We start from the raw sequence: 246,856 nt of genomic DNA, 5'->3' as shown, positions 1-246,856 counted from the left end.
GACGGATGTTCCATGCGCAAGGCGGAGAAATCTGCATTTGCAACACTCTTTATACATTCAGAAATCACTAAACAACTACCTCCGGAGTAGATATACACTTCCTCCACGCTGCGTGCTAGCCACGTCGACAACATATGGCGACATTTGTTACATATAATCAAGCGATGTCAAAATCCGGTATCTCTATCAAATTGTTATTTTAGATATATACAAAAATCAACTCAACACCAAAAAACTAATATCAAAATAGTCGTGATGCTAAAAGGATCTATTTTGACATCTATTTCACTGAAGTGGACTATAGATAATAGATAACTTTATATGGTGAACACAAAATTTATGAAAACTTATTAAAACAGTTTCGTCAAGTTTGAAGCAAATGGAATTTAAGTGCGGCAAGCAAGTGGTTTATGTTTTAATTGTGGAGAGCCTTCCGGTGAGCCTGCAAAATGATAAAACAGTTTTTGTCGGCACCAACACAGTAATCCAGTCATTTTAGCTTAAATTAGGTAAGAATCTCGGAATTCGAGATACCCAGCTGTAAGTCTGTAAATACTTGTATATTTACACCCTAAAAGTTGTCTCAAAACCTACAACTATTAAATTTCAAGGTCAAAGGTAACAAAAATCGGTTTTTAGCGCTTTTTTTGGAAATATCTCATTTCCTATTTGTATTTATTATCAATATTGTAGGATACAAAATTCTCTACAAATTTTGTTTAAAAAATTTTTTATACGGTGAACCGTTTTCGAGATAGAGGGCGGAGAGCGCGCGGTCACAGCATCACTTCAGGTCAACCGGTGCCTCCGGTCGAAAACGCGCCATATACAGGCTGATTCACGGTGGATGGCACATTAGACGTTTCTGGTGAACCAGACAACGGATCACTTTGAAAATTTAATGGAGGGCATATTCGGACATTCTCTAGCCAACTAAAATATTTTCAACAATGCGGTGTTGCCGCTTCTATTAGAAAGCAGTAGCAACTTTGATTTTTCAAATGGAACACTCTGTATATAATATTATTTTTGGAATCTCCAACAATTGCCCGACAACTTTTCTTGATATTTCCCTATACCTATCTGTTACCGTTTTCGAAATAAAAATTAATTTCAATTTTTTTCTTCGAAAATCATGACTTCTAAAAATGCCGATATCTTTCAGTTAAGAAGTACTATGATATCGAAATTTGGTTTGGATTTAGGTGATACTTGGACACTTCCCACACGTCAGCCTAATCTCCGTTACTTCAATACAGGGTGGTAAAAAAATACAGTTTTTTCGTTTGCTTGAAAAAGTTGCTGAAATTTGATTATTTTAAATGGAACACCCTGTATATTATTGAAAATCCGGAAAGCTGTTGAAATTTGCTTTCTTTCTATGTATATCATACCTATACCTAACTAGTCAAGTTTCGGACTTATGAACATTTATTTGTGAAAATGTCCCTTCAGAATGGTATTTCCATTCGGTATTTGGTAAGCAGGCCATGATTACTATTTGACAGTAGCGTTGTGACATTCTCCTAATAATATCGACATTTTCGTCACTTCAGAAGTTGCAAATACCTTCAAAACGATGGAACAAAACTATTCAAACGAAGTTCTTATGAATTTGTTTATTATTTTTGGACAGTGTGACAAAATTATCAGCAGAACATGTAGAAAGTTCAATGAAATGTATCCGAATCTACCGCCAATGAACCTCAAGAAATTTATACGAATTCAGAACAATTTCAATGCATTTGGATCAACTTTAAAAGCACCAAGAAACTTGCCTCGACCCGTAACTTTCGAAGACAACCAGATTAATGTCTTAGAATATTTTCACGCATTTCCCGAGTCATCGATAAGAAATGCTGAAGAAGATTTGGGTATAAAATATTCATCGGTTCAAAGAATCTTGCCAAGACATAAAATGCATGGTGCCATTCAGCTTCATCCGGCAACTCCGAAAAATGAGGGAAAGCTGTTCGATATAGGCAAAATTCAAGGAGAAATCGGAGAAATGCAACTCGTGAAAAAGTTTGTTCGCAGTGAGGTAGCCGCGGCGGACTGAGGTTTTAACAGATGATAATAAATTGCGCGACAGTCTGTAGCAGCTTATCTCAAACTAGCAGATTTTCCATGCTGGCAGCTCTTCAGCAGAACTCGATGCGGTGCTGTTAGCATTAGATTATAATAAAGATCCTTAAAACAATAACTTTCTATATAAGGGCTATAAAAGTAAACAAAGTTAAATTAATAGAGAGTCTACTGAAGAGTTATAAAGAGCAAATTGAAAAGTTCACCTCGAAATGTTACTGCTTAATATAAATCATTGAATAGTCCAGTCAGTAATTTGTATTTATAAATATTTTTTCAAATTTTCTATACTTAGTTCCCTTTATATGGCTGAGGTTGTGGAAAATAATCTTTTTCCGTTTTCAAAACCCAAAAGTTAACTTTCCTACAGAGCCTCAAATCCACACACACACGTCAAAAAAAATGAAATGACCTGATGTCATTTTCACTAGTCTACAAGTACACTCAATATTTATATTTCCTTTTCCAACCTCTCGCCTTAGCAATGACGATCAATTTCCATAGAACTAGTAAAATAAGGTTTTCGGAGATCTAGGAACACATAGAAAACGGTAATGGATGGATGTAATGTCTCAAATTCTATTGGAAACTGATACATACAAAAAAATGTTGACGCTTGTCCCTTGACTTATGCAAAGTCTTTATTATAGTTGAACAGAGTACATTGTTGAAAAAATATTCAATATTGGAATCAGAAATAAAATCTCCGAATGGTTTCCAAATTATTAATATGATAGAAGACATCTATATTTATATTAGTAATAAAAAAATCTCTCTTCAAAATTTAGCTTCTGATGCAACCCAAGGATTTATTTTTAGACCTGATTTTCCTCATGATAATGATTTTCTATCCAATTTACAATTTGATAGTATGATCAAGTTTTTTACTGATTATACTAGTATTATATATTACTGAGATACGAAAACATAAAAAATGATATGAAGAATAATTCGGATAAAATTTTCATTTGAATATACTGAACATAAATTGAGGCTCAATTTCAAGAGACCTGGTAACCAAAAAGATAAACCATCTAGTGTACAGCCTAAAGTTGTCCACATAAAGAAGCTGAGTCTTTACATGGGTCGTGATGTCTCCTCTTGGAATGTTGTTCGGGGCGAACAACCTCAGGGAAGGGGGTAGTGTTGTGAATCATGCCCTAAATGAAATAACCCCGGCCGCCACTGGTAGTCATAAACCAATTGTGACGTAGCTAAGAGGGCGCGAATGTACAATGTTCGCTACCGTTCTAGATGTAGCGAGAATAATTCTACCGGCTTCGATGGAATTCCGAGGAATGTCCCGGCGTTTTCGATTGCCAAATATAAGCGCCATCCATTTTGAATTCATTTTCATCGTGTCTTACTTCGAATTAGGTACATTATTTTCTGAAATCAATTTCATTTTTCACTGTAGGTGAAATATATTCTTTCTCTTAATATTATATTATATTTTTTAGTTAGTTATGATACCTGATTATAGGCATTTGATGTTTCTTGGGATAACAAACGGAAAAGATTTGAATTTTCGTTTTTATTCCTACTTCTTGTTCCAAAACCTTTGGTTTCTGATGAGGGCCTATTTCTGTTGAACTGTATACTGTTTTAATTTTTTCTGTAGATGTATAATTGAAGCTTTGATTTGATACCTACGGAAATTATTTTATTGGTCTGCCGATATAAGTTCTGGCGTCCTTGGGTTTCCATAAAAGACTGGAGATTTGATTGTTGGCTGTGAATATTGTTCTTACGTTATGTCTCTTCAGAATTTGGATTACTTTGTCGGTAAATCCATGGATGTAAGGGAGAAAAGCTTTTGGATGGTCAGTATGTTCATGGGGCAACTCTTATGTGGAGTTTGGGTTTGCTGTCGGTGAATGGATCTTTGGATTTGGGAGATGGAATAATCGTTTTGATTAAGGGCGGCTTTGAGTTTGTATAGTTCCTCGGATCTGGAGTTTTGTGTTCGACATTTCAACTCTAATTTTGAACCGTTTTCAATAAATTGACGTGACTTGACGCCGGGGCCTTAATCTGCCTACTCCCCAGGTCTTGTCACGAGTTCTCTCCGAGGTCTCATCTGGCCACTCTTTAGATCGAACTGAGTTATAGTTATCGAAAGTGTATTTTTATCATTGGGTGCTATTGTAGTGGACGGACGTCTTAGTGTGGGGGGGGAGGTAGTTGGATGTCTCTGACCATTGTCACGTTTGTTCAGACAGGAAGGACGCTTCTCGGTTTTGATGACCTCGCGAATTACACCAGCTTGTATGTTTTTGCTGCGGCGATGGTCTTAGTGTTCAACAGTCTATATTCTGTCCTGTATCTTGATGTTTGGACAGTGTTGAGGATCGGACAGCAAGTTGCGGAGCCGTTTGGCCATACGACGAAAACATCATCTACGTATCTGAACCAGATTGGCGACTGATTGATGAAAACTTATTAGGAAGTTTCAAGAATCCATTTTTATCAAGCTTTTATTAGCTTCACCTGTATGTATGTATGTTTGTAATTCTCAAGCTCTGAATCTGTATTTGACAGAATTATCGACATTATTGCTTGATCTATTCGCGGGCAGATAGCGGTGTACGTAACCTCCTTGATATAATTAGGAAAAAAAGTACTACTGAACATGAAAACTGTACCCTATGCTCAATCATGAATTTATTTTTTTGCATTCAACATTTTTGACTAAAATATTGAGTTACAATAAAGCTGATTAACAATTTTGAAACAAATACAAAAGTAGACTTACTTTTTGATTTTGATTACTATTCAAGAGAAAAATAGTTATAAACATTTTTTCATTGGACATCAAATTAAGGAAATGTGTTTAAAAACAAAATAAGGTTCATGAAATGATTCTTTGAATATATTAGCATTCTTCTTTGTGTTCTTTGAACATTGAAGTTTATTTTTTATTGGAATAGTCGAAAACATGTTAACCACTATTGAAATACCAAGGTTCACTATAGGAGTTTAATGATTTCTCTAAAATAAATAAAACAAAACTAGAAATAACAGAAGATATTAAAAATAAATTATCATCAAATATTATAATAACCATTAGTTTTTTTTCAATTATAATACAATATAAACAATAATAATTAATATACAGCCTTTCGTTCTCACTTCCTATCAATCCTCTTCTTCGAAACTCAGTGTTTCTTAATCTCTGAAAAAATCAAGATAATTCAGTTATTTATTTTCTTTAATAAAATTTCTACATTTGATGAGATGGTTCATAATGCATTTATGGACCTTTAATCATTTACACCAAAGCAAAAGACTGGAAAATACAGTGGTATTCATAAAATTTTCAACAGTTAAACTGTAGAAAAGATTTGTATGATGTTCTGTCCGATGTTTTTGTTCAAATATTCATTTCAGAAAACCATTCACTTCTCATATTATTTTTATAGATGTGAATGACAAAACTCTCCGGTCATTTTCTTTGCAATTTCTGAATTAACAGATGGTAAATTACAACATATTTCAACTTGTTAGGCTTTTTTTGTCACTGAGTAATATTTATGATGTATTTTTTTAGTGTCCAAGAATACAAAACTGTGAAAGATCTTGATATACATAGTACATTTTCTCAACAAACTAATGCAATTCCATACATTGTTGAAATTTGTTGCAAGTTATCACTACTTTTTAATAAAATGCATTTACCTTCAGTTTGTTTTCGATGAAACTCTGTAACAAAAATAAGAGAAAATAAAGCTCATCTATTTTCCTCATATTTTTGCCTTTTATATTTACCCATATATTCTAACTGTTGCTTTCTATGGGCTTCCATTAAAGCATTTAGTTCAGCCTTTTGCCTGTTCAGCATTTCTTCAAATGTTTCCTCCTAATGAAAAATAATCATTACCAAAAAAATTAGGAATATGTCTAAGTAATTCAAAGCATCAACGTTTCTCAGATATCCTCAAGATTTCTGCATTTTAGATGACACCACATCAAAATTGCAAAAATACATCAATAGTTCCAATGTCTAAAAATATTAACATTCAAAACCTAATTGAAGAGAGTGGAAAAATGAAGAAGGAAAAAAAAAACACTTAGTGCAAGTATGAATGGATACCTCACAAATCAAATCAAACCAAATATTGTTCTTGAACTTCCAACTAAAACGCTACATGTTTTCCACAATCATTTACATTCAATAATATAACACTACCATTGAAATATATTTTTTTTTTACGAAAACAACATTAATTTGAAATTATCCTTGAGAGACTTGAACCAATAATCGAATTCTAGACTAAAGTTAACATTTTGTAATGATGTGGACAATTTGGACAACAATTACTATGTTGTTTCTTTACAGATTCTTTGTTAATTATGAAAAATCATCATTCATGTTTTATTACAAAAAATCATCGACTATTGATTTAAAATAGTTTCAAATAATAATTAAGTAGTTCAAAATATTCAGGGCTCTACCAAAACGAACATTCATTTTAGTGTGAAATTTTTTTGGAAACAAATATATCCCACAATCGAAATGTTAAAAAAATATTAAAAACATATTTTTCTTTTTGGTTCATTAAGAATGTATAAATGCACAATATCACGTAAGTATGAAATATATTTAACTTTATAAGGGAAGTAATGTTATATAAAAGCAAAATATCTTTCAGATATGGTAATGTTGTACAAATACAACTTTGTGCCTTCATAAATCCTCTCTCCCCCAAAAATGATCTGAAAATTGCAAATTCAATATTCAAAGTTGAGATTAACATAACCATTCTAATGGTCACCAATAATCAATAACAAATCAAATATTGGAACCCAAAATTGAAAAATCTCAACATTTCTTAGTATAAAGTTTTCCATTATCAACAATATATGCATACAATTATATTTATCTTCAAGTGAATTCTTAAAACTTTGCAATTTTCTTTTAAGTTATTATTCTTGTCCCTAGTATGAACATTGCATATGACTAAGGAACTGAATTGTTATATAAAGTAATTTTTATGATTATTTTCCCTTTACCTTTTGAACTTCAAATGTGTTAATATTTTTTAACAGTGGAAGTCAAATCTGAACCTCTACCAATTGACGAAAACATCGCCAAACAAATTCAAACAAAAGTTAATGTTAATTCAGAAGAAATATATACATGTTGAAATTCCAAAATAAACACTTTTCTAAATTGAGAATGATGTATTTTCACTTCTCCATCTTTATACAAAAAATTGTGAAGTCCGCCTTTGAAAATGATAGTGTTCCTTCTAAGTGAAATTTTATATCTTTCATGTATTATATTGTGTGGTGTTTCTTAGAATGATATTCAATTCAATTCCATAACGAATGTCTAGAGTCTAGAGTAGAAAATGAATACGAAAAGGTGATTTACCTATAATTTAATGTTCACGCGAAAGTAGTTGTTTCGAAAGTACTTTTTATTTCGTGCAATTCAATATTAAATTGAAAGAACTTGTTTCAATGTCAGTTTGTGTCCGAAATAAACTTCTATACATGATCTACTCATCTTTGTGGAAAGGTTATTTTAAACTTAATTGCTTTCTTCCTTTCTTTGGAAGGTTTTCAATGGAAAAAGCAAACAAAAAGTTTTTTCTCAAAAACACTATTCATTTCAGTACGGGTTCACAAAGATTTCTTGTGCTGATTAAATTTGTGGTATTCACTACTTTTGCACAGAAACCTTTGCTGTTGTCTCTTGAAGAACCACATTAAGAATTTCGATAATGGGGACCTGATCAGCTGATACATCTCAAGAATGAAGTGCAAGGACAAACACAAGCGAACATTTTCATTGGTCTATTCCCAAAGAAAGCTTGAATAGCTTCTATGGATTGATAAAAAAGAGTTATTGATAATTAGATAGATAAATAAGAACTTCAAAATATATAAATGCTTTGACGGCTGGAAGATCATTATAAATTATCACAACTATGGCAAAGGGTCTCCCTGATAAAATTGCATAACTTGTTCTACAAAGGTTCAAATTATTTTTTATAAGAAGTCGTTAGAGCCATTAGGTACCTACCGAAATTTTATATGAGACATTGCATCTTTGAAAAAAATCAATGGAAATTATGGAAAAAACCTAAAGTTGAAAAAAATGGATAAATTCAGAAAACCTATGTGGAAGTGCCTGAGGATATCATGATACCACAAACTTTCCAATGTTTTTATCACGGGTTTGGTTTCTTTTTGAAAATAAGTAGGGTAAGTGCCTTTTAAAGCCTAATCAACAAATACAAAACATTTATAGTTTCGCCGAATTTATAATAGTGAATATCAATTAAAAAACTTATAGATTAACCTAGCAAACAGCTCAAATTCTCATTGATGAGATTGATAAAAACGAATAAGTTTACGAATTTCAATATTACAGTTGACTGATAGTCACCATTATTTTTTAGTTTTTTAGTTTATCACACGTTATATAGGCAAGTACACATTTTAAGTTACCTTTCAAAAATTGAATCTTTTTTGACTCACGTTCATCATTTACAAATTTTGTTCACTTTCTTATTCTATTGAAAACACTTTTCTCATACCAGATGAAACATATTGTCTCGATACGCGTTTGGCTAAATGTTTAAAAACAGAAGTGTTTTCAATAAGATTCATTTAACGCCAGGGGTTGAAAGTTCTACTCATCACCTTTTTTCTGTTTATCATTTCACGATACTTGATTGACTCAATATTTCTTGTATAGGTATGGAAACTCATATTCAAAAGTAGTCTATAACTACCTTGTAAAAAAACATAATTAATGTCAACTTTGTCTCTTCCACTTCATTGATAGGGTGCGATCTACCCCTTGAACCCCAAATGAGATCAGGAATCAAATAATACCTCATTTGAAAGGTCATCGATTCATTTTTCTAGTTAATGGTGTAATAGTTGACCGTATTGAATATTTCGAGATATAAGGGTCCCATCTACGTTTCTCAATCATAAGAAATTGAGTGGTGTTATATGGATCTTCAAAAATGATTGATAATTCAATTAATAAGGAAGTTAATCGATAAGCGGGTATTCTACAAATCAGCAAGCAAACAAATTATCACTGAAACAAATAATAGAGAGAAAGACCATTTCGACATATGCCAAGATGTATACTTACAAAATGCAAATGAAAGCTACACAGTACAGGTTATGTTATTGGACTGTTAGTTAGAATAGATTAATAAAAGTAGGCGAGTCATAACAAAAGCAGTACCTCGAAATTAGCAAACAATTTCATGTCAACTAACAAATTAGTAGGCTCAGTCCAGCCTGGTGTAATGTTTCTCAAACAATAATTAAAAAGTCTTCTCGTGCATACTTTGAAGAACACTTCCTCATAATCATTTTGCATTACTCAAAAACCAAAATGTTGTTCTAAACTAGCTCAATCATCAACGGATTATACTGATTATGAGTCACAAAAACTATACTTTAACAGAATGAAAATATGGACAAACTCTTTTCGGATAAATACATTGAGATATTTCCACAGGTGAGATAGTGGAACAGGTAATGCCACTTTCCTGATCAAAAAAGTGTAAATTATACAGTATTGTAATTATTGTCCTGAACTAAAATGTATTCATTGCCCTCTCCCCTTCATAAGTAATACCTTCAGTATTCATGTGGTTTACTTATAATAAACTACAAAAAAAGTGGATTAGCGATGGTGCTATATCATAGTTTTTGAGAAATACAAAAAGAAAAAAAAAATTGATAAGATAAATAGCAATCGACTATGTAATTGATAAGTGTTCCGAGAATAAATACTTATACCAACACAAAATAAAACATTATACGAACATTCTCAGAGGCTCTAAAATTATCCTTTGTCTTTCGCCTTGATATTTCATAGTTCTCCCACAAACATACTCTGAATTGCAATTCAGATTTTTTCTCAGGTAAAAAAATAATGTTTCGATTTGCGGTGTCTCCGATGTTATGTCTATACTTGTGTTATAGAAAATAAATTGATTGTACCTAAGCGTAATCAAATTTATTAACTTTATTTAATAACACAAACTACAACTGAACACTATACTTTAATCAAAATTTGTAATTATCGCACTTATTGCACTGTCGCTTGTTCACTTTTCAATTAATCCAAGTTTTAATTTAAACTGTCTTGCAACTCGACGCTGTCTCGTTTAAATATATTCCCATCGGTACGTTGCAAAAGGATTCCAGTTCTTTGACTTTTAATTATTGTGATATCATGATTCTTTCTCTTTTTTTGCCAGTGGCTTACGCAATAGAACTACACCGTGACAATAGTTTGATCTTGAAAATGAGATCGTAAAAACATTCCATTCAAAATACCTGAAATATTCACCAAAATAGGGATACAATTTCTAGGTCGGGCGCTTTCCAACATTTTTCTACAATTGAGATCACAAAAATATATTGACAGATTGTGAAAGGTTAATAGTCCCAAAACGGTCAATAAAAATTAAATAGTTTTCACATTTCTTAGCTAAAAAAATAAAAATGTATAAAAATTATAGAAAATAGTAAAAACTTTACAGCTTTTTATATTTTACACCAATTACAATAACGAAATATTTCTGATTTTCAACTGGTAGAAATAAAGAATTTCAAAGAAATAGTGAAGTTTGAAGCTAAGGTAGAAAGTCCCTAATATCAATTTCATTAAAATTATTGTAGCCTAAATATCAAGTAAATATTAGGGTAAACTACATTAATCTTTAAAAAATAAGCATTTATCCTTCGAACACTTTTCAATTTCATAATATATTTATGGTTCTCCTTGTATCAATTTTTCTTTAAATAGCACTTTTAACCTTTCATGGAGATCCAAAAATTTCGTATCAAGTATCGATACCGCTAAAAGTATGCTGAAAGAACCATTGGTACACCCTGCATTTAGTTTTGGGGAAGGGGGAATTAACGAAGATTTAACAGAAATAGGTCATAGAGATAAAAAAATCAGAAAATGAAGATATGAAAACCAAATTTTTATTGTAACTCAAATAACTATGTTCAAAATTCCCTCCCGTTCGGTCCGCCTTTGAACTGAATTGCAAACTCGTGAGAATAACTCTAGATGGAGCAGAAGAAAAAGGCCCATAAGAGTGAGAGGGAAGAGAAAGTGAGAAACGTGGGGAAAGGAAGAGAGGTAAAGAGGGGTATTGAGAAAAAACTTCCTAAAAATGATCATATTCACGTCATAACGAAATACCTTTTGAACGACTTCTTAATGAATAAAGATACTGCCAGTTAATGTCGCCAAATGTTGAATCACATAGTGTACACACAGCACCCACGCGCACTTCATTAATGAAATTAAAGAAGTTTATCAAAAGAACAATTTCTTGAAACGTACAAAAATTCTACTGTAAGGTATTGTTTTTCTGGTAATTAAGAACTCTGGTTCATAAGAAAGCTCTGAAGCAGCATAAGTTCATGACTCAGTGGAGAATTCATATTGAAATTATTTTATTAGGAAATTGAGTAATTCAAATGAACAACATTTTGATACAAAATTGATAACCACTACTTAATATTTTACCCGATTGGCTGCAAAAATATCTTACCGTCTTTGGGAAATACGTTTCCAAATACTCATGTATTGGCACCACTGTCTTACAGTTCACACCTCCACAACAACATTTGTATATAATCTCAGTCTGGTGATGTGTTAAACATGTATTCGAATTACCACATGGTAGAGAATTATAACTTCGAGCATGATGTGGACAATCAGTATAAAAATAATCTGAATTGTATCTGTTGAAACAATTGTGAACTGGTGGCTGGCAGCCAGCATAATCTTGGTAAGAATAATGAGAATTACAACTACATGAATTGTTATGAGAAAAATTTGTTTCTCCATGTACTGTATGATAGGTGTCAAAACTTGAATCGGAATTTTGAAATCTTCTAGTCAAGTTATGCAGTGAAGAGGAATGTTTTACTCTCCAGTTGCGTCTCAAAACTTCAACAGGCATATCATCTATTTTTTTACGTCGCGGTATATAAACACCAAATTTTTGTTTTGATGAGATAGTATCTTTTGATGAGATAGTGTCTTTTGATGAGATAGTATCTCTAAGACAAAAATTTCGGTTCTCACCTATTGAAAATGAATTACTTTTCCTAACATGTGAATTTGTAGAGCTAGCTTCTTGATATTTTACGTCTGAAACCAAGTTATCACTACAAACTGATAAGGATTCTGTATAGTCATCATATTCCTCAAAAGTGTCTCCAGTTTCTATGCTACTAGTCTCATAATTACTGTTGAAATAATATTCATCACTAAGATCAGGACATGAGGCGTTTTGATCAAATACATTATTGAAAGCTAATTCAGTTTGAAATTCTCTCAGTAATATCTCATAAATATCTGGCATGCTGGCGGTCAAGTTTGTTTCTTCTGGAGGATGAACAATAATTTTTGGAAAGTGTCTGAAAGTTTTCGAATGTCTACGGCTATTATTAATTCGCCTTGGATTATTCACTGATTCCAATCTTTCTTTGTTGATAGGCAACAAATTCTCGATTTCTTTTTTTAAATCAACATATGACAATGATTTCTTCAGTATTCTACTACCATGCAATGATTGTTTAGAGTGTATATCAAGTGAGTGTGTACTGTCTTTGTAGTTATTCTTGGAGTAACTGTGATGAGTGGTGCCAATGTAACGGCCGTGCTTAATGCTGTTACCAACTTCATGCGGCTACAAATACAAAAATAAAAAAACTAAAAAAAAAACAAAATTACTACTCTCAAAATATTGATATAAAAACACCCAAACTATGTTAAGTCACTCGCAAGAAGACAAAAGGTCATCTTTAAAATCAGTTTACTATGAAAGTAAAGCATGTAGGGTCCAAGAAAGAAGTGATAAACACCTACTGAAGGCACATTTGTGATCTAATTGTTGTCGAATTATTTATACTTCGTAAAATGAATGAATTTGGTATATTTTGCAATAGATAATGCAATGCTTTAAATTAATCAAATTAAAAGTATTTTCCAACAAAAACTAATAAAAAATTTCGCCTTCCTTGTTTTATTATTTCTTACTGGACGTCAACCCAAAAAGGATATAAGAGCTACTTCAACAAAGTACTATTAAAATACATAAATGAAATGATTCAAGTGTAAGTCACATATTACTATTAATAACATGAAAAACGCGAAATTAGTTGGAAAAATACAATGAAATTGAATTTTCAAACTTACTTTGACTTTGGAAATTTCTACCTCTTCTTCTTCTTCCTCTTCTGGTAAAGGAACTTCTTCTGCTTCAAAAGTAAATAAAATGTGTCTGTTAATAATTCACACTAACAATATTTATGCACACATCAACAATCTCTCGAAATCATAAACACAAAATATATAAAAATGGATTAAAAAGAGTTTTTTCATTGATCAATTGTTGTTCCTAGTCCCAGGACATCATTTAATAGTCCAAACCATATGTGAGCTTTTAACATGTGCTTCCTGCAAGATCAGATGATAGGCAGTGAACACCTATTGTCCCAGAATAGGGTTCCATCCACCGTTCGTGAGAGAGGCGATCCAATGAGTAGAACTAACTACTCACGCTAACGGGTACTGTCTAACCTATACATATATTGCAAGGCTGAGAACTAAGCTTCATGTGAGGAATAAACAAATTTAAAAAATCATAGTTCACGAGTTATCATGATTATGTAACTGACTTCCTCTGCTAATCAATACAGTCCAGCACACTCTTCCATTTGCTTAGATTAAAACATGGATGTCGGCAGCCCTTGTTAAAATCAAAATAATCTAGTTCATGACAATATAATCATTTGATTACTGAACTTAATTTTTGTACAAAGAACGATATTTTTACACATGAAGCCATTGCTTTATTCATGTTCTCCTCAACTTCAAACTTCTACATCATAATTTCTTTCTCTGCCTATTCTGTTGGCTCAGGTCCTTTTAATGGTATCTACCAATCTCGCTGTATCTCTTATGATCGTTCGGTTCTTAATAAGGTAATCATTTTTCTTTTTTTTTTTTTCAAACGCGTCAGTTAAGTTAACCATTTCTTGTTGGATGAGTAGGTAATGATAATATAACACACACACAGTTGACCAAATATATAACTCACTACCTTCAAGGCCAATCACTATGGGTTGGTTTACCATGAACCAACCAATACAGACACAACCATAAACAACTATTCTATCACCCACACCAACATAAATTAGCAGCTTACCACAGTATGATCCATAAACTAATTAACATATCAATGTCCACTTTGACATATTTTTTAAATCAGGGAGGATAATTTTGAATAGAGGGTAATGCAAATAGCAAATCGAGGTGGATAAATACCATTTTGAAATTTCATCATTCAATATTACCTTAGACATTGTTGATGTGTACATCAAAAAATATTTTTACATTTTAATAAATTTATAGATAAAAACCTCATCAAGAATATCAACTTGTAGGAAAATTAACAACACAAAATTGATTTTAAAAAAAATTGATGAAGTAAAAATTACTACTCACCTCCACCAGTGGGTAACGATTTAACTAAAGTAGTTTTCAATGAATCAAATGTCGTGTTAATTACAGTAGCAAAATCGGCAACCTTTTTCGTTTCGGAATCAGTTATCGGTACATTACTATTCCTTCTATCTTGCTCCTTATTTTCCGGTATCACTAATTTGCTCCTATCCGGCTCTGTTACCAAACTCACTTTGAATCGGGAAACTTTACGTTCTCTCACTACAGTACTCTCGGTCGTTTGAGCCTAGAAAAACTTCAAGTAGTACTTTTTTTTTTCAGGTGTAGCAAAAATACATAGTGCAGATTATAAATGAATATGTTCTATTCAGTTTTGAAAAACAATATTCTCAAAAACATTTCCAATTATATTGTTTCATATTTTGTTAGTTTGGTTTCATTTCTAATATTATTCAAAAAATTTCACACGCAATACATATCATATATAGCTTCCATTAAAACTCCCAGTGAGGCTGTGAAGTTTTCACAAAACGTTTCATGAAACTAATTTTCCTTCATTTTCAGTATTTTAATATTATATGTTTGCAAAAAGGATTTGAAGCTTTAATAAAAAACAAACAAGGTAAAACGTTCAGTTTGAGTAGAGCCATCACGATGATAGCACAAGCCTGCTATCGAAAGCGCTCGCATGTAATAAGTAGAAGTTATTAAAGCTTTGAATCTTTTTTGTAAACATATGCTAATATCAAAATAAATAAAAAAATATATTTATGACATATTATCTGAAAAAACTATTTTGATACACCACATTGTCATTTGGTACTCTGTATATGGGTGAAAAGTTCTCAAAACTATAATGGAAGCTCCATGTGATATACATTGTATAATGAACATATTCACTTATTTGGCGAGTTATTATTTTGTTAAAATTTCAGATTGGGTTCACAAATATCATTTGAAACATTCATTCAGCAGAAAAAATTTTACTTTTGAAAATACTTTGTGGGACATTCAAGAACCCAAGTCCTCAAATAAATGTGTATTCAGTAAGTTAGTAGAAGCCTAACCTGACTACTTGCATTAGCGTTAGATTCACTAGTGCCACTTGTTGAAACCGCTACCTCTTGCAAAACATTATCAGTTTTTGATTTCAAAGCATTATTTTCCACCACTATTTCCAAGGAAGTTTCTGAGACAGTAGGAGTATCTTTTCTCTCTACTGAGTCAGACCTAGAGTTAATCTGCTTCAGCTTATTATTGAGCTCTACCAGAGTGTTGTCTCCACCAATGTTAATCGTTGCTGAATCTGCTTCTACTACCGGAGATAAGATATCCGAAGTGGTTGTCCCACTACTTGGGCCACTACTCGATTCTATTTGAAGCTAAAACAATTTTTAGGGTAACTAAGAAAATATTTAGAAAAAAATCAATTATCACCAAAACACGTTAATTTCACACTTATTTACATTATCTGTTTGATGCTGAAAACACTGTAGTCAAATTTAACTAATTTGAAAAAATATTTCATTACTGGTTTGTGACAAAACAGAATATTAAATAACATGAAACCCAGTATCACTGTTGTTTCAAAAGGAACTCTGTTCCTTTGTATAACATTTTTGAAATATCAAGGTAGATTCATGCATCAGACTCAAGTTGGAAGTGTCTGATTTTAGGTAATAAGTATTCATATTGGCTTACATAGTTGAGAAATACACAGAACTCTAGACTGAAATTAGAGTGCACGCTGGACTGGATATTGATATCGATTGATCTGTATGAAACTGGCAACAAAGTTCTCCAACCAATTCAACATCACAGAAAATGGTCAGAGCCTTTTGGCTGTATATGTTATCAATATGAGCTTTGAAAAATAGAACTGGAACCTCTGGCGTAGAAAAAATCCAAAACAATCAATGTTCCCACTGCAACACTATTCTGAATGCGCGTTTCACCAACCAAGTTGGCGTCTTCAAGAAATGAAGTAGAGTAATGGAAATATAACCTTTTTTATTACTTAAAACTTACCTGTACATAAATGTTCTCATTAAAAAAATGGTAACAAACTTATTACAATGTATGATGCATGGCTTAAGACTGATGCTTGAATCCACCTTCGATTTCAAACAGATGACATGCAGGTAGTAAATCATACTAGGGTAAAGTTAGTTACTTTATTCAAAATAACGGATGCGTTAGTAGGCACACTCTCTTGGGGAAACTCTAATGGTGCAAATATCAGTTGTGGACTTGATGGAGCCTGAAAAAAAACACGTGCCATTTGAACTGGCGAGTACATGTTGAGGAAACTTCATCAAATAGAAATTATAACCCATGCAAAATCTGTGTTGGAACCATTGAAATCATTACAAATTACAACCATAAAATTTATTTATGAATTACCCTTTTTAGTGCCAACAAATAAACTATATACAAAGACTGATCAAAAAATACGGTGAATGCTCCGAGCTCCGTACATTCGATTAACGATTCTTTGTAATTTTTTTATATTGGTACACTCGTCTCGAACATATGTTCACAGCTCCAGCTGTTTAGCATGTTTAGTTTGATGGTGAGAGGCATAAATGTAAGAAGTATTTTGTAAGCTCGGCGGTTTTCTGCTATAGAAAAAAATGGATCAAAGGATTTGCATCAAAATTTGTGTAAAAAATGGAATTAGGTGCTCAAAAACACTTGAAATGTTGACAGTGGTGTACTCCGAGTCAGAAAAATATTTACAAGTGGCACAGACTTTTCACAGAACGTCGAGAAGATGTAAATGACGACGCTCGCCTTGGACGCCCCAGCACATCAAAAACCGTTGAAAATGTTGAGAAAGTGAAGAAATTTGCTATGGAGAATCGTCGAATCATTGGAGGAGTTGCTGAGGATAGCTCATGCCATGCAATTTTTTCGGAAATTTTCCAGATTTGCTTAAAAGCCAGTGATAATGTATATACCTGTTGAAACATCCATTATTGGTAAATCTACTGTCACACCACATTTTTTTTGGCAAATTTCATTATTTTTGGCAAAATTTTTTATTGAGCCATCTACAAAAGACTGGTTCCTGTTGAAGTCAGGCAAATGATGGACTTTTTGACTCAATAAGGTTTGAACTTATTTTTTTTTAATTTTCCATACAAACGTAGTGGATATGACCGAATTATGAGCAGTCTCCCTCAGGGATACTTTTTTGTTCTCAATTATTTTTATTTTCCACAAATCCTAAATCAAATGAATGTCACTTTATCATTATTGAACCCACCTAAAACGCCGATTTTATTATCCCCACCCCATTCAGTAACTGTACATTTTCTTTTGGAGGCTTTTTCAAAGGATTCATTATTTCGTAAACTATTCAGGATAAACAATTCCTGATACATTGCCAGAGATTTGGTAGCATTTCTCAAACATTTCCAATAAACAAAAAGCAAACCCACTTTTACGACACTGGAAAATTTCATGGTTTTCCCTTAAAATTGCTTACCAAATTGAATAACTGTTTTATTTTGTGTTCGACAATTAACTTGACATTCACATACATGTATATCATGGCTTACTTCAAAAAAAGAAATTATTGCGTATCATATTTTTTATACACTATCTTCATTAGTTCATTTTTGTTGATTACTCATTTTCTGAACAGAAAGATTTGGGTAGCTACAAATTTTCAAGAGACATTTAGAAATTATGAATGGCTCTTTTTCACGACAACCCTACAGAAATCTATTTGGATTTCAGTGAATAAAAATATTTAGGATCTCAATAAACGACATCAACGACAAGTGAACTCTGGATTTCAGTAACATTCGGAAATTCGAGCTCTTAATAAAAATATGATAGAATATTGACGATAGGTTTTCAGGAAAAACGTCGAGAAATACATTTATATATACATGGTGTTTCAGAATTCGACAGACAAACTTATACCACGTCATTCCTCTTGCAAAATGATGAAAAATGAGGTAGGACATGTGTGTCCAGAAATGAGCCGTTTCAGAAATACAGGGCGTTGAAATTGCAAAATAAAAAGACCCTTTTCGTCGTAGCTCCCGGACTAAAAGGAATAAATTAATGAAACTCAGCAAATCGATTACGAGCTAGAATGTGCTTCCTCCAGTGGTATGTTTGCTTCAGTATCAGTAGCCAGTGGCGTTCCAGCGGGGTAATAGCTTATATTTCCCTCCTTATTTTTTACGCCACTGACTTTATATCCACAACCGTATTTTTTTTGAATTCCTTGATCAATTTTACGTAAAAACCAAGTAAACATTCACTATGAAAAAACCAGTAGTTTTCGAGAAAAATTGAGTTGAACTGATAGGTGCATTCTCATATGGGAATATTAATAATCGAGTAAAATAATCGAAATTCCAAAACCGAAGTTATTTGAACTCTTTCATCATTCTACCATTCATTGTGTGCTTGAAAAATTATTCACTTCGGCAACATATTGCGGATTTTCTACCATTTTACCAACTTTTTTTGCAGATATGTTGTGAGGCCGCAGACCTACTGAATGGCTTTACCTCGAGATTTATTTTTTAATAAAATGTTCCATCCAAACGATTTTCAAAGACAATTACGAATAGTTGGCAAAACTGAACTCAGAATGTTTTATCGAATTATTTTCTCTCACTGGGTAAAAATCCAAGTTTTATCGATTAACCAAAATACCATTACTTGTTTCAACCTTAGCCATCTACAATGTTTCCAGGGGCATATCTATTATAGTTTTGTTAGATAACTGTACCGATATTCTCGAGTTCTTCAGCCACTGGTTGAATAGTTTCAGAATACATTCACGTGACTTATAACAATCTTTGATCCACCTAAGCAATGAGGATTACTTTATTCATTGACAACAATAAATTTGTTAGGGGGCTGTGGAAATGAAATGAGATTCGTATGACACTTCCAAGTTAACGTAGCTGTCAGAAAGTGTTTGATTGTGTTATTTCGTATAATAAAAATGAATTTTACATTCGAAGAGTTAGCGGACATGCACCTTATTTATGGAAAATCGGGACGAAATGGAAGGTTGGCACAAAGAATGTATCGTGAAAATTTTCCTGGAAGAAATAGAATTCCTAATACGAAAACGTTCGAAAACGTGGACAGAAGAGTCAGGGAAACAGGAAGTTTTTTAATTACCAGAAGGAATGCAGGTATACAGAGAACTGTAAGAAATTATATCACAGAAGAGCAGATATTGAACTATTCTGCTGAACATCCGTCTGAAAGTAGTAGATCTATAGCTAGAGTGCTGCATGTGTCTTCATCATCTGTTTGGAGGACTTTGCATGAACAGCAGTTATACCCATATCGACTGAGAAAAGTTCAGGCACTGAAACCAAAGGACTATCCAGATCGAATTGAATTTTCTCGATGGTTTTTAAGTATGTGGAGAAATAATCCGGAATTTATCAAGCAAGACTGATGAGGCAAAATTCACAAGGGAAGGTATTTTCAATTCTCGCAATAGCCATATTTGGGCCGAGGAAAATCCTTTTGCTATTCATCCTCATGGCCATCAAACAAAATTTTCATTGAATGTTTGGGCAGGAATAGTAGAAAACCGTTTAGTTGGTCCTTATCTTTTACCAGATAAGTTGAATGGGGACAATTATAGCACTTTCTTGGGAGAAGTATTGCCTGAATTGTTAGAAGATGTTCCTCTGAATATCCGGAATGGAATGTGGTTTCAGCACGACGGTGCTTCTGTTCATTTTTCGTTAGCTGCTAGAGAGTACCTAAATCGGAAATTCGGTGACAATTGGATTGGTCGAGGTGGACCCCACAAATGGCCTGCCAGATCACCAGATTTGAATCCTGTTGACTATTTTCTTTGGGGTCATATGAAGTCACTGGTTTATGAAACAGCCAAAAAGCCAAGAAGAATTAGTCGCCCGCATTCAAGCTGCATCGATAACGATTGCCGAAAATTTAGAATCATTTGAAAAAGTGCGATTTTCTATGTTGCGCCGTTGCAGATCGTGTATAAGTGTTGACGGAAAAAATTTCGAACAATTACCCTATTGATTATTCATCAGATGTTCTCATTATTATTCAAAAGCACATTTGAATTTTCAATGTAAATTTCAAAAAGAAATTCTATTTATGACTCACTGTTCTAGAATTTCAACAGTATTGTTTCTTATCACATTATCTAAAATATGTGTAGAGAAGGTATATTTTGAACATGATATTTCTACTCAAAGATGAATTATGAGTACCGACATCCAACTAAGAGTTATGTAATTAGCTGTAAATAGACAACTTCCATTTCTTCATTTATTTAAAAAACTTCATTTACTGACTAGAGTTAGCGAAGATCTTATCAGATGGTTATTCAAATAAATTGACTTCTTCCAAATACATTTCTTTTTTTCAGGCGTATAATTAGAGTCTACTGGTGAAATTTTGTTTTTCGGCTTCATCTGTGAAAATTTGAAAACACTGTATACTTTGAGAATGTTTTTCATTTTCGTATTAATGAATATTCTTCAAAATATTTACGATTCTACAAAGAGAAGTGTGATTTCACGAATGGGAAAGACAGGATAATTGTGAACAAAAAATAATTTTCCCAAAATCCAGAATAATGGTGTTATTTTAGGATTATTGGAGCCTAACTCAGTCGAGATTCCGAATGATCGCAAATTTTATTTGGGGTCACTTTTTTTCAGATCACAAAGTCACTCGAAGATCTGAGAACAATGAAAACATTTCAACAATGAAATCTATTGACAAGCACGAAAATAAGCCTCAAGAGTTATGATTTGTCATTACAATATGCTGAACATAACAAAAATTGGTACGATGATAGAAAACCCACAATAATTACCATCACTTGCAAGCGCTAAATTAATGGTAAAATCATAAAAGAGTTCAAATAATTTTGGTTTTGGAATTTCGATTATTTTAATCGATTATTCCCATATAAGAATGCACGTATCAGTTCAACTCAATTTTTCTCGAAAACTACTGGTTTTTTCATAGTGAATGTTTATTTGGTTTTTACGTAAAATTGATCAAGGAATTCGAAAAAAATACGGTTGTGGATATAAAGTCAGTGGCGTAAAAAATAAGGGGGGAAATATAAGCTATTACCATGCTGGAACGCCACTGGCTACTGATACTGAAGCAAACATACCACTGGAGGAAGCACATTCTAGCTCGTAATCGATTTGCTGAGTTTCATTAATTTATTCCTTTTAGTCCGGGAGCTACGACGAAAAGGGTCTTTTTATTTTGCAACTTCAACGCCCTGTATTTCTGAAACGGCTCATTTCTGGACACACATGTCCTACCTCATTTTTCATCATTTTGCAAGAGGAATGACGTGGTATAAGTTTGTCCGTCGAATTCTGAAACACCCTGTATATATATATATATATATATATATATATATATATATATATATATATATATATATAAATGTCATACCTTCACATAAATGTCATTTTTCAATAGGTATGATGATTTGATAATTTTTTACTGTAATGAAAAAGGTGGTTCCATTTATGTTTCGCTTGCGTTTACGCAGCTATTTTTATCAAGTACTTTCTTGGTTTTTTCTCATTTTGTCTTCAATCGAGGACCGCCTGCCCGGTACTGACGATGCCCAATAGGCTGAAACAGCTATATACCGGTGGCTCTTAAATTGAAATCAATATGGGAATGATCAAAGAGTACTTATCTATTTATTTTATGATTTTCATGGAATTATTTTCCAGCAGCTTGACTGCATTAACCTTTCTAGTCGCATTGGAAAATTGATTGTTGAACCAGATTATGAAAAAGATGAAATGAAACAAAAATTTCCGTCGTTTTTTGATATTATTGAAAATGGAGGTGGTAGAGCAAAAAATCAAATCTGTCATTTTCAGTTTTTTGCAAATTTCTCAAAAAAAATATATAATTCCATTGTGATGGACTTTGATCAAGTATCAATCAATTATATGCAAAAACTTCCTATTAAAGTTGGTTGAATGAAGGTGGGAGAGAAACACCTTCAAATGAAGCATGTAGTCATTACACAAAAATCATGCTTAGAACATGAATAACACACATCACTTACAGTATTCATTTGTGGTGTTCTTGCCGTTGGGATAGCTGCGAGTTTGTGTTGTAAAGTTTGAAGATGCGCATCATATTTAATATCACTCTGTGGGGTAGAAACTTGACTTACTTTACCAGAATTGCTGAAATCAATTCTTAATTAGTGCCTGAATGATTTCAGAAATCAAATATCCCAATATGTCATCCTACCTTTCTAATATTTGCTTGAGATTTTCAGGCATCTTTTTTACAGCATAATTCTGCAGTGTCTCATCCATAGACATAGAATGCTGAAAACTTGGCATACTCTGACTCATAGAAGATGATAAATTCTGCACAGATACGGAACTGGACATTGGTTGGCGACCAGTAAAGGACTGCTGTTGGTAGAGAGTCTGCATATCGTTTTGATTAGTTGCCGGTTGTCCAACAATTTGCTGAGAAATCTGGGTAGCGATTGGCGGTGTATATGATGACTGAACACTAGATGGTGTTTGAGATATTGAATGCTGATGCAAGGCTGACTGACTAATAGCCTGCGGAGGCGACGTTACTGTATTTTGCAGGATATAACTAGAAGCCTGTGAACAGATTATTCTGAATTCTCAAGAAGCCTTCTCAGTAAAATAATTTTGAAATACATTTTCCTAACCAAAAAACAATTAATTGATGAAAAAAAGTTGATAGTTCTTAAAAAAATTCTTGGTGAATTTGAGAATTAACACTACTAGATACAAAAGTGTTACTTTTACCAGATACCCCTGATTCGATCTGCCTTGGGTGGTACTGGCAGAGTGGAGACAACTTTAAACTTTCAACTTCTTTTCTATTAATTCTCAATTACAAATGAGAGAATTTGCTTTATCAAAGTTCAATAACTTACTGCAGACGAAGTATCAGGCTGCTTCGGTAAGCTGCTGGGTAATGTATGAGGTAATGATGCAGGAGCAGGTTGACTTGGTAGTGATGAACTCATCATCGTCTGATTTGTAACTCCAACTTGCTGTATGGATGCACTAATATTAGGAATATTTATCTGTTGCGAGGGACATGGCGTCCCATATGCTTGAGATATAGACACATAACTTTGTTGGGACATAGAGGAAACACTAGTAGCAACTGCAGGTTGGGTTATTGAAGAACTTTGTGGAATTTGTTGGGAATGAGTAGGCTGAGACATGGTTGAAATAGAAGTCAAAATTTGCTGAGGCTGAGGCATAACTGATTGGATTTGCGGTAAAATATTATGAGACTGTGATAAAGTAGGCTGAATCTGTGGCAACACGTGAGACTGAGGTACAACAGTCTGGGGTAAATGTGACTGAGGCAAAACAGGTTGAGACTGAGACTGAGGCATAACAGGCTGTGACTGGGTTAAAACAGGTTGAGACTGGGGTATTACAGGCTGTGAGTGAGCCAGAACAGGCTGAGACTGAGGTATAACAGACTGAGACTGATTCATAACAGGCTGGGACTGATTCATAACAGGCTGCGACTGATTCATAACAGGCTGCGACTGATTCATAACAGGCTGCGACTGATTCATAACAGGCTGCGACTGATTCATAACAGGCTGCGACTGAGGCATAACTGGTTGAGACTGAGGCATAACAGGCTGTGACTGAGGCATAACAGGCTGGGACTGGGGAATGACAGGTTGGGACTGAGGCATAATAGGTTGTTGCTGAAGTAAAGAAGGTTGCATTTGAGATAAAACAGGCTGAGATTGCGGAAAAGTATTCTGAGTCTGAGGCATAGATTGTGGTAATAATTTTGGTTGAGGTATAGAAGACTGGGATTGTGGTAAAACAGGTTGAGACTGTGGTAAAGTCGAGTGAGACTGAGATACAGTTTGCTGGGGTACTGTTTGCTGGGGTACTGTCTGCTGAGTAGGTTGAATAATCTGCTGAACTGAGGTCGCCTGCTGAGTAACACTTGAAATTGTTGATGGAGCTATGAATTGAGATCCTGGCTGCTGGGCTACTGGCTGTTGAGGTGGCACTGTAGATGCTCCCTTTGCTGTTGTCAAATCGCTTGTGGATGTTACTTTTTTTGAATCCATTTCACCAGAATCTTTCTTAGGATGACTGCTGTGTTTCAAATTATCCAAACTGATTTTAAGCTGTTCTAATGTGTTGATGAGTTCAGGTCCGCAAACTTGAGCAGGTTCTTCTTTAGTACTCTCCTCTTTCATCGAAGACACACTAACTTTTTGCTCTACAGTTCTATTTTCTAATTCTAAAGTATGTCTCGTGGCTTCAAGAGGGGCTGATATCTTTCTTGGAAGCTCTGACGAAACTGCATCATTAATAATAGTGGATAGCACTGTTTTATTTTCAACAGAATTTTCAGTAGGACCTGAATCAGTCAGATTCTCTAATGACGACAGTTGCTGTTGATAACCTTCAACATTGAAATCTTTGTCTTTAGGCATGTCCAATTGCCCCGACAATACTGGACTCACTAAAAACCTTGATATTTTCCTTTGTGGAACTTTCAAAGCAGTTTCTGATGATTTGTCGGTCAAAGGTTCACTATTATTGGTCTTAGTACTGTCATTATTGACTCCATCTTCAAGTTTTACTTTTATTACTGTCTCATTAGGCTCTTCAGTTTTTGAAGCAGGTTCATTATCAATAACTTCATCTTTCTGATCAACAGACATTACAAAAACCTTCAAGTTAACTTTCTGACCAGGAAATAGTTTACCTACATCTTTCTGCAATAAACTATAATTAAACTCAGTTTTCATTGCATCTATGCAATCAGAATTATCCTGAAGTGATTTTTTTTGAGGACTTTCTGGAACCTCTACAGAGTTCTCAGGAACAGGTTGAGGATCTCCTGGTGATGATATAGAACTTTCAGTTGCGTAACTGACAATCGTGTGCTCAGAATGGCCAGCAGATCTATTCACTATAAGTGTATGTTCAGGGGTGTATTCTGAGGCGGTGCTTGTTTTGCGTGAAACAGTACCGCTAGAATTCAGACTTTCTCGGCGATGTAAATTCTGGTAAATGTTTTCTGCAAGTGTTGTTTTGATTCCTTGAAATTCATCTTGAATTGGAGATGGGTCTATGTAGTTGGATTTGATGAATGTTTGGCCACTAGAGTCATCTCTCTGTGCAAATGATGAAAAACACAAATTAGTTTTGAGGGGCACAAGTAACTATTGAAGAAATGATAAATGAATTGATCTAATTGATGAAAAATTAATTAAACTTTTATATCAAAGAGGATTCATACTGGAAAATAAAGTTACAGGCCAATAAACAATATTGTTTGTTACGCATGTTGAATAGTAATTTTTTTATTCATTACAAGTTGGATTTACTTTTCAGTAAATGACTAATAAGTGCTAAGGGTATGTTATTCATTTATTGACCACTAACTCTTGTAAATGAATCATATTATACTAAATATATAAGTTAATATCAGCAATAACAAAAATAAGAATTCCATTCATCAAAAATTATATATTAGGATTTGCTACGGGTTTGAAATATGATTAATCATATAATGTCAACAATGATTATGAAAGATTGAACAAATGTTTCAAAGTTATTGTTTTTTGATGTCATAGTCCAATTAGAATCAATAATGATAAACATTTCTTTTTCCCTAACCTAATTGTTCAATTACGAGTTTTTTTAATTTAACTTTATATCGAAATTCATTCAAATAAGCACTTTTTCTATTTGCTGTGTGAGGTCTTTTTTTAAGGTTCGAGATAGTTTTGTTAAGTTATGAATTTAAAAGAACCACCTGATTACACAGGTATTTCTCTCATGGTACATAGAACAGAATTAATATTTAAAGTTATTCCCACTCTTTGACAAATATTTGAGATCTACTGCTCTGTAGAATCTGCTTGAAGTGATACAAAAATCTATCTAACAGCTACTCTGCAAACAGAAAATGAAGAGAAGACAAATACGAAAAGCACTCTAAAACACACAAAAATAAAGTAGAGAAACCAACTTAAACAGTGACTTTAAAAGGATTTATACTTACAGATCTGTGCCTTCGATGTGTTTTTTTGTGAGGGTGCCTTGTAAGTGAAGCATGCCTAACCTTTATTTTGCAGCGTGCAAAAGAATTATTTATTCAGATGTTATGCTGTGTGAAAACTCAATTTGCAGTACTTAAAATCACATCAAGAGAATCAAGTTGAAAATGTACAATTGTGGTACACAAAGCAGAGACAACTTGTATGTTTATTTCTCAGAAAAAATGAAGATACAAAAATCATTTTGGGCCAAAATAAAAAATTTGGGATATAAATTTGACTTTTTCACAAAAAATTATCACAACTATGGTATTATTGTTATCAGATATGAAAAATATCTTAGAGCATTATGCAAGATAATAATACCAATAAAAAAAATCATTAATACCTTTCTGAAAAGTCAAAGTCTTCATTTTGCTCTAGTATATTTTCACCTTACTGCATTGCTATCACCTCTTTTATGTTATTTACCCTCTACTGTTCTATATAACCCAGTTCTATATGTTATTCTACGAAGCCAAGACTAAAGAAACATACCTTTTGAACATAAGCCCAAGGCTTAGCTCTTGCACTTTCCGGAATCCTATCAGGATTTACATTCAATTTATCTATCACTTCTTGTAGATGATCTCTCAATTGCTTATGAGGTTCATCTAGACACTCTTGCTTGATCATTCCATCTATAATATCCGATGGCTTTGTGCCTGACCTGTTAAACTTAAAACTAATCTGTTTCTGTTTGCAAAGTAGTTGGCACTCTACTATACCATCGGGATGAACTTTATCTACTATTAATTGATACTTGAGAGAACCTCTTTTTCTTCTCGGTTTCTCGTCGGTCGACGAGGATGATGATATTTCCAAACTTACTTGTTCTGATGTTGAAATGTCATCTAGAGGTACAGCTTCCTGACCTACATTAGAGGTCACACATTGGGAAGATAAAATAGACTCCAAAGGTACTTGAGATGGAATTAAATCAAGATTTTCGGCAGTTAGAGGAAGAGATTCATGTTGTGGCATTGTTACCTAAAAAAAAAACATTATAAATTATTAATCAAATACTTATCACACATATCCTACCTGACCAACGTGTTTCTGAGCCTGATACTCTTGATTTTGCTGCTCAGCAATTTGCTGAATAGTGCACTGTATATAATCATGGGACGAAGCTGGTTGGGATACAGTTGACAATCTCCTATGATCAATCTGTTGGACATCGAAATTCGTTGCTGGGGGTAATGAAGTAGTTGAAGCTCTGTGTTGGTCTTTTGCTGGTTGTAAATGCTGTTGAGCAAGTTTCTGCTGTAACTCGGCTAAATTCATTGGTGGTATTTCGATATTAGACAATCGATTACCCACTGGTTCAATGTCTGTTTCAGGTTGATTAACTTGCTGCTGAGATTGCTGTAAAACTTGTTCTGTATATCCTGTTGCTTGAATAGTCTGTGTTTGATGAGGAGTTATCTGTTGATATATTTGTTGAACTGGTTCTACCAGCTGTGGATGTATATAGTTTTGAGATTGGTCTATAGGTTGTGGCTGAATGTATTGTTGAGGAGGATCAACACTTTGCTGAACATACTGCTGACTGCAATCAACATTTGACTGAGAATATTGGTGATTAGGATCTATATTTGATTTCTGTATATACTGCTGGTTAAGGTCAACATTTGCCTGCACAAACTGACTAGCAGGATCATTACTTTGTTGAATGTACTGCTGAGATGGATCAATTTTGGAAGGTTGAATGTATTGTGGTTGAAATATCTGTCCTTGATCACTTTGTTGATATTGCTGCTGTCCTTGATAATTGTGTTGCTGCTGGGGAAGTAAATTGGATTGAAGTTGGCTACTAATTTGTTGTTGGTAGTTCATTTGTTGTTGTCCAGGTTGAGGTGCATATGCCACTTGACTTTGTTGTGGGGGGTTATAATTAGCAGATGGTTGATTACTTTGTTGCTGAGAGTAATTCTGTTGCTGAGCGTTCTGCGGGGGAGAATAAACAGTTTGTTGCTGATTAGTTTGTTGATAACTCTGCTGGGTCTGATATGGTGCTGGCTGAGCTGCTTGCACATAGGGCTGCTGTTGAACAGGTTGCTGGAAGGACTGCTGTGATGGTTGCTGATAAGACTGGGGAGCTGGTTGGGCACTTGGTTGGGGATAGCTTTGTTGCTGAGTTCCATAAGGTGGATTCATATCTTGTGGCTGATGAGACATTGTGGAAAGCATATGAATAATGGGTTCTTGCTGTTGACTAGGCTGGTAACTTTGCTGCTGTTGGTAATTTGGTTGCTGATAAGTCTGACTATCCTGGGATTGATAGCTCTGTTGAGATTGATAGTTTGAAAGATTCTGATGAGAAGCTTGAAATCCTGCATGTTGTGGATGTGGTTGCTGATAACTTTGTGTTTGGTGTTGATAGTTTTGTGGTTGATGTTGAGCAACTTGAGCATAGGTGGGTTGCTGTTGCTGAAAAGTAGATTGTTGAAAGTTTCCTAGCCCTTTCTGTTCAGGAACCATGCCTTTCTGTCCTGAATCCATCTGACCATCAACACTTAATCTATGTTCATGAACAGGAGGAGTAGCATGAAGCAATTCAGGTTGAGATATACTAGAAATTTTATGTTGACTTTCTTGTTGTTGCAATTGCAAATATTCAGCTTGTTGAGGATGGCCATCACCTAAATAATTCTGCTGAATGAAATGAGTGGGTGCAGGCTGATTCAGAATAATGGTCTGCTGTTGAACAGGTTCAACAGAAGCTTGCCTTTGAAGAACAGGAGCTGACTCCTGATTCAACTGTGGTTGATGTTGCTGCTGCTGTGTTTGATAAACTGGTTGCGGTTGCTGCTGCTGTTGCTGCTGTAAGTCCTGTTGATTAATTGACTGCTGCTGTGGATATAACACTGTAGTATCTGGGGGTTGTTGCTGAGTTTGTGACTGCTGCTGAGCTTGTGACTGTTGTTGAATATACTGATTTTGCATAACATGATCTTGTTGTTGCTCTAGATTGTGCTGCTGTTGAAATTGTTGATCCTGACCCACACATTGTTGGAATTGAATTTGCTGTTCTGAATGAATAACTTGTTGCCCCTGATAATTCTGCTGCTGGGAATATTGTTGCTGTTGACTGACTTGCTGAGTCTGTTGGTAAGAAGCCACATTTTGCTGTGTCTGTTGCTGACTTTGTTGCTGAGGTATTGTTGTAGTCTGGGTTTGCTGTTGTTGCTGTTGGGACATCTGTTGTTCAACCTGCTGTTGTAAATACTGTTGATAATGCAGCTGCTGAGCCAAAGCTTCTTCCTCTTTATTTTTCTTCTCACGCTCTTTGTTTATCTGTGTAATCTGTGTTTTCAATAATTGAGCTACAGTTTTAGCATCATCTTCAAAGATAATACCAGATTTTGCCTGCAAAATGATTACACAATTTACTATATTAATTCTTTTCAAGAGTTTTAGAACAATGTAGAATTTAATTTACTTACTGACATAATTAAAATAAAACATGGTTGATAGTTAATGCAAGAGATATTCAAGAGATTCAAAAGATGTTCGTTAACAAACATCTAAAAACAATATTTTCATTTGAAATATATCTGAAATATTTTAGAATAGTTTTGACTTATGACAATGTCATAATGATAGTACGTTTCTACAAGGTGTCTAAAGTATTTCTCATTTACCATTTCTTCTGATATTGTATTATATCTATCAGTTTCCATATCAAATTCAAACTGTATTGCCTCATTCTCCTTATGCTTGTGTGTTCTTTTTTTAGGATCAATAACACGTAAACGAAAAACAATTTTTTTGTTTTCCTGCGATACTACTTCAACTTTGAGTCCAACATCTTCTTCAAAGAAAGCATGACTCAGCAGATCTTTGACTTTAGGTCTGTCTTCCTTTCTAGGCCGAATACAATTTTCGATAACATCTTTTACTTCTGGATTCTGCACTTTCTCATAACTGGCTGGTTTAACGCCCTAAAGATCAAAATTTTTAATAGTTACAAGGAAACTTTTGGAATTCTTACCGATATAACTTTCTTGTAAATTTGAGCAGGACCTGTACATTCTGAATAAGGATATTCACTTGTTGCCATTTCCAACATACACATACCAAAGGCATAAACATCTACACTTTCGTCATAATGTTCTTCGTACATTTCGGGAGCCATAAATTCTGGTGTACCAATAACCTTCAATAACAGTTGTGGAATAACTTTATTTAAAATAATATCTCTAACATACCGACTTAGCAAAACTTCTGTTTTTCAGGGTGGCTAATCCCAAATCGCCAATTTTAACAGACCCTGTAGTTCCAGTTATGAAAATGTTATCACACTTCAAGTCCCTGTGTATGATAGAAGGAGATCTAGAATGCAGAAAAGCCAGACCTTTCAAAATTTGTCTACACCATGATTTCAACACCTTGGGGTTTATTTTTTTAAATCGTCGCAAATATCTGAAAGGAAAATAATAAAAAATAAACTGTTATTTCCCTAAAATGAATTCAAAGAACTTCAACTCACGTTTTCAAAGTGCCACTCAACATCAATTCTGTAACCAGTACAATATTCTTTTTTTTGACTCCAGGAGATTCCCAATAATTATAAAATCTTACGATATTTGGATGTTGCAATTTCTTCAACATTTCAGCTTCCTCCCTAAATCGTTGGCGCTCTGCTTTGTTGAGTTTTTTTTCTTGCAATTCACACCAAGCTACAGCGACTCCTGTTTGAGTGTCCAGGCCTCTATATACGGTCTTGAATGAACCTCGTCCAATCTAAAATTTGTTAAGACATTGAAACAGATAAAACATCAAATAATTATTCATTTATTTATACCTCTTCTTCATACTTGAAAAACCTTCCATCTGGACTAACAGCTATTGGCCTATAGACATCATCCTCGTCTTCCACCTTTCCTTCTTTTGTCAAATTCAAATTTACAACAACTGGTTGTTCAACCAAATCAGGATTGTTTTCTGCATTTTCATCATTCCTATGTAGTTCATCTATAGTCTGTTCAGTAATCTCAGTCATTTCAGTACTTTGGAACAGATTTTTGGGGATATTATACATTGCCCCAACTTCCAACAGTCTTTTGTCATTCTGAACAACTTCCGAGTCATCCTCTGCATTAGAGTCAGTTTCTATTGGTATCAAGCTAGTGACACCTCCATGTTTAACCGATTTATCCCTCCGTTTATTTCTTTGCTTTTCAACTATTATTCGATCTACACTTGCTCCCAATTCATTGATAACATGACCAATGGCAATCTCTGAATCATGCATCTCTGAACAAGATTCGTGGTACTCTTCATATTCTTCCACAAAGTTTCTTGCATCAATGAGATTGTCCGTTATAGATGGTTGGATTATTTTAGGTATATAAAGTGAGGTTAGAGTATCACCTGTATTACATCTCATTCGACTTTTGTATTCGGATGCTCGACGACCCAATTCCAGTTGAACACTTGATTTTTTGTTTACTTTTTCAAATTGCAGTTGATTCTTCTCTATTAGGGCAACAGCCATTTCGAAAATTGTTTCAAGAATTGATTCCACAACAGGTGTTATTTCTTCTCGCATCAACTTGTCTGCTGAAGAAATATAATGGTAGGGAAATTCAAAATAGTAATAAATTATATTCGTAATTGCTATTTATACACATGAATCTCAATACGTGAAGACAATTTCCACGTTTAACAGTTAATATAATTGATGTGATAAATATACGATAATGAAAGTAAAACAGTTAGATTCTTTTTAATCAAAAGCAAACACTACTCCCACACACCAGAAATGCAACAGTCTTCTCGGCGCGGTTGTCTCTCCAAAAAAATCGACGAGAAAAGTACATATTTCAATCTCTAAGGAATAGACCGATAAATGTGAGAACTGTTTTTTCGAGAATTATTCAGGTGTGCACAACTGGAATCGATAATTAATAGTTTTATTCAATGATATATTCATTCAAGCTTCACTTGACGACCCACTATTGAAAATATACCTTTAATATCAAGTCAACTTACAACACAGTAAGGAAACCACGGTATTCCTTACGAAGGTTATGGAGAAGTTTGATATCAGTTTCATACAAGAACATTGGTCTACAGTAAAAATCATGGAATTGGGAGAGATCCGTGGGAAGTTACTTTATAACCGAACTTGAAAAATTATACGAAAAGTATTATATATACTTTCTTTGAACAATTGTTGTGCCAGGGATTTCAAGGCAGTCAATTTAAAGATGACCAGAGAAACAGGAATTGTCAATCAGACAGAGTACTTCTCCTTCAATAGTAAAGAACCACCATATACCAGGGATGCTGTAACGACAATGCACACCACCTGACCTCGGGAAACACTGACACTACTAGAAAAGGTGACCTTTATGCAGCTTCAGAAACAATCTAATAATATATTGTCGAATTTTTATGTGTGGTTCTGCAGAAATTCTCTTCATCTCAGAGCAGAAAAAACACATGCAGTAAGTACAGTTTCATAATAAACAAAAACAAATAGCTAATATAGATATCAAAATTGGCAATCATCAAATCGACAAGGTATCATGTGTGAAATTTTTGGGTCTCATAATCTTAGATGTGTTCTTACTCATGACCAGTTGAAGCATGCTGTACTTTGTTCAGGCCCAATCTCGCTTGATATATGGCATTGCCTATCAAGCAAAGTCATCAAAATTTAATGATGTTTTCATCTTTGAGAAATAATGATTCGTTGTATTGCTGGTGTATCGGCACAACCAGTTGTAAGAACTATTTTAAAGAATTTAAAATCTTAACTCTGCCATGGCTGTTTATTTTTCAAGTCTGTATATTTGTATACTGCAATTTGAAATATTTTTGAAATAATGCTCAAGTGCATTCAATGATCTATATGTAAGCTTTAAAAAAAATGTCCTTTTCAATTCTCCATCTATAATTGGCCAAAGGAGTTTTAATAAATTACCATTGACTATGAAATATATTCCTGAACTGAAATTATTCAAATTAGCTTTGGAAGAATTTTTACTGAATCAAGTTTTTTATTCTGTAGATGAATATTTCGTGCACTGATTTCACACTTTACAGATATATGTATGTTCCTCTTTTGTGATATGAATGTTGTAAACATAAATTTAGGCTAGATATTATTTTCATTTTTAGGACATTGACTAATCCTATACAAATTATTTTATCATAAAGGGATTGAAATCTTACTTACTTTTTTATTGATCAAGGCGAACAAATTAGATGTTTTAAAAGTATGCAATAAACCTAAGAAAACATGCAGGGAAGTAATAGACATAATATCAGGTACTACATTCATATAAGTAACTAAGTCCGGAAATAGAATGTGCCTGATAGAGAAAATTGTTCTGATCGAAACAAACTTATTTCAAACGAGACGAAACGAGAATTCATGAACAGACTGGACGGGTTTTGAAATGAAGGGTTTTATGGATGAGTTGGCAGTAGATTGATTGCAGGGTCGGTAGCCAGGCGGTTCAACGTTCAACGTGCTTTGTTCACTCACTCGAATTGACTGCCGTGTTGGTCGGTGGTTCAAGCCCTAGTCTGAACGATCGATTTTCACTTCCTATCGTCTAACCCATGTTAGGAATCACACGTTAAAAGGTAAGACCTCGTTAATCTTTAGCTCTCACAAGTTTCGCCTTCTGAGGGTTGTCGTTCGTAGGGATGCGACAGCTGGTTAACGGAAAAACATATTTTTTTAAAAGAATTTCATCTTCACTTAAACCTAATACTGTCCCACAGTTAGCAACAAATGAAACAGGACGGTTTCCCAGTAGATTAAGATCTGTCTTAGATCAAAAGATCCCTAGAGACGAGGTTGAATAAACTCGAGTATATGCCAGACACTACAAGATACTTTCGAAGGATTACGGTCTCAATATATAATTCTACAAAAACAGAATGAGACACTATAAGAGAACTTCTTAGGTTGCACTTAACAGGATCGGAAATCACAAATGTGACACTGGAGTTCTGGACAAAAACAGAACTTCAGATCAACAATAAAGCCTTCAGGAAGAAGACAATGGTTTATTAAGGGAGATGGACCATGAACAACTTTCAATAATATAATAGATAGATCTCAGACAGCAAAATTATTCTACAATGTAATAGAATTATACTCATCGTAGATATTATAGCTAAGATAATTAAGAAAATTGTAAATTAATATTGTATTTCCATGGTTAAGTTGAAAAACACCCATGGGTGACACTTCGCCACTTTATCTTTGTTGAATACCTATTATTGTTATCTCTTTACATATGTGTTCAAAGATGAATAAAGACGATTTATTATTATTATTATTATTATAAGTTGCTGAAACAAGATGGCATTTATCCAGTAATGCTGCAAGACGAACTTCTATTTCAAAAACTGAGAAAACCTTAGCAAGTTTGGCTCTAGGATACATACATAATGTGAAAATATCACATTAAAGTGTTTTAGCATCTGCATGGAGGCTGAGTAAGGCTTCCTTCACGCAAATTCTAGAAAAATAGAACATAATTTGGCGAAGGGCTTGAGACTGATCAATCTCATGCCCAGATATCAATGATTACACGGTTCACAAAAATTGCAGAATATCATTACAAGGGTAATGAATTTTTTTAGCTACTTTCTTCGATATTGACGACAATTATGGGGGAAAGAGAAGTGGTACGGGTAGCATAGAGCTGTCAACGGGGGTCTTGTACCACTGTTATGGAACCTTGTAATTGATAAGTTATTACTGGGCCATGCAGACGACTTAGTCATCCTAGTCCTGTAAAAATTTACTGATGAAATATATGTAGGAACTTGGACCACTAAAAATTCGAAAAGAGATACAATTGCCAGGAGAGGTTAAATATCTTGGGGAGATACTAGATCCCACCTGGAATCAACATTTGGACAGGATCAAAAAGAAAGAAGGGGTGGCATTAAGGACACTCTTAAATTCACCTTCTTGACGTTGTGTGGTAATGAGAGAGGGGGTTGGTCAATATTGATGTGTTGCGATATGGTAATCTATTCAGTGAAACCGAAACAAGGTCAATTTCTCATCTGAAGCACTTCAGGTGTAATATTGTTGCAGTTATCAAGTTATCAAGTATCACTTGACAAAAGGGTGAAAGTCACAAGGTTGATAATAGGCGGCAAAATGTTCCCTCTCAAAATAAAAATCGACGGGTCCGAGCGAATAACGCCACTGATGAAAAATTGGCCTAGTTTCGTTTTCACTAAACAGTTCACAATACTGCAAATATTATATAATATAAAATGTTTTAATAAATAATTCTAATTCTGAATATTGTAACCTACAGAGAGGTTACAGCTTATTTATCAAAATAAATCTGTTAATTAACGAAAAAATGTTACTTAAACAAATATTTTATCGAAATCCTTCAATTGCAATAAGAATTCACAATTATTCATTCATTAGTACAACTACCCAATGAATGAATTCTAAATTTTATTTGTTACTATTTTTTTTTGCTTAAATGTTTGAAAATTATAAAAACTTATAACAACAATAAAGAAAGTTCAATAAGAAACAACACTAATTCCAAACTGGTTCAGAAAACTGAAATATCAAAATAGGTAATCACAAAATTACATAGAATTCAAATAGTATTACTAGTGATCTCAAGACTTAGAAAAAAATGGACAAGTCAGACTACTCCCTATTGGAATAATGCTTCAGTAAATCCCTTAGAGAACTCTTAACAAAACTCACTTCTTTTTTTTTCGCCATTGAAAACTCAGAATATCAGAATATTCAAGCTCTTCATTAGAACCTAATCAACCACTATTCACTGTCTAAACTCTTCTGCTATTTTACTGGTACATATCTGAAGATCACTGAAATATTATCAGTTATTTTAAAGGGCTGGTAAACAAGTAATTAAAAATCCATTTTCATAGGTTTATCTGACAAGGGTGGTTCTAAACAAACCCAATTTAAATTCGTTGAACAGCAAAACACTCTTTATTGACTAGGTAATATGATGGTACTGATTACTGTATAATAAAAACAGAGGCAAAATAACTGATAAAACGATAATTAATTTGTTACTAATAATCATTACTGATAACAAACAAGGAGATATTGGCATTAGTACTTCAGATGAGTAACCTCAGGGAAAAAGTTAAGCATCATTTATTGAATGAGGCGTTCACCACAAACAGAGAAATCTGTTGAATATAAACTTGTAATATTCTCCTCCAAAAAGATAGGATCGTAAAATTATCAATCTGTTAGATTTCTCAGGTCATGAATGTCAACTACTGATATATCAGAGTTGAGGGTTAATTGCAATATTCAGGATTTCGTTAAGAACTATAATCTCTATATGGTCATCGCAAAGCATTTTATCAACTACTCAAGAGCTCGTTATGCATTTGATAATACACTTCACTACCAAACAAAGTTGTAAATTGGGGTGAACGTGTGCAGATATCTCCCTCTACCAGAACCTATAGGTCCATTGCCATTATTTACTTGTTGTCATGCAGTTATAATTGAAAGTAGTAGTAGTAGTAGGTCTAATCATATTTCAAGAAATTAAATAGACAAAAGGCAAACTCACCATAAAATTCGAGCATACCTCACAACATTTTTCAAGTTGATTAAAGAATATTTAGGGCTAGATGTAAGTAGGCCTAGGCGCTTCACTGATTGGTTATTAGAATTAGGTTTTATATTAGAGTCTCCGATATTCTCTGCGTCACCAATTGAAATACTGAATTTATGCCTATTTTTTAAAATAGTGAACATTTCAATTAATATCCTAGAGAAGTCAGTACCGGGCAGGCGGTCCTCGATTGAAGACAAAATGTGAATAACCAAGAAAAGTACTTGATAAAAATAATTGCGTAAACGCAAGCGAGACATAAGTGGAACCACCTATTCTAGAATTGATATGAAATCGAGAAAGGTTAATGCAGTCACGCTACTGAAAAATTATTTCATGGAAATCAAAAGATAAATAGATAAGTACTTTTCTGATAATTCCCATATTGATTTCAATTTGAGAGTCACCTTACTGACGATGCCCAAGAGGCTGAAACAGCTGACTACAGGTGGCTCTTAAATTTAAATCAATATGGGAGTGATCAAAATAGTACTTATCTATTCATATTTTGATTTTCATGGAATTATTTTCCAGCAGCTTGTGTTGTTTTGGCCTTTCAGCGATAGGTGTATCATTTGGTGTCAAAGGATATATGTTCGGTTGCAAAGTGTTTGAAATTATATCGTCAGCAAGGTTCAAAGATTCAACAGCCAAATCTACAGCCCTGTTGAATATAATTGCTAAATCCATAGTAGATTTTTAATTATTAAAGAAAAACAAATAAAATGATGTAAATCATTACAGAAAGCATTTGAAACAAATGTTACCTTTCAAAATAAAAAAGTCTAAAATATATTTTGTTATAGATCAAAGTCATAGATCCACACGAGAGGCGAGAGGTAAATATGAAAATCAAATATTAAAATATATTTTGTGCTAAGTTTAGATAGGTAAGGCAATACTCCCAATAGTTTTTGAAATGGCCAGTTACAAGACCTTGTGCCCTTTATAAATTCATACTCATTCATATCTAATGAAATGGAAATAACAAAGAAAAAATGATCTTTTTCTCAAACTAACAACAAATTGTTTAACTGAAGTAAGAATTATGGATATTGCTATAAAAAGTTGGTTTAGCTTAGGATAGATCTGTACTTTTTTAGTTGTATATAACATTCAGGACTGTTTTTTTTATAAAATTTAGAAAAATTTCAACATACCTTAAAAATTATTTGATTCAAATGTTCCACAAGTATATTGTGGTGATGCACATTTTATAAGTTCCATAGTTTTCGAAGTTTAGAGTACTTGGACGAAATGATTATTTAGAAAATTTCAATCACAGGCAATGTAATAACTTAAAATTTAATTTAGTGTTGAATTTTTTCGAATAGATGTAAAATACTGACCAAAACTTTTTGGATCAGAATTGACATTGATTATAAAATGACTTGACAGAATAATTTCTAAAGAAACAAAAATTACTGTCTACCAACCTTTCTAAACTAGAATTTTTGTATACAGGATACCTCAAAAGTTTCAGAACGGTTAAATGTCTCTAAAGTGTGCAAATTGTTTTTTTCAAATCCTATATACAGTAATGGTTTTACCTACTGGTGTGATAATTAGACTTTTAATAATAAAATACTATTTTTTTATATTTTCAATGTGTTTTTGGACTGTGAATTTAAAAAATATAGGATGCTCAAAAAAAGAAAATTTGTGGCGCTAACGGTTAAATTAGAAGTACGAAAAAATTTCAATTTTTTTCTATCATAACACCAAATATTATTAAAGAGTCATAGTATTCAGGACCAATTTGTATTTTTCATTGCAAATATCGAAAATGATTAGCGATTTTTTTAAAATTTAACTTCACCCCTGAATTATGTTATTTACAAGGGCCACAAAATTTAAATTGTGTTTCAATTTCGAATATTCTCCATACATTATTAGCAGTGATTGTGAATTAGATAGTGATTTTCACTAATTACTGAATAAATATATTTTGGTGAATATTATTACGAATCCAGTTGTGCTTAAAAGTGTTGTTACGTGCCTCCCATGGATCTAGAGATGAATGGGAGGCTCGTGAATGACATATGGTGAATGAAGCATCAAGAAACGAATGATCATATTATAGGCGACATATAATTGTTATATAAATTAAAGATTGGTTTTGGAAACGATTCATTCAGTTCAGTAGAAGTCAAGACAGCCTGGGCAAGCGACAGTAAACAAATAAAATGATTGAACTATTAGTTTTTTAGGTTTCATTTTCAAGTAATTAAATAAATTTGTCAGTGCTTCGAGTCTGAAATAAGACATTTTTTCTTTTGAGAATTTGATTGATAATTGATGAGGTTAAAAAATAATCTTAAAATAATCTTACTGCTACCAATGAAGCACAAAGTGGATTTTGAGAAATATAACGTTGAATGTTGAGGAGCGGGTTTTTGAAATCATCATTGATTGTTTTAGTAGTGATTGGAAGGACTATTAAGTGATTACCTTTCATGAATCCTTGCTTTGTTTCTATACTTCCATCTTTATCTTTTAATTATGTCAACATATCTATTGTTGAAAACATTGTAATTTATATGATTCGCAAGTAGTTTGTATTATTTTTTCATAATGGGAAAAACCAATTTTAATCCATATCTGATAATGGACACTGAATTATTGGGTTTTGAAACGACTTTTACTTGGAATCAAAATCTCAATTTCCGATGAGATTAGACTATTTTGGAACTGTCATGTTCATATAATTTTATTTTCATCATTCAGTTTCTGCTATTGAAATATTTTTTAGGATCATGCAGGCATAATTTTCTCACCCCAGGTTTACATCATAATAATTCCTAATTGCATTTTAGTAGTTACCTTTAATAAAAAACAAAAACATTTGAGTTCTGCCGGCAGCAATAATTAACAAAAATATTCAGTGCATTTCTTTTTTGGAATGTCTGTCCTTGAGACTCGAAAAAAAAATTGCAAACATTTTTTTCAGCTTTAGGATTTTCAACTGAACCACCCCCATATTCTTTTTACTTCATTCCCACCAATATCCAGGAACTGAAAGAAATGATTTTGAATATAAAATAAAATTCTAATGAAAATGGTGTTCCAGCGAAAATTTTCTTGAATTTGTCTGTTTCTGCATTAGACACATTAGCCTCTGCTATCAACAGCTCATAGCAAGATGGACATTTTTCTCTCTGTATGAAAATATCAACTTTGTTGGTGAAAAGCACGTCGAGAAGAGTATTGTATTTTTGGTAATAGGGAAGAGTGCTTGTTTTGGAATAATTTTTTTGATAAAGAAGTGAATTTTTTTGTAACGGTTTTTTCAATGATTCTTATTTCATATCAACTTTTCTCTCACAAATGATGAAATGTCTATAGCAGACTTTGTTCAATTTACCAGAAAGCATCCACCTATAAAACTTAACTTGCTCTTATTAAATAAATTGAACAATATACTGATTGTGTGAATTGAATACAAGTTCAAGTAACTCAAAAAAGGTCACTAAAATATAGTCAAATTTTTTGATACCTTCGACATCATTTCCGGTAATTTTTTCTTCATGACGTTTTTTATCTTCTTCATCATAAACTTTCCTATCATTTTCTTCATCGTTCTCATTATCCCTCTCTTCATCATTATCTGGAAATAACTGAACATTACAAAATCTTTTTCTAAAGGGTGCTAGATTTTCTATAATATTATCATAAGGAATACTGCTGCAGCTATGCGTTCTGAACTTTTTGTCAGGCTTCAAAGCATTGTCATCATCCATAATTTTCATGAAAGTGTATCTGAAAAAAAAAAATGTTTTTGAGCGAGAATAACAGAATTATAGATCAATTAAGTCCAAAAGTACAATCACACAAATGTATCTCAATTTTCCATCTCAATACACAATGTATAAGAAATAAAATACTAGAAATTGATAGGTTTGTTAGTCAAAATGACAACTTGAAAATAGTTTGTATCACTGAGCATTGGTTAAATAATTATGAGAAATCTTATTATAATATAACTGGTTTTGAAATGGTAAGTTGTTTCTGCAGATCTTCTTTCAAAAATGGGGGTGCATGCATATTTGTTCATGAAACATTTGATTGTGTTGATCTACATAAAATTACTGAGCTGTCAAAAGAAAGAGTAAGTGAACTAGCAGCTTGTTATATAAAACAATTAGAATTAATAGTAATTGCAATTTATAGATCAACATTCTGCCAAAATGTTGATGAATTTCTACGAATTATGGTAAATGCTCTTGACATTGCTGAATCTTATAAGTCAAATTTTAAAAACCGAATACTTCTTGCGGGAGATTTTAATGTGAAATTCTTGGATGTAAATGATAACAATAGCAGCAAAGTAAAACAGTTATTCTCAACATATGGTCTAAATCAAGTTGTGTTTCTGAATACTAGATTTGCTAATAAATTACCTGAAAGCTGAAAAGTGGCGGGACTCCTATAATGCAGTCTCGAGCGAGGATAAATATAATGCGTTTTATGAAACATTTTTATATTACTATAATATTTGCTTCATTGGTCAAAATAAAAAACGTAAAAATATTTCTAAAAAATGGGTTACAGCTGAAGTGACTGCTGCAAAAAACAGATTGCTCTTTCTGCACTCTTACTGTAAAAAATATCCATCTGATAATAATAAAGAAGCTTACAATGAGTACAAAAGAGTGTACAATCTTCTATTAATATCAGCTAAACAAGCTCATAATCAAAAATTCTTGGATGAATCAAATAATTATAACAAAGCTGTATGGCAAGTTATAAATCGTGAAGCTGGCAGAACCCAAAAAAAGGTTTATCCCAATGACATATCTGTAGACAGGTTAAACTCCTTTTTTGTAGAAAATGCTGACAGAATGATTCAGAAAATACCTAAATCCCCGATTGACTCTGAAACTTTACTCTCTAATATGAAACTTAATTCTGCACAGTCTCTATTCATTAAACCAGTCACTCCAGATGATGTGAGAGTAATAATAAACGGTCTTAAAAATAAAAAAACTGAAGATCTTGATGGTATAAATATTTTTATTATAAAAAAATGTGTATTATGGATTATTGATCCCCTGGCTGATATAATAAACTCCTGTATATCACAAGGTCACTTTCCTACTAAACTAAAAAAAGCTAAAATCATCCCTATTTATAAGAAAGGAGATCCATCTCAACCAATAAATTTCAGACAAATATCAATACTACCTTCGTTTTCAAAGATCTTTGAAATAGCAATCTATAGTAACTTAAACAGTTATCTTAATATGTTTAATACAATAATACCTCAACAGTTTGGATTCAGAAAAGGTGTTTCAACTTCTGATGCTATTCTTTCTTTAACCAAATTTATTGAAAATTGCTTTGAAAACAATCAACATTGTATAGGATTATTCACTGACTTATCAGCAGCATTTGATTGTGTTGATCACTCAACTTTATTGAGTAAACACAATTATTATGGTATTCGGGGAAACACGCTTGACCTATTCTCCTCTTACTTATGCAACAGAACTCAGACTGTTGAATGTAATAATGTAAGAAGTAATCCCCTTGAAATAATGAGGGGCGTGCCTCAAGGATCAGTTTTGGGACCATTACTCTTCCTAATTTATATCAACGATATGACGTCTTCTATTACCTACCATAATACAGCAACAGTTCTCTTTGCTGACGATACTACAATCAGTGCTAGAATTGATAGACGGGAGGATCCCGAAATTGCCCTTGAGGCAATTATGAATCAAGCCAAAACATGGTTCTCTGCGAATGATCTCTTACTGAATGAAACAAAAACTGTAACTCTTAATTTTGATTCGAGAGCCTTAAACAACAGCTGTAATTATACTTCCACCAAATTTCTTGGTATTCTAATCGATAGTCACTTAAACTGGTCTGAACACATTTGTACTCTCTGTAACAAACTTGCTAAATGTGTATTTGCAATAAAAAAAATTCGAGAAGTAGTCAATCAAGATGCTGCTCTTACCACCTACTTTTCTCTGTTTCATTCTCTTCTTCGCTATGGTATATTAGCCTGAGGAAACTCAGCTCAATCACATTTAATGAGAGTATTTATCTTACAAAAATCTGCTGTACGAAAAATTGTCAAAGCAAATTGGGACTCGAGCTGTAAAGTAATATTCCCAGCTCTGAAGATCATGACTTTATATGCTGTCATTGTATATGAAAAATTACTATATGTCAGGAAACATATTAATGAGTATTCAGCTCATTCTGATGTTCACGCCCATGACACCAGGTCAAAGAACAATCTGATAAAACCACAATTGAGGTTGCAAAAGACGCAAAAAGTGGACACTTACCTTTTCAATGCCCTACCCATCCATTTTCGCAACTTATCGTTTAAAATATTTAAGTACAAATTGAAAAACATACTGACTGAGCATTGTCTTTATAGTATTGACGATTTTACTAAAATAGCAACTGATAAATGTATTTTCTTGTAACTTGAAATTGTTATATTCAATTGTAGTTTGTATTATTGTGTGTAGTTTGTATTTTATTAACTGACTGGTCCATAAAATGTAAATTTTCTTAGCGACTCAAAATAAATATTATTATTATTATTAATAATAATTTCGCATTGTTAATATGAATTTGAAATCATACCTATTCAAACTTGTAGTTGTTGTTACAATTTTTGTAGTTTCTGTGTCGGTTGTTACAGTTCGTATTTTAGTAATAGTTTCATTAGGTGGTGTCTTTTCTCTTGAAGGTTTGTTTTTATCCATTTTTCCCACTGCTGATTCTGACCTTTCGGGACTTAATTCTATATTAACAATCGGCTTTACCTTATCTTTCTTAGTCTTCTTTTTGTTGCCATTGGTTTTAGGTCGTATCTGAAATTGAATCCCAGAATTTATCGAATTCAATAATTAGTGATTAATACTAACCTTGACTTTTGAAGGTTTGTTAGCTGATGTCCTAAAAACATCGTCCTCAGTACAAGAAGCAACTTTTGAATTGTTTTTTTGCTCTAGATCTGTATCAATAGTATGATAGCCCTTTTTTGCCACAGTGCTTATATCTGTGGGTGTAGACTGATCGATAAATTCAATATTATCAATTGTTTCAAAGGAAGCTTGTTTTTCAGGTGTGGAGACGCTACCTTTGATTGGTGGAAGTGGGGATTCCTACAAAAGTCCATGTTCTATACAGCTTGTTTTTGAGGCATTCAACTATCATTATATGAAAACTAGTCAGTTTAAAAGTTTGTACAATCCAGATAAACGAAGTTACATATACCATATGACAAACAAGCATAGGGATTCCAAATTATCTATCACACAATATTCATATTGAAGTAGTTTTTGTTCAAATATTTAGGAAAAAATTGGGATCATAAAAATCTAGTACAAAATTGGCATTTCAAGTTTTTACTAACAACCATTAGGTAGCATTGCGGAAATGCAGCATCAAGATAATCGTAAATTTTGACTGAGGAAGCTACTGTATAGCAAAACACGTGTCTTGGTTTGAAGAATTCCGTCGTGGTTGTGTTCCTTAATGATGAATTTCGTGAAAGACGGCCAAAGCCAAAAACTGACATGTGCAGTACTGCGAAAATCAAGCAACCTTTGGATTGCAATACATCCGATTTTACATAAACATTCAAGTATGAAAATAGATATGTTTCCTACAGATTTTGCACAATTTGAGTGACGTTTAAAAAAGAGGTTCATGATAATTGATTTGAAAAGTTTATTTTGGAATTAATTGCTTTCTTTCTTCCTTCGGAAGTTTCCACAGATTTATTTTAAAAAAGATGGAGAAGTTAAAAGCCAAAATCCTTCTTTCCCAAAAACTCATCTCTCCTAAAAACAATACACAAACGATACAATTTGGAACTGCAAAATGTGGATATATTCATACAAACTAGAAACAATCCACAGTTTGCGTATTTCGAGATCAACTCAATAACACAAAAGTTGTCCGTTAACAAAAAGTAATACCAAGAAAATGAATGCAACGTTTTTTTTCTTCACTGAACATTTCGTCACTATTCCTTTATAGGACTGAAGAAATGATAACAATGAATGGTAATCAATTCAGTTACATTAGAAAAACAACCCAAAACTTCAGATCAGCCATCTCATATACAGCACATGAAACAATGATTATTTGAAGGAGATGAATATAGTTTCAAACATTTTTATCTACTTTGTGTAAAATATTGAAAGGTGACCCTCATAAATATATCTTAGTTTTAATTATTGAATATTCATATGAACATTCTGAAATGAAAAAGATTTGTCACAGGTTAATTTATTTATCTAGATCACTTTTGATAAAGCCTGAAATACCTTAAAAATTTATCTAGTTCCAATAGATACATCCACTAGGTAGATAAAAGTGTCCTAATTGTCGAGATGAAAATAAATTCTTCCGTGGAAGGTTTGCATAATAATATTACAGGGATAACTATTTCTTTTAAATACAACTTGTTTTGGTCTTAAAGTTATAAATACATGAATTGATCTGGCGAAAAATAAAACAATTTCAATACTAAGATAAATCGATTCAGTCCATATGTTGATATTATTATCAAAACTGGACACTTAAAATTACTATTATTCATACAAGAATTTTCAGATAGCATGAAATCATTAAATGCTTTGAGGATGAATAATAGTGGGTGACTCATTACAGATAAACATATCTATTCTTTTACATTACACTTTATTTCAAGCCAGTGATATTCTGCGAAGTGCTTCTATGAAATGGGCAGAAATGAAAGTATCATGCCTAACTATAATTCATTTTATTGTAACATACTGAATGTGGAAATGTTGAACAGAAAATCCTAGATCCACACCCTAGTGAAAAAAAATCGAAAAAAAAAAACCAATGAATTTTGTGTTTATTACTTTCCGTTTTTATTGATCCTATAACAACTATTTTAATAGATGAAATAAAATGTGCAAAAAGTTCTCAGCGTGCTTAAAGGTTTAGCAAATCTGGTCTATTGAATTTCCAACTGGAAAAGTGTATTATTGATAAATGGATTGATGTTCAGAAAAATGAGGTCAGTGAAATACGAAAATGATATTTGAAAAATGTGCATATGCTAAGTTTTTCTAGATATATTTTGAAGAAGATAAAAAAATTAATACCCAAAACTTCTTCATTTGGAGTGCAAAATCATTTGTTTGATTTTACGCCTGAAAGCTAGAGAGCTATTACTTTTTGAATGATAAAATGTCTTTAGTATAAAAAAACTAACCTGGCTCAACCTGAAACTCAAATCATACTATCTCTCCTAATTCATATTATATAATAGTTGGGATGAGTTGATACTAAATTTTTAGTGAAACTGAAGATAAAGTATCCTTTTTATTAAAAAAAATACTTAGTAATAAAAAGGACTACCTAGTAATAAAAAGTGTTAGAAGTTTTTATGCTAACTTCTCTTACACTTGCATACAAAAAAAAATGTTTTTGTTAAGTTTTTGTCTTTAATTCGAGACATTTTCAAAACACTAGAATATGAATATAAAATAAAAGGTTGTAACCAACGAAGACATTTTTTCCACAAACCAGAACTGAAACAGTGTTCTCGATACTTGTTTCACCCAAACAAGTTGAAATCATCAGAAGATGATATATAGAATATAGTGATGAAACGCGCGTCGAAAGAGTCTTACAGTTTTGGTGTGAGAGAAGTGTCTTCATTGGATTCCTTCATTCATTTGAGGAGACATCTCATTCGAAAATACCCAGAGTTTCAAAAAAAACCTGATTTAGAGAATTTACAAATATGAGATACCAGTTTGGATCCTCTTCTAAAAATGTAGTACATACAATATGGATTGCCATCATCCTCACCCATATCTTTATTTATTGAGAAGTCTGAATGTTAGTTTGTGAACTCATCACTAAAACCAATACTTCTAATTCAATTTGAATCACTTATTCATAATCGCTCATAACTACATTCTTGTGTCAAGGTCATCTTAAGTTAGGTTACACAATCCATTATTTTATTGGGATAAAACACACATTTAAAGATTTTTTCGACATAATTGAAATAAAAATTATCTTCTGACGGCTATAAAAAATGTAAATATTATAACTTTTATTACAAGTTATGTCAAAAAGTACTAAAAACGTAACATCCAATTTCTAAATCTTGCCTCGTTCAGGTAGCTGATCAGATAATAACCCCCATGTGTTTATCAATTACATATCAGCTTTAAAATAATACGTTCATTGGCATGAAAAACACTTCGGTTTATAACACAGCTCTCAAATTTGCAATTAGATTTTTTCATTTTGGGTGATGAAATGAAAAGTAGAGATCATCCCTGAATATTTTTCAGATTCTCAATCCCAACATTTAGTGATCTCAACAAATTCATCATAAATTAGGAGCATTGCAACTGGTTTAGCTGAAAATAATGAAAAAAGTGATGCATATGCCAAGATTTAAATAGAAATACTTGATTGATTCTGTAATTATGAGTTATAATTCAAAAAATTTCAAAGCCACATTTCTGAAGTTTCCAAAAGCTGAAGAGATCGTGGAAGCTTAAATGGTTTTGATAACATCATTTACAATAAAAGCGGGCTGAATTAAATTTTTAAATCTATTATAGTCCATTGTCGAAGTGAGGTAAATTTCATCGTTTGTTGGACAATATAAAAAATTCCTCATCTGTTCATAAGCGGATTGTGAAGAAAGCCATAATGATTGTTGAAGAAGCATATCTGTTTTTCTTTTTGTGAATTTGCTTCAACTGATCGGTCAAAACTTCGAGATTCTTGAAATAAGAAAGATATTCTCATAGGATATCGCAGAGTTTTCTTCAGATAATCTATGCTCTCATCTAAAAAATTATTAAAACAAGAGATCGTCTTCTCACCTATTTGATGAACTTTCTAACTATAATTTTTCCTTACTTGGGTATATTCTTTAACTATTTGAAACTCTTTCAACTTCTCATATGAAATACATATACCACCTATTACAATCTTAAGATTAGATGAGCCTAGAAGCCTTATGCATTGGAGGAATGGATCCAAGATGATGATCAATTGAGCAAATGGTACAGCTGATGAACTTTAGTTTTTTATTTGAAAGGTTTTCAATTTGGGCTAGTGCACCAATAAACTCTTCTTTATAGATTATGTAATATGTTCAAATTTAATTTTACGACAAGATAAACTCCAATACCAAACGAATCAATTGACTGACCAATGATGGTACTGGAATTATATAGGATACTGAAGCAGAACTTTGCTTGTGATAAATGAAATAATACTTCTGAGTGGAATTTTGTACAAAGAAGTCTCATTTCATCTCCTTGTTGTGCTAACTTGTTTGGTAATGTTAATCTTATAGATTACAAAATGTATCCTATGTAAAATCCCACTCTGTACTTGTGAACATGCAACGATAAATGATATTGAAAGCACGTTAGAAATTCAATGACCTGTCATTCAGCACAACTCTAGCCATTTACAGATATACATACAAAATTCCAACGACGAAGATTCACAAAATGTGAAAGCAATCTCCTTGTGGTATTCTTTAAACAGGAAAAATGTGTTAAAAAACATTGAAGTTGGTATACATTTGAAAAAGCAATGAGATAAAAGCAAAAAAGTTTAGAAGAAAACATATGAGTGGTTTAAATTGTATGAAAATATTGTGATAAGGTATTATCCAGAATATGTGCCAAGCGGAGAGTTGGGGCTTAAATTTGATAGGTTTACTAATGAAAAAGTCTGAAGATTTGTTTCAGTCTTAATATATCTGCTTTGATCTGGGACACTCATACTAGTCTCTCAGACAAAATAAGTCATTAATTTGTGAAAAAGAAAAACCAAAGCTATTTAAGAATGATTCAATTCTAACAATTCTGGACTGAATGATCTATATTTATTTTTCTCTAACTGATCATAAGTGAGATGAAATTCGATAAATAAAAAGATGATCAACTGACTGCTTCCCTATGAGACATCCTGAATATATTGTAATGAATTATCATCACAAGAAAGGATTAGATGAATAAAATAAAATTCTGTACATGTTCTGGATGAATACTACTATAATAAAAGTATGAGTAGTTTCAAAATTTTTTATTTAATACAGAAATGTGTCCAAAGCTGAAATATTAGCAGTGTGAATTGATTATTTTTTCAACCTGTTAGCCAAAACTCTACCATACAGCTGTCTATAGCGATATAATGGATTCCAAGGACACTTCATCCTTTTACTTACAGCATTATTTTTAGGTATAGGTGTAGGTTGTGAACATGTGATAGCAGGGGAGGAGACACCTGGAGCAATGAGCACCTTGGAAGCCTCCTCCCCCAACTCACAAGAGGTTGTAGAAGCGTTGGAAATTGTTCTCTTATGTCCCGATGATTTAGACGAGTGTCTTGTTAGGGATTTAGTCCAACCATGGAGGCTGCGTGTACTTCCTTTGTTGTTCGTACTTGAATCACTTCCTTTTCGTGGAATGGTAGAACTATTAAATCTGGAAAATGGCAGAGTAGGAAACACTAGTGAAGAGAAATGAACCTATGCATGATCTATCCATCTTTGTAAAGAGTTTTATTTTGATGTGAATTGCTTTTTTCCTTTGGAGGTTTCCCACAATTTAGTTATATATATGGAGTAGAAAACCAAAAACTTTCTTTCCCAAATCATTTTCAATACCAATCAGAGATTTAAATACAAAAAATTATATATCATTAAAAAATCTTTTGTTTTTTGAGGTATACCATTCCTCATATACAGTTTCAGGTGAAGTTACCAAGAACATGTCCAATTAGTAGGTTCAAAAGATTTTAGGCCTTGCAGAGTAATAGAATATTTGAAAATACCCAAATTTCAGATTTTTCACCAGCAAGAAAGTTCAATGATTCCCACATTTTCTGACAAGTTGTTGTTCAATACTTATTAAATATAAACATTAAGAAACAAAATATTACATAGAAGACACTAAAATACCTAGGAGGAAAATGTGCCAAAATAAAAAATAATCCACTACAAAAGTTATAATCTTCTCGCTAAAATTTATATCAAAATCGATGACTAAGGGTACTAAATTTGAGTGGAAAATAAGTTAAGTCATAGAAAGATCACAGTTTATTTTTAATTTCAACTTGACTTGATTTAAGAGGATACTTTGTCTTTTTTCTTGAAATCTCAACTTTTTCAATTAGAAGTCCAAAATCTCAAGAGAAAAAGTGATCTCTAGAAAAAAGTTGAAATCCTGAGAACAAGGAATATTTTGATAAAAAGGTTGAGATATTGGAAAAAAAAAGCCTGGATAGAATGAAATATAGAGAGTGGTCCTTGGCTTTTTTACGGCTTTGTGAAATGTAGCACTTAATTTTTTTTTCGATGATATTGACATGCCAGTTATACCATAAAAATATATATACTGCTAGTTATCCTTATTATCTACTTACCCTCCTGAGTCAAGTTTAGGGCAAGATTGTCCCGTGTTTCTATTTTTTAATGGATTGCAAGCCTGACAATGTAATCCTCTCAAAACTTGTGTTCCATTTGTTTTTCTCCTATAAGTAACATGCCTAAATATTCCAGAAACCTTTTTTGTATCGTCCAATTCCAGTATGAAGGCTATATCTACACTAGATCGAAATATACCTCAATTCTTTTAAATTCCTTTCAGCACCAATTTTTTAAAATTAATGGATACACTAAGTTTCATGGACTATTTTTTATTACTGAAGTAATTTTCTCAAGCTATAACGTTATGCTGTATGAACATTAATCCCACACAAAAATCTGGAAAAAATATACAAGTTAAAACTACCTACTGCAGAACGCCACTGGCCAAATATGTCAAAATGTAATTCTTCAGTTTTCAACCAAAAAAACTTGTCAGTTTATATTACAAGTTCATTTTCAGTTGGTGTGGAATGAATATTTAAATATGCAGATTTAGAGACAATTTTATTTATTTTTATCACACAAATTGAGATGTAACCTACAGTAGTGAAGTTATCCAAATGATAAAAACAAAAAAATCAAAATCAAGAAATGTGTTATTTGCATAATGGGAGGTAATGTAAAGCTTTGAAATGCTACATTTTATCCAAAAACTTACGTTTTAAGAAATAATGACACCACCCCTACACAGATTACAGATTTGACACTTTCATTAGTTTCAATTGCTGCCATACGGCATATGCCAGATGTCACGTCGTTCAATCAGTGTGACCAACATTTACGACTGTTTCCCTGTATCCGGAGCTGACATGTTAATAACACTTTGTTTTTTTTAACAGCGGATGCATTTCACCATGGATTATCATTATTGGTGATGCTTACTACTTAAATTTGAATATCAGTAACATTGTAACTGTGTACATGCATGATATTTGAGAAAAAAATCTACAATAAACCCAAAATAATGATTCTTAGAATTTTTCTCTGATCGTTTGTGGGCGCTAATCTCAAAAACGGCTTAACCAATTTTGGTGCGGTTCTCACTTATGTGTTGTAGTTAGTATTCGATGTATTTCAATCAGTACGTTGAACAATGAGAATTTTGAAGAATCACGTCTGACAATTTTCGTTAAAAAAAAGTTTGGTAATTTCTTTCCTTTCTGGCATAGATACTTTGCCAAGTCCAAGACTTGTAAAAAAACTTTTTAACGTTCCATCGTTTCGTGTTCTCTGATCTTTTATAGATTTTTGAACTTGAAGTCTTGGTTTTTTTTTTCTTAAATCTTAGAAGTCACATGTCACAAACGTAGTTGTTATGATCTGTGTTATTCTGTGATGTTTGAAGTTATGTTTTTTTTGTGGCGAGTAAGGATGAGGAATCACATTTAAAAAAGTCAAAGTATAACAATTGATTATATTATAGAAATTTAGATGTGAATGGTTCTTCAGAATGTAGACAATTCTACAGTTACACTTAAGAGATGAAGATGAGGTAAAATGGACGCACCGGATTATAATGTACTTTCTTGGGAATTCAAGGATTGAATCATTCATAACAAGTAGTACATCTACCACACAAAAACCCATTGTACCTGATGACACAAAGTATGTTGTAGTTCCTCTGGTTGTGATAGTTCTGGTAATGATTCTTTCTATTTTGGTATGTAAGCATTTTATAGTGTTTTCTCTAGGACTGTTTCTTGTGGTTGCAGGTTTATCTAATGGCTAGAAGGAGAAGGATAAATAAATTGAGAAAAAACATACTTAGTCTATATGAGTTTGATTCAAATGAACATGAATGGGAATCATTGGCAAGTAATGAGTATTCATATTACACAAATGATATTGAAACATCATTGTAGCATAAACAATTTGATAGAAGTGTTGTGCAACTAGTAATATTTTTTGCTGGTTTTAGTTTTCCAAATACTTTAAAAATGTTAATGTTATTGGTGCTAATTGACATTGTTAATAATCAAATGAATATAATTTCAATTAAAGGTACCTAGGTGTTTTTATATAGGAAGCCTTCAATTTCACTGTGTTTATTTTTTACTGAACATTACAAATGGATTCATGACGTGACTTGAGAGCGGTGCATGAAACCAGTCTTATCTTCATTAGAAGAGTGATGGTGAAAGAAAATGTTATTTTTCTGAAATAATGAAGAATTGAACATTTAGGTTAACTATCATCATTTAATATAAAAAAAACAATTTTTCCAATAACTTAGAAAATAACAGTTTTCTCCGAAGAAAGACATTACCAGTTGAGATTAAGTATTTGCAATCTTTTGGAAGACATGTTATAAAGCTGGCTTGAGTAAATTTATAACAAGACCAGGGAACCTTTTTCAAAACTGCAGAACTGAAAGTAATATATGATAGCATGACACAAGTCAAAAGAAATTAGAACTATCACTGTTTGGGCCAAGATTTTTATAGTGAATTTCAGAATTTAAAAACGGAAAAGGACTGTTTTTCGAAACGTCAACCACTTAAGAAAGCTAAGTATCAATAATTGAGTTTTTCAATTCGTAGGCAAAATTTTTGAATGCGACAAGTTACTGACTAATTGTACTTTTCAGTAGTATATATTACACTATAACTTTTTGGGGTGAAATTTTCAATTTGCCCTTTACTACACTTTAGCAGATTTTCTATTGATTAAGCTTTTATTTTTTCAGATTGTGCAAGAATATAAACCCCCCTAAAATAAACAGTATAAGGTATCAACATTTTCTATTTATTTTTATTATTTCTAAGAATATTTTTTGTAGAACATTGAAATTCATTTTCTAGGTGAAAAATGTTTCCACGATGTTTTAAAATGATGGCGTTTCCTCAGGAAAACCAATTCTAAAGATTAAAAAAAAAGCCAAGTAGGTAGGTACTATATAATTATGGTACACAAAAAAAGCATAACTATTATATTGCCTACACATCATTGACAAACGTTCCAGTAATGTATCTACTCAACAATTATACAATATAAAGAATGTAAATGTGATACGTTACAGATACATTGAAATAACATAACATTTTCTATCTTGTAACATTGTTATGTAACCTACCCAAATAATTCACTATAACATCCGTCTAAATACATGTTGATGCAATATAACAAAATTGTAATTACGTTCAATTTTTTTTTTTTAAGAAAAAAGCACAACAGGAAATTCCTTTAGGCGATTAACATTGGATTTGAATTACTAGAGATAAAATCCATTTGGAAAAACGTTCTCAGAAAGTGTATTCCACATAAACGCAGTTATCCAAATGAAAGAGTTATTGAACAGTAAAGTTCATGGTGTACCGAGTTGACTATCATAACAATGGACAGCCACAGTCCTTGTTATAAAGGTTATGATAAAATGTTTAGTGAATAATCACATTCACAAAACTTTTCATCAACTCAATGAACTTTGGTGTGATGTAAAACCCTTCAAGGGGGCTATACTTATTGACATTCACTTCTACATACAGAGTTTTGTCGACGGTCCAACCTGAAAATACATTTCAATAATGCAACATGTTCGGTTGCACACAAGAAAATGTGTGAATCTTCCTAAAAAGGGAGTTTTGTTCGTTTTTGTAGCTTCATATCTCAAATATTTATTCTACTGTGTCGTGGTATATAATGCTCTTTTCTATCATTAGACAAAAAATATACGTAATTTCCAAAGAAAGGAAGACGAAAAATGACTATAATAAAAACTATAAAGATATTTAGTGAATAAACAATTTTTTTTTTCAGTTATAAACTAGAAGTAAAATTTTATCGGCACTTTCGAGACAACTACTTTCATTTGAATAGTGAGTTTATTGATAGCACATGCTGAGAAAATCTTAAAATCCCGACTAAATATAAAATAGTCTTCAGCCGTGCAGAGTTTGCTGAAGATTTCCCGATTATCTTCTTTCAGCAGATTGATCAAAATAAAATACAGTGTTTCATTTCGTTATTGAAAATAGAAAATGAAAACGGTTCAAAATATGAGCGTTATGGGTCATTGGATGGCACTGAAGTGAAACCGCCTTTCCAGAAAATTTGATATATAGGTACTGAGTTTCAACTGGAGATTTTTTTCATTCCAATGAAAACCTACCTGGATATATGGATTTATTGAATATTACTCTAAATGGCAGACAAAGGTTACCGGCACAATTTTTTATAAAATAAGCCGGTAGATTTTTTGATTTTTTTATAATGGGATATTATTGTTTCATTGGACAGATAAATGTACACTTCTTTCTTATAATTATTGGTAGACACGTTGTTGAGTGTCATACTATTGAGAAATCTACAATCGCGCCAGAGGACACGTATATATACGTGTTTTGTGAATCGTGCTTGTGATTTGATAGAAAACTCGAATCTTTTGGAAATATCTTCGATTTCACTCTTAGCTTCTTATTGATGCAGCTTATAGTCATCTAACATAGGTTTTTTTAGACATAAGTCTCAAGACTCGAAATTCATTGTAGTCCGCGTAATGTCATTGTATTTTTTCCACTTTTAATGCATTTTATAGTAGTCATACTCAAATAGGACCGGAAAATTTACTTCTTTACAGATTATGAAACCATGGAATTCCGTGTTAGGAATCACACGTCAAAAGGTAAGACCTCGTTAATCCTTAATCCCTTAGGGGTGTGACAGCTGGTTAATAGTTTTTAAATATGAGGTTTTATGCAATATGTGTTACATACATTTTCAACACTTGAAACGTATTATTGATACATATTTGAAAATAAAATATCAAAATATATCATAATGTTTATATATTTTGAAATAACGTCCCCAAAAATCAGTGGATGATATCCCAAATCGGTAGGGTCGGCAACTCTGCATGGAACCAATAGGTTGATACTGTGGTAAATTAGAATACCACCTGCCACTGGTTAGCTATGTATAAAAACTGAATGTTATTTTATTATTTTTTCTTATGTTGGACAGGTTTTTGGGGTCCGAGGTCGATTCTCGAGCTATTTAATAAATTGTAACTGAAGTGTATGCGTCTTATTTAAAACATTAAAGATTATTATACAAAAACACTACAATTGGCGACGAGGATGGGATTTTCGAGGGGAGTGGTTTCTAAATCAAAATGTCACACGGCAAAATAAATGAGTTCCAAATTGGATCGAGCTGGAAAACATACGTGGCTCGCGTAAAACAATATTTCATAGCAAACGGTATTACCGACGAACTAAAGATACCTACCTTAATCACGGTCGTTGGGGATACTACCTACGAATTAATGGTGGATTTGTGTAGCCCCGATGCCCCAGAAGACAAATCTTGCGACACCCTTGTTGAAATTGTGAAAAATCATCTGGAGCCGGATCCTTCCGTCATCGCAGAAAGACACAAATTTCGGTTGAAACGACAAAACGGGGAGGAAACAGTGGCAGAGTATATGGCGGCTCTAAAAAATCTGGCTAAAACGTGTGATTTTAAAGACTCCCTAGAAGAAAATCTACGAGATCAGTTTGTTTCCGGGTTATACAATGATACTATTAAACAACGGTTATTTTCTGAAAAGTTTCTGAATTATGCTCGAGCTTATGAAATCGCACGGAACATGGAAGCTGCTGAAAAACAAGTATCCAGTGTGGTAGGACCCTCTGAGATACATAAAATAAACCAGATGCCACAGAAAATATTTTCTAGACCAAGCACCATTTCGGAAGAATTTCATAGAGGTAATCAACGGCCATCATCATCTTCAAAGACTACAAGGGAAAGAAAGCAGAAAATAACCCGTGAATGTGAGGTTTGCGGTAGGCAAAATCATCATACAAGTGAGTGTTTTTATAGAAATTACAGTTGTGAAATATGTACAAGAAAAGGACATCTCAAAAATGTATGTAGGCAATATCAAAGAAATAAAAACCGAAATAATTATTTCACTAAAGATAAAATTGAACAAGAATCGAATTGCGATGATTCAGTAATTTTCAATGACTCTGATACATCTGTCAATTTGTATACCGTTTTTGCTAATAACAAATATAGTCCGATAAAAGTAAAAATTAAAATTGAAAATATATCATTAGATATAGAAGTTGATACTGGTTCAGCGGTTTCTTTGATTTCTGAAAGCTTTTATTTGCAACATTTCAAACATATACCTATTTCGGAGGCAAAAAATCAAATTGTCTTCTTATATAGGTAATCAGATAGAAACTTTAGGATATATTGTTGTTAAGGTTACCTTCGAAAGAATCTCTCTGCCTCTGAATCTTTACATAATTCCGAGGGGAGGCCCACCTCTCATCGGTCGAAAATGGCTCTCTGAACGAAATATCAATATTATCAATAATGTTGCCTGTAATAATATATCTGCAGATAAAGAGGGTGTTCAAATGAAAAATCTCATTTCAGAATATTCATCTATTTTTGGCACCAAATTAGGAAAATTAAAAAATTTCAAAGCTACTTTACATTTGAAACCTCAATCTGTTCCAGTGTTTTGTAGGGCTAGATCTTTGCCTATGAATTTGAAATTGAAAGTTGAAGAGGAACTAGATAAGTTAGTCGAGGAGGGCATTTTAACTCCGGTGGATTACAGTAACTGGGCAAGTCCGATTGTTCCGGTTGTAAAAAAAACCGGTGGAATCCGCATATGCGGCGACTTCAAGATATCAGTAAATCCAAATTTACACAAATAAATATCCTCTCCCAAGAATTGAACAAATTTTCGCAAACTTAGCAGGCGGAGTTCTTTTTAGTAAAATAGATTTTTCTCAAGCATTTTTACAAATAGAACTAGACGAAGACTCCAGAAAAATTGTTACTATAAATACAACAAAAGGCATTTTCTGTTACAATCGTTTACCGTATGGTATAGCATCTAGTCCAAGTATTTTTTAAAAACTAATGGATACAATTTTTGGTAATATGGAAGAAAAAAAAAAAAGTGTCACATTTGTTCTCAATTTCAACAAAACCCAAATAAAACTTTACTGCAGCCTTGGCCACAAACACAAAAACCATGGTCTCGTATCCACGTAGATTTTTTGGGTCCGGTGTATGATAAGAAATATTTTCTTGTTACTGATTCACATACAAAATGGCTTGAAGTATTTCAAATGAAAAGCACTAACGCAAAATCAGTCATAAAAAAGTTAAGGTTTTTATTTTCTCATTTTGGACATCCAGATGTTTTAGTTTCCGATAATGGCCCTCCATTTTTTTCCGCGGAATTTGAAACGTTTTTACAAATGAATGGTATCAAACACCTATTTTCTCCGCCTTATCATGCTCAAAGCAACGGTTGTGCCGAAATTTGCGTGAAAACGGTAAAGAACGCCATTAAGAAAGCTAAAACGGAAGGAAAAGATATTCAGGAATCTTTAGAAAAATTTCTTTTCGATTATCGAGTTGCTGAACATAGTTCGACGAAAGTTAGTCCGTCAAAAATGATGTTTGGCAGAAATATTAAAACCCTTTTAGATCTCATTCGCCCTTCTCAAAAACTTATTAATGATTTGAAAGTTCAGAGCCAGATAGATAATTTCGGAGGTAAACAAAGAAATTTTGAATTAGGTGAAAAAGTTGTAGTGAAAGACTTTTCAAACAAGGAACCTACTTGGATTCCAGGAGAGATTTCCAGAAAATCAGGAAATGTTACTTTTGATATCGCTTTAGAGAAAGGGAAAATTGTACGAAGGCATTCCAATCAAATTAGATCACGTATGTCTGCATCACCTTATACTGATCCAACAGCTGAAGCTACTGCTGAATTAGCGACAGAAAACCAATGTTCTGATTTGATTGAAAAATATCGAAAGATATATCTATTGATCCGGAAACTGCAATTATTGGAAGTGATGCTCCCCTGGCAGCTGGAAATAGATATAACCTCCGTAGCAGAAATAAGTCCTAGGATGTGTAATAAAGTTGGAAAAAAAATTGTTTATTTAATTGTTGGTATGTTTTTTTTGATGAGTTGAATTTAAGGGGAAAGGTATTGTGGTAAATTAGAATACCACCTGCCACTGGTTAGCTATGTATAAAAACTGAATGTTATTTTGTTTTATTATTTTTTCTTATCTTGGACAGGTTTTTGGGGTCCAAGGTCGATTCTCGAGCTATTCAATAAATTGTAACTGAAGTGTATGCGTCTTATTTAAAACATTAAAGATTATTATACAAAAACACTACAGATACCTTTATTTGTAGTAGGTAAAAAAGCTGAAACTGATCTATTTAATTGGATGATTCAAGTTCTTTCCAAAAAATGTATTTTGAATATGATATTCAAGAAACGCTCTATTATGAGATTTTCACTACACAGTGTTAACAAAAACGCAACACATATTTCGGTATACAATAGCTTCTTCAGGCGTGTCTATACTAAACTTAACCATATTATCTTTATACTGTCCTAACTATAGTTTGTATATCCTCACCTGAAAAAGCTATTGTATAGCTAAACATATATTGTGTTTTTGGAAAAATGCGGGTGAATTTCTCACAATAAAGTGTTCCTTGAATACGTTATGGATTTTCATCAAATTTCGAGCGATTTCATTACATATTTTGAAAATGAATGAAGTTCTGACTTCAACTAAATAATATCTATGGTGTATATTCTTTTGTAAGATTATCATAATGACATCAGTTTCTAGTTGTTATCATTGTCGATACCGGAAGAGCAAAATATTTCCATTAAATGCGCATCGGGTGTTGTTTTAGTCACTCGTTTCTTTTTCTCGTCAACCATGTGTAGTAATAACTGAGAAAATAACAAAAAGGCGAGTTTCTAAATACAACAGGCGTTTTCTGGCGCTTATGTATTCAAAACGTATTCGTCTGTGATTCAAATACATTCATTCTGTCGTTGAAACGATGACGTCACATCAACTATTATTTGTATGATGGAATTGGCCTATACTTGATGAAACTCAATAACTAACGTATTCAAAAAACAATCACAATGAAGTGTTTTTGTTACGTTAACTATAATTTGAAATGTATTTATGATGATCGAAAACTAACGTGAGGTTGGTTTTGAAACGGAATTTGTCATTATGTTACGTCAGTTGTCAGTTTCTGCTTTATTTTGGTCGTTATAGTTTATTAATTTGTAAAGTGCTGAAAACTTTTCATCAAATACGTTGTAAGGATGTACAAAATGAAGCTGGAAAATTGATATTTGCACAAATCTGACTATAATTGAGTTAGACAAAATTGAAAAGTTTGTTTTTATTTTCGAAATTGACATCTGATATAAATTGAATCATTCCATTCTGGCCTTAGACAAGCTTGTCTAAGATTCTGGAAATCTTATTATCAATAACATAACTACGAATCATTTTTGAATACACACTCGAATACAATTAAACGCCAGAAAACACTTTAGATTTGCAATAAACTTTCAAACGTACCTATAGATATAGATGAATCCGTCGCGTCGGATCAATCGGTTGACTCAACGGAGAATTTAGGAACTCGACTAAACTTAGTCGAGGACGTTTTCACGAATTTTGAATAATGAGCCATAATTTTTCGTTTAGGTGATTTCGAAATTATTTTAATCATACTTTTGTATCAACGTCATGAAAAATCAGACTGCAAAAAAAAATTAATTATAAAAGTTTGTCGTCATTCTAACAAACGACATCATAACATCTCTGATTATACGTTTATTTATGAAATTAAAAAAAAAATCATTTATTATTGTCATTGGTGTGGCAAAAGTACATATACGTATGACGATTATCATAGATATTATAATATCATTTGCGTGCCAACACTATGACAGTACTTCCTTCGACCATTCATTTTTTTGAAACATCCTTACAGATATGACGTCATTGACGAAATCATTTCAAAGAGAAAATAGAATGATTTCGAACAATTTGAAATAATTTCACACCGAAATGTGGCTTATGGAGGGTAGAGGTAAAGAGAGGCATTTCAAATGGGGATGTAGCTGATAGTGTCCACTGGTAAACATGAAATTATAGTTTAAAATTCGACCAAAATAGTGCCAATTCAATGGGGGTTATGAATTTCAACATTTAATGAAAGGTGAAGTTGAAATTTGGTACATGGCCATATGTTATGATTCAACAAACACTATGATCACTCTTCAGTGAAAAAGAAAATATATGTTTGTATCCAAGATTACATATAGAAAATAAGGAAACAATAATCTCACAACAAATGAACCCGAAAACCCCTTCACTTGAGGCACTACAGAATATGAAACCATTCTCTTAGTCAGAATCAACCAATTCACAAAAAAATTCATGTCACAAATCCACCTTTAGGAAGAAACAGCACCCCTTCATCTTCAAGAGAAAGATCTTCCTATTGAACCCCTTCCTCACTTGGTGAACGAAACACGTGTCGAGGTGTTAAAATAACGTTTCGGTTTTGGGAAAAAAACTCCAGTAATATTCATGAACTAAGCAGATAAAGAGAACGTGAGGTGAGACGAGTTCGAATATTCAATATGTTCAATGTCTCGAATTGTTATTAACCGTTATTATATAAACATAAGTATCCACATAGTTGAATATTATTTGGTAAATATAACCTAACAAAGTTACTGTGAGATAACGTTGACAGTTAGTGGATTATTGTGAAATTCAAAATGTTTTGGTAAGCGGGGGTTTCTATTTTACTCTTTTGTTATAGTGGCGCCTCCCTAATTTAATGGCCTTAGGCGGAAACTTTCTGATACACAGACATGATTTCCCATACTTGTACTACAGAATCATTCTGTGCCTGTACAGTTATAATATCTGTTAAGTGTCATATGTCCACATATCCATACATTAGAAAATATTCAAATTTTTATGTAATATGATTTCCAATATTTATTCGATATAAAGTGTGTTGTGTCCTAATGTAGTGATAATCATTTTAATTATACATAGATATTCCAAAATGGATTCGATTAAAGACTTGTTACTAAAAGTTAATTTGGAAGAAGTTCAAAATAGGAAGGTGAGTATTAACTGTTATGGTGAATTTATGCGCACTTGATTAGTAAGTAGCAAGTAACAATTATCAATTATGAGTTGAGCTCCTCACTTTCCAGTGACACGTTTATATAGAAAAATTAATAACTATCCAGTAATAAGTGACGAATGGAAGTTTGACAACTTTTAACTTTCTTGCTTTAATTGTACTGGATTTTTTACTATATAGTACGCATCTAGTGAGCAATGATCGATGATTGGCCCATATCATAACACAGACAGTACAAATTTAGTTACATAATACTGTGGACTGTGGTAGAAATGACACATAACCTAACCTAATAGTTTTCAAAACATTGCTGGTTGTATTGTTTATTTTTATCGCTGAAATAATTTCATATTATAACTGCCTTTTTTTTCTAATAATAGCTTAAATGCTTGTAAATTATTTTATTGTAACATTTGACTTTTTAAGTGAAAATGCATAAATGCCGTTTTTGTTAATTGTTCCTTGCTGATTGATTATTATATATATTTTATTGTCCAAAGAAAAAGTCTTGTTGACAAAGTTAGTGAATGAATATAAAAAATATATAAATGTCCTATGAATTAAAAAATATAGATAAAATACAATGTAAACTAAAGTATAAAAACACTGATTAAAAAACAACAAACAATGGTTGAAACATACATACACATGAAACATGCTAGGTTAAAAATTATCCGTATAGAACTCAGTCAAACTGTAATAGTGTCTACTACTCAAAATTTCTTTATTAATTTTTCTGTACTGATTGGTATCAATTGATTGAAACTTGTTAATTTCTTTATGTTAATCATGCGAGCATAAATTCACCTTTAGGTTTACAAAAAAACGAACAAAAAGAACATTTTGAATATATCTGATAGATTTATCAGGAATCTCACAAACCCATATATGTCTATGGTGAAACCCACAAAAACACTTGAAAAAACCCAGTTACTTCTGAAAAAAATTCTACCACAAATATTCTAAAAAAAGTTGCTGGTTTTATATGACAGTGGAAAGGTATAGTATAATATCTGAAAATCAATGTAGGATGGAAAATCCTATATCTGTAAAACTAAGAGGCCATTGAAAGTCCGCATTGTTGAGCCCAAGAAACACATACCTAAGGGAAACCAGGGAATCAGGAATAGCAGAGCATGTTTGGACCCAACATCAAGTGGTCCCAAGCTGAGATTATACACAGGGGGAAACCTTGGTTGTGGAGGAAATTCAAAGACGTCGCATACATGTTGTCCAACAATGTATTCAGTCAAGCAAGCATAGAGGTACGCAACATATGGAAACCCATAATCAAGCGAAAAATGGCCGACTCCCGCTAAACGGTTATCTCTCGCTAAACCGGTGAAGTAGAAAGAGGAAAGAGGAGATAAGCGAAAGTATTCGAATGACCCATAAATAGTCATCTTTTGGACGAATTGTTCCAGTCATCACCCAAAGACGATTGTATATAATAACAATCAAAATTTCGTTAAGTAACTTGGCTTGGAATTTCTTAATTTTTAATGTTTTGTTAAATTGTTCTATTTTTTTACTTGTATTTTATTTCACTGTAATTCCATTTCAGGGTTTTTTGCTATTTTCAGCTATTCTTTTTAATTTTTTCATTTGTATTGGTTCTTTCAGGGATTTCAAATCATTTTATATAATATTAGACAATGGAAGTCTGAACTAATGAGATTGTAAATATTCCAGATAGTTTTTGATTTGTTATCACTTTTTTTATCAGAATGTTGAAGTCATCGATTTTTACTATACTTAGAAGTAATCTAGATTCCCTATATTCATCGTAAGCAGTTTTGAAAAAGTTATTACCGACAACCAGAATTTGTAGTATTCTTACCTTTACTCTCATCTTCATTACCTCTTCGTGTATTCCATTTTGTTGGTATTGCATTTTGTTTCTATTTATTTTACTTATGGGAAAAGTAGAGTAAAAAAAAAGAAATTTTATTGAAGCATTCCATATTAAATTTGAATCTCTGAATTCATATACTCCATGCCGGACACATTGTCCAATTATGATTATAAAATCTTGTACATTCTGGAAAAATCGTTTACCTTCTAATGAATTTACACTCACAGGTACACAAAAAGTTTAGTGGTTATTATTAATTGTTTCCGATAGTCGGAGAGGCAAAAATATAATATAACATCTGTAGTAAACTCCATATCATTTTTAACTATAATGTTATCAATACAAGTTTTCGATTTGACTCATGTAAATTGATCAACAGTCAAGGGAGCATCAAAAGAAAATAACATCTATAAACATTTTGCCATTTCTTTGTAATCTGATTTAAAATTCACATTGAAGTCTCCTGCAAATATACACAAGTGGTTAGTTTTATAAGAAGTGAAAGCAGATAAAATATTTTTTGAAAAAAACACTTCAAAGTCACCACTTAGGTGATAAATACTTATTATCAAATATATATTGTTGTCTAGACAAAATTAGGCATATGCACATTCGAAGTCATTTATTACAGATATAATTTCTTGTCCGGCCATTGTAAAAATCTGCAGTAAATAGCAGCATGCTTACCCTTTTCACAACAAAAGCAAGATATATTTTTTTGTTAACCAATAATTAATTGTTAACGCCTGTTGTATTTAGCTCAACACCAATATTCAGCTACTTCTTTGCAAGATCTACACATCTGTTTAAATTTGTTGCAGAATCATCCCAGCTTCAACCAGATAAATTCTCTCGAGAAAATATCTGGTTGAGGCAGGAATCGAACCCACAGTCTTCCGATCGTGAGTCGAGCGCACTACCACCGCGGCCACAATCCACAATCTTTGTAAAGAGTTAATTTTGAAATCAATTGCTTTCTTCCTTTTTTTGGAGATGCCCACATTTTTTTTGTATCAATATGGAGAAATAGAAATCCAAAACCTTTCTTTCCCAAAAGTTATATTATGTTTAAAAAATATATGTTTGAATATGTTTAAAATATATTTTTTCCGTTAACCACCTATCGCACCCCTACGAATGACAACCTTCAGAATTGTGATTCCTAACACGGGTTGAACGATACCAAGTGAAAATCAAGCGTTCAACCTGGGGCTTGAACCATCGACTCACACATCGGCCGATTGACTGAGTGAACAAAGCACCCACGTCGAACCGCCCGGCTACCGACCATTATACTTGCAAAAAAAACTTCTAGTCCGTTTTTGGCGTTATTTAGGCATCGTTATATTCTTAATTAGTAGACTAACATTGTTTGAGCATGATGGGTTGCTGTTTCTTCCTGAAGGTGGATTTGTGACATGATATTTTTTGTGAATTGGATGATTCTGACTGAGGTAGAGATATCATATTTTGCAGTGCCTCAAGTGAAGGGGTTTCTGGGTTCATTTATTGTGAGATCATTGTTTCCTTATTTTCTAGTAGTCTAATTTCATGTAATCTTGGATACAAACATATATTTTCTTTTTCAGTAAATAGTGATCTTAGTGTTTGTTGAATTATAACATATGGCCCTGTACCAAATTTCAACTTCAACGTGGATATTGAAATGAAAAGAGTATCATTCCCACCTTTTATTCATTGTCGAAATTCATGACCCCCATTCCCAATTGCAAAAAAAATGGCGGACGATTCGTCTCCTGAGGCTTGAACTCCAGTAATATTCATTACTACACCAATGGTTCCAACCGTCACGTATTGGGTACAAGAAAGTTCAAATTTTTGTCGAAAATGACTGACCTGGTCGAGATTCATGTCTGGGAGACCTGATCTGCAAGAATTTCCGCCTACCTGCAAAATGTATCTTCAATTTTTTGAGAATTGTGAAATTATTAAGAGGGGGCTGGAATTTTTTTCTGTCGGAAATGATTAACACCAGGTTAAGAGATTCATGTCTGGCACACCCGACCTGCAAGAATTTCTGCCGACCTGCAAGATTTATTTTCAATTTAATGAGGAATGTGGACTTTTTCCATACTCAAAGGGTGGGAATTGGAATTTTTTTTGTCGAAAATGATCAACCTGGTCGAGATTCATGCCTGGGAGACCTGACCTACAAGAATTTCCGCCGACCTGCAAAATGTATCTTAAATTTTTTGAGAATTATGAAATTATTAAGAGGGGGCTGGAATTTTTTTCTGTCGGAAATGATTAACCTGGTCGAGATTCATGTCTGGCAGACCCGACCTGCAAGAATTTCTGCCGACCTGCAAGGTTTATTTTCAATTTATTGAGGAATGTGGACTTTTTCCATACTCAAAAGGTGTGGGTTGAAATTTTCTTTTCTAGGAGATCCTAAGTAGGAGATTTGAGCCGGTTCTAAGCCTCCCCCCACCACTATGACGTATTCATTGCTTTTTTTGTTGTTTAGTGAAGTCAAGGTGATGCGACCTTGAAGTGTCTGTCGCATGGATCGTTCATATTTTTTTTTCCGGTTCTAAGTTTCCCCTCACCACTATGACGTATTAATTGCTTTTTTTTGTTGTTTAGTGAAGTCAAGGCGATGTGACCTTAAAGTGTCTGGTTCATGGATCGTTCAGATTTTTTTTTTCATATGAGATTTTGTGTGTGTGTGTGTGTGAGAATGCACGGTACAGGGTTTCATCATGTGCTTGTCTATGTACAAACATACGTCTGCATACTTCGAAGATCCTCCTAGTAATGAATGCTCCATCGGTGTGAGCCCACCAAGTTAGTAGTGGTGGCAACAGCAGCAGCAGCAGCAACCGTTCAATGGTAAGAGAGCAAGATGTTCACTCCACGACGTCTGGCTGAGTAATGCGTATGCATCGCTCTATCCCCAGCATCAACCGTTCAACGGTAGGAGAGTTAGATGTGCACTCCACGGCGTTTGGCTGAGTAATGCGTATTCATCGATGTGCCCTTACCTCCCTCGATATGGCGATGGCTATGACGTAACGCATGGCTCTACCCTCACTCTCGACGGTGACGCGCAGGCGACGTGGATTATGGTATTTAAGAAGCGGGCGAGTGTTGGTTATGTCAGTTTCCATCGAGTGAGTTAGTGAGAACATATCATAGAAAATGTATTCTTGTGAATGTGGTAAATCTTTTACTCGTAGTGACAACCTTCGTCGTCATCAGCTCCAGAGTTGTCAAGGAGGTCCATCAGTGAAACGGGTGAGATTAGATGACGCTGCAACACCTATGTACACATGTAATTGTTGTAATGTGATGATTCCATTGACTCAAGTGAATTCTCACAATAGAATTCTGCAACATAAGAATAATGCATGTGTACAATTGAGTGATGGTGTTCAAATTATAAAGAGTGCCTTCAAGCGTCGGATTGCTACATACAGGGTGCAGAGTTCCATTGTTTCCACCGATTACATGTTATTCTTTAATGAAATCAGGCAGAAAGTTATAGAATTATTGGAATCAGCCATCAGGGTTCACAAAATCATCAAAGTGAATATGGAAGTATTTGGGAGTTATATTCTGCAAACACAAGATCTGAAGTAAACCAAATCATTTAACTCTCAGAATAGAACAGTTGACCAATCTACTGATTTGAATTCCGTATTTGATGGATTTCGAAATGGGATTATCGATCAAACTACAGAATTCCAGGAACGTGATTCAAGTAAGCATTTCTACCAAGTTTTAATTGGATGGATCAGTGATTTTGATTTATATTTAAGGTTGGACTTGTGAAAAAATCATGTTTCTGGAGGTGAACATCAATAAATACAGCCCGCTCAGTGGATGTTCATATGTGAAGCTGCCTGAATGTATCGAGCGTAGGAAGGCCGTGATTAATGTCCGTAATAAAGACCAGCATTGTTTTGCATGGGCTATCACTTCAGCACTGCATCCTGCAATCGATAGAGCGTCAGAAGTTTTATCATATCCACATTTCAATACAGTCATAGATGTAACAGGTATAAATTTGAAGGATATTGTCAAATTTGAAGACAACAATGACATTTCAGTTAATGTGTACGCTTTAGAAAGTAAATTCGAGAAGGGTAAAATAATGTATGAAATAATTGGACCATTACGTTACTCTCAGAGAAGACTTAGGAGACATGTCAATTTGTTACTTATCACTGATGATTTCGGTAATAGTCATTATTGTTGGATCAAAGATCTTTCAAGATTAGTTTCAAGCCAATTATCGGCTCATGAACATAAGAAATATTTTTGTGATGGCTGTCTATTATATTTTTCTAATGAACAATTGTAATCACTTGAGTACTACAACACCATTAACCAATTTCAAAGTCAATAAATATGGGAAAATGGTGCCTGAAAATATACTAACTTATGAAAACTTTGAGAAACAAATGAAGGTACCATTTGTAGTGTATGCCGATTTTGAATCAGTACCTAAGCCGATTTAAACCACTAAACCAAATCCTGAATACTCGGACTCGATCAAGACATTCAAACATGAGCCTTATTCATTTGCTTATTTGATTAAATGTTCATACAATGATGATTTGTCAAAATTTGTTTCGTATAGGGTTGTGGATGCGGCCCAGAAATTCGTCAGCAAAATCGAAGATGATTTGAAAAATATTTATGAAAATCACCTCAGGTTTCCTATTCCTATGGATGCACAAACTCCTGAGGAAGAGGAGCAGTTTGCTTCTGCCACAAATTGTGGCATTTGTTTTAAAAAATTTAATGATAGTGAAGTTGAAGTGAGGGAATGTTGTCATCTCACAGGAAAAAAAGGTCCCCTGCTGCTCATTCATCATGTAATTTGAATTTTAGATTACCAAATTTTATTCCTATAATTTTTCACAATCTGAGTGGATATTATTGTCACTTATTCATAAAGGAATTGTATAAAAACAAAGATAAAGTGGATGTCATCCTACAAACTAATGAGAAATATATATCTTTCACAAAATATCTCTTTACACACTCCTATACGGATAAAGATGGTAGGATGAAGAAGAATTATTTGAATTGAATTTGATAGTTTCAGAATCTGATTGTAATAAGTACGCTACAAAATGCCTAAGTGCCAACTGTCATCTGTCTCGGGGGTCATGGATTAAACCAGTCAAGCCCAGATCGTGTATGATTCCACATACTAGCCCTAGCCATCCTGTCCATATATATATTCAATATCACATGGTGCAGTCGGGAAATTGGAATTGAATATTAAATCTTCAATCATCCGATGCTGATAAATAGCAAACACGAAAAGTGAAAGGTTAGTTAGTCAGTCATCAATCAAAGAAAAGCTGGAACATGGATTTTCGTGGAATACCACCCATGATCATGTCCGGTAACCTTGCCGAAAAGTGGAGGTTCTGGAAGCAGAGGTTTTTAACATATTTGAAAGCAACCGAAATCGCTAAGAAGGAAGAAGCGACGAAATGTGCTCAACTCCTCACGTTGATAGGTGAAGAAGGTATGAGAATTTACAATACTTTCACTGCAGATGAGGAAGACACCTTAGACGAATTATTGAAGAAGTTTGACCAGCATTTCATTCCTAAAAGCAACTTGACGTACGAAAGACATAAGTTTTTGACATATAAACAAAAAGAAGGGCAAACTATCGAACAATTCATAACAGAGATCAAAAATTTATCACATAATTGTGAGTTAGGTGACTTAAAGGACTCGCTAGTGAAAGATATTCTGATTTGTGGTCTCAGATCAGAGTCTTTGAGAGGAAATTTATTACAAAAGGATGTTAAAACTCTTGAGGAAGCGGTTAGTGTATGTATAAGTATGAAAAATACCAGGGAACACAACAAGCAGACTTCTAATGGTCAAGGCGAACACTCAGAAGATGTTGATGCTGTTAGTTCCAAGGAACGACCAACTAGAAAACACTGGAATGGTCCACAAGTGAGAACGAGTAACCAGCAGTGCCAAAAATGTGGAAGAAATCATGGCTATGGAAAATGTATTGCAAATGCGATAACTGTGGAAACTTCAACCACTTTGCAGCGTTATGCAAGAAGAAAGTTGGACAATATAAAAGGGATGGTAAAAATTTATATAATAAGTATAGTAAAAAGTCTGGAAATAGTCATAGAATTCAATTAATAGATAAAGATGTTACAGAGTATTGTAGTAGTGATGAGGGCAACTATGAAGAGAATTATACTTTTGTAGGTTCCATAGAACATGGAGACATGAATGATGTTAAGGAATATTTTGAAAATTATTCAACAAATAAATCTAATGGCAATAAATGTCAAAATTGTATTTATACAAACAGCCTTGTTCTTGATGGTACTAACAATTCTGAACTTTCAGGCAGCACAAGAAATATTAACGAAATACTTTCAGTATCTGAGATGGATGTGGAAGCATGGCTTGCGGAGGTCGAGGTCAATGGAAAGTACCTCGTTAAAATGAAATTAGGTACAAGAGCAGTAGCGAATATAATCCCCATGGACATTTTGAAAAGAATCGAGTTTGACACAGATAAATTACAAAGAAGTACAGTTAAATTGAAATCATATACATGTAATCAGTTGTCTATAATAGGCCAGTGCTATCTTGAATGCAGGTATAAAACCAAATTGAAAACTATTTTATTTCAAGTAGTCAGTACAAAGAGTTGTCCAATATTAGGCTTACAAGCATGTTTGTAGTTCAATATAATTAAAAAAATTGATAATATTGAAGAAAATATAGAAAATAAAGATTCTAAAATATTAGTCAGTAAATTTAAACATTTATTTGAAGGTATAGGCAGTATTAAAAAACCTTACCATATAGAATTGAAGCTAGATGCACAGCCAGTCACTTTTTTGTCTCGTAAAGTACCCTTTGCAGTACGTGATAAGTTGAAAGAAAGTCTAGACAGGCTTGAATCTGACAAAATAATTGTTAGAGAAACAGAAAGTGCAGAATGGATTAATCCTGTTGTTTTAGTTAGGAAACCCAATGGGTCTATCAGAATATGTTTAGATCCTAAATACTTGAACATGTCTATAAAGAGACATTTTTTTCAGATACCTACTTTGGATGTAAATTGGCAGGGTCAATAGTATTTAGTACTTTAGATGCCACTCAGGGTTTTCTACAAATTCATTTAGATGAATATAGCTCAAAACTTTGTACATTTGCTACACCCTTTGGAAGGTACTCTTACGTCTTCCATATGGCCTAGCAAGTGCTCCAGAAGTATATCAGGAGAGAATGATAGAGATTTTTGGAGACATCGAAGGCTGTAACATATATATCGATGACATTATAGTTTATGGGAAAAATCAACAGGAACACGACAAAAGACTAGAACAAGTATTTAAAAGGGCTGAAGCTTATAATGTGAGATTTAATAAAAGTAAATGTCAATTTTCTGCTGAAGAAATAAAATACATGGGACACATAATCTCTAAAGAAGGCTTAACAGTAGATCATTCTAAAGTGGAAGGCATAATAAATATGCCAAAACCGCAAAATGTAAAAGATGTTCAGAGATTTTTAGGTTTACTAAATTATGTGGCAAAATGTATAAGTAATCTATCAGAAAAAACTGCACCACTAAGGGAATTGCTTAAAAAAAACATATAATTTTATTGGGGTAAAAAACAGGAGCTTGCCTTTGAAATGCTGAAAAAGGTGCTTTGTGGGGCACCCTGCCTCAAATTTTTTGATGTAAAAAGCACAAACATTACAATATCGGTAGATGCGTCAAAGTCAGGAATGGGCGCAACAATTCTCCAAGATAGTATACCTTGTGCTCATGCATCACGTGCATTAACTGTAGCTCAACAAAATCATGGACAGATTGAAAAAGAACTTTTGAGTATATGGTTTGGTTGCTCTAAATATCATCAGTATGTTTTTGGGAAATGCTTTGTTGTAGAAACTGATCACAAACCATTGCTATCTATTTTTAAAAAACCTATAAATGAATGTCCTGCTAGGTTGCAAAGGCTCTTAATACAACTTCGGAAATATGATTTCACAGTAAACTATAAACCAAGTAAAAGTTTGATCATTGCGGACACTCTATCTCGAGCTTATGTAAATAAATATTTTGATGAAAATATTGATATAGAGCTGGAGGCTCAAGTTTGCTTAATAAATGAAAATGTAAATGCAACAGATTAGGAAGCTCACTGAAAAAGATCCGCAGTTATCATCTTTAAGGAACTTGATTTTGAAATCAAATGAAAAAACTATCTGAAAATTTGAAATGTTTCTTCAAGTATAGGGCTGAATTAACAACAGCCAATGGTCTTGTATATAAAGGCACTAAATTGATAGTTCCTAAAGCACTTAGAAATGAAATCGTCGAAAAAATTCATTTGGGACATCAAGGGGTAAATAAATGTTTATCTAAAGCTAACAACTCTTTTTACTGGCCATCAATGAATAAACAAATACAAGATAAAATACTCACCTCCGAACCTATGAGTCCACATGCCATCGAAAAGAAGCCATGGGTTAAAGTTGGGGTAGATTTATTTCATTTTGATAACAATTCGTATTTAGTGATTGTCGATTATTATTCAAAATTTTTTGATATTGCCAATCTAAACAAGGATCTGACAAGTGAAAACGTTATTATAAATCTGAAGACAATATTCTCTAGACATACCATTATTTCGGACAATGGTCCAGAATTTAGTAGCTTCATGTTTAAACAGTTTTCAAAGAAATGGGAATTCAATCACATTACCTCATCCCCAAGATATCCGCAGTCAAACGGGGAAGTTGAAAGAACTATTCAGACTATAAAAAACACACTAAGAAAATGCAGAAAAGACGCATCAGATCCTCATTTAGCATTGTTATCTATAAGAAATACGCCACTAGATGGGCAATACTCACCTGCAAACATTTTATATAATAGAAACTTGAGAGAACTACTTCCAACAAGTAATCTCCAAAATTAGTATCATTTTAACAAAAATACATATGATAGTTTTATTGACAAGTCTCAAAAAAGAGAGAAATTTTATTATGACAAAAAATCTTCTAGATTTACAAACAAAATTAATATAAACAGTAAAGTTTTAGTTAAAAAGACGCTTCAGGATAAATGGAAATATGGTATAATTTTAGATAAAGTAGGTGTAAGATCATATAAGGTACTATTGGAAAATGGTAAAACTCTTGTCAGAAATTCTAAATTTTTTAAACATTGGAGAGAAAATCACAAGAAAATCACAAACCACTATCCAACAAATCTCACTGTAGAGAATTATCTAGTCAACAGTTTGACAATAATGTTTATTTAAATGTAGTACCTAGTAGTAGCAACAGTGCGAACAGTATGGATAGAGAAATTAATGGTGCGAGAAGTGCTGATAGCATTAGATCACAGTTTAGTTGAAAGTGCATCTGATCTAGATAATTCAAATACCATCGAAGGTGAGCCTACAGAGGCTAATTGTAAAATGACAACAAATGTACAAAATGCACGTCCTGAAATAAGTGGTAGTAATAAACAAACCAATTATCCTGAAAATCTGATTAATTTTGAGACTTTGTCAACCAGAACAAGATCAGGTAGAATGAGCAAAACGCCAAAAGAATTCCATAATTACTACGGCTTCAAGTAATTTCAAAATTTATCAACTGTGTTATTTTGTCAACATATTCTACCTGATTTTCTACTTGTCGTCACAAGACGATTTATTATAATATTTTATGGTGTGGTGTGGTGTAAATTACTGTTAATTGTGAAAATATTAAAGTATGTATCAATAAGTACCGTTATTCTCATTACAAACATGAATATAATTTTGGAAAAAAAAGGAAAGATGTAATAAGTACGCTACAAAATGCCTAAGTGCCAACTGTCATCTGTCTCGGGGGTCAACGATTAAACCAGTCAAGCCCAGATCGTGTATGATTCCACATCCTAGCCCTAGCCATCCTGTCCATATATATATTCAATAACACACTGATCAGTGTATCGCGACGAGATGCGCAAACATTTCCCACAAATTGAAAACTTCAATTTAATGAGAAAGAAAGGTGTATTTCCCTATAGTTTTGTTGATGACATCGACAAACTGAATCATCCAAGACTTCCAACCAAAAATCAATTTTACGATAAACTCAATTGTGAACATATATCAGATAATGATTATGGGAGAGCTCAACTTGTTTGGAATTTGTTCGAATGTCAGGATTTGGGTGAATACTCTGATTTATATTTAAAGTCAGATGTGTTACTATTATGTGACATTTTTGAAAACGTTAGAAATATATCTGTTGATAAATATAAATTGGATCCGGCACAATACTTCACTGCACCCGGATTATCGTGGGATGCCATGTTGAAATATACTAATATTGAATTGGAATTACTAACTGACATTGATATGGTTCACTTCTTTCAAAAAGGTATTCGTGGTGGAATCAGTCAATGTAGTGAAAGGAAACATAAAGCAAACAATAAATTTTTACCGAATTATAATCCAAATGAACCATCTTCATTCATTTCATATTTGGATGCAACAAATCTATATGGTCACAGCATGTCCCAATCATTACCAACAGGAGAATTTTTATGGTTAACACCTCATGAAATTCTCAATCTTGATATAATGAATGTGGATGTTGATAGTCCTTATGGATATGTATTGGAAGTGGATATTCATTATCCCCAAGAACTTCACGATAAACATTCCGATTTTCCATTCTTAGTTGAACGTTTGATACCTCCATATGCAAAATCGAAAGTTCCGAAATCAATTCCAAATTTAAACGATAAAAGAAAATATATTGTTCACTATAGAAACTTATAGCAAGCTGTCAATCATGGCTTGATAGTGATGAACACACATAGAGTATTGAGGTTCAAGCAATCATGTTGATTGAATACTAAAATGCGTAATCGGTCTAATAACAAATCTGAAAAAGATTTCTACAAACTAATGAATAATGCAGTCTATGGGAAAACAATGGAAAACGTAGACAATAGAATTGATGTTGGACTCATTACACATTGGGAAAATATAAAAAGAACTATAGGTGCTAGTTGTCTCATATCGCGACCAAATTTTAAAAAATGCTCCACTTTTACTGAAAATATTGTTGCTATTCAATTGGCTAGAGTAAAAGTTCATTATGATAAAGCACCGTATTTGGGATTTTCCATTCTGGAATTATCCAAAACAGTTATGTATGATTTTTTCTATGGATGTATCAAACAACAGTTTGGAGAAGATGCGTCCTTACTCTACACTGATACCGACTCCCTTATTCTCAAAGTGAATACAGACAATTTCTATGAATTTATCAAAAATAATATAAATAAGTTCGATACATCCAATTATAAAATAGGAAACCAATTCAATATTCCAGTGACAAAGTCAGTTCTGGGAAATTATAAAAAACCAATTGATATCGTTGCAGATGATATTTTCTATCTACACGCCAATAATAATACATTTAAATGTGAAATGCGATCCAAATATGAAATTGATCTGACACATCCAAATTCTATAGCAGAAATGATGGGGTTCGCTCATGGCATATTTCCACCAAATCAGATACATGAATCCTCATTACCAATAAACATTAAAACTGTGAGACTTATCCGCTTAGATTGCAATATAATATCTGGTTCATATATAAATGGTGAAGAATCCCACATTCTTTTCTCATTCGTTATTGATGTTGAACCTGGATACAATCTTACTAAAGAACCACACAGTATTATATATATATGCCTGTCAGTCCAGAAGGTCGTCAATTGATTCACAACATTACAGTGTGTATTTTGGATGAAAAAAATAACCTTATCGATTTTGGAAGTGATGAAGAGGTTTTCATTATTTTGGAATTGAAAAAAATCGAATAACTATTGTTATGGGTTTCATTTACAATAGACAAAATCGTATTGAACAATACCAAACCAAAACGAGCTGCACTATCAAAAAGAAAAGTGTGCATAAAAAGAAGCTCATTCCACAAGTGTATGCTAAACAGTTAGCACATAACGCTCTGTCTGTGAGTAATCTTAAATTTTTGAAATCGATTGGATTGAAAGTGAGAAAATAACAATGGTGCTCGGAACAAACAGTGAAAAGTTGAATATATTCGATGAACCAATGCTCAATCATTCTCTCAAAAGTTTACATGAGCATACATATAAGCCCTACGGATGACCGCTATTCAGGAATTTGGATGAAATTAGAATTGCAATCAATAATCAAGATGTTATACTAGATATTGCCGAGAGCTTCAATTACATAGACGGTAAATTCACCCTCAAAGATGTAGCGAAAACATGCTATCTCTCTAATAATGCAATTGCATTTCTCTTTGATGAAATTCGTTACGAAATGGGTGGTGAACAAGTGGCTGTTGTTAGAAAACCTGGGATAACATCTACAATGAAAACCATGATGTCATTTGGACAATCTCATGCTAACACAATATTGACATCTGGCTGGGGACTTTCACAATTGAAACAAGATATCTTGGATACAAACAGTCATGTTTCTAGTGGAAAACTACCACTGAAATATTTGATGGGTTTTGCTGAAGATTACAACAAAAGTATCTTGAATGCCAAACAGGAATTGATTTTGATTATCGCTCGATCATTCAAAAACTCATATATAGGTGAGGTTGATGCTGATTTGGAAATAAATAAAATCAAATGGAAAATAAGAAATATTGTACCAGATGATAAACACAAGCTCAAACTTTTGAGTAGAACAAACAAAAGCGGTCTGAATGCCAAAATCAAGTTGGCTTATCGCATGTGGGACCTGTATGAACTACCATCATTACGTGGGACTTCTTCAGACACATGGGCCATCAAAACAACTAACGCTCTGGAGACTCCTCGTTTTGTCATCATCGCATTCCAAAGTACTACCACATCTGAAGATAGAACACAGGATATTACAAAATTCACAACTGCTGATATCAATAGTATTCGAGTATACTTGAATTCTGAAGTTTATCCATATGAGCGTTGGAATTTGAATTTCGATAAAAAACATGATGCTCCTGCTTATTATGCTTTTGAGAGTTTCCAGCGAAGTTATTATGATAAAGATATGAGTGAACCTCTGATGGACATTGGACAATTTAGAGAGAATACTCTATTCGTCATCGATTGCTCCTATCAACCGAATGCAACAAAATCATCAACTATTGATATAACGATTGAGTTTGAGAAGAGGAAGACCAAGTTTCCAGACAATACTAAAGTATATGCATTAATTTTGCATGATACAGTTTTAATATACAATGCATTGGATGGTTCAGTTCACAGCAGATATTGACACTCTTAGCAACCTCCAACTTGTTTCCATAATATAATACTCACATTCCTATTTTATTTGTACTTATAAAGTGAGTGTATTCAACTAAGTTAGTAATGTTTATATTTCCATATAATTATCATCTAAATCATCTAATATATGAATATTATTAAAACAAAAAGAAATTCACTATACATAATTACTATTATTATTCAATCATATTGAATTTGACTAGAGATCGCGTTTTCATACCTGCAAAACTTTGCGGGCTCTGACCTAAATACACCATCGTATATTTACCACCCGATGAGTTGATACAAGTTACATCGTCATCACTGAATTGCAACGAAATACGTTTTGGTAGCCATGTTTTAAATAATTTTTCATTGCTCACATCTTCCAAAGTTAATAAAATTGATTTTCCAAACCTTGTAGAATAAGTTGACATTCTTAATTATATATACTTCATCAATTGGTAATGATGATAAAGCCTTTGGCTCTAGTATTTCAACCTTCTGTACAATCAAACTATTGATTTTATTTAAGTCTACTTTTGAAACGGACATGATGAAAATATGTATGAAAATATAACCAATTTCCAACAGCAAAATACACTCATCGTCTTCCTTCTATTACGAACTGAATAACACTCTACCAATTGCTTACTGCTGCAGTTATATTCGTCTACTGATTTCATAGTGTGCCAGGCATTTCTTTTATGTTGAACAGCGCAAGTCACCCCCACCATGAAACCGTGAAAGGTTCACATTGCTAGTTGCTACCCACTAGAGATGCCTGACGTCACAATCAAGCCCACCTCCCAACTGGATGCGATAACAGATGTCGATACGAACAGGCAGTGGTCGTTGTGCTCTCGGAGAGGGCAGACGTTAGCACAGTCCTCGACCGCCTGCGTGTCATCATCGATAGCGAGGCTAGAGCGATGCGTTACGTCTCAGCCTTCACTGCATCGAGATAGAGGTGAGGGCAGACCGATGAATACGCATTACTCAGCCAGACGTCGTGTAGTGAACATTTTGCTCTCTTACCGTTGAACGGTTGCTGTTGCTGTGACGTCACACCACTACTAACTTGGTGGCCTCACCCCGGTGGAGCATTCATTACTTGGAGAATCTTCGAAGTATGCAGACGTATGTTTGTACATAGACAAGTACATGATGAAACCCTGTACCGTGCATTCTCTCTCTCTCTCACACTCACACACACACACAAAATCTCATATGGAAAAAAAAATCTGAACGATTCATGCACTAGACACTTCAAAGTCACATCGCCTTGACTTCACTAAACAACAACAAAACGCAATTAATACGTCATAGTGGTGAGGGGAGACTTAGAAAAAAAATTCTGAACGATCCCTGCACCAGACACTTCAAGGTCACATCGCCTTGACTCCACTAAACAACAACAAAAAAAGCAATGAATACTTCATAGTGGTGGGGGGAGGCTTAGAACCGGCTCCAATCTCCTACTACCCGACCTGCATGAATTTTCGCCGATCTGCAAAATGTATTTTCAATATTTTGAGAATTGTGAAAATATTAAGTGGGGTTTGGAATTTTTTTCTGTCGAAAATGAATAATCTAGTCGATATCCATAACTTACAGACCCGACCTGCAAAAATTTCTGCCGATCTACAAGGTTTATTTTCAATTTGATGAGGAATGTGGAATTTTTCCATATTCAAAGGGTGGAGTTTGTAATTTTTTTGTCGAAAAGGATCAACCAGGTCGAGATTCATGTCTGGGAGACTCGACCTGTAAAATATATCTTCAATTTTTTGAGAATTGTGAAATTATTAAGTGGGGGTTGGAATTTTTTTCTGTCGAAAATGATTAACCTGGTCGAAATTCATGCCTGGCAGACCCGACCTGAAAGAATTTCTGCTGACCTGCAAAATGTATCTTCAATTTTTTGAGAATTTGGGAAATTATTAAGTGGGGGTTGTAATTTTTTTCTGTCGAAAATGTATAATCCAGTCGAGATCCATAATTTGCAGACCCGACCTGTAAAAATTTCTGCCGACCTGCAAGGTTTATTTTCAATTTAATGAGGAATATGGAATTTTTCCATACTCAAAGGGTGGGAGTTGGCATTTTTTTGTCGGAAATGATTAACCTGGTCGAGATTCATGTCTGGCAGACCCGACCTGCAAGAATTTCTGCCGACCTGCAAGGTTTATTTTCAATTTATTGAGGAATGTGGACTTTTTCCATACTCAAAGGGTGGGGGTTGGAATTTTTTTTTGTCGAAAATAATCAACCTGGTCGAGATACATGTCTGGGAGAACCGACCTGTAAAAATTTCCGCCGACCTGCAAAATGTATCTTCAATTTTTTGAGAATTAGGTATTAAAAGGGGGTTGGAATTTTTTTCTCTCGGAAATGATTGACCTGGTCGAGATTCATGTCTGGCAGACCCGACTTGCAAAAATTTCTGTCCTCCTACAAAATTACGTGAGCAATGTCTACTGATAACAATTTGCTGACCTGCAGACCTGCAAAATAGTTATACTCTTTCAATAATAATTGCATTCAAAATCTTACTTCTGCTCTGGAAGCAGAGTCCAGGAGCATTGGACGGGTTTTCAATTGAAAGAAAAAACCAAGCAAAAGGCTGAACAACTTCAATAAAATTAGTTATTCATGACAGGCATTTTTCTCAATTATCACTGTAGTTGATAATGAATACCGGATTAATAGTTTTTCAGAAACGTATTCATTTCATGGAAACACATATTTTTATAGGATGCAATTACCTACTAACAGTCATTTAGCATATATATCGTTAGGATATCATATAGTAGTGCACAGAGTTCTGTGCATCCTAATTTACCTATGCTATTTAATCTCAAAGATAGTTGTACCTTTTACAGCTTTATACATATATAAAAAGATGAATAATATACTATGAAAATATTTCAATAAATTCATTTCTCTGTCTGAATTGAACATTCGGTACTATTATGAATATTCTTACAACTTTTACATTTCTATTAGAGGTACATATAGTGGTTTACAAGATTCATAGAATTCTGATTCGTTCATCGATCTTTCTATTTTTTTGTACCTACTATCAACGTACTCTGAAAAAGTATTTTATTATTTATTAAATTAATGAGTGATATACGATTTTGGTTGCAGACAGTCCCACTTCATATGATACCTACTATTCTGATAGCTGAAAAACCTGAAGCAGAACCAGATTGGTCTCATAGTAGAAAACCGTAAATGATACATGCTCCGCTTTGTGGGGTTATGCGCTTGTGCTCAAAAAAAATTCAAATTGAGAAAATTTTATGGCATCTGTTGTCACGCACCTAGTAGGTAGATAGGACCAAAGTGAGTTTGCCTTTTTGACACTCCACTACAACCCGCAAAGGTTTATTGTGGCTTAGATTGTAAAAAATGAGCACAGGTCTTATAGTATATGTATAGGTATAGGCTGTAACTTAGCAAAGGAGTCACAACACCTCTCGTTCTTCTCCTGGTGACTACTTTTCGTTTACTGCATAATTTCTGGATGTTGTAATTGTTTCATCTACTTCAACAAAATGTTTTACATAGATATCCACTTGGATGAATTAGATCAATTGTTGATTTTCCATTGGTCGAACTTAATGTTATTCTCTAAATGAACAATAAATTTGAAAACTGTTGTTGGAAATCTAGGCGGAATTTTCTCATTAGATACTCAAAATTTTTTCCCAAACTTTTAGCCTGCTTCTTTGTTGCTGGATGATATAAAACTGACAAAATATAACGTATTCCATTTCTCTTGAACACCATATCGATACTTGTGATGCACTGTTTGGAACCTTTGGTGTAGTAATGAATATTACTGGAGTTTTTCCTCAACACCAAATCGTTATTTCAACACCTCGACACGTGTTTCGATCACCAAGTGATCATCTTCAAGAGGAGGAAAGCTATCCTAATTTATACCATACAGGTATACTATACATATGTATATACAAGTATCTACCTGTTCTAGGTACCAGCGACTTGAGTGTTTTAAATTAATTTTACAATTTGCCTTATCTACTTGTTTCAAATTGATTTTACAATGTGTCATGTAATAGTCAAGTAAATCTAATAATTGAAATATTCTAAGCTATATAAAATTAACTTCTAATATTGCTTTTTCTACTAGTCTTAAATTGTAAATTGTAAAATTAATTAATTTTACAATGTATCCGTATGTAATTGTTAGGTGAATCTAATGATTGAAATATTATAAGATATACAGTGTCATCCCCAAATTATGCACCATATGGGAGACTTATTTATTAAGGGTTTTTCGACAAAATGTTAGTCTTATTAAAAGTTTGTGCATCCCCTAAAACTAAACATGCACTAACAAAATACAGGACAACACACGTAATATACGAGGAGCCTTCAAATATTTGATTTTGTGAAAAAAGTAAAGTACTTTTATTTTGAAAAATCTCGGGAAATGTTATTTAAAAAAGTTGTTCAGCATTGAAAATTACTTCTAGATTTGAATTCATGGCCATCTAAGCGAAGTTTTATTTTTTTACCCATTTTTTAAAAATAGAACTACGAAAAAAAAATGTTTGCTAAAACGATAAATAGACATCATTCTGTATACGACGATTCATTTTGAAGCCTGTGATATTACACAACTATTTTTTTTCGTAGTCCCCATTTAAAAAAAATGGGTAAAAAATAAAACTTCACTTGGATAGCCATGCCTTCAAATCTAGATGTATTTTTCAATGCTGAACAACTTTTTTAAATAACATTTCCCGAGATTTTTCAAAATACGAGTACTTTACTCTTGTCACAAAATCTAATATTTGAAGGTTTCTAGTATATTACGTGTGTTGTTCTGTATTTTGTTGGTGCATGTTTAGTTTTAGGGAATGCACAAACTTTGATTCTTTGATATTCTTGTACAATTTGAAATGAAAAATGATATCCATATATAATGTATAAAAATCATAGAATAAGCTTCCAAAAATTGAATAAAATATGTATTTGAGAACTAAAAAAAACTCAATTCTTATAATCGAAACAATTTTGTCTGTTCGACCCTTTCTAAGTTTTAAAAGGCATTCCGAATGTTGTTTAGCCGAAATTCTCATTAGAATGATGTGAATGATCTCGATGAGCTACTATTAATTGAAAATAATATTTTTTTAGTATTTGGAATCCCTCGATATTTTACAGTGAACAATTATCAAGATATTTCTGCAGTTTTTTTCAACAAATATTTTTTGTGGAAAACAAAAGGACTTGCATTTAGCTGTTGTTCTTGAAGAAATATTTTTCCTTGTTGGAAAGATGCAGATTTTAATTGGCTATCAAAGTTCCTTGAATTCTGAAATTTTCATGACTCCTTGTAGTTTTCAAAATTGTTTATATTTATGTAATTTTTTTTTTTGAAAAGAGCGTTTTTCAGTAACTCTTCCTCCATTCACAGATTTGGGAAATATAACTGGACCTTCATGAATTTTGATATCAATCATTCTTTTGTAAGCCGGTACCTACTTTTTCATTATTTCTGTTTATCTGGCATCGTGAAGATTTATATTACATTCTTTCAATCCTTGAACATTCTGGTTATGGCTTACAGTAATAATGTTATCATTTCATTTCAATTCATGTTTTTTAAATTTTCCTTGTGACAGGTACAAGCCTTTTCTAGATGACGATACTGTAACGAATTAAAGAATTAACTGTCTTAAACAAATTTATTTTAACAATACTTCACTATCACAACTAATTTATTTACACCACTCAGTAACTAACGCTTAATTTATCTTCACCGTTTGTTAACCGCTCGATTCGCTCTCTTGGTACAGACTACCCTTCGGGACGAAGAGCGACGTTTTTTATATCGTCAACGAACGTTCCGGATCCCTCTGCGGATTTCGGGACCCATCCGAAGTTTTCGCGGTACTTCGCGACGCGCCATGCGCCCGCCGGCCGGGACACCGGCCAGGGCCGGCCTCAGATTCATTACATTGCCCCCTCCTTAAAGACGTTTCGCCCCGAAATGTCATCCTTGGCGTGTGTCGATACCTGCAGAACTCTCCATATTTGCACTGTGAAGTTCGATGGAAGTAACACTCCACAGTCTTTATGCTCGGTCGTGGAAGATGGTTACCACACACCAAAATCTGGATGCCGCTGGATCTGAAGATCGTTTCCAACATGCTTCTCACAATTCTCCAGTCCAGTCTGTCGAGCCCAGAGGCTAATTTCGGGATTGCCAAGTCCACGAGATTCTGGTCGAGCATCGTCTCCTTCAGTCTAGTAAGACTCCTCCAGACATCTTCATAGGACGGTTTGTCTCGAGAATGCTTTTTGGTCACCAAGTAGAAGATGTTTCTCTGACCCTTCTTCAACTGTAGCACTCCTCCGACTTCTGGATTCTGTTCTCGTAATGTTTGAAGCTGACCGAATTTCTTGCTGAATACCACAGCGATGCCCTTGGACATTTGGAGATCCTCTGCCACGCAGTGCGCTAGGGCGTAATCAACTGGAACCTTGAAAAGGTCTCGTGGCTCTTCTCGAGTTACCCCATGTACGACCTTCTGTCCGTTCGAGTATAAGGACATTAATTGCTGGAACGTCATTTCATCCTCTGGTGGTCTGAGGGCGCGAACTTGGTCGTGATTTCCAGCATAAGGAGCCAGTCTATTGAAATGGACGACCCTAGGCTTTCCTCGAGGTGGCTTATGGATTCAGTAGACGAGGTCATTAATCTTTTTCATGATTTTGTACGGACCTTCCCACGAGTTCCGCATCTTCGGTGATAAACCACGGCGGCGCTTAGGATTGTACAGCCAAACTAGGTCGCCGATTTCGAATCCTCCAGCATTCGCCTTAATGTCATAGGCCTCCTTCATCCTATCGCTGGCACTCCGGATGTTCAGACGGACTCGTTCATGAATGTCGTCCATTCTCTGCCGAAGCTTGCTGACATAGTCTTCCCCCGCAGTGTCTTGTTCTGGAGGCATCCCAAATTTTAGGTCGCAAGGAAGCCGCCGCTCTCGTCCCATTATAATACTGGCAGGGGTTTGGCCGGTTGACTCGTGCACTGCCGAACGATAAGCCAGCAGGAACAGGTGGAGGTATTGTTCCCAGTCTCTTTGATGGTCAGAGACTACCTTGGACAAGTGGCGGTTTATAGTCCTATTCATTCGTTCCACCATTCCATCGGACTGTGGATGTAAGGCTGTGGTTCTGGTCTTTCGAATGTCCAACAGTTTACATATTTCTTGGAACAGGTTGGACTCAAAATTTCTGCCCTGGTCCGAATGCAACTCCAATGGGACACCGAATCGACATATCCATTCCTTTACCAGGACGTCAGCGACGGTAAAGGCTTCCTGGTTGGGCAGGGCTTAGGCTTCTGCCCACTTGCTGAAGTAGTCAATGGCTACCAGGATGTAATTGTTCCCATGGTGGGACTCTGGGAACGAGCCGGCGATATCGATGGCGATTCTCTCGAAAGGACTACCCACGTTATACTGGCGCATTGGAGCTTTCGGTCGTATCCTAGGTCCGTTACTGGCAGCGCATACAGCACACTTTCTGCACCAGTTCTTGACGTCGGCTTGACAATTAACCCAGTAAAACCGTTGTCTTACTTTCTGGAGGGTCTTCGTTACTCCCAGATGTCCTCCAGTGACTCCATCATGGATTTCTTTGAGCACCTCCCGTCGTCTGCTCCTGGGTACCACTGTCTGGTGCCTTTCTTCTGCACCGTCTTCAGACTCCAACACCCGCTTCAGAACCCCGTTTTCCAAAATAAGGGAGTTCCATTGTGCCCAGTAGGACTTGATCACTGGCGAATAACCTGCTACCTCCTGCCATGATGGTCTTCGATTACTTTTCTTCCATCCGATGACTAAACCAAGATCTGGGTCTTTCTCTTGGTCTTCCTTGATCTTATCATCCTCCCAGTTGTCGTCTACAGCTGTAGTTCTACAAATAGCTGCTTCCTTCTTTTCTGCTCGTCGACAATGTGAGCAGTCATCGGGGCAAGGTCTTCGTGATAGGGCATCTGCGTTTTTATGGCTAGTCCCAGCTCGATGTTCTATTTCGAAGTCAAATTCTTGTAATCTCTCAATCCAGCGCGCTACTTGGCCTTCGGGATTTTTGAACTGCAGAAGCCATTTGAGAGCTGCATGGTCCGTTCTCAACAGAAATCGTCTTCCATACACGTATTTGTAGAAATGCTCTACACCTTTGACTACGGCCAACAGCTCTCGCCTGGTGACACAGTAATTACGCTCTGGTTTACTGAGCGTTTTGCTGAAGTAGCCAATAACTTTCTCCTGTCCATCCTGGATTTGAGAAAGGACTGCTCCAAGTCCCACATTGCTGGCGTCCGTATCCAAAATGAACTTTCCGTCAGGTAAGGGATAGCTCAAAACGGGAGCGTTGATCAAAGCTCTTTTCAGCTTCTTGAATGAGTCTTGGCATTCCTCAGACCACTGGAACTGGATCTGCCCTTCTATGAGGCGAGTCAATGGTTTGGCAAACCCCAGCACATATCGGCGGTAGTAGGTGCATAAACCAAGAAGCTCCGAAGCTGATGTATGTCTTTTGGAATGGGCCAGTCCTTAACTGCTTTGATTTTTTGTTCGTCTACCGCCACTCCTTCCCCAGAGACAAGGTGGCCAAGATAACGGACTTCTTTCTGGAACAGATGGCATTTCTTGGGACTCAGACGCAGGAACACCTCCTCCAGATTTTTCAAATGATCGTCGAACGATTTTCCGACCACGATTATATCGTCGAGATACACTAGACACGTCTTCCATGAGAGACCTTTGAGAACCGTCTCCATCAATCTCTCGAAGGTCGCTGGAGCATTACAAAGCCCGAATGGGATAAACGTGAACTGCCACAATCCTGAGCCGATGGAGAAAGCTGTCTTTTCTCGATCTTCTGGGGCCAATTCAACTTGCCAATATCCACTCTTCAAATCCAAGGTCATTTATTTTAACACATTTATTTTAACAATACTTCACTATCACAACTAATTTATTTACACCACTCAGTAACAAACGCTTAATTTATCTTTACCATTTGTTAACCGCTCGATTCGCTTTCTTGGTACAGACTACCCTTCGGGACGAAGAGCGACGTTTTTTATATCGTCAACGAACGTTCCGGATCCCTCTGCGGATTTCGGGACCCATCCGGAGTTTTCGCGGTACTTCGCGACGCGCCATGCGCCCGCCGACCGGGACACCGGCCAGGGCCGGCCTCAGATTCATTACAATACGTTTACAAATATTGCATTTGGCATTGACAAAACAGCATATTTTTGGATTATTATTATCATTAATTCTGAAGCATATCTTGCTGTTTTCATTATTCCTTTCTGGCAATGCCTTTTGTCATTTCTGACATAAGTTTGAATAAGTTTATATAAGAAGAAGTAGAAGGTACATATTGAATTCATGAATCTCACGACAAGCTTTTATATCACATAATGTAATAAAATAAAGAGGTGAAAATCCGGGCTGATGGGCCGTGGACGAATGGAACCTGAAGTATAGTCGAAGTAACCGGTATTGTGAATAATTAAAGCTATCGGCGATCAAAGGCCAAAAAAACCAATATAAAGAAATTATACCGCTGCCAACTAGTCCACGTGGACTGAAGAATTGGCGGTTCGTATTGGGTTATTTTTACTAACCGAGTTTTATAATAGGCTGAAGAGTCATAAAATTAAATTTGAAGTCATGTTACGGTGACGAATAGAATGCGAGGATGTTTATATACTTCGTGTTGTCAATGTTCAGTTCAGGAACTGATCGCGATTTGAGTGTTGAAATTCGATATTGGTGCAGTTATACTTAATTACTTAAAATTTTTACCTGTTTAAAGTGTGGCGTCCTTGGACAAGTAGTAATAGAAATAACGAGTGGGTTAACAACGCAGACTTTTTCCAGTGTAGTGATTCCAATAGCGATGGTGAACAATGCGAAAACGAGATACCAGTGAATAAAATTCAGATGCATTTGGATATTGAAAAAACGGAGAGTATGTTTTAATGTATATAAGAATCTACATCTCAAGTTTGATTTCAAGAGAAACAAACTATTATAAGCAACGTCAGATTTGACCGAAATTTGTTTCTCAACTGTACGTAAAATAGTCAAAAACAAACCTTTGAACGCAAGACGCAATGTGATTACCAACACCTTTAGATGCTCATCTAATAAAATCATTAAAAAAAAGAATATACTACTTTTACAAAAGCAATGAGATTCCTACAACTGAAATCATAAGAAAGACATTGAATACATTCCGGAAAAAACTCTTCAGAATTGGATAAAGAAACTAGGATTTAGATTTAAAATAATAAACAAACGTCAAGCAGTTATGAAAAGCAGAAGAATAGTGGAATTGCGTAACATATACTTAGAACAAATAACTAAATATAGACAAGAACAACGGCAAATTTTCTATTTGGACAAAACTTGGTATGACACTCATGACACAGTTACGAAAGGGTAGACTGATGGTTCGAGAAGGTGTACGCCTAACATGCCTGCAAACAAAGGATCGCGACTAATCATTGTGTATTGCGGAGGAAGTAAAGGATAGGTTCCGAATTCTTTGAAATTATGTGGAAAAAATTCGAGAACTGCAATGTTGACTATCATAAGAACATGGAAGCTAATATTTTTGAGGAATGGTTTGAAAACACATTGATCCCAAATTTGGATGAGAATAGTATAATAATTGTTGACAACGCTTCCTATCATTCGCGACAGCTCATCAAAGTACCGAATAAAAATTCGAGAAAAGATGAAATACAAAATTTTTTAATGGATAACATTTTGTATTTTGAAGATAACTATACCAAACACCAATTACTTGAGTTTTACAGACAAAAACATTTGAAAAAATGTATGCCCTTGAGAGTATTACTGAAAAGTATGGACACACCATACTGAAACTTGAAACGAAAATTGAAACGAAGCCTCAGGCGTGAAAATAATTTTCCAAAATTTGACATGAAGGTAACGGAGCTAGTTAAAGAAGAAGTATCTAATATTACCGAAGAAGATTGGCAGAAAAGGATTAAAAAAGTAATTTTAATTGAAAAAGACTATATGGAGATTGACACTTCGCCATATCAATGGTGGAAATAAATTCATTATTGATTTAAATGACGACAGAGATTATCAGAAGCTCTCCAAGAAAGTTAGTGAAGTGTTTTTGAAGCGATCGATAATATATATATATATATATATATATATATATATATATATATATATATATATACATATATATATATATATATATATATATATATATATATATATATATATATATATATATATATATATATAATTAATATTCCAGAGAGGTGCATTTCAATGCATTTGGATCAACTTTAAAAGCACCAAGAAACTTGCCTCGACCCGTAACTTTCGAAGACAACCAGCTGTATCAGTAGCTGTATCTCCAACAGGTACTGAGATTCCCATGCTTAGGATCCTTATCTTGGACACACTGTATATATATATATATATATATATATATATATATATATATATATATATATATATATATATATATATATATATATATATATATATATATACAGTGTGACCCATTTAAAATGGAACCACCCCTGTAGAATGTGCATTTTTCAATCAATCTCAATTTTTTTTTATTGAAATATTAAGCATGAAAAACTGTATCTTGACACTAACTTTCACAATTTTAGTTTCATTTCCAAGGCACTCTATGGTTTTTTTTGTTTGTCAAAAACGGCAAAAGTTCATTAGGCAATTTTTGTTTTCAAATTTGACTACACCACTGGATTCGTAGTCGTTATAAATGAAAACTGTCAAATTTTCATTAAAAAATATTTGTTAACAACGACGTTACAACAACTTCAATTTTGGAAACAAAACACCAAAACACTGTCATCACCAAGTAGAACACCAGTGAATTTGTACAGTGAAAATCCGAAGTCAACAGCTCAATGCGTTCTACAGTTATAACTCCTGAAAATATGGTAATGTGAGAGATTTGTGGTGCAAGCGTTTTGTAATAAAAATCTGACTACGCCACTGGATTTGTGGATAATATTCCCTTAAAATCATTCATTTGAGTGTAGGTTACGAGAAGTGTATTCTAGAATAACAGAAAATTAAAAATTCATTTTCAAGTTATGCAGTACTTAGTACATTATTCCGCATAGCCGCTAAAATCAAATTGATTTAAAGCATGGAAATCATTTATTCAATAATAAAACAGAGAGCAGGACAAAAATTGTTCAGGTAAATGTAAATACTATGAGTTTTTTTCTTTTATTGAATGGGCTTCAAGAATCACGAAATGATGTTTCCTAATGTTCCGTTTTGTTCTAATTCATATTGTGAGGCCATTTGCTCATTAAAAAACTCAAGTACTGTATAGTTTGGAAAGCCCCGTTGAAACTAGATGAACTTTGCATCAAGTTTGACAATTTTTATTTTTCAAAATTTGTTTTTAACATCAAAGAGGCTCTTGAAATATTATTATATTACAAAAAAAGAAATTTGGTGACGAGTTTAGTTAAAATAAATGATTTAGTACAGGTGTGCTTAAATTTTGATAAGTAGAAAAAGCAGGAATGCGGAAAAATAGTGAAAATATAAAATACTTATTATGGGTTTTAAACTTGGTGTGTGGGTATAAAATTACAAAAGAAAATGTTTTTATCCTTTGATATTTTTGGATATTTTGAAGAATAATGTCATTTTTCGATGTTTCTTTTTTTAAAAGTCAATTTTGACAGGTTAAGGAAATCACGCGACCTATTTTGTAGACGACATTTGACATCATTTCTTAAGCAAAATCTACTGCCAAAATCAAATTTCACATAAAACGATAAATAAAAAAGTTTCCCATTTGATGCGGACTTTATTGGTGACACTGTATATATATATATATATATATATATATATATATATATATATATATATATATATATATATATATAGAATAGTAGTTTTTCGGGGATTCGATCTGATTAGAATAAATATTTACTCTTTTTAGCTGCCCGAGCTTTCGCTTATGTTTATTAGCTTTATCGAGGGCTGTGCTATGTGAGAAAAACTACTATTCTATATATACATACGGTCGTTACACTATATATATATATATATATATATATATATATATATATATATATATATATATATATATATATATATATAAATAAATAGATAAGTACTCTTTGATCATTCCCATATTGATTTCAATCTAAGAGCCACCGGTATACAGTTGTTTCAGCCTATTGGACATCGTCAGTACCTGGCAGGCGGTCCTCGATTGAAGACAAAATGAGAAAAAACCAAGAAAGTACCTACTTGATAAAAATAGCTGCGTAAACGCAAGCGAAACATAAGTGGAATCACCTATTGGTGTGGCACCCAAGTCAACTTGCCAAGTTTTTATGTCAGTGTTGGTGGTTTGACCAATCAACCGACAACTGCGGTAGCAGAAATTTGGGAAGCTAACCTGAAATGCCATCGGAAAACGAATCCACATGTTTCTAGAAATGATATGAAATCTAGAATGTTCTTTCTGAATTTTACTAGTTTGGACTTTCATTGTCTAGTATGATTCTAATATGATTATAATTCTATGAAAGAACAAATAAAATCAGAATGAATAGCTGAAATATCAGTTATATTAAGCAATGAAACGTGAAATGAAAATACAATAAAACGAATAAAATAACCAAGATAGAACATAAAAGTGACCAGAGTAAAAAGAAAAAAATAAGTAAAAAATTCAAAAATTGAAATAGTGATGACAGCCCATTCGGGTGACAAGCGATAGTCATTCCTATTATATGCATCCCATATAATGCGGAATGGGGATTCACGAAAACAGTTTATTTTAACTATCCGTCATATTGAATTTAGAGTAATGGCATGTTATTGTTCCTATTCATTTGATATTTTTGTCATGGGGGCGCATAAAAACGCCATAATGATCAGTCCGCCATGTTGCACGTAGAATGGCGTCCATTGTTATCCATATCTAACGTGTATGCAAAATTTGAGCTCAATCGGTCAAGAATAACTGCTTCAAGATTCACTTGAAGATTTGACATACAAACATAAAAATTTAATTGAAAACTTCTAATTATTAAAAGACGTAGGTAACTCTTGTAATTAATATTAGAATTTTTTAACACGGTCACTGTGAACTGCTTTTGCAAATATTAAGCAGGGGAGTTTTTCTTAAAGAAGTTTTTCAATATCTTAGATGAATTTATCTTAGAAATAATCGACTTTTTGAACCGGAAATGAGAACATACATCTGTCCCGTATTGTTCATCAATTAGCTATTGGATGTAGAAAGTAAAGTTTATGTACTTATCCTATATATTTGAGTCTTCCCTATTTCAATATATAATATACTAGTTTTTGCCCGCCTAGAATTTGGTTTGTCACTTTAAGTTTCGTGACAGACCGTTTTAAACAAATATTACAATTTTTTTATTGACTCTAAACTTTAGGTTCCCAACTTCAAAACTGACGAAATTCAATTCAATCTTAGAACCCCTTTTTCCCCCTTGTGGGTGAACATTTCTGATTCCCTTTCTTTATGCTTATTTACGCCACACATAGAACCTACCTGCATATTTCTATGTTCAGTAAATTCGATTGTACGTTAATATAAAGAGCGGGCAACAGCTAATCATTTATATTTTTACTTTAAAAAGTAACTAACTAAAAAAAATATGCTAACTGCCATGAATAGCTTCGAGAATCGAATTATGATACCTACAGTGTGACCCATTTTCAATGGAAACACCCCTCTAAAATGAAGTTGTAAACCGATTTTAATAATTTATTTTTGAAATGTCAAGTACCAAAAGGTCTACCTTGGGACAAAATTTGAATTGTTTATTAAAGTTTCAGGGCATACTGCGATATTTTTTCTTAGTCGAAAATCGGGATTTTTTATTAGCGATTTTTTTATTGAAAAAATCACTACGCCACTGGATTCAGGTGTGACCAAAATTTCATGAAAAAATATTCATTATTAACAAAGTTATGACAGCTCAAAAATTCGAAAACTCGCACAGCTAACAGTCACAAAAAACACCCTATATCAACAGATATAGCCATGAGATTTTTTTTTATGATTTCAACAATAAAGTGCCGCCAGATAAAAAAAAAACAAATAGCGTTAATATTTTTAATGAAAATAACGGAATTACATTCAAGTTTTCACGCAAATTACCTAACTAAAACTAAGACCTAATATTTCAATTTGAATCTTAGTTGCCATGGAAATGATAGTACAGTTTGACACTTGTTAAAAATTTAAGTGTACTATTGTCAACAATATCCACCTTACAGTTCTTCGAATTATTTTGTGTCATGGCTGCAAGATTGAGCGTAAGAGAGAAAATTGAAATTGTACACCTTTCGGGAGATGACGTTAGAAGTGCTAGAGAGGTTTGTAGAGTATTTAATGAGAGACATCCAGATCGTCCTCGTATTAGCTGCGGTACGGTAAATAAAATAAATAAAATATTCAATGAAACTGGTGCAGTATCAAAAATGATGTTAAAAAGTAATCCTGTACAAAGACGAAACAGGAATGACAGGAATGATCAAATCATTTTAGATTATTTCGGAAATAATCCTAATGCCAGTATAAGGAATGCCAATTTAGATTTGAATATTCCACGAGAAACTATTCGGAGATGTCTCAAGGCGAAGAATATTAAATCTTTCAAGCCAACATTTTTACACACACTTCAAGAAGGCGACGAAGCAAGACGCCTAGAATATTTTTTATGGGCCCAAGGGGAATATTTAAACAATAGAAATTTCCTAAAAATATTTTATATACCGACGAAGCCACTTTCACTACAAATGGAGTAGTGTCATCACAGAATTGTCGCTATTGGGCAGAGGATAATCCCAACTGGGTAATAAACTGTAAAAGCCAGTATTCCCAAAAAATCAACGTTTGGTGTGGGATATTGAACGAACGAATTATTGGTCCTTTCTTTTTTGAGGAAAACATTAATGCGCAGAGGTTTCTAGAATTTTTAAACACAGAGTTTTGGGATGCTATTCACGAGCTGCCAATCAATAAACGATCAAATTCAATTGTCCAGTTAGATGGGTGTTCAGTTCATTATGCCAGAGCTGTGAGGCAATGGCTTAACGAACATTTTTCCAAACCGATGGATAGGCCGTGGTAGTCCGTTTATAGAGTGGCCACCCAGACCTCACAGTTTTGGACTTTTTTCTCTGGGGACTTCTCACATAAAAGGTTTACAAAAACCGCTCAAGAGATAGAAATGAACTTTGTGCAAGAATTCGACAGGTATGTGCAGATATTAGCCCTCAAGAACTAAGGAACGTAATCAGAAACATTCGTAAGCGCTACGACACATGTATCGAAATACGTGGTGGATTAGTAGAGGCTACTAGAATATGAGTTAGAATTAATTGTTACACTGAATCGAAACATTTCAATAATTAGTTATTAGTTACGTTTATTAAATTTTTTTGCTTCATTGTTAGTTGAGTTGTGTGAATGTAATTCCGTTATTTTCATTAAAAATGTTTACGCTATTTGTTTTTTTTTCATCTGGCGGCACTTCATTGTTGAAATCATAAAAAAAAATATATTGTGACTGTTAGCTGTGTGAGTTTTCGAGTTTTTGAGTTGTCATAACTTTGTTAATAATGAATATTTTTTCATGAAATTTTGGTCACACCTATTTAGAGGCACTCTGAATCTAGTGGCGTAGTGATTTTTTCAATAAAAAAAATCGCTAATGAAAAATTCCGATTTTCGACTAAGAAAAAATATCGTAAGTATGCCCTGAAACTTTAATAAACATTTCGAATTTTGTTCCAAGGTAGACCTTTTAGTACTTGACATTTAAAAAAAAATTATTAAAATCGAATTACAACTTCAAATTTTAGGGGGGTGTTTCCATAAAAAATGGGTCACACTGAAATTCGCAAAGCTAACACAACCGTCAACAACGTCTGTTCTCACGCGTCTGCGCGCGTTCTAGTTGCGTTCTTGGCGATGGTTCTTCATTGCTTAGACCGTCCCTCTTCCCCCGCGCATCGTTTCCCGTCGTCTTACAGTAAACGCGAAGCGCAATGGCTTTCTGCGTTTCGTAATGGCTTTCTGCGTTTCGTAATGGCTTACTGCGTTGCGTCAAGTTAATCTCATCGTGATAATTTTGAATGACTCGTCCAAATTATTTTGTGTGAAAGACAAAGTTTATCTCTACTAAATACTTGAAATGTTTATAAGAACTTGACATATATTCTAAAATGTACATTGTAAAAAAAGTATCCAGTTTAAATTGTATTTATGGCTCAGTATTTCGCATATAGTTGCTACCACATAAGAGGTAGATATATGCTATCGCGTACTTTTATTTAAAACTATTTAAGATAGGCAGCGCACGGCAAGATAGCTCTCGTGGGAGCCAGTATTTTTCCCACTTACTTAATACTTATCGTTATATAATATCATAATATAACTTATATTATGACCAAAATAACACAAAACCCTTGTAAATTGTAGCCTATATGTTATTCTGATGTATAAGCTGTATTTATGTAAAGTTTCATCTAAATCCGTTTTGTCGTTTAGGCGTGAAAAAGCCACAAACATACATACATACCTCTATCCTCACAAACTTTCATATTTATATTAGTATAGAGATAGATTATTTGAGGTTATAATATTTGATGTATTTACTTTAGAAATTTCATCTGATATACTCATTTTACATATAGAACTTGAATTTTTTCAAATTATATTTTGTGTAGTCAGAGGTTTTGCAAAAAGTAAATAGCAAACATTGCAAATTTACCGAGCAATCAACCGATGAATGCAAATCAGGCATTGCTGAATTGATTTCATTTAATTTTGACTTAAACCAACATAAAATAGATTCATTCGGGTTGCTATTCTTATAATCATTTAGAATATACAAGAATGTCTATGTGTTACTATTTTGTTAAACTAATCAAAGCAATGTATATGTTTTGAAATTGGAAATTACATTTTTCAGAAGATAGAGGAGATCTTCTTCAATTTGCGAAAGTTTAAGGAAACACGAGACTTTGCATATTTAGAAAATGGTGGGTATTAATTCATTATTTTTATTCTCTACTATGAGCTATTTTTAATATGGATATTGTTGAAGGGAATATCCAAATGGTATTTTGGAGAACTCATTTTGAACATACAATATTATTTATTTCTATAACTTTATTGAATTGGGTTGCTTCCTAGAAATCCCTTTATGTAATAATACTAAATGAAATCAATGTTCAACCAAAATTCCAGTATTTCAGTTATATGTTTTTTATATTATTAATTTTTAACATTTCACAATATTTCACCTTTGATTTTTTAAAATATATTTTGGATTTAAGATAAAAATGTAGCTAATGTTTTTTTAATAAAATTAAATATTGGATTCGAACTACTATTTTCACATTTTGTAATGTTTTTGTCTAGAACGTCAGGTTGGTGTTAAAGGAAATTTGAAAAAAAAAATTGATTATTCCACAAAGAAAAGTAGACAAAAGGAACCGACAACCCTAGCAGATATAACAGAAAATGTCATTCAAATGGAAAATATCAGAGTGAAAAAGGAAAAGATTTCCAATGCTGCCAGTTCTGATACTCCATTATCCAACACTTCTGTACCTTCTACCATAGGTAATTTATCTAAATTCAGAAACAAGTTTACATATAAGTGTTATTGTAATAAGCGAGTTCATTTAACGCACTTTTTGTTGAAATATTGTTATTGAAGTGAAAACGGAACCAGAGGATATGCCAGCTCCTAAAAAACTGCTATCCAGGAAGAAAGGCAAAACTGACGTTTTGGAGGTACCCAAAAGATCTACTCGCACTAGGACTAAACCAAGGAAGTACGGCGAAGTTGAATCTGAGGTAAGATGCATAAATAATCTCATTCACAATGTATTTTTTATTTCTTTATAGACAGGTGAAACCTGTCACATAAAAATATAAGATTATCCTCACATAATAAATACTAAATGAATACTAAATGCTCATGTGTAAATGCTTTCATGAAAAAATGTAAAAATAGAATTCATTCTAATCTTTTCAGACACAATAGATGCATATTCAGGCCGTTTTTCAGCTGATCCCATTATTGCCATCGGTTAAATTACACAGAAGTTTCCTATTTTGGAGAATGAATGATATAAATAAAAGTAGAGGAACTGAATCAATTAGATTTCATTATCAACTTTAATTTTCCATATACAGAACTGTATTGTAATAACTAGCTGAATTTGTTATTACAGTGTACAAAAATCGATGAAAAAATGTAGAGGTCCGTATTTAAAAAAATCAAGTTGATAGAATCTAATGAACGAAATCTCGAATTGCAAATTAGTTGCTATAAGATTATAACAAAATGAAACTTTATAAAAGTTCCTTTGCCTTTTTGTACATCATTCGACAATTACTAAATTCGACAATTCTAGTTTTTGGCGAATAATTCAAAAATATAACCACTGATGTTCTCTCTCTCTCTCTCTCTGAATAGCGAGATCATTCTGGTTCCCCAAAATAAAACATTTTTGGTCTTACCGTTTCCGAGATAGCAACAGTGGAATCTGCTAAAAAACGACCGACAGCGAATTAATATTGAGACTAAAGATATACTTTGTAATTGAACTCTTTAAGGAATATATGGAATCTAGAAAAGTCTAACCCGTAATCATTTGCATTTCTCATTATTTAAAACAAGCACCGTTCCCAAATACCAGAACTGCAACGCTCTTCCCGACGCGCGTTTTATCAACCAAGTTGGCATCTTCAGGAGATTAAGTCTGTTCCCAAACATTAAAACGGCAACGCTTTGTTTTACACGCGTTTCACTAATTAAGCCTGCTGCATCTCCTGGTTTGGAGAAACGCCAACTTGGTGGGTTAAACGTGTGTGGAGAAGAGTGTTTCAGTTCTACCTTTCATTATCTCTCATTTTTCTTGAGACTGGACTAAAAAATCAGTAATTTGTCTGGTGACAATTTCCTTAGAAAATAGTTTTATTGTATCTCTTGTGTCTGTGTATGACTTTCAGGTTTATGTTGCTCAGAAGTAGGTAACAAACTTTATCTCATAGCTGTTTATGAAAGGATGTTTAATCACTCTGAATATATTTGCTTTCAAGGGTGCTTATGTGAAAAATGGATATATTATCGCTATAACTATAATGTCCCAATTGAAATACAATTTTAACTGCTGCAGATCTTTTTCTTTAATTGGGCGAAACACAAGTACTACAGGAAAATCCTTAAGACGCTCTTAGAGTGCTGTCTGTGCGAAAGTAGTGATTCACATTGGATTTGAATCGCTGGAGATGAAATCTCCATTTGGAAAAACGTTCTCAGGAAATTTATTCCATATAAACACCGTTCTCCAAATGGAAGAGTTCCTAAAAAGTGAAGTTCGAGGTGTACTGAGTTGAACCTCGAAGCGATGAGCAGCCACAGTCCATCGCGTATTTCTGATATATACCGCTCTTGGTGGAATCAAATGTGCCAGGTCATACTTGAACACCTCCCGTGGAAGTATCCATAGAAGATAGACAAATCCAACATTTCTTCGATGTTGCAGAATATCAAGGTTGCAAGTGATGTTCGAGTCTCCAATCAGGTGGATGGCTCTCTTCTGAATGGAATCCAGCAGCTTTAAGGGTATGTTTGGGGGCGGTGTTCCATACACGAGAACAATACTCCAAAGAAGGTCTAGCTGAGTTTTATAAAGCATCAAAAGTTGCTGAGATGTGTTGTTTTCTGGTTCAGAACAGTGTTCCAAGATTTTGAGAAGCAGCCTTTGCAATTCCAGCGACATGATTGTGCCGAGACATATTGGTGTCCATTTTAACTCCCAATAAACTTATGGAAGAAGAAAGCGGATTTGTCTGACCTAACATTATTATATCCGTTTCGACATTTATCTTCCGAAATGCCTGGGTTTTTGTGGCATTGAATTGAACCTCATTAAGATATTGAACCTCTTGCTGCCGGTGAAGATGTGCATCCGCAGCCGATGTCCTGGAATCCAAATATATATAATGACGAAACAAGTGTGCTGTCGTCAGCAAAGCAATATATTGGATTATTGTTTTTTTCCAATATATCCCAAGAGATTTGAGTGCAATTTTAATAATATGGTTCAAATATACCTCCAAGATCTTCAATCTCTTCAACTTATTTCAGAAGTAAGCTGGAGTAATCATACTCCATTGATAACTGACAACGATTAACCAGGTTGGTACAAAATTTGGAAACTTGGCACAGAATTTTTGACTCAGGTTTTTGACTTACTCAGCTACGAGTTAATGGGTAGAAATATCCAATAGCGGATCCTGCTGATAATTAGCAAGTCAACCCTATGGCTAATGATAATTATAATTGGCAACAGTTACAGTCCCTATATTCTACACATCTTTTAAAGTTAGGAATCAACTAATTATGAAATAATTATCGCTCCCATGACCATCGAGCAAACAAACCACCACTGACAAGTCCTACAACAGACCGTGCATGTCTTCACATTCCGCTGGATATCTGAATTGAGGTTCGATCTGTATACCTAGTACATCTTCCGTATCATGAAATTTTTAGAAACATTAGGTGAAGTGGCTGATTGTAATCTTCTTCTTTATTTCAATTTCAAAATTGTGAAATAGATTTGAAAGTAGATAGAGCAGAATCATAGTAATCAGACCTGATGAATATTGACACAACTTTTCAATCAATATTTTTTGTATAAAAAATCAATCATAAAGTTGTAAAAAATATATATAATTCATTTTGTTCATAGTACATTGCTTGCAGTAGAGTAGTTCGATAATGAGGGGATTTACTCGACTCTCCACTGCAACCTGCGAGGGTTTATTGTGGCTCAAACCTTTATATGTATAGAATAGTGAAAGTCTTCTTCAAGAAAGCACTTTCAGTTATATATTATCTCATTTTGAAATCATGATTGACAAAAATATCACAGTCCAGGTGTGTAGAAAGAGTGCTTTCTTGGATTTATTGTAACCCAGAAGTTACAATTTTACCTATCGATCAAGCATTAGGTGTATTCTCATAACATTATTTCGTTCTAGAGGGTTAATGGCAAATCGTCTGATGTTGTTATCCAGAATGTTACTATCACCACAATTGACATCACCGATACATCTGACACAGAAAATTACTCAAAAATAGAGGATGATAACAATGTAGAGATCGAAGTAGCACATGTAAATGGAAAAGAAAATTCAAGAAGTACACGTTCTATAATCAGGTATGTCAAAAAACAGGCATCATCAGAAGAAGCAAGTGTATCTGCTGAGTCAGAGGCTAAGAAGATTAGGGGTAGTCATACCAAGATCTTCCATCAAAATCAAAGAAGTAGGTCCAATAACTCAGATCAAGAAGAAAGAAAAGAAGTGAGTGAACTGAAAATTTTTCTTAAACACTCAATTGACTATTTCATCTTTCAATATCAAAAATAGCAAATAAAGATTGAAATTTTTATTTTTTTCAATTTATGTTGCAGGAAGAAAGAAAAAAATCTAAATGGAGCTCATCTTCGGAAATAGAATTCAACAAGACTTCCCAAACTGAGTATGAGGATGCCGTTTCAACCTTGGAAATCTATGAATCAGAAATCCAAAATCCTAATGCAACCTATGTAGCCTCAGTAGATGCTCAATATTCAATTCTCAATGGAACTATAGTGTTGAAAAACCACAAAACTCTTGAGAAACATGATGGGAGGGAGCTAGTTGAAGAAAAAAAAGCAGCTTTGCAAAAAGACCTACGAACTCCACCCAAACTGAAATCTAAGAAAAATATGAAAGGAATATTCAGTTCCATTGAAAAAACTCCTCTAAAGAAGGTTGAGGCCTTTCAAACACTTCAGAGGTTGATAAATAAAAATGTTTGCGCACTTAAAAAATTAGGGCTAACTAAATTGGATTTGTTTGAAAACTTCATATTTTTTTTTCATTGTAATGAATTAGAACCTCTGGCATAAAAACGTATGGAAACACTTTTTCCACATAACAGAACTAGGGCACTTTTTTTTATACGAATTTTGCCAACCAAGTTAACATCATCAGGAAAAAAATATTTAGTTTTAGTCATGTCCTGATGATGTTAACTGTGTCATCGAAACACAAACAGTGTTCTCGTTCTGGCGTGGGAGAACGGGTTGTATTAGATTCAAAATGATTGTATAATTATTATCAAGTACTTCTTATTTCAAATTTCAAGTATTTTTACAGCAATTTTAGCAGCATTCCTACTATGACCAAATCGAAAACGTCAGAAGATGAAAGCGTTGATAATCAGATCGCCGATAAACCGAAAGGCTTTACCCCTTTTTCTAAAAAATTTTTACCAAAAAACTTTAGCACGTCTAGGATCAAAAAAATGCACCCAGGAAAACTGGACGTATTGAAAAATGATAATGACAACTTGCTATCAGAAAAATCCCACAGTGCTTTAAAAGCATCCCAGGTAGAGTTTAGAGACAGAGAAAAAAGAAGACAAGAAAAAGAGAATGAGGCTTTAAAGAAGCGTGAGGCTCTTTTGCTGGCACAGTCTGAAGAAAAAAGGAGAAAACGTGAGGAGAAACAATTGAAGGTAAATTTGTCAATTGGTGCAATTAGGAGAGTTACCAGTGTTTTTTGCTGTTTTCGTTATTCAGTTTGATATTTCCTTTGGAAATATTCAACCTTTCCAAAATTTATAAAAATAACATGCCATTTTTCAATAAACATATAGATAGTTTGAGAGAAAACAATACAATTGAAAAATAAACAGGAATGACTAAAACACTTAAATATCGATTCAATAATAACAATAATTATCAGTTTCTTCATAGTAGGGTAATATGTTTACACCTGATTTTCAAAGGAGTACGTGGATGAATCAACTGAATTCTTTATTTGTCAGGATAAGCATTCTAGTAATGGATTCGTTCAAGTCTTATGGCAAGGAACTTGGAGAACTCTCATACTCTGGTTCTTCTCGAATTCACAATCAAATTATTTAGTTGCGTTGAACTTGGACTCATATAGAAGTCTCAAGTCAATTTCTGCAATCAGTGATAAATTCAAAAGAAGGAGAATATCGGAGTAGGTACTCGTAGTTGGGTCCTTTGATGTTCGAACTCAAATGCACATGACCTCGGGAATTTGTTTTGTACTTTCATAATCTTAAGAATGGAATATCTGTCTAATGTAGAGGGTACGGTATTCCACAATTACATTCTAAGAGTGGACGAACCAAAGAACAACACAAAATTTCAAAAGTACAGAAAATTTGTTTGTGGAATTCTGATACAATGTGATTTATGTGACCTTTAAAAATTACCTTAGTATCAGACAGCACTTCCAAGACCTGAACACTATCGATCATCGTTCCTTGATCCGGTGCTGTTCACTGTTTCCAATGACAAGTTAGTTTGTTTATCAGTTTTTGCTGGATATTCCTTCAGAATGGTTTACTTTTTTGCAGGGTATCTTCGAATTATAATTCCATGATAAATGGCTTATAACTCTTCTATTTGAACGTACATCACTGTAAAATTTATATCAACTGTGAGATAATCCAATTTGGTGTGAATTTTGGTATAAATTGCCCACTCAATGAATAATTCGCAAATGAAAATGAATGACTCTCTTGACTCACAAAAAATACTCTGACATTTGATTTCTTGTGCTTGAGGTTAATTTGGAAATATTGAAATCATCATACGCACCTTGTACGTTCTATCATTTAATGTTTTCATTTTATTTTCTGTAAATATGTTTTACTTTCTTCACCTCTGTAATGTTTAATTAATACATCACATAGTTTGAAGTTCTGAGATGTATTACTTTAGAGGTCAATATGTGATATATGATTTTTATTTCTGAATTATATGTACTGATAATTCTAATCAAATCAGTATATTCTCTAAGAATGGTATCATAATACAATCACTGTTATTATTGATTCATAAATAAAAGTTTAAATCGGTATTTGATGGTTGTATTAATTGATTTCAGGTCTGTTTTCATTAGAGAAGCAATGAATATAGAAAATATGGTTTGTAATATTCCAAATATTGTAATTTTTTTGTAATAAAAATTGTAAATTCCAAGATTCAAAATAATACTCATTTTGATTTTTGTGCAATAAATTATTAGGATGTTCCAAAAGTTTTGTCCGTTTTTATGAGTCTACTTCAAAATGTTATATCTCAGTGAATACTCATTCAATTTTACTGAAACAAGCGCCATTTGAATCAGTGCACTTTTGCCAATGTAACACAAATCGAATAAATTATGTACTCGGATTTTTTGAAGTCGATAACGGCTAAATTTATCTGGTCTTGATTGGCGAAGGTTCTACCGGTGAGAAAGTTATCGCAGTGCTTGAAAAAATGGTAGTCAGTTGGCGAAAGATCTGGGGAGTTTGGTGGGTGAAGCAAAACGCTCAATTCCTCAAATCCTCCTCCTGGATTACTGTAGGTCGATTGCTTCCGGGCTGATCTTCGAGGCTAAAATCTCCGGAACTAAATTTCGCAAACTAACGTACAACAGTACGTTCGTTAACACTATTATTGCCAAATGCCTGATTAGTTTCTCCAGATGCTTCGGCAGCGTTTTGGCTCAATTTGAATTCGTAGAGAAAAATATACTGTGACACAGAATAAATATTTATTGAGATATGGAGCTACAAAAATACATGACATTTCCGATTCTGCGCTGCTAGGTATTCGTGCTGCTAATCTTATAAACCCGAATATCTTAACCAAATCATAAAAGACTATGGCATTGATAATATATAACTGAATTATCAATGTCATAAAATATGACTTGAAGATTAATGAAATTTTCCAATATCTATTTTTGATAAACTAATAGCAAATTATTAATAATTGCGGAAAATGTATATATTTGCAACATTATTATGTAACACCAAAAAGGCAATTTTGAAATAGTATAAAAATGATTATACTCAGACATGATTTTCAGGCTCAGCTGCAAAGGGAGATAATTGAGAAAGAGAAACACAAACTTTTGGAAGAACAAATACGTAAAGAAGAAAAATATAAGCAAACCTTAGCAGAAAAAGAAGCAAAATTGCAAAAACAAAAAGAGGAAGCAGAAAAAAAGAGGCAACTCGTCAAGAAGAAAGCGGATGTGATCAAAGAGAAAGAAGAAAGATTGAAGGAGCAGGAAGGGTGAGTCAATTCTTCTCCCTTGAAAAGTATCAAAACGATATTTATCAAATGAAACATGCTATTGTGGAAAATATCAAGTTCATCATGTTAATATATAGGCCAATGATATACATTTCTACTACCTACATTGACAAATCTAAAAGATTTTTCAACAATATTTTGAATCTTATGTAAACAAAATTTATTTGTTGATGTTGATTTGAATGATGACTTGTCATCATGTAAATTGAACTTCGCCTTTTATCTTCATATAATAAATGAACTGTACATGATTAATTTGCTTTAACTGAATTAGAAGATAATAAAGACGATATTATTATTTTTTTTTTCACCGTAGTGTGCGCTGGTCAGGCCCAATCCCCCGAAGCCCCGATACATTCGACATTCGGGAGGGCTTATTATTTTTTTTTTCACCGTAGTGTGCGCTGGTCAGGCCCTATCCCCCGAAGCCCTGATACATTCGGGAGGGCGCGCCAGCATAATCAACCAATGACCACTCCCCACACCGTGGGGTAAGCGATCATTGGGTCCGAGAATCATGTGCCCTGAGCAAACGCAGTGAGCCAAGAATGACAGCCTTCTGCATCTGTGCGGCTAAGATTTCTGCCTTAGTGCGGCAAGCCGGTATGATTTTGAGATTCAAGAGTAAAGACGACATCATTCCACCAAGGACTCCAACAATCAGAACGACCATCTTGACAGAGTGATCTGGATAGAGTCTGCGGAGTTCGAAGAGAAAATCTTGATATTTTATCCGTTTTTCCTCCTCTTTTCTGACGACATTCGTCTCGCCAGGAGTTGAAAACTCTACGACAAATATCGTTTTGGTCTGGTGGTCGAGAAGGACTACATCAGGCTTATTAGCTTGTCTGAGCCTGAGGGTGGGGAACGAATAGTTCCAATAAATTCGGCATTTCTCGTTCCCCACAACGGATTCAATATCCCCCGGAGCGTAGGGCAACACCGGTGTCTCGTCAATACCGTAAGAGTGCCGTAGATGGTAATATAGCACTCTTAGGGCCGCGTTATGTCGATGGATATAGGCCGAGACCGCATATGCTGGACATGCTGATAGCAAGTGCATTAGGGTCTCGGGCGCCTCGCGGCAGGCCCTGCACCTTGTGTCAGGAACCTCTATACCCATCACGCGACTGCGGTAGACTAAGGTGTTGAAGACACCATCCTGGCAAGCCATGATGAACCCCTCAGTTTCCGACTTCAGCCCACTCGACCTGAGAAAAGCGAACGTCAGGCGCTTTGATAAGCCAAGGTCTTCAATATTATTGAAGAAGACCCCATGCATTGGCTTATCCCTGTGTCTCCGCAGAAGTAAGGTGACCTCTGCGGCTTTTATCTGAGCTTTTTGCTGAACGGGTTCCAACTCGGTGACAGAGTTGTAGTCACCTCGTTCAGATTCGCAAACCATACCGAGTTCATCAGCTGCTCGAGCAGCTGCCCTAAGGAGAAATGCTCCAATTCTTGCTCTCTCATGGTCACGGACCATGCAAAGAAGGGGATCCGAACTCCTGACGACTTTACAGGCTGTATCCAGTACCATTCTGTCATGTAGACACTCCAAACTCAAAAGTCCACGTCCTCCCTGTTGTCGGGGGAAGTACAACCGTGGAACGGACGATTTGGGATGCAAACTCCTATAGAGATGCATCATTTTTCGGGTCCTTACGTCGAGTTGATACAGCTCCTCCCGAGTCCACTTCACTACTCCAAACGAGTAGAGTAAGATTGGAACGGCAAGCATATTTGTTGCAGCAACTTTGTTCTTCCCCGACAGCTCCGATGACCAGATCTGTCGAAGTTTGTGCTGATACTTGCCGCGGAGAGAGTTTTTCACTGCGGTTACCTCTTGTGAGTGGCGTTGTTCCACCCCGAGGTAAGTATACGTCTCTCCGGCATCCAGATGGTGTAGGATGCTTCCATCTACGAGCTGCACATCCTCTCCGTAGTCCCCGCATCGTCCTCTTTTGAGATGAACCATTGCACATTTGTCTATCCCGAATTTCATACCGATAGCATGCGTGTACTCTTCCACCACCCTCAAGGACTGATGGAGATCCTTCTCTCCAGAGGCATAAAGTTTAAGATCATCCATATAAAACAGATGGGTGACCTTGTGCCTCCGGTTTCCGGGGGTGCCACAGTTATACCCTCGAGTGTTTCTGAGCGCAACGGATAATGGCAATAGTAAGATGCAGAATAGAAGGGGACTGAGGGAATCACCCTGAAATACACCCCTTCTGAAAGTGACCCACCCTGTTTGGACTCTTGCTTGACCAGATGTTATGGTGAAGCGAGTTCGCCAAAGTGGTATAGTTGTTCAATGCATCTTACTATGTTGTCGGGTACCGCAAGGCATCTGAGCAAATGCAAGATGAGCTCATGCGAAATTGTATCAAATGCCTTACGGTAATCGATCCAGGCCATAGAGAGGTTACGCTTATATTGTATCGAGTCCAGCGTTACACATCTATCGATGAGCAGGTTCTCTTTACATCCAGCGACTCCTCTCTTCGACCCTCTCTGCTCATATATCCGTTCGAACACTCGGTCAATTGCGGTGAGTATTCGTGTGTATAAGATGCTTGTAAACAACTTATAACACGAATTCAAGCATGTTATCGGTCTGTAATTCTTAGGAATCGACAAATCTCCGCTTTTGGGGATGAGAACGGTCCGCCCCTCGACAAACCAATCCGGAATCGGCTGCTCTCCGTCCAGCCATAAGTTGAAAACTCTGGCCAGATGGCGGTGGGTACTTGGTACTTTTTTCCACCAATAAGTGTTCAGCCCATCTGGGCCTGGAGCAGCAAAGTTCTTAGAACCAACAAGGGCTCTTCGAACGTCATCCGGGGTTATCGGGTTGCGCAATTCATTGAGCTCAGGCTGTCGAAACTCTCTGTTGAAAGCTTCGAACTGCGCTAGGGCTGGAGTGTCTAAATTGAGTGGCTGCGGGTGTTCATAGATATCCTTCCAGAAGGATTCCACCTGATCAGCAGTCGGCGGATTATCCACAACACGTGGAGGCTCTTGGAATAAGCGAGAAGGTTTCTCGCGGAACCTAAGATTTTCCGCGATACTTCTCGCTCGCCTCACTAGTGACTTCTTAGCAGCCACTAGCATTCGTATCCTATCAAGGCAATGCTGTTTGGTGGTCAACAGCACGCCTTGGCGGCTATCGCCGCACTGCGGGCGTGAAAGGCCTATTGGCCGCCCTGTAGTCCATCACACATTGGATACGAGACGCGTGTTGTCTCGCCGACGTGATCTTAGCCTCCATCTTGTGTACACGCCGTTCAATCTTCCGAACCGCAAGGCCGGGATTTCGTCCTTCCGATTCGGAAAGCGATTGGACGACGTTATACACGGCGGTGTTGATTTGCCAGATGTGAGCCTCTTCTGTTAGAACACTATGAACCTCCGCATCCAAACAAGCCAGTTCTTGTGGCTTCAGGGGCCTAATTCTGTAGAGCGCCCTGCGTGTTCTAATTGTCGTCTCCATTGGTGGTATGGTGCGAGTCTCCTCTCCAGCCTTGCCAACGGGTGGTAGAACTGCCACTTCTACCACTTCGTTAGCAGACTGGGGAGGAGCTATATAGCCCTGCCGCCGAAGATAGGATACGTAATCCCTAAGATTTTGGGCGGAAAAGGCGGCATGCTCCGGATGTGTTTCGCACCACAGAACATGCAATCTCGCCATGTACCCTCTTCGAGCGGGCTCACTACTCTCGTAGCAATGCATAAGGCTATCTCTCAGCTCATGCGTCCACTCAAAGCGTCCGTTGTCGTTGCCAGGGTTGTCGTCGGTAGGCAAATCATCGTTATGGGCCCCACCACCTTGCCTCTGACCCCTCCCAGCGGGTCGATTGTGGGGGCTTCTTCCTTGATTGTTGGGAACCAAGTGTTGAGTCCACCGGGTGGTTAGCCCTGTGGACCCACGGCCGGCACCGGAGGGAGAATAGAGTTCTCCTTTCCGGGTGCGCCTGGGCTGCCGGTCCGGTTTTGCACCAGTTGCTCGGGTAAGTGGTGTCGCAACTCACCAAAGGCCAAGGGTGTTAGTGGCCATCCCTGCTTATTATTATTATTATTATTATTATAATTATTATTATATTTTTTTTCTCACCGTCAAATATATAACATGTATGATTATGTACACTTTTTTCCTTGTTTTCTTGGCTATTACAAAGAGTAAATCTTATGGACACCGTACAGAAAATTATGAAACATGTAATTTATGTCTTTCACACTCTGATTTTTATTTTCACAGGGTTTATCAAAGAAATGAGGACGAATTGGCTGGAAAGTTACAAAAGCAGACAATTCAAAAAAAACGACTTAGTTCACTCCCTATCTATATGACTACGCAACCTCCACTCCTACCTACGGATGACTGTTACGATTCAGACAATTCAGGTTGTCAATTAACCAATAAACAAATATCTGATTGGTTAAAAGGTGAGCAAAAATGAGATTGTTATATCTCTTAAAACCTCAAAGTATATAAGTTCAAATTTTTGTCTTCACTCTTTTCTCTTATCAAATTCCAATCAGGTAATCTGTTTTTTAGGATTACTTCCACTTCTTTGTTTTAAGTTTTTCAAACTTGGCAACAGATTATTTTTCCTAGCAAACAAATGGCTCCTACTGTTATTTATCATGGAAATAACTTGGCAAGGAAAATGTCCCAAACGCCATGCTGACACAGTCCATACACCTACATTTGCTATTGAATGTCCATAGCATCATGTATGCAAACAAAATAACTTATGATCACCAACTTTTATGTTGAAAAAGTTATCGAATTTTAACGTCACTATGTAGTAGCTTTGAAATATACCATTGGAAGTGCTTTCAAGATCTTCTGATCAAAATTAGTCATGCATCTCGGTTACACAAAATGACTAAGTATTCTGTTAAGGTTTAATTTTTCTATTTGATTTAATGTTATTTTGTTCAAAAAAAACAATTTTTGCCTCTCTTATAAAATACTGAATCCATTTTTTATGATACATTTTCTAATAATTAATTATATAATGTATATATTACAGTATAAGACGTTTCATAGAAATGAATTCATGAATTCAAATAAAAAATAAAATAAAAATAAAGACATTTTTGAGGTATAATCTTAAAAATTTTCCTTTGAAAGACATTTTTCGTGCAGGACACAATGTTTCTTACCGTTTTTAGATTACTAATGACTTTAAAATAACGTTTCGGCTGTTAGCATACACAATCCTATATTTTTTAATAATTCTTAAATTTTATTGTCAGTCATTATTTCTTTTCATTATTTTTAATATCTTTTTTCTACTAACTCACTTGAATGTTTCGGTTATAATTATTTGATAATTTAAGTTCAAACCTCTAACAATCGATAGGAAAGTGTCAACCACATTAAATATATTCTCAAACCACTATTTTTGCGAACATTTGAAAAAATATTCATTCGAATATACAGGAATCATATGGCAAATATACGAAACACATGTACAGATATGGTACCTATTGAGATAATTTACAGGTGTTCACGTGGTATAATTTAGTTAGATATATAAGAAGTTAATGGTAACTAATAAAAAAATCAGAATGTATTCTAAAATGAATATGAATTATCAATACAAAAAAAAATATTTTGTGAAAAACCATCGAAAATTATGAGTTAAAATAGAAAATAAAAAAATACATACTAAAAACTTGACTGAAAAAAATTATACAGATCGGTCAGATTTCCTTGTTTATTTCAGTTAAGCCGTTAATGGGTAATCATTTTACATACAGGGTGATTCAAGAAATAAGAAACTATAAACATAACAATTCCTATACCTTATATTTTCTATTTACTGATAGTAAAATACTAACCAGTCTTCCATAGTGATTTATTCAAGTAGTCCAATATCTGAAATTAATGCAAACCTAACACATAATTATTACTATAATTATTACTTATAATGAATAATTAGATGCAAATAAAAAATTTTCAACCCTAGGTACTCGCTAAACATTTTTTATTCCAGAAGTGGATATCTCCTCCTTTGAGTTCTCTGTGGATCCCATAGATGGCGTCTTCGTAAGATGAGATGTCATCGCGCTCACTTCCTGGGGCTTGTCCTTTAAGGACTTCGTCATGATCCCAAAACAAGGTTAGAACCCGCTGTTCCCACAGAACTATCGCCCGATTCGTCTACTCTCGTCGGCCGCTAAACTGGCTGAAAGAGTTGTTCTCCAAAGGCTCAAGGAAGAAGTTGAGGACCGAAATGTTCTGCCTGATGAACAATTTGGCTTCAGGAGAGAACACTACACTGAGATACAGGCTCTAAGGCTGGTCTAAAATACCATCCATGAGCTAAACACAAATAAAAAAGTGCGCATTGTGCTATTAGACATCTCGAAGGCCTTCGACCGAGTGTGAAGATATCCCTATACGCTGATGGCACGGCTCTTTTCTCGTCTTCCATGGGTCGAGAGCTCGGCGTCGTCTACATGTAACGTGCATTGGTACCTCCATTGGAAGATCCGAGTGAACCCGGACAAGGCTCAGGCAATAACCATGGGAAGATTGCTATCTTCTCCGGCCAGAAAAGTGAGAATCGCTGGAAGGGAGATTGACTGGCAAGCGCGAGTAAAGTACCTCGGCCTTCTAATAGACCGTAGGCTCACTTGGAACCCGCACATTATGTACGTCAAATCAAAGATCGAGGGTCGGATTGCAAGTCTGTATCCTCTGATCAACAGAAAATCTAAAATGAGTTTGAAGAACATTGTATTGTAGATTACCATCTACAATACAATGTTCAAGCCTGTCATCATGTATGCTTCAGGTGTCTGGGGACAAGCGGCGAAATATAATATCTCCATTCTGGAGGTATTGCAAAATAAGCTAATGAGGATGATTGTGAATGCTCCTTGGTTCGTGCTTAATGAAGCCACCCGCAGAGATTTGCAGCTGCCTTCCATTCGGCAGTCAATTCAGTCGAGGAATCGGCGAGTTTTTGAAGGTGCGGAAACAACAAAAATCCGTTAGTTAGGGAAGCTATATATTATGCTATGAAGATGACCCTTCCCAATATAGAAGGCCCCGACACTCTGTCGAATGAGGCCCTCATGTCCCCCGTTAAAGGATGAACAGATTTTTCATCCATCCCACCCAGCCAGGTAGGGGTACCCCATGAAGGGCGGTACTGATGTCTGAGGACTTCATGCCGTCATCATCCCTTCAGTCATGAACTCACTTGTCCTTTTTCGACAAAAATCAGCCAAAAGGGTAAGGGAGCTGGGCTCCAACCTGAACAAACTCAAGACGACGTGCAGTATTCATTCGTACATCAGTTGAAAGGGTAAGGGATTTGTGGTTCAGCCTAGCATCACTGATGCGAACTATGGCGGTTCGAAACAGCATTGGCTGATGTTGAATCATAAATGCGTTGTTTTTGGGTACCGATTTTCAGCTGGTCGCATTGCAGTGAAAGACAGAGGACGAATTTCGTCGGCGGTCGATATCAAATTTGGCTTTGCAACTGACCGCTTTGGGAAGCCTCGTTTGTATGTAGTATTCGAGTTCTTTGTCGATTCTATAGTCGGCGTCTTTGTAAGGGGAGATGTCATCGCACTCATGTCCTTTCTTCATTGATTTTTTGACTGGTCCACGAGCTAAATTCATCCTCTTCATTTGTTCAATTTTCTATTGAAATACAATTATCAGCTTTCATTTCTTCCCATCATTTGCATTGAAAAAATTCAAAAAGGAAATTGAACGGAAAATATAAATTTTCAAACAGTAAATTGCTTTGGACATTCATCGAACGTGATAGAGTGCTCTTGGTTCATTTGTTTTTTCTCAAGATCCATCGTGCCTAAACATTTTTTTACTTTTTTAGTAATCTCTCGATAATCATCACCAGGTAAACTGTTAAATTTAAGAACTCATCAACTTTTGAATTCATTTCAAAGCAGTCAGATCGTACCTAAGTCATGATAAGAAATTTTGTTCAAAATAAGATCATGAGAATCAACTCGTAGAGCTGGTGCCAAAGCTTGGACAAGTCGAACTGATTCTTAATAAGAAATTTTACAGCTGTCAAAGGCTGCAACTACATCATCAATGAAAATATTAATAATTTCTCTAAAGTTTTTTCGTTCATAATATTTTCCAGCCCCTTCAAACTCCGACACCGATGTTGATTGGGAGTTACTCACAGTTTCTCTGCTATGAAATTTGAGAAATAAAACTTTGTTTTTTTACCACTTGTATTTGTAACTAACGTTACTGCAGTTTCGTTCCATAAGAACATATTAAAACGAATACAATAAACTGAAAATAATTGATATTAGCCCTTATATATCTAAACACCACTGTAGATAATAACGGAGGTACTACTTAATTGAGTGCCTGAATTTTGTTTACCTGTGACAATGTGGGTACGCTAATTTGAAAACCGTTGAGTAAACTAGATCGATTTGATCATTCAGCATTGATGCTATTAGGATTTTTGTTGAAAAATGAATAATGAACAAGTTTTCAGTATGGTGCAGACTTTTTGGTTGATACAGTACATTGGGTGTACTTTATTTTTGTTACATTTCGTATTACAATGTGTAATATATAACAGGATGTATTTGCCATGTTCGTTGCCCGTTAAGCGGTAAGACCTCGTTGAATGTAAAAATACTTCAATACATCATATTTGGGAGTACAGGCAGTAACTTGTAAGACTTCAAGTATCTAGCCCAGTGACGGATTTAGGCTTGATGCCGCCGTAGACCCTGTTAATCGCGCCGCCCCCAATGTTTGAATACATTTTCTTAATTTTGATTCAATATCATTATTTTAAATTCAAAATAACTCTTATTTCGTTAGAATATGATTTTGATTATAACTAATGAACAGTACAGATATACCTACATAAGTAATAAATATTAGACAAATAAATTCTTTTTTTTTTGTTATAATGAATTTAAAAATTTCTTTTTTCTGGCTTTGGTCCACGCAGAAATATCAATCACCGATTCGATGTGATACGAACGGTTTGTAGTTCCTTCCGTGTCCTCGTATCCAATTCAAGCCTAGGAATGGAAGGAGGTTTCAAAGGACAAACTCTCGTTTTCGCTGTCTTCTCCAATGACGCGAAGAACTCTAGCCACTGAGAATGCTTTCTTACTACTCCCCATTTTCATTCCCACCTTTTCACCCCAGGATAATATCATTGAATCCGGAATTTTCGTCAATAATTCTCGAATAAATTGAGGATTTTCGAGATAACGTTCACTTCCTAGACTTTTCATGATCGAAACCATTTTGCTCACGATAATGAATCAGCTTTCCAAAGTTATTTTCTCTTATGGAAGTATCTTTGATTCTGTTCATCAAAGTATCTATGATGTATTCAGGTCTTCCCCGTTTCTCTAAAGTTTCAATCACAAGGCCTACGTTATCGGCAGTTAACATCATTCCTGCAACTGTTGTCTTTGCTTCCCCTTTTAGAAATCTCTGAATGCTTCAGCATGATTTCTTCATTGCTGTAGTCACAAAACTTGCGAAGATTCTTGAATTACTTATGGAACAGGGGCCAATCTTGGGGACTGCCATTAAAATGTGGAAAATCCTTTTCTAATACTTTTCGCATATGAAATTTATTCGGATCATTCATGTGACGTTGGGTTTTGAGTTGTTGAAGCTGGGAGAGAAAACGTTCTGAGAACGTTTGCAACAGTTCCGCAAAGCTGTTGTATGTGACATTTCCTGGTTTCTCATCGGGAAATTGTTCTTCGACCTTGGGTGAGTTATCATTGGGTTTCTCAGTTTTTTCAGGAATAAGTGACAGATTTTCTTTTCTATCATAATGAAATTGTTGAGATGTGTAATCTACCCATTGAGATACTTTGTTTCTTTGTTCTTGTTCTTGAACTAGTGTTCTCCTGATATTTTCGCTCTTTGCTTCTGATTGAACGTAACTGTTGCCTTCTTCTTGGGCATCTATCTCGGCTCCATGCAATTCTTCGAGTTGAAGAAGTTGTAAACTATCAGCTATTTGCTTCTTCTTCAACTCTCTACGGTTCTTTTCTTCCAGTTGTTGATCTTCCAGTTCTGGCTTCCTAAATTTCTTTGTAGCTCCTGTCTTTGTCTTTCTATTTTTAGAGCTATTCTTTTCTATTTCAAATCCAAACTACTTCGTCGAGATAATCCGGTATCCCTTGAGGCTTTCGAGTGAACAGACTGCTTCGAGTGAACCTCATGTATCAAGGAAGTTGACTCGCCAGATTTATCTTCAACGACTTTTTCAGGTAGTTTGTCTAGATTGGATTCTCGTTTCTCACGATTTCCAAATCCGTTTGGTCATACGTAGTCCGATGACAGACTTTGATTCAGACCTGCACTTTCTCGCTTGGGCGTACGTTTCTCCATATAGTGATCACGTCGGGGTCACCAAATGTTGTTTCCTTGATAATTATTAAACTCGAAAATGCCCAATAAATTCTATTTTTAGTCGGGATGAACTTTTTCTTTAACAAATTATCAGTAACTATCCAAAACATTTTGTTTTGTTATCTACAAGGTCATATCATAAACAATTCAAGGCAAACTAATAAAAAGATGAACAAATCAATATAATAGTATTTTTATTTGACGCTAAAAGTAAATTGCGAAATTATTCAGATTTAGTAATTTTAAAAGGTTTTATAAGTATATGATTCATTTCAGTAATGAAACAAACAGTAAAGCATAGCATTCGATGAAGACTGTAATTGATCTATTAAAAAATTACCATCTCATTCATAGATTGAAAAGTAAATAAAAAAATTTAATTATTATATTATATTCTATAGAAATTTTAAATAAAGACATCTGAACTCATTTTCGTCTCTTTTTCATCTCTAAAATTTTGGTGCCCTAGGTCCGGGCCTCACGGGCATAGGTGTAAATACATCACTGATCTAGCCTGTCTAATATTTGTCATGATTATTAAAATTGATCGTTCATTCGAAAATTGGAAACTTCCATAAGTTATGAATATTACTGGAGTTTTTTCACAACACCAAATCGTTATTTTAACACCTCGACACGTATTTCGATCACCAAGTGATCATCTTCAAGAGGAAGATTAAACTGTTTATGTTTAGTTATGTTTAGAAATACTTCAGCTGAACCTCACTTATCTAACTTCATTAACCATTTTCAGGTAGGGCACTTGAGAAAACTTTGTTAACGATGCAAGTTGTTGGAGAGAAAATGAAAAATACTTTATTCTCTTTGCAAACTCACACTCCAGACCTGCAAGAAATTTTTACAATTATTGATCCTAGGAAGTTGAAGAGGACATCCAGTGCTATTTGGAGAAAACCACCCAGATACACAATATTTACAGCTGCGAGTAACATTCATTTTAGTGAGGACTCCGAAGAAGAAACACATATATAGCTATTTTAATCTTCACAGATTCATTTATGATTCATTTGTATTTTTTTAAGTTGAAGTTGAAGAGATGCAATATAAAATATGTTTAATTTAAGCTAGATTTTATTGGAGTTGAAAATATCGACTGTCTTGTTCACATTTTCTTTTCTTTTTTGAAGACAAATATTTTTAGTCATAACTTATATTACTCAAATATTATATCAGAAAAATTATTTAATACACAGGGTTATTCAAATTTGAATCTATGCATGGGGATTTCGTAAACGATAGGAAATAGAGAATCAGTCAAGTCTGCCACAGTAGCAAACGAAACGTTTTGTACTACAAGTTCTATTTGACCACGATCCACCAGCCCGGTTTTTTTGAATTGTAATTTAAAGTAATGCCCCCTTCCCAGCGTCAAACTACATTGGCTTCCCTAGTTCACAATTTATTATTTTCCATGTCTTCTTCGTTTTATTGGATACATTCCCAATATAAAAAAAAATCGTTAATTTCATTTTAATTGTTTTTTATGTTCTTTCAATCTTCTTTTATATATGTATAAGCATGCTAGCTATGGGCGTCAATTTCTCCATACATGGTTGTCAGATAAAACATTCTCTCAAGCATTTGCCTTCTTGAACAACATCGTTAGTTACTGTTTTGTTGGGCATGATATATCAAAACACCAGGACAGAGATTCTAGGAAAAAGTAAAGTAAGTATTATATTATGTATATATATTATGTATATATATATATATATATATATATATATATATATATATATATATATATATATATATATATATATATATATATATATATATATATATATATATATATATATATAGATAAGTACTTTTTGGGCATCGTCAGTATCTGCCCGGTACTGACGATGCCCAATAGGCTGAAACAGCTGTCTACCGGTGGCTCTTGAATTGAAATCAATATGGGAATGATCAAAAAGTACTTATCTATTTATTTTTTGATTTTCATGGAATTATTTTTCAGCAGCTTGACTGCTTAACCTTTCTAGATTTCATATCATTTCTAGAAACATGTGGATTCGTTTTCCGATGGCATTTCAGGTTCAGTGGCGGCTCGTGGAATTTGAAAATGGTGAGGCACAGTTAAAATTTTTTTTTAGCAAAGTTAGAATTTAAAGTTAGTCTAGTGGTCACTCTACTTCGTCAGTTGTATAATACCATTTGTAAAAAAATTATAACATTAAATTTCAAAAAATTAAAATTGTTTATAAAGCTAGGGCTATGTTATCGAACAATTTGTTCCTATAGAAATATTTATTACGCAACTGTCCAGCAAGAACCAACGTGGAGGTGTAGAGCATTCTTGCCATGGAAGGGAAGGGCGGAAGGGATGGGATTGAGAGAAATAGAGGAAAAGGGATTGGTGAAGAGATGAAGATATTAAATAAATAAATATAGATTCTGAAATAAACTTAACAAAAATTTAAAACAAATTATAAAATAAACTAAAAAAATCAACTCTGCGTAAAATAAGGAGTTCATTCTAAAAATGTGTAAAAATAATAACTAGGTAAGTAGGTGTAGAGCATTCTTGCCATGGAAGGGAAGGGCGGAAAGGATGGGATTGAAAGAAATAGAGGAAAAGGGATTGGTGAAAAGATAAAGAGATATTAAATAATAAATATAGATTCTTAAATAAACTTGAAACAAATTATAAATAAACTTGAAACAAATTATAAATAAACTAAAAAATCAACCCTGCGTAAAATAAGGAGTTGTGAAAAAATGTGAAAAAATATTAACCATAAAAGAAAAACGTGCGTCCAAAAAATTAAAGTTTTTTGTAAATTAAAGGGATTCTGCGATTTTTCTGTTCAGCAAAATGATCTATCACCTCTTCTATAAAAACGTTTTCATCTAGTAATTTTATAAAACCTTTTTCAATTGATATCTTTGACATATTACTAAGTCGCGCCTGGCCAGTAGTATTTCTAACATAATTCTTAATTCTTTTTAGCGCGGAGAAACTTCTTTCTGTTGACGCGGTTGTCACTGGCAAAACAACAGCAATACATAATAATTTAAAAATTTCTGGCAATTCTGCTCATTTACTAAAATATTAACAAGATCACAAGTATTGCGAATGTTTATATTTACCTGGGGAAGTTGTGACGCTGTGCTAGGTCCCGCTAAATCCATTTTTCGGTAATAAGTAATGTTGTAATGTAATATTTTAGAAAAACCACCGAGATTCACTGCTCACCGAACCGAAAACTATCTATTATAATAAAAAAGTGTGCACTGTCACTGTGCACTTTTAACCCTCAACTCAAACTCAACCTGTTAATCTAAAAATAGCATTACTAACATTAGACGCCCCCCATCCGAAAGACAATCGGTCAGTTTCGTTAATTTTCGTGTCGCTTACGAGGCTTGCCTCTGAAAACGAAGTTTTTACGCACATTTTAAATCTATTTATAGATTCGGCTGTGTCATACAGAACAATTGTAATACGCTAGACAAAGAAACGCAGAGGCAAGCCTCTATCTATATACCACCTAAAGCAGAAATGAGATGGATGATATTTATAGTGAAATGCGGTAATTGACGGCGGCAGGACCGTATTTTACTAATTTAATAATAATTCTAATTGATATAATAATGAATGCAAATAGTAAAATAATATAAATTTGTGATTTATTTAATTTGCAAATTATTGGTGAGGCACTGCCTCATCTGCCTCATAGGAGAAGCCGCCACTGTTCAGGTTAGCTTCCCAAATTTCTGCTACCGGAGTTGTCGGTTGATTGGTCAAACCACCAACACTGAGATAAAAACTTGGCAAGTTGACTTGGGTGTCACACCAATAGGTGGTTCCAATTATGTTTCGCTTGCGTTTACGCAGCTATTTTTATCAAGTACTTTCTTGGTTTTTCTCATTTTGTCTATTAGTCAGGGAAGCTGTAGATTACGCTGTAGACGACCCCTCCCGATATAGAAGGCCCCGACACTCTGTCGAATGAGGCCCCTATGTCCTCCGTTAACAGATGAATAATATCTTCATCCATCTCACCCCAGCCAGGTAGGGGTACACCGCGAAGGGCGGTATGGATGTCTGAGGACTTTCATGCCACCATCAAACATCAGTCATGACCCGTTTGTCTTTCTGGCAAACATCAGTTCAAAGGGAAAGGGAGCCAGGCTTCAACCTGAATAAAATCAAGATGGATTACGTCATTTTGTCTTCAATCGAGGACCGCCTGCCCGGTACTGACGATACCCAATAGGCTGAAACAGCTGTCTACCGGTGGCTCTTAAATTGAAATCAATATGGGAATGATCAGAAAGTATATATATATATATATATATATATATATATATATATATATATATATATATATATATATAAAGTTGAGTTTAATTCATGGGTTTTTCAAATTTACTTCGAAAAGTATTCAAACTGATGTTTCAAATGTTGGGTTTTGATTTTTTAGGGGATTTGTTTCTAATTCACATATTGGCAACAGCGCCTAAAATGTTAGATCGGAGTTCAGGTTACCTAGATATTCTACTTTAAAAAAGGAAAATGATCTTTATGAATCAACAATTAAGGCTAAATATAAATTATAGTTCAATACCACCACCACAAGCCACATAAACAACAGTTATTTTGTTATTTATTTATATAGAGAAAGATAGGTTAGGTGCACAAAATGTCATATGTCACAGAATGTCTCGGAACATAAGTAAACAGAACAGCACGCCTCTGAAATATGTTATCTTTGTATTCTCATATAGGTAACAGATTCATTGTCCTTTATTAGCTATAACCGATGTTGCCAAATGGTGAAATAGAAACGAATCCCTTTAAATATTGAATGCATTATTTCATTCCTCTTTTTTAAGTATTCAAATAATTTTTTTAAGGAAAAAGGTTGAAATGATAAGTTTGAAATGTGTTGTTTTAGAACTCTTTTATGAAAACTACGTGATTTTCTCCAGGAGGAACATTCCCCATCGGGTACGAAGTAGTCAAAATAAAAAAGAACTCCTTACGAAGATGCACAGATCCAAAACCCATCGAACACTGAATCATAAGAATATCAATTTTTCCTGGTCAGTTATTTGTACTCCAAATATTCGTTATGATATTGAAATGGATATCATTTAAAGGAACACTAAGCAATGTAATATATAAAAAAGTATAGATATGGAGTTGTATCTACACGGAAATTTATCATGTCTTTATTATTTTATTCATTTATATATATATGTATGTGTACGACCTGAAAGTGAGTCTGTATGTATTTACCTACTTCTTCCGTCTTTATTCTTCGAATGTGTTGAATGAAAGCATTCACTTTTATTTTATGAAAACAGTACAAGTCTTGCACACTTTTTCCAACATTATGTTGATGAGACATTTTTCCTTGTGAGAATGTTCCAAAATTTATTATTGGTGAAATTGCTAGTAATAAAAAAATAAGTTTGATGAATTTCATTACTTCGGACTTTCATTGTCTAATATTATATAAAATGATTTGAAATCCCTGAAAGAATCAATACAAATGAAAAATCAAAAAGAATAGCTGTAAATAACAATTATTTTAAGCAAAAATCTCTGAAATGAAATTACAGTGAAATAAAATACAAGTAAAAAATAGAACAATCAAATAAAAAATCAAGAGATTCCAAGCCAAGTTACTTTACGACGTTTCGATTGTTGATATCCACAATTATCTTCGGATGATTGTGGAGACAAACAATCGAAGTGTCGTGAAGTAACTTGGCTTGGAATCTCTTAATTTTTTGTTCAATTGTTTTATTTTTTGTATTTTATTCAACTGTAATTTCATTTCAGGGTGTTTTTGCTTTATATAATAAAATTTTTCAGTTGTATTGGTTCTTTTAGGGCAATGTCCCTTGGCAATGGTATGTATGATTCTGGCACATTCATCTTCTTCATTATCTACTGAAAACTCGATAACTAGAAAAATCTCGAAAATAAGTGATATTCCAACCAGGGCTCATATTAACCACTTATTTATTTTTTACAGTTCAGTACACTAGACAATTAATTCGACTAATCACATGGCAGTGCCCCCATATGCAGCCACAAATGTCAATGGAAAATTATTTGACATTTTGCTTTTTGATGATCGCAACTTCCCCCTATATGGTAACCACAGACTACAGAACAATCAGTATTCTGTGATGGTAACTGTGGCACAAGCACAGCATCGAAAACTTAAAATCGAATCGTTTCAATTTAAACGAATGAATCGAATAAAACGAATTAATCAATTTTCTGTATTCGATTCCCTCATCACTAAATTTAAAATTCAAATAGTAAACGTAAACAAACAAACATGGGTATCAAACATTTGTGGACTTTATTAACACCTTTTTGTGAAAGAAAACCTTTGTACGAACTTCAGGGAAAAACAGTAGCCGTTGATTTATCATGTTGGATTTGTGAAGCTCAAAATATTGCAGATTATCAAGTCCAACCACGAATGTATTTGAGGTTTGATGAAATGTTAAAAAAATATTCAGCGAATATTTGTTTCTTTTGTAGGAATTTATATTTCCGAACTTGTTATCTCTTGTTAATGGATGTTAATCCAGTATTTGTTTTGGAGGGTAAGGCTCCCGAGTTAAAATATGATACAATAACTGCTAGAAATGCAATTCAGTTCAAAGGTGCTAAACCTAAGACTGATGGGGTTAAAACTGGCAAAGATAGATCTAGATTTCATTTTGTACTTAAAAGATGTGAGGAAATGTTATCCTATATGGGCCTGGTCTGTGTAACTGGTTGTGGAGAAGCTGAAAGTTTATGTGCTTATCTGAATGATGAAGGGGTATGTTGTATATTTTACAGAAAAATTATATTGTTGTTTCATATATTCAATATTTCCAGCTTGTTGATGGGTGTATTTCTCAGGATTCGGATTGTTTTGCATATGGGGCAAAAGTAGTGTATCGAAATTTTTCTATTGCATCTCAAGGAGCTCATGCAGCTAGTGGAGGTGCTGTTGATATTTATGATATAACTAGAGCTTTTGAGAGTATGAGTAAGTAATAAGAAACATTTTTTGATTAATTTTGAAATATTAATCTTGATATATTAGCAGCGGGCATATGCTGCTAGGAAACAACCCGCTTCCATAGATAATATAACAGGTATTGCTTTATATCAAACCGTTTCAAAAATTGATTCATAAAGAATAGTATCATTAATACTTTTTCTTGCTATGATTAATACTTATCCAAGTATTCATTTTTAAAGTATCTTGTAAGAAAATATCCAACTGGTTATGTACTAATACTTATAATATACTTGTGATACACTGTTTGGAACCTTTGGTGTACTAATATGAATATTATTGGAGTTTTATACCAACACCAAACTATTATTTTAACACCTCTACATGTGTATCGATCTCTAAGTGATCATCTTCAAGAGGAAGATTGAACTGCCAAGTCGAGGTGTTGAAAATAACAGTTTGGTGTTGGGATAAAACTCCAGTAATATTTAATACATTTATTGCCAATAAACTGGGGCAAGATAAATTTTCCTATCTATTAGAGCTTCATATCTATTAGAGCTTCATATCTTGTAGAGTATAAGCCTGATTGTATTCATTTTTTTATTATATAAAATAATTCTTTGTGGATATTTTCAGTACTCGATTAGAAATTGAAAAAAATTGATTTTGTAAAGATTTAAGTAAACTTCCTTTTACAGTTTGGTTTCTGAATCATGTATTTATCTCAGTTGACTCAAAATATAGAGCCTATTAGGTAAAAGTTCACTTGAATGGTTGTGTTCGAGTGTTAAAAGAATTGAAATTATGAAATAGTTAATGACAGTTATGAAGTAATTATGATTTTTGCGTGAATTAGGTGTCGTCAAGTTATTTCACAATTCTCTTGTTGGAGAATTGAATATCTTTTTCATGAAACAATTGCAAATCCTATTCTGAGCATGCTGAAAAGAATCGATATTCAACCAGGGCAGGGAAACAATACCAGTATTAATTGCCATAACATTTATATATGATGTTATTTTGTTCTCCTTTTGATTTGGTTTTCTAGCCATGCTGATATCAAAATGCTTATTTTTTTTAATTAGATATATAATTCAGGAACCAAATTTTATGAATTTTCTCAACAGGATGATCAAAACATTATTTACACTAGAGTACTAGAAAAATACATGTGAGGCGTTTTGAAAATAGCAAAATAGCTATATTATTATTTGAAAAACAAGCCACACTGCTTATATCAAACGGTACTCCAAGTTATGTCCTAACCGAAAAGAATTATTCTATGAAATAAAAAAATCAATGCAAATGGGACTCCTATCTTGAAAGTTAATAAGCTTTAAATGCAGCAGAATTTTTATTGCATCAGTTTTTTGACTTCGGTGTACTTTCTAAAATCAAATCTTTGTTTCAGAATGTTGTCATCAATCACTTTATTTTCCATACAATTGTTATATTTTGATTACAAATTCGCGAACCAAAGATTCTGTTGAAAAGACAAGCTTTAACATCAATCTCCAAATGAAATTTGTCCTCTATTTTTTTCTACAAATTCTCTTACTTTACTTGTCCTTTAAAGACAGTCAAGTCCAGCAATGCAATTATGGTTCGGTGTAGAACCACAATTGCATTGCTGGTTCTATTTGTCATATGACAAGTTAAGCCGCAAAGGAAGACAAAGCGCAAATATCATTTGGAGGTGGCTTAGCAACAGACCATTTTTTGGAAGCCTAGTATATCATTAAGCTCCACAAATTGAGTCTTCTGTTGATTCCATATATGGCCTCTTCATAAGGGGAAATGCCTTTTCTTACCCAGGTTACAATCGAGTTCAACAATGGATGCGTAATGAAATCTATGGTAGGTATAAACAGCGCTGTCTGGTGTTGAATCATGAATCTTTCATTTTTATACTGTGGTTTCATTATATTCTTATTTGAAAAATACTATGTACTAATCTGGTTAACGGAAAAAAGATTTTAACAGATCAGTACATCGCCCTGAAGCAATACAGCAAAGTGTAGTGTTATTGTTATGTAGGAGAAATATTTTTGTGCTTTGTTTTATTGGTAAAACTGCAAAAGAGAAATATATTTTGATGCATTTCTCAGTAATATCAATGTTTCCCTTGATCTTCCTTTTTTAGATTTCGGTAGAAATAAAATAATAGCAATGGCATTATTATGTGGTAGTGACTACACTGAAGGGGTGCAAGGTATTGGAAAAGAATCAGTACTCAAATTATTTGATAAAATATCAGATGAAGAAATTTTGGAAAGACTGCGATCTTGGAGAAAAGATATTGAACTGTATAAAAAATTTGAAAATTTGGTATCTGATAAAAATATTTGCACATCTTGTGGTCATAATGGAAAGTTACAGTCTCACAATAAGAAAGGTAACTATTTTCAGTACCGCTGACACGAAATAAAAACATGAAATTTATATAGTTTGGTGACGTTTATTGAAAGGTTGCACTTTCTGTGGCACAACAACTGGTTGCGATCCCTTTAAGTTCAGAGAAGAAAGAATGAACATCAAAAACGAACTGAATATAAGAAAGAAAGCATTAGAAGATCCCAATTTTCCAGATGAACGTTTGATAAATGAATTTCTAGTAAAAAAAGATAACATGTCTAGCCTTAATTTAAAATGGAAACAGCCTAATCTGGTTAGTTTTGTGGTAAGTTGAAATTAAAAATATCTAGATGAATGCTATATTTTAAATTTTTTAGAATTTCACTACAAAATTTTTACAATGGGATGAAATATATGGATTTGAGAAAATTCTACCCATCTTGACGAGGTGGCAATGTTTACACCCGGATTTAATCAAAGAGAAAAACCATAAAGGAATTTTATATCCGAAATGCATTAAGAAAATTAGAAATCCAAAAGGTTTGTTTTGAGAGCTACATTTTCATTTTCACCTACAGATGACCATGTGTTGAAAGTGTTATTGCTCCTACTTCATGAGCAATAACTATCCGCTATTACTACCAGTATTTGGAATATTTATAGTTGTTTATTATTCTATTCTTTTTGGCAAAGATTTTTAGACTGGCAGAAGAGTTTTTAGCCATGGAAAATAAACTTGATTTTATCGAAATTTCCCAAAGTTAATTTATGCCCATTGAAAATATCATCTTTGCCAAAGTTTGTTTCAGATAATATCAATTTCAACTTCTCTCTTTAAGTCTCCGAGTTTGACCATAATCTGACAACTTTAACACAGTTAGGAAAAAAAATTATCATTTGTTGGTACTATTTTGACTCGCCTATATTTCCCTTTTACTGAGCTTGTCTTGGAAAAACCTTGTTCACATAAGAACGTTTTTCAGGTATTCCAAGTTATGAAATTATTTGGACAGATGAAGCAGGTTATTTCAAAGGGCTGATACCAGATCAAATGATACAAGAGAATAATGTAGACATAGAAAAACTTTGGTCAACTATCGAACCCCAGGTTTTAGTAGATAAAGCCTACCCAAAGTTAGTTGAAGAGTTCAATGATAGAAAAACAAAATCAAAGAAAAATACTAAGAGAAAAAAGAAAGAAAGTAATGTTGATGAAATTGGAGAGTTGATGAAGAATACTTCCTTATCCGATTTAATTCCTCCAAAAATAAGAAAAACTTCAAATAACAAAAAAGTGCGAAATGAAGTTGAGAAGAAGGAAAATGCTGTAAGGGATATGGTAGTACATTTCGCACAGAAAAAAAATGGACCATTAGATAATTTCTTGAAAACAGCAGTTTTGAACAGTCACAAACAGAAAGATCAAGAAAAGACCGAGTTTGTTAGTGATGAAAATCAGTGTTTTACATCTACTCCAAAGAAATGCAAGGAAGATATTAATTTGTCACGTTTTTCAGATGAAGATAATGATATTGATCTTTCTGATATAGTCGAAAGTATTATTTCACGAAAACCGGATTACATTATTGAAAATTTAAATAAATTCAAACTACAACTTGATGTTGATAATTTCAACAATGATAATTGCAATTCTTCAAGTTTTTTCATAACAAATCCTGTGGAAAATGACATGTTTGAAAAAACTTTTAATGAAGCAGATGATAGCGGAGAAAGTACAGATGAATATTGTTACGATGAAAATGAGTATTTGGAAAATCATAAAGTAACCACATTATCATACGTTAATGAAAATATAATTCCACAATCTGTAGATGAAAAAATGGTACATCAATCACAAATGAGTGAAAATGAGGACACTTGTGATAGTTTTTGTGATACATATATTCCTCTTTTGGAAAGGTTGAAAAACAAAAACAAGTGAAACATTTTTTAACAATATATTATTAAATTAGCAATTGTATTTTATTTGACATAATTTTAATTTTTTCTGCAGTATCTGATACTTTTTCTACTTCTTGCGAGTTATTTTTTATTTGTAATCTATCATGTAACTTAGCTGTGTGTTGCTGAAGCCTGTATGCAGTATAGCAAGAGTAGGAACAATATTCACATTTGAATGGTTTTTGATCTGAAAAATAAACAGATTTATTTCAAAAACTTCAAATTTATCAACCAATAAAAAAATTAAGTGTGATTCGATTCAATAACAGAACTGCTTCCATACCAGAAATGCAACAATTCTCAGCATGTGTTCCACCATCAGTAGATCAACTATAAAAATTCCTCAATATTGTCTATTTTTATGTAACGGCGTGAACTCCCACTATTTATTACTTTGAGTCATACAATAAATGAATCTGAAGTACAAATTAATAGTAATATTTCCACTGTTATACTCTAAAATGTTATTGAGAAAAGTTGTTTACAGTTGAAAGTTATGTCTAAATGTGAAAATATGGACTCCTAAGAAAGTTTTTAGTTTTTAAATTTTTGCGTTATTTTTTTCCCAGTTAGTAATTTTTTTATTATCACTCTAAACACTTTCATAAGTTAATCATAACAGAATCAGTTGAGCATAACTTTGTTCAAATTCATTCATATTTGTGCAATTAACTTAGATTGTAATTATTTTAGAATCTTAACAGCTTTGTTTTATACCCGTATAACTGAAATTTTTTTGTGATACTTCTAGGATTTCGTCTCCAAAAAGAATGTGTTTATGGAAATCATGTTGATCTTCTATTTCTTCTTAATCCACATGCAGAAGTCATACCATAAGTTATAGTCTTGTTCTTGAAACATGTAAATGAACATAGGCTTAGAGGCATATTTATTTTTTCGAGAATCTTAACAGACCTTTGTTTTACACCCGTATAACTAGAAATTTCTTGTGCGTATCTTCTAGGGTTTAACAACTACCTGTAGTATTTCTAATTGATTTTCCTTAGTACTTACAGTTTTGGTATGTTCATTTTTATATTTATAGTCAAAACACCCAGTCTGTTTGAAATTATTTAATATTCTGCTTACAGTGGAATAGTGCAGTTGTTTGTCTGAATGACTTTAATTGAATATATCTGCTGCTTCACGCATTAGTTTATAGTTATCTCCACATATTAAAAAAAAATCTGCCTTCTCGGCTAACGTTAAGTGTCTTGGAGGAGGCATTTGAAATCAAACTCAATAATCAAACAATAATTATCCAAGAATGAGAAGTTAATGTTTACCAAACTGTCATAATGTTTTGTGCCATTGGTATCCGCAATAGTTCAAATAGGATTTTCTTGTAATAATAATAATATCGTCATTATTATCTTCTAATACATTTAAAGCAAATTAATCAGGTACAGTTCATTTATTATATGAAGATAAAAGGTGAAGCTTAATTTACATGATGACAAGTTGATTAATTTGTACATCTTCTTCATAAACATTTCTGTTCACATCAAATGAACGATTTTGAATGTGCAAATTATCATTAATGATGTTTTACCTTGTTATATAAAAATATGGTTTGTGAAGTTGAGCTGGGTATCACTGCAACAAACATGAAGTTTGTGATTTCCTGAAGACTTAAAAATCCAAGTTGATTTCACAAATATTCTTGAATTTGACCAAAGTTATGCTCAACCGATTTAGTTGTGATTACTTTATGGAGGTGCTGAGGGTGATTATAAAAAAAATTACAAATTGGGAAATCTTTGAAAAAATTTTAAAAATGACTTGGGGTGCCATGTTTTGGTATGTAGGCATAACTTTTCTCAATAACATTTTGCTCTGTTCCATAATGATTTGTGTGAGCTGTATTGGGTATAGGAACAACTTGATTGGTGAAACACGAGTTGTGAAAAATGTCACAGTTCTAACTCTTGGTATGAAATGATTGGCAAATAAATAAAGGCAAAAAAAAATTACACATGCTCAATTAAATGCTCATATTTGAAGAATGATGATTGAATAACATGAAAAATGCCAAACGAAAGTTTCTATCGTTACTGCATGTGGACATTTTCAAACTAATACAATAAAATGTTTCTCATTTTTCATGATGATCTCCTACCTCGTAGTAATGGCAACATCAGTCAATTCATTGATTGAATAACACTTGATAAACAGATTAAATAATCCATTTAATACATTTTGAACTTATTACAAATAAATTAAAACCTACCCATATGTAGCCGAAGATGTGATTTCAATACACTGTTCTTTTTAAATGCCTTCTCACAAAAGGAACATTTATGGGGTCTCTCTTCTCCATGTCCCAGCATATGTTCAGTTAAATGACTGATCTGGGCAAAGACTTTGCCACATTTCATACAGAGAAATGGTTTTTCTCCTGAAATGAGAAAATTATTCTACTTCATACTTAACAAGACCATAAATCAAGAGATTTTTTAACTTAAACTATTTAACGTGGTTACGAATGAATCTTTCAATTCCAATTTCGTCCAATAATGAATGAGAAGTCACTTATGACGAACTTCCACTGATCTCTGAAAATTATCATACTTCTCATAAGGGCGTCCCGTTAAATTGACTGGAACTTTGGAAAACATGTTTAGAATATGATTTACCAAAAATCTCATAGCCAGCCAGAACTCGGAAGTAATTGGTGATTTTGAGTGGTGTTAAGTCAGTAAATCAGTTGAATGAGAACGTTTATGTGATAGTGGCACTTAAGAGCATACGTAATGAGACCTTTTGTTGAGCATGTTCTGAGGAAAATTTGTACAAGGACGTTTTTTTTTCAAGGACAAAACACAAGCATTACAGGAAAATCCTTAAGGTGCTCCAAGGTCGGTTCCTGTGCGAAAGTAGCGATTCACATTGGAATTGAATCGCTGGAGATTAAATCCATTTGGAAAGACGTTCTCAGGAAGTTTATTTCACATAAACGAAGTTCTTCAAATGAAAGAGTTTTTAAACAGTGAAGTTCGAGGTGTACTGAGTTGAACTTCAAAACGATGAGCAGCAACAGTTCGTCGCGTATTTCTGATATATACCGCTTTTTGTGGAATCAAATGTGCCAAGTCACTTGAACACTTCCCGTCAAAGTATCTATAAAAGAGAGACATTTCTCCAACATTTCTTCGATGTTCCAGACTATCAAGGTTGCAAGTGATATTTGTGTCTCCAATCAGGTGGATGGCTCTTTTCTGGATGAAATCCAGCAGCTTCAGGGTATGCTTAGGGGCGGAGCTCCATACATAAGAACAATACTTCAAAGAAGGACTGATCTGAGCTTTATAAAGCATAAAAAGTTGCTGAGGTGTGTACGGTTTTATGGTTCACAACAGTGTTCCATTTTAACCTCCAACAAACTTATCAAAGCAGAAAGCGGAATTGTCTGTCCTGACATTATTATATCCGGTTTGGAGACATTTATCTTTTTGGAGAAAACCGATACCTGGGTTTTCGTTGCATTGATTTGAACCTGGTTACTTTCCTGAATGAGATATGCAACCTCCTGCTGCCGGTGAAGATGTGCATTCGCAGCCGATGTCCTGAAATGATGAGACAAGTGTGCTGTCGTCAGCAAAGCAATATATTGGGTTCTTCCTTTTTTTCAATAAGTCATTGATATACAATAAAAAGAGGGTTGTAGACAATATGGATCCCTGGAGAACACCAGCGATGATGGTGAGGTATTCGAGAGGTATCCATCGACTGCCACTTGCAGGAAACGTTCTTTCAGGAAGTTGAAGAGCCATACACAAAAATGATCCAACAAGCCATAGCACCGAAGTTTGTCCAGAAAACCCTCATCATTCAAAATCATATCATCTAACAAGTTACACCCACATGATCTTTGCTTGTTGTGTTTATTCTGCATAAAAGAAAATCGTTTATTTTATTATAGTAATTACTAAGATTCTTTTTTAGAAATAAATATAATGCAATATGATAATGATAACTTGTATAAAAAGAATGATATCAGGTGCGTTTTCTTCGCATAATTATTCTAGATGTCATTTCCCTCAAAAGTTATTTGCTATCTCTATCTCTCTCTCTGGTTGATTAAAACATGTCGAGCAGAGTCAGTGAATAATTTTTTATAGGATTTACTCAATCTGGAATAAGGTTATTGAAAATTAAGGCACCTATCATTATATCTGTTACATCAGATTCTGTAATGGAGTTTTGTTGATAACAATAATAGTAATAAAAACATTTATTTCCCTTTTGAAATGAACTTTCTTGTTGAATTCATTAACTGTTGCATTATACATAATCTGTTAAATACTCTTCAACAACTGGAGATTTTTTTTCACATACTTTATATGAGTTGGTTTGAAACATGGAAATATCATACGGGAAATATTCTTGAAGCAACCATTTTAACTGGGAAGTTAAAAGTAAAAGTGGTCCTGTTGCCACGTATTCCGATACCGTCAGATTCTCTCATACCCTTCAGAAGGCTACAGTTTCCAATTCGTCTATAAATAAGTCTCAAGGCCAAACAATGTCTATTTGTGGTTTAGATTTGGAAAATCCATGTTTTTCTCATGGGCAACTATATGTTGCATGTTCACGTGTAGCGGAACCGTTGAATCTATTTGTGTTAACTAAAGACAGGTTAACTAAAAACATTGTGCACCGATTAGTGCTAAATCAGATTGAAATTAAAAGTATAATTCAAAATAATAAATATTATTGTTAAAGATTTAGGACTAGCTGCCCTACCCAACTCATCCATAAGTTTAAGTGTCACATGTTATTTACTAATAACTTTGTAATATACTCATTTGTTAAAAAATTGAATGAAAATAATAATAAATTTCAAAATTAATTCTTTTGTAATGATTTTTGCTCAATATCAACTGTACATAAATTTTAATCAATCGTGTTCAAAGTCCTTCCCCTTCAAATTCCAATCCAGTGGATTTTTATACCAGCTTTAACGTTTCCGTCTTCCTTCGTAAATAATAATTTCATTGTACTAAGGGGTTACGGTAGTAGAAAATCTGTCATTGAGGTCGCCATATTTTTTTTACAAATGGCATCTATCCAAAAAAGCATGGTGGTCCCCTTCACTGATGTTCTCCTACCGTTCCTCTTAAATAGTGTACTACAATGTAATATAACGAAAACCTTAGCCACAGCAATGCGTGGCTGGGTCTGCTAGTAACATATAAGTCATTTAAATTTGTGTGGGTACAGACTGAAAAATATTTTTCAAAAACTAGACTAAGTGTTTATTACCCTTATGTTTGCTTAAATGCATCTTCAACTCTGTTTTTCTGCAAAACCTCTTTCCACAAATTTCACAAACTTCGGGTCGTCCAGTATGACGTTTCATATGAGTAGTTAAAGTAGATTTTTGTGAAAACATCTGGAACAGAAGAGTCAGTTTTTGAAATCGTGAATAGAAGCATCCATGAATGACAATCTCTGACAAAAGTGTGTTGAGTTTTCTTGAAAATTCAAATGTAGCATTTCTCACATATAAGGAGCCCAATTATACCCAGAGATTGCTGAATTCTATCCAGAAAAGAATCATCGTGCGGACTTGTCTCTTTATTATAGATACTTTCACAGAAAATGTTCGACTGAGTTAGCCAGCTTGATTCCACCCAGAAGTTGGTGACAAAACACATGTGCCTATACCGCCTCGAGGATTAACTTAACACACCTCTAACTACACTTTTTAAGAACTCTCTTTTTTTGATGAACCAAATGAATGAAAACGTGCAATAAACTACTGTTACGAATGGTTGAAGAATAAAATGAAAATTATTCAAGTTAATAATATATTTATATTACAATATGGTACCATTCTCTATTCAAAGCTCATTTTTAACATTGGAAGGTGTGACTTCATACTTGATGTCATTAATGATTTGGAGCTAATATCTGTCGAAGGGGATCTATCATGATTTAGAAGAGTCATCATTGTACAAATAGAATTATTTAGTTCCAAGGACAAATCACACCTGAAATCCCTGGAAGTTGACGATGTGTCACCAACTTGATGTCTAGATCATCTTCTAGATTCATTATCTATCCACACTTATTGTGTTTTTTATTTTATTTTTCGCTAGGTTATGAAAGCATGTGCTTTTGAATGGCAAATTGCAAATTTTCCTCAACAATTGTTGGGAAAACTAATATTCTGTAGTCAAATATTGTCGACTACATAATATCATTTGGTGGATTTGTTGGTTTTCCATTAAGGTATATCGTTGAAATACATATCGAAGCCCTTATACAGGCCATCCATTTTTTTTTCAATTCAATTCTTTATTTATCCATTCGAGCAAATACAGCTATAGGACAAGTCAAAAAACATATAGACATACAACAAAGTACAGTGAGTAAAATGATAAAATAAAATAAATTATGTACATGCATAATAAGGATTGCAGACAAAATACAATTAACATAGGATAGTGAAATAATACATGTTTACAGGTTGTTCTTTAAAAAATTGATTCATAATAATCTTCTAGGGAGTAGGGACACAGATCAATTAGTATCTTTTTCACTTCAATAAGAAATTTCTGGTTTGAAAAGGATCTATATCTTTGTGGAAGTCGATTATAGAGTCTTAAGCCAAGTACAGTAGGTGAATTTAAGCTGATATTTAAGAGTCTGAAGGGAACGCAATATTTGCCTTTCACAATCATAATTGTGTAGTTCATCTACACGTATATTGTCGTCACGAGCTTTGTGTGTATATTCAAAAGTTCTAAAATGAAAATACCACTAACTGTTAAAATCCTCATGTTTTTGAAAAGGTCACGACAACTATGGTTAAATGAGACTCTAGCAATACATCTAATAATGCGCTTTTGAGCCAGAAAAACATTTTGTGCATATGCTGATCCACCCCAGACTGCAATATCATAGTTAATTCTTGATTGAACTTCTGCAAAATAGAATGAACGGAGATGATTCAAATTCAATGTATATCTAAGATTTCTGATTTGGTAACATTTTGAGTTCAGTGTCTTAGAAAGCTGTAGACAGTGAGTTCGAAATGATAAGTCTTCGTCCAAAAAATTCCAAGAAATTTAACACTATCAGTACTATAAATGCATGTGTTATTAATGTTGATATTTAATGGCGGTACGTTTTTGTTTTGATGAGTATGTTTTGTTTGTATTAAAAAGAATAGACATATCAGAAGACCAGACTGAAAAGTTGAGCATTGTGGTGTTAATTTTTGTTTTCAGAATTTCAGAGTTTTCTCCTGTAAAAAGTAGCGTTGAGTCATCTGCATACAATGTAGTGAATGCATCAGTTAAGATCAGAGGTAGCTCATTAATATATAAGACGAATAGTATTGGCCCCAGAATGGAGCCTTGAGGTACCCCAATGTCATTTCTTTGATGAGATGACCGAGATGTTTTACCACAATGAGAGATTTTTACAATTTGTTTCCGTCCTTTCAGATACGAGCTAAACCAGTCATGAATTTTACCTCTTATACCAAATTTATATAACTTATCAAGCAGAGTTTCGTGTTGAACACAATCAAAAGCTCGACTTAAATCACAAAATATTCCTGTTGGATTTTCACCCTTCTCAGTAGTTTTTAATACTTTCTCATAGAAGGAGATAATTGCTGTTGTAGTAGAGTATTGGCTACGAAAACCATGATGATTATCCATAATAACTTTGTTCCTCTCTAAAAACGATACCAGTTGATTTAGAACCACATATTCAATTACTTTTGATATTACTGATTGAATAGTGATTGGTCTATAATTAGATATGTCAGATGGATTACCTTTCTTTAAAATAGGAGACACTAATGAAGTTTTCAATTTTGTTGGGAATATCCCGTCCTCAAGAGACTTATTAATCACGTGAGTTAGAGGTTTAACTATGTATTCTGCATTTTTTTTAATATTACAGCTGAAATTCCATCATGACCACAAGAGGGCTTATTTTTAATTTTATATTTTATAACATTGAGAACATCTATCTCAGAAACATATTGAACAAACATACTCTGTGTGAAAATTATTTTGTGGATATTTAATTCGATGATTTAGGTGTTGTATATTTCCTATTGTTTCCTTTGGTATGTTTACAAAATAATCATTAAATATATTTGATAAAATTGATGGTTCTTCAATAATTTCATTATGTAATTTTATTGCGACGTGTTTTTGGGTTTTTTTTCCATTGAGCTCATTTATAATCTGCCAAGTAGACTTACTTTTGTTTGATGAATTTTGAATTTTATTGATGTAAAATTGACTTTTCGTACTTAACAAGAGGTTTTTATGTTGTTTTTTGGCAAATTTATACTCAAGATCAAGTGTTGGAAATTGTTTTCTTAGGTAATGTAATTGTTTTAAATCTTTAGATGATTTTTTTATTTCATTTGTTACCCATTCATTTCCAATGGTTCTTTTTAAATTTTTTTGTTTTTAATGGGACACGTGGCTTCAAAGTTGTAAATCAATGTGTCAAGAAAGGCGTTAAATTTTGAATCAGTATTGTTTACCAAGTAAACCTCTTCCCAGTTTTCCTTCTTTAATAAGGTTACAAAATTATTAATATTTACCTCACTCGTTTCCCTAGCATAAATTGTTGTATTAACAGAAGGTTCATTATCTGAAGGTACTGTAAGTAGAAAATTATCATGGTCTGATTCAGTATTAATATCAACCTTACCCTCACAGTATTCAATATTTGTATATATTTGATCTAGTAAATTTTCACAGGTGTAAGTGACACGTGCGGGAGTGTGATTGGTTGGGAGTAACCCATATGATTCTAAAAGATGAGTAAATTTTAGAGACTGATATGTCGTCACAGAATTTATATTGAAGTCACCACACAAAAATACGCAACTCCTGTTCTCACATACAGTTTCCATAACCATTATGAGGTATTCAAAAAATGTATCAAAGTGGCCTTTAGGTGACCTATAACAAGAAATAATTATGTTTATGTGTTTTCCTGATCCATTTCAAACCACAAATTTCAATATCTTTTTAACTCAGGCCTACTTCTTCAACCCCCTGTCTAGTATTTGGGAACGTACACTCCCCGTTTCACCTTTTCGCATGTCAGTCGCTTATTAGTTGCACCCAGTGCACAAGGGATATTTAGGACATCATAGACAGTACACAGGGTCATACAGTACCATTGAAATCTACCCAGGAACCATCATTCCCACTGCTGAGAAGAAGGACAGTGAGACATCTCAGACCCACCTAGTAAGATCTTGTGTCTGAATCATATGTATAGAGTCTTCAACCCTGAAAGTTAATTTGCTACATTGAGTGCTTGATTAATCAATCCCCATCACTGATAAGCTGTTTATGTTAATTATATTAGTTTAATTACTGAGGATAACTGCTTCCTTCCTTAATAACAGGAAATTTTCCTTGTAGCCTGATCACTCTCCTCTGAGCTACCCTCCCCTATATTCGCGGTGAGGTAGCAGTATCTGAGACGGTTTTTCAAAATGAATATATCTACAGCGGTGTCTGTACTTTCGTACAGAAACTGCTCTCGAAGCGTTTTAGGAATTCTCATAAAAAAATCGATTGATTAAAAATACTAGTTTTCGAACTTACTTTTTCACAGATGCTACATTTGAATGGCTTTTCCTTGGTATGAACTCTTTTATGATTGTTAAATTCAGTTCGATCCGAAAAATTTTTATGGCAGCTTGTACATTTATAAGGTAATGCCCCTTTATGTTTTCTAACATGAAGACGAAATCGATAACCATTACTGAAAAGAAATTCAATGTAATGGTTTGGTTTTTGAAATATTCAAATAATTTTCCATCAAGAATAGCAAGAGTTACTGTCATTACTCATTATAATCTTGTTTAAAATTTAATATAAAAAGTAGACAGGTTAAGGGTTAAGGTGAAAAACAGGTGTTAAGATATGTCTAAGCACAATTAAGGCCAGCTGAGGGGGGGTAGTCACTGAAAGATTATATTTTACGCTGTTATGCATCTGTTTCAAACCAAGACCTCCATCCAATAATTCTTCTAAGTTTTTAGGTTACCCAAAAATCTGAAATCTACATTTTCGGGTTTTTACCAATGTCCTGGGGAACAGGTATTTACCACCCTGTGTAAGACCCTGTTTTAAGGTTAACTATTAATTGATTTTTTTTATATGGTTATAATGTGTTTAGAAAAAGCGTTTTGAACATCTCACCTAGCAAAAAAGTGAAATATCTCGATGAATTGACCTTAAATGTATATTATGAAATAGAATCTGTATGACTTCCATCAGAGATTTTTTTTGCTTTGAGAATGTGTTCTTATATGTTCAAATGTCACTAAATTATATTTTAAACCATTACGGAGAATAACAATTTGACTTTTGTATCATGACACTACATTGTCACCAAAGGAACATTTTCAGTATTCTCCAATGAAGTGAGAATTGGGTATAAATATCTGTTCAGTGAATATTTTTGATGGGAAAGCAATGCCAAAACCAAGTTATTAGTAACAATGCAGTTTAGAGTGGTTTTCAAATTGTCATATAAAATTATTTTTTACATACAGTTTTGGTACCCCTTATTATAATCCCGATTTTCAAAGAGTTAGTTGTTTTAGGAAGTCCAAAATCATATCATATTTATACCCAACGAGTTGGGTATAAATATCAACCATAGAAGTCAAATATAAATGAACAATCATTTGTCAGCTTTTTGGGTGTTAATATGGATTCAAATTAAACTGAATACATCATATTGATAACATAACATGTGAAATAGACTGAGTAAGGCCTCATTATCTTTTTCATTCAATTCTCAAATATAAATTCTTGAGCGTCAAAAACTCATTTAGACATATCTGCCATGAGAGCAATAAAGTGAATCTGTAGTAACTTGCAAACTGTTACTCAAAGTTCTAAAAATTATGATTTTATATTCAACTATTATATTTGAAAATATACTGATTATTAAAGAAAACTCAAATATACTTGCAATCTCACAGATGTAAAGGAATCGAATAGATTGAAGAAAATTTCGGAATTAGGAAATTCACTGCCACTTCATTGCTGATAGTTACCATGCGAAAAATTCTACAGAAATATAAAACATATTTTGACTACAAAGCTTATTCACAATGTCAATGAATTTTTTGAAATCCTTTAAAGGATCAAGATATGTTCAAATTAAATGCCTGTCAGGTGTTTTTAATAGTTGAATGAGTCAAAATTTCAATGTGTGTGTTATTGTGCCTATTCTATTTTAAGCTTTCAACTTATGAAATGATGTTTTGAATATTTCAGATAATCTAGGTTGACATATTTATAAAAGTTGTGTTTCTGAGGATCAATAAATATTATTATTATTACACAATGAAAAATCAAACCTATAACTGGAAATATTCTCTACCACCAATGCTGTCAGGATCAGGCAAATGGTGCATCAATCGAAACTGATTGAGAAGCAGTCCTGGAAAATTTAGGGAATTACATTTTGCAAATTAGTAGGTACCTTTGTATGGATTCTTAATGGCATATATGCTTCACTGCATATTTTTGTTCCATTTCTTTGAAAGCAAAACATTTTTTATTGGATTCCTTGGTTTATATTCTATATTCAACTCTTCTTTTATCACTGGGATAATTTTTTAAAACAAAATTCTGATAACTCACATGAATTTTTTTTGGCATATTTGACACTCAAACTCTTTGGGTAGAGAATAATTTATATCAGGTGGTTTCTTCACAGCAACAGGAGGTTCATAGTCTTCAACCACAATAAATTTGTCACGTTTGTCATTTTCAGAATTTGGCAATATTTCACACTTTATTATTATACTCTCAAATTTTGTATCCATGTCATTTCTATCTGAGATAACACACTCATGTGATTCATTTTCACCTTCTGTTTTGAAATGTTTTTTACAAACTCGACAACCATAGTTTCCATGAGTCGTGAGGTGATACTTCAGTGAACTTGTCTGTATGAATCCTTTTGAACAGTTTGGACACCGGTGTGGTCTGTCTTCAGAATGTATAAGTATATGTTTTCTCAGCCATGATTCTGAATTGAACTTTTTTTCACAGATTTTACATTCAAATTTACCTAAAAAAAATAATTGGTTTTTGAATTAGGACATGGATCTATTACATCAATGTTTTTCCAATTGCCTCATAATATACTTGTATACAGTATGACCATTTAAATGGAAGCACCCTTATAAAACATATTTCAATCGATTGGATTTTTTTGATTAGGTTGACATTCCAAAAGTCTAATAGAACACTTTGTTTTCAAGGTCAACTTTTATTATTTTTTTATGACAAAAATCACAGCATTGGATTCACGTCATCAAGATCTATTCATCATTAAAAAAGTTGTAAGTGAAGAAAGTTTGAAAAATAATTGAAATGGCGTGCAATCATTGCATCCAAAACAACTAAAAATTATAATGGTAGGAATGCTGAATGGCTATTTAACTCTGAATGATGTAGATGAAGCGATTGAAATTTTTGAAGGAATTATTTATAATAACATTGTCACATTTCACCGAAGAAAGTAAATCCCTCGAGTTAATTCGGAACTAATTTATCAAATAACATGCTTCATGAATCGAAAAATTCAAGTGACTTGAATGATATTTCTACTTGCCAATATACAAATTATCTTGATGTTGCGATTATGTCTATCAGGGTTGTGAATATTATTGACAGAATTCAAGATTTTTCATCTAATTTTTCCTTTGGTCCTGATGAAGTTCCTACAGTGTTTCTTCAAAATTGTGTATTTATAGCTATACGAAAACAATCTGAACAGCTAAATAAAAGACTAATGTACGGATCTGATGAATTTATTAGTTAATAGCATATAACATCTCCCACAAAAAACATTATGATTAGAACTCCTATCAATTTCTTACCTCTCACTCAGCCGTATCTAGTTCAGTAACTATTTAGTTTTTATGACATTCGAATTGACTTCGTATATACTAAACTATCCATCAATGAAAAAATTTCAAACTACTCGATAAACTGTGATAAGTTCCCCATTTCTGAAAACACAGCTTTGTTAAACCTATTTTCTGTTCTTTGATGTGTGGGTACAGTTCTCCCATAATAGTTTTATGGGTTTTACCTGTAATAATCTTGAATATTACTGGAGTTTTTTTCCCAACACCAAATCGTTATTTTTACATAAAAATAACGATTTGGTATTGGGAAAAAAACTCCAGTAATATTCATTACTACACCAAAGGTTCCAAACAGTATATCACAAGTACTGTAATAATCTTTTCAATTAAGGACACAGGTACCTGATTATTATTGACCACTATTTGTTTGATGACTTTCAATTCATTCTGAAAATTCTCTTCAGGTAAAGGGATTGTGAATGCTCTGTGTATCATGGACCTAAAAGCTGCTAATTTATGTGAAGTTGGACTGAAAGAGTCGAAGGGGGTCGTACAATCTGTGAATGTATTCTTTCGATAGATATTAAATTGAAAACCCAAGAAGTTAAGTTCATTGTTTTGTTCTATTTCTACAGTGAATTTAATTTTGCTGTGTAAACCATTAAGGAAGTTCAAAAATTGGCTAATATTTGTCTGTTATAACAGCGACTTTTTGAGGTTAAGTGGAGGAGAAATTAATAACGATTTATCGTTGTAAAAATTGAACTTCGCCTTTTGTTTCCCACTTATCCATATTTGTGTCTATACTTTTCATAATGAAGAAAAGAGAAACGAAACTTTCTATGTTTTTTACCACTTTTATTTGTAACTAACGTTACTGCAGTTTTCCTATACAGACATTTTCAAATTTATACAGCAGTAACGGCTACATCCATCAATTTATTCCATACTTTTCATCAACTGTTGAACCTCAACAGTTGTAAACAATGAAGACATATATTTTTATTATTATTATTATATCAATCAGAGAGAGTTCAAAACAAATTTTCAGAGTATGTGCCTTTAGAATTCGTTTCATAAGGAGCGATTATCATTATGATTGGATTGAAAAGTTTTTAAATGTTTCGACTCTAAATGATGGGAGATCCATATATTGGATGAATTTTTAGTTAGATATCAAATAATAGTAAAGATAGTAGAACTCAATATAACTATTTTAGCTAGATTTCTGGAGCAGTGAGGGATAAAACATCAGTATACCTTTTGTAACTTTTGAATTGTAGTCCATTTTATTACCATCAGAGGTTACTTGTTTATAAATAAAATATTTTTCAACAGAATTTAGTTTGGCCTTATTTATTCTACAATAAGCATGACTCCTCTACCTGTATGCGATAGAATATGCTCCACAAATCGTGATGAATTTTTTTTATTTCCACAAAAAGGGCAACTATGTTTGCTATCGTGTATTTTTTTGTGTTCAGCAATATTTTCAAATATACCATTGCAATCACGACACCAAATATTTCTTTTCTCCCTGAAATTAAAGTAAAAAAAGACAAACACCATTATATTATATTTGTATTACCTATGAGTACTGAGCATATGTGCAGAGAGAGATCTTCTACTTGTTCCAGAAAAATCACAACATACACAATCTTTACTTGCATTCATTATTATTTTGAATTCCTCTATGACTTTGTTCGCTTCATCAAGTGGTACTAATTTGATTGAATCAGCTCTTAACTTTCTTGTCACATTGGCAGTCTCTAGGGCAGCATGAAGAGGATCTTCATCTGAACACTTAGGGACGTCATCTTGAATACTGGTTGCTTCATCAGTAATAGATTCATTTCTTTCATTCTACAGAAAGAATGTGAATAACAAGTTATGTCTACTGTTTGTTTGAACTGCAATATTCTGTTAGATTTGAAACATCAACATGCTTATCCAGAAAAAGTACATATAACCAAAAATAAACCAATTATTTTCTTGTGACAGAATCTAATACAAGTATTATCTTACAAGCTTCAAGTATTAACTACAAATGTCTACAGTTTAAGAATTTGTTTGACATAATTCCTAAAGATTATTAGCACTAGGAAAAACCTGATAAATGCAAAAGTCTCTGGAAAGGAAGATTTTGGCTTCTCCATCTTTATATAAAAAATGTTTCATTCTTCCAAAGAAAGAAAAAAAACAAGCTATTAATTTTTAAAATAAACTCTCTGTATAGATGTGTAAATCGTGCAAATAGTAGCTTTCAAACACAAACTGAAAGGAAACTCTCGAAACAACTACTTTCATTTAAACATCAAATCACACGAAAGAAAAATATTTTCTGAATGTCTTTTACATATTTTATTCCACAAAAAAATTTAAATGAGTCAGTGACGTCAATATTTTAGAATCAATATCCCACTGTAACCCATAGAAATTTGACTTGGAAATGGACTCACACCAATCTTCAATTATCCATTCATAAGTTTTATTTCGTTAGAATTCTCACTGGCCAACATTCGGTACAATTAAAAATCACGTGCCTGCATTTTCCAATAAAAATCTAAAGGTCTAAAGGTCTTTCATTAATTGTCAGTTATATTCATACATGTGAACTAAAAAAAGTAAATGGGCAAGATTCAGTATGGCAACCAGCGTCAGAAGGTGCAGACTGCCATCTGTTCTTCCATCTAACCCAAAACAGACTAGTAAATGACAAATCAGAACAAACACAAAAAAACATTGATTACTTTCAAATACACCTATCTAACAAAGAATATAAACTATCACTAAATTAACGAATCTCAGTTCAAATTGTAGATAAAGATTAGTCAAGGAAACATACAGAATTCATTTAAAATATTGTAAATGCTAAATTGATAATTCTCAGATCGAACTAATTAATAATTCTCAGATGGAACTGGAGATGAAAATTTTAGTAGTCTTGAAGAATTACATCATATAACAATGAGTTAACCAGCAGCCATATCACTATATTTTTTATTATTGAGCATTAGAATTGGGAAGTAGGAGTTTCATTGACCAATAAGTCAGTTCCAATGACATGGGTTTTTAATACCTCTGGCCTTTTCAACTCAACTTTTTTACTTTAATTTTGTTTCTCTTTCCTCAGCAGAATGCCTTAAAAAATGATGACACACCGCTGTTAGTATGCAAATGATAAAAAAATATATCAACTTTTCGGATATTTCGAGGTGATTTGGAAAGATTATAGGTACATATTCCTTTATCATTGATGATCACCTGAAGAATCTGACACCAATCATCAATGATAAAAAATGTATAATCATCCGAAAAGTTGATATATTTTTTATCATATAATCTATATATATTTACCTTCACTTTGCTGTTGAGAATCTGGAGACTTTTGAAAACCTGTTGCACAAAATTGTATGAAAAAGTTAATTTGCCATTGCATATAGTGCAGATAAGTTGCGAGTATTCTGTATAATTGATAAACTGAAATGAAATAATGCATTGAATTCGTTTTATATCCATTATTTCATTTATTACTCACCTCACAATGGCATAACAAAGAGAGTTCATTCAATTTTTCAAAATTCTCTACCAAATTTATGGTGTCCGTTTTCTTTTCCAAACAAATTATACAACAATCCGCAAAGTTTTGTTCCATGATATTTGAAATGATCTATTTTTAACAATTATAAATAAGTTATAAAAATTAAAAACCCTTCAGTTCATTAAAATATGTGAAAAATTGAAAACCACAAATAAATTGAAAGTTGCCAATGTCGCAATGTCAAATGTCATACCATAGATAGACAAAGAAAATTTAACCAAGATTCTTTACTCCGAATATGAGTGTTTGTCTTGACTTTTACTACATGAAAAAAAGGGATTGTCGTTTCTACTCTTCGGTTTATATTATGTCAAATATCTAATCTGTTTTGCGATTATTTTCGATGTTTGAAACTTTGTTAAATTTTGTAATTTTACTAAGTGACTCAGCAAACTTTCTGAATCATCTGCACTTACTCAGAATGTTCGTTTTTGGTTGAGATCATTACATTGATTTTGTTGGAAAAATCAAGATGAAGTTCCCCAGTTATCGCAGAAAGCCAGACACAAACCAACCAGGAGCTTTATCAGAGACACCAAAGAAGAACAAATTGAGAAGTTTTATATTCAATTACAAATAATCTCGTCAATAACTCATCCTGAAATTTTGTATGCAAAACCAAGATGGATCCTCTGGAAACACCTACTCAACGATAAGCAATTCATCGAAATATTCCGATTATCAAAACAGTTATTTCAGAATATTTTAAAAGAGCTGGATACATATATTACTCTTCCGACTAGAGTACCTTCTATTTCTAATAAAATAAAAGTGTGTGATTACCTCGCGCATTTCATGTTAGGTTCTGACTATCATTGTCTTAAAAATAAAAATAATATGAAAATGAATGACATATTGAAAATACCAGAATCAAGTTGAAGGAAATGAAACAATATAGGTTAATGAGAAAAAAAAACAATGAGTATGCATTTTTAGAATATTTCTAAACTAATTCGTGAATAAGAATTATTTTTAAATGAAATAAATGATTGGATTGAACAAAATGGGAAATGTAAATAAAATGCAAACCATATGGATAAAAATATAATGAAAATGTAATGAAGATAATTAATGATAAAAATAGAAAAAAAAATTAAAAACAAAAAAGATTTTAAATTGAAGACAAAAACTATTATTTCGCAGGTTATGATTGCTACTGAAATGATATTCATTTTACCCTAAATTAACTGGAATGAATTCGTGAACTTTTGTTTTCGAAGATATTCCTCTCATTCCCCACCAAGTTCATGAGTTTTTTTCTGAGGAACCGAAATAGAAAGTTTTGACAAAAAGTGTCTCGTTGAAAATCTCTCATCACGAAATGAGAACTCTGGTATCTCCAACAGATGATATAGATCTATTTGGCTGTTTTACAATAAGTTCATAGCATGTCACACATAAATTGATAAGAAACTTTTCATAAATTTTAGATTTAAATGGACATTACAATATACAACATACACATTAAAATATGTTCACAAATATATTATTAATCAATAGATTATTAATGGTTAAAAATTCATCAATATAATAAAAACAATGGTCTAAAAGAATATCTCTAATAGCTCTTTTGAATTTATTATTATTCACTGAACGCATCTCTGAAGTCAACTTGTGGTATAGTTTGAAACATTTTGGATTTTGTTAAACGTAATCGCGGCAACGCTATTTGATAAGCAGATCCAATACAATGGGCCTGAATATCAGAGGTAAAAAAATTGTTTCTTTTATTTTCGTGTATTTCACAGACAGTTTGGAAAATGTAGGTAAATACATGAAAATATCATCATTCTAAGTTTGATACATACGTCACGGCAGTGCTCTTCAGTGTCTACTCTGTTTATGGACAAGAGTGCCTTTGTAAACCAGGTCAGTTTGGTTTCTAAAATCTATTGTTATGATGAGCTTTTAATATTCAGTTGTCAGGAAGTAAACACATTTTTGGGGATTTCTGTAAATTGAGTACCTAATTCTTTACAACCTCTTACCTTTGGTAAAAATATAATGTGATTTTTCATTTCCTTTCTAATTATCTAAGTGTTTTTATCCGAATCTCTACAGCTCATTCCATAGATCCCATACTTTTTTTCGTCTCAAGGGTTGCCCAGCACTGGTTTTTTGTTCGCCAGTTTTATAGAAGTCTTAAATTATGTTTATGCAGGTTATTCTGGATCCTTTGTTCTATAGCTATTTTACGAGAATTTCAACTCGTGAAACGGAGTAGAATGTTTTAGTACATAACTGTATTTTTTTTCTCAAATCAAATGTTTTTTTTCGAAAAAATATTTTTTGAACTTCAAACAATAATTAAGCCAATCCAAAGTTGTTTTCGAAAAGTGGTGCCGCTATATAACACAGAACAGTTTACTATCACCGTACCCGAAGATATACCTATTTATTCAGATTCTCATCAGTTTACCTTTTGTGGTAGTGAAGAAGAGTGACTTATCGGCAAAAGTCAGAACCCGTTCAGGCGGTCAGTAAACTTGTGAAAGTAAATCTCGACGTGAGTGCAAAAACATGCGATGAATACATTTCCTCTATTTTGCTATACAGGGTTCTGCAAAAGTTCGCAGCCATTTTAACTATAGCCGGAGTTGCATTTATGTAAACTATTTTCACAACTATGGTGTAACCTGCAAAAAAATCACTCCTAGAGTAGATTTCAGGAAACAATATAAATATGGGATTCCTTACCGGAATTAATAATATCAATGTTTGGTCAATTGATGGTATTATGGTTGAAAATATGATTCTCAATGATCCCAGTAGAAGTTCTAATGTTTACATTTTTCTCAAATAGGAAATCTCTTAGAATATAGGAAAATGTAAGGGTTCATTTTTCAAATAATGAACTTGATTTAGTAAATAACAGTCAAGTTTTCTGCAAATAGTTCAATGTGACACTGTGTCAGCTGATATAAATTTAATCCACGCTGAACCAGTTTGTTGTTGAAAAACAATTGTCAACTTTTCCAGAGAAAATTGACATTGATCTGATTTTTTATCAATGTTATTGACTTGTGATGCACTGTTTGGAACCTTTGGTTTAGTAATGCATATTATTGGAGTTTAATCTCTTCCTCTTGAAGATGATCACTTGGTGATCGAAACAACACGTGTCGAGATGTTAAAAATAACGGTTTACTGTTGGGATAAAACTCCAGTATCTAATATTCAATATTATTGAAATCAATCATTCGTGACCAATATTTTTAGTGCACGACATCCATCAGGTCACATTTTATAGGCTGGATCCATTGGAAACAGCTATATTAAAATTCTCTGACTATTTAAGAATGACTCGGTTTAATGACTCGATGTAATTGAATTAGAAAACAAAAGTTGTTTATAGTACCTTTTTTTATTGATGATACTGATTTTTATTTGACAATTGAAGTACAGCAGAATTAACATGGATGAATCGCTGTAGCTCTCATCAACTAGAAGAATTTTTAAGTGCTTCTGTGAACATAAACTGCTGACCAACAATAATTCAAAAAATATAATATGCTATCATATAATAACAATAGCTAGTCTACAATAACCATCTATGGAATAAAATAAACTATTTAAATCTTTAAATTAATCGTGTACGTATAACAGAGATCAAACCGTGCCTGAAGACTGTATCGAGGACAGATACATACGTACTAGAAAATAAATATTTGGAAATAAAATCTCGAAGTATTCATATCTCCCAATTATCTACACCGTAGGTTTTGGTAAATGCCTGCTGAAAAACAACTACTTCTCCAGCTAACACCACGCTGGATATTGAATTATATCCGCCATACATTTATGCAGGATACCTCCTCGAGGTTAATCTCGCTGATGTTTTTTGTTCATCCAGCAGCAGGATCATGCTGAAATTATTCGAGTAGATTGCCTACAGACCGGTTTCGAGCTATTAACTCTCATTAGTGTACTTATGTACATATTTTGAAATACTTCTATTACTATAAACAGTTCAGTTGCAAACATTATGAGGTACAGAGCGATTGAGGAAAAAAAATTGAAAGAAGTGATTGAAATTATATTTTTGATGCTATTGAATTGATTAATAAATGTGTTACTAGATGATCCTAATATTTATGAAGGAATGCAACCCACCTAAAAGTGGTGATGAAAACAATCGATGAAAACAATCGTGACAAACATCTTCGTACATAGGAATCTATGAATACCAAGAAAATTATAAAAATCATTAAGATATGTTTAAAGTTTTTTTTGGATGCATTTCACGGATAATAGCTACCACTAGTAGTGATATTAGACAATTGACATTATGTAATTAGCACAGATTTTGATATCTAAGAAATTACGCACATGTCGACACTTTTTCAAAAGTAGTATGCTTATGTTGAACACGTATTTTTATATAATACTCTCTGAAGTACAAATTTAGCGCTTTGATGCCTAAAAGACTATAATAAACCACCACTCTATCTAGTTTTTGAATTTTTTTATAAATCAGTTCAATGATCTACTTGTAAAATAAATATCCACATTATTTTTTTACCGAGATAATGAATGGTCAACACATATTTCTTACTCAGCCTCTTGAATATATCTATGTTCAAATTTCATTCAACTATATTATAAAACTACTGTTGATGATGACAAGCGTGCGTATCATTTTAAAACCAGCTGAAATATCAAGTAGTCGAAGAGAATGATCAAGCAGCAGGAAATCAAATTATCTAGATGTATTTCGAAATGAGATAATGACTAGGATTGAAATTACCTTCATTTAATATTGTCGACGATTGCGAAAGGGAATTGGAAAGAAACAAATAATAGATGCCTCACTTTTGCAAGACTTGCTGAAGAAGATATTCACAAAATAAATACCCAATGAAAAATGGAATGTTGATGGAATTACGAAACTATGTTAGCGGGATAATTACATACTGGCGTACAGCCTTAACGGTGGAGTTGAAAAAATCTTAAGTGAAGATTTACGTCAAAGTGAATGTTCAAGATGTCTCTTGGACATCTCTTTGACCCGAACCGCTGTGATTTATATTGTTGACTATATTATTCTTACCACATCAAGTTGTTACCAAATAATTTTCCGGGGAACTAAACAACGTTAACAAAAGTCCTGTCTTTATTTATTGCTAATTGCAATAGTTCTGTAGGTGAGGAAAATATATGTTTGAAAAAGTAGAGATAAGAAGAAAAAGTAATCGAAAATAATCGATTACCACATCAAGTTGTTACCAAATAATTTTTCAGGGGAACTAAACAATGTTTACAAACGTTCTCTCTTTATTTATTAGTAATTGCAATAGTTCTGTAGCTGAGGAAAATATGTTTGAAAAAATTTAGATAAGAAGAAAAAGTAATCGAGAATAATCGATCAGAAATTATGTGATGAAGTTGCATTCCGCAGAACCTATAAAGTAAAAATTAAAGAACAAAATCTAAATGTAACAGACTCTTACTTTTTATATAAGAAAACAAATATTTCGAAATGAAATACCGAAATATTCATCTCTCCTAACTACTGGTAAATGCCTGCCGGAAAACAACTACGTCCCCGGCTAATACCAAGCTGGATACACGCACACACAGCGGGGGGAAACCAGCAAATCAGGAATAGCAGACCATGTCTGGACCCATCAACACAACATCGAGTGGTCCCAAGCTGAGATCTTGCACAAAGAGGAACATTGGTTTAGGAGAAAATTCAAGGAAGCCGCATACATGTTGTCCAACAACGTATTCAGCCAGGCCAGCGTAGAAATACGCAACGTATGGAAACCCATCATCAAGCGAAAAATGGCCATCTCCCGCCAAAACGGTCATCTCTCACGGAACCAGTGAAGCGGAAAATGGAAAGCAGGGATAAGTGAAAGTATTTCAACGACCTATACATAGTCATCTCTCGGAGGAATCAGTCCAGTCATCACCCGAAGACGATTGTAGATACTAACAATCGAAACGTCGTGAAGTAACGTGACTTGGAATCTCTACACTTTTTATTATTTTCTTTTTTCATTCCTTTATTTTTATTTATTCAATTGTTATATTTTTACTTGTAGTTTATCTCACTATTATTTCATTTCAGGTTTATTTTGCTTAATATAATTGTTATTTTCAGCTATTCATTTTTAATTTTTCTTTTTTAGTTATTTCAGGGATTTCAAATTACTTTATATAGTAGACAATGGAAGTCCGAACCAGTGAAATTGTCAATATGTACAACTTGTTGTGTGTGATCAGTTATATCGATCGTCAATCATCAGGTTTATAAAATGCCACAAACACGTGATCAAAGGGAGGTTCAGAATACCGTAGATTCAGTGATAAAACAATTATTTCATGAAGGCACGTTCATGGAAAAAATTGCTGATAAGGTTTCTACCATTAGTTTGAATGTGTGAAAAAAAACTTGAATCGTTTGGAAGCAAACTGGATGGCTCATGTCATCCAGTTTGCAAACTGGATGACTCATGTCATCCACTTTGCTTCCTTATACAAACAACTTACATTTCTTCAAGTAAAATATGAAAAAGAAATCGATGCGCTTAACCAGAAGGTTAGGATACTCGAAGAAAAAATTGAAAATCGTGATAGAGATATCCAAAAAATTGTACAGGTTGTTTCAGAAGTAAATGATGTTAAACGCAGAGAAAAGAATATCTTGATATTTGGAATTTCGGAAAATATTTCTGGTGTCAAGGATTACGTGAAGAACATATGTAAACATGCCATTCCAAGCGAAACTTCAAATGACATGAAAGTTATAAGATTGGGAAAAGTCCAGAATACTAAAAGCCGTCCTATCAAAGTTACTTTGAAGAGTTCGGATTAAGTATCACTGATGCTCAGAAATCCGAAAAAAATACGCGAAATTCAGGAATACAAAGATTTGAGAGTGAAACCAGACTTAACTGTAAAACAACGGGCATTTCATCGACTCGTTCAACAAGAATACAGAAATCGTTTGAATACCGGCGAAAAATAAATTTTCATCAGCTACCGTACTGGACTTCCAGCTTTTGCTTTTGATTGCATTGTGATAAAATTTCAAAAAAATTGACAATGAAAAATTCAGTACATTACTCAACAATATAAACTGGAGTGAATTCAATGAGCTTATGAGTATTTATAAAATATGTATTAAATTCAAAAGTATCCTACAAACAACCATCAGACAGTGTACTCCAATGAAGGTGAATCACTCACATAACTATCCTAATTGGTACTCTAGAACCCTCATCAACGATATTAAAAAAATATTCTCATCTCAAATTATACAAAAAACACAAATCACTTTTTCACTTGGAAAGGTTCAAGAATTTGAGACGCGCCATCAAAAAAGGAATTGAGGATTATGAAAAATTTATTAGAAGTTCTGAAACAAATTCAAAAAATAATCCGCAAGGATTCTGGTCATACGTACAGTCTAAGAAAAATAAAACAAGAATTCCTGGTATAATGTTTAACAGTGGTGAAAAACTTTCTTGTAGCCAGTCAATTGTCGATTCATTTGCGAATCATTTTAAAAGTGTTTATTCTACCGACTGTAATCATTATAATAAAAGTAATATCCTCAAAGTAAATAATTTATTGATCATTAATGAGATATCGGAAGAAAATACTGAATGCAGCCTAACCTCAAAAATAAATTAACATGTGGCCCGTATAATATACCTTGCCAACTTGTTAAAAAAAAATATTAATATTTTGAAGTATCCTCTACTGATTATCTTTAACGCCATACTGAAAAAAGAGGTTTATCCAGAGGAGTGGAAAGTATCACGGATTTGTCCGGTACACAAATCAGGAAATAAATCAGAAATCTCTAACTATCGATCGATTGCACTAATCTCTGTATTTTACAAACTATTTGAGATTATTTTATTCGATTTGATTTATGCATATGTGAAAAATTCGATATCAGAATTTCAACATGGCTTCATGAAAATGAGGAGAACTATGTCGAATCTCTGCACATTTACTGAGTTCATATCCAACTCTTTGGATAATAGATGTCAAGTTGATGTAATCTATACAGATTTCAGCAAAGCATTCGATAAAGTTTTCCACCAACAAATAATATTGAAGTTGGATGCATATGGTATTTCCTCAAAAATACAAAATCTACTAAGATCGTATTTGAATCATCGTAGTCTATACGCGAGTATGAAGGTGAAAAATCGGATGTATTTTTCGCACAGTCGGGGGTTCCTAAAGGATCTAATTTGGGACCGCTGTTATTTTTACTTTTTATAGATGACATATGCGCTTCGATACAATCAACTAAGCTTATCTTTGCTGATGATTTAAAGCTTTTCAGAGAAATACGGGATTCGTCTGATTGTATGTTGCTTCAGAGGGATTTGAATTCACTCCAAAAGTGGCGTTGTGAGAATAAACTCTTTCTAAATGTTGGAAAGTGTAAAATTATGTCTTATGCTCGTATATTGAATCTATACCAGTTGAATTATACAATTGATAAAACCGACTTACTTACCAAGAGTTAATGATACTCTCGACTTAGGAATCTTATTCGACAATAAACTTACATTTAATGCGCACATTGAAAATATTGTTCAATAGCTTCTAAGTCGCTCGTGTTCATTGTGTGCGTGAACGTAACTATAACTATAAGTATTTTAATGTATTGCAGATGAGCATCTTACAATGTGCGGTAACAGACTGACACTTGAGACTTATCTCTTTTTTTAAGTTCGCTTGCCAAGGGCACAGTCAAGGGTAGCGATTGGGAATTGACGAGGTTGACAATGTTGCCATTTCCATTTGGCACAATAAAAGGAATACAAATAAAATGATTATACATATGCCGCCCACCTTGAAAGACTGCTTTCAAAATAAATTAATAATATCCAAAAAATTTTATATATCTAGATGTTCATCAGCTTAAAATCCTTTAAATAAAATGTCACTAAAGGTAAGACACATATTTTGCTTCGCGAACGTTTGAAAATACCACCACTTGGTAATTTCACTTAAACTGCGCCTCACTTGATCTGTCCCAGGATGCAGCTGGACGATACGTGCCATCGGACAACGTAGACGTGGGACATCATCCTCCTTTAGGATAACTGAATCGCCTGCTTTGGGTTCCAATGAAGTTGTTTGCCACTTACGTCTTTGCTGAATGTGAGTTAAATAGTCTCTCGACCAACGAGACCAGAAGTGCTGGAACAGCTGTTGAGTGCGCTGGTACCTGGATAATCTATTCAAGTTGAGATCCCTTATGTTGGATTGTGGAGCCGCGGCTAGTGAGTCGCCAATTAAAAAATGAGCAGGAGTGAGTGGTAGGTAGTTGTTTGGATCATTGGAAAGAGGTGACAAAGGTCGGGAGTTGAGGCAAGCCTCGATCTGAGTCAAGATGGTGTACATTTCTTCATACGTGACTGTTAAAAAAGAAATCCTCAAAGACGAAGAAATTTTCAAAAAAAGTCCCACCTCTCGAGACTGTATCTGTATTCTGTATCTGTCTCTGTAGAGTAGGGAGGGTGTAAGCCCACGCACTTAGGCCACATGTGACCCATTGTACATCCTCCCGAGGAGTTGTCCTCCTAGGTCATCGTCCATCCTGTCCTTTCTAGGAAGGTGGACAGGTCGCTGGGAGACTTCTCCTTTATATCGGCAGGTGTAGGCCAAGACTCGCCGAACACACACTCTCTTATTGACGATAACTTCGGGCACTCGCACAGGACATGCCTGACAGTCTCATCTTCCTGTTCTCACATCCTGCATAGAGGTGTGTCCACTAGCCCCATATTATGTAGGTGTTTTCTTAGCTGACAGTGGCCAGTCAGAAATCCTACTGTAAGGCGTAGATTTTTCCTGGTCATCGCCAGATATTTTTTCTGCGCCAGCTTCCCAGGTTCGCCCAAGGTGATCCTGGCAAGATAACATCCTTTGATTCCATCACATCTCTTTAAGGATTGAGCGTGGATGTAACATTTGACTAGTTCCGCAATTGTCGAAGTCATCAGGCCGTGGGTGTCACTGGGTCCTAAAATTCTTAGTCCAGCTACTTCCTTGGCTAAAGAGTCGGCAATGCGATTACCTTTACTCCTGTCGTGCCCTTTAAGCCACCTCAGGATAATGTTATTATCTACCGAGGCTTTGGCTAAAGCTTGGTGGCACTCTAGTACTAGCCCTGAGGTAACACGCTGTCTGTTCAAGGCTAATAGTGCTTGTCTGCTATCAGTGTAGATTGTTATGTTTTTGCCAGAAATTCCTTTCTTGGTTATTTCTTTTGTGGCGATTGAGATACCAGCCAGTTCTGTTTGGACCACGCTGGTATTTATTTCCATTCCCCACTTAATCCTTAGGCTTAGTGATCTGGGGTACACTCCACATCCTGAGCCGTCTTTGGTTTTTGAGCCGTCTGTATAAATCCGTATTGCATTTGTAGCATCTGACTCTGTGTTCTGCTTAATTTGTATTTTGTAGGGTTTATTAAACACAAACCTGGGTTCAATTGCATCACTTGTTGCCTGCAGCAGAGGTTGCGCAGTAAGCGTTTCCCGCCATAGGCCCAGCCTCAATTGACACATTCCTACTTCGAGGGTTACACCAGCCGTGCGCAATCGTACCATGGCCAGTAACGCAACCTCCTTAACGTACAGGTCCAGAGGGGTCAGACCCGTGATTAATTCCATTGCCGCGGTTGGTATTGTTCTCATGGCTCCTGTGATGTTTAAACAAACCAGTCGCTGCTTTTGATATAATTTTTGAATGGCCGTTGCTTGTAGAACTTTCAGTCCCCATGCAATGGCTCCATACGTTAACATAGGTCTTATAATTGCAGTGTAGATCCAGGCGACCACACGGGGTGAAAGACCCCATGCGTGTCCCACTGTCCTCCGACATTGCTCATAAGCCACGTATGCTCTTTTTGCTCTACTCTGTAGATGAAAGTTCCATGTTACCTTCTTGTCGAGGAGAGTACCGAGGTATTTCACCTCTTCAGAGAAGTTTAGTTTGCTTTTAAGATTTCGGGAGGTTTTAAGCCCGTTAAATTTCTTTTCGTGGTGAAAAGGACCATCTCAGTCTTCTTGGGATTGATCGACAGTGAGTGTTCCTTACACCATGTTTCTATTAATTTGAGCCCATTCTGCGCTCTATCGCACAGTGTGTTTACAAATTTGCCGGTCTGCAAGATAACTATGTCATCTGCGTATGCAATTGTGTAGAATCCATTTTTGTTAAGGTGATTAATTAGGGTATCCAGAACTATGTTCCAGAGAAGGGGTGACAAGACCCCTCCCTGTGGACATCCCCTCATGACCAGTCCTTTCACTGTGATGTCTTCTACATTAATACTCAATGGTCTACTAGAGAGCATCTGGAGTATCCATTCTCCTACTACCAGGGGTACAATTCTGGAGTGTAGTTGTTGGGTAATTGTTGGAAAGGTTGTTTTATCAAACGCTCCCTCGATATCTATGAATATACCCAGGGTGGATTCTTTGTTGTCCATTGATCTCTCGATTCTGCCAACCACATGGTGAAGGGCCGAATCAGTAGACCTTCCCGGAGGAAGGCTGATTTGGATGAAGTGGGTTGTGAACATCTCTTATGTACCGCTCACATAGCCTCTCCATGGTTTTTAAGAAAAACGATGTGAGACTAATTGGTCGGAATGCTTTTGGTAGGGTGTAGTCCATCCTACCTGGTTTGGGTATAAATACTACTCTTACTTCTCTCCACTTACTGGGAATATACCTCAGAGCTAGAGAGGCTCTAAATATTCCAACCAGGTGCGGCATTAGAGTGTCCAGTCCCCACTGAAGTAGGGCTGGTCTTATACCGTCAGGTCCTGGTGACTTGAAGTGGGAAAAGCCCGATATAGCCCATCTTATTTTGTCCTCATCAATTACTGTACTAGCATATCGCCAGTCATATTGTGAAGGTGTTATTGGTACATCCGTCCAGTTCGCCGTTCCAGGAAAGACAGAACCTGGGAAGTGAGTTTCCATAAGAATCTCAGCACTCTCCTGGAGGTTGGCGGCTTTCTGTATCTGTATTATTTATAATTTTGATTTAACGTCGAAAATAGACCTCCGCGGCTGAATTTGGTGATGCGGACGCGATATCTAAAGCGAGTACCCCATAAAAAATATTCTTTTCAAATTGAATATTTATTTAAACATTTATAGAAATTAGGGTGTATTCTGAATATTATGAAAATTTGATTCTTGTTGAAAAAAATCTTAAAAAAGCTAGGTAATTATTAATTAACAATATTTCACTTGACTTGCGTCTTCGTTGACGACCACAAAAAGAATTCAAAATATATTTTGTACACTATAACTGTTTTATAGTAGGTAACAAAAAATGATCAATTGACGGATTTTAATTTTTTTTCTATATATTTATTATCATATTCCGGTTTTTGTATTAAATGAAGACATTTGCGCCATTTCTGTATAAACAAATAGACTATGTGAGTATTTGAAAACAAAAATTATTGTCTTCATAATATAATGATTTTTAGAAAAAACATTTCCTGACAACAATTTTTAATTTTTTATAGTCGTTTTTATATTTCAAATGTTTGAATAATTACTTAAGAAATGTGTTATATCACAAAAATCATAATTGACATTCCTCTACAAATTAACAAAAACATTTTTTAATAATAACCTTATTGTTTATTGACTAAACAATTTGTTATAAACACATTGTTAACCGCGATATTCTTTTCATGAACTGCTTGAAATTACAAAAATAATCCTTAATTTCAAACTTTCAAATATTTTTTTTTACTTTTTGTTGTACTTGTTGTTGAAAAATTATGTGCTATAAAAATTGCATGAACTACTCGATTTGTAAACTGAAAAATTAATATAACTTTAAACCCATGGAAGATATCAAAATGAACATCGCCTATATTTTTATAGAGAATTGATAGATCTTTCAAATGAGTTCTACAACAATTTTTTCACTATTGAAAATTTTTTGCCAAAAAAATTATCCTATCAAATTTGTCTATGCCTAGTCATGTGTGTCGAAATAACCAATGAAACCATCATTACACTGATAACTACCCATGGATAGTTTTCACGGGTAGTTATCATTTATGTCATGACATTGCTAAGCAACCAACACAATAAAGTTGTTTGACATTTCAGTAATTCAATTTATTTCGAAAATGTCACTTCCTCGCTTTGGTGTTCAAAATGATGCGGCAATTGACAAAATCATTGAAGAAAATACACCAAAAAATACTGTCAATAGTAAAAAATACACTTGGAAAATATTTATGGAGTTCGGAATATCATTATACGAATTGTTCTTTTAATAACTGTGTGTTCAGTAAATAATTTTGTTCGAATTGCAAAAAATTTTCTCACCGAATATCCCTCGAACATTGATAAATAACTCATAATTTTATCACAACTTCCTCAAGCACATTATTTTAGGTAACATCCCTCCGCCTTTGGCGTCGGGATGTTACCAAATAACGTGCTTTCGAAAACTGTGATAAAATTATTTCGTTAGTTATCAATGTCCTTGGGATATTATAGCTGAAAATTTTTTGCCAAAAAAAATATCCTATCAAATTTGTCTATTTCTAGTCATGTGTGTCGAAATAACCAATGAAACCATCATTACACTGATAACTACCCATGGATAGTTTTCACGGGTAGTTATCATTTATGTCATGACATTGCTAAGCAACCAACACAATAAAGTTGTTTGACATTTCAGTAATTCAATTTATTTCGAAAATGTCACTTCCTCGCTTTGGTGTTCAAAATGATGCGGCAATTGACAAAATCATTGAAGAAAATACACCAAAAAATACTGTCAATAGTAAAAAATACACTTGGAAAATATTTATGGAGTTATATCATTATACGAATTGTTCTTTTAATAACTGTGTGTTCAATAAATAATTTTGTTCGAATTGCAAAAAATTTTCTCACCGAATATCCCTCGAACATTGATAAATAACTCATAATTTTATCACAACTTCCTCAAGCACGTTATTTTAGGTAACATCCCTCCGCCTTCGGCGTCGGGATGTTACCAAATAACGTGCTTTCGAAAACTGTGATAAAATTATTTCGTTAGTTATCAATGTCCTTGGGATATTATAGCTGATAATCAATTGTTATTTGCATGTGTTTATCAAAATAACAGGCATTTTTTTACTTCTAGTATGATGAATAACGCAAATATGATAATTTATCTTCAGGGAAATGTCGTTTATTAATTCAATCTGCAACGGTACAATTGTTTATTCAAAAATAATTTGGTTTTTCATCTATTAATTTATTTTCTTGCATTTTTTTTCAAATTTTCTTTTCTCAATCCTTGAAACTTGTACATAGGAACAATTTGAGAAAAAATATATCGTGGTTGGAAAGTTTATAACAAATTGTTGAATTCATAAACAATAAAATCAATGATAAAATCTTTTTGTTAATCTGTAGAGAAATTTCAATTATGGTTTTAAAAATAGAAAACATTTTTGAACTAATTATTCAAACATTTGAAATATAAAAAACAATAATGAACAAATGAGAATTGTTGTTAAGAATTTTAATTTCTTCAAAACGATGAGCAGCCACAGTCCGTCGTGTATTTCTGATATGTACCGCTCTTGGTGGAGTCAAATGTGCCAAGTTACTTGAACACTTCCCGTGAAAATATCTATAGAAGAGAGACAAATCTCCAACCCTTTTTTGAAGTTTAAGGCTATCAAGGTTGCACGTGTTGTTCGCGTCTCCAATCAGGCGGATTTTCTAGATGGAATCCAGCAACTTCAGGGTATGTTTGGGGGCAGATACATGAGAACATGAGATACATGAGAACAATACTCCAAAGAAGGTCTGATCTGAGCTTTATAAAGCATCAAAAGTTGCTGAGATGTGTACAGTTTTCTGGTGCGGAACAGTGTTCCAAGCTTTTGAGAAGCAGCTTTTGCAATTCCAGGACGTGATTGTGCTTAAACATATTGGTGTCTATTTTAACCCCAATAAACTTATCAAAGCAGAAAACGGAACTCTCTGACCTGATATTATTATATCCGGTTCGGAGACATTTATCTTCTTGGAGAAACCCGATGCCGGGAATTTGTAGCATTGAATTGAACCTGGTTACTTTCACCCCAATTCAAAATCACTTCTGGATCCTCATTAAGATATGCAACCTCCTGCTGCCGGTGAAGATGTGCCTCCGTAGCCGATGTTCTGGAATGCACATGGAATGACGAGACGAGTGTGCTGTCGCCGGCAAAGCAATATATTGGATTCTTGGTTTTTTCCAATAAGTCGTTGATATAAAAAGAGGGTTGGAGAGTTTACGGATCCCTGGGGAACACACCGTCTATTTGTTTACAAACAATTTATGAACAAATGGCGCTAAAAATGTTCTGTTCAATTTTCCGAATGTCTTTATTGAATACAAAAACGGAAATATGGTAATAATTTTTGTATAACAATACGTCGATAATTCATGTTTACTATAAAAAATTATAATAAACAAAATATCGAAACTTTTCAAACTTTTATAACGCGATCTTATTTTTGAAACATTTTTTGTGGTCTTCAATGAAGACGCAAGTCAAGTAAAATATTGTTAATCAATAATTACCACACAAAATATATTTTCATTTAAAGTGCCTGTAATGCAGTCCTTACTTGATTTATTTTCTGGACCTTTCAGGAGAGTGGAAAGTATTAGTTGTTAGACTAAGAAATCCCAATAAGTACCTAAGTTCTGGCTACAAGGAAGGAAGTACCTGAAAGTTACGTTCCTTTTATTCATTGAATTATTTTTGTATAATCAGATTGAACATTGAAAGTATTAGATATAATTTCCGAAGTGGTGTTCATAAGAAGTAGCGAATTTTTGTTTATGTTCAATGTTTTTGTTCAATGGAGCTCTGAATATAGTAAGGGAATAAAAACGGTAAGTACTGAACCGATCCTGTTTTACTCGAGTTATATTCAATTAAACTTGCTATATTCACAACATAAGTGTAGATTTTGACACATACATACTGAATCACTTATTCACATTATTGTGAGATTTTCATTAGACAGTTTATAAAACTGCAAACAACCTCAACATGTATCAAAACGCTTGAGAAAGCAATCGTACAGCGAAATCCGTGTCTAGTGAAAATCTCACGAAGTGTTATTTGAATACGTTATGGATTTTCATCAAGTGTTGGCCAATTCAATCACATATATGCATCTTTTCAATCCCATTTCATCAAGAAATCAAACCATTCGTAAATTTTTGAAATATATAGTTCTTCATACATTTCACAATATACCAGACGCATATGTGCATGAGATGGACTCAATGTAGCTACGTTGATTTGCAATACCGGGTACAGAGTTGGACTTAGTATGTAGAGAAACATTTTCATAAGTTTGTGTCTGATATACGAATAACAATTGAAATTGGGTTCGCCTACGGTATTTCTGTTCTGACTGAATAAGATAGGTACACTATTGTATAGTAGGTTTCACAGTATATAGTATTGACTAAACGTTTATAATAAAACCACACTATTACATTACACTATACTACAAAATGGGATTAAATCAGGTAGTTTATTACAGTTGATAAACAGCCAATACCAGTTAAAGTGAAACATACTATACTCACTATTTTTCAACGCGCGTTTCGCTAACCAAGTTAGGATCATTAGGAATGTTCCCATTCCTAAAAAAATGTTGTTTATTCTCTTACCTAATGATCATATGTAGACATCAGGTTAATATTACGTGTCAGCATCACAAGTAATCATTCATATATAAATTAAGAATAAATATGTAACTTACAAATGGATACTAGGAATTCACTTAATGACACTAACCCATAAGTAATATTTAAATGAGGACTAACTGAGTAGTACGATTTAGTTTCATCATTTCCTAATGATGCTCTAGTCTAGAGTTGTCTCTAATTAGGAACGGTGTTTGTTTCTGGGGATGGTCAACTTCAGTATAAAATGTATAAGTTACACAAAAGCGCATTGTATGATGCATGGTTGATATTTTCCAAAGAGGTTCTTTATTTCCATTTTGTTGTATTGACAGTTTTGCTATACAGTTTCATACAGTCTTTGTGGGAATGAAGTATTTTTTATTTGGTTTAAGGCATCGACTGCGTGGTCCTTAGCATTTTTTTCGCGTTCAGATTCAAGATGTTAGTAAATTCCATTTTCTTTTAGAAATCCGAATTTCCACAATGTTCGCATCTCGGTTATCTTTCACCGCTGAGCATGAATATGTTTTTCAGGTATGTGGTCTCTTTTTTTATAGTTAGTGGAGATTTCCGTAGAGTAACTTGAACCTTGATCCACTATATTGAAGTTATAACTTCTTATGGGAAGGTAAATCATTTCGTTACCTAACGCGTTACAGCGCCAGTCCGTCTGGCTCTCTCATCGGACAAAAATGATGATACTAATTTTGTATATGTACATTATTAGTATCATTATTTAATTTTACAAAAGTAACAATTGGCTTATGGCAGCTATAATATATGTACATACACAAAATAATCAATAAAAAATTTTAATAATAAATAACCTTTCCTTACATTATCATATCAATATATCATTTCTCTAATAACAAGCTATTCTCAAGTTAAATAATTAATAAACAATAAATTGATAATTTCAATATTAAATAGTTCAACTTAGATTAGTTTAAGTTATCGCTTAAGTCGGACGTCCCGAGTCGCGTACGTTTTTTGCTTCTGTTTTATTCTGATTTCTTATGTAATGAATTTTTTTGTGTCGTCTAGTTTCATCGGGATATCTTCAATGAAATTTTTTTGAGCTGCCAGGTTTGCCGATGATCAATCGATTCATTTCCTGGAATTTTTTGACGATTGGATATCCATGAAAATGGTTTGATTTTTTCTTAGCTTCTCAACCATTTTATTAACCCCAAAATCATTTGTACAGGTGAATATTTTGATTTTTTTATTGTCTGTGAAGATTGCAACGAGTCAGTAAGATATTTTTATTGGATCCAAAATCACACTAACGGATGATTTGAAAGATGGCAAACAACTATGCAGTAAAAATGCTGGCTTCATGCGGAAGTGTCCAGGAATGATAAGTACTCAACTTGCAAATGCGCAACCCGTATTCATATACAGTATAATGTAAATAAAACTTTCAGAAACCGAACGATAGGAAATTTCAATTATGATTGGCGGTGGAGATAAAGTAAGGACTCATGCAGAAGTTCGTGATTTATTCAATTTTAAATACCCCAACCGAGAACCCGTTTCTCAATCAATAGTTAGTAAAATTGAGAGAAAGATTCGAGGCAAGTCGCACTGGATGATCATTTACCTACACCAATCGACTGTTGTTGGAGTGTTGAAAAAATAAGTGGCAGCCGTATAAAGTTCATCTGGTCCTAGAACTGTTAGAGGATGCCTTTGTCAGAAGAGTCGAATTCTGTGGAATCATAATGGAACGCTCTAATAGAGATCGAGTTTTCATACAAAATATAATATTTTCAGATGCAGCTACTTTTTTGCTCAACGGTCACGTAAACCGTCAGACTTATCGATACTGGAAAAAAAATCTATATTGCATTGAGGAGCATAGCACACAATATCCACCAAAAGTGAATGTGTGGGCCGGAATTTTGAACAATCAGGGCCATACTTTTTTGAGAAAAGCATAACTGGTGCTCGGTATCAACACTATCTCCGGGGTTACCTGATGCTACAACTGAATCAACTATTTCCAAATAGAAATGATTTGTGGTTCAAGCAAGATGGGGCGCCCCCACACTATGCCGTTGATGTATGAACCTACCTGAATACTGTTTTCCGAAGTAAGTGGATAGAAAGAAGAGGACCGATCAGATGGCCACCAAGGACTCCGGATTTGACCTCGTTAGACTTTTTTCATCAGGATACTTAAACAGCAAAGTTTACCAGAATCGAGCAACTGATTTAGTAGAGTTGTAAGAACGCATTGGAACGAAGATTGCACATATAACCCCCGAAGTTTCCGAAAACATTAGAAAGAAATTAACTGTCCGGCATTTTCATTGCATCATTGCTGAAGGTTATCAATTTGAAGATTTATAATAAATTTATTGTATTTTAATGAATGAATATTTTAATGGACGTTCAGTAGATCTTTTGAATGAGGTACCATATGATCCCAGTTGTTTGCCTTTGAAAAAAATTGTTGATTACGTCATCACGCCAACACCGGTGACGGAACGTCTCCCATATGTATATCATGATGTGGGCTGTCAAAAGTTGAAGTTGATGTATTTCTGAATTTCTTCCAAAAGGCGCCTAGTTGTTAAATATCGAATTTATTTCATGTAGTTTGATTTTATGTAGAACTCTGTGAAAATATACGCTGATCATTTTCTCTATTTCTGAATTTCGTAAGCTATAGGATTTTTGTAGTGAGGAAATCCACCAAGGGGAGATTTCGCTAGGAAATATCTCTGTCCTTGAAGATCTGGGTCCTGAGGGCGCGCCAGCATTATCAATCACAGTGTGGGGTAAGTGACCATTGGGTCCTAGAATCATGTGCCCTTAGCAGACACAATGAGCCAAGAATAACAACCTTCTGCATTTGTTCGACTAAGATTTCTGCCTTGGTGCGGCAAGCCGGCATGATTTTGAGATTTGAAAGTATAGAAGGCATCGTTCCACCAATGACTCTAATAATCAGGAAAACCATCTCATCAGAGTGGTCTGGATTGAATCTGTGCAGTTCGAAGAGATAATCTCGATATTTCATCAGTTTTTTCTCTTCTTTTCGGATGATTTTCGTCTCACCGGGAGCTGAAAACTGAATGAATAGGGAATGGGGAATGAATAACGGCACGTCTCATTCTCATGTTGAGATTTTTCCAGGAAAAAAATGAAACACCAATATAAATTCAAACAATTAGTTTCAAAATCCAAATTTCAAGTCGAATAATATTCATTTTTATATGGCTTGTCATAAGCAGTGATCTATGAACATTTCAATCCGTACTGTATTCCGTATTGTACTGTATTCATTCTCTCTAAAACTTTCTAAGAGTTGACTCTCCTTTAACATTTTCATTGTTTTTGTGCATTGAGGAAAATAATCAAAAAGGAAAGAAAAACCTTGCTTTGCTATCAATGATATCAAAAATCATGGAGAAAGTCGTAAACCACCATATCCTCAAACATTTGGAAGGCTTCAACATCTTGGGCGACCATTAATATGGCTTTGGGAAACAAAGATCAACAGGCGACTGTCTATCGTATGTCACCCATATTTTGGATAACTCAATCGCGAAACACCTTACGCTAAAATAACCATTGAGGGAAGAATACATGAACTTCCCTCTTAATCCGTCTCTGAAGAGAAGACATTGGAATACCTACTTGACGACCTGCAAATGAAGATTTTCTGGTTCTCTGAAGTATCTGGAGCGTATAAATTACATATGTAAATTAATATCCATAAATATTACTTAATATCACAATATCGTTGATTAAAATTATTTGTTGTTCAATATCATATGAAGATTTACTTTCAATAGAGAAATATATAGTAACGTTAGTATTACATTTCATCGTTCTATTAATTAATTTCATTTCACACAAATGGGTTGTTTCGAATGAGATACGAACCATAGTTATTATTGGATCTGAGAGATGATTCAAATTGGGAAACTAATAACATATTCTACATTTGATTGAAAAAAATAATGGCATCTACTGATATTTTTTCAGCGAAATACCTACCTCTTTTCCACTGGAAAGCCCTGTATTTATATTTTTCAGAACATATATGTTACGGGCATTTTGATAAGTCCGGGCACTATTAATAATGGCCGGTTTGTATTCATAATGCCCGACTCAATTGGGCAATGTGATTAAAACAGCATAATTGATCACTTTTCCCGGTCATTATGAATAATGCCTACCCTATCTTGGGCAAAGTGATAAAATAAGTGAACTGAAGTGTTTTTGTTTATTAAATGAAAAAAAAAATTACTATTGAACATAGTCAATAGTTTGAAAATCAGTAAACTGAGAAAAATCAACAGAAATATCTAATAAAGGACTGCCTAAGAAAGTTATTGAGTTTAGAATTATTCATTCTTGCAAGATGAGCTTTTGTGACGTTTGGAATTGCAAAGAATGTTTGATTTCTAGCATTAACAACGTTTTGAATTGCAGTCACCACTACAGTTACAATGCTGGAAGCCTTGTCCATCGAAATGAACTTTTCTTCACACACATTAAACTCATTTCTGGAGTACAGTTGGTTTGGAATACCGCGTTGGCAGAAGGCTGTTGATCGGCTGCTCGCGGGTTTTCATTTATTATGTCCACACTTACAATTGGGTTGCTGATTTTCTGGTAGACTATCGGCAGAATGTTGTTCCAGTTCAGAAGGCTGTTGACCGTCTGGTTGAGGGGTTTTCATTTATTATCTCCACAGTAGGTTGCTGATTTTCTGGCAGACTATCGGCAGAATGTTGTTCTAGTTCAGAAGGCTGTTGATCGTCTGGTAGAGGATTTTCATTTATTATGTTCACAGTAGGTTGTTGATTTTCTGGTTGAATATCTTCAGATTGTTGTTCCAGTTTCGAACGGGGTACAGGTTCAATCGTAACGGAAATAGAACCATTAACAGCGGCTGAGTTTTCATCTATGTTATCGCTGTATTCGTTTTCGACATCATCCGCTCAATCACGTTTTGACCTTCACCGGAATCACCACCTTTCAACATTGTCTCGTCATCTTCACTTACTATCTCCGTTAACCCGTCAAATGGTGGCAAGACTGATTTTAAACCTACCTTGAGATTGGCTATGACGAGATTTGTCGTGTACCAATTCATCACATTGCCCGGTTACAAGTAGAGAATTATTCATACTGCCCGGTCCAAGTGATAAATTCAAACATCGACTTATTACATGGACCACGGGCCGTCGGGCATTATTGATAATGGCCAGTCAAAGTGATGAATTAATCACTTTGCCCATCGCTCTTGGGCATTATTAATAATGGCCGGTCCTTATTAATATTGCCCAGTTAATCGTATCGCCCGTAACATATACATACATAGAGGCGGTCCCACCGGAATTGGCATCAATATAAGGAACAATGTACATAATACCATTTTGAAATGTTATTATGGAATGTTAATATGGATGTGAAAAATTCAGAAAAACTTTCACCTATATCAGAATATTATTATTTTGACTTCTGTTGAAGGTTTTAGGTAGATTTTGTGCATCATGCTCTATACCTAAGTCTGTTTGAGTTTTAATGTTAAAATAAATGTTTGCAGCCGTCGCAAAATACTATGAATTTTTCCGATATTGAATTTGAGTCGAATTTCTTGTTTGATATATTTTTTAAGGTATTCTTCAGTTATTTTTACAAAGCGTTCAAAATATAAAATTCAAAACGAAAATGAGAATTATACATTTAAAAAAGTTTGTGGGAGTGTGTTCAATTATAAAACAATGTCAGATTAAATATTGTTCGCTGCTGAAATATATTTACTCCAAGTAAAATATTATCATTTGATATTTGTTAATCAATATGGCAGAGAAATTAAATTATACTTATGAAGGTTATATTAACTTGATAATTATAGAAAATTTAAATGTAGGATTTGAAAATGTTCAAATGAAATAATAAATTTTCCCCAATGACAAAAAAAATTGAATTGAAATTGTCAGAAAAAGCCACAGATTCAAAAGAACAAGACCATCAGGGTAGCAGGGAGTTTTTGCGAAAAGAAATTCATTAACTTGGATTTCGATGAAGAAAGCTGAAAAATGACAGGAGATTATTGAAGGAACGTCAGCTTATTCGACTACTTGGAGAGAATTCTTGAAAAAAATACGGTCCTATAGAGAAGAATGTCTAATGTCTAACTATAACTACATAGTATAAAACAAAGTCGATTCCCGATGTCTGTCTGATTTGGTCTTTAAAACCACGCAAGGGATTTCGGGATTAAAGTAAAAATATAAATTACTAGCTGTTGCCCGCTCTTGTATTAAGGTACAGCCGAAGATACTGAACCTAAAATCTTGAAATATGCAGGCTTTGTATAGCGTAAATAAGCATCAAGAAAAGGAATAATGAATATGCACCTCCAAGGGGGAAAATAGGGGTTCATAGATTGTATTGAATTTCGTCAGTTTTGAAGTTGGAAACCTGAAGTTTTGGGTTACTAAAAAAATATTGTATCTGTTTATTTGTTTGAAATGGTCTGTCACGACACTTTATCTGACAAACCAAATTCTACGGTAGCGAAGCGGCTGGCAACAACTAGTGTACCGTGTCATAATCAACAAGTCGACGAAAAAAGCTGATATGTAATCATGGTTATCAGACATGAATATTCGTGGAATGAAATAGACCAGATCTTTCCAGCAGCAAATCACACCGGTTTACGATTAAAATGAAATTTTTGAAGTCTGTTCTTACAGTTCATTTAACATTTCGAAAAACTACTGCCTGAAGTTTTCCACACGCAATAGATTTTAGATGTCCCCAATAGAAAAAAGTCGGATGATTGTGGTGGCCCTTTTATTGCACTTCTTCGACCAATCCATCTGCCAGGAAATCTATCATTTAGCCACTCTCTAAACTGGAAGAAAGTAGTGTGGTTGAGCTCCATCTTGTTGAAAGTGAAAAAGATCGTTTTGTGGAAGCATGTTACCATACGCATTGATTTGATTTTCCAAACTACTTAGTTATTATTATTTCTTCAAGAACATCAGAGTAGAGTTCACCAGTTAGATTTCCTTCAATGAGTGGAGAACTATTAGGTAATGGCATTCCCGTGAGAATATCAGCCCAAACGTTCATTTTCTCTGGATACTGTGTATGACCTTCCATAAAAAAATCGAGAATTTTCATCGTTCCAGCAGCGAAAATTTTGTTCGTTAATGTAAGTTAAGAAAAACGTACCTACTCTTCAGAACGCAAAATATGCAAAATATTTTGGTTTTCATTCATTAGAGCCGTCATTGTCTCGCACAACTCAACTCTTCTGTCGAAATCGTAGCTGTTGAAAAACTTGAATTTTATACCGGAGAAATGTATTTAACTTTCGTGCATTTCTTACTGCTTCGTGAAACATTCCTACTGTATGTCACAATGCAAAGTAAATGTGGATTGTTTTGCAGTAAAGGTGCCTAAACTTCTATTTGTTCTACTTCATCTAAAACTAGGCGATTATTTCTCTTTTTGTTAGCAATGTAACCAGTTTCACTAAACTTAGCAACTAATTCCATGTCATATTCATGGGATATCTTTCATTGAACATGTTTGCCCTTCGAAACTCTCCATAAATAAGAAAAATTTCAGTTCATTGTTGAAGTGTTAACACTATTTGTGATGCACTGTTTGGAGCCTTTGGTGTAGTAAAGATTATTACTGAAGTTTAACCCCAACACCAAACCGTTATTTCACCACCTCGACACGTGTTTGGTGTTAGGATTAAACTCCAGTAATATTTGTTAACAATATTGTTGAATTAATTTCATAATCGCAAAACCTCTAACTCCCAAAACTAATTTTACAATAACTTAATTTTGGCAACCAAAAATGGTCTCAGGAATGATGCGGGATAAGGAATAGAGAAAAGTGTTTTATGTATAATTCAGTGTTCATATAAAAGGATTTGTTTCGAAAGAATTTTTTTTTCGTGTAATTCAATGTTTATATGAAAGTAGCTGTTTCAGGATGGCTTTTTCTTCCAATTTTTGTCTGAAAGTTACTTCTTTGCATGATCTAAACATATGAAGTTACTTCTTTTAAAATTGATTACTTCCTTTCTTTCTTAGGAAGATTCCCACATTTTTCTATATCAAGATGGTGTAGTAGAAAGCTAAATACTTTCTTTCCCAAAAATTGGTCACTCCAAAAAATATAATCCTTTCAAATTGAATAATTTAACAAAAAACTCAATAATGCTTCACATGAGTCGTTTTTTTACGGTATGTGGATTGTATTCAACTTGTGAAATGTGGCAAAATAGGTAAAACCAAATTGGTGATTGACGTTTATTTCTTTATTTTTTGAGAACTTGTCATTCGTGACTATCATACAAGTAATAGTGCAGGTAAGTTACATTCTTTCTAAAAATAATTTTCAACGGAATATTATGATTCTTTATTATTTTCGTGAATATTGAAAGTGAAAATACTTTGTATATTTACCGGTATGTAATACGACTTCAAATGATGAATGGACTGACCCGTTACTTGATGAAAACCAACACCATCGGTGATAATGATTACAGAATTTTCACAATCATTTCGATTTCTAGACACGTTTCGCTAGCTTGCTCGGTAGGAAATTTGAACCGATGACTTCAGTTTATTTCATTTCAATTATTTGAAATAATATCACACACTGTTTTTTATGCAGTTTTCATTAGATTTCTCGTTAAACTGCTAACAAGAAAGGTTGAGTTTGTAGTATTTTTGAAAAGGCAGATTTTAGAGGTTGTGCCCAGCTCCGCTAAAGAATTGATGCAATTGGTCGGTTGGTAGCCGGTCGGTTTGACGTGGGTTCTTTGTTCACTCACTCAAATCGACCGCCGTGTTGGTCGGTGGTTCAACCCCCAGGCTGAACGATCGATTTTCACTTGTCATCGTCCAACCCGTGTTAGGAATTACACGTTAAAAGGTAAGACCTCGTTAGTCCTTAGCTCGAACAAGTTTTGACTTCTGAGTGTTGTCGTTCATAGTGGTAAGACAGCTGGTTAATAGAAAAACAGATTTTTAAACAGATTTAGTTGAAAATTAACCTACAAAACATCGTGTTTTGCATATTTTTGATACATGGGCTGAAATATAGAAGGTGATACGTTATCAATGCATTTCATTATTTGACGTGTATATTTTGTTGACCATTATATATTAATTATAATGTAAAACTATTAAATTTCATTATATCATTTCAGAAATAAATTGTGAATAAAGAATTCCTAATCCTGAATAATTAGTGGAGAAACAATTTAAAAATGTACCTGAAAGATTTGTGCATTAACAATTCGCGACGCTTCAAGACATTTCCGTTCAAAGATGTGTCAGGCGAATGACCGGCCACAAACTCTCCTTTCTCATTCATAATTATCTTGTAAATCAAAGATAGAAGGAATCACGATTAGAAACTAACAAAAAACTATTGTACCAGTCCACCCGTATAGGAATAAAAGTAAACGGTAAACCACATAGAACTGCATCGGCCACTGAAGGCAATAGGTCAAATATTCTTAAAACTTTCCTAGCTAAACTTTCACACGGATAATTACGAAGCATCAAACATCAACGCTTATGGTTCGATCTTTGTCTTCCTTCTCAACGATTGTCTCGGTGAGTAGGTTCTGTGCAGAGGCGTCAACATCAGTCGGATAAATATGTTAGCAAATTCATAACTTATATATAAGTTTATTCAACCCTGAGCGATAGTAATTCTTCATTTCTGAACCCTATTATCCATACTTGAAAATGAAAATTTCGAAATAAAATCTCGAAATATTCATCTCTCCCACTAACCTACATGGGATGTAATTTAATATCCAGCGTGGTATTAGTCGGGAAAGTAGTAGTTTTCCGGCAGGCAGGCAGTCATCTCCGATGACTCGATGACCAACGGTGTAGGTAGTTGGGAGAGATTTTATTTCAAAATATTTATTTTCTAGTACATATGTTTATCTTCTCGATACAGTCTTCATACACGATTTGATGCCTATTATCTATAATTAAACAAATTGCTTCACCCAAAACTACACCCAGCCCAGCTACACACGTCACTCTTATGACATTTCATTATATGATAGCTATAAATTTTATTATTTTGTTGTGATCAGTTCAGTCAAATTTCTCTCTGATAATTATTAATCAAGGACAAATTTGAAGTTTGTTTTTCGATGTGATTTCCTAACGCCAAATAAATTTGCTGGAATCTAACCCAGAAATTAGAAAAACTGATGTCCTTTCCTTTTTGTACGAGTTCTAATTTTTTCTGGAAATAGAATCTCAATATAAAGGGGAGTTTTTGAAAAACAAATTTATTCATCTACTTTAATTTTTCACCTACAAAATAAGCCCCATTTGCTGTTAGGCACGCTTGTTCCAATCGTCGAAGCACCTCTGAAACTGTATCTTTGGGGTAACCTTCTGCTCTTTCAGGGATGCTTCTGAAACGGCAGCTCCTCAAGGTTCACCACCCAGAGCCAAGTCTGGCAAATATGGAGGCTACATCATTGTTACAGTATTATTTTGTCATTGCATTGTGTCAATTCCTAATGAAGAAAGTGAAACGAAATAAAAAGTGTTCCTTAATAGGCTTCTACTAGGAGTTAGGTAACCTCAAAAATAATTCTATGACTTCAGTGTTTGAAAATGCTTATTAAAGATAAACTATTTTACCCAATACTAAAGACAATGAATAAAAAATGATATTGTACTTACAAGGAAATTTTAACATCTCGATATTCAAGAAATGTTTTCTGGGAAAATTTGAGATATTTGCCTCAATGATTCCTTTATGATTCTTGATTTTTTTATTATCATCAATAAACCGCAAACAAGTTGAATATCTAAATGACTCAGAAATTGAATAGTAGACGAATCGTTATTATTGACATCATTCATGATAATGATTATAGAATTTTCACAATAAATTCCATTTTCTGAGCATACTGTGCATTTCTGTGTATTGCTGCCGGAAGTACGTTTATAAAGCAACTAGTAACGTTACCTCGTCTTTTATTATTTTTATAAGACTTACTTCGTGTCCAAAAGCCGTGAAGTTAAAGCGATTATGGAATAAATACCAAGGAAAGGTTACACTTTGGGACATTAGAGACACTATCAGGCTATACAAAGTGCAGTGATTTTTCTGGTCAGGGAGCAGTATCCAGTAGCAATTGCTAATAAGCATATTGCAGCTTAAGAGGCAATGCTGAATCTTCCACTACTATTGGATTGAAGTGTATATGTGTGCGTATATATGTGTAAATACGGACAAAAATCAACAACGTCAATTCGATGGTGCTTGGTGATTGACCCTTTACCCAGTTAGTGAAAGTTTGAAATTACTTCAAATGTAAAGCTAAAACACCTCAAAGACAAGCTTTCCCGAGCGTTTTTGAGGTTCCCTTCGTTTATTTTTCCATACTCCTCATTTGTTTATATTGTAGTTCTGTACTTTTGTCTATATTGTGAATATTGTAGTTCTGTATTTTATTTGAATTTGTTGAAATAAACAGATTATTATATATTACTATTATTGGATTGAAGTACGACTCCAGTGAAGTTCTCATTGATATCCATAGATATCGTCGAGTTAGGGACACATCGAAATGCAATTTGAAGCGGCAAAGAGACTTTGAATTATCTATAGCTGCACGTCAATGCAATGGAGACAATAGGCTAAAGAGCCAATGAAATTGAATGAAATATATTGGTAACGAAACTATTATTGTCCTCTGAAGCACCCCATTGGATAGATCTAATAGCAAGTTATGTCGTTATTGATGGTTTTTCTCTAAAACTACAGAACGCCTATTCTACGAGTCTCAGGTTTTGTAAATGATGAAAGGTCCGGGCCTTATCTCAGAGCTAGATAGAATGACACCAAGATTTAGTCAAAGCCTCGGTAGATAATAACATTATCCTCAGGTGGTTTAAAGGGCACGACAGGAGTAAAGGTAATCGCATTGCCGACTCTTTAGCCAAAGAAGCGGCTGGACTGAGAATTTTAGGACCCAGTGGCACCTACGGCTTGATGACTTCAACAATTGTGGAACTAGTCAAACGTCACACTAATGCTCTATCCCTCAAGAGATGGGATGAAATCAAAGGATGCAATCTTGCCAGGATCACCCTGGGCGACCCTGGGAAGCTGGCGCCGAAGAAATATCTGGCGGTGACCAGGAAAAAGCTACGCTTAACAGTAGGATTTCTGACTGGCTACTGTTAACTAAGGAAACACCTCCACAATATGGGGCTAGTGGACACACCTCCATGCAGGGTGTGTGAACAGGAAGATGATACTGTCAAGCATGTCCTATGCGAATATCCGGAGTTATCGTCAATAAGAGAGTGTGTGTTGGGCGAGTCTTGCCGATATAAAGGAGATGTCTCCCAGAGACCTGTCCACCTTTCTGGAAAGGACAGGATGGACGATGTCCTAAAAGGACAACTCCTTGGGAGGATGTACAATGGGTCACATGTGGCCTAAGTACTGTGGGCCTACACTCACCCTCTCTACTCTTCAGATACAGAAAAGAACCGGGCCTGCACCCTGCACCTTGTATTTTAAAGTATTATGCCAGGAACGAAAAAGAATCTTATACATTAAAGAACTTTGTATAAAATTAACATTATTTATTTCGATATCTAATGCAATTTTTTACCCGACAGGAGACGTACAGGAGGATAGAAGACGACAGGAGAGATAGATGAGGATAGAAGGAGGATAGATGATCAATTGATATTAATACAATATTAATTCATCAGGAAATAGTTAAAGTGGAGAGGTGAGACACATACATATAAAAAAAAACGTGTGCGTGTCGGGACGCCCGACAGAAGTGATAACTTAAACTAATCTAAGTTGAACTATTCAATATTGAAATTGTACAACTTGAGAAAAGTTCAGATTATTACTTGAATTTTATGTATATTGATATGATAATGTCAGGAAAGATTATTTGATAATAAAATATTTTATTGATTATTCTGCGTATATACATACATTAAAGCGGCTATAAGCCAATTGTTACTTTCGTAGGATTGAATAATAATACTCATAATGTACATACACAAAATTTGTATTGTCATTTTTAAGCCACGCTTCACATAAAAGAATATTATGTGCTTGCTGGTTGAATTTTTATAATATTGTCAACAGTATCTGTTTATCTCACACTGAACACTAAGAGTCTGTCTGAAAGAGGAGGAGCCTGCCTTCCGCTCTCGTATGCGTGAGAGAAAGAGAAGCCAGACAAACTGGGGCCGGTACGAGGTAACGAAGCGGTTTACCTTCCCATAAGGATTGATCACTTCAAAAATACCGTAGGATAAACTTAACATGAAACATTCAACTATAGACACAGAGACACTACCTACTACAGAGAGGACATATTATAAAAAACCCATTTTGAGAAAAAAAATCACTTCACAAGAGACAATATTCAATTGTTATCAATGATTCAACACAGCACAAGCATTTCATAAGTGAATGTTCACTAATATTTGTAGGTTTTCAAGATTTAAATGAATTGAAATGATTTGAGAACAGATTCTGGAACACGAGTAATTCAGTTGACTACTAGTGGGATATTTTATGGATTTTAGTTTCTTCATTCAGTAGTAAATCCAGCAGGGGCCATTGAAGTTTGTCTGTCTATTTTCTATCATTTATGGGACGACTCAGTTTAATCGAGGGACTCGATGAAAAATATAATGAAATTTTAGTAACCGCATCGAGAATATTGACAAAAGCAAACTAAAAATATCGAAAGGAAAATGAGAAAATTCCATTTGATTGTATATGTACATGAATATTACTGGAGTTTCTTCCCCAACACCAAACCGTTATTTTAACACCTCTACACGTGTTTCGATCACGAAGTGATCAATTCAAGAGGAAGATCAAACTCCAGATCAGTTGGTGATCGAAACACATGTCGAGCTGTTGAAATAACGATTTGGTGTTGGGGAAAAACTCCAGTAATATTCATTACTACACCAAAGGTTCCAAACAGTGCATCACAAGTATATATGTACATAATCAATTGCAATTGCATCAGTCATTATAGTAAAATAAAAGTACATCAGAAAGTTAAAATAATTCAATTTCAGTGAATGGCTACAAAATTTTGAAATTACTTCAAAAACCCAACTAGAATAGTTTCCTACTCCTCCATCTGGAGTGAAATTATTCATTTAATATAATATATTCTTTCATATTTATGTGGTTCATGACGCATAATAACAATTCTGGGAGTTTTTAATGAAGTCTTTTTAATATAATTCAGACAATTTCAACTGAAATTTAATATCAACTCACTTGAGTAAATTAGATATCGAGGATGGTAATTTACAAATGTTGATAATGAGAAATGCTACCTAAGCACTACATACTCGTATGTAGTAGTATAAAAGAACAATAATAGAAAACACGAACTAGAAGAGGACAACAGGGCTTCCTTAGATAAATTATCGGATTGAGTTGAGTGGACAGACAACTTGCAGTATATTCTACTAGAGAATAAGATTGAACCCTTGAACTGGACAAAACTATTTATTTTTGGAAATATTCTCCAGAAATATTCTCAATTGATAGAAATATCTTCAACAAGTCCAAAAATGCATTGAGAAATAAGTACCTATAAGATGAGAAAAACTGTTGGATTAGAAAGTAGACTCTTCACCTTTTTCATATTTTCGTATACTATACTCACTAGTTTTACAAAATCATTGAAATAAAAAAAAATCACATGAAGATATAAATCAATGTCAGTTTTTTTTTCAAATATCTGCTTATTGTTAGAAATTATTTCCTTCGTATATTAACCCAAGGTGAAAATACACCCGTTCGGTAATTCAAAAATAGATACCCTTGTATGTTTATTACACCGCCTATGGTCATAACATTTTTAGAGATGGGCAAATTGTTTCTTCTCAGACCGACAAGAAGCTACCGTTGGGAAACAGACCGATACTTTCAAATTTATATAACTTTGTTCGGGAACATAATGTCTTGCTTCCGTGACTAAAAACAGAACAACATTCGTAATGGAATTCAAAAGTGAAATGATTCTTTTTGTTGCAAACAAATTACATCAAAACGTTCAAGTGTTCAGAATTATTAATGATTGTTATTTCCTGCAGAAATCATTAATCAAACGGACTAAGTGAATCCCACAAAAGTATAGCAACCTGAGTTATTGATGCTAGGATTTCTACTTTTAACATTTTGCTTATATTTTTAGTCTTTAGAGTACATCATACTGCTGTCTATTCAACAAATAAGGTGATTTTTTATTCTCAAAAAATATTTATTTATTCAACAATTTCTATTTCATCGCTTTGAAAGTAGTCCCCCTCAGGTATAATGTACTTATAATAATAATAATAATAATAATAATATTGCTTATTGAGCATAAAAATACATTTAAACATAAAAGGAAAAGGGTTAGCCAAAGGCTGTCTTCCACCCCTCTCAAAAAAATTATACAGTGAGAATAAGAAAATAATTATAAAAATACTTATTTACTATCATAACAATGATAAAGAAGAGAAAAAACTAATACATCATATAGTTGCTAATAACTTTTGATATTCTTAACATTATTTTGGCCAATTTAACAATTTCATTGCACTACCATACATTGAATTTAAAAAATTTTAAATTAGCAGTGAGCAGTAAGCGCCTGTGATTTTATTTCTTTTTTAAATTGATGAATATTATGATTTGAAAGGGGTAAAATTTCATTCAGATAAGAAAAACATCCTTGAAATTTGGAAGTACGGTGCCTAGGTATGTTGAATGAGTTAATTCTCAAATTGGTCATATGTATGCTAGAATGCCTGCTTAATAAACTATATAAATTACTAGGTGTGTTAGTCTGAAGCAACTTGAACAAAAACATTTTTATCAAATATTGGACTCTGTACTCCTTCTTTTTTAACAAAAATGCTGTGACATGTTCACCACATAGTATACAGCATACGAATCGCATGCTTCTGTTTGTTATATTGCGGCAAAAAATTGTAATACACCTAACAACAATACTCGATATGGGGGTAAATAAGAGTTTTAACTAACCTGAGTTTTATTTCTTCTGATAACTGATACTTGAATTTATATAGCGATTTGAGTTTGAAGAATGATGTGGAAAGTCGTCTTCAGTTCAAGCAGGTTGGAGCCCAGCTCCCTTACCCTTTCAGCTGGTTTTTGTCGAAGAAGGACAAATGGGTTCATGACTGAGGGGATGGCGAAGAATGATAATTTGAAAATGTTTCTCACATGTTCATGGAAAGACAAAGAGCTATATATGGTTACGCCAAGATTTTTAGCACTGTCTACCAGTCAATGTCTGCGTTATCGAGAGTGAGCCTAAAGTTACACTGAGTTTCTACTATTTGACTTTGAGACCTTACGCATAAGGCCAAAGTTTTATTTGGATTGATTATCAGTCAATGATTCTCCGAGTATAGGAGTGTTTTGTGCAAATCTGTGTTTATATTGGCCACGCAACTTTCTGTATCGGTGCCAGAGTTTTTTCAATCCTCGAAGCAGTTCTGATATGCTCTTTTTGGTAAGTCCTCGAGCTTTCCAAGCGATTCTGTGTTTATCTCCTCAATAGTCGCAAAACTCCGTTCTTTCATGTGTCTTTTCAACATTGGGGATAGAAAGAAGTAGAAGAGGGCCAAATATGGTGAATACGGTGGTTGAGATATGATGCAAAAGCCATGAATTGTTTTTCCACAATATCGGATGTTTCTTCGTATTGCTTCTCGCAAGCGGCGCATAAGATAATATTTCTTATTAACCATGTAACAACAATGCGACAGGAACTCCTGTTGCACTACGCCACGGTAATCGAAAAAAACAGTGAATAATTTCAATTTGACACAAAATTTGATGCGGATTTGATTGATTGATTTTTTTCCATAGCAGAAAATCGTCGAACATGCAAAACACTTCGAACTTTTATACCTCTCATCAACATATTAACATGCTCCGAAACTGTGAACATATGTTCAAGATGAGTGTACCAACATAAAAAAACAAAAAAATCTCTAATCGAATGTGCGTAGCCCGCGAAATTTGAACATTCACCTTTTTAACAGTCCAGATAATTTTTAGTCTCAATTGTCTTTTCAAAGTCAATATTCTTAAATCTTTTACAAGCTTTCATTCAACTTGCAATGTCTCTGTTATTTCGGTTCAAATCTCAATTGAATTTTGAACAGTTATCCTCAACCGGTTGAGGTGATATTTTGCATACACGTTTAGTTTGGATGACAATGCGTGGTTAGCTGAGTGACGTCATCCTATATCAAAATAGCGTACTATTTTCTTTATGCACCCTATGATATGAGTATTAAATGAAAGCGTTTGATAAAAATGACACGGAAAATAAAATGGCGTCACTCTAAATTCACTATGACATACTCCGAAATATGATAGATTATGTTTTTAATGCACCCCCATAGAATAAAAAAAACATCTTCGAGGACACCTAATTTCACTTCCACTTTTCCCATCTCATTCTTTGAGAAATCTTTGAATGTTTTCTTCCAAACATTCATGGTTCCAATGGGACATTGTGGGGTACGACATGAATTTGCTAGCCTGACAGATAAACTGCTATCTGTGAAGTGATTTTTGGAAGATTCGTCATATTTCCCACTATGAAAAGCAGAAATTAATTTCGTTTGGTCGATACGACCAACCGATAGAAATTTCAACAGTTACCTTTCCTCTGAACACTACTTCATTTGAAAACATTGTTTTTTGTAAAATTATTATTTCTGAAAATATTATTACCAACAATAAACAAGAGAATGTTATCTTACTGTTGATGCTTTTTACTAGATAATAGCCGAAACTAATTTTGTACCAGTGGACCTTTTTGGACCAATAATTACTCTGTATAAATCATATAGAGAATGATATTGTCACGAGCAATTGAACAAAGTGAACACTACTTTATTCACAATTTTATTGTTAAACTTCCAATTACCCCAACAATGAATATACTATCCACTTTTTCAAAAAAGAAAGTTGAAAAAAATTGAGAATATCAATGAGAACTCTTCAGAAAGACATCTAGATTATGCACAGAATATTCTTTAAGATACAAGCCACAGAAAAAACTTTATTCTAAACAACTACTTTCGATTATGAACATTGAACTAGTTTTTGTTTTTCAGTTGTACGTCGAATATTTTCAAAAAAACACTTTTTCCAAATATCAGAACTGCAATACTCTTCTAGACCCCCGTTTCACCAACCAAGCTGGTCTCTTCAGGAGATGAAGAAGATCAAGATGCCAACTTGGTTGGTGAAAGAGTGTAAAGCTGGAAGTGATCCAAATAGAATAACTGGTATTTTGAGAGAAAAACCGTTTTAACAAAATAAACAGATGAAAAAACTCTCTTTGGCACTCAAATTATTGATACGTTCTAATTCCAATGTACCACGACACATTTATTAGTGAATGCAAGTTTTCTTAAAGTGAATGAAACATTAATCAATTTAGCATATTTATTCAATTATTCGACTTAAATAATTGTTGATGAACATATTTCATTCTAAACTAACATCAAAGAAATCAAAATTTACGCAAAACATTCAAAAACCTTCCTTATTCAACAAAATACAGCACCAACCACAATCGGAAAAACAGCAATTTTCTGAATTTTCTGTTCTAATAGAAGACTGAAACTTCAGTATTCAATAATAGCTATGCAAGATTATAAATATTCATATACACCTTTCATGAGCTCATTCGTAAAGTAATCTGCAAATCTTACCTACTTACCAAATATGGATTTCTCTTGGCGTCGAAAGTATGTTTTATTAAATAATTTGAACTCATTTATCTCCATTATATTTCTTCATCTTGATTTGACTAAATTATCATCACCCATATTTTTATCCTCGTCAATATTATGATAAGATAAATTTCCTACTTCATATCAGTTAATATCTAGTGATCAGTTGTTCGAGGTATTTGAAAGTTCGCCTTATGAGTAACATATATTTATTTCATGAAAAAAATAAACTCTCTTCAGTTTCAGTATTCTCTAAAAAATATTTTATCAATACATTAAAAATGAGGGCGAAATAGAAGGTATCTATTACTTTGAGAGATAGTAATCGAAAAATTATAATAGACGTCAATCTCAAGTTGGAATCAGATTTGTTTGGTAGTAATATTACCTGGGTAATATATAATAATATAATCAAAACTACCCCACGAGTTTTCATGTGGTTTTTACAAATAGGCGGAGGGATGTTCCTGTGAATAATTCATTATTATTTTGAGTGAATTTTTTGAAATATAATATGTTATCCGTGGTATGTCTGGGCGGAGGTCCTACCCTGTAAGCTTTCGTCTTAAAAGCTGCATAATCCCTCGAAATGTAATAAAACAATTCATTTACATACACATTTTAATGTTCAAAATAATGTAATAATTGGGAAGTTATTCAGGCAGATACAATATCAACCCTTAAAAAATGAATAGTTAACTTAAGCATTTCGGATTTATTTCGAACCTAAAAATATAGCGCAAGAAAATAAATTCATGCTGCCTGACTAACCGAGGCGTCATGATCGTATTTTTTGAATTTTTGGGTAGATAAGATTTTACCTATTTCCTTACATATAGTTTTTAAAAAAAGATGAACTTCAAATTGTAAGAAGTCGATGGATCTTGCTTTATATACCCCTATCAATAGATTGACCTACCCATGCTAAAAAAAATTCGAATTATCTTCAATGTTTCAGCATAGCATTTGAGACTTATCTGGAATATTTCACAAAGATCTGGGATGTTCTGGTATGCTCCGGGATATTAACGAACGTTTAAAAATTCCAAAATGCATTGGTATGTTCCGGAATGTTGTGGAATGCTATCGAATACTCTCGAATTTTCCGTTGTGTTCAAAGAAATTCTGGAGTGAGAAATGTTCAGCGCTTATATCTTCAAAAGCACATCTTTCAGGTGAAAACGGAAGCCTCTTCTTGGATGGGAAATGAAGGGCTGTCACACCGTTGAACTGGTTCCAGACTACTTCTGAACAGTCCAGAAAGATCCGGTATATTCAGGGTTGGTGTAGAATCTCTAGAATACTTCCTATTGATTGTTTCATGCATTGAGATATATCTTTATCCTTTCACAATATAATCAGAGATGTTTTCGAAGGTTCTGGATTGTTACTGAACATTCCAACACATTCCAGAATGATCCGGGATGTTTTGGAAGATCCTCGAACACTCTCTAATATGAGCTTCCAGGCCCTATATCATCAAAAACACGCATTTCAATTGAAAATAGTGAAATTTTTCACGAATGTGGTATAGAGAACTATCGTTATACAATGATCTGGGATGTTTCAGGATTTTCCAGAACGTTTCAGACAACTCTCGAACATTCCCACTACATTCCAGAATGTTCCGGGATGTTCTGGAATGTTGTGGAATACTTTTGATTAGGAACTCTTGATATTCTGGACTATTCTAGAACTTTCTAGAGGACTAAACTTCCCGTCCTCATATCTTCAAATGCACCCACTTTAGGTGAAAGCAGGAACATTCTTCATAGACAAGCTGACGTGACCCTAAATGTAGGGATATATTAATCAGCCAGTCATATTACAATGTTTTACAATCCAGTTTCACTACAAATTTCATTTAGAGTTTTGAGACAAATTTGTCTCCCACTTTGTTCTTGTATTATTCCAATTTTGCTCCTTCCATCAGTTGGTCTAGCATTTTTTGTATGTTTTTTATATTGAGTTTCAAGTTGTTGATCTCATGTACTCGTGATCCACAGTTTGGGACCTTTGGTGTAGTAATGAATATCACTGGAGTTGTATCCCAACACCAAACTGTTATTTTAAGAACTCGACACGTGTTTCGATCACCAAGTGATCATCTTCAAGAGAAAGATTAAAGGAAGTTTAATCTTCCTCTTGAAGATGCTATCTTTGTGATCGAAACAAGTGTCGAGGTGTTAAAATAACGGTTTGGTGTTGGGATAAAACTTCAGTCAAGTTGTTAAAATAACGGTTTGGAGTTGGGATAAAACTCCAGTAATATTTATTTCTCATTCCCAAGTAAGAATTGTTTTTCTTGTTTAATAATTATAATTTGACTGACGAATTGGAAATCCATTTTCATGCTTTTCTTTTCTCTCAACCGAATGGAATACTCGTATGAGCATTCCCTGAAACTGTTCGAAACAGTATTCGGTCCATTTATGAAGAGACGGGAGTTTGAACTTTAATCCTATTTCTGAATTGAATCCTATCTCATTTTATTTGACACGTGAATGTAACAAATATTGATTCAGTTCATTATTTGGGTGTGTCCCAACCAAATGGCCTTCAAACATATGGTCTATACTGAAGTAAAATTATTACTGAATATGAAGCAATCATCAACGCAGGTCAAGTTGTAGATATTATAACAACTTGCCTTTGTCTAGACATGGGAAGGGCGATTTCTACATGCCACATGGTCTTCTGCAGCTCTAGAAATGATGCTGAAACCTCAACCATTGCACATTGATAGAGATTGCAATTAGTGTTTTTAGATTCAATGGACAAGCTAAAATGAAATCTTTAATATTTTTTTGTATCATTTTGCTGAAATTAATGTTGAAAGTTTGAGGTTGTTTTTGACAGCCGTCATCATCATGAATACCGTATGATCCACGGCTATGTGGGGTTAACATTTCCAAGATGGATGATGTGATTGACTTCTTAGTCAACGGGCCAAGGTTCAAGTTTTCTGAACCTTCACCGTCCAAATAGAAATACATGGCTAAAAGAAACTTTTCTTTGGAAAGAGAAAAGAAAACAAATGTTTCAAGTATCTGTGTGCAAGCATTCCAAGTGTGAGACCTCAATACACTCTAAACGAACCTGGCACTGCGAGTTCCCTGATATGGAAGGAGTGTCATATTTTAAAAACAAGTTAATATTTGCTTGTTCAATAGTTACATGAAACTGGTGAAAATCACCAGAGGAAATACTTGTTTTTACAATTATTTTTCTTGTTTATTATTTACCAGTCCCAATAACGATGTCAGTTCAATTAATATGAAGAAATACTTCTCATTAATAATCAATCAATTCCAGCATGAACAGTTTTAGAAAAAAACTCCTGTCACGAACTGAATTCCTATAAAACAGTCCACTCTGAGTTACACAATATACTGTCAGATTGATCTACCAATACCAAATGTTCAGAAACTGTTTGTGTTTGAAACTGGATTGATCAAGTTGTGAAGTAAAACCCCCTGTATAGAAGTAATATTCCGGGTCAGATCGATTAAGTGCCTCATGAATCATAAAAAGCTGAAGGGATGTAGAGTTGCCAAAGACACGAAATAGAAATTCAAGTTGTTGAGAGACTGTTTTGGAAATGAATGTTACGTGCTTGTGTTATGAAAGAGTATAGATGATCGAGACGGAGTATTGAGATAGATTACCATTTGTGCTGCTATACCGTTTACTTCACTAAAATGAAAAAGAAATCTAGATACTCAATGAATAACGGGAATTAAACTCTGAAAACGTATTAATTTTCACCAACCCCAGTTTTGAAATATGATCTCAAACTACAGGAATTAAAATTCTTTTACGTGCATTACGGTAAATTTCAGGTTTTTATCGTGTCTGATCTGGTGATCTTTCAGCGGGATCTCATAATAATAATAATAATGATTTATTATTTACCATAACATGAAGTATTCTTCAGTAGATCACATAACTAGGTAAATAAATATGTTAGGTCTTGAAACCAATTCTTCCACATGAACCCCAATAAAAATAAATGAATATTCAAGCTTTAGTTGCATGTAAATAGAACTCAAATATAATTAAGAAATATTCTAAAATAATTCATGTTTCATTTTCAAACAAATGTTTTTTGGCATTTTTTAAAGTTTGAATTGATCCAGAAGACTGCCGTGAAGAAATATCTGGTAGACCATGTAATTTGCGTCCGTTATACATACTCAACAATCTCGCGTCCTTCAGCTTATGTGAAATTTTTTCTCTCCTCATAATGTGACACATCAATCGAAGATAATTTTGGACTTTTTGGATACGACGTTATCACTACAATCTATACATGAAGAATACACAATGTCGCAGTGATTGTAATGGGACAATATCATAGTATCCCTCAACATTTTCTTCACTTCCAAACTTAAATACATTATTTGCTGATATGCCAACTTCAACAATGTATAGGCCTTTCTAAGTTTTTCCGTAGCATGTGCTTTGAAACCTAATTCAGAATCTATGAATAAACCTAAATTTTTGCATCTGTCACAATGCATATGCGTATCAGCAAACATGTGATAGTAGCAATATGTCAGATGAATATGAAAATTGGGGGTATACAAATGTATTTAAAATGGCCCCAATACATTACTTTGTGGAACCCCTTGGTGTACCACTATGCTATTTGATATTTCATTTTCTATTTCAATATACTGAGTTCGGTTTGAAAAATATTATTTGAGAAAAGAACAAGCAGAAATACGCAAACCTATAAAATTGCTAATATTATAAATATTTCATGATTTAACGTGTCAAATGCCCTAGAATAGTCAATTGATACCAAAACACATCTCCTTTTTATCCAAGGCATACAAAGTGTCATCTGTTGTAGTTGTTAAAGCTATGCTGTCACTAGATCTGAAACCAGATTGATTTGGTGGTAATATTTTATTGTTTTCTATATGCCTTTTTATCTGTTTTTCAGTTATTTTTTCCAATACCGTGAACAAAACAGGTAATTTACTTATACTCCTTGAGTGTAACAATTCTGAGGGTCGGGAAGTTTTCGGTAGTGGTAGAATGAATTAATTATGTATAATGCATTCTATACAATATGAGGGCAACAGATTAAAATTTGTTGTATCTCTTTGGAAACTCCTTCAAAACTGCTTGGAAAGAATACTATCATTGTAAGAGGATATTCATTCAGATATACACAACCATATTTTAGCTTTCTAGAGTTGACCGAATTCGGTAGGGTAGAAGCCAGGACAGAGTGAACCTCTTTCATTTATTGGTGACATCTCTCTCTCTTATAGACTACATCGTTTACATTCCAAAAGCATGACTAAGCATTACCATTACAGAATATACACAACATGGATAGAAATCTTGATATGGTCTGTGGAACATTTTTACTTGTGAATTTGTTTGTGCCTTGATTGCTAAGACTCGTATTCTTCAACTTTTGAAAACATGTTCAGCAAAAATTCTGGAGGTCAAATTATTTCACATTCGATTATAAATGATTATTCTCTCTTCATTTGACAACCTATTGGTAATTAATTGTTGAAGAACTTGATTTGGAATTAAGAATATGAGTATACCTAAAAGTATACTGAAATTTAATGAAAACTAGTGATTACACTATCCTGATTCAACTCTTGTGAAGATGAAGACGATGGCACCATCTCCTACGAAGATTCCATCTATGGGATCGACATAAGACTAATTCCTCGAACATCGAAAGTAAACAAGGATTTCCAAGGCGATCAGTTACAGAATCAAGCTTCAACATCGATCGCCGAAAGAGATTCGTCTTCTGTCTTTCACTGCAGCTTTTACTGCAAAACAGCTAGATGAACTTATGATCCAACACCAGACAGCGCTGTTTCAACCATGTTTCATCAGTGTTACTAGACTGAACCAGTGTACTGTCCTAAACCGGAGAAGCCTGAAAGTGGAGGCGATGGCACCTCCCCTTACGAAGACGCCATCTATGACAGTACAGGCTCCCCAAGATGATCAGTTCAAAACCAAGCTTTGACATCGATCGCCGAAACACGTTCGCCTTCTATCTTTCACTGCAAGGCAGCTAGATGTACTTGTGATCCAACACCAGACAGCACTCTTTCGACCCACCAGGTGCAATCAGTGGTGCTAGACTGAACAACTGTACTGTCCTGAAAAGGACAAGCCTGAAAGTGAAGGAGATGTCGTCTTCTCTCACGAAGATGTCATGTATGATAGTAGAGTAGTTTGCAGTCTCTTAAAGCTTGCCATATAGCCATACTGTTCTGCGATAAAATTGATTCTGATGGAAAAGGTGCCCATGAGTAAGAAGTATTACCAACAATTAGTGGTCAACCTACACCTGTTTCTGTTGATACTCATGAGAATTTTGTTTGGAAAAAATTGTGGAATCTAATCTGAGGTTGATGTTGGGTAATTCCCAGGTTGAGAAAACTCGACCTGTGGTATGTTCAATTCTTGTTCCAATTCTGTATGATTCAAATGCAATTCCAATGTTTTATAGATTCAGATATTTTGATATTTCATACAATAAAATTGCATATACACCAGAATAAAATATTGATGTAAACGGTTTGAAATTAGTTTGTGAAATTGAAACTAATAATGTCACAGAATCAAATCATTATTGTTTCCTACCTCAATCTCGTTTTCCATCTCTATGTCGTTTCGAATGATGATGCTTACCACTATCTTCCTCTGATGTGGTTACAATTTATTTTATTTCTCTCTCAGATGTACTAGATTGTTGAGACAAACTATGTTCCTAATTATTATGTTTTTAAGTATTTTCAGGAATAGAATTTACCTGCCGTAGGTTTTGTGTTTTTCAATTTGATAGTTATAGTTCCTCCCATTAATGCTTCTAAGCATGGAAGTATTTCTTTTCTAAAGTTTATTAGTTTGACTATTTGTTACCTGAGAATTTAATACATTTTCAGAGATACAGAGATACATTCAGAGTTAGTGTAGAGGGTTAGGTCTGAAGTGAGAGAGTCAAATCCAGCTTCTCAACAAAGCCGATAACTTTACTTGGTGAGTAGTCTTCCAGGTTAGTTGGCCTGAGTGGTACTCTGTCAAACACTTTGATTCAGTTCGCGGCGTGGCAGGTACATATTATGAGCTATGTTACCAGGGTTTACCAGAGTTAAGTGGGTAAGAAACTCAAATATGTGGTTTAGTAAGTACGCCCACTGATGAATTTCAGACAGACTTCTCGCCATGGCTGTAGGGGACTAACTACACCCAACAGCTAGAAAACGGATCCTGATCCTCTCAGATAACATTATTCAGGTCGGAATGTGCAACTCTGGAATCGTACCTGTGAGTTATCTTGTTAAATATCCTCTATGAATTATGGAATTCTGAAGAGAATGCAGAGGATTGGTGGGTAATGAAGTTGTGCAATGTTCAAGATGTAAGATTCCCACCTTGATTCCGAAAGCAATTTACCCGTATGAGGGCATCTGTTTGTCACCCTCCTAACGAATTTCAAGACGCGTTTCGCTAACACCGTAGCTTCTTCGGTAGAAATTAATGAAGTGTTTGTGAAAAGCATCTAAAATTAAAATGTTTGTGACAATTGTGTAATCATTAACATGGATAGTTCTACTATATTCGCTATGGTAGCAATAATGGAATATTGGAGATGTTACAGTTGGTCAATGATAAATTTGTGTGATGTTCAAAGTTTTAGATTCCCACAATGATATCTGAAGCAAGTTACCTAAACGAGGGCATCTGTACATCAGCTATACCTAACGATACATTAGATCATAGCTTTGAGCATAAGTATTTGCTGACCTGCTCAAAGAGAGAGTGATCTCTTCTGATACAGACTCTCCTTCCTCTGCCCAAAAATTTAGCTCAATGTTCTTGTGGAACCGATAGATCACTTGCTAGCTACATCAAAGATTATCTTTGCATGTTTTTGTAAATGTGTGTTCGTTAACAGAATCAAGAGTTGGAAAACAGAAGAGCTTGTTCTTAATCCAAGGATACAAGAATGATATTTGAGTCGTTCAGTCGGCGTCAATCTCCTCTGCAGATTCACAATTGGATTATTTGGTTACATCATGTTCCATGTAAACGAGTAGGCAGGTCCATCACGGCAGGGCCTCACATTAGTGCAACAAAGCTTTCTACGGTGAGAGGACGCCCGGAATTTCTAAGTGCTGGTGACACTGAAAGAGCTCAAGGTTAAACAAGGACGATTTTTGTTTCAACAGGTGATACCTCACCAGGAAAAGGTATTCTAACGCCCCTCCCCCTCTTCAGGGTAACAGAGTTAGAGTGCAAACAAATGAGAAACTACAGACACCCAAGAGTACGAGTAATGAATTATTTATGAATATTTATCTGTTCCAGGCCTAAAAATATTCATTTCACTTTCGTGTCAGCTATCGGCTCTGTTGGCAAATTCCAACTGAATTAGAGTCAAATTTTCATGGCGTAGATCATTGCAGAAAATAATTTCGGTTATATATGCATATTTCTTAGAATATGCAGTCGCCTGTTTTCTTCAGACTTTCTCTTTGTTCATCGTTTATCATTTTTTTCTCCTCAAGGTAAAGGTCAGATTCCTGGCTAGAAAATACTCACGAAACATAGTTGTTCAGTATGTCTCTGTGTCAGTAATGATTTACGACAATATTTTTACTAATCGTGTTGACATCTACGACCATAATATCTGATGAATGTGAAGTGAATATACTTTCAATCATAATATTATTATAGGGAGTATATATAAACATAACTCCCAATACGTGAGTTATGGCGTTACATTTCTGGGTAGAACAATAAACACTTTACGTAAGAATACTATTATCGTTGGTGGGTATATTATCAAATATACAAATTGTCCCAAAACTTCACTTTCGGAACAACTAGAGATATCAAAAGAAAAATATTTTCCGAAAATAATTTTTTTCCATTCAGTTTGTACTCCAAATATTCGTTAGGAAACCTCAACAGATATCATTCATAGGAACGCTCCACATAACGTAATACTGGAAAGACATTGATAAAAAATCTCTTACATGGAAATATACGACCATTAAGTAGTACGAAGTTTTGAACCAAAATCACTTTTTTTGACTCAGCACCTTTTTGAAGTTTTGAAGATGAAAATACATACATTCCTTGCACAAGAATACGACTCTTCATGTCACCGTATGAGACAAATATGTCACGACGACAATGCACGAAAGATTTTACGCGGTGCTGATGAAGAGTTGAATACAAGTGTTTTCAATACGAAACTTCAAGAGGTATACCTTAAAGCTGGAAGATTGTCATGTTAGTGAAATGTTTTATCAATACTCTTTCACATAAATGTTACTGGAGTTTTTTTCCCAACACCAAAGCGTTATTTTAACACCTCGACACGTGTTTCGATCACCAAGTAATCATCTTCAAGAGAAATATGAAACTAATCATACTTCCCTATTTAGATACCTGTTTCAGGTACCTGCGTCTTGAGCGTCTCAAGTTAATATTGTAATTTGTCTTATCTACTTGTCTTAAATTGATTTTACAATGTGTCTTTATGTAATGGACAGGTAAATCTAATAATTGAAGTATTATAAGCTGCATAAAATTAATTTCACATGTTGCCTTATCTATTAGTCTTACATAAATTTTACAATGTATCGTTATGTAATAGTAAGGTGAATCTAATAATTTAAATATTATAAGCTATTTCACAAATTGCCTTATCTACTAGTCTTAAATTAATTTTACAGTGTGTCCTTATGTAACAGTCAGGTAAATCTAATGAATAAAATATTATTTCAACAAGCTATATATTATACTTTCAGGTATTTTACCTAATAAAGTATACTAATAGGTATAATACTAATATAGTATATCCATTTTGTGCATTTAAAAACTTGAGTTTCTAACAAACTGACTATACCACACAGTCCCCTACGGCTCTGAGGAATGATTGATTCTCTACAGCCCCCTACGACTCTAAAGATTGTTTCTAATATAGTTTACTATATATATATGCTAATATAGTATACTATTAGGTAACTATAGTATACTATAGTATAGTACACTGTAGCATACTATATAGCTTGTTAAAATAATATTTTATTTATTGGATTTACCTGACTATTACATAAGTTCATATTGTAAAATTAATTCAAGACAAGGATATAGGGCAATATTGTGAAATTGGATTTTATATAGCTTATATTATCTTAATTATTAGATTACTTAACTATTACATAAGGGCACATTGCAAAATTAATTTAAGACAAGTAGATAAGGCAAATCGTGAAATCAACTTAAGACAATCAAGACGCAGGTACCTGAAACAGATATCTATGGTATAAATAGGGAAGTATGAAGATCACTATTGAAGATGATCACTTGGTGATCGACACACGTGTCGAGGTGTTAAAATAACGGTTAGGGAAAAAACTCCAGTAATATTCATTACTACACCAAAGGTTCCAAACAGTGTGTTGGGTCTCAATTTTGGTTTTTGGGCTCGCTGGCCCCTTTCTAGTGGACTGTATACTATTGAATAATGCGACGTAGGAAATTAGGTAACATACTTTATTCTGTCACACCTAGTTAACAATTTCACAGAATGTCGAATACGACAATTGGTTTCGTCTGTTTCTGATCTGAGCTTATACAAATGAGAACCTTTGATATTCTCCACAATAAACTAACACTTTCTACTTAACTACAAATACATATAATATACCTTTCTTCTGTTATGCTAAATAACTGTCCTGAACGAGATTACTCTTAAGCGAAAGGTAAAGAAAACAGGACACATGCTATTGGTTCCCTAAGGGAGGTAGATATCCCTTGACAATTAGACAATTACACAGTGGCGTAACAGTGTTCAAGGCAACTCATTTTAAATTTTATTTATATTCCTAACACAGTGCATCACAAGAACTATTTCATATATTATGCTGTGTAGCGTTCCTGTATATGATATAACGAATGTTTGGAGTACAAACTGAATGAAAAAAGTTATTTTCATGTAATTCAGTGTCCATATGAAAATATTTTTTTTGTGTTATTCCATGTTCACGTGAAAGTAATTATTTCGGAAGGAATTTTTATTCCAGTTCGTATTTGAAACAAATTTGTGTGTATGATCTTCACTCCTTTCTGAAGATTTCATTTTGAAATCATCTTCTTTCCTTCAGAAGTTTTTATATATTCTGTATAAAGATGGAGAAGTAGAAAGATGCAAAGTTTTCTCCCCAAAAACTAGGAAAACATTGAACGTTAGGATTCTTTCAGCAACCTACTACAATTTGCCAAATTTCTGAGAATATTTTTGAAAATTCTGCAGTGTTATTGGAATTTATGTTTACAAACATATGTGTTTTGAAGCATTTGTAGAATTCACTGATTCCTCTTAGATTACAAATCATATTCCTATACCCAACGAGAAGCTCGTTAATCCTTAGATCAAATATTGACAAATTACCTATTTGGATTGTACATATTTATAGGGTATTTTCTACTTGTCGCGGTGTAATTAGAGGCCGAGAAGGTAGACATGCTAAAATTCGCCCGGTGGGGTAATGTTCATTGACTACAGGTAATGTAAAAAGGATAAATTCAGGATTCAGTTTCTAATCTACTCATAAATAGTGATTGTGATGAACTTGTAGCTGTTGAGGAAGTAAAATAACTCTTTACTTTGATGTTTGATTTTTTGTTGAGGGATGCTCGCGTAGGTTCATATTGGATTAATAAAAAAATATTAAGAAATCCATTCTCAAGCAGTAGGTGCCGATATTGGAAACAGTATACTGCATCTCCCGAAAATACAAAGTTGGGAACGTTAGTTTGGTTTTCTGTGTTAAAGGATAATCTTTTCAAGGGAAGCTTTTCGGAACTATGTTCATTAATATATTTAAGTCACAAATATCATTTTCAATGATTTCAAAATGGATATTTCTTTCATTATTTGATCCCTCACTACGACCATAAATTCTTTTGTTCGTCAAATATAAATGTGTTGGCGAACAAATAACCTTGCGTGAACCATCTCCTAGATCTAGAAGTTCATTCATCTATGTAGTTTTGATCAAGCTAGTATAGATCTTCTGCTTCGATCCTAATGATATTCACCTCTTTCGTGAGGGAATCCTGATTATTATCATTTCATCTAGATTGAAGATCTATATATAAAATATGCAAAACTGCAAAAATTGCAGCCTTGAAACATGAAGGAATTTCCATTAATGGCATCTGAATTTGTGCCAGAAAATAGAAGCACGTAATACGTGTGACTAAGATAATAGTTCACAATAAAATCAAAGAAGAAGCGTTTGTATTGGTTAGTAGTGAAAGCGGTCGCCGAAAAAATTACCATACAACTGGTTTCTACTCCACACCAAAAATGATTGAACACTCTTCAATCTCAGTTGATCGTGCCACCATAACTTCGTCATCTAAACTAAACTGTTCAGACTGCTAAAGGATTCACACCGCAAGAAATCAAACATGCTCTACATCCTAAAAGAAGAAATACTTCAACTTCGAACACATTTCAGCCGCAGATGGTAGGTACAGTCTACTTACTTTACATAAACAAAGTCATGGACCGCTTTGGAAAACTTTCAATACGTTACAAAATTGAGATCATCCGCACAAACCAACTGATCAACTACGCAACACTATCAGATCGTACAAGGAGAAAATATAGCCTTTAATATCCACCAATGTTTATAGGATTCCTTATTACTTGTTACAGTTAATATCATAAATTTCGAATGCAGCATCAGCACCAGAATACAAGACCGCAAGCATTGCTGCCGCCTTATGCAACTGAAGAAATCCGCAAATGCAGATATTGTCCAGCAAAATAGATCATAAAATGAAATACGAAGGTTTGACAGCAACCCAATAATTTCAACAAATAGAAGACGGCATAAGGATCAACAGAACGAGGTTTTAGAATATCCAACTCCAATTAACATCCCACCAGACCAATCAGAACTACACAGCAAAAGTCCGGACCAGTCAGGAGTGAGCATTTGCATAGACATCTCACCCTCACCATCTTCACCAACACCTCTACCTTCCTCACTATCACCCTAACCACTTTCTGAAACAATAAATGTAGGGGTGGACACGAAGCTCGTCAGGAACTTGTTGCTCAGAGTTGTAACCTTTGTCCTTGCAGTCAACGCACATACCAGTAATAATGGCTGATGTAGTAGTAGCCAAAACGTTCAATAACGGACCACCAGCCCGGATTTTTTAACTAACACCAATTATTGTTGAAGTATTCACTATTTTCTCTGGTATCATTTCGAATTACGAAACGTAAACTATGTAATAACACCATCGTTGATGAAAAGGGTCTTACAACCAGCCATCCCTGACACCAGATGCAGATAAAGAATAACATGTTGTTTTTACTCCTCTTTTGGACATATCTATGAAACAATTTTCACTCTAATAACTTCATCAGAGATACATTTCGCTACACAGTAGCTTCCTCAGTTCTCCATGCCAAAATTTCCACTGCCAGCTTCGAAAATCAAATTTTCAAAAAATGTATTCATTGGTATAGATATGTTGATGATGTTATAGCTTGCTTCACAGGGACATATCGACAATTAGTCATTTCTTAAAAAAATAGCACTTCTTATATGGATATCACAAATGAACTAGAATTTTTCATTACCGAGTACTTTTTCAACTCTCCTTAATTTAATTATCGACGGCAAGCAATGCTTAACATTAATTTGAAATCCAGTACTGTACAAATATAAATAATTACTGCTGTTCTATAAATAATGTATTCCTATTCTAACAATAGACATTCAGCAACATTTTAATGACTTGGATGCACTATGTTACCGTAATAACAGGCAATTCTTCAATTCACATCACTTTAGATGTACAATAACAAAATAAAATATAATAAATGTGTTTGCGCTCTTGTTTGTTCTTTCCTTAGGTTACAAAATCCACCTGCAATATTCACACAGAACAAAGGCTATATTTGTCTCACTTTCAGTTACTTCAATCATTTCTTGCAACTTTTCTTAACTGTTGTGAAAGAGTTAACAACTCTAATGGAGACACAAAACAAACACCATCATTATTTTTGAAAAAGTTTTTTTTATCACTTTACTTATTCCACTGTCGATTTTTTCGATATTCGAAAACCTATTCTCGATAAGAGGATTTCACCATAATGAAGAAAAGAGAAATTGAAGTTTCTATGTTTTTTACCACTTTTATTTGTAACTAACGTTACTGCAATTTCGTCCTATACGGACATTTTCAAACTTATAAGTATGAAAGTAAGTTTGAAAATGTCCGTATAGGACGAAGCTGCAGTAACGTTAGATACAAATAAAAGTGGTAAAAAACATAGAAATTTCAATTTCTCTTTTCTTCATTATGATTTCCTACCACGTAGTAACGGCTACATCCATCAATTTATTGAATGAATTTTACCACGTTTTCGGGCTATAGACCAGCGCAGAAACCTGTAAGGAACGCAAGAAAGAGAAAAATTAATGACAGCACAAAATACTTCTGAAGAAAATATTGTATTTCACTTCGATTCAAGGTACGGGGGATGAAATTTGTGATTTGGAAATGGCTTTATATATGAATAATTTTTCCACATAAGGTGAAAGTTTCCGAGAAAAATTGAAAAATCGGTGTTTACGTTTTTTATTTTTTCCTTCTTCAAAAATAATTTGTCTTTCGTGACATCTGGTGGAAACTTACTTTTTGCATTGTTTATATTCCGTAAATTTTCGAATATAATTTTGATGTGATACACTGTTTGGAACCTTTGGTGTAGTGATGAATATTACTGGAGTGTTTTCCCAACACCAAACCGTTTTTTAACACCTCGACACGTGTTTCGATCACCAAGTGATCATCTTCAAGAGGAAGATCAAACAGTTTGATGTTGAACCTAAAAAATACCACATTTTCAATATGAAATAGGGGAAGGGTGGGCATAGTGGCCACTGCGGGCAAAGTTGCCACTTGAAGTTTTCTTCCCTGTATAGTGCTGCAGCCTCGCGGCAATAGTCTCAACTACTCGCCCGGCAGCCGCTGTTATTGGTGTTGTAGTTTGGTGCCGCTCAGACGCAAACTAACCGAGATATCGCAAATTTTCCACTTTTTCACACCTTTGATGTTAGGTAAGCGCATCACATGTTTCGCTTTATTTCATTGTAGACCTAGGTGAAGTGGCCACAGCCGTGGCACTTTGCCCGCGAATGTGTCCACTTTGCCCGCAACGTATGTTGAATGAAACTTCTGTAAAAAAACGTGTTTTTTTACAGAAGAAGAACAGTATGGTGTACAAGTATAAAAGGAAAACCGCTCGGCAGTCCTGGAACTCTGAAGCTATGCAATAGGCCATCGATGCAGTGAAGAAGGACGGGTTGCCTTGGCAAACCGCAGCTATAAGGTTCCAGGTACCTCGAAATACTTTAAAACGGCGTGCACTCGACAAAAATGTTCATGCAGTAAACACAAGAAAGGTTCTTGATCACTTTCGGCTCATATTTACTGAGGAGCAGGAAAAAGAAATAGTTAACCATCTTTTGGACATGGAAATCCGTTTTTTGGTGTAACAGTTGCTGATCTGAGCAGGGATTCTGTTTTTTTCTGGATTGTATTTTTGTTTTGTTAATCTTCAAATTTGGATCGCATGAGCAACCTACATAAATGAAAATCGACATTACTGAATCCAAGTCAAACTCCCGGATAGAATTAATTAGCATTTTGGGAATAACGGAGCGTATCTGTACCCACCAATGTAGAACAACCGATCCTAACAGATAATTGAAAGAAATACAAAGAAAGGATTCATATTTTCATTTAAGTATTGAATCCATAAAATTACTTCATAGCTCTGACAAAACCATATTCAGGGCGATTAATACAATGAAATAATTACATTTCTGGATATAGCTCATTTTCCAAAATGATTAACTATCGCTTGATCATGTTTTCGTAACTTACTGAACTGAATCTACTCTTTTCGCAACTCTCGTAAATTTATAAAACAAATAAGGATCTGCGAATTCTTCTAGAACTGTTTCTTCTCACCACCAGGATGACTAATCGTTGATTCCGGTACATTTACTGACTTTCAGTTATTCCTGATTGATATTCCAGTTCTTATATGTACAGGCAAATATCGTTAATTTTATCTCTTGGTAGGGGTACGCATTCCTTTGATCTTAGGGCAGCTCTCACTCACCCTGCTCGTCACAATGTCTCAATGTCTTAGTAACATCAAATGATTTTTTTGAAATTAAAAAAAAATTACGATGAAAACAGAAAAACCAGTTTGGTAGTGAGTAATAATAGAAAATATGAGATGATTCAACCGACACTGAATGAGAGATATTAGATGTGATTATTTCAGAAAAGTTGAATATCTCGAGCATTCCGAAGTTCAAACAATTAAAGGTTTAGTTCAATATATAGATCCCAAAAACCTTTGGCTTCTAGCTAACTATACATTTTGAAACAATTTTCAAAATTACCTAATTTTTATATTTTCCTTTCTGTCATGTGTTTGTTATATGTCCATTCTAGAAATGAATAATTTTTATTGAATCATAATTTTTCAATATATTCTTCGTTATTTTTATTTATACCTAATATCTACATCCAACTTCCAGAAATACTGGGAAATGGGCAAATGTCCGTTTCCCAAGTAGTCATTATTTGTTATAAAACATCTACACGTTTTTAAAATCGAATTCCAATGTTCTCCTTACAACAATTAAATTACCCACATATTTACTGTCTTGTTTTATTAAGCACTACGAGTCACCTAACTCGATTTTCGTTGAGAAACTGGGAGTAATTAATAGTGTAGAAGATATTGATGGGAATCTGTTTACGACCATTGTTTTCAGAACGCATTTGAAGGAAAACAAATGGAAAAAGCTTATCGTCATAACAGTCACATCCTGAACATGTAATCACCCTCAGGAATGATTTGTTCAAATAATGTACTTTCTATCATCCGTAATCACTAATGGGTAAAGCCGGGGAATATCTTGTGTGAACTCTCGAACAAGGAAATGCAAGTCGCATAGTCGCCTCTATAATTTGCCGTTCTCTAGGTTAATCAGCCAATCCGCCGATTCACAGTTAATCTTATTGCTTACCTTTTAACATCACGATAGTAAAAGTGGTATTGAAAACGAACATTATGGTTTTTTCAAGATTAACCGTGAAGTGAAATTACTATCGATAATTCTGTGTATTTTCTAAGATATAACATTGACCCGAACTTTCTTGTCTCTGAAACATTTGGTTGTCAATTAGGATCCATATGCCATGATAATGGTGGTACTTATGTATGACTTCATACCCATAATTGAGTTTTGAAATAATGGGTAGTGGAGAAATCTCTTGTGATTTCATTGAGAGTAAAGATGATACTAAAACTGAAGTTCTTTTTTGGAAAAAATAAGCATTCCAGACAAATCAAATTAGTGGCGTTCTAACTTCACGGGACAACTTATTTTTCTGAGAACGGTGCTTGTACGATTTACGTTGAATTTAACGGATCGATGGGCATCTTTATTTCAGACAATCGTTGCTTGTGATGTTTGGTTGCCCGATGAGGTGGATGCCCTATTTTTGGATGAATCTAGCAGCCACTAGGTATGCTTAATGACGACGGAGATCCATATATATGAGCAATATTCCAAAAAGGTCAAATTTCAGTTTAATAAGTTGTTGAGGTGTGCGGATACAAATTTTTAGTGAAAAATATTATTTGACACAATTAGCGGAATTGCGTGGCCTGAACTAATGTTTGGGATTTCTTAGCATTATATTTCACTTGGTTTCAACTTTCCTTCAGATCATCGATGAGATGTCTTGATATCGACGGAGTGTTTTGGCAACTCACTCTATTGAAAACGCCTAGTATTCTGTTATAGTTCCTATTGACAACCTGACCTATACCTAACTTTTACCTATTTTCTACCTGTCAACACCCAAGCGTGCAAATAATGGGGTGTGGGGAATCGGAACTTCATCACCGTTCATAGATCTCAATTCCACATTTTACGATTTCGAAACTTCCGAAGGTATCTAAAAAGTTTTTGTCATGTACCGGTCTTAACAATTTCAAGCATTCCTCATTATTTATGTGCCCGTTCCCTATGGAATGTTGAGTAACATTGAATTTCTCTGGTTTATGAAACCGAATATGTGAAACATGTTCCTTGTAGCGAGCTATTATAGCCCGCTCAGTTTGACCAACATATTTTATTATTAATATGAATATGAAAATGGCTTTTAAAACTACTGAACTACTCGTACAAGCGTTGAGCATCCCGAAAGACAAGACGACGGAAAAGGAAAACTCTCTGGTGGATTTTCCGTGAGAAAAATGAATATGGGCAAATTCATTTCATATTTTTAAGTAACAAGCATCAAACGATCATCTTCATGCGCTTGTTGAGCTGTTCCACAACATAGTCCTTCGGAGTATTGGAAACGAATGTTAAATTTTGCATGAAAAGTGAGTTATGAAGATAATGGAAGAGACAGCAAAATGCATGAAAAAGAACAATTCGTTCAGGCCGGTCTCAACTCACCTACATTGTAGGTTGATGGAGTGACACTTATCAGAAAACAACTAGTTCCCTGGTTAATACCACGGGCGTTGGGTTATACCTGACAGGTGTCAGTGCAGGATTCTTCAGAGAAGTAATTAGCCAGTTGCTAACTGATAGGTGTCATTCCATTAACCTACAGTGTAGGTGAGTTGAGACCGGCCTGTACGAATTTTTCTTTCAGATAATTTGATTTACAGCCAGTCTGCGAAGATTTTTTACTATATAAGAAGATACGGGGAATTGGGCCATTCGGATATTCGGTTGGCTACCTCGTTCACGGGCAGATGTGATGACAAATATGTTGTTTGTCGTTCGCTTCAGCTTTGTTCGAGGAATGATACTCTGAATTCATGTTGATGATGGATACTACCCTGCACTGACGATAGGTCAAAAAGCACTAAACCGGTCTGGAAGTGTTCTCGTTTCGATAATTGAAAATTGAGTCCGGTAATTGTATCGCCAATAGCATATTCAGGAATTAATTCTGTGAAAATTCCTGCACTGACATCTGTCTGTCGGATTATATTAACTAATACCACGAAGGATATTTTCTGATAGGTATCACTCCATTAACCTACAGTGTAGGTGAGTTGAGACTGGCCTGAACGATTCGTTTTTTAGATAAACAGATTATAATGTGTTGATGATAAATGAAACAATATGAGCAGCTTTGTTGTGAAAAATTCGGAACTACTTGGGTAGAGGAGAGAAAACTCACAGAAATATAAGTAACCGTAGAAAACCCAAGATGTTGATATTTTCCAGAGTTTGGAACTCATAAACCCAAATAAACCAGACAAGCTTCGACTAGTGTTTGATGGAGCTTGGAGATATAATGACAACATTTTGGCCAGTCCTGACTGGGTACAAAATCAGGTGGAAATACTTTTGAAATTTTGACAAAGACCTGACGATCGAGATTTTCTGTGAACCAGATGTAAGTAATGATCTCCGGAATATGTTCACCAGCAAGTGCTCAATATACTGAAAATATGAATGCGAGAAAAGAAACTTGATAAACATATAAAGAAACATTACGTCGCGCTTCTTGGGATTCTACTGACTTGAAGGAAATTGCCTTGAAGATGGTAACAGAAAGAATCGTATTTAGAAAATCGGAGGCTTTGAACTACTCGTTTGGATATCAAACTCGAAACACGTAATGGAAGTCCTAACAATGATGAAGAACTTTATGATATCTGGCTGTTTTGGAAGAAAAATCTCTTAAAAATAAAAAGTTTGGATATTCCAGGATGTTATTCGTTTAATATTTCTAGAGCTGAAAAACAATTTTTATAATATGAGTTGAAATGCGTTTGCAGCTACAGTATAATTCTTCGATCATTAACAGAACATTGAACAGACGTCACGTATCAAAAGGCAATACTATTGATTAAAAACACTTTTTTGTCACCAGTACAAAAATGGTGTCACTCGACGTGTGTTTCGCTTACCAAGTTAGCATCGTCAGGAGATGACTAAAACTCCAGTAACTATTACAAGGCTAGAGTTACAGGCAGCCTCAACAGGAAGCTGATTCAGGAGAATGTTTTCGACTACTTTGGACGCCAATCAATAAAATATTTCTGTGGATAGTTCTTTATTGAATGAAAGGAGATGGGATGAATCCCACAGAGTGGGCGAAATTAAAAAAAAACATACAATCCAACACTGATATTGGATTATCAAAACTGAATGCAGCAGACAATGTAACCCGTGATAGTAAATTGGATTTTGAGAGCTGGTTTTCAGGATCCAAACTTTTGAGGAGTCCTGATGAAATAAGTCAGAAAAATAGAAATTCGATCTGAAAGTATTCCTAATGAGTCTATTTTCGTAGTCCTTAACTTTGTAAAGTCACAACCACAACAGAAAACACCATGAGTACGGGAAAAATAGAGTGGAAATTATTTTATTTTCACCATATGGCGGGACTTAAGAGCAACCAGTGAGGTGGGTGGAAAACATATTTTGTTTTATTCTTCGAAGACAGGCATTGAAGATGACAGTTTTGATTGTGTTCGCAAAATCTGAATTTATTATTGATTAAAGAAAGCCTCTCAGTGAATTCAGGCGACTTTGAATCATTAAATCCAAACTTTGTTTGTATTTATTAATTTCACATCAAATCCAAACTTGGTTTGAATTTAATGTTTAAACACCAATTTTGAAGTTATTGCCCAGAACTTTGAAGCGAATAAAAAAGCAACAACAGTATGTGGACTGGTTCTGGAGACGGACGGATATTAGAATATGTGGAGTCAGTCTTTCCGATAAATGATGGAAGCGTTCGCTTGTAAGAGTATTTCGAGATACCGTATCAAAGGTTTGTCTCATTGAAGGAAGTGACTCATTTAGCTCCTTCACGACGGCTGGCAATGTTGACATATGATTTGTTATTTTTTTATAATAATTTGAATATGGTTGAAAATTGTTATTGATTTTCAATGCGATCTTCGGATTGACGAAATTTATTAGGCTTGTCAGAATATTATAGTTATTTCGATTTTCTTGTTCTTTTCTGGGGAACATCACTCTGATTTCTGGCGATCTGACAATAAGAAGAAAACATATATTTCTTTCTGAGGTATGTTAAAAAGCCAAAAAAATACTGGATCATATTTCAGAAGCTTTGCTGATGTTAAGTTGTTTCTCAATTCGAAAAATGATATCAAAAAAATAATATGGATGATATCCATATTAAGAAAAAGGTGGGAGTTTTTCCATGGAAATCAGCTGTGGAGCGGGATGTAAATTGTTTAGCTGTTCGAGAGCATATATGTTTTCATTGAGTACTTCTGAAATTGACGTGGAATATAAGAGAGAAGTTTTTGTAAACTTTTTGTTGCGATGAGGTGAAAAGTGTCATTTATATAGACGACGATTAGATATTATAATATGAGAATATTCGAGAATTATTTAATTCGATATATTAATTTCAGAGTCAAGGAAGAAAATAAGAGGGTAGCTATCAAGCGACATTTTCAATGAATCACTACATGGTATGAAACAAAGTCGCTTCCCGCTGTTTGTCCCTATGCATGCTTAGATTTCGAAAACTATAATTCGGTCAATTTAGACATTCCAAGCTACCTAAATTCCCACCAAGCTGAAAATCAGTAAGATTGTTCAAAATATGATCAAAAATAAAATTTGAAAGTTACTCATCTTTCCCCTGTATGGAAAAAATGTTTTCAAGGTCAAAGGTCTTGACAATGTGTACATGTCAGAGAACAAAACAGTTCGGCTTTTTTGCAACCACATTGAGCACTGTAGCCCGTTTTGCAGTTGCAAAAACTGTGTTCAGCGGTTTTTCCGGCGCAGGTGGAAGTAATGAGTGATTTTTTGTTGGTATCTTTTTGGCAACACTGTTTTTTGACAGATCACGCGCGAATCGTGTCTTGTGTCATTGTCAAACTAGTTCAGTTTGGTCTATAATTTAACCACGAATCGACTTATGAATGAACAATGCTTGCAAATTATTGAATTTTATTATCAAAATTCATGCTCGGTGAAGAAATTGCATCGTGCACTTCTTCCAATTTATGGCCAGTTTCGTCGGCCTACTGAGGAAGTTATTCGGAAGCTTGTGACTAAATTTTTAACCCAGTTTACATTATTGGACATTATACCACCAACACGCATACATAGAGTGAGGACCCGAAGAAAATATTGCGGATGTATCCGCCAGTGTTCGTGATGTCCGTGAAATGTCGATTCGCCGCCGTTCGCAGCAATTGGGCCTGTGTTACTTCACCACGTGGAAAATTTTGCGAAAGGATTTGGGTGTAAAACCTTACAAGATACAGCTGGTGCAAGAATTGAAGCCACATGACCTCCCACAACGTCTAACATTTGGTGAATGGGCGCTGACAAAGTTGGAGAAAGATCCACATGTTTATCGAAAAATTGTGTTCAGCGACGAGACTCATTTCTGGTTGAATGGATACGTTAACAAGCAAAATTGCCTCATCTGGAGTGAGCCCAGCTACAAGCATTGCAAGAGCTACCGGTGCATCCCGAAAAAGTCACTGTTTGGTGTGGAATATGGGTCGATGGCATCATCGGGCTGTACTTCTTCAAAGACGACAATAGCCCGAAAGTTATTGTGAATGCCGAGCGCTACCGTGTGATGATTGACGACATTTTGTCGCCCAAAATGGAAGAATAGGTCATGCCTGACATGTGATTTCAACTAGAGAGTGCCACATGTCACACACGGAACAATGGCCCAATTTAGAGCCGCCTTCGGTGACCAGTTTATTTCATGTTTGGGCCCCGTCAATTGGCCGCCTAGATCGTGTGATTTAACGCCTTTGGATTATTTCTTGTGGAGTCATGTTAAGGCTCATGTCTACAGAGATAAACCAGTAACGACTGACGCTCTGGAAGCATTTACTCGTGAAATACAGTCGACATGTTAGAGAGAGTGTGCCAAAATTGGACTTTGAGCATGGGCCATCTAAAGCGGAGGCGCGGACAATATTTGCATGAAATCATTTTCAAACATTAAATTATATTGATCGTTCTATCGATTCCAATACAGATTTCGTTATGAAGTTTGGACTGGTTCTAATGAATTGTTGACCAACTTCCAACCCCAGTCTGTAGGGTCTAGCTGATAACCAAACCACACTTGAACTTGGTAATATACCCGAATGATGTTGATGAGTAGCAACTGAGGATGGAGGAAGACAAGATAGTTGCACTTGTTTTTCACTCTAGGTATTTTTAACGAAACATGCATATCTATAGATACTTATCTAAGCAGGTAGTTTTTTTAGGAGCTCCGTACACAGAAAGGAGAAAGCCAATGCCGTTAGTGATAATTTTTGTCAAGTTGAATTACTATTTTTTAAAACTTTAGCACAATGAACTAAATTTTGTTTTTAAAACAATTTGAAAACTGTTATTTTACCCCTCCTGTAAAATTCAGATGTCGTATCACAGCCAGTTGTGTAAAAGTAGTACATGATTTTGACACTTTGCAAAAGTAGATAAACTTTTTGATGAATATATTTCCGATTGATGTTGAGCTTTTCCTGGTTTTGAAAAGAAAATAGTTTTTTCAGTTGGAGTTCGAGCAGTGACTAATACGAGTAAATCTACATCTTCACCAACAACAATAGTATTTGTTAAATTGAATAGCTCTATTGCTGTTTCAACTATCAATACATCAGCATCATTATTAGCTTATTTTACCAATATATTTTCAGCAGTAAATTTTTCTTTCAACATTGAAATGAACCGAGACTTGTGAGTATTTGTAAGAAATGTTTGTTGAAGTCGTGAATAAACAAATTTTTTGCACTCATATTGCGAACGCTGGCTAAATCCTAATGTCCTACATTATTGTACATCTACAAAAAGTCCCCGATGATACATGTCTATCTTTTAGGGTTAACCCACAATAACCATTTTTTATCCTCGAGAAAAAATGACTTATTTACAAAATTATTTGAAGCAATACAGCCTTAATCCTTATCCAATTGAGTACCATAAATACATTGGGCATTTAATATAGACCAATAAGGCCCTTCACAGCATGTCATTCAAATGCATATTTTCGAAGATATTACAGATTTAAAATGCAGAGATATAGCGGTTGCGGTGGTACCGGCTGGGGGGCCGACGGCGCGTGCCTATAAATAGTCTTTCGAAGTATCAGCATTACCGGGGCAGATCGCTAGTAGAATATAAAGATAATGTTTTTTTCCACATTAATATTTTAAGAAAGTTAAAGATGATCTTTTAATTATCTTGAAGTCAATAACTGCCATGTAACTGCCATAAACTTTTCTAGTATCAGATTCCTTCAATGTAAAAATATTATTAGAACATATAAAATTGAGTCATTAGTTTTTTCCGGCTTTTTGATTATGAAGTGCATTTCGAGTTGATTCATAATTAATGATGATTTACATAATGAATCATGTTTTTACAAAGACTTGTGTCAGAATCGATTTAATTTTCACATATTTGTCTTATAATATTCTCATATTTTATTACAAACTTTCATTTAGAAAACACCATTTGATGTTTATCGTATTGTTTATTGTTGTATTACCATTTAAATGGTTCATGTTTCGTCGAAAGCCACAAAAAATAATACTTTGAACATCAAACTGAATTTAGCTACGGAAGACACATTCCACTGTTTCGAAAACATTTAGAAATTTGTGATGGTCTGCAATGATAAGATCTCTTGTGAACCCATAGATTTCATTTAATTATATAACACCGTCATAAAAGGAGAGGAACGATCCGACTTAAAATTAAATGATGCATAACATCAGATAACATTTTTTAGTTTCATCACAACATAATTACCAATTAACGAGTTTCAATTGAATGTCTTCTTGAATCTCTATTGACGAACTGATTTGAAATTATTTGCACTACAATACACATACAATGCAATAAATGAGAAAGAAAAACAGGAGCCAACAACATGAAAATATATCATGTTGTTGGAGAAAATCTGTTTATATTTGAATATTTGAATATTGAGTTGACACATTCAAACTTTTATTTTGTATTTACTAATATATGTCTGATACATCAGAACAAAAAAAAAATCTCACTTGAACAGAAAAGGTATTCATAAAAGTTTGTTTTGCCACCCAGAATGATTTTTTCTGCAAATAAATTTGTGTCCGGTAGTAAAATACATTACATTGCACTACGGAGTTGGTTTTCCAACAAACGTCTTTTGAAAACGCTAATGTCTGTACAGGTGTTAACACCTTCTCAAGAACCAATAAAGCTGGTCATTCAAAAATTGATTTTGGAATGGTTATCTTCTCAAGCAGAGGTGAGAATAAATGAGGTCTTACCTTTCCACGTGTGATTCTTGGCCAAACATAACTGAAGCTAATAGCTCGAGAACGGACTTAGTTGTATGTACATTCATTATTCATAAAGCTGATAATCATTTGTGCGTTCTGTTTCTTCTGTAGGTCAAATCAACAGTATTTTAATTTTTTGCAGACCTACTTTTCCACAATCATCATCTCCTGCAATATTGATTGATTTGTTGATATTATTATTGAATCAGCCCAAAATGATCTTCCCCTACATACGATAAGTGCAACTCTTTTCTCCACATGCATTTTTCAACAAGTTGACGTCATCAGGAAATAATTCAAACTAATTAATATACTCTTAGTCTACCTATATCCAATAGGGAAAACCCTCACTTTCATTTTTACCAAGCTTTTATTTAAATTGACTTGCACGTTAGTTTCATCTAGTGCGGAAAAAATCTTTTGAATCTTGAACCGGTTAACCTTGACCTACTGAACTGAAATTTAATTCACACATTTAGTTCTTGTAATAATATTTGTGAGATCTGCACTATATACAAAGTGGTGATTTATCATTTCCATAATGAATGGAGTAAGTAAATCAAATATAGCGGACAGCTTTCATTGCGGAGATAGAAAGCTGCAGTAGCAGAAATAAATAGGTTAGGATTCAACTTATAATTGTAAAATAAAATAATAGTAAAAACATATTCGAAAAATATTCGAAGGCTAAGCGGCTGCGATTAAGAAGAGTTTTACCCTCGCTGTTATACTTTGTAATGGACAAGCTACTACGTCTGATGGACCACGCTGAACACATATGATTTGGATAATCTAATCCAGGCCGAATATAATGATATAGTAAAGGGACGCATGCAAAAGGCCATGAATATTATAACTGAATGGGCCAATAAACAAGGTCATAACATAATCCTAACTAATAGAATCGACGATAGAAGCGTTCACTAAAAGGACCAAAACAGAAGGTCCTAGGACCTCCAAAACTTTGATACATCTGTCGGAGAGTAAAACTAGACTGACTGACTAAACTGACAGAAAGACGTGGAAGTAATTCAGATCGGAGAATTCACAGTTACACGTGATCAACGAAATGATGAGCTGTATAACGGAGACATTAGCTACATGTAATGCAATAAGACAGCTCGTCATATTTAATGCGAATTTATTAGGTTTTAAAGAAGTTTTGTCCGTTTTTATGAGAGTACTCCAAACTGTAATATCACAGTCAATAATAATTCAATTTAATCAAAATAAGCGTCATTTGAATCAGCCCACGTATGCCAACGTGACACAAACGATTAATTCCATCAGCATAAAAATTGGTTTAGGTTAGGTTAGGTCAGGTCCAAAGTGAGTGGGTCTATTCGACCCTCCACCGCTACCCGCGAGGGTTTATTGTGGCCCACACCTATTCACACTCGACCAAATAAACCCAGCTTCTTAATGAAGCCGATTAGTTTGTATGGCTCTGCCGAACTCTAAAAACCTGATTCGGTCCCCAGCGGGGTAGGCACAAAGTATATGCTCTGCTGTTTCATCGTTAATGATGTAGTAAGATAGTCAAGGTGCACCTTAATACCTGCGACAACCTTCCCAAATGAGGGTTTTGGAACGTCAGCTGCACCTGACGATGCCTTAGATTCAACCGTGCAGGGCGTTTTGGCCTCTGGTTTTGGTGAATCATCACTTAAGCGCAAACGTTTGCTAACCTGCTCATAGGGGGTTTGTTTCTCCACCTGAGACAGATTCTGCGTACGCCGCTCAAGAATTTGGTGAAAGGCGGTTTTATAAGGTACCCCTCTCCTGAGGAGACGACTCAGTCGTTTCCTGGCTGCACCACCAAACCTTTTTTTAGGTTCAGTTATTGGATCAGGAGTTGGGGAGTTGAGAAGCTCTCGCTCCTGAACTAAATTTACACGGAGGTCAGTTGGAGTCGTAAACTCGACACCCATCTCCTCTGTAGACTCGCTCCTCATCTAAATTTACAGGGAGGTCAGTTGGAGTCGTAAGCTCGACATCCATCTCCTCTATAGACTCAGCGTCAGAAAGAATTTTTAAGTTTACTCTGTCCATAAAAGTCCCACGAGTAGCTAGGGAAAGAAGGTCAATCACGGCAGAGCCCCGCATTACCGTGACAAGGCGATGCTATGACGAGTGAGCGACCGGTATCTCGAAGGTTCCGTTGAGATAAAAAAAAAGTACTCGGGATTCGATAAAATCGACGAAGGTAGTTTTTTCCTGGTCCTGATTGGCGAAGGTTCTACCGATGAGGAACTTATCGAAGTGCTTGAAAAAATGGTAGTCAGTTGGCGAGAAACCTGGGGAGTATAGTAGGTGGGGCAGAACTTTGAAGTTCAATTCGTTCAATTTTCGGAAGGTGATTTATGAAACGTGTGGACGAGCATTGTCGTGGAGCACAGTTGACTATGGCCGACAGCTGCTGACGCAAGTTTCGGTACATTTCGTCGATTTCCTCACAATAGGAGTCTGCTGTGATGGTTTGGCTCGGTTGCAGAAATCTATAGTAAATCACACCAGCCGCTGACGACTATACAATAACCATGGTCTTTCAGTAGTGGGTTTTTGCCTAAGTACCTGGATGGCTCATTGGTGTCCAATCACTGTCCTGCATTTCTCCTGTTGTCTTAGATGATCCAGTTTTCATCACACTTGATGATTCGATCCAAGAAAGGAAAGCAAAGAAGAACAAACCTCGTCAACGTTGAACGTTTGAATAATCAGGGGCATCCACTTTTTGTGCTCTCAGACATTTTTGACCAATACGTTTTATTTAAACCATCAAAAACCGCATGGGAGCTGACGCCCAGTTCTCCTGCCATCCCACGAACCGTTTGAGATGGGTCAGTCTTCACCGGGGTCTTCAAATCCTCGTCCTGGATTACTGTAGGTCTACCACTTTGGGGCTCATATTCGTGGCTGAAATATCCGGAACTAAATTTTGTAAACCAACGTCGAGCAGTGGCCAGTATGTTCCACGACACAGTAGAACAAATATTTCCTGGAGACTTGGAAGAAAAGGACAAATCTGACGGCTCCCAAATACGAGTATATAGTAGAAAAAATAGCTTACGTAATGAAACGAATAAAATGAATTTTGCATAGAATATAAAATTAATTTTAGTTACTGTGTATATTTTTCAACAATTGTACTTCAATATTGTTCTTATATTTGAATTTACAGTTTTGCTTAAACTTCTTGTTAAAATTGCTCACCAAATAAATACTTACTTACTCATTGCAGAATGTTCATTAGCTGTAGCCATAATAGATTCTTCCAATTAGGTTTGATTTTCTCTCCACTTTAGGGAGATACCACCTAATTGTTTAATTTGACCATGTTCTTTTAGTATTCCAAGAAGGAAAATTTCACTGAATTTTATTTCATAAATATTTTAAAATAACCCACACTTCAATATTGAATACAATATACTTTCCAAAATGAATCTGCAAAAACATGTTTCAATAACACTATCATTTACTGAATATATGTATGTACCTACCAATCTTATGTGACCGTAAAACATCATAAATTTCTATACACGGAAAAAACGCATAAATACTACTTCATAACAATTTCCATATTTAAAAAAAACAAAATTCTATCATTATATGAGTCCTACTTTGAATACCTATTAATTATGCATTGCAATATAATTATTATTGTCAAATTTGAATAAGCAGAATATATTGAATAATTTCATTTGTAAATTATGGAAAAAGTTATTCTTTCAAGTCGGTGCGGCGGACGGAATTCGAACTCTACTCACTCGTAATTTTATTGCAAATTGAATTTCATCATCGTTATTAGTCACATTCATTTTCAACTGACAGCAGTATTTGGAATATTTAAATTATAATTTATTTCTGACCGGGATATTATAAGCTTATATCGTCATAGTTACGCTATCAATAAAGAGGGTCATAACTCCCTTGGGACATTATAGATTTTATAATTCCCTCTACCTTTCACAAGTAAAAATAAATAGAAATGAAAACTGAACCATATTTTATTTATTCTCGTCATTACAAATAATAAATGTACAATTTTGAAATGTTCCCTGAAAATTACTTCCGCCACTGGAAACAGTTTCTTCTTTTGTATGGCTGGAGCTTCTGTTCACTACAGTCGAGGTACCTGCCTCTTCTGATGACAAAGTAACGACGTTAACCATCTTGACTTTATTCAGGTTGAAGCCTGGCCTCCTTCCCCTTTTAACTGAAGTTTGTCAGAGAGACAAATGGGTCACAACTGATGTTTGATGGTGGCATGAAAGTCCTTAGACATCCATACCGCCCTTCGCGTTATACCCCTACCTGGCTGGGGTGAGATAGATGAAGATATTATTCATCTGTTAACGGAGGACATAGGGGCCTCATACGACAGAGTGTCGGGGCCTTCTATATCGGGAGGGGTCGTCTCCCGTAGACAACATACGCGCCGTTTTATTTCTCAATTCGATGCTATCCTCCAAATACCCCTCCGCCACCGTGGAACTTTCCCAACCTCCGTGTCTTTTTAAGTTAGTCATAGTTGCTCCTGCATTGGCTAGAGCAGTAGTAGAAGTGCGACGAAGGCAATGTCCTGTATAGGAAGATGAGTTTGGCAATCCTAAATACATTGCGATTTTGCTGGGGATTTTCCCAAACATGTTTTTTCCAATTGGCTGAGATGTACATTTATTTTGTCGGAAGCTCAAAAAAAATCGTTCAATACCTTTAGGACGCAAAGACATATAAAGTCTTAATAAAGGCAAAGCGGAGAACTCTTTTTCATCCACAACTGTAAATTTCTTCGATACACCAGTTTTACTTTCCGGTACGTTCACTACCATAACGGAATCCCGGTCCTCTATATCCGATATCTTCATATTCAAAAGTTCCTGACTTCTGCATCCTCCAAAATAACCCATAATCAAAACAACCTATAACAAAAAAAAAGGAAATAAATACACACAAAAAGGAAAATAAGAAAAAAATTACCTTATGCAATAAATGAATATCATTAGGAGCGTCCTTTAGAAATCTGATAACATCTTTAGGAGATAAAACAGCAGACTTTTTCGGCTTATAACTCTTACTCTTCCGTTTCAAAAAAGCCTGTAGTTCATTGAACTTGGTGATATCTCGTTTCTCATTTATAGTCACCATCGATTTTAGCATTGACCATTTAGTCCATAAAGAATTCGGACTATACGTTTCTGACTGAAACGAATAAACACAATTACTACCAAATCTACCGAAAAACATAGAAAATTCCTTACCAGTTCTTGAAAATATGCCAGAAATACAGTTTCAGTGACATCTTTTGGCATAACATTTTTCCGTGTCAGCCAGTCCAGGTATATCTTGTATTCTTTTTGGTATACGGCTTCACTTTTCGATGGAATTAATGATTCTCTTGCTTGTTCAGCTTTTTTCAAAATATCCTCCATTATATTTGGGGTAGAAAACACGTTTTCACCGCAAACACAGCTTGATAACAAAGTTCTGTTTATAAACAAGTAACATAGCAACAACCTAGCAACAAGAAAACTCTACTATAATCAACGGTACCTGATTCAAATATATCGGGAAGGTAATGAATTGGTACATTTTTCCGTTTCAAAAATGAACAAAATTTTATTGAAATCGGTCAGAAATAAAATTATCTATGTACCACGGGAATTAATGAGCCTTAATAACCTCAGGCAATTGCTGTCCCTCGGGCCAGAGGCCCTCGGGACGCATCGGTAATTAAGGCCCTCCTAATTCCCTTGATACATAAATAACTATTATTGTCTTCAGCTACTCCCCTACAGAAATATGTCATTTTTCAGTCATCGCATCTGCTCAGGTCACACGATTGTCAGATCCAGTGGAAACATACCCTACGAGTATAAAACAATCACTGTCGGGGCCTTAGCTGAAGGCAACGCAACAAAGGGATAGAGGCAGCTCGTAATCATTAATGCGTATGTGAAGTACTGGATCAAAGAAACAAAACTAGTTATAGGCAACCAAGACTGAAGCGTCAAAAAAATATGACAAACATAGTTTAAGAGATCAGTGGCAATAAGGACTGGGGTGTTGGAATGGATGTCATGAAGAGATTGAAGAAACTTGGAAGAAAGACACGTCAGATGGCTCAGAGGACATGTATTGACGATGCCAAAGATTATTCAAATATGTTGAAGTTTCGGAAAGGAACGAATCCGGCAAATTCCTCAGTGAAAATAATAACTGTAACAATAATAATGAATTGTAAACTTAGTTTTTTTTAATAATATAGGCTGGTCAAAATAGGTGTCCTTTAGTGACCATATGAGACATCTCACCTGACTCCTTGAAGTCACGCTAAAGTAAGTAACCAAGGAATTAACTATATCCTTCAACCCATATTCACCTACATACAAATTGTGCATTACCATCTCCTGCACTACTTTGGAATTGACTCCAACTCTGTGTTGCCTTATGCTCTAGAAAATATAATATCTTGAACAGATATGTGCTAATAAATCCGATGCAGTTCTCCTTAACCATAACAATTTTATAGGAATGATTACTCTGATTCTGCTCTATCTAGTTTTAAATTGATTTTCACAATTTTGAAATTGAAATAAAGAAGAAGATTACAATCAACCACTTCACCTAATGTTTCTAAAAATTTCTTGATACGGAAGATGTACCAGATATACAGATCGAACCTCAATTCAGAGATCCAGGGGGATGTAAACCGAGGCGATGCGACGACATGCACGGTCTGTTGTAGGACTTGTCAGTGGTGGTTTGTTTGCTCGATGGCCACGAGAGCGATATTTATTTCATAATTAGTTGATTTCTAACTTTAAAGGATGTGTAGAAGATATGGATTGTAACTGTTGCCAATTATAATGATCATTAGCCATAGGGTTGACTTGCTAATTATCAGCAGGATCCGCTATTGGATATTTCTACCCATTAACAGGTAGCTAAGTAAGCCAAAGACTTCAGTAAAACATTCTGTGCCAAGTTTCCAAATTTTTTACCAACCTGGTTAATCGTTGTCAGTCATCAATGGAGTATGATTACTCCATGAATAGCTTACATCTGGAATGAGTTGAAGAGATTGAAGATCTTTGAGTTATATTTGACACAAAATTTTCATTCTTGAATCATATTATTGAAATTGCGCTCAAATCTCTTAGGATATATCTATACAGTTTGTAAAGATTTATCAGCACATACTCTGAAGATTTTGTACTATTCTTTGATGAGATCAATGTCTAAGTTGTGTGGAGTCATTCATATTCAAACCAGAAAGTATGTTAAGGAAAGGTTCTGAATAAGTTTTGACTCCAACCCTCTTTTCATTGTATATCAATGACTTATTGGAAAAAACCCAAGAATCCAATATATTGCTTTGCCGACGACAGGACACTTGTCTCGTCATTATAATTGGATTCTAAGACATCGGCTGCGGATGCACATCTTCACCGGCAGCAGTACGTTCAATATCTTAATGAGGATCTAGAAGTAATTTCGAACTGGGGTGAAAGTAACCAGGTTCAATTCAATGCCACAAAAACTCCAGCATCGGTTTTCTCCAAGAAGATAAATGTCTCCGAAACGGATATAATAATGTCAGGTCAGACAAATCCGCTTTCTGCTTCGATAAGTTTGTTGGGACTTAAAATGGACACCAATATGTCTCGGCACAATCATATTGCTGGAATTGCAAAGGCTGCTTCTCAAAAGCTTGGAAGTCTAATCCGAACCAGAAAACTGTACACATCTCAGAAACTTTTGATGCTTTATAAAACTCAGATCAGACCTTATTTGGAGTATTGTTCTCATGTATGGAGCTCCGCCCCCATCCAGAAAAGAGCCATCTGCCTGATTGGAGACGCGAACATCACTTGCAACCTTGATAGTCTGGAACATAGAAGAAAGCTTGGAGATTTGTTCTTCTATAGATACTTTCACGAGAAGTGTTCAAGTGACTTCACACATTTGATTCCACCGAGAGCGGTACATATATCAGAAATACGCGACGGACTGTGATGAAATATACTTTCCGAAAACGTTTTCTCAAATGGATTCGATCTCCAGAGATTCAAATCCATTGTGAATCACTACTTTCGCACAGGCACCGCTTTAAGAGCGCCTTAAGGATTTTCCTCTATTGCTTGTGTTTCGCCCTTAAAAAAATCAGACAGCAATATGTTGAATAGTAAGCCCAACAGACTATTGCATTTTCCACTATCAGCAAGTAATTTTTAAAGGTAACTGAATTTCATTAAACAAATTGCTGTCAGCAATGGTTACAAGGTAGACATTTTCGTCACCATTCTTTGCAAAAACTACGAAAAAAAGTAATTTACCAGGACTATCCCTCTTCAAGAAACGATAATGAGCGTAATAGGATATTGACATACGTTGGGAACCCATCAATAACATTGCTCGATTTTTGAAAAAAAAGGGTGGCCTTCAGAACGAATAGAATTTAGGTGAATTAACTGAATTAATGAAATTCCATTCATATATTGTCATCAATTGTAAATTTTGAGGTTGATATGTTACAAAAAAAATAATGGATTTCAAGAACAATCCCAATTTTGTATGGGAAACATTTTTTCGGCTCTCTTATGCTCCTCCATAAATTCAGTTCGATGTCGTACTTCAGGAATATAGACGAATATAAGCTAGATGAAAATTTGTATCGCAACATGGAGAATTATGTTGTGACGTGTTGTGAAGTGATTGTAATTACGAATGGAACTTATTCATATGACGTAATAATTGAATTTGTAGATTATACCTTACATTCATCTCATGTCATTGCCTAATAGTTATTTTTTGATAATCAAGTATGCACAAGCATTTAAGAGTTATAATGGTGTTGATCAAATCAATTTTAAGAATGTTATTTCGCTTCGTTGAAAATAATATTAGCTTGTGTAAATACTACACTAGATACGAAGCAAAAACATATGTACACACTCATCTTCAAAGTGAAATCTACTTTTCTTGTCATTGTCTACGGTTTGTTGGGCTTATATTTCGTGAGTTATTGGACTAGTCTTCTCTCGCATTATTCTTCTGATTATCTTCGACATTAAACGCAATACATGTTTCGCTTCACAATAGCTTCTTAAGGCATGTCTATACTATAGACATGCCAGTACCCACAAACTGTTTCTTGTGAAAGTATTTCTTGAATTTATCATGGATTTCCATCAAGTATCGGCCAATTCCATCACATGTATTTCTCTGTATCTGTAGAGTAGGGAGGAGAAGGAGTATAATATCACAGCACTTAGGCCACATGTGACCAATTGTACATCCTCCCAAAGAGTTGTCCTCCTAGATCATGGTGCATCCTGTCCTTTCCAGGAAGGTGGACAGGTCACTGGGAGACATCTCCTTTATATCGGCAGGTGTAGGCCAAGACTCGCCGAACACACACTCTCTTATTGACGATAACTACGGACATTCGCACAGGACATGCCTGACAGTCTCATCTTCCTGTTCACACACCCTGCATAGAGGTGTGTCCACTAGCCCAATATTATGGAGGTGTTTCCTTGATTGATAGTGGCCAGTCAGAAGTTCTACTATTAGGCGTAGATTTTTCCTGGTCATCGCCAGATATTTCTTCGGCGCCAGCTTCTCAGGGTCGCCCAAGGTGATTCTGGCAAGATTACATCTTTTGATTCCATCTCATCTCTTTAGGGATTGAGCATGGGTGTAACATTTGACTAGTTCCGCAATTATCGAAGTCATCAGTCAGTAGGTACCACTGGGTCCTAAAATTCATAGTCCAGCCGCTTCCTTGACTGAAGAGTCGGCAATGCTATTACCTTCACTCCTGTCGTGCCCTTCAACCCACCTCAGGATAATGTTATTATCTACCGAGGCTTTGGCTAAATCTTGGTGAACTCTAGTACGAGCCCTGAGGTTATATGTTGTCTGTTCAAGGCTAATAGGGCTCGTCTGCTCTCAGTGCAGATTGTTATGTTTTTGCCAGAAATTCCTTTCTTGGTTATTTCTTTTGTGACGATTGAGATACCATCCAGTTCTGTTTGGACCACGCTGGTTTTTCTTCCCATTCCCCACTTAATTTTTATGCTTATTGATCTGGAGTACACTCCACACCCTGAGCCTTCTTTGGTTTTTGAGCCATCTGTATAAATCCGTATTGCATTTGTATCATCTAACTCTATGTTCTGCTTAATTTGTATTTTACAGGTTTTGAAAATTACATCCATCGAACCATTCTATGGTTACCTTTCACCAACCACACTGGATATGCTCAATGTTATTGGACCACTTGTTCCCTTCTGGCATTACACCCTCTTTACACACCACACACCCCAAAGGGGTTACTTATGGTTACTTATTCTATTCAGGCTCTTCTGACACTTCTTTTTCTTCTACCCCTTCTGGTCATTGACAATCTAAACCAACAGGATTGCTCAAAAAGTTAATTCATTTCATTGGCTTCTCTCACCCCTCAGAATGCATTAAAACCCTTTCGACACTTGTCTTCGTCGACGACGTCGATGATAACACCCTTCTGGTCATTGACGATAACTAACAAGGGTGCACAAGAACTCACGTCATTCCATTGTTTTGGGGGTACATTTAAGCCTTTCTGACAACTCTTCACGTGCCTACGTCACCCTTCCAGCTAAGTGTCTGGAGAACTTGATGGACTATATCTAAAGTCGATGTTAGATAACTACTATCACCATTGAACAGAAAGTTAATTGAATTTCACTAGTTCGGACTTCCATTGTCTACTATATAAAATGATTTGAAATCCCTGAAACAAGTAAAAAAGAATAATTAAAAAAGAATAGTTGAAAATAACAATTATATTAAGCAACAATAAACCTGAAATGAAATGATAGTGAAATAACCTACAAGTAAAAATATAATAATTGAATAAATAAAAAATTAAAGGAATGAAAAAAGAAAATAATAAAAAAATAAAAAAGTGTAGAGATTCCAAGTCACGTTAGTTCACGACGTTTCGATTGTTGGTATCTACAATCGTCTTCGGGTGATGACTGGACTGATTCCTCCGAGAGATGACTATTTTATAGGTCGTTGAAATACTTTCACTTTCTCTACTTTCCATTTTCCGCTTCACTGATTCCGTGAGAGATGACCGTTTTGGCGGGAGTTGGTCATTTTTCGTTTGATGATGGGTTTCCATATGTTTCGTATATCTACGCTGGCCTGGCTGAATACGTTGTTGGACAACATGTATGCGGCTTCCTTAAATTTTCTCCTGAACCAATGTTCCTCTCTGTGCAAGATCTCAGCTTGGGACCACTCGATGTTGTGTTGATGGGTCCAAACATGGTCTGCTATTCCTGATTTGCTGGTTTCTCCTCGCTGTGTGTGCTTCTTGTGCTCGGCAATGCGAACATTCAATGGCCTCTTAGTTTCACCAATATAGGATTTTCCGCATTCACAGGGTATCCGGTAAATGCAATTCTTGGAATCGCAGTCGTCATTGAAGAAGCCCACAAGAAACCTCGAATCTGGTTGAGATATGTTGACGACACCTTCATAATATGGAACCATGGGAATACTGAACTAGACGCCTTTCTGAAACACATCAACAGCGTGAGACCTTCCATCACTTTCACAATGGAGAAGGAAATCCACAAGGAATTGCCATTCTTAGACGTTTTGGTGAACAGGACCGACACTAAGTGGGAAACATCTGTATACCGAAAACCCACTCATACGGGACAGTATCTGAACCACGAATCCAACCACCATCAATCGACAAAAAGAGGAATCATCAAGACTCTATTAGACCGTGCTTTTGGGCTCTGTAATGCAAAGGAAGGTCTCGAGAAGGAACTAGACATCATCAAAAATGATCTTCAGCGGAATGGATACTCCAAAGCGATGGTGGAAAAGACTGGCTAAAAGACAGCAGGAGCCTCGCAAGGAAGAGAAGTCGTCACAACCAGTGCTTGCACTTCCCTACATCAGAGGATTATCGGAGAGGATAAGAAGAATTGGTTCCAAGTACAACATTAGAACCTGTTTCAGATCCGGTAACACTATCCGTAGCAGCCTCACGAAAACCAGGCCCCCAAACGCGGACTGCGATTCCAAGAATTGCATTTACCGGATACCCTGTGAATGCGGAAAATCCTATATTGGTGAAACTAAGAGGCCATTGAATGTTCGCATTGCCGAGCACAAGAAGCACACACAGCGAGGAGAAACCAGCAAATCAGGAATAGCAGACCATGTTTGGACCCATCAACACAACATCGAGTGGTCCCAAGCTGAGATCTTGCACAGAGAGGAACATTGGTTCAGGAGAAAATTTAAGGAAGCCGCATACATGTTGTCCAACAACGTATTCAGCCAGGCCAGCGTAGATATACGAAACATATGGAAACCCATCATCAAACGAAAAATGACCAACTCCCGCCAAAACGGTCATCTCTCACGGAATCAGTGAAGCGGAAAATGGAAAGTAGAGAAAGTGAAAGTATTTCAACGACCTATAAAATAGTCATCTCTGGGAGGAATCAGTCCAGTCACCACCCGAAGACGATTGTAGATACCAACAATCGAAACGTCGTGAACTAACGTGACTTGGAATCTCTACACTTTTTTATTTTTTTATTATTTTCTTTTTTCATTCCTTTAATTTTTTATTTATTCAATTATTATATTTTTACTTGTAGGTTATTTCACTATCATTTCATTTCAGCTTTATTGTTGCTTAATATAATTGTTATTTTCAACTATTCTTTTTTAATTATTCTTTTTTACTTGTTTCAGGGATTTCAAATCATTTTATATAGTAGACAATGGAAGTCCGAACTAGTGAAATTCATCACGAAACAGTGTCAATCACCTTCAAACAAACGTAGAAAGTTAATTATCCAATTTAATACAGGAGTTCCAAGATTGCTCTGAACTATAGCTTGATGAACCTGGATGTACAGATGTTATGGAAATGGATATTATTGAAATCAATTTTCCTGTTAGGTGTAATGCATACAAAGTCTTCCCTATATATCGTGGAACCATAAGTCATCTAGTTGATGAGTCGAAATGTTATGGTTCAGTTACGGAAGCAGTATGCCTCACCCAGATAGTATTACCCAATTCCAAGTTTTGATGAACAGTTCCATTACTTAGCAGGAAGTAACATTTTTGCAAGTGTGGATCTTGCAAATGGTTATGTGCAGGTGCCTTTGACAGAATCTGCAAAGAAGAATGCGATACTATAAGTAAATTCAAACGAATGATTTTCAGTATTACCCATACTTCTTATGAGTTTCTGGGGCTGATGAACCTAGTATTGAGATATATTCCATGTTTTTGTTACCTGGACGATGTGATTGAACCTGCCAAAGACTTGTCAAAATTATGCTAAACTTGCTTAGAAAATCTGAAAGTGCGAGTTTGGAAAGCAGTAAATTGACTATTTCGAATATTTTTCGTTGAATATGGGCTACAAAAACTTAGTGTTGTGAAAGATTTTCCTGAACCAAACACTGTACATGAATTTAGATGAATTCTGGGACTGATTGATTGTTTAGGATATTCATAACACTTGAATTATGCAATTATTGCAAGAACTCTCACTGAAAAGATTTCATTTTCATGTTTGATGGTGTAAAGGGCCAAAAGTGTAATAATGAAAAAGACTGGACAAGATTTGTATATTGTGTTTTCAAAAACAATTGAGTACGAAAGTCAATACTATTCATCACGACTAAAACTGTTTGTGAATATGAATTTTTCGGACAAAAATAAATAGTTGATTAACAAATACGTTTTAATGTAGTAACTCATTTTTTTCAAATGATATATTTTTGTAAGAGTCAATAATTTTTTAATACTCAACTTCATCGTTTAATAAATGAATATTCATCGTCATTCTCCAAAAAAGGAATATTAAGATTTTTAAATTTTACCGTCAGAAATCTTCTGACGCCTTCGAAGAATATCTAGGATGAAAAAATGTGAAAGTGTTTTTAGTTCATCTGTGAAACAACAACTACTTATCTGCTTATACTCTATCCATCTAAGCAATGGAGTTCTCCAAAACATTATCATGCAGAGTGCACGTGATCTCCCAGACAAGGCTACTTGTACAGTGTCCACTAAGGAACGAATTTATTTTTAATATGCGTTTAGAACTTTTTTTATGTGGAGTTTAGAGACACAAATTAGCAGTTTCTTCAGGAATGTCAAAAATTTTTAAATTCAAAATACCGTATCTGTACACACCACAGGCGTCAAAACGTAACTGACAACTCCAACACTGTAACCGCCAGCCGATTGCAGTTGAATCTGATTGGCCAGCGTAAGAAGGCTTGTTTATTGTTCCCAATAAATGCAAATATGCGAGGTGATCATGCCTTGATCACGTATCTATCTCTGTTTGGGATACTTTGTTTGTTGGATGGATATAGTTCAGTATTTCCTTCTCCTAGAGGCTCCAATCATCCACTCGACTTGGGGTTCAACTCAAAATTTCTCACAAGAATTGAATTTTCATCGTTATCTCACCTTCTGGAAATAATTGCAAACGAAATAATCGGGTACAAAGGGTTATTTTTTTCACCCAGAAAATATCTGCGTGTGATTTATTTCTCCATTGTTTCACTGACTTCCGAAGAATCTCGATGAGAATATTGAGTTGAGTTAATCTACCCAGTTTGCCACCAAAAAAGTGTAAAGTTATACTCTGACTTGGTATCTGATTTAAGGGGGTTCTGAACCCCCACAATCCTTCTTAATATTGTTATCTATTTTGGATAGCTATAAAGGATATCGAGTGTCTTGGTATAAACTCTAGAGATAATTTTATAGGACACATAAAAGGGGGAATCATACAAACGTGTTTTGGGCTTTGGCAACACTTGATTGCCCAAAGAAGTACAAATGTACGGAGCCGAAATCTATTAATTGAAGTCACAAATGTGCGGCTGGCTTCTGCTGATGGCTCCATGCATTTGAATTTTTTTTTGGCAACCAAGTGTTGCCCATTCTTGCACTTGGCTGCACCATACTGATGATGTGCCTAAGGCCTGAAACACGTGTCTACGGTTTGCCCCTTTTCTTAGTTCTATGTCCGATAAAATTATCTCTTGGATTTATCTATTTTCTATATAATATGGCGATTATACATCTAATGTCTTAAAGAAAATAGCGTTAACTTTGACGATAAATCCAATGGAAAACATGTTTGAATGACCGCAATGGAATTTGCATTCTATTTCTAAATGGTGTGTAATACTATTATTAAGGTGTTTTTCACACTTAACGTACTTCAACATGTTGTAACCAATCGCAAACTCGTCTTATGGTAAAATTTTTTATACAAGTATCCATGCTTTGGCGAAAGCGATGAACATTACGAATTTTTTCCTTTCATATTTTTATGTTCGAAATCACCTAATGTTTAAATTAAATTATAAGGTTTCAGCCAGTCTCTCAAATTTCAAATTATTATAACATAATTTTTAGTATCGATCCTATCGTATTTGTAAAATCATTATAATTTCTCGCTTTCTTTCGCGCATTTTCAGTGAGATATTTTATTTTTTGTAATATCTGTAGAGATTTATTCTACACATTTATTCTAGTACCTTGCACGGGGTCTTCTGAAAAAACAAACAGAAATCAAAACAAATTGTTAGAAGTGTTTTTCAGCTGGATCAAAGCATCAAATCAGAAATTATTTCCTTCCATATTTCAATAACTCAGTTCGAATAGAGCATGGCAAAATGTATGTGTAATGATAGTTTTCCTAATCATTTCGCTTTTATAAGTCATATCGAAAAAAGTTTTTTGAAATTTCTCAAAACTGGCACCATTAGGTGTCGACTTGTGGCTCTTGCCTAAAACTGTATATTGGCCCAACAGGGAGAATATTTTCCCAAAGAATTAAAGATCATAGAAGTAGTTTTGTAAATAGAACGACCAATTCCATATTTGCAAACAACCGTTTAACAGAAAGAGATGAGTTCAATCATGAATACGACGTGTTATATTTAGAAGAGGAAAGTTTGAAACGTATTCTTTTTGAATGCTTGGAAATCAAATGTGGAAATTGGTACATAAGCTCAGGTAATTCAATTCATTACAAACTCAGGTACACATAAAAAAATAAATTACCAGGTGAAACTCAGGTAGGAACTTCAAATTGTAAAATTAGGTATATAAAGCATTGCATATGTAGAATTTAGTTAGTAAAGACATGCCCGAAGAAGCCGATCTAAACCAACCCATTTTTCTATATCGTATATACTCAGTCATCTGGAAACTCTGGTTCTCTTTAATAGATCTTCGAAAATCCATTTTCGAAGTTTCAAGTAGCTGAAAGTAAAATATCTAAATCAATAAGTCAAGTATTCAAATCGTATCGAAATATTAAGCTAATTAAATCCCAGATATGACACTCCAATCCATAAAAAATTGAGAATTGGGGGATAATAATTGAAAAAGTATTAATCTTGAAAATTCAACTTCTTTTTTTTTTTCAATTTTTCAAGTGATTTTATAGTACTTCAAGTAAATAGATAAGGAAAAGAGAACGATGATTGATAAAGTATATTTATTCAACAGTCAGTTACTCACTGAACGTGAATTGTTTGCGGTTTCACGCTAGTTGACCATCAGTGAACACAATGGGCGCAAACATGATTTGTTGCATGTTATTAGGTAACTAAGAACCGTACAAATTTCCTGATTCACCATCTGGTCAGTCTTTTGAAAGATTATGGGCTTCTTTTGTTGAGTTTGCACTTGAAAATAAATTTTAATTAATCGTGAATGGCCGTTGAAGATATAGGCAAAAATGAACTAACAAAAATAAAATGAAGAGTCAGAATCCAAAACTAGCAGAAATGCGTTTCACCAACTTGGTTGGTGAAATGCATATCTTGAAGAGTGTTAAAGAATTCCAGAATTCTGAAAAAGCATTTGGTTATACAGGGTGTAACTGAATGAGTGTAAAACATTTAAGGAGGTGATTCCTCATCGAAAAAAGATAGGATCTTTCATATAAAGAAACTTCATTGGAGCATCCCTTGTTAAGATACAGCCCCTTAAAGGGGGTACATAAAATTTGTATAACAATTTTTTTCACAAGCACTGAAAAAGTTACAATATTGAAATTAACCTGACGTTTTGTACTACCAAAAAGACACTCAGCCAGTAATTTATTTGGTTTACCCCATGGTTGTAAGGGGTGGAAAACGCAATCCCTAAAATTTATTTCCAATGTAACGTTTTGTCTTATTATTTGTTTACCATTCAAAAATTTATTTTCGATAGCCTGTTTCATTCTAAACAAAAAATGTCTTTTGGGTTTTTTCTCAAAATAAACCAAATCGCAGCAAAAAATTATTTTACGAACAACTACAGAGATACATCGTCATAAATGCGAACTGGATTTATTGTTATTTTGTAGTTAGTACCTGCAGTAAACGATTAAAGGGTAATAAACAAAACTAATTTATTAATAACAAAACACACAACATGTAGAAATCATAATAAATGTATAATATGTTCACCTTCAGACATTACGCACTAGACGTCGGCGCATTCGCTCAAATATTCCTGGAGTCTCTCTGATTACGCTGCACGCATCGATGATGCGGTTTCTTAAGTCCGAACATCGCGAACAGAAGTACGATAAACCAAATGCTGTAAATGGCCCCAAATAGAGAAATCGAGAGGATTGAGATCAGGGGATCGAGCGGGCCAGTTATGTGGTCCTCCTCGACCTATCTACTGATTTGCATGTGTTTCAGTTAAATGCTGACGTCACAATTTATTCTAATCATTTCCAGCATCCAATTGCAAAATTCAAGACGGTTCGGAAAGTATTGCGGTAACAGTGCCTGTACTCGTTGCAGATGGTAAGGGTATAAGAGTTGTTCCTTCAAAATTCGAAATACCGTCATATGATCAACATTTAGCTGGAAAGCAATCTTTCTAATACTGGTAGTAAGTTGTTCTTCAATCAAATTAAGTACTGCTTCCTCAACCTGTGGTGTTCGTACTTCTCGATGGCGACCACAATCCTGCGTTATTTTGTCGAATGAACCATATTCTCGTAATCGTTGATGAAGTCGAGCAAATATTCTATGTGAAGGATGCTGCAGTTGAGGATACATTTCAGCATATCTTCTAGAAGCTTCTAACCCATTCCCCTGTGACAGACCGTAAAAGTAATGCATGTCAGTCATTTCCTCATTTTTGTATGCCATTTTATTAACAAGTGAATTATTAAAGTAACAAATTAAGAACAGAACAACAACACATGATTAGTATTAATTCAATTTCGAAAATTCACAAACTGACAGCGTTGTACCAATTCAATTGTCACTATCGCTAATAGCGACCTACTAGATAGATTAGTTTCGTATTTTCGTATTTATGACGATGTATCTCTGTAGTTGTTCCTAAAATATTTTTTTGCTGCGAACTGGTTTATTTTGGGCCAAAAACCCAAAAAAAAATTTTTTGTTTAGAATGAAACAGGCTATCGGAAATAAATTTTTAAATGGTAAATAAATGATAAGACAAAAAGTTACATTGGAAATAAATTTTAGGGGTTGCGTTTTCCACCCCTTACAACCATGGGGTAAACCAAATATATTTCTGGCTAAGTGTATTTTTGGTAGTACAAAACGTCAGGTTAATTTCAATATTGTAACTTCTTTAGTGCTTGTGAAAAAATTGTTATACACATTTTATGTACCCCCTTCAAGGGCTGTATGTTAACAACAATGAAATTTCTTTATATATATGAAAGATACTATCTTTTTTGTCGATGAGGAACCACCTCCTTAAATGTTTTACACTTATTTAGTTACACCCTGTATATAAAATATCGGAATATAAATAAACAAGACACAAACAACTGGATTGCAATTATTAGCAAACAATTTGAGAATAACATTATATAAGTTCAGAAGACATCACGATTAATTCATACTGTTTAGTCAAATGGAAATTATTTATTATGTTTCAGTGGAAAGTCAACTCGTTACGAAGTCCTAGCATGGGGAGTTTCATTGAAATAAATTTATGTCATTTGAAAATTTGAAAATGATTCAACGAAGACTCCTGGAACTTGTATATTCAAAAAGTACCCAATAGATATTATTCCAATAGGCTCTATTCCGAATAAAAAAAAATTGGACCTGAGACAATAACATTTTTTTATCCCGTGTAATAAATTTTATAAAATAAAATAATTTGATGAAATCCCAATACTTACACGAATATAGAATACGACATATACCCCATTTTACTGTTTCATTCATGACGAAAACTACCACCCAGAAAACTTTTCTCTATCTACCATCTAAATTCTGCAACAATATTCCAACAGAATTAAAACTTAAAATAATCTTCAAGAAGCATTTCATTCAAAATAATTTTAAGGGTTCAATACAATCACCGATTTATCCAGGGAAGTAGTTGGGTTTGTATTTCAATGCACTTTGAGTCATTGATAATAAATTTTAGGAATTTCATGAATCAATGTATGTGTGTAACCCATCCAGGGTTTCCTCTTTTGTGAAGAAATCCAAACATTGCGACAAACTCAATTGGCCAGTTCTTTGTGGTATAAGGAGAGAAAATCTCAGAAAGGATCGAAGGTTACTGACGAGAATCCACAGTGTGTGCACTCCATAGTAGATTTAAATTGACCAACGAAATTGTTTATAATCTTAGAGTTGTTCATGTTCGAGTATCTCAGCCAGGACTCTTGCGATTTTCCGCTGTCGCTCAATTTCTCGTCAATCAGCGTCAAATATTCCAGCAACCAACTCGTGTTTGATAAACATTGGATTATACTGTTCATGAAACAGGTATTTCCAATATTTTTCAACCCATTAAACCCAAGAGTTTTGACTGAAGTTCTGAGAAATCACGGAATCGATGATTCACCCCTTCATTGGATCGGTTGGATGAGGAATTCGAAGCTAAACTGCCCAAAACTAAATTGGATATGGCAGTCGTTTTGAATTCTATAACTTGTTCATGTTTCTCTGTATCTTCTGATGGGGAAATATGGGGGGTATCACAAGGAATATGGAAGATTTTATGTCAATGTACATTATGATTTTTCCCCTCTATTTTGTAATTACCAATCAATATTTCACTTATGAACTTATTTATATTTGTTGATTTATAGTTCACTGTCCATTTGTTCGAAGCGAATGTTAGATACATTGAAAGAGGTATATTTTTAGGAGAGAATAATTTTTGGAAAAGAAAGTTTTGGCTTCTCACTTCTCCATATTGATACAAAAACATGTTGGAATATCCGAAAGAAAGGAAGAAAGCAATCAATTTAAAAAAAGTTGACTCTATAGAAAGATATGTAGATCATGCAAAGAAGTGTAACTTTTTTATACAAACTGGAAGAAACAGTCCTCTCTAAACAGCTACTTTCATATAAACGAAATAAAAATACTTTCAAAACAAATACTTGAACGCTGAATTATACGAAAAACACTTTTCTCTATTCCGTTTGTATTCCAAACATTCGTAATGGAAAAAATCGAATATCATTTACATAATTCTTACACAATATAATTAATGGAAGTAGTAAAATTTCACTGAATTATTATATCAAGATGGAGTGTTAGATCTTTTATCAACTACTGAGGATGATTTGTGATTGAAATTTCAATCTGAATATGTGAATTGATTTATTATTATTTTTATTGTTTCGCATGAAAATCGGATACTGGTCGACCCTGGACCCGAAGCTCAGACCCCTTCGAAAGGCGTGCCGGGATCATAAGGTTCGTTCCAACCAGCGTCAGAAACAGTTTCTGACAGTCAGGATTCTGCGCAGTAATGTGATTGCGTTCCAACGTGAGTTTCCAACCATTAGTAAACTATCAGTTTTCTGTTCCATCCAAGATTCAAACCTGTTCGAAATCTATCAGAATGGTTTGAGGATTATCTTCTAACCATCAATCTGACGCATGCGTATTCCGTATTACTGTTTCTGTTTTATGTTCATGCAACTTACAAACAACATAACCTGCAAAAATTGTTATAAAAAAAATTAGGAAAAATTGGGAATTCTTTAAGTGAACCTATAATATGAACATCTTTAATTACACAAATTAATTATTGCGGTGACCTCTCAGTTCCATGTTGATAAGTAAATAGAATAGAGATATAAAATACTGCAACCTTCTTTTACTCTCCAGAAATACACTTGATTAGATTTATTTTTAAAGAATTGAAGGGGTTATATTTTTAGTAGTGGCATTCGTTGTGGAATGTTTGAAATACAAACTGAGTAGAGAAAAGTATCTTCTGTATAATTCAGTGTTCATATAGAAGTATTTGTTTCGAAAATAATTTTTACTCTTTCGTGTAATTCAATGTTTATATGAAAGTAGCTGTTTCAGGAGGACATTCTTTCAGTTTGTGTCTGAAAGTTACTTCTTTGCATTATCTACACATCCATGTATAGAGTTACTTATTTTCAAATTGATAACTTCCTTCCTTTCTTTGGAAGATTCCCTCATCCCCTTTTTTTGTATTAAGATGGAGTAGTAGAAAGCCAAAAACTTTCCCAAATTATTTTTGAAGGTTATGTTGAAATTCCATGCCAAACTTCAGTTGAACTATCAGCTGTTCCAATCAGAAATTTCAAATTAATCAGAAACCAATATTTACCAGACATGCGCGTTGACAACGATTTACAAACAGTTGGAAATCTGTTTGTGACTCAAGGTTGGAACGAACCTATAAACCGCTGACCATATCTCACAATCATGGAATAAATGATCATTGGGTCCGAGAATCGTGGGCCCTGTGAAGTGTGATATATCAAACCGAGAATAACAGATGGCCTTCTGCATTTGTCCAGTTGAGATTTATGCCGTTTTAAGTAGCTAAGATCAGAGAGTAACAAGTATATCATTTTTTCTAGGACTCAAATATTTAGAAAAAAACATTTCAACAGAGTGGTCTGCGGAGTTCGAAGAGTTGTGAATCGCTACTTTCGCACAGATACCGCCTTAAGGATTTTCCTGTAGTGCTTGTGTTTTGTCCTTAAAAAAAAGAAAAATACCTTCGACATTTTGATTAGATATTTGTAGCATTTTTATGATTTTTTTTTTATATTTTCACATCAATAGTATTATGTAGTTTGATATTAGGATCTTGTTCTATATGTGTTCTTTGTCACACTGCTTTTCAACTCCAATTTTCCATATTTCTGAAGGAGAGTTCATTGAAAATTCATTAAAAAAATATCCACCCATGCGAAAGTGTGTGTCGAAATACCTCTTTTAACATGTGAAGTGAAAATATACCAAAAAAGTACTATTTTGCAATCTGAATGAATTTTTGACAGGAACCATAACTTTCTTATTTGTTTGAAGGTGATTGACAATGATCTATCCGTCGAGCGGTTCGACGTTGGTGCTTTGTTCAGTCAGTCAATCGGCCAATGTGTGAGTCGATGGTTCAAGCCCTAGGCTGAACGTTCGGTTTTCACTTGCTATCGTCCAATCCGTGTTAGGAATCACACGTTGACAGGTAAACCTTGTTAGTCCTTAGCTCGCATAAGTTTCGACTTCTGAGGGTTGTCGTTCATAGGGAAGCGATACCTGGTTAACGGAAAAACATATTTTAAAGATTTTTTTTAATAATGATATGATTCCTCAAAACTGTGTTTCAATATTCACTGGTTATTATACAGTGAAATAACTGATTTATGACATGCAATTGCTACATGCTACTGGGTTAGGTAGATGAGAGAATTTAGCATTTCGAAAAATATAGACAGATAGATTAGGATTTCTTAAGGTTCAATGAACTGAACGGGATATAAAAGGCAAACCAAATTAATTATCAGTCGAAATTGAAACAAAGTAGGTATTAAAATACGAAGATGAAGATCCATAGTAATTTCATAAACTACACTTCACGATTTTATCTCTACAAACTTTATTTGAAAAATGTATACCAACATGTTTCGCTGACACATTAGCTTCAACAGTGAATACAGTGATTCAAATCACTGTTGAAGAAGCTACTACGTTACCGAAACATGTAGTGATATATTCTTCAAATAAAGTTTGTGGAAATCAAATCGTGAGTTGTAGTTTATGAAATTTTCATTTTTTGCTACATGACTGAATTTGCTTTTTTAATGCATCGTGATATGGTATCTTAAGTTGAATATGAATGCATATGGAAAATTCTCCCTATATACAGAATATTCAACGTTTGTTTGAAGGTGGTTGACAATGTTTTGTGGTGTATTTCATTGGTTCGGACTTCCATTGTCTAATATGATATAAATTGATTTGAAATTCCTGAAAGAATCTGTAAAAAATTTAAATGATTAGCTGAAAAAACAATTTTATTAAGCAAAAAACTGAAATTACACTGAAATAACATACAAGCAACCACTAAAAAAAACAAATAAAAAAAATGTAACTATTAACACGAGCTCAAAAATTAAAAAAATTATTAACAGGAAGTGAAAATTAAAAATATAAAATCAAAAGATTCCAAACAAAGTTACTTGTATGTTATTTCATTGTAATTTCAGTTTTTTGCTTGATAATATTGTTTTTTCAGCTAATCTTTTTAATTTTTTACAGATTCTATTCGGTATTTCAAATCAATTTATATCATATGATATTTATATTATATGGAAGAACAACTCAGTAGCACTTGTGCTTAGTGAGTTGAACTTCGCCTTTTGTTACATTAGCAACTAGGTCTGTAATTTATTTAAATAATTGTATGTAACTACAGCTGGGAAACAATAAAGACGATTATTATTATTATTATTATTATTATTATTATTATTATATTGTACAATGGAAGTCCGAACTGATGAAATGCAGAATATTCAAGTAAGACTTCATTCTGAGCATTTTCACCAGGCAATTCACAAAACCGCGACACGTGTTTCACTCTACAATGGCTTCCTGAAGCGTTTTCATACCAACAAAATTCTGTCTAATTTATGCTTTACTTAATAACAATTTGATTCATGTGACCTTCTACCTACCTAATGACTAATAGTTTCACCTGGTTTCAGGTAAACACTAATTGAAAATTTCAACATCATGATAAACGAATTATCAATTTCCACACCAGAGGAAATATTCAGCATATATGGTGATTTGAAAGAATTATAATACAATCCCGAATTTCACTTTCTTTCATCTTCTTAAACGCGGTCTTCTAAACAAAAACTTAACATACATTTTTCAATATTACTGGAGTTCAATCACAACACCAAACCGTTATTTCAACACCTCGACACGTGTTCAATCACGAAGTGGTCATCTTCAAGAGGAAGATTAAAATGAAAATGATCTTGAAGATGATCACTTGGTGATTCAAACACGTGTCGAGGTGTTAAAAATAACGGTTTGGTGTTGGGATAAAAGTCCAGTAATATTCATTACTACACCAAAGATTTCAAACAGTGCATCACAAATACATTTTTCAACGGAAAGGAAATATTTTTTCATCTGGTAGTCATCGGAGAAGTCTACTAGAACATCAAATTTCATGAATATCTTTGTTTTCAGGGCCAATTTTTATTATTTTTCAAAGATGAAAATCGAAAATAATAATAATAGCATTTCTTTCATGTGACTACACTACTGGATTCACGCAGTTTTCAATTGGTTCATGTGAAAATTTTCGGAATGCGTTCATTATTGAAAGAGTTATAAGGAAAAAAATCTGTAATTATAACGTCTATCTGATAGAAAAACATCTAGTTGATTGAAAAATATATGTTATATGTTGTTAGTGAGATATAACATATATAATTTGGGTAATATTATATTGGAACTGACTTTTTTTAGTGTGTTTGTTTTCATAGTTTCAACTCATCAACTTTTTTAAATATCTGATGATTTTTTTGAGAGTAACTATAACAAAACTGAAAAATTCTAGATACTCGTACTCTTGTTCTACAATTTTCCCCATGGAACCGATCAATAATGAAGTGGTAAAACTATATTGCGTATTAGACACATGATATAATTAAGTTTTTAAATTAGAAACGGCCACTAATTTGTTTTATTTCTTTACATATATTGAACTCAGTATTTCATAATTTCAAAAATAAATTACAACCAGGTTCTGTTTTTTCATTCAGATTCGATTGTTAGTAATTATCAGATTTCTTGTTACCTGAACATCCCAACGGAAAAAAACTATGAATCGTCGATACTGAATAATAATATGACAAATAAAAACATCCCGGGGTGTTTTCATAACTCTTGCACAAGTTCACCTGAATTTCAAATCTGTACCGAAATTGTTCCTACGACTATAAAAAATTGTGAAACTGAATAATAAACAGGTAAATCACCTAACAGTTGAAATGTGCACTTTTGACTTTTCAACAAAATTAGACCTCATTGTAAAATAGTAAAAGTAATTTTTCTTATTGTGAAGTGAATGTAAAAGCTTGCCGATGCTCCTCTGGTGTGAATCTTCTTGAGCTAGTGGGAGAAAACAGTATTTAAATGAAATGGGATGAATAGTCCGTATCATATGATCAATAGTTAGTGAATTAACAACATGAAACCATTTGTGGTACGTAGTACTCTTTCTTATATTTTGCTTTCATTAAATCGGTTATAAAGTGATAGTGAACGAAGTGATTGGATACTATTGTCATTGAGGCCGTATAAATTGTTTATTTTATTCAAAGTGAAGATGATACAATCGGGTTGTTTTGGTAATGCTGATATATCTTCAGAAGCGATTTATGCAGTTTAGTATTATCAACCATAATATTATTTTTAGGATACGTTCATAACTATCCTTTTAAAATTTTATTCGAAAAAGAACTCACAATGATAGAGATTTTAAACCAATATTTGAATCACTTTAAAATTATTTTTTCGTTCATTTTCATTCCGTTACGAATAGAAAGTTTCTGACTTCTATAAAGATCATGAATTCATAGTTTTTGAAATAATCAAAAAATAATTAAAGGAGGTGGTTTCACAAAGTAACCAACATTTTTGTGAGCATATATTTTCTATTTCAAACCCTGTTTTACAAATAATTCATTTTGATTTCTTTTTGATTATCATTTGAATCTCATATTCTATTTTATTTACAATATAAAGACTATTTGTAGATATAATCGAAGAATACTTAAACGAATACAATATCACATACAACAAATGACCTCTGAAAATTTGGAAGATCAGAAAAACAAGACTTTTTCATTCTTTTTGAAATGTAAAAGTTTGAGAAAATCTAGTAGAATATCACCTCCTCTAAACATTTCAGAGATATATGATTCACCAATACAATCTTTGTTTTGAAAAAGTCCGTACAATTTCACATTTTCCGTATATACTGTTCTTTCAATTATTCGCGAAAAATACGAAAGAGATAAGATTTATAGAGTATCGTGAGAGAAATGGTAACGGGAATTCGTTCCTAACACTTTATATAACGCTAACCCATCATTTCAGATGTAAATTTGTCGCAGAAAATTTGCTTCTCTTGAAATGGCCGGGTTTGGCATTATCAAAAAAGTGAGTTAAATTTAAGTGTTCTGGGTGGTGGAATAATCTTATATTTGCATCAACCAAGATATGGAAGGTTTGGTTATTTTGATGTTTGTGCATTGAATTGTAGTTGAAATGGCATTCAAATTGACACATGACATTATAAAGATCATTGTTTGAAAAATAATAATGAGAACATTTTCAATCAGAATGAGAAACAAATTGTATGCAATCACGTCGAGGAAATTCATTTTGTGTGAGTCACTCTTCTTTGAGAGAAATCGCAGTTTCTGTGGGTTAATCGTTTCACACTGAGATTATTGATGAATGAAGAAAAGACGTATTTCGTGTAGAAAGTCTGGAAAAATTCAGATGAACGTTCAAAAAAGGAAGATTACAAATCTGAAAGTACAGCTTCACCACCGTGATTGGATTTTTTAACAAAGAGTCCAAACATTGTGAAGATTATGTATAGGATTCGGAGAACGTTAAAAAGGAAATTGTCAACCATTTTCTCTTTTTTTACTGGTTCTTCAGTCATTTCAGCTCCAAAAATCTGAAAGAATTGAATGTGTTAGATCTACATAATCAAAACCATCAACTCTAAATAGGAACTTTTGATGCACTGTTTGGAATCTTTGGTGTAGTAATGAATATTACGGGATTTTTTTTCCAACACAAAATCGATATTTTAACACCCCGACACGTCTTTCGATCACCAAGTGATCATCTTCAAGAGGAAAATTAGAGTTCAATCATAGCACTGTTTGAAAATAAAATATTATGTTCTTAATTTCCGTGTATCGAATCGAGTTATTCATTTTCATAAGATAAAGATGATCACTTGGTGATCGAAACACGTGTCGAGGTGTTAAAATAACGATTTGGTGTTGGGAGAAAACTCCTGTAATATTCTAAAAAAAGAGCAACATTCAATTCGAGAAATCATAATTTATAAAAATCTTCATCATAAAAGTTCTTCATAACAATATGCAAGCGAGTTCTCCATCAGATAAAAAATTGTACAATATTCCTCTATCTCTAAACCATGTATGTAGAAAATATTCTTCTTCCTGTTCATCAAAGAATTAGCTTTCTTTATAGTGATAAGTATCTGACAAGAGTTTCAGCAAAGTAATTTCGTACTTTCTACTACGTTTGTTCTTGAATGTTCATCGGGTCACGACTAGAGGTCGATTCATGGGAAGAATAGCAAAATAAATAATGTAGTTGAAGAACTGTAACAAATTAGCATGTAATCTTATTTGCTACAATTTATATTCAGTCAGAGAGTACTCACGGGCGGCGAGAAAATTTCTCTCCATTCAGTAATGAAGAATTGAAGAATGAAATCACTAGTTTCCGCATTACAAATAATGATGAAACAATGCGTTGATTGACAGTGAAAATGTAGGTTTATTGCAGGTGATTACATGCTATAATGGATGTGAGTTCATCTATGATTCATTTGGATCATTTGTCTAATTGATGTTTGAATCGGAAGAATAAGCAGTGACCTCAAACTTGGGAGAATGACATGAGATATAGAAACCCAGTTTCAATGTTGTAATAAAATATGCTGATTCATTTGAAATAATTTCGTGCTTTCTCTCCAAGATTATTGGTTCTAATGGTGCAAACATTAGAAATAATTTTTGGAAAAGAAAGGTTTTGGCTTTCTAATTCGACATCTTGATACAAAAAAATGTCGGATTCTTCCAAACAAAAGAAAGCAATGAATTTAAGAAAATTAACCCTATGTACAATGATGTGTGGATCATGCAAAGAACTTTCAGACACAAACTGGAAGAAAAAGCCATTTCGAAACCGCTATTTTCATATAAACATCGAATTACACGAAAGAAAAATACTTTTATATGAACGCTGAATTATACGAAAAACACTTCTCTCTATTCCGTTTGTATTCCAAACATTCTTAATGGAATCGAATCAGATATTATTCACAGGATTCCTACACAATATAATGAATGAGAGAAGACAAATTTCACGTACATTATTCTCTCCTAAAAATATATCCTTTCAATTTGAATGAGAAATAACTTTTAATACTACGAGAACACAAAAAAATTTGCTTTGTATCCAAAATGTTATTTTTAGAGAATATTTTCGGGCAGTTGCCAGTAATACCACAAGTGTTATGTTATTTCCTGCTGTAACAAACAGTTCGAAAGATAACTATTCCATATTAAAAAATAAATAAAAATTTCAGAACAATTATTTTATTTATGATGTTAGGTATTCAAACTATTCTTCTTTCAAAATTCCATTGAGAAAGGAAAGGGGTTTTGTGAATATCAGAAATATTTGTCTATCGGTTTACTTATATTTTAGTACTGATTAGTTGTATTATTTTCAGTTGCTGTCCACCTTAGTGGCTCTAGCCAGTGCAAGACCTGAAGCTGGATACAGCTACAGTCCTCCATCTAGTTCTTATGGAGCCCCATCGGGCGGTGGAGGCGGTTTCATTGGAGGAGGACATGGAGGAGGTTTTGGAGGAGGTGAGAAACTGGTTCGACATTTCACTGAAACTCGTTCACTAATTACAAACGATATGTGTGGATAGAACCACTCAAAATATTCATTAAGGGATCACCATTCAACTCAACTGAACTCTGAATGTTGGAAATCGTTTACATTATGAGTACGAGTTTTCTGCATTCGATCCAAACTCAGGAACTTTTTAGAAACTCTCAGGGTATATTCATATTGAAGTTTTTGATGAGAAATTTCTCTAGTTACTTTTAGCGACGAAAAATAATTTTTTTAATTCTCTGTTATCTCTCGCAAGAAACGTAGCAACGGTTTGAAATTTTGGCCAATTATAGTGCTGATCGAATTCGATGATTTCTTGAAAATGAAAAGGATCAAACTCAATAGTTCGGTAAAAACGAAAAGTACAAGAATTTTTGTATAATATCTTGACAATGACAAAAAAAATCTTTTTATTGGTCTCAATAAGTTGTAGAAAATGTACCGATCTATGTACCGTAATAGTATTCTCATAAATGGTAACTAAATGGTTCAAAACATTGAAATCTAAAATTGAAGTGGTATTCGGTATACAATTGGTCAAAATAACCATAAAATACTTATCAAAAATATCTGTTTAAAAAATTCTTAAAGTTTTTCCTATGAGATATGAGGCATTAATAATAATGATGCCATTAACTACGAATATTTTGGAACCAATCATGAATTTCATTCAGTTCAAATCTGTTCAAGATCTCTTTAATGGTCACCTATTCACCTATTATGGTTAAGATTCTTTAGCTTTTCCGAACTGTGTAATTAAAATACCTTCGAATTATAATTTCAGGTGGTGGTGGCGGAGGTGGATTTGGAGGCGGTGGCGGATTTGGAGGCGGCGGCGGATTAGGAGGCGGCGGCGGCTTCGGAGGAGGCGCTGGCGGCGGCGGCGGATTTGGAGGCGGTAAGTTGATGAATATTTCATAATAAAGTCACCTCATTTAAATATATTAGTCTTCACACTTTATTTGTCATCTGTTATTCACAGGCTTAGGCGGCGGTATTGGAGGAGGTTTCGGAGGAGGCGGCGGTGGAGGCGGTGGTGGTGGATTTGGAGGTGGTTTCGGAGGAGGCACCACTGTCCAGAAACATATCTATGTTCATGTACCACCACCAGAGCCAGAAGAGTTTAGACCTCAGAGACCTATCCAAGTTGGACAAGCCCAGAAGCACTATAAAATTATTTTCATCAAGGTATGTATAATTTTCAGATGAAATTGACATTATAATGATATTTTTGATTTTTATTAGGCCCCAAGTGCACCTGCACCAACTGCCCCGATAATCCCAGTTCAACCACAGAATGAAGAAAAGACCTTAGTCTACGTTTTGGTCAAGAAACCTGAAGAAGCACCTGAAATAACCATTCCAACTGCAGCTCCCACACAACCAAGCAAACCCGAAGTCTACTTCATCAGATACAAAACTCAGGTGATTTATTATAAATGTGCTCTTCAACATCAGTTTATAAACTGACAACTGAAATTGAGGCATTTCAATTTCTGATTATCTGAAACGGTCTTCAAAATACAAAGAATAAATGCTCAAATTAGTGAACGATATAGAGAAAAAAAGTTAGATCTCTTTCTTCAATAGAGAAATTTTATTCACAGTAACTTCAGATAATCAATCAATAATATCATCCTTGTAGGTACTTTCATTTAAGTGACAATTCTCTCTAATCAGCTGTTGAATAGAGAAAGTAAGTCTATGTCAGGAGAGCGTACTTTCTTACGTGAAATACCGTTTACCACATTTGTTTTTATCAACCTACAAAGAATCCTCTTTAGACGGAAGCACAACAGTTGAAAGTAGCGAATTGGAAGAAGTCTGTTTACTAATAAATCTTTCGTTGTCTTCATCAAATATTTACTTTTGAAATCTTCATATTCAATTTAACAGTATTCATATATGTGTCACGCGATACATACAATTATTTATGAGCGTTTTAAACTGTTACTCAAGAAATTATTTTAGTTTTCAAAGGCACTATTCTTTTCTTTCGCATCATTTATTTATTTTACTTTATCCATTGAATCATTTACTCACATTCATGTTGACAAAAAATTCTGTAAGTCTATACAGTTCTATACATTTTATGTTTATGACATAAATGCAGACAACTGGTGTTTTGTCGATTTCGACTTTGGCAGTTCTCTCAGTTTTCTTGAAAACGTTCCTCATGACTTTATTACTTAATATTTGATTATAGAATATGTTTTTTGTTGCTTACCAGTGACTGAACTGGTAGGTAGTTTCCAATTTCATCTTTGAATGTATCCTCATCTACTACATTACTATACTCAACTTCAATGTTACTCAAATCTTCAATTATTTTTTTTAAACCGTTTGACATTCACCCAATTATTGATTTCAGAAAATGCAACTTGAAACTAACAATTTCATTCATCTAAATACAAAGTCTACTGAGCTAGTACTTGCAAAATGTTATTTCATGGTTTTCATGCCTTATATTAATTCAGATATAAATTATTTCATTTTCTATAGTGATCCATTCCGATTTTTTTCAGAAGACCGCCGCTGGAGGTGGTGGTGGTGGATTTGGAGGTGGTTTCGGAGGTGGAGCCGGAGGCGGTGGCGGCGGCGGAGGTGGTTTCGGAGGTGGAGCTGGTGGTGGATTCGGAGGAGGAGCAGGCGGTGGTTTTGGAGGTGGAATTGGAGGTGGCATCGGAGGAGGTGAGTGTATTTTCAGATTTGTTAGAATGTCAAAATTCATATCAAGTTATGAAGTTTCCGAAATCATATGAAATATAAGCCATATATTTATGATGATGTGACCTGGAAGGTAATGAAGCTGCAGACTCTGTTATTGGCATCGTTCTAGGTCTAGCCAAATAATCACTGACTACCTGGTTTGCAAAAACATTTGTAACCTACCATCAAAATCTACCAGGATTGGCCCTTTAGAAGCAACCTTCTGAAGATGCTACTAAACAATTGTAAGACTAGAGCAGGGATGAACTGTATTGCTCAACAGGTCACGTGGCATAAATGCACTTTCCAATATTATTGTGATTTCACAATCTTTGACTGACAGACAGCTGCTGTTATTTTATCAATTTTGTCTTTGGCAGTTTTCACTTTTCCTTAAAAAGTTTTTTATGACTTTTCTGAATTTAAATCATATTATATTTTCATAAGTTCAACAAATAGAGTAATTTCCAAATGAACATTGAATCTAATTTGCAATCTTATCCAGGAATTGACGGTGGAATCGGAGGAGGAATCGGAGGCGGCCATGGAGGTGGTTCTGGTGGTGGAGTATCAACCAGCTATGGCCCTCCAGGCAAATCCGGACCGTACTAAAAGCTCCATAAGACACCTTTGTAACGACTGAAGAAAAATATTTGTCGTTACATTCCAACAACGAATGGTGATGCTGGTATATCTGCAATTGCCGCCAAAAATTTTGACATAGTTTGTTAAGAATTTTGACTAACTTTTGACGTCGGTTATAGATACTTTCGGTTTGTTCAAAACAGCAAATTGAGATTTAATGGGACGCTTTCGATGAAACTGCGAATCTTTTGAAAAAAGACTAAAAAAGTTCGCCGTATACGATTTAAGAGGGTTTTGAAGTTTCATCAGAAGTGTTTCATTTTGTAAATATAGTGCAATATAAATGTATGTTATATTTTATATATTTTTGTATATTTTTGTATGAATACGGTGACAAATAAATGTATTTTTTAATAAAGAGAGTGTTTGAATTTAGCTTCATGAAAATTATTCGGAAGATGGAACAAACTCAAATTAAATTTCTCATTTCATCCTGAAATAAGAAAAAACCTCGACAGTGCCTACTCATAATGGAAAATATTTTTAATAATACAGATCAATTGATATTTACTATGCGTCATTAATTTGTGCATCCGAAAAACAATTCTGTGTCCGACACGCACACAGCTAATGAAAACGTAACGACGTGGCTACTGCTCCGAATGACATAACTTTCTACTCGACTGAAAAGGAACCCCAACGATTTTAGGTCAGTTTCTTGAAATTTGTCAGCACTCATCCTATGAATACATTACATTTCAATTTTCATTTTTCTTCTCTGAAATCTGTCAATTTAAATATTCCAGTATGCGAAGTATTAGATAGAGTCCGTTCCAATTTGGTGTAAAACTTCATAATCACGATATAGCATTTACTTATGATAGCAACTATTTGTGTAATATACAAAAATTGACAAAGTAAAATGATTTGAATTAACAATATTAAATTATAAGAAGATTAATATTTCGAAATGTATTTCTAAATATTCATTTCCTTATACGAATGTATCTCTCCTGGATAGTTTTTACTTTCGATTTCCAATATTAAATTGTCAAACAATAGTAATTTGTTTGACAATTTTCTCAAAATTTTAAGAAACTGTTGACAATTCACCCTTTGATTTATCTACCAAGTGCAAGCTATCATCCGAATTAGAGCTCCAGTTTCTTTATTATTTTCCCGCTATTGTCCTGACGAAGGTAAACATTTACCGAGAGCTTGACAGGTAACAAAGCATCTTCTTTGTAATAGCTCTACTAATCTGACTGCAACCCGACAAAATACATGGATTTGAATAAAACATAATATTTTCCTATGAAGGGTATCTGATATAATTCCATAACCAATGTTGGAAATACAAACTGAGAAGAGATTTTTTTTTTGTATAATTCAGTTTTTATATGAAAGTATTTGTTTCGAAGGAATTTTTCTTTCGTCTAATTCAATGCCCATATGAAACTACCTGTTTCAGGAAGGCTTTTTCTTCCAGTTTATGTCTGAAAGTTACTTCTTCGCATGATCTACACATTTATGTATAGAGTTACTACTTTTGAAATTGATTGATTCCTTCCTTTCTTTGGAAGATGCCAACATTTTTTTTATCAAGATGAAGTAGTAAAAAGCCAAAAACTTTTTTTCCAAACTCAATGTTTCTTTTTCTTTTTTGTTTTTTTTGCTCGTAAACTTTCTAACTGTTAATTTTGGAATAGCCGTTGAAACCCGCGTACAGGTACGACCTTTGCGGGTATCTCTGTTTATTCGGAAGTACTGTATTAATCTAAAAAAATGTATTTATAAATATACAGGGTGTAACTGAATAAGTGTAAAACATTTAAGGAGGTGATTCCTCATCGAAAAAAAGATAGGATCTTTCATATAAAGAAACTTCATTGGAGCATCTCTTGTTAAGATACAGCTCCTTACAGGAGGTACATAAAATTTGTATAACAATTTTTTTCACAAGCACTGAAAAAGTTACAATATTGAAATTAACCTGACGTTTTGTACTACCAAAAAGACACTTAGCCAGTAATTTATTTGGTTTACCCCATGGTTGTAAGGGGTGGAAAACGCAACCCCTAAAATTTATTTCCAATGAAAATTTTTGTCTTATTATTTGTTTACCATTTAAAAATTTATTTCCGATAGCCTGTTTTATTCTAAACAAAAAATGTCTCTTGGGTTTTTTGCCCAAAATAAACCAGGTCGCAGCAAACAATTATTTTACGAACAACTACAGAGATACATCGTCATAAATGCGGACTGGATTTATAGTTATTTTGTAGTTAGTACCTGCATTAAACGATTAAAGGGTAATAAACAAAACTAATTTATTATTAACAAAACACACAACATGTAGAAATCATAGTGAATGTTCAATATGTCTACCTTCAGGCATTACGCATGCATCTAGACGTCAGCGCATTGAGCCACGTATTCGCTCTAATATTTCTGGAATCCCTCTGATTACCCTGCACGCATCGATGATGTGGTTTCTTATGTCCTCTACATCGCGAACAGGAGTACGATAAACCAAATGCTGTAAATGGCCCCAAATAGAGAAATCGAGAGGATTCAGATCCGGGGATCTAGCGGGCCAGTTCTGTGGTCCTCCTCTACCTATCCACTGATTTGCATGTTTCAGTTAAATGCTGACGTGTTACTTGACTAAAATGGGCGAGAGCCCCATCATGCAAAAAAAACATATCCCTTCTGACGCCCAAAGGAACTTCCCCCAGCAGTACTGGATGCACTTCTCTTAAAAATTGAAAGTATGCCTCACCATTCAATCGAGGAGGTAGAAAATGAGGCCCAATTGAATCATCCCTGATAACTCCGAGCCAGACGTTAAGAGAAAACTGTTCTTGTTGGTTAGTTTCGACAATAGCGTGAGGGTTTTCATCAGCCCATATGTGGTAATTATGAAAATTAATAATCTTGTCCCGAGAAAAACTACATTTGTCTGTGAATTATATCGTCTTCAGAAAGTCACAATTTCTTCTAATCATTTCCAGCATCCAATTGCAAAATTCAAGCCGGTTCGGAAAGTCTCGCGGTTGCAGATGGTAAGGGTATAAGAGTTGTTCCTTCAAAATTAGAAATACCGTCATATGATCAACATTTAGCTGGAAAGCAATCTTTCTAGTACTGGTAGTAGGTTGTTCTTCAATCAAATTAAGTACTGCTTCCTCAGCTGTGTTGTTCGTACTTCTCAATGGCGACCACAATCCTGCGTTCTTTTGTCGAATGAACCATATTCTCGTAATCGTTGATGAATTCGAGCAAATATTCTATGTGAAGGATGCTGCGTTGATAATACATTTCAGCATATCTTTTAGAAGCTTCTAACCCATTCCCCTGCGACAGACCGTAAACGTAATGCATATCAGCCATTTTCTGATTTTAATATCAAGTGAATTATTAAAGTAACAAACTGAGAACAGAACAACAACACATGATTAGTATTAATTCAATTTCGAAAATTCACAAACTGACAGCGTCATACCAATTTAATTGTCACTATCGCTAATAGCGACCTACTAGATAGATTAGTTTCGTATTAGTTGTTAACGTCAGGTTAATTTCAATATTGTGACTTTTTTAGTGCTTGTGCAGAAAATTGTTATACAAATTGTTACGTTTCAATTCAGCACTAGATCAAAACTGCTCCTATGTGACCTTTGAAAACACTACCTTGCCTTTTAAGATCTTTATTCAGAGGATGTTAACAATGTAATTCAGTTACAAGTTGATTTTATGCATTTAACATCATAGTAATGAGAATCTTCCGTTCCATAGAAAACCACACCTGAAATGTACAAGAATATATGTATGCTCCCTGACTAACTGCTTTGACCAGTACTTATGCATTCTCCTATTGCCAATCGACGTTGGAGATCCGAAATTCCTCGCTAGGTTGAAATAGTTGTTATTGTTTGTTTCTCAGTTTACTTCACCTATTATTTTTCAGCCGTTGTCTGCCTTTTTCTCTATACCTTCCCAAGAATATTTCTTGCATAGATTGTTATTCATCACTTCCAGAAGGATTACTACGTATTAGAGCCATATCGCCTGAAAAACAATATTAGTTAGCTCTGGGTTTCTGAATACTGTTTGATATTTTCGGTAAATATCCTGCATAATATGAATGCTCAAATATTCGTACTGAATGGGAAAGATGTGGCAACTTACCTTATATGTTTCTATTCCATGGCATGAATAAGAAACGGTAAATAGTTGAAAATGGGTTGGAGTCAATATTTTTGTAAACATTTAATAACAAGATTGAGAGACAGCTGTTGGTTGACATCTGCCGAACTTTCGTATGTCGTTCCGACGACCTACACCGAACTAGTTCTACAGTTGTTCACGGGTGAGGGATTGATCGGTTACTCAAATTGTTAAGGGTTGTTTTAGGGTTGCATTGCTTTGAGAAGGAGTTTTGAGGGGTCATGGACTTGTTGATATTGTCTCGAGTGGCTGTGAAGGAATTGATAGATTTATGATGTTGTGCACAGCGCCCCCTTGGTGCTTGTAGTGTAGATTGGACGCACTGTGGCAACAACTGGTTAGCTGTCAGATGTGGCAGTCTCTTGGATTTCGGGAGTTGACTTTCGATGAGCTTGGTTGAGAGTTCAAGTGTACCATCAGACTGATTGTAGGATATATATGGTTGTATTTGTGCCATCCTTCACGGGGATTATTTCTACAAGTCAGGATTGTATAGTGGAAGACTGATTGGTCATTTTGGTGTGGATATTTGCAGTCTGAAACTTAATCTCTTTTGAGGATTTGTGGTGGTTACCGAACTCATTGTGCCAGGTGGAAGGATTTCCGAAATCAGATTCATAAGAAACAGAAGGCCCTTAGTCACTCATCAAGTCCCAGTAGGACTTCCGTGCAGAGCACCGCACACGAAGAAACGTATAGAAAACCCCTTGGCCAGGGGTTTATCTTTTTGGGTCTTATTTGGTGATCCATTACTGGTCCAGCTTGTTGTGCCCTACAGGGTGATCTATCTTGGTGGTGCTACAGGGTGATCCATCTCCGCCGTACTACAAGGTGATCCACTTCCGTCGGACCACGGGGTAGCCTAACACCATATACCGGGTGGCCAAAAGGAGCACGCAAGTTATAATTGGTTTATTTGAATATTGGTGATATACTGAGTTATTTAAATAATTGTTTGCCCTAATGTTTATTGATACCTGTTTGATACAGTGTTTGTTTATTTATACCTGATTGATATAGTGACGCATTTGTGAAACGGAAATTGAGGTATTTTCTTCCTTTCACGATTGCTTGTTGACACCGATGCGCCTACGCCTGAGCTCTCGCGACGCAAACGAGATTATCTTACCTACCGATACTAGTATTTACGATTTCACCTACTCAATTTTCGTAGTAGTTTTACTTGACGTATTGTAGTTTCTTTTGAGCGTCGTTACTACCGTAATTTATGGCTGATTGAATTCGTGGTTATATACACCGCGCTCTTGTATTGACATTTGAACATCGCGTAGTAGTGTGAATATTGCATTGTTGTCTTAGAAGCGTTGTCGGTTATTCCATGTAAGTTAGGTTTACTGAATAAATTTTATTGGGGATCTTTATCTTTTATTTCCAATATTAATTGGTAAGTTATTGATATTGTGAGTTACTTGAGTATCTGGAGGATTAAATTTACCTGGCGCCCATTAAGATCTATTCGAAATTTGCTAAGTTGTTTAACCCACTCCCGTCTCCACTGTTTAGCTTAGCCGCGGATACCCATCTGTCTTATTTGTCACCGACAGATGATTTAGTCTCCTTTTGTGGTTTGTGAGGTGACAAAATTTTATGTACCCCCTTTAAGGGGCTGTATCCTAACAAGGGATGCTCCAATGAAATTTCTTTATATGAAAGATCCTATCTTTTTTTCGATGAGGAATCACCTACTTAAATGTTTTACACTTATTTAGTTACACCCTGTATATGTATATACAGGGTGTAACATAAGTACGTTGAAATATTCGAGTGATGCATTTCTGAGACAGTTTCAAGAATAAAATCTTTATAAATTGGGTCAGGAAATACTTTGTTTCGGAGATACAGAGTATTGAAATTAATTTTTTTTGTTCGTTTTTTAAAAATAACTTTCTCAAAAAATAAATTATTTGCAGGAAATTTTGTACCCGGGGTTTATTTGACGTGGGAAATCATAATTTTGTATGAATTTTCATGTAACATCTAGACGGCGCTGTGTACGCTGTCATTATTCATTTCAAATTGTCCTAACTTTTTTGATAGTGAATTTTTGATACTTTTCATGAAAAAATTTATTTCCATACCTTTTCCAAGTAAAAAAGGTATACTTTCTCAACAACGCTGGATGTGATCGTTTTCAAGGTATTTACAATTTTCTATATCGATGCATATTACTTAGCTCCTAGGGCGCTAAGTGAAGTTGCTGAGAACTGAAAATGAAATATTTAAACAAAATTAGTTTTCACGATATTTTAATTATCTTCGCATTATATTGAATATAATTGGAAAATGTATATTAATACCCTCAGTGCAACGCCTATCAATACTATATTTAACGCAATAAGAATAACACTATCGGCCGCCTATTTTCATGTTATTTGCTGCTAGTCCCTATTGTAATGGCTCGTCAGCGGCGTTTTTAAGGGCCATAGCAAGTAGAAATAGCTCAGTGACTTTGTGGATGAATTGCAGTGCCACTTGCTTGAGACGACTATGTTGCTTCCTTTGATGTACCGGCATGCTTGCATTCTTGAAATGTTTTCACTGGATAGACTATAGTAATAGATAGTATAGGAATAGATCTGTAAATTAAATTTTAGTGAACCTCGTCGCCTGAGTGCAGAACTATTGTAAGTCCAAATAATTCGGAAATTGAGATATTTCATGGTTGTACATACAAAATACAGCTCTACCACGAGCAGAACTATCATAACTCCCACTTGACGCATATACCCCACCACGACTCCATGCAAATCTATCCTAACTTCTTCAGTCTTACTCCGACCACTGCGTAGGGAGGGTAAATGCTGTCAATAGCGTAAGTGTAAATACGCAACTGGAGTTACACTAGTTCTGATTAGGAATAATCTCTTAGAATACCAAAAAATTGGACACCATAGTTCTGACAGGAGTTTAAAATGTACAATCAGAGAGTTGAAAAAATAATGAAGTTGGTTAGAGAAGCCACGAGCTGTTCCGAAGGTAAGAAATAGTCTTAACATCAAAAAGGTAAATGTACAAAATAAAATTTTCAGAAACGACAGAAGAATATAGAATAGTGGACGAAAATCACTCCCAAATGTCTTCGAAGGCACATATTGACTATGAACTCATGTCACTCTCTAAAAATTTACAACCTCCCCCCAGTTTGATACCATTCGAGACGACCACTTCTTATACTCAGAGTTCAAATTTTGCTTCGGATATAACAAATCTACAAAATTTCAATTATGTTCAGTTCAGTTCTGATGCGGCTACTATCGAGGACGTTGATATTGAAGTATCAAATGAAACGAACAAAGGGGAGCAATCAGAACCTAAACTGAATAATTTTGAAAGGTTGAGTCAAGATCTCCATATTTCGTCCTCTGAATCAGATCCTTATGCAACTGACGGTGACTCTGATTACGTTTCATCAGAAAATGAAGAATTAATTGATAAGAATCAACATACTTCTACTGATGATAACGATACTGACCATTATAATGATGATAGTGCTCAGGAAGAAGGGAAAACCAATAAAGAGGTCAAATTCCAAACCAGAAAAAGAAAACGAGATGAACAGAATTGGAGGAGAAATATCATCAAAACTTCCAGGAATAGAGGAATGGCTCATGAAAATTGGAAGGGAACATTACAGCTCGAAAGAACACTGAAAGCTCCATGCACAAACTGTAGAAGTGTGACACAAAGTTCACAGAGGAACTTCGAAAATCTATACTCACGGAGTTCTGGAATTTATGCAAAATAAATAGACAGAAGGATTATCTTTCAAAGTTTGTTCTCAAGAAACAAAAGGGACGAACTCGTCAGCTGAAAGAAGCGAAGGAAAATGAAATTCCAAGTAGAAGAAATTTCACCATTCAATATTTTCTCATGAGGGAGGGTAGTAGCCTTGAAGTAAGCAAGAAATTTTTTCTGAATACTCTCAGCATAAGTGGACAGATGGTGGAGACTGTTTTTTCTAAAATGGGACGTTCAGGTGCAGTAATGGAAGACAGGAGAGGAAAAACGTGTAAGAATAGCAAACTAGACGAGTCTGTGAAGAAGACTGTGAGGGATCATATCAATTCATTCGAAACTGTAGAAAGTCATTATTGCAGGGCAACTACCAATAGAAAATATTTGCCCAATACATTGAATATCGCTAGGATGTATACTCTTTATCAAGAATATTGCCGTGAAAATTATATGTCTATCGTTGCAACAGAAAGTATGTACAGACATATTTTCAATACAGAATACAACCTTTCATTCTTTGTACCTAAAAAGGATTTGTGTGATGTATGCCATAGATATGATAGTGGTACAGAAACATTCCGTCTATTAATTGAGGATGAGTATAAACAACACATGAAAAATAAAGAGCTATCACGGATTATGAAAGATTCCGGAAAAACGAAAGCATCTTCGAAAACTGATTTCTGTGCAGCTGTATTCGACTTACAACAAGTACTGCCTGTTCCAAAATCAGATGTCGGTTTGGAACACTATGAATCAAAGCTCTCGACATATAATTTCACGATTTATAATTTAGGAACGAAAGATTGCCAATGCTATATGTGGCATGAGTGCATTGCAAAGAGAGGTGCATGCGAAATAGGCAGTTGTCTGTTGAATTACATTCATAGCTATGTACAGAAAGGCGTTAAAGAATTTTCATTTTTTTCCGACAACTGTGGAGGTCAGGATAGAAATAAATATCTATATGCCTTATATAATCATGCAACTTTGAAATATTCAGTAATAATTCGTCATACCTACTTAGAACCAGGTCATACCCAAAATGAAGGGGACTCCGTTCATAGTATGATTGAACGAGCATCAAAACGTGTACTAGTTTATACTCTTGATCAGTGGATTTCAATAGTACGGTTAGCTAGAAGAGCAAATCCATGTAACGTACACGAACTATCTCTCAATCTGATGTATATGATCTCAAAAGTTTTCAGTCACAACACTTCATTAAGTTTGCTCGTGATCGTGATGAAAATGGCGATTTGGTATATAACTTCAATTAAAATATTTGAGACGAATCCCAATTATCCAAACTTTCTCCTGTTCAAAACAGAGTATGATCAAAATAATTTCAAGAAAATAAATATGATAAAAAAAATAGAAGAACAAAAAACACCACCGTTGACATCAGTGATGTGCAGCTAGCCCCCCTGTATCAACGACCAATTCCTCTTGTGAGGAAAAAATTTGATCATTTGCAATTTCTTTGTGAAAAAAGAGTTATTAAATCGCAATACCACGATTTTTTCAAAAACTTGCCAGTTTGTGCAAAACATGTTTCTGGTGCTGAAGAATCAGATAGTGACTGATCCATAGTTGTTTGCCCATTCAATTTGATCATTTTGTTTATTTGTTGACTGATTTCATTTACCAGAAAAATAAATTTAATTTATGTGGAATCAGAATCATTTTAACTCCCTAATCACTATAATTACAACTCCATCGAAAAGGACATACCATACTTCGATAACAGTCCACTATTGTAAGTCCATTTTTTCTCCAATTTGTTGATTGATGAATCAAAACTGATTGATCCAGTTTCATACTGCTCATTTCAAACCCAATGATATATAAAAGTCGTGATGAATAACTGTTTCTTCCGTCAAACTAAAAAAAACCTCTCCTGAAAAAAACCTTTTTGTGACATATAATAGTTCTGCATTTAGGCAACGACCTACACACGGTAAAAAGAGCAAAACTTCACCCATATGTCAGTATCTTCAATACTACAATTCAGTCGTCATCATCAATAATTCTGTAGTTTCATGAATACCCTGCCTGTAGTTTAGTTTTGATTTTTATCATAATTTGATCATTTTACCAATTTGATTGTTATTTATCAATTATAGCTTTAGTCTTACTTGATTATTATAGAACACACAATCCACTGCAATCCATTGTAGCTGTGTGTTATCTTATTTTTTCAATTAATTGTGTTAGTGGGATATTCTGTCGAAGTTTGTTTTTTGTGTAAATTGATAATTACAGCTTCAAGAATTAAGTGATTCCATCCCAGCTGTTTAATCTTAGCCTCATTAATCTGATTGCTGCAATTTTTTGAATCAATGAACATTATTATCATTATTATTAGTTTTTTTTGGTCGTTCAATAGGAATATTCATTGTTCTGAACTACTTTTAAACTCCTAAATTTTAGCAAAGCATTTGCTTTGAACTCTGTCATAAACTCTTGTATGTAAATTTGTTCTGCGAAAATCTGTTATGAAGTGGTAGTTTGTTATATAGTTTCGGAACTATATAGAAAAGGCTGTTTTGGGAGTGACTTTTTCTAAATAATGGTATATCAATCGATTGGTTCGTGATAAGTCAAGTTGGAATAATTTTGTTGGGATTATAGATGGTTTTGTTTTTTTATGCATATATAGCAAGCATTGGTGCATACGTAGTTTGACAATGTTAAAGATGTCTAGGTCTTTGTGAAGCCTTTCAGTGGAGAAATATTTGTTTTTTTAAAACCAATTTTTAGTATACAGTTCTGAGCAGTTGACCTACACAAGGAAAGGAATTGGGCTCAGAACGAAGCCGATTAGTTTGTATGGTGAATGGTCTTTCAGGTCAGACGGTAAGAGTACGGCTCTGCTGAACTCTAAAACCCTGATTCGGTCCTCAGCGGAGTAGACACAGAGTATGTGCTCTGCTGTTTCATCATTTTCCAAACAGAGGCGACACACACTGTCTTCCGACAGTCATAGTTCATCCTTACTGTAGTCCAACAACTGTTTGGTATCAAGCTTCGAAGGGTGAGCCAATCCTGGAAGATTCTGCCAGAAGTCCATAAGTCTTCTTGCCATCCATGTGTTCAATGTTTGTTTGGCAAAGTCTAAAGCGATGCCAATGACAGGTTCTGGTCCGATGAAGCTGCTTGCAGTACCCTCCTGAAAACCTGTTAAGTCTTCCTATCGAGAAGTGTCGTTTTTAGCAATTTGCTATCAGTTTAGACGTTGCTTGGTAGGAGTCAAGAGCTTCCAACGCCGCTTGACTGTCCGAGAATATTTTTATTGACTTGTGTATGAGGTTGGATTCTTCCAATCTCTCCGCACACAATACAATAGCGTGAATTTCCGCTTGAAATCAATCGCATAGGTTCCTAGGCAGGTTGATATCTCTGTCCTGGGTCTGCGACTGAAAACACCTGTACCAGAACCGGTAGGTGTTTTTGATCCATCTGTGAACCAACAACTATCTGCTCTTAATATTTCCTTCTCTCGAAGGATCCAGTTCTCTTTACTCGGGAACAGTATTTGCCAAGGCAGTTTGTAGTTGACAGTTGGAGGCATAAAGTCAGATGTCATTTCCAGAATACTGTGACTTCCAGTGTCAACCAACAATCTGTTGTACTCTGCATTAAATTGATTTGTGCAACTGGCAATGTGCACAACTCTATATTCAGTCCATCTAGCCCCTCTCTCCAGAAAAATATGAAGAAGATGTAGATCTAGAAGTATCTCCATGGTCACTGATGGTGTGGTACTGATAGCACCACTGATGGCCAGACAAACCTGTCTGTAAGCCAGAGAGCTTTGTCGGGGCCATTTTCTGTAAAACCTTCGGCCACCAGGCAACTGCACCATAAGTGACCATCAGTTTCACAATAATCAGATATATCCAATGGATTTGTATAGGACCTAAACCCCAAGTTATACCACAAATCCTTCGACATGTCCATAGAAACAGTCTGGATTTGTGTAAAACTTTTTCCAAATGAGTATTCCAGGTTTTGGAATACTCATTC

At 34.2% G+C, this 246,856-nt stretch overlaps 7 protein-coding genes across 28 annotated transcripts; 4 read left to right on the top strand and 3 right to left on the bottom strand.

Moving 5' to 3' along the window:
- Nucleotides 1-5,050: 5,050 nt before the first annotated feature.
- On the bottom strand, nt 5,051-51,525 carry LOC111502348 (uncharacterized). 15 transcript variants are annotated; one of them, XM_074185616.1, is made up of 25 exons: nt 51,385-51,525; nt 50,723-51,062; nt 49,524-49,782; nt 44,194-44,433; nt 43,910-44,139; nt 40,797-41,059; nt 31,492-32,249; nt 31,177-31,430; nt 30,896-31,109; nt 30,679-30,843; nt 30,329-30,628; nt 27,726-30,053; nt 27,180-27,671; nt 26,648-26,707; nt 23,517-25,754; nt 22,844-23,214; nt 22,653-22,776; nt 16,740-16,826; nt 15,634-15,948; nt 14,609-14,852; nt 13,298-13,359; nt 11,643-12,788; nt 5,854-5,944; nt 5,764-5,787; nt 5,051-5,260 (listed from the first exon to the last, which is right to left on the bottom strand). In XM_074185616.1, the coding sequence occupies exons 5-25, from the start codon at nt 44,029-44,031 to the stop codon at nt 5,244-5,246; spliced, it is 9,675 nt and encodes a 3,224-aa protein (XP_074041717.1). In that variant the 5' UTR covers nt 44,032-44,139; nt 44,194-44,433; nt 49,524-49,782; nt 50,723-51,062; nt 51,385-51,525; the 3' UTR covers nt 5,051-5,243. The 15 variants fall into 15 exon arrangements, with proteins under 15 accessions (XP_074041717.1, XP_074041718.1, XP_023012193.2 ...); XM_074185617.1 differs by lacking the exon at nt 49,524-49,782; XM_023156425.2 differs by lacking the exon at nt 51,385-51,525 and having other exon boundaries at nt 13,298-13,356; nt 50,723-50,920.
- Nucleotides 51,526-52,589: 1,064 nt separating this feature from the next.
- Nucleotides 52,590-58,849, top strand: LOC111502346 (uncharacterized). Of its 3 annotated transcripts, XM_074185630.1 has the most exons (3): nt 52,590-53,454; nt 53,528-56,346; nt 56,403-58,849. In XM_074185630.1, the coding sequence occupies exons 2-3, from the start codon at nt 55,837-55,839 to the stop codon at nt 56,430-56,432; spliced, it is 540 nt and encodes a 179-aa protein (XP_074041731.1). In that variant the 5' UTR covers nt 52,590-53,454; nt 53,528-55,836; the 3' UTR covers nt 56,433-58,849. The 3 variants fall into 3 exon arrangements, with proteins under 3 accessions (XP_074041731.1, XP_074041729.1, XP_074041730.1); XM_074185628.1 differs by having other exon boundaries at nt 53,528-58,849; XM_074185629.1 differs by having other exon boundaries at nt 53,506-58,849.
- A 2,633-nt stretch (nt 58,850-61,482) lies between these two features.
- Nucleotides 61,483-114,704, top strand: LOC111502355 (uncharacterized). 2 transcript variants are annotated; one of them, XM_074185626.1, is made up of 10 exons: nt 61,483-61,694; nt 94,974-95,043; nt 95,426-95,629; nt 95,727-95,866; nt 99,068-99,391; nt 99,502-99,869; nt 100,232-100,592; nt 102,974-103,182; nt 107,465-107,652; nt 114,375-114,704. In XM_074185626.1, the coding sequence occupies exons 1-10, from the start codon at nt 61,635-61,637 to the stop codon at nt 114,611-114,613; spliced, it is 2,163 nt and encodes a 720-aa protein (XP_074041727.1). In that variant the 5' UTR covers nt 61,483-61,634; the 3' UTR covers nt 114,614-114,704. The 2 variants fall into 2 exon arrangements, with proteins under 2 accessions (XP_074041727.1, XP_074041728.1); XM_074185627.1 differs by lacking the exon at nt 61,483-61,694 and adding an exon at nt 67,577-67,595.
- A 5,105-nt stretch (nt 114,705-119,809) lies between these two features.
- Nucleotides 119,810-124,964, top strand: Gen (XPG-like endonuclease). 2 transcript variants are annotated; one of them, XM_023156418.2, is made up of 7 exons: nt 119,810-120,098; nt 120,159-120,444; nt 120,504-120,657; nt 122,777-123,028; nt 123,102-123,313; nt 123,366-123,528; nt 123,972-124,964. In XM_023156418.2, the coding sequence occupies exons 1-7, from the start codon at nt 119,950-119,952 to the stop codon at nt 124,928-124,930; spliced, it is 2,175 nt and encodes a 724-aa protein (XP_023012186.2). In that variant the 5' UTR covers nt 119,810-119,949; the 3' UTR covers nt 124,931-124,964. The 2 variants fall into 2 exon arrangements, with proteins under 2 accessions (XP_023012186.2, XP_023012185.2); XM_023156417.2 differs by having other exon boundaries at nt 119,811-120,107.
- Nucleotides 124,873-143,482, bottom strand: LOC111502353 (uncharacterized). 2 transcript variants are annotated; one of them, XM_023156421.2, is made up of 10 exons: nt 143,438-143,482; nt 141,387-141,518; nt 141,206-141,328; nt 139,437-139,711; nt 139,234-139,385; nt 136,611-137,043; nt 134,553-134,712; nt 130,216-130,345; nt 127,181-127,348; nt 124,873-125,137 (listed from the first exon to the last, which is right to left on the bottom strand). In XM_023156421.2, the coding sequence occupies exons 1-10, from the start codon at nt 143,465-143,467 to the stop codon at nt 124,953-124,955; spliced, it is 1,788 nt and encodes a 595-aa protein (XP_023012189.2). In that variant the 5' UTR covers nt 143,468-143,482; the 3' UTR covers nt 124,873-124,952. The 2 variants fall into 2 exon arrangements, with proteins under 2 accessions (XP_023012189.2, XP_074041934.1); XM_074185833.1 differs by lacking the exons at nt 124,873-125,137; nt 127,181-127,348 and adding an exon at nt 127,364-128,839.
- Nucleotides 143,483-206,848: 63,366 nt separating this feature from the next.
- On the bottom strand, nt 206,849-208,131 carry LOC141487010 (uncharacterized). The gene is made up of 3 exons (XM_074185703.1): nt 207,737-208,131; nt 207,456-207,677; nt 206,849-207,397 (listed from the first exon to the last, which is right to left on the bottom strand). Exons 1-3 carry the CDS (start codon nt 207,905-207,907, stop codon nt 206,849-206,851), a joined length of 942 nt encoding a protein of 313 aa, XP_074041804.1. The 5' UTR covers nt 207,908-208,131.
- A 19,790-nt stretch (nt 208,132-227,921) lies between these two features.
- On the top strand, nt 227,922-235,259 carry LOC111502344 (uncharacterized). Of its 3 annotated transcripts, none has more exons than XM_074185732.1 (7): nt 227,922-228,062; nt 231,372-231,513; nt 232,332-232,445; nt 232,530-232,735; nt 232,793-232,972; nt 234,073-234,238; nt 234,762-235,259. In XM_074185732.1, exons 1-7 carry the CDS (start codon nt 228,048-228,050, stop codon nt 234,866-234,868), a joined length of 930 nt encoding a protein of 309 aa, XP_074041833.1. In that variant the 5' UTR covers nt 227,922-228,047; the 3' UTR covers nt 234,869-235,259. The 3 variants fall into 3 exon arrangements, with proteins under 3 accessions (XP_074041833.1, XP_074041832.1, XP_074041831.1); XM_074185731.1 differs by lacking the exon at nt 227,922-228,062 and adding an exon at nt 228,969-229,021 and having other exon boundaries at nt 234,076-234,238; XM_074185730.1 differs by lacking the exon at nt 227,922-228,062 and adding an exon at nt 228,980-229,021.
- Nucleotides 235,260-246,856: the final 11,597 nt, after the last annotated feature.

Source organism: Leptinotarsa decemlineata, unplaced genomic scaffold (assembly GCF_025532065.1).
Source record: "Leptinotarsa decemlineata unplaced genomic scaffold, Ldec_3_MD MMD2_tig00078346_RagTag_RagTag, whole genome shotgun sequence".
Classification (NCBI taxonomy): domain Eukaryota; kingdom Metazoa; phylum Arthropoda; class Insecta; order Coleoptera; family Chrysomelidae; genus Leptinotarsa; species Leptinotarsa decemlineata.
Note: the sequence above shows the minus strand (reverse complement) of the source record. Positions and strands in the feature narration are given on the sequence as shown.

What these genes read in the sequence shown, in the direction of transcription:
- LOC111502348 (XM_074185616.1), bottom strand. Translation starts at nt 44,031, where the DNA reads ATGGATAAAAACAAACCTTCAAGAGAAAAGACACCACCTAATGAAACT. An exon ending in TTGAGTGGCACTTTGAAAAC is followed by an intron (nt 31,110 to 31,176) that starts GTGAGTTGAAGT and finishes TTTTCCTTTCAG; the next exon opens with ATATTTGCGACGATTTAAAA. An exon ending in CACATCGAAGGCACAGATCT is followed by an intron (nt 25,755 to 26,647) that starts GTAAGTATAAAT and finishes TCATTTGCACAG; the next exon opens with AGAGATGACTCTAGTGGCCA.
- LOC111502346 (XM_074185628.1), top strand. Translation starts at nt 55,837, where the DNA reads ATGTCACACGGCAAAATAAATGAGTTCCAAATTGGATCGAGCTGGAAA.
- LOC111502355 (XM_074185626.1), top strand. Translation starts at nt 61,635, where the DNA reads ATGGATTCGATTAAAGACTTGTTACTAAAAGTTAATTTGGAAGAAGTT. An exon ending in TTCTGTACCTTCTACCATAG is followed by an intron (nt 95,630 to 95,726) that starts GTAATTTATCTA and finishes TTGTTATTGAAG; the next exon opens with TGAAAACGGAACCAGAGGAT. An exon ending in ACGGCGAAGTTGAATCTGAG is followed by an intron (nt 95,867 to 99,067) that starts GTAAGATGCATA and finishes ATTTCGTTCTAG; the next exon opens with AGGGTTAATGGCAAATCGTC.
- Gen (XM_023156417.2), top strand. Translation starts at nt 119,950, where the DNA reads ATGGGTATCAAACATTTGTGGACTTTATTAACACCTTTTTGTGAAAGA. An exon ending in CTTATCTGAATGATGAAGGG is followed by an intron (nt 120,445 to 120,503) that starts GTATGTTGTATA and finishes CAATATTTCCAG; the next exon opens with CTTGTTGATGGGTGTATTTC. An exon ending in CTAATCTGGTTAGTTTTGTG is followed by an intron (nt 123,314 to 123,365) that starts GTAAGTTGAAAT and finishes TAAATTTTTTAG; the next exon opens with AATTTCACTACAAAATTTTT.
- LOC111502353 (XM_023156421.2), bottom strand. Translation starts at nt 143,467, where the DNA reads ATGAAAAATCACATTATATTTTTACCAAAG. An exon ending in GCATTTAAGCAAACATAAGG is followed by an intron (nt 127,349 to 130,215) that starts GTAATAAACACT and finishes TTCTCATTTCAG; the next exon opens with GAGAAAAACCATTTCTCTGT. An exon ending in ACATCTTCGGCTACATATGG is followed by an intron (nt 125,138 to 127,180) that starts GTAGGTTTTAAT and finishes TTTATTTTTCAG; the next exon opens with ATCAAAAACCATTCAAATGT.
- LOC141487010 (XM_074185703.1), bottom strand. Translation starts at nt 207,907, where the DNA reads ATGGAGGATATTTTGAAAAAAGCTGAACAAGCAAGAGAATCATTAATT. An exon ending in TGGCATATTTTCAAGAACTG is followed by an intron (nt 207,678 to 207,736) that starts GTAAGGAATTTT and finishes TATTCGTTTCAG; the next exon opens with TCAGAAACGTATAGTCCGAA. An exon ending in ATATTCATTTATTGCATAAG is followed by an intron (nt 207,398 to 207,455) that starts GTAATTTTTTTC and finishes TTTTTGTTATAG; the next exon opens with GTTGTTTTGATTATGGGTTA.
- LOC111502344 (XM_074185730.1), top strand. Translation starts at nt 228,995, where the DNA reads ATGGCCGGGTTTGGCATTATCAAAAAA. An exon ending in GGTTTGGCATTATCAAAAAA is followed by an intron (nt 229,022 to 231,371) that starts GTGAGTTAAATT and finishes TATTATTTTCAG; the next exon opens with TTGCTGTCCACCTTAGTGGC. An exon ending in TGGAGGTGGCATCGGAGGAG is followed by an intron (nt 234,239 to 234,761) that starts GTGAGTGTATTT and finishes AATCTTATCCAG; the next exon opens with GAATTGACGGTGGAATCGGA.